Genomic DNA, 288,358 nt, shown 5'->3' on the forward strand with positions numbered 1-288,358 from the left:
CTGCATTAATCAGTTATTACATATCAGATGATTCAGCCTGTCTGTTTACATTGACTTCAGACATAAATGGCAGTTTACAATAAAATCTTGCCAAGATCAGCATTTATGCCCTTTTATCTCCGCTTGCGAGACCCATGCATGAGTCAAAAAAAAAAAAAACGTATTTCCTCAAATCTCCTTGATTCAGCAGCATTTCCTGAGAGAATACAGGCTGTACGTTGGATCGTAAGCTGAAGGTACAACGCCTCTAGAGTGATGAGCAGTGATGATTAATTTAATGAGAGCGGTATGTGTGCTAACAGGGAGAGAACGGAAGACGGTGAAGGTTATAGCCAGTCTCTGGAGCCCAGGGGGAATCTGAGCCGTCAGAAAGAGCTGGTTTGAAACAGTTATTTTTACAGCCGGCTCTCTCCAGGATGCTGTAATCCAGCTGAGACTGAGGTGCGCCGCTGTGCTGATGGAGGCAGTCGGTGGCAAGTACAAGAGAGTTTTCACTGCTAACACAGCACAGCACCTCTGACCTGAGCACCTCACTTTAGAAACACCATATGACTTGGAGCTGGTTCTCAAAGGCTTATTGAACCAGGTAGTGATGAGTTTTGCTGGACCGAGGTTGTCTAGAAAGATGATCAACTGGTTCACGGTCACCTGGTAAACGGCGAGGCTGGATGCTTAAAGTTTGTAGACCACTTTGGACCAGCTGTTAAGTTAGCAGCTTAAAGACGAAGTGTGTCATTTCTGCAACCTATTTGAAAACAGTCGTATCTTTTTGCCACTATTGACAGAAATTACATTGTAAGGACTATCTGACTTTAAAAACTTTGATAAAATATAAATTGTGTATCAATGTTACTACACTAAAAGTATTAAAAGTCATTTGTCAAATTGAAACACGGAAATGATAATTAAAAAATGTATAAACATTACATAAAAAATGTATATATATATATATATATATATATATATATATATATATATATATATATATATATATATATATATATATATATTTATTTTATTTTTTAGAAATGTTGTCTTATCAACTGAAAGAAATTAGGTGAAGTTGAAGCATTAAACTGGGTAGTTATAGTTAAAAATAATTCATGAAAAAATAAGTTACGTGAAATAAATCAAATGTTAAATTAAATAAATAAACAAGCTAGTTGCCAAGGAAACATTTCTCATTTTCATTTATTCCAACTCTGCAGTACTAAAATAAAATAACTAAACTAAAATTAATTAATTTAAATTTAATAAAAACGATATAGACTTATAAAAAAAATCCAATAAAAATTACAAAAACAACAAAATTAGTAAAACTTTAACTAAAATGAATGTGAAAATATAAAATATAAAAATTGTACATTTAAATTAAATTGGACAATTAAATACATTTAAATAGAAATGTAAAATAAACAATAAAAATCACAAAAGCACATAATAAAATTACGAAAACTTTATTAAAAATCTTGAAACTCTAAATATAAATAAACAGAGAGAAGAAGAGACAAGCAAAAAAAAAAAAGTTTTGCTTAATAAACTGAAATTTCTTACTTTCACACACACACAATTTTTTTTTAAATAAAATAAAAATAAAAATAAATGATGTAAAATGCTGCAAAGGGAAACAAATGAACTTTTTCACTTCATCAGACACAGTGGCTGGTTAATGTCTTTGGCTGGTGAACTCTATTGGCCATGTACTGTAGATTTCTTTCCAGCTATTTTTATCATTTTATTTCAAACGTATAAAATTATCACCTCACATGCACCTCACATTCCTTCTTTTATCAATTCAAAATATAAATTGAATCTTACTTCAACACACATGCATCTTTTTTCCACCCACTTTGATTATATGACAACACCGTGGAGTTAGAAACATTTGTTCATTCAAAAGTGATTTTAAGAGTGACTGAGGAAGAAAACTGAAATTTCTGTGTGGAAAATTGATTGCGTCACAATTATGTCCGAGAAAACAGGTTACGGAGAGCGTCGGAAACTGTTGATGGGTCACGAAAGAACGTGCATCAGATGCGCTTTGTAATTACCTAACACCGAACGGCAGAAAAGTGAAACAAAGTGCTCATTAAGATTAACAGTGCGATGAGTCTCTGGCAGCACGATGCCTCTTCTACAGAAAGGATTGCTTGACTAACGATTCAAGATTAGATGAGGACGCTAGACATCGGATGCACATCAATGATTAGTCAATTTGGGAAGCTCTTGGTTATCAACTTTCAAGTTCTTTAGGAAGTTCAAACATGATACTTTGATTATCACTTAAAGTTGTGTGCACAGTGCTTAAGTAGCATCACTTTTAGTTAGTTACTCCCCAATACAGAGAAGAAGTAGCAAACTTTGCTTAACTTAACAGCAGAATGTTTCAGATTCTTCCTCTGACAGGCTCAGCTGGTACAGGCCTGAATCTGAGGATGTGATGGGAGATAACAGGGTTCAGAGAGCCAGCGCTGATACGGTCGACTGGTGAGCAGAAACCTAACCCGCTGACAAAAGTGTTTTTAATTCCTCATGTCATCTCATCTGCTATCCCAATACTCAGCAGGACAGCTTTCAGCTAATTCTTTCCACCAACAGGTGGTGATCTGCATATCAGCCATTATTCTCCTGGATAAAATAAATATTTAACTGTGGATTTGGCTTTTTATGCTCACTCTCAACTTGCTCAAATGAAAGGCAGTAGAACACAATAGAATACAATTGTGGAATTGTACACCAGCATGTTGATGTGTGGAAGGTTTTAGCAATTATTATAACTGAAATGAATCTTCACAATTTTGCATTTGTCCCACTACACTTTTACATTTTTGAATATGCACAAGAATGACAATGTTTACAATAAGTTCAAAGTGTTCTCCAAACACTTAAGTGATCCTATCTCAACACTCCCGCCAAAACACAAATAAACTACTCATTAAAAATATGAATTATTTGGTTTGTTACACTTTATTCTGTTCTTTTTCTTTTTGTTGTAATAAAAACTCAAAACAGTTATTTTATTGTAAACAAATAATAAAAAAATAATTACAAAAATGCATAAAAAAATATAATAATTAAAATAATCAAAATACATATGTATTGAGATATCAGGTTGAGCTGTGGATTGTTATTATTATTTTTATTAACACTGCTGTTAAAATGTTTGGGGTCAGAAATGTATTATTATTATTATTATTATTATTAAGCAAAGATGCATTAAATTGATTAAAGGTAACAGTAAATACATTTATATTGTTACCAAAAAAAAAAAAAAAATGTAATAAATGCTTTTTATATTTCTATTTACAAAAAAAAAATGTTTTAAAATAGTTTTATAATTATTTTTTATAATAATAATAAATGTTTCCTGAGCATGAATAATAATTTCTAAAGGATCACGTGACACTGAAAATAACCGAAATTCAGCTTTGCATCACAGGAATAACAGTACATTTTTAAATATATTCACATAGAAAACAATTATTTAAAATGATATTTCACACTTTTACAGTTCTTTCTGTATTTTCAGTCAAATAAATGCACACTTGGTCAGTGTAAGAAACTTCTTTTAAAAATCATTGTAAAAAATTATTTAAAAAATATTTAATGGTAGTGTGTTATATTACAAATAAAAATCCTATCATTATTGAATAAAAATATCATTATGACTTCAGACTTTGAACATTACATCTTCATTACTGGCAAAGTGACACATAAGCTGGGATGAACAGGGTGTTGCTGATTTCTTTTGTATTCTCCACCTCCTAAAACTGTTCCACGCCCCTGATGCAGTTATATGTGTGATTTTGACTGCATTTTGTAGTTTTAAAACAAGTCATTTAGACGTTTTTGGCAGCCATTGGATGCTTATGAACACATGACTCTCTGATAGGAGCTGATGAATTGGATCTGCTGATGATGTGTCATAATTAAAACCCACATGGTCATTCAGAGTCAATGCATTGCAAAACAAATAACTACAAACAAAAACAAAAGTGTTCGTAAGCCATCAATGCCATACAAGTTGTCATAAATGCACAAACTCAAAGAAGAAGATCACGAGAAGTAGATGCTGGTGGAAACATTTATTCGGTCAAGCATATTTGAAGGGTCACGACTGTGTGACGAAGGAAGGAAGGAAGGAAGGAAGGGAACACCTACTGCACAATCCACAACCCAAAGCACATTCGAATGATCCATCACTCAAACACACACTTACAAAAAAACAAACACATGCTCATGAATACGACTTGAGGAGAGACACACTATCTAGATGCTGAAATTAATGTCGACATAATTAATTATACATACACACCCATGAGTGGGAGCTCTTCAAACCTTGTTGAATCGCATGCCATAAACAAGAGGAGTGCATTATGTATGATAGCAAAAAATAACAAACAAAAAAATAATAGAATCATTGTCTTTCTTCCATTGTTTTCCTGGTGTGTGAAAATGCTCCAATGTGTGAAATAAAGGCCCAAACCTGTCAAAATCAATGGCAGATTCCTTTATTCCTGCCACCGCTGACAAAAGGACCAAAAGCCTCTTTTCCTTTTGTAGATAAGACAAAGTGTAAAGCTATCATTTTATCAGCAGTGATAGGGAACACCGTCTCAGTGGCTTTACTCTCTTTTTTAATCTCCCACAATGATGAAACCTTTCTAAAAGCACCCCATGTGCAATATAGAGAGCGGGAAAAACAGAGAAAAAAATAAATACATTCCAAGCCCCAAAAGCTAAAGAAATGTAATATTTAAGTCTGAGGGAATGAATGATGAAATCTAAAAGTGTGATTTATCAAAAAGGTTTGGCATTGAAAAAAGTGGCCACATGATATCAGTTTGTTCATTGAGATGTACTTGAGTGAAAATAGGACATTATTGTTGTGACGAGTGAAAAAAATAACAGGGTTCTTTAAACACACATATAATCTATCAAAAGTGTCATGTGCATGTGACTATGAGGCTAATCCTGCTGAAATATTTTCAATTGATTAAACCTGTACTCACAGGCCAGTTGTTAACTAAAAATATATATAAAAAATATTTTAAATTGTATTAAACATTTTAATTTGTTAAAAATCTTAAATATTGTATTACAAACAATATTACCGTTTTATTCAAAATATGAAATAAAAATATTTTATATATAAAACAATAATTAAATGAATAATTAATAGTTAATTAATAAAATTCAAATGTTCTGTGAAAAACCTAGCCCTGGCAGATAACTATAATAAGTACAAAAATTACTCAAATAAAAATTAATAAAGAGGTACATAGAAAAAATTCATACAAATATTGAAAACTCATAATAACATTTTTAAAACTTTGATAAAATATTAAAATATATAAAAAAAGCTAATTAAAAATATCAATAAATAATAATATAATTGAGAAACTGATACAAAGCTTCCCAGAAAGTGTTACCGAAGATTTGAGAATTAACGGAGAAGCTTCTCTCATGGGTGAAGTGGAGAACAGGCTCTAATTAATGCAGATCAGTCTAAGAGGTTGTGATTAATCTGTTTTGACGCATGTCACAAATCTCTCAAACCGACGACGGAAACCCTCCACTGAAATGTTATGGTTGTTTTCCAAAATGGCAATAAGGACTCTCATTTTAATGTCATTTTTTATGACCCATTTAAAGAACATAAACGTGCAGTAATTATGTTTTTGTTCAATTAGATGAGCCGCTCTCAAAGGATGACTTGTTAAGTCTGGATGTCAACGGTGGCTCAAGAAAAGGGCGAGCGTTGTGAACCCATGGACCATTATCACTTAAGACAACATGATATGATACAACTACATTAATCCCCAGGGAAACTAGCAACAGACTACACAAAGCTTCAGTGACAAGAAAAAAAAAATGCTACACAAATCGAAAATGGGCAGTTTAACTTGACAATTTTTCATCAAAACACAATATGTTTTTATAAACTGATGCAGCTTCTATCTAGAGTTTAGCCATAATATAATTAACTCATGGCACAATACAGCAGTGCTAGTGGAGCAGAAATGAATTAAACTTCATGTTCAATGGTTTCAGGACATGAAAATGTGTCTAAACACCTCGGGGTCAGAGGCCAGATCAGCTTTCAGACAAGTTCGGTGAGCGGATGTGAATCGTAACCTCTATAAACGGCCACATGACTTTTTCACTGCAACAGACATTTGCAGCCAAAACAAGACGGGGTTCATATTTTGATGATCTCCATCTCTACTCGCTTCACCAGTGGTGTGTAAACAGGCATCAGCTGGTTCAGATTGTTGTCTGCTGATCCAACAGATCTCAGACATTCACTTATGAGCACAGGGAGGTGGACAGTTATTAAAAGCAAGTATCCAGGATATCATTGGAATGGTATGTAATGAATTTTTAGTGCTTTGGCTGTGGTGCTGTAGTTACATTACAGTCACTTAGTACAATTTCAGAGATATTGGGACGAACAGGATTTGTTTAAAAACTCAATGACTGACCTACATAGCAGAAGTGTGCACCATTCATAACTGAATTGAGAATGCTTTTTACATTCCAATTAAATTCCTGGATTTGAACTGAAGAACAGGATGTAGAATTCAAATTCAAATTTAAGTGCAAGTGAAATGAACTGAAATTCAAAGAAAAACATATAAGTGTAATTTGGATGGATGGGTGGCTGGATAGACAGATGGATTGGATACTGATGAAAAGAAAGATGGTGGATGGTAGATGGATGGATGGAACAATAGATGATTGGATATTGATGAAAAGAATGATGGATGGACAAATGGATGGATGGACAGATGGATGGACGGATGGATGGATGGATGGATGTATATTCATGAAAAGAATGATGGATGGATGGATGAGAGATCGAATTGTTATTTGTGAAAAGATGGATGGATGGATGGAATGAGAGATCGAATTGCTATTTGTGAAAAGATGGATGGCCTGAGAGATCGAATTGTTATTTGTGAAAAGATGGATGGATGGATGGATGGAATGAGAGATCGAATTGCTATTTGTGAAAAGATGGATGGATGATGGATAGATGGATGGAATGAGAGATTGAATTGTTATTTGTGAAATAATGGATGGATGGATGGATGGATGGAACAATATATGGATTGGATATGGATAGATGGATGGATGGATGGATAGATATTGATAAAAAGAATGATGGCTGGATTGATATTGATGAAAAGAATGATGGATGGATTGATATTGATGAAAAAAATGATGGATGTATGAATGGATGGATGGAATGAGAGATCGAATTGTTATTTGTGATAAGATGGATGGATGGAACAATATATGGATTGGATATGGATGGATGGATATTGATGAAAAGAATGATGGATGGATGGATGGATGGATGGATGGATGGATGGATAGATGTATGGATGGATAGACTTCCCTCTTTCACATCATGCTGGATCTGTCACCAGATGCTTATTGTGAAACCTCATCATTTACAAATGAAGCACTGCTTATATTCCATGAGGGGTCAGTAGATTTCAGGTTCAGGTTCAGTAAAAACACTTGAGTTAATGATGAAGTAATTCCAGGGAAACTGCGCGGGTGATGTGTCTCGACCACACACAGCGACAAATCCTCTGTGAGGAAGACACGCAGGCTAATTACACTCACGTTAGAAATATTTAAACCATTGTTAAGATAAAGCGATAAATGATAAATATAAAGTGCACATTAAACACCTTTGACACACACACACATCACGGGAACACAAACCCACAAAGTACATCAGAGATCTGCAAGAATGCCACAAGCATCGCCAGGGCTTAATTAAAAAAGACAGAGAGAAAGAGAGAGACTGGAGTATTGGCTTCAGATATGAAAATCCTGTCTTGTATACCAATTGATAATACCACCAGCTTTACGACACAACAACATAATCCAGCTTTATAGCTTGTATTTTAAAAGGGAAAAAAAGAGCCATGTATCATGTATTCACTCTCATGTCATTTCAAACCCATATTTCAAACCTATAAGGGTTTTTTGTTTTTGTTTTTTTGAACAAAAAAAGAAAAATGCGATATGCTGTCACTATGAACTATTATATGGAAAAGGCAACATTGGCTCAACATGCCTCCCCCTTAATTTTTTGTACCTATACATACAATTCACTGCATTTTTCCAGTTGAAATGACAACTAGTGCCACTAAAACACAAACTTTTACTTTTTTTCACACAAATTACAGTTACGGGCCAGATTATTAATCATAATTAATAATAATTTTTTTGTATCTCAGGTTTTCTTTTGTTAACACCATTGGTTGTGCTTAGGGTAGGGTTTAATGAGGTGGTAAATAATTTCCTAATGCAATAGAGCATTTAACATTTAGCATCACTCTAGCATTAATTCTGTCAGACGAGACGAAATATGTGCGTCAACTAATTATGACATTTAACCAATGTTTGAGATATGTGAAACACTTTTTTTTTACTGAAATGTTTATCATTAATAATCTCAGTAATATTGTGTTATTTTTTTAAAAAGACTACAAAAATTTGACTAAAACTAGACTAAAATGACAAAACTTATAATCGAATAAAACTTGAAAAAAAAAAAAAAGATATGTGAATGACTAGATATGACTAAATATTGGCACAAAACTAAGACTAAATTAAAAATAGGTGAAATTAACACTACATCACTCACCAGACCTTTAATTTACAAACTACTGCAATACATACAATAACCAATGGAATAAAACATTGCTATATTCATATTTAGTGAATGTTCAACTTAAAGTTTTAAGTTTTGAACCAAAAACCTTATTTAAAAACTAAACAAACTGACCTAGGGGTGATGGAACTGGAAGCCTACACAGATGCGTCATCCCTTCAGCACTTGCTTCATCAGTGTGTAAATCAAGTTCATAAGAGATGACACTTTAGATTCAGGTGAGCACATATTCTGGGATAGAGGTGAGACGCCTGTGAAAGTTTGCTCAACACTTGCTGATAGGTTGTGTTACTCGGAGCTACTGTGTTGATGAAGGCAGACACTAATCATTTGACATGGTTGGCAAGATTAGAGATAAGAATGAGTCAATCCTCGTCAGTTCAAAGCCAGAAGAGGCTTTTATTTGGATTCAGGACACGTTCACACACTTTTCCGTTCTCTGCCACTTGCATTTAGGAATTCAAAGAATGGATTGCATGCACTGAAGACAAGAGAAAGCAGTCACACATTCTTAAGCACACGTACACACAAAAGAATCACATCTTTCTAAATCAGAGCTCAGCTACTTTTGCCACAAGCGACTGCAATCAAATTAACTTGTGGATGACGGTCAAAGTAAAGCGCAATCATACAGATTGTGTCTTCTAGTCACGGTAAGGTGATGTTGCCATTCATCCAGAAATGAAAATGTGCTCATCCTCGGGACATCCAAGATGAAGAAGAATTTGTTTGGAACAGATTTGATATATAGCTTTACATCACAGTGAATAGGTGTAATTAGAAGAAAGTCCAAACAGTTTGTGAAGACATCATAATAATCCACTTCCTCCAGTGGAAAAGTCAATCCTCTGTTGTCCTTTCATATCAAAATCAACTGACATATTATTTAGATCCACTTTGGACTGTTTCTTGCTTATAAATGGTGCTTGATCTTTGCATATTTCTCTCCTGATTCATACAAACTGACTTTTTCACTGGAAAAGGTAAAGGATTCAACAGTTGAAGTTACAAACATCTTAATTATGAATTTGTTTCTTACAAACATGCATATCTCTGCTTCGCAAGACATTAATTGATGGACTGGAGTGGTGTTGGATTACTTGTGGATTATTGTGATGTTTTTATCAGCTGTTTGGACTCTTATTCTGACGGCACCCATTCACTGCAGAGAATTCATAAGTGAGCAAGTGTTGTAATGCTTAATTTGTCCAAATCTGTTCTGAAGAATGGCGTGAGTATGGTTTCAGCAAACCTTTAGTTGAACTATTCCTTTAAATCACCACAAGTACATGTAGGCCTAGCTAAGAAATTGTGTAGAGTGTTCAAAAAGAGAACAAATGATTTGTTTTAAAGGCCCTTTCATTCACAAGGTTGCAAAATTGCTTTGCATCAAAGTTCCCATGACAAGCTGGCAAATAACCTAGCTAAACATTTGATGAATTGCCCGTCATAGAAGTGATGTGTGCCGCTGATAACTTTTCAGCCGAGCTTTGCTCTCTTAACAAGCTCACCTCATTTCCATGTGCCAGACGCATTTCCAAGCCCGATGCATCGTATTAAACAGTTGGTTAGCGCGCTGTCCTGACATGCCGCATGTGATGGAAACTCATCGCATTTCCTATCAATCTCCACTCCCATCATCTTTATGTTTGTAATGCAGCGGGGCTTGAAGGCTAGACGTACAGAATGCATTACCCATCATGCACAGGTGCCAGGTGGAAGTGATGTGGTGAGAACTTCAGTCATTTTTTTACAAATTGACACTTTTTTTATACTGAATAATCAAGGCATGATGTGTCCAATAATCATAATTAAAGAAAACATGACAATTCTGTCACTAATATGTCAATCCAAGCACTCTCATATATGCAGCACTTTTTTATTCAACCACAGTTTAAAATCACCACAGCTGTAAAACTCAAAAAAACCTCTAAATATTTCAGAGTATCAGTGGAAGAAAAATGACAGTCAATAACAATTGCATTTAATGGATATATCAGTTATTAGCTGCTATTTTTGATTTCAATAAAAAAAATACTACTACTACTAAAAATAATAATAATATAGATGTTTTCTAACATAATACATATTTATATTTCACAGTTTGCAAAAATTTGGGATTGATAAAATGTTTTATGTTTTAAAATGTTTCTTTTTGAAAGAAGTTTGTTATACTCACAATTAGCTATTTTCCATTTTACTCTATTTTAAAATGTAGTGCAGTGATGCAAAGCTGAATTTTCAGCATCTGTCACTTGATCCTTCAGAAATCATTCAAATTTACTGATTTTTTGCTCAAGAATCATTTATATTATCATCAATTGTGAAAGCAGTTGTGTTGCTTCAAGGAAAACGCCACTGTTTTTCCATATTCAACTATGTTCTTCCCTCATTTTAGACAAGATTATACGTACCTCTCAATACGATAACTACTCATGTAACCGTCTTTAAATAGGGAAACCATGGAAGCGTTCGGTGGCTTCTAAATTCATCCCTGTTTGGATCCTAAGGAATGAATGGTGCTAAGCTAAACGCTAACATACTGGCACCGCATGCTACAGCGATTGAGTGCACGCACTGAGATGGGAGAGTACCAACTCGTCTACGGTAGCGTTTTCCTTTAATATTTTTGTGAAAACAAAAATTATTTTTTAGTATTCTTTGAAGAATAAAAAGTTCAAAAGAAAAGGGTTCATTTGAAATACAACATTTTTGTAACATTTAAATGTTGTAATTCTTTTGATAAATTTAATGCTTTAATAAAAATTATTAACTTTTCAAAAACATTCTAACCACAAACTTTATACTTCACATACAAAATATTTATTTTAGGGTTTCAGTTTTCTTTAAAAACTGTAACAGATGCCCATTTATTATCATCAGCCATAACATGAGAAACTCATATGGGTGAGAAACCAATGACAAAATTTCAATTTTTAGATGAACTATTACATTAATTTCAGGTTTCTCTGAGTGAATCGGTATATGAATCATATTGGTATATGAAGCTTGTGGAAACCATTTCCACCAGCCCTGACCCTGTGGTGACAAATAAAGATCCCGTTCTCTTCCTCTTTCTCCCAAAATCTCATCCAATGACTGAGAAGCAGATATAGTTGAATGTCATGCTGCTGTCAGTACCAATGTACATTATAGAGAGCAAATGGTTTGGACAGGTAAACACTGCCCATCAGACGTGAAGACAAGTGATAGCACTGACAGGCTACACTAACGACGGGGGGCAGGCGAGCCGGGGAAGGTTGAGAGCTCAGAGTGAGCAAAAACCTAAATCTGCATTTTGATTGAAGCCACTATCATGCTGTGTTTTGTCCACTGGCTGTATACTAGCACTTGTGTGCTTCCCTATGGTGAATCTAGATGAGAGAAGCATGCTGCTCTACATGCACACTAGATATCTTTTTCTTTCATACTTTATATTACTTTTTTTTATCTATTCTTGTCTCTTTCCACCGCTGTCATTTCAGCTGTCACACTTGAATCTTAAACCATCTTTTTATTAAAAAAGGCATCAGCTGTTTCATATGTATACACACGGTGAGCTACAAAAAATCTGACACAACATTGAAAATCTGAGATTAAAAACCTAACTTAAACCTGGAACTAAAAAAGTAAGTTTAAAGATTTTAAAAAATGCCAGATATTACACACAAATCACACGAATAGCTACATTTAAATATAATATGAATAGTAAAAGTAGTACAATGATTGAGATTTTTTGATTATATATTTAAAGTATTGAAAATTTAATGAAATTCTAATACTATACATATATTTATATATAACTGTTAACATATATATAAAAATAATAAATAAATTGACAAAATCTGTGTGTGTTATATTATAAAATTAATATTATACATAATTAAGACTTTTATTCTGTTACGGAAAAAAAAACTAAATTAGAGGTATTTCATATTGCATGGAGGGGAATTACTTGTACTACATACAGACAAGTCTTAAAAACCAATAGATCAGCTTTCTTTTCATCTCATTTAGAAGTAAACCCCATGTATTTATTTAGGCTAAATTAACTAAAAAGCATCAGCAGGCATAGACCTTTCCCAACACCACAGCAGTAATAACTTTATAAACTTCTCTTCTACCAAGATCAGGATTGCATCAAATTGCAAAACTCTGGCAATTTGATAATACCTAGAATATCAAGATTAACTGTGGACGACAGATCCTTTTCCTTAACTCTGGAACAATCTACCTAGCATTGTTCAGGAAGCAGACAAACTGTCAGTTTAAATCTAGATTAAAGACCCATCTCTTTAACCTGGCATACACATAATACACTATCACATTTCTATAATTACTATCCGTTAAAGAATTGTTAGGCTGCATTTATTAAGTCAACTGGAACCGGAAACATGTCCCATAACACCCGATGTACTTCTGAAGATGCAATATTATATATTCTCCTGCCAAACAAATGATAGTTAGGACAGAATTAAATGCAGGTTTTCATTTAAGGCCAATGAAATGAACAAAGACTCTTTGCTCCAATAAATCAAGCCTGTGTTTCATTCTCGTGCCTTGGTGCTAGTCTTTCATTTAAATATTCTAACTTGGTGGCTGATTAGAGATGCATATTACAGGAGTGGGAGGACGATTTGAGAAAAATAAATGCCTTATCGTTTATTTTAAGCATCTCCTTTTGAAGCAGATCCTTCAGCAGCCTTGAACATCATAATGGGAGTGACAGCCGTTATCGCCCACCGCTGACGAAAAAACTGATGCTGAAAGTGCTGTGATAACATTTTTTTAAAGCCACAAATGAAGATCAAGAATTAAAAACTAGAAGCATGGTGAACATGAAATCAAGAATTAATGAAATAACTGTTTGATGAGATGTAAGATTATTGGAAAATGTTTGAAGGAAGATGGAACTATTAATATAGATCTTAATTTAGACACAAAGCCTTCAGCGTGGCTTTTTTTTTTTTTTTTTTGCATTCTGCAGACCAACAGGCTTTTTATCCTTAGGTCATTTATTTATCTGCTTTTAAGTCAAGGCTGGAAAAAAAAAGTTCTATATGAAACAGAAAGTGGTTTCTTTGTGAAATAGATTTTTTCCTGTGCAAATGCAGCAGCCTTGCATTTCAATTCTGGCCCTTTCCATCCGCAGATGTATTTATGTTCTTGTAGTGGGTGTGCAGACGGGACCGGAGTTACTTAAAAGCTCTAAAACTCTGGATTGACAAGTTTAAACAATGCTTAACTTCCCACACTTAGTTGTTTACTGGCAAAATCATGAAGCATTGCATTTACAGCGCAGAGATGTGTACAACTTCAGAGATGATGGTATCTGACAGACTGTTATTGCATCTCTTGGGGCCATTAAGTGCACAAGTGGTTCACTACGTCAACTGCAACTGCATTTTAGAATGATTTCTGAAGGATCATGTGACACTGAAGACTGGAGGAATGATGCAGAAAATTCTGCTTTTCATCACAAGAATAAATTATATTTTACAACTTATTCAAGTAGACTTTTTAATTTTACTAAAACTATTTTATAATATTATAATATTACTATTTTAAAAAGAATATTTGAATAATGTATAATACTATAAATTAATATAATGTAGTATAATTGAGAGACTATTAAATTTTAATTTGTAAGTTTGCTGTATGTGCATATATTTTTTATTGAATTTTATTTACATTTAGTTACGTTATTACATTGAGTTATAGTAAGTGAAAAATATTGCAAGAAATAAAATTAATTATAACAGGAGTGGGAGGACAATTTGAGAAAAATAAAATGTGTATATATATATATATATACATATCTATTTATTTATTTATTTTACATCCTTTCTTACATCCTTACTTGGCTCAACAAGTAAGGCCAAAGAAAGTATCTAATCATTTTAGAAGACAATGATATGAGTGTGCGACACTTCGATCGCTCAGATCTCTTTTTTTGCAACAATGTGAGATTCTAGATGTTCTTAGTCAAAGCAGTGAGAAAAACAAAAAAGCCACCAAGGCCACATCCAGAAGAATGTGACTAACACTGAGGCCAGACTGCTGCAGCTGTGCAAAAAAGGAAAAAAAAAAAACATTCAGCACAATTCATCAGGTACCACTTTTCACCACCAATCAGGCCTTTTCAGGTCCTAATCAGTTCACTATTAATGCTCTTTAATTGTCCATCATGTTCACATAAAGGCAAATAAATGGACTTTTGAGGTGCTCAGTGAGTGACTGGAAGATCCATTCATGCCAGCTGCAAGCACTGCTGATATAATTGCAATAATCCTCCATTGCCTGACCTGAAAATATAACTTTCAAAAAGGATTTTTCAATTCTCTCATGGACAGACTATTTTGTGAGGTAAGCCGAACAAGAAAAACACTACAGTGAATTGTTGTATAGGTCTAAATCTTTCATGCTAGGCTAGAAGAATGTAATATTTTCCACTGTGACCTGGAAGGTCAGTGTATGAAAAGAGGGCATGAGTGCTGGACCACCGTTCATGGAATTTGATTACGGAATATAATAAAGGTTTCTCGCTGTTTTTTTATCGAGCCAAGAATGTGCCATTTCTCCAATAGACCACATCAGGGTTTTCAGTGACAGGTTAACAACTTTGATTCAAGTTTCAATTACCTTACAAAAGAAGTACATAATTTAATATTGCTTACTATATTATTTTGGTGCAATACACCAAAAGGTGGTGATAAATTACTGTATTTATTTGTGAATCGTTCATTCAAATGATTTGTTCACAAACACTGATTCATTCAGGAAGAAACACTGACTTTATGTGTGCATCATTGAATCACTCATTTAAAACATTTTGAATGAGTGACTGACAAACAAGTGACTGACTTTACAAGAGTGTGTCTGAAACAATTATCTTGATTTGTTCAAAACCACGGATATATTTAAGATGAAATGAGTGACTGACAGTGTGTGTCACTCATTCAATTGATTCATTCAAAACATCTCTTTAAATTATAATTTAAACTAAGACAGCATACTGTAAATAGGGCATAAGGGAAGCAACCCCACAAAGCGGCACTATGTAAGTGAACCCACAGCAATCAAACATCTCTGCCCTTTAATGACTTTCTACTCAGCCACATTGTTATTTGTTAGCAAAGGGGAAAAGCCAAGTATCATGACTGTGGCGTTGATTCAAAGGGCCTTTGTGGAGTCTAATTGATTAAGGAGCACTTCTGCAGTGCCCGTAAGACCCTCGGTTATTCACACTATCTGTTATTGACAGCTCTCAAGAGCTTTACCACACCGCTCTAATTGCCTTGAAGAGACGGTCAATTCCTTCAAGTGCCAAGAAAGAAGAAAAACACAAACAATGCATACTTTTTCCTGAGTTTCTCTCTCGTCTTCCCTCGGTTTCTCGTGTTCTCTTTCTGAGATCTGTGAAAGTGACGTGACATACAGCCATGTACGGTAACCCATACCCGGAATTCATGCTCTGCATTTAACCAATCAAAAGTGCACACACACACACACGGCAGTGCACACACACACATCGTGAACACACACCCCAGAGCAGTGGGCAGACATTTATGCTGCGGTGCCTGGGGAGCAGTTTAGGGTTTGGTGCACCTCAGTCGTGGTATTGAAGGAGGTAAAAAGCAATGTACATTCACACCCCCCACCTACAATTCCTGCTGGCCCGAGACTCGAACCCACAACCTTTTGGATTATAAGTCCTTCTCTCTAACCATTAGGCCACGACTTCCCCTTGTTCGTGCAGTCATGGTGGCCACTGGGGAGAGACGTGGATCAGACAGACAGAGACATTCATGAAGCATCTCCCTGAAACCCACATGGCCTGAGGCACTGGAAAACATACTGTATTACCTAAATCACAACCTAAACTCCTAATATTATATATTATTATTCACCACTAACTTTTGATTCTTTGCTAAGTTTCATGAGCCATCTATCGTCGAATTGAAATTACCATTATTTAAAAATATTTGTAAGTTATCCCAATTAAGAAAAGAGTTAGCTTGTTAGGTTTGCATCGGTTATTGTTGATATTTTTATTAGACTTTGATAAATAAAAAAAAGCCTGCCACTTGCAGTGGCGATAAATGAGTTTGCGTGCTGTTGCCACTACTGACAGAGGGTATTTGCATAGCATATTCATTCTCTGATGCAGACATTTTTGACAGGGCTATTTGTGTCCCTTTCACATTAAGGCTCATACATATAATTACTTATTTGTGCAGCCTGACGCCTTCTTATTAACTGCACAGACTACAGGGAAAGTACTTTCCATTGGAGAGCGACAGAAAAAGAAAGAGAAAAAAAAATTGGCCAAAGTTTGCAGTTTTCTCGTCTTTCTCCTTTCTCTCGCTTTTAGTAGTAGAATTGAATGTTTAGAAGATCTTCAGAGAGAAAAGTCCTGTCAATGTCTGTCACACAGTATAAATCAAGACAAACGTGGACATCCGGTTTCTGCAGGAATGGAAAGATCTTCAGCATCCCGGGCGCCTAGAGAAGGATTAACATGTCAACATAATACAATAATAAGACCTGTTATGGTTATTAGTTTTCTAGTGGCATAAAAACAAGAGACAGGTCACTGATTGAATGTCAACTGTTTTCCGCACATTCAGTGCAAGCCAAAGAGGAGGCGTTGCAAGAGTATTTGAGGAACGTTTCATGACCTTCCAGCGGTATACGGAGACAGCCAGCGATCTGACCCAAATAAATCGGGGGAAAAGTCCAGCATCCCTCTTTCCCCATCTGTCATTTAAAGGTTTAATTGTCCACTTTGATTCATATGTGCATGCAAACATCTTACATGCACCAGGTCAGTGAGACCAGTGTTCACAACAAAGGAGCGTGATGCTCACAAACACGGAAAACACCTTTGCACACACACCTGAAAACAAACTCATCTATCCACAATTTGTCTCTGTCTCGCCGCCAGTGGTTTTCCAAATTACACTGCAGTAAATTCGTAATGAGCAACATTTTTCCAAGTGAAGCACATCCCCGCACATCACACTTTTTCTGAATTTCGAGATGTGTTTGTAAGAGCTCGGGATAATTAGGTCATGCCAGGGCAGGTGGAATATTTTGTTACAGATCTTAACATGCAACCCACCGCCGCGCGGCCAATTAAGAGCAGACACTAATTATAAAATGTAGGTAATGAGTTAGTGGGGGTGAAACTCAAAGCTGTGAAGTTTGAGAGCGTGATTGTGTGTGCAAATGCGTGTTTGTTGTGTTTCGAGGGGCGGGAGAGACAACGCTTCTTTGATGTTCATGCATAATGATTCTTAAAAAAAAGCAAGCTCCACAAAGCACCCCGTGTCCCTTATTAGGGAGTCCAAAGCATAAGAAAGCAGTCATAACACCAGCTATGAGAAACTGCAGACTAGAGTTCTTGGACTCGCTTTGCATTGCTATCATTTTTACGCTATGTTTCTCTGGCAAGTTTCTACACGCAGTCGCCACATATATACAGACTCTCTCAGTCCACTCCACATCCAGCCACAAAACATTACATAAGTCTTAATCACCAGCGAGGAGAGCAGCAAGACTCAACCTGAGATGTTTGACCCACGCATTCAAACACATCTAGAAAACCAAACTAATTGCATTTTCAACTGACAGCTGCAAATGTCAAAACACGTGTGGACATTCCACTTAAACCTTTTGAGCTCTAAATAAGGAACTTGGCCGGTGGCAGACAAAACAAATGACAATGCATTCTTAACGTGAAGCATTGGACAAACTGTCGACCAGATTTGAGTTAATAAGGAGAGTTTTGACATTGCAACCAAGCAACAGTTGATCTCTACAGTTAAACATGCTAAGTTAGAACAAATATGCTAAAGGATTCTACATTGAAGATCAAAATTATGATTTTCATGCAATAAGTGCAAAGAAATACGCTTAGGTAATCAACAGTAGCATGTTGCATATGTATGCTCACGCTTTTTCTGCTTCGTTTTAAATAACATTGCATTGTAAGCATGAAGTATTCGATCTGACAGGATAAAAATTTTTTTTTTTTGAACGAGATCTGACTGACAGAAGAAAGATTTGTGAAAAGAATTCCACCAATTATGAAAGACAAAATGTAAAAGTTTAACAAGTTGCCACTGAAAAAAAAAAAAAAAAAACTCACATCGATGAAGCACTAATCTGAATATTGACGCTGTCATGGCTTTATGTCTTTGGTGGTTTTAGCTCCGCTTGACAACACAACCCGAGTCAATAACACACTGGCAGCCATTCAAAGACACACTAGAGCCAAAAATGTTAAATTAGGATCAAACAGTGCCAAACAGGCTCTACAACAATGTGAAGGTCAGAGTTATGACTGTCATGCAACCTGAAAAAAATAACGGCAATACAACAAATATGAAAAAACATGCTGAAGCGATCAATAGTTGTGCTTTGTAATGAAGAAAGGGTGATTGATTGTGCATTATTATGCCTCTTCGACTCTTTCTCTAACAGATACCTTCCTTTGTCATGGTTATTATCCCCTGTCCATCCCATCTGTACGCTAAACTTAGCTCCAGCAGGCGGGAAATATCGATTATGAGAGTATCATGGCCTCAGCATTAGACTTTCATGAAGACTGACTGGTTTGTTCCCGTCCCTTACTGGGCTCTTTTTGCAGTTATAAGTATTAGACAGCGTCACATTGTGGTAGGGAATTTGTCCCCTCTATTTCACATTTCTGTCCGCACTACAACTTGAGAGCACAGTATGACCGGCCTATGAAGACACACACCATGTTCCTTTCTCCCATCCGTCTGTCTGTCTGTCTGTCTGTCTGTCCATCTGTCCTGTCTACGACTTCGTCGAGTGTCTTCTCTACATCTCACACTCTTCCCTCCATCTCCGGTTTCTCAGTATGTGTCAGTCAATCTTTATCTCTGCCAGTACCGCCCCCTCTCCTTCTTGACACCAGTCAGATGCCAGACTGAAACATGGATTTTGTTTTCAGTACAACACACACACAGCAAAAGTGAACTTTTGAAATGATGAGTCTTCAGACTCTCCACTCCAATGTAAATTCATGTCTTAGTTTATTTGACATTTACGTCACGTCTTATGGAACATTACATCATCAGTAAACTTATTTCTACATTTTTGTATGACAATGTTGCAGTACTGAATTTCCCTCTCTATTGTGACCTAAAAATAAAATTCCAAGTTAGTTGCATAATTGTTTTTTCAAATAAAATTTAATCCAACTGCAATGTTTATATAGAGCACAATGTCTCTGTAAAATATTTTTTAATTTAACGGTTAAATTCAGATATTTACAATCTAATTATTGGTCTATTTAACTGATTATTTAAGATGTACAGTATACCATCTCTGTTGGAAATGCACTTAATTTGGATCAAGCTAAATTATATATATTGATAATTATTATTATTTTTTATTTTTTTTGACTGAGGTGCTTTATACATGATGTGGTAGCACTTTATTTTACAGTCCTGTTCCTCATGTACATACTATGTACTTATTATAGTAATTACAATAATTATGTAATAACTAGGTCCTAACCCTGAACCTACCCCCAAACCTAACCCTACCCCATGTAGTTACCTTGTGTTACCAGAACTTTCTTAGATAAATATACTGTAAATACACTATAAGTACATGTTAGTACACGTACTGTAAAATAAAGTGCAACCCATGATGTTTTTTGTTCAAACTGAGCTTCCAGTTGGATTACCATCGGATTACTAGGTTGCACGTAATGTGTCTTATGAGACGCGGTGAGCTCAAAGCAGATGCTCCTTCCCTCTGAAACTTCATCTGCTCGTGTGAAACTTCAGAGAATTGAGTGCACACTATTTGATCTCATATTACATAATATTTGTTTTGTTTTATTTTTGTACTGTTGATTATTTTCTCTCACAAATTTAGTGAGAAGGCACTGCCTTTCTCATTCCCTGGAGAAAATGCCACACACACATCTTTCGAGCTCTGCTCGTCCCACTGCGCACCCTAGAGCTCAAAGCCGAGGCACCGCAAAACAATACACAAGTCCCACAGGACCGCAAAACAAAACCAAACCCCTGATGCCTGGGCCTGCCTCTTCCCAGATTTACCCTCTTAAGCCAGAACACAGAGAATGTGAGGATGCAGGAGAGGACAAGGAAATGCAAATGTACCCTAAAAGACAATGAAAAACTATATGCATGCAAATATATATATATATATATATATATATATATATATATATATATATATATATATATATATTCCTGATCTTACACATGAGTGATCAGTGCATGTGTATATCATAAAAAAGCTCCCTGAATCAACATATACCAAGTTAACATTACTTTTAGTTAAGCCTTAAAATGAATCACTTCTTGTGTACTTATTACATATACACATAAATATAGACATATGCATAGGCATAGATGTATATAGTACAGGTAGACATATGCATAGAATACACACACTATTTACCTATTACATATACATACACATGTGCATTTACATATACAGAGGAGCGTACAAAACAGAATTATATAAGAAACATGGGTAAATAGGTTCAGATTTGATTTCATTTAGGCCTGGATAGCTGTGGAAGGTCCTCAGCTGTAAACAAGGCAAACAGTGACTTTATGTTCTTTACAAAGAGCCACAGTGTTTCTTATGATTGTCATGTGGAGTGACCTTGATTACAGGGACCATCTCCTCCTGATTGTGGGAGAGGAACACAGAATCTGTGATTAAAAAAACTCCAAAGATTCAGACATAAAGGGACTTGAAATAATGCAAGTTTGGCGCCACAGACACAGGTGTGAGCCATTTACACAGTCATACTCATATTTGTGAATGGCACAAGTATATTTTTAATATCAGAGGGTATGTTTACATGAAATGTGTGTGATCTCTGAAGTATTCGGTAATTGAGGTTTGAATTATAGCCGTGGAGTCAAAATTAGGTCCTAAAGCGGTCATAAAGTACAGGGTCGGTGCTTTCTAACAGCCAAGCAAACTAACCAGCCCTGGAGAAAAAGGTTAGATATGTGGGTCAGTGTCTGGCTACATCGAGAGATGTGGAGAAAAGGGCTACTGGGGCAGTTTGAATCTATTACAAATGTATTTTACTACTGTATTTTACTAAATGCATGCTTTATAAATATAGAGTCAAGACCAAATGGTTTTCTAAGCGGATGTGAAATGATATTCCCTGAATAATATTTAAAAAGGGGAAATTTACTTGTGGGTATTAAGGAATAATCCACCAAAAATGAACATTTTGTCATCATTTACGTACCCTAATAATGTTCCAAAGCCATTTGACTTAACTTCAGCCATTTACCACAGAGACAAACTCTTCACATGCACATAATGTCTTGAAAAGAAACATATTTCAGCATTTCACACAATACAGCAACCAGACAGCAGATAAGGACTGTGAAGTAGAGGAATCTGAATGTGAAAACCCCATGTAAAAGAGATGGCAAGGATGAAAGAGAAAGGAGAGAATAGGATCGAAAGAAAGGCATCGGTGTGAAAGTAAGGCAGATATTTTGGACAGGCTGTGCAGAGAGCATCCCAGCAGACCTGGACAGAATTCACACAGAACAAAAGAGCTTAGAAAGCCACACACAGGCACCTTACATACACCCACATGGCCATGTTCAGCACTGATTACACCATTGTACCAAATTCATTAGCGTCAATCATTCTTCCGGCCCTCCGCTGGGACTATTGTTGCACCTGTAGACTCTTAATTACGCGCCGGAAGACCAGCGGAGCTACAGCTACCTCCACAGCTGAGATTCTAGAGCGGCAGCATACAGAAAAGATGCAACGATCAAGTCAAATCATTTCTGGTAATTACCGTGACCGCCTGAGATCCAGAACCGCCGTTGGACGGCAGGATTGCAAGGCAACTGGAGCAACACAATCACACACAGTCCACAGACGACGCTACTCGAATTTCCATAGTCAAAATCATTTCAGAACGTTTAAGTGATGAACAGAAAAAAATATGAGATAAAATTACCCTTTTGGAAAAGACTAGACTGAATTACAGTATTAAATTATTTTTAAATAATCTCACTGGCCACACACTATTGAATAGTAGTGTCCATATTTTTGTGTACATCTTCAAAAAAAAAAAGATATATAGATAGATAGAGAGAGAGAGAGAGAGAGAGATTTCAGCTACCAATAACAATCTACCCATACGAAAGGATAATATATTTACCAATATATTTCTTAAAATATATTGTCATATATTGAAATATATTATTTTCCCTTTTTATTTTCTAATATATTATATATCTGAATACATTTAATAATATATTAATGATACATATATTATATAATATATTGCAAAATATACAAATGATTGCCACTTTCAATATATTGGAAAAATATATTGAATATATATAAGAATATATGCCTAATATATTACATGATATTTTCCAATATACTGCAATAAATTTTTGTTTCATAAGGGTATGTATTCCTTTTATTGCAAACATAACTGCAGCATTGCCTTTTGCTATTATAGCTAAAAAAAAACAAAAACAAAAACAAAAACAAAGCCATTGCCAAATTTCCAACATTTCCAAACAGAGAGAGAGAAAGAGGGGAAAGATGGATACTGGTTGTCAGAAGAGAGGAAGGTGTCAAAATTAATGACTTTCATGTATGTATCCAATGCTTAAGGCAAGGCAAGTTTATTTATATTGCACATCTCATAGACAAAGGTAATTCAAGGTGCTTTATAAAAAATTCAATTAAATATCCATAAGAAATAAAATATAGAGAATACAAAATTATTTAACAAATATTTTATTTAATTAAATATTTAATTTTTTTTGGGGGGGGGGGGGTGTCAATAAACAATATATTGCATTCAGAGTATGTCAATAAAACCATGTGGAAAGTTGTGTAATGGAGCAGTATTGTCACCTTACTCTCCTCAATGAAAATGGACATATGTCATCAAAGATTATGAAAAGCGTCTCTGGTTTTTAGTCATGGGCTGATTCGCAGGGAACATGCATTCTGATCAAAGAGTGCACTGCAACATTGAGCTGCAATGTGATACTGAGTAACTCAACAGCAGCTCAGACAGTCTGAGATCCTCTGGTCAGTGGGGTTAAAGCCTTAAACTGGCTTGGTGAAAGGCAAATTCCCAGTATAACACAGACCCGGATCTCCTCATCTCCATAAATACCCATTACCCTACAATTTTTACATTCTTCCATTGCCCTGGGACCAAAACTCTGCGTTTAATCACAAAGCACTGGTGGAACAATCTTGTCAAAATCATCAGTTATGTTATATAATGAGAAAAAAAACGATAGAGGGGGTTAGAAAACAGACTTAATTGAGTTATTTCTGCATTGGGGCATTTCTCCATACATGAGGCTTACATAATGTGACATACATGCGTAACTAACCCGAGCTCCCCGCGGTGCTTTCTGAATGCACTGCTGGAGGCATTCAACCTCCTCCGGCAGGAGCCGCCTTCAGCCTCCACCAGTGACCCGCGGCACGCAAGGGACACCAGACTGTGAAACACGATTCTGACATGCACGTGTCCATCTTTAGCTATCTTACATACACCAGCATTCAAAAGTATAGGGTCAGTAGTTTTTTTTAAAAGAAATTAATATGAGTCATGCATTACATTTATAAGGGAAAGGAAATACATTTATAAGGTTAAAAACTATTTACATTTCAAATAAATGGTGTTCTTTTGAACTTTCCGTTCATCAAAAACGGTTCAAAAACTGTTTCCCAAGCAATATTAATCAACATTGATAAAAACATGAAATGTTTCCTGAGAAGCAAATTAGGCACATTTTCGAATGATTTCTGATTGATCACGTGACACTGAAGCCTGGAGTAATGATGCTGAAAATACAGCTTTGCATCAAAGGAATAAATTATATTTTAACATACATGGAAAAAAAGAAAAAGTTTTTTGAAAGGGCAATAATATTTCAGAATATTCCTGTTTTTTTTTTGTTTTGTTTTTTTTACTGTGTTTATAATTTAATAAATGCAACCTTGATGAGCATAAGAGATTACATTCACCAATCCCAAACTTTTAAATGGCACTGCATCAGTGAATACAGACTGCTTTCTATACAGTGAATACAGACTTTTCTATTTGAAACACTAAATTATGCATTAAATTAGATGGTAGCACTTTGATTAAACAGTCAGTTTCAAAGCTTAACAGATGTGTGGTTCACATTTGAAGGTATCTGAATCTAAATCAATGAACTGTGGCAGTAAAATGGGCCACAAGTTCAAATTAGATTTTTTTTTATCCTGTTCCCACATCACTCTCCCGCTCTCTCTCTCTTTATGACATTTTAATGCAACTATTTGAACATTGCACTCCATTCAACAAGAAATTAAAATGGGCCAATTAAAATTGTCAATTTTGAATAAATATATATTTTCTCAAATACGTGTTTGCATTCACAAAAATGGGTTGCCAACAGACTTCATTAATGCTATTAATTTAACTGATATTATTGCACATAATCATTAGGATTTTTTTATCTTCTCCTCAGGTGTTAAGGTGCCATTAGAGCATGTAACAACCCAAAACAAATCACTCACCCTCAAGGACGAGCATTCTGCCTGACACAGCCTTCTGGAGGTTAGGCGCGGTGTATCTTGGCAGACTTCAGCTGCGATTTACACCAGCAAATGTATGTGGTGATGTGTTTTCTGCTGATGCACTGCAGCTGCGACATAGCTGGGCCTTTTGTACTGCCAGCGGCACCTGCTGCTGTAAGCTATATATGTGTGTGGACTTCAGAAAGACTATTGACTTGACCCATAGGTCAGTCCGAGCAGCCAGCTGATTTCAGGAGCTGGTGCAGGGACTTGTCTTGGGAGGTTGTGGATTGAGTTGAATCTAGAGAAGTAGTTGGACAAGTTAGACTTACAAATGTCTAAATGTCACTGCGTTAGATAACAAAATGTCAAATCAAATGGCATCTTCGAAATAAAAAAAAAACAGCAAAAGCAGACATTTTAAGCTAGTCAAGGGGAGAGGACTACACTTTTTATCCAATCAAAACCACTTTCTGTCTGTCAATCATTTTGCAAATGAGGTTTTGCTGATGTCATTGGATGGTGGGTTCAACGCTATCTCACGACCAATTCGTACGTAATTTACGAGGTGGCTTATTCGTACGATTTTATACGATTTGTCTAAACCCCAGTGACGGTTAGGTTTAGGGGCGGGGTTAGGTGTAAGTCATTCGTACAAATTCATACGAATTGTGCAACTCGTAAAATATGTACGATTTGGCAACAAACGTATGAATTTGTACGAATGTGGTCGTACGAATTCGTACGAATAAGCCACCTTGTGAAAAATTTACGAATTGCCGTGAGATCGGGTTGGTGGGTTTTGGAAGGAGAGGGAGGCGGCCTAATTCTGATGGTATAACAGATGAACAATGTAAATTGCAAATGCTTATAACAAAACGTTAAATGCACTGTAACAATTTACTAAAAACAGATGTTCTCGGGTATGACATTAAATACTATTGCTTATATTTCCTGCCTGACCTGAAATAATTTTGTATGCTAGGGAGATTTAAGGTTGAACTTTAAATATCCACTAAAAATCGCCAAAACACCAGTTGATTAGAAGTCATTAAGCGAAAAAAAAAAAAAAAAAAAACACCCGCGTGATTTGAGCACAAATGCTACTTGGTTTCATGTTTAGATATCTAATGCATTGACACGGATAAATGTTTTAATACTGTTAAGGGGGAGCTGAAGCAATAAAGGGAAGAATGTTGGCTTTGAGTTGCCTTTTTAGATGAAAGAATAATGGGAGTGAGCCAGAGAGACGGCGAAAACAGATAAATCCAAGCTGAGAGAGTGATAGTTGCCAGGTTAGCTCAAACAGAAACTCACACATGCACAAAGCCAACACGTCAGCACTAGTGTGAATCACTGTACAAATAAACTGCTCAATCTGTTCAGTGCATGAGGCTGAAGGTCACAGAGGGGAAAAAATCTGCTTCTGATACAAAACAAACAAGCAAACAATTGAAAACTCCATCAGTAGCTAAAAAACGCCATTAGTGTTCATAAATCCAGACAAAAGTTGTCCTTTACCCAAGGATATATATAAAAAAAAACAAATAGCAGCCAAGACAGACAAAAACAGACCTTCAGACTTACCATTCCTCCTCACTAAACCAAACGTCTATTCAAGAGTTTCAATACCTTACTATAAGGTTTGATGTGTGCACCATTAACACTGTTTGACTTCAAAACACAATAGCATACTTTCATAATCTCCAGCGACCAAAGTGTGTATCTGCAGGGGATACACCTCAAACCGCAGTGTTAATCTTATTGAAAACACTGGAGGCACGAAAGGTAGAACGATTGAGGGATTGTAAATGAAACGTTGTCGAACAAAAGGAGGAAAATATTCAATTAAGAGCCACTAATTATTTGCAAATCTTTCTCTTGTCCCCTCAGACCACATGTGGCCCCCTAAATCAGGTTATAGGCATGGTTTAAGTATCGCTTTCAGATGTACTTTGCACTCGTTTCTTCCCACCTTTCCTATTTAAATTGCTCGGTCTCTTTTATCTCTCTTTAATTCAGTGTTGTTTTATAAGATTTAATGGATGATTGTGCATTATTCTAATTGCAAATCCGCTTAAGTCGCCCAAGGTGGTCGCAGACAAAAAGGCCTTCCGTTGGTTTTTAACAAAGATTGTGTTAGCGAAGTGACTGAAATGATGACAGGGGAGTCACTCATGAAGCTGTGCATGTATCAGACAATGGATGATGCGTTTATCCGAAGTGGGATCTCGTGGTGGAGCTCCAGGGCTGCAGACTTGGCTTCAACGCTCGGGCAAAAATCCAGCCGAAAGTCAGAGTTACACAACAGCACGCTGGCTAATAGCTGATTCCAGTTCACTGGGAGCAGACTTGACTGACATCCCACAATCCTGTAGGTTTACTGGCCTGAAAAAGCATGTGTTTGAAATCAAGCAATAACTTTTACACTCAAGGCCATATGGTGGAAATTAAGGCCGTAGATCAACTCATCGCTCCATTCGCCTGAGCCTTGCTACGTTCTACCTCCGCCAATCGCTTGATTTTATGCTCCCTTTAAAAAAAAATCATATTAATGATAATTCCTCTCAAGGACTTGCCAACTAACTTTTTGATTGATGGGTTGTTGTGAAAGGAAATCAAGATATTGAGAACACAGGTTTGGAATTGTACTATTAACAGTGCTGGGTCAGGATGCATCTTAAGTTGGGGTGTAAAATTCCCACTTCAGCTGGTTAGTAAACAATAAGCACTGACCCAATAAGCATCCTTTAAATCTGTATACAGAAGTTCTTTGGTCATGTATTTTATGCATGTTAAAACCTTCTCTTTTGTTTTTACTGATACAATGATACAGCAAAGGTGATACATAACCATTTAATAGAAAAAACTGTATTTTTAAATAATAAAATATAAATGGTTTACTGGTGCAACACACAAATTATTAGTGCATAAATTATTAATTAGTGCCATTTCGCACCCAAACCAACTGTAACTGCACAGAACCTGATGTAATTTTATTTATTTTATTTTTTTTTTGAAAATGCTAAAACTGAATGATTTTCATTTTGTTAAAAAAAAAAAACTCTTGAACATCTGAAAACTTAAATGCTTAAGACTAAATGGTGAAGAATCTATACTGCATTGGCCAAAGAAATGTCCTGAATGCTTCACTGGATTTGTGAGAATGCAATCGGAGTTAAATTGATAAGCATAACATGTTGTTTGATGCAAGATTAGTAGGCAATGAATCAAATCTTTTTGTACATGCAACAACATACAGCACAGGCAGTGTGCACTGCATTTTTTTCACACTATTTTCTCAGTATTTTTATCTTGTTCTCCAGTAAAAATATCTGAAGCTTTTTAAACCAAGACAAATTTACTTGAGAAGTGTATGCAAGACTTAGAGTAATGTACACACACACACACACACAATTTTTTTTTTTAAATGCACATCCCCATTACTAGTTTTAAACATTGTTGGTAGATTTATGCTTAAAACATAATATGCCATATGCCAAATAATAATAATAACTTACTGTAATACAGTGTTCTGTCAATGCAGACGCTAGCACCAAACATCATAAAAACTATTCAGTTTTATATGATATATATATATATATACATATAGGCAGTAAGTAAAATATGATCTGAAGCAAGACACAGATCACTTCTGACCTTGTCTGTGATCATTTCCCTGAGGAAAACAGGCAGTCGTTGGCCTCTAGTAAGAAATGTACTCAGTGGCACACGATACAATCGACTGTAGATTGCATTTCAAGGACTTGATAAATGGTTGTGTCACCTCAGTGGACAAACATGTGGTCAATATACACCAACAGAACACAGAGCTTGCTTGACATTCGTGACACCACAACACACTTTTAGCGCTCATTGAGGGGTCTTCATCATGATGGAGGGGAAACAAGCATGCTAAATGTGTCCCCATGATTTGATTCTCCACTAACGGAAAATAAACCAGTTGTCACCCCAGAGAGGCAATTAACTCTCAGTAATGCATGTATTCCAGAGGTTGCGTTTCTTACATACTGAACAATGTAGACGCTAAATTGTTAGGATTAGCAGATTAGCAGAAATTCTCTCATAAACTATTATAATCAGACGCGTTCCTGTAGTAGCCACTTCCTGATAGTGACTGGTACATTTGATAGGCAGGTATAAATGAGGAGTGGGTGTAATAAAATTGCTGCATTTGCTTCTTATGCATTGAATGGCTAAAGTTAGCATGCCGCCATTTATGTTGACAGGTTGGCAATTAGCCACCGTGCTAAGCTTATCAAAAGTTTAAGGGTTGTTACAGTACTCAGACGGATGACTATTTCACATTAACAGCAGGATATCTATCGGTAGGATATCTGTATCAGAATAATATCTAAATACAAGCTGTTAAACACCTTACTAACACAATAACAAAGGCTGAATGACTATATTTAGCTCTCGGTCTCAGGCAAGCTGCAATATTTTACAAGACCTTAAACATGCCCTGTAGGGTTAAGGGTCACAAGCTAATATATGAAGCACATTTTAGCATCCAGCTAAGTGGAACAAGCAGATGCTGGATTTGCCCTGGGGAAGCAGCTTTGGCTTTGTGTTTTAGAGTGAGTGCTTATGTAAGTAATGCATCTTCCTCAGCAGGTGCTATTTTAAGAATTTGGAGAAAACATAAGGCAAGTGCAATGTACTTTTTGGGTTTGTTAGGCACTTCATCAACAATGGCATAGGTTTACTACTGTAGCTAGGCAACAAACTAGAGGAGGAGAAGATACTGGTTTCATTGTGTTATTGAAATATTTGTCCCTTTGGATTTTCAGACTAACTTTACACACACAGAATGGTGATGACACAGGTGCAGGCAACAGATGCAAAGAACGTGAGCTGCTCTCCAAAGGCAATTAATTTAGAGACGGCAATGAGAAATGTATTGTGGTATAATAAATGTGACCGGGAGCATGCAGAAATGTTAATGTTATGCCATTAATAATGGTGTACTTACAGATTTTCTGATTCAATTTACCCCAGACAGCCTTTTCTGGCAAACTGCTTGAAACAATTGCTAAGATCTAATAGACCAAAAGCTCCAAAGTAAACTAAACGCATGTGAAGACTACATTCGCCACAATGTCATAATTTTATAACACGTATGAGAACTATAATGATAAATTTTTAATAATCATTCTAAATCTATGAGCACAGGGGATTCCACTCCACAATTGTAATGAATACAACACCGAGAACGATATAGTTGGAATCACAGCTGAGATTTTTTCAGCTTATGAATGATAAAAAAATAAATAATAAAGCAAAATAAGAATCAAAAATAGCAATAAAAAAGCAAATCAGAATCAACCTGACTGTAACGAGCTTGAGCATTTAAAGTGGCTATTTTTTATTATTTGTAATTATTTTTTAAATGCATGGTATTACTCTTATTGTGAACGATTCTTCCAATTTTTTTATTATCAAAAAGTCAAAAACTCTTCAGGTGAAACTTCTGACCTCTCTCTAGTAACGTATGCTGGACTTCTTCAATCATTTTGTCAGCTTAAACCCCACCTCTTTTCTTTTAATCCACTGCAAACTTGCTTCCAGATTTGCCTCCAACCAATCAACAACCAACGGTTATAACTAAATCCCGACTTATATCGTTTCCTTTTCAAGGACCCATTTCACTCTGAAGTATGGCATAATATGGAAGAAAAGATTTCTTGCTACTTCCTTTACATTGAACCTTTAAGAGGTTATGGAACCGAGTGATATCAACTGGTTGCACCTTATAAAAATTAATATTTTAAAAGAGGATTTTCACAGATATGCCATGGAAAAACCATTTTGGTTCCCCAAAGAACCTTTCAGTAAACAGTTCTTAAAAAAGCCTTTTTTTTTCTTAGCGTCTAGAACATATTAAGAATCTAAAGAACCCCTTTTCACTATAAAATAAGCTTTTGTGGAATGGAAAGTTTCCATGGATGTTAAAGGTTTTTATTGCAACCATCGATCCCAATAAAGAGTGTTTCATGCCTAGTGCACATCCGATTTATTGCGACCCATAGTTTCTCAACTCATGTGTAAAAGACATGAATTCAAAAACTGACCATTTGAACTCCAAATATACAAGTCTGGGATTGCTTTGCGAGGATCACTGGAATCATTTCAGTTGAGTTTAAAATTCAACAAACAATTCTGATTTCCATTTTCCCAGATCTGTCTCAACAATAGTTTCTAATCAACAACCCCCCTGCTGCTGTTGTTTATCAGGATACAGCTGAATTACAGATCACCCGCGTCTCCCCCAAACTAAACCCCCCTCAGAATCAATAATCAGCATCCCGACAAACACGAGCAATTCACATGAGAAAACACTTGAGCGGCATCTCTCATGCCATAAATCATCTTTTGTTGCATGTTCTTGTCTATCTGCCACCGTTATTTATAATTTAACCCTGTGACTGTGCTGTGAGGATCGGCAAAAAAAAAATAACATGTAAACGTCACAAGGATAACAGACAGCCATATCTCTCACATGCACGTTGAGGATGATCAGGGTGTACTCAGACATATGGCTCCATTTCTGTCTGTCAGCAGATGGCAGAGCTCCAACCCCAACTACAGATAAAGATGGCAGTAAGAGGTATGATACCCTTCTCCGTCTTGGGGAACAAAGATCCCTAGATGGTCTACGAGTCAGTCTTGCAGAAAGCGAGTGGCCCTTGTGCATGCAACACTTCTGTTAACATGCATCCTGAGGGAATACTACTGTCTGTATCATTACAGGTTCATGCAGCAATCTCACTGTCTTTCCTAGCAACCCATACATTAGTGGCTTGGAGCAGGTGTTTGCTCCTGCCAGGTATACACGGGTTCACAGTCACCAGTCATTTTCCTGACAGCAGTCAAGTCCGCAATGCATTCCTTTACCACAAATTGGTGGCTAGTTGTTCGACCTGTTGCGAAATGACACTACAAGATTCATAAAACATCTTCAGTTGCCAGAAATGCTTTTGCAGAATGGAAGCAAAATGCCTTTTTTCCAGATATGTGTATATACATGTATGTGTATGTGCGTGTGTGTGTATATATATATATTAATATAACTTAATATTTGTTTGAAACCTATGATACTTTTTTCAGGATTCTTTGTATAATAAGAATGAATAAATGTTTCTTAGCGGTGGTTAGTTTTTACGACTTGTTAGGAGACGACACCGCAAGATTCATCATGTCTTCACTGCCAAAAATGCATTTCTCCAATGGAAGCCAAAGGACTCCTATTTTACTTCAGTTTTAAGAGCTGTTGGTATTCCTCAAGCTTTTTCAATTTACCTTGTTTGTTGGTAACATCTGACAGTCTGCGTTGAAAACAAGGCTGTTGCTTGCCTTCTGACAGCCAATGAATTACTCTACCTTCTGACAGGCGTCAGGGCTGACAAACCTGCTGTTCATTTCGTGAACTGAGAGATTATACACCATCCGAGAGATATGGTGCTGTCAGGATACACCTGCAAGTTCATAACCTTGAGGCTCTTCGGAATGGATTCAGACGATCTTTGGTCATAAGTAATGAATGCACATGGGTCTGTTTATGATCAAGGTGGAAAATTTCATCAGGGTGAATTTCATCGTTCTTGTGAATGCGCAGATGCTTGTATGCATTAGTGCACTTTGTAACGTGCAAATGGCCAAAATCATATTGTTTATACAAGGCAACCAAAGCAGCCATTCATCTTCAGGGGTAATCTAGATATGTCCGGTTATTTAAATCACTGATTTGCCTTATGGAAGAATTCCTGTTTTGTTATGAACAGGCCAGGCCTGAATCATAAATAAACTGACGTAGCTAAAACCACATGCCATCCGTTTTTAACACACAGCTATGCAATTCACAGCCTCTTGAGACTTAAAATTCAATCAGCACTAAATGCACTACAATCTGACATTGAATTGCATCTTTAAACCCATGACAGCTACAGGTATGGCTTAACCAGAGCCTAGAATTAACCAATTAGCAAATCTTAACAGACCCTACATTTACACCTCAGGCACAAATTAACCCATCTATCAAATTTTACGCACATGAGAAGTAACTCAAATTCGTTTACACCTTTCAATTGACTCCAACTCCGTGATAAATGGAGATGGGCCTCTTGCAGATAGAAATCATTACATTCACTTGCCATCTTCTTGCTGTTTTCAATATTCATGTCAATATTCCACATCCCGTGTAGTTATTCATTTACATGGAAATGAGCTGAGGTAAGTGTCATGACATTATGTGGATGAACGCCGCAATCCCCCCGACTGCAGCAAGCCAAAGCCAAAGCTCAGACGCACTGGAAATATCACAAACATTCTCAGACGCACTAGACATACAAAACACGACAGGTGCACTGTGGGCTGCCGTGTGCCAGCTTTATTTATGAATACTATTTGACCAAAATGTGCTAGCTATAAATAAACAAATAGTTGCAAATTCTGTGCTGATATTTTTCCATATAACACAAATGTTTATTTTGCATTTATATTTATATGTATATATCCATATTAGACAATACGACTTGTGCACTATATTATGGAAGTCCATTTTCACAACAGATTAAAAATTTAAAATGGTAATTGTGACTTTTTACCTCACAATTTGGACTTTGTTTCTTGCAATCCTGATAAAAAAGTCAGAATTAATTTATACCTCACAATTCTAAGTTTAAATCTCACAATTCTGAGTTTAAAATCTCGAAATTCTGTGTATATATTTTGAAAGTATATTTTGAGTTTATATCTCACAATTCTGAGTTTAAATCTCTCAATTCTGAGTTTATATCTCACAATTCTCAGTTTAAATCTTGCAATTCTGTTTTTAAATCTCGCAATTCTGAGTTTATATCTCACAATTCTCAGTTTAAATCTTGCAATTCTGAGTTTAAATCTTGCAATTCTGAGTTTATATCTCGCAATTCTCAGTTTATATCTCACAATTCTCAGTTTATATCTCACAATTCTCAGTTTAAATCTTGCAATTCTGAGTTTAAATCTTCAATTCTGAGTTTAAACCTCGCAATTGTGAGTTTAAATCTTCAATTCTGAGTTTATATCTCACAATTCTCAGTTTAAATCTTGCAATTCTGAGTTTAAATCTCGCAATTCTGAGTTTAAATCTTCAATTCTGAGTTTATATCTCACAATTCTCAGTTTAAATCTTGCAAATCTGAGTTTAAATCTTCAATTCTGAGTTTATATCTCACAATTCTCAGTTTAAATCTTGCAATTCTGAGTTTAAATCTTCAATTCTGAGTTTAAATCTTCAATTCTGAGTTTAAATCTCGCAATTCTGAGTGTAAATCTCGCAATTCTGAGTTTATATCTCACAATTCTCAGTTTAAATCTTGCAATTCTGAGTTTAAATCTTCAATTCTGAGTTTATATCTCACAATTCTCAGTTTAAATCTTGCAATTCTGAGTTTAAATCTTGCAATTCTGAGTTTATATCTCGCAATTCTCAGTTTAAATCTCGCAATTCTCAGTTTAAATCTTGCAATTCTGAGTTTAAATCTTCAATTCTGAGTTTATATCTCACAATTCTCAGTTTAAATCTCGCAATTCTCAGTTTATATCTCACAATTCTCAGTTTAAATCTTGCAATTCTGAGTTTAAATCTTCAATTCTGAGTTTAAATCTCGCAATTGTGAGTTTAAATCTTCAATTCTGAGTTTATATCTCACAATTCTGAGTTTATATCTCACAATTCTCAGTTTAAATCTTGCAATTCTGAGTTTAAATCTCGCAATTCTGAGTTTAAATCTTCAATTCTGAGTTTATATCTCACAATTCTCAGTTTAAATCTTGCAATTCTGAGTTTAAATCTTCAATTCTGAGTTTATATCTCACAATTCTCAGTTTAAATCTTGCAATTCTGAGTTTAAATCTTCAATTCTGAGTTTAAATCTCACAATTCTGAGTTTAAATCTTCAATTCTGAGTTTATATCTCACAATTCTCAGTTTAAACCTCGCAATTCTAAGTTTAAATCTCGCAATTCTGAGTTTAAATCTCGCATTTCTGAGTTTAAATCTTCAATTCTGAGTTTATGTCTCACAATTCTCAGTTTAAATCTTGCAATTCTGAGTTTAAATCTTCAATTCTGAGTTTATATCTCACAATTCTCAGTTTAAATCTTGCAATTCTGAGTTTAAATCTTCAATTCTGAGTTTAAATCTCGCAATTCTGAGTTTAAATCTGCAATTCTGAGTTTATATCTCACAATTCTTAGTTTAAATCTTGCAATTCTGAGTTTAAATCTCGCAATTCTGAGTGTAAATCTCGCAATTCTAAGTTTAAATCTTGCAATTCTGGGTTTAAATCTCGCAATTCTGAGTTTAAATCTTCAATTCTGAGTTTATATCTCACAATTCTGTTTAAATCTCGCAATTCTGAGTTTAAATCTTCAATTCTTCGTTTATATTAATTCTGGGTATATATCTTGAAATTTTGAGTTTATTTAGCAAAATTCTGAGATATAAACTCAGAATTGTGAGATTATAAATCACATTTACATTTTTTTTTTCAAAAACAGGATTCCATACTATATGCAGTCATGTAATAAGTTTGTGTAAGGAATAGACTGAAATGCAAGAGGTTATTGACTGATAATCCTCATATCTACTGAATAGAAATTTTTAATCACAATGAGTATATTTCAATGACTACATTTTGGCCATATGTTTTCTTAACACAAAGCTATTAAATGGCTAATTTTTTTTTTGTTAACTAATACTACAACTATTAAAAATAGTGTTTCTGTTCATTTAAATAAAACTGAAATAAAGTCAAATATAAATATAAGACTAAAAACTTGAACTTGAACAAACAAGCAAATAAAAAACGTAAAGCTTAAAATTAAAATACTGGTTTGGCAACTAACTGAACTAAAATGTACCTAAATAAATTAAAATAAATTAAAGTTAAATGACAAAAGCACAAATCAAAGTTACTGAAACATACTTCAAAATTTTAGTTACCACTATAATGGTATAGGTACAGTATAAATAATACCAAAAGAACACTGCTTGACAGTCGTGATCACTATAAAGTTATGTGTTCCACTGAAAAAAAAATACCAGATTGGAACAACAGGAAATAATGACAGAATGTTATTTTTTCAGTGAACTACTCTTTTCATAATTACAGATGGCTTTGATAAGACAGGCTTGTCAAGGAATCAAGCAAATAATGACTTCATATGTTAGTCATGAAATAAAGGTCCATGATGCTTTTGATACGCCATTTATGACATTTTTCTAACTGTGAAACAAGCTTGAAACAAGTGAGTCATTGGTGATAAGGTGCTAAAACATGCACTCTTTCATAAGACTTTAGTGATTTTTCAAGGATTGTATCTGTTGTTGTCAGGCGTGGACTGTAGTTACAAGCTGTTTTATAACTAAGGCCTAGATTTAGCCCAGAGGCAAGAGAAAGGATGAAAGAGAGAGAATAAGAGAAAGATACAGGCACTGGGAATACAGAGGGCTTTGTGCCAAAACCTAGTGTGCTGCCTTGCTATCTACTAACTAAAGCAACATACTAACTGAAATAGATCGTCAAAACTGACCAAACTGGAAAAAAAAAAAAAAAACTCTACAACCTAGAAAGCTCATTTCAAGACAGGACAGGCGTACACCTGACTAAAAGGCTGTTGCAATAGGAAGGAACTGGCCATATTAGAACACTGCGTCCTAAACTCACATGCATACATGCACACACAGTGCAACAGGACATCTGTCCTCCTCCACCTGTCTTCAACTAGGTCACCCTGAAGCCAGCCATTGCATCTCCTAGGTGTTTAATGAACAGCCTAAAATAACTGACACTCACACACAAGACCCCTGCCCATATTGCACGAGTAACTACTAGCTGAAAGCTCTCAATAAACAAAAACATCCAGCTCTGCAGAGCTGTAATGTTGGACTGCGTTCAAAAGTGCATGCTATGCCACCATTTCAAGTTCAAGCATGGGGAGCTGCCACCGGAACATCAGTGTGATGCTTTAAACATTGTTTGCAATGTTCTTGTCCATGCAAAACCCAAAGTCTCTATGATATGATATCTCTACTGAATTAGAATTAGTTTTTTTTTTTTTTTTTTTTATGTAGCGCAAATAAAATAAAAAGTTTAAGCTAACAAAAATATGTTCTCAGTACGTTTTATTAAGTTATGAAAACAGCATGTTCACTGAACGTCGACATACCGGTAATTAAGAATATATATAATAATAATAATAAATGTATATTGTTATATTAATATTTGAATGTTAAGGGAATATGCAATCATTATGGGAATGTTATTTTTGAATCTTCTCTGTACATTTTGAAACGAGTAGTAACTTTAAAAAACATTAAATGAACGTCCAACTAAAACACTTCAGAAATAAAACACTGAATGTTTCTGAGAATGTTGGCAAAGAGCAGATAACTTTATACAAATGTCAAATTAACATACGAATGTTAGTTCAAAACTTTGAGAGAACCTTGCTAGAACGTTATGAGAACGTTATGAGAAGAACTAAAATCACTAAAACTAAAAATGTATTAACTGTATATTAAAACAGTTGAAAAAAAATACTAAAATAGCAATAGCACTCCTATTGCACAATTATAACACTTTGACAGGGTTTCATTCTCCTTGTTTCCTCTAAAAAGTAGTCTAAATGAATAGATAAACTCCCACCCTCTCGCACAGCATATCTTGAGAGTGAAATATCTACCCTCTACAATTTCTCACACCATTTAGCTGATGAATCATGGCTGATGAATGGGGCTTGAAATAAAACAACTGCCCACTAGCTGGGCACCACATACGAGGGGCTGTAATTTCACACATGCATGAAAACAACTTGCTGCCAGTCTGCATTGTTTGGACACAGTAGGGTCTGCGTACACTTCCTGAGTACAATGAATTCCACACACAAACTTCTGGCTTTGGTCCCATGCCAGTCATCTGGTGACCACAAAGACGGAGATGCCATAAAAAGGATTTTTGCAGTATGGAAATCATCTTTTGTCTTTGACACCGTGAAGCTTCACATCACAACTGAATGGCTTTCTGGGTGGAATGCGGATCTAATTCCTCCCGGCTAAACTGGTTTACACAACATACTGAGCACAATTACACCATTTGCAGTGTAAGTACACATTTTAAGATTGTCACATCCACAATAGACGGTAATAAAGCTCTACATACCTTGATTTCCAAGAAGATGATGAAATGGGTGGAAACTGTCGTCCTTCACACTGGTCCTACTTTCCAGGAGTCGTGGGAAAGGTAAAGGTGCATGCTTATATTTTAGGCATACAACTCAAAAGAGCACACTATCATCCCTGTATTATACCGTACTATACTATTCTGCACTATATTCACAATATTATAGTGATTCTACACAATATATCACACACTCAGTGAAGTCTATTACACTATTGCACATTACTGTACCACATTCTCATATCACATTACATATCTAACCGTTGTTACATGAGGATGCAAGAAAACAATCTGTCCGTTTCGGAATCAGATGAACCTGTCAAATCGATCAGGTGCTGATGGCGCTCAGGTGAAATGATGCGCGTGTCACAATCGCGAGCTGTTAATGCTCTTTATGTCTGAACTTGCACCTGCGAAACATGTTGCCACAAACTCACATAACTGGAATAGGTTTCTCTGTTCGATGTCTGACCGGTCTTGCTTGCAAACACGCGCCGGTTTTGTTGACATTATTGCAAACATGGCACTGGATAAAAAAACACGAGCGCGTAATGCGTGGAACGAAATGAGAAAAGACGCACCTTGACGCACCGAGCTGAGATACAGATCGCAGAAATCAAAGCGCACTTGTCTCACTCAGTTAAACTTAAAAATATACAGTGGCATCATTCATGAGTTTCAAAATCCACAAAGATTAAGGTCCAGAAGTGCAGACCAACCTGTAGCGTGAGCAGATTGCTGTCAGCTCCACGGAAACAGTGCGGACTACAAGCAGCTGATGCGCGGCATGAGTTCATAAGACAGCACGAGCGACACACTGATATTTATACACACCTCCATTCCCGATATCCACTGTTTACAACCCCGGTGCGAAGCCGCGCCCACAGCGCGACGATTGGTCGGATGAATTCGAAGACACGCCTACTTGAACCTGATTGGCTCGACGGATCCCCGTGAGGTTCAAGAACTCAATGTACAATATCCAACCAAACACTGCACATGCGTTCGACAAGCTCCTGACTGTAGATGAGATGATTAATCATTAGGGAGTATGTAAAAGGTCATGCCCAAAAAAATAAACAATACACTGCAAACTGCACTTATGACTCCGTCATGATGAGACTTCAGTTCTATTCTGCTCACATTTCAGCAGATGCTTTTATTTTATTCAAAACACCAACAACAAAGGTGCTTATATTCAATTTACTTTATGTGTTGATTTAGAAGATGCTTTTATTCAAAGTGACTTGCAAATGAGAAAGTCATTCTTGTCACTGATGGAAAGATGCGCTTGTAGTTTTGTCTACATCTGTGAAAAGCAGCACTGGTATGAATCCTAATGATTATGAATTTATGACCCGGTAGAGAGACGGGGAGTTGACTCATACTGTATAACAGTTATCAGTTTGAATCCATAGAGGTCGCTATCATCATTGTTCCAAGAGACAAAACTTCATAAAGTGGCATCCTGTTGTGATTCATATTGACTTGAGAATCCAAACCAAATTTCCAAATAAACAGGTTCTCCTAAATGACTCATGCAGCTGCATTTAGCTTTCTTCCTTACAGACTGAAAACTGCTTTGAGAAGCATGCTGAACAAAATTATAATCACTTCCTGAAAACAAATGTGCATATTTTTTTAGAGGGGTTTTGATCTATTTAAACAACAGATGGACGGATGGAGGTTGTTTTATATCTCCGATCAATAGTAGTCGAGATCTGGTTACTATACAGAGAATATGAGGATATCAAATACATGAACAGCATGCATATAAAAAGTCCTTCTCAGCAAAATATTTAAACATTTACATGACTACCAATTTACATGTCTGCTATGATATTGTGGAAGAAGAATTTACTGCATTTAAAAAAAATAAACATGAAGAATAAATAAAAATATCTAAAATAACCATTAAAATGTTTACATAATTTTTTTTTATTATATATTATATCCTTTTATATTTATTAGTATTAAAACCAAAATTAAAAGAAAAAAAAATGTGTATATATATATATATATACACACACACACACACACACAAAGCAGTATGTATATTTTACCTTTACAAATAAAAATAAAAATAAAAGTATACAAGAGAAGGCAATGATTCTTTTTCAACCAAATCTGCCGAAACTTCCAATGGTCCTGCAATTGCTTTTGTAAATTCAGGAGAGTTGTGATGTGGCCACATTTAATTTCACAGAGGACTGATGGTATCACCTCCATGAATGATGCATTAATATTTGCAGACATCTAAAATAAATCTCTCTGCATTTAAATTTCACCCATACATCACACACTTCAAAATCCCACTTTTATTGCCTGTAGGACACATGCATGTAGACTGAAGATATTTATTTGATATTCGGCAAACATTTGAGAACACCACAACGGCATTCCTATTTGAATTAACAAAGACCCTCTACGGACTCAAAACAACAGACAAAACTACAACCATGCGGCTCATTAAATGTAGTGATAAAAATTAGAATGCACACTGTTTTTCCTGGAAGGAGATTATCCCAGCAGAGATGCTGACGCTGCCTCGCATTGGCTTGCTGAGATAGGTAAATAAATACCCTACCCTAATAAATTGTCCTCCTTTGCATTCAAGCGTAAGGACATCCGAGTTCACTTAGTCAAATCTCCCTGCTACTGAAAAGTTCAAGTTTAATGGCCTCCGAGGTTGAACGCAAGTCAGTGTAACAGCCGTCTCTGGAGCTCTGCGTGCAATTTTTCTGTCTCTAGATAAGGTGAATATGATCCAATAAATAAATAAATAAATAAAAATCATAAATTAAAGGGATCATATTATAAGGAATCAAATTTAGCTTGATCTTTTGCGATAAAATAACTCATTGTACTAAGTAGTCCCCAGCTAGAAGATTTCTGACATATGAAACTCAAAGCATTAATATTTGACTGACTATTTACGTCCACAATGCTAAAGAGGAAGCAGGATATAAATATGAATCTCACACATTTTTTTTTTCTAATGCGACCTCGATAGAGAGAAAAAAAAAGTATGAAACAAGCCCTTTAAATCAAAGTGGTGTGTATATGAAAGTTTCAATCCCTGTCTTGTTGATTGAGGGTTTCATTTGGAAAGTATGCACTTGATCCTGGTTAAATATGCTTCAGCTGTCGCATAAAGACTTTGGAAAATGCAGAGTGGGCAGCTCGAGCATGCATCCCATTCCCAATGAAATGGTCACTTCTCCAAGTCTGGAAGAGCGGCCTGCGTTTGCTCTCCGGAAAGCTAAACTTCCTGTGCGGATTACACAGGGCAGACTGAGATGCCTCCTGTCTGGGTATCTGGGGTGGATATCTGCCCGGTGAAGTGTGGGAACTCCTGCAGTCCTCCTGGGATAACAAGGGATCGGACACTGGTCTACAATGACCATTTCTAATCATAAGATGTTCTGCTTCGTTTTTCTAGCCCTTATGTCATGGAGAAGACTGTTAAAGCCATCCATCTCGAAGAAAAACGTACAAAAAATAAGTATATATCTAATGAAACCCAAATGGGCTGTATTACCTTCTCATTCTATGTTTTTGGTCTTACGCCCTACCTTGCCCCTCACTAGATATCCTCTTTCATATACATCATATTAGTGTTTCATGTTTACTTTAAAACACCTACACACGCCCAAAGCAAAAAAAACTTGCAGCATGTATTCACTTCATTTTAAAAGCAAAAGCCATTGTGCAAGACGTCTGCTTCATAAGCTGCTGTAGGTAAATTACAAGAATAACTAAGAATTGCCATGAACGGTGTAACTCTTTGCTTTACACACCATATATGATTATGATAATGAAATAAGTTTTTGTACAGGTAAAATAACTAGCTAACGACACCGGAAAGCAAGTTATCAACTCCGCGCCCAGTCTCACATTACAAATACAGTGGATACACACCCGTGACCCAGTGGCTTCTCTTGGACGTCCACATTCACCCTCCCCAACTGTTTGGATCAGCAGACATGTTCAACCTAAAGCTCTGCCAATTCCTTGCCCTCGCAGCACTTCTGGACCCTGGCCACTGTAAAGCGTGAGTGGCTCTAATAGATGAGTTTCTCCAGTTCCACCTGCCTGTCGCGTGCTTTCAATGGCAGATTCAGAACCTAACTTTTCTGCTGCTCTCTAAATGAAAATGGCTTTTACAAAGTGAGGGAGAGAGATGGAGCAAGAGAAAGATGGAAACGAGGAAAGTCTGGAGCAAGAACTAGCATGGAGACTATCACTTATAAAGTAGAAAAAACAAGGCTAGGTTCACAATGGAATACTGGCTTAATGAATACAGAGCAGTACTGCCCGTTATATATATATATATATATATATATATATATATATATATTTCATACCCATTATGGTATGAAATTGTAATTTCAAAAATTGTCTTGGTTATTTCCAACATTAGAAAAATTGTTGAGTGTTCCATTTCATTATTTTGCAAATGTCACTTTTTTTTTTTTTTGAATGTTCTGAAAAAATTAACGCTAAAATCAGACATTTAAAAAAAAACAATCCATGAACCCTCTAGAACCTAAAGCTTAAATAGGCCGTTTTCACTCATTTAGTCTTTTTGAGTATAAAACATAATGTGGTATCTTCAAGTGCAAGGTGTCATTTTTTATTTTTATTTATTTATTTTTTTTAATAAAATTCTTGGCTTTCAGGAAATATCTGAAAACCCATGAACGAAAAATCTAAAGCCTAACATTTTGAAACCATTATTAAAAACCAGAAAACTTTGAATAAACATTCTATTAATGTTACTGTAAGAACATTTGTTCACAACTTTAAAATAACCTTACCAGAACATTCTGAGAACGTTCCCTGTTAGCTGGGCATAAAAGTCACATGACAATTGTTGTTTTGCATTTATTACACACACACACATATATATGGTTGGCAAATCAAATAATGGGCCAAGAAAGCCATTAAATTCACTTTCATTGAAATACGGATATAAACCGAAAGAAAATGTGAATATGCAGAGTCTATGCAGAGTCTTACTACATAATCCTGCAATAGAAACTGTATTCTAATCCAAACAACAGCAGGAACAGCAGCAGTTTTTTTATTCAGTCTAGACATGGCACTGATTCACTTCACTGTTAAATTTAAGATGATGTTTGACGTTTGAAGGATCAAAGGAGGTGAGACGCGTTATGTAACTTCCATTATAACTGCATTGAGGACGAGTTCAGACAGGTGAGTCTTACACAGTGCTGACTATTAAAGATTAGTGTAAAATGAACAAACATGAAGAAAATAAATAAAATAAAATCCCTTGTCGGAATAGAAGACTTTGTTGGAAAAAAAGTTCGAAATTAAACATCAAACATAAAAGATAATTCTGTACATGGGTCTGAAACCTCATTCAGTGGAATCAAAAGTAACACAGTGTCCATAAATGACATGTGGCTGTCAAAACTAGATCAGTCCCATTATAATCAATAGTACTGTCTGCGCTGGAAGCGTCTGTTGTGTCACGTCGCTCTTTCAGATGATGGACTCCTACAGTTGGCCCATTTCTATTTTTGATGCACTACAGAACTAATTTCGACATTTGGTTTTCTCCACGTCTGATACAAAATAGAAATAGCAGACATTCTGAACTATTAAATTTAAGCTCATAAAGTCATATCCAGCCTGTACTCTTACAATAAATATATTTTTATTTGATTTATGTTTGCTTGTTTCTAACCATATGTAGGCACAAGCTCCTGTCCAGTAGGATTTTCATTGAATAGAAAACTGGATAGCAATTTTATTGATCACGTCTAGCATCAAACTATATTCCATGCCTCTGCAGAAACCCAACCTTTTAAGTATAATAGAAGTGATACTATTTTTGTGTGCATGATAAGAAAATCACTTTATGATGCATACATGATAATACAATCTGGATTTAGTCCTTATTACATTTCCATGAACAACTTAAGCATGGCATACGACATGCCTTTTAAAATTGACTGCTGCTTCCACTAAGAAACCACACCTGGAAAAGCCATTTTAATAGTCTAGAAATAGATGCATTAGGCTTTAAAAACGGCTACTTTTTTGGGGTCCTAGAAGCATCACTCTGTAAGGACTTGAATTGAACAACAGCACACATGACCTTCTAATACATGCAGAGCTGTTTGCAGGTAAATGTTTTCAACCTAAAAGAAAAAGCAATAACACGAGTAATTGAATTCAGAAAAAAAAAAACGAAAAACGAAACTAGTTTGGGTTTCCATGCTTCCTTTATTCCTTTATATGCAATACAATAACCACTGTTGCAATGAAGCAACAACCAACAGAAAGAACAATAATGTTCTTACGGCACATTTAAGGCTTTAAATATATTTAAAAAAAGTAACCTACACACAAAAGATTTTGTACCAATAAGGGTTTTCTCTGCATCATATTTGCATACGGTGATTCCAGTGTCAATAAAAATCAAAGCTAAATACCATTTACTTCATATTTTACAGACCTATATAGAGAAAGAGAGAAAGAGAGATAGAGGGGATGTACAATACGGTTATCTTACAAACCAGCATTAAAAGAGGTGTTAATATTAATCATTACTGAAAAAACATTGTAAAAATGTCAGTATCAAAAGCAATGACAGGCTCAGATGTGGTCAGTTTCTGCCATTCCTTAAAAAGAGTCAAGTCCCATAAGGTCAAGGAGCTTCATCTCCGAACATCGTCATGCATGAACCGCCACTGCATAACCTTACAGTCAAGTTTACCAACAACAACAACTTCTGCCATGCGTTAAAAACACAATCAGATGATCGCACCCGTTTGGTAACAATCAACGTCCTTCATTAGCGCGGAAAACACTTCTGGTCATCCTGTTGTGTAATGCTATGGTGAAATGTCTACAAACAAAGGCCTTCATTTTCCATATGAAAAAAAAAAACATTGAATGAATAATTTTCCTGGGTTTTGTGATTTGTCCGATGTTTGGAAAACCGAATGAACGTCAAAGCGGTGAGGAGGTGCGGTACCTTATTTATATCTAGCAAAGGTTCAGTTTTCACAGTGATTTTCCCATTAGAGTAGCAGCGAGCGGGAGTCCGGAGAAAATCTTCAAAATCCCATTTCCGAGAAATCAATGACAGGAATGTCGGAGCAAAAGATCAAAAAACATAAGGCTTATTGTAAGGTCGATGCTAAAAGCAACGGAGAAAGCTTGAAATTTCACATTTTTTATATAACCCATGATTTGAACGATGTAGTGTTTGCGACTTAATGCCCTGAATGTTGTGTTGCGACAAAGCACCGTGTTTCACCACTGAAAAAAGACGATACGGCTATCTTCCTCACTGTATTCATAGTTCGTCTCATTATTAACGGTACAAGTCACTTCCACAGGTCTTCCAGTATTAATTAGCCCAAGTTACAATTATTTAGACCGGACAGCCCCCTTTACCACACAAACACATGTGCGTATGAACACTCCTAAACACACACACACACACACACTGGCCATGTAAAAAGTCAGTTACTGGTTTCTCTTGTACTAATCTACTTGAAACATAATAAAACAGAATGCCATGACATAATTACCTCCCAAAAAATATATATATAACCTGAAAATATCTGCACAATAAAAGTGCAGTTTAATTAACCCTTGTAGCATTTAAAAAAAAACAAAAAAAAAAACAGGAAAAATCAAATCATCAAACACAACATTGAATGTGGTGCAAAATGTCAAAGTTTCTTCATCAAGTATAAAAGAATAGAAAGTGGTTCGAAATCATTAAAACACATTTCCCCCAGTAAGGATGAAAACACCCTGCTCCTAAATATCAAGAGAGAGACTTCAGCTTTTTTCGTCAGCAAGTGCAAGTACTGATGGCGTCCTCAGCCCTGGGTGAAAGGGGAACCCTACACAACACGAGTGAGTGTGTGTGCGCCTCGGCCTGCTGCGAGCCACGCCAATCTTCAGGAGGTAGCCAGCTCAAACGTGATGAACTGTTTGAGTCTCTCGAGGTACTGAGCGTAAAGCTCGATGTCGTTGTGCCCAGCACCCTCCACCCACAGAGGCTCCACGGCGCGTGGGCATCGCTCATACATGGCCAAGCCGTGGGAGAAATCGATCACTTCGTCTTCTGTGCCGTGGATGACCAGCACTGGAGACGCCACCTTTGACACCTTGTCAATGCTGAAACATAAGAGACACAAAAATTATTTTTGTTGTATTTTATTGCATTACATAATTTAATCGACGTAAGGTTTCAAACTAAGAAAGGAAGAGACTGTCTGGCACATAAAGCAACATTTAAAGGCATCAACAACTGTTTGTTTGTATTTGCATGCTGTTTAAGGAGAAATATTAAAAATTATGCTAATGCTAAACCAGCATGGAAATATGTAGATTTCATGATTAAAATTCTGTGCATTCAAAAGGAATTAAGTACTAGAATAATATTAGTAATAAATTAATAATTCTTAATTCCAATTTCAACACTAATATGCTGAAGAACACAAATTTTTACTTTTACTATATATATATATATATATATATATATATACACACACACACACACACACACACACACACACACACCCACCAAGTACACACCAGGAATGATAACTATAAAAATAACTATATTAGTGTCCACACCAGTGAACGATATCTTCTGTTTATTAGTCTATTGATTCAAAGCGCATTCTCGTCTGACGCTTTAAATACTCAAGCTCATTAATCGCAGGATTGACTCTGAATGGCTGTCAATTTTTTTAAGGTTCATAAGCTAAAAAAAAATATTCTTCTGAAAGTGATTCCACAGATATCGTTTATCTGTGCGTTTAGCATTATAGCTGTGGTGTGGACTCCGTTATTCTTTAAAGGGGTCATACGATGCGATTTCAAGTTTTCCCTCTCTTTGGAGTGTTACAAGCTGTTCATGAATAAGTAAGATCCCTAAAGTCACAAATCCAAAGAGATATTCTTTATAAAAGTTAAGACTCATCCACTCCCCCCTAAAACGTCTGGTCTAAACATGCCCCCACGTCTACATCATTGTGTGGGAAGATTTGCATAACGCCGTCCAAATGTTCATGCAAAGAAATACGGTGTAACTTTATTGTTGATGCAAAAATTTGCGCCATGTTGTGAAGACGCTGTGTGCGCTTTGTTTGGTCTTCCAATGGAGGACAGTAACATTAACAGTTAACCCAAATATTTAGATGTGTGCAGCGCATTTTATGGAGGACAGTTTCCTGAACCTGGGAGAGTTGACTAAAATGCCGGTTGTTCTGACTCTGTCTGTAAGTACATTTTCATATTTAAAGAATTTGTCATTGATGATTCAAACATGAGTTTTAAGCAGTGTAGAGTAGCACTTGTTTGCCGTTTCTCCGATAACAAATGCAGACATGGTTTCATGTTTACACAGCACGATGCAACTCAATGCATAAAAACACAGTAGAAGTCATTATAATCTGTAATTATGTCCCCACTGGATGCTACAAATGCCTGGTATGTAATGGGTTTTATTGGTTTTGTCTGCTCGTGCCGGGACACACGGCATCACAGTATGGGTAAGGGACACAGGCCAATCAGAGCCCACCTCGCTTTTCAGACCGATGAGCTTTGTAAAAATCTACACATTTCAGAAAGGAATTTTGCTGAAAATACAGCTTTGCATTGAAATAATAATATATATATATTTTTTTATATATTAAAATAGAAAACAGACTTTCAATATTTCACAATATATTACTGTTCACATGTATTTCTGATCAAATAAATGCACAATGCTGTAAATAAAATGACAAATAAAGAAGTCTGTCTGGCAACACAAGACTATGCATGTGTTAATCTTTACACTCACAAAGGAATGTCTTAATCAACGTACTGTCAATAGTCACATAATTGCAGTAAACAATTTATGATGGTGTTCATATGTTAATATCCATACCAGCTCCTCCATGGCTATGGCAGGCCTGCTAACTCGCACGTGAACCTCACAGGACAGTCCAGAGGAGAGTCAAACAGGCATGCTAATTAATTTGATGCTCAACATGCCTAATTGTTGCTTATTTTCCTCATTGGTGCACAGGCAATCAAATTTGAATAAGCGAAGAGATTAATGCATGACAGGCTGATGGAATAATTACACCGCCTATGAAGAAGAATGATGCAGTTATCCAAACACTAACCTAATAAATATCCAGCATGAATTTCAAACCAACACATTCCACTGGTCACTGAGAAAGTGGAAATACTGTATTTTTTTTTTTTTTTAAATCAGGTAACACACTGATGAACGCTTTAAAGGATACAGGAACTCTTGTTAAAAAAAACATTTTTCTTTCATTTCATTCATATTTAGCCAGTCAGTCTATCCCCCTTTTAATTCCAATTTACTACAAGCTTGGATTGGTCAAGTCAGGGGTTTTCTCTTTTTTATTCCAATAGGCTTCAGTTGTGTCACTGCTGTGAACTACAATCTGTTAATTGCTATTGCATGTCAGAGGCAGGTGGAAGGAACATTTCCATTCAATACTACATTTTATGGAACAAAAATGTGAAAACACCACTGTGAACAAGAGTCGTCATCAATATTTTTAGTCTGTGAAGAGAAACCAGCATATCTGCTATGACATGCTAACAAACATCGACTAAAAGCCACAAAACTGCGTTCTGATTTCATGATGTGTGTAAGAGAGCAGAACTGATATGAGCCTCTGGCTGACTTCATCTTTACCTGACTCATCTTTTTCTTGATAAAACCTGTACCAGCTCAGCACTCCTTTTCTTTTTTTTTACTCTAGCCTAGTTTTGGACTTTCCATCCATTCCTGCAGGTTCATCTGAAATGTCCCTCTTGCAACTACGCCACAGTGGCTGGTATTATTGTTATGATATGGGAATATCTGACCTTAATCAAATACTTTGCAAAAAATCTATTTTCAGTATCACTGATACCATTAGGAAAAAAATGCCACAACATTTTGGGAATAAAATTTGAGCAGTATATAAGTTCAGTTATTTTGGCCATAGTCAAAGTCACTTTCAACTGCATTTGCATTACGAGGTTCTCAAATAAAAACCTAAATCTTTGCCGTTTTGGTCATTCATTTACTTGACAAATTCGAATCAAAATGGCGGCAGGCAGAATAAAGCGTATAAGAATAAATACGTACACGTTCATAGTGTTTCTCTACGAAATGACACTGCCAACTACTGGCCTGGCATGCATAATACTGCAGTGTCACGGATATGTGTGAATGGAAATCATTTTGTCAACATTCAGAAGGAAAAATAAACCATGATGTCCTGTAAAGCTGCTTTGAAACTTGACAACAGGTTTGCAAATGTTTCCGATTACAAATCTAAAAGAAATGCATAAAAAGTGTGAAACTAATCATCTCGCCACAAAAATGCTGCAATATATGCAAATATGACTAAGTCACAGCACATTCAGAAAGAAGGTTCATGCACCTACTGAAAACACCAGCTCATGAGCTACTCACACGTAACAAACAATGAATCCATACTTTAATTCAAATACATAAGTGTCTTGAAGTCAGAAAGAAGATAAATCAAGAAAGCCTAGCTGATACATCGATACTGTGGAAAATGCGGATTGAAACTTCAAAATCAACATGTATTGAAAAATCTATACACTACTGACTGGAAATCGGTTTAAAAAGATGCTCATGTTTCATTGGAGTTCAAGAGTTCATTTGAAGAAAGTTAAGACAGCATGATCCAAGGACCAGTAAAGGGAAGCAATATTGTAAGAGCAAATATGAGCTGAGACTCCGTCTCTCTGCTCCTCTTTACCCCTCGCCGGTCTCCAAGAGACCTTGACTGTAGGAGTCAGCCCTCGCCGCATTTTAATATTCAAACCATGCCACACTGCAGCCAGCAAATCTACAGAGACAGGCGAGTCATTAAACTTTCATTCAGCCTGACTGTCCATTCACAACAGGCTTTGCGAACACCCACCAAATCTCACTCGCACACCCTCCAGAGTCCCTCGAGTCTGCTGGATCGGGAATCAGGGACTGGAAGAGAATCCTGGACTTGGCAATGGTGGCTTCCTAAACTCAGACCACCAGATGTCTGCCAGTCTTGTAATCTGAGGATTATTCAGGGTGTTATGTTTTTTTGAAGGAGGCGTTCACACAGACATTGTTTTGAAATGCCCCCAGGTCAACAGTTTTTAATAAAAGTGGACGATTTTCAACGAGTGTGAGCACCAGTGACTGGAAATCAACAGTGATGCAATGCGCTTGCCTGTTGGCTCATACAGTTCATTATGACAGCCAGCTAGCAACAGAGACCTCCAACGTTCAAACTGTGATCAGTGTGAACGCACCTACAGCCAGATACATGAAGCGGCATCTGTCACACATCTCTCAGCACTGGCTGGGTTGACATAACAGGTTGTGGGGGAAAAACAGCAGTTTCTTTCCAAGACAGTTGAAAAAAACATCTGTACTTTGCTCTAACAACATTCAAATAACAGATGTGTCCGAATGAATTATGAAACACCAGCCTCTTTCATCCCCCACATGCACCATTTCTTAATTTTTTAAAAAGTTTGGGATTATTTACTCTCCCTTATGGTGCTCCAAACCCTTGTGTGGAGCACAAAAAGAACATTTTAAAAAATGTTCACACAGCTATAAGGTCATAGTGGAGCTGCACAATCCAAATAAAATTGTAATCTTTCATACATATGAGACTAATATTTTATAGTGAAATAACATAGCTTAATAATATCATTTATTAAAGAGCACCTATCATGGAATTTTGAAACTTACCTAACATGTAGTTTGTAATATAGATCTAAGTGAACAAAAACATCCTGCAAAGTTTGAAATATGACAGTGCACCGTATATAAAGTTATTGGGTCTCATTCATGAAACACGATCAGAACGAATTGTGTAAATTGCATGTAAAGTGGTTTTGGCATAAATTTTCAGATTCATTAAAACGTTCGTATTTTCCAAATGTTAGTTGGTACAAAAGAAATCTACACCTGCTCCCAGCCACGCGTAAATAGTGCGTTTAACGTCTGAACGTTTTGCTCATTAATACGGCTGCATTTTAATTCACCTTAATCGGGTACATATTTACACAGCATTTTGAAAAAACAAATTATATATATTAATTACATACGGTTTTTCTTTTAACTTTTATTATGAGAGCCAGTAATAGGATCTGTAATATGCTTCCAAACTTCCTTTTTTAGGACCTCATACGCCACTAGTACGCTTGAAAATTAAATGTGGCGTTTTGAATGAACTTCTGATAATAAAACTTCAATTTCTGCAGCTGAGAAATGTTTCTTTTTCAGTCGCTTTTGAGAAGACATGTTGAAATCCTTCGTTTGGTGTCATAATATGATGCTCATATATAGTTGTCAGTCGGATTTAATGGGAGTGATTTATGGTAATTGAGAGTGAGCGTGCACGCGCGTCCCATTTACGACTGATTGGAATTCATTAACACACACACACACACACACACACACACACATTTCACTATCACATCTGACGTTTACGAAGTTTTTGTGAATCAGGAGAAGAGTTTTCGGGAAGTTCTCTTTACGCGCAAATCACTCAGATATTTACTCGTATATTTACGAATGTTTCATGAATGAGACCCATTGTCTTTCAAAAGTAAGAGTTGACTCGGGGTCATTTTTATGAATCGTTAGAAGACCAAAGCTTTTTCTCTGACTAGATTGACATCAACTTGTCAAGTTATTTGAATACGACACACCCACTTATTGCGCTCAAAGATGCCAGCGAAAACTAGAAAACATCATGGCGACGAGACGCTGTGTTCTGAAGTGCAACTCAAAAGCAAACTTTTTTAATCTGCCCAAGGATGAGCATGTGTGTTTATGCATCGGGTTAACGCAAACAAAGACTGATTGTGCTTTTACAACATGAACTCTGGGCTATACTCGCTAACGTCACGTAAAGGCGGGGTTTTGAAACGAATCATTTGAGAATCGCTGTCAAAACAGGTAAAAATAAATGCATATTATAAGAAAACTAAAATCTTTTTTGTCACTGCATGCATGCAAAACTGTTGTTGGGGACTTCTAAAACAATATTTGGAACATTTTAAATGCCATATTAGGTGCTCTTTAATACAATATTTATGTATGCATTTATTTATTATTACTTTTGTTGAATATATTTATGGTAAAGATATTTTGATAAATAAAATCACAACGTTTGGCCAAACTGTTCAGCGCTATTGAACCAAGTACAGCAAAAATTGAATCTCTTTATAAAATACCAAATCAGAGAAACTGCAATAATATTTGTTCCCAAATCACTAAATAAACTTATTTTTAATAATAATAGTACTTTATAGTGACCAAATGTCAAGCTAAAAAAAAAGACAAAAAAAAGTCTTCTGAAGCCATACTACAATTTTTCGTGTGGAACATACCTAGATTTTTTGTGTTTAATGAGCTAAATATTTGCCTAATACTCACAAAAACCATCATGTGACTTTGGGAGACTGCAAAAAAAAAAGTGCTTTTACGTAGTTTTGTTCTTTTTCAGGTTTGGACTAGGTCACTATGAACCATCATTTTATGGAAAGAGTTGCAAGAAGTTTCCTCAAATTTTCCTTTTGAGCTCCATGGGAAAAAAAAAGAACAGGTTTAAAAACACATTATGGGGGCGAGTAAAGGTTGAGTTGACGAACTTTCATGCCTCAGAGTTTGACCTTAGCACTATCACAAGCTTTATCTGGGTGTTAAGCAAAAAACTATTTACTTGAAGCTTCATCAGTCCTAATCTAGGCACTTCAATCCTCATAACTGTACTCCTCATCTTACTCAAAAAAAAAAAAAAAAAAAAACATTCCCAATTTTGAATCCACCCACTCCAACATTTCACATTTTATTAAGGGGAACGGATGACATGTTAAACCATAATGCTTCTGACAAATTGCAAGCCAGTGTCAAGACAGCGAGCTCATTAACACCTCCCGTCAGCTGGCTGCGTGTTCATTAGGGGTTTTCGACGGGGCCGGCTGGTAAGATATTAGAACACAGAGACGGTTCAATCTCTCACGACTACAGCCTCTCATTATGAAACCCTGACAGAGCTGACGGAGGAGGAGAGAATCAGGCCTCCACGACTCACATTCATCACCCAAACGAGAGCGAGAAAAAGAGCATCTGCCTTCGAGAGAGAATCACTTTGATTACAATGAAACGCGCCCCCGACCATCACTAATTTCACCCGGTCTGGAGTAGAGAAAGAGAGCGAGTGAAACGAGACGGAGGGGGTTTCCGTCAGTCTCGTTCAGCCGACGCATTTTTAAGCCTCAATAGCATTCTGTCGAAGAGCTCCGGCTGTAATCTTCCCATTATAGCCCTTAATCTTGCAATTTGATCTTGTCGCAATTTAATTCGATTTAAATATGAGGTCGGATAAAACCGGATCAGCGATTAAAAGACGTCCCAGACCGGTCACTGGGGTCTAATCGCGTTTAATCCAGAAATCCGTATTCGGTTTTCCAATTCAGACCCAACTCTATCGAGGCTCGTCTCCAATGCCTTTTAAAGAACGACTTGGATATTTTATTATTAGTTTAACCTCCTTCTGTTCTTTCCTTCTTCAAGTGCAGATCAAGAAAGTCTTTCATGAAAGGTTTTAAACTCAGGGATTGAAGAACTGTAACTTCCGTCACCATGTCAAAGAAGACTTAACGATTAAACCCAGGAGTATTGTCAACATCCAAATGAGCAGTCATGTGAGCTCCTTAGAGGGGTTACCCATAAACCTTTTATGATGTCTCTTAAGGGCGAAATCTGATCACCACTGAAATGTAAAATTCTAAGAAAAAACAACAACAACAAAAAAAACACTATGAAAAACAGTGAAACCAAAGTCAGTTCACTTGGTATACACTTTAAATATTTCACCTGAATTAAAATAGCAGGCAGAAAATATTAGCAAAAATATTAAGGACAATGTAATCGGTTTTATTTTTACCAAAATGTATATGTATGTGTATGTGTGGGCATGTTTTTGTGACATATCAGGACACAGCCCTGTATAATGACATGGGTATGACACAGGTATTACAAGGAGAGGGTGACTAATGAGGTCATAACCCATGTCCCCATTTTTCAAAACGCTTATAAATCATACATAATGAGTTTTTTTTGAGAAAGTAAAAATGCACAGTTTCCTGTGAGGGTTAGGGTTGGTGAAGGGCGATAGAATATACAGTTTCTACAGTATAAAAACCATTACGCCTATGGGATGTCCCCACTTTTCACAAAAACAAACAGTTGTGCGTGCGTGCGTGAGTGCGTGCGTGCGTGCGTATATACATATATATATATATTTTTTTTTTTTTTTTTTCCTGGATTCTATTATCCCCTTTCTGGATTCAGTTTTAAAGGTTAAATTAAAATTTAATAATACAAAAATATATCTAATTAACTAATAATGAATTTGACAATTTACATAATGATTTATTATTATAACAAGAAATGTAATGTTTAGGGCCTCATTAAATAAATTGTATTTCTTAAATTCTGTTTTATTTTATTTTTTATGTTTGAATGATTCTGGATTCCATTTGAATGATTTGGTTAAATATTAATAAAAATTCCTACAAATGTTATAACTTTAATTTATTTATTTTGTTTTACAATAATTTAAAACTTCTCTGGGTTTATGATTTAACACAAATGTATTCTCAAAAAGAGTGGTAATTAAATGAAGGCATGAAGTTATAAACATTTTATCAGCTTTTAAAAAGAAAATTAATGAAAATCTAGCAATTACTTTATTCCTTTTTTGATACGTGTTGCACACAACATTAGATGTTTAATGTTAAAATTAAACACATTAAAAACAAAATGTGTCAAGTTCCATGACATTCTGCATTATACTTTAAATATAATTTTTAAAGACCGGTTTAGGGAATCTGTCAATTTTTTCTGCATCACGGAAATCATAGTGCTCTAAAATAGTTACTTGTTTGACATGGAGAGAAAGCAGCTTGCACTTGAGATGATCATCTACTTAAATGTAAGCACCAGCTATTGGTGACATCTTGTCAGAAAAAGCTCACAATTACTACTAATGAGGTAGGGCTGTGCAAAAAAAAAAAAATCGAATGCGATTTTCATGCGCATCTTGTCAGTAAAGGCACTCCTGTGATTAGTAGTATATCTCCACCACGTGCGTTCAGATCCGGATTTCTAGGTTTTCAAAACAAAATCTTCCCAACTACTTCTCAAAACTAGCCCAATCGCGTTTCATTCTGGGCGATAAAATAATTTCTGGCGGGGTTCCCTTGGTAAAATTTGCATTTTAGGGGCTTAACATAACGTTATTTGTATTGGGGGCACTTCGAACTACAGACTTGAAAAACAACCGCAGACTTGGCAACACTTGGCACTTTTCAATGCCATTGGTTTTACTAATAACTGAAATGTGAGGCTTTATGTGAGAGATTTGTTTTTAAGTGGTTTGTCTCCTCATATGCTCTCTGCCAAAACATTTAATATTAAAAGCAAGAAGCCACTGAGAATTGTCTAACGACTCCTGCCTGTGCATCAACCACTTGCTATGATGATTTTGATAACTCTAAAATAGCAACCTCACTGAGTCACATATTTTGATTGTCTGATTGTAAATGTTTTGGAGACATATTAAATGAAGCTGCATATGAAAACGGCAGCTTGGGAATAAGAGTGACAGAAAATACATTATAAGAAGTTGTAGACAGCAGAAGCAAAAGGGTTTGCGGGTCGTGATGAGGGAATATCATGACTGATATAAGAGAATGTGGAATAAAGATAGGTCTCCTCCACTGCACAGGTGAGCCGTTTCTCATCGGTTTTATCTCGGCAGCCAGACACGGTAGTTACAGCCGAGATGTAGGGAATGAGATTCGGAGTTAACGCACGTGTCACCCCGACACCTTCAGGGAATAGAGATGCACGTTCACAAGAAACAGTCAAGGGTGTCAACTATCACGACAGGGGGTTCGAAAGAACTTCTTCGATTTTACCAGGAATACTTGAAGATAATCGGTGTACTCTGGCGTGTTTCAAAAGGTGTATTATAACAGTACAAGAGCAACTGCAGTTTCACACTGCCGTTCAAGGGTTTTCATGACCGGAACAATTACACATAGATGTTCACGACAACATGTCCAAGCAAAACACACCTTCTGTCAGCACAGACTTCCTGCAGTTCTCGGGTTTGAGACGACTTTGCAGGAGATTTAAAGAGATTTTATTTGACAGAATGCATCAAAGCGTCTTTCCCTGGCAGTGAGACTGAAATAAAGCTTGCATGCACTTATACTGTATAAGACATGCCCGAGTGTTAACTGCAGACCTGTCATATTAGGCTATTAGGCTATTAAAGTTCCCTTATTCAGATCGTAGAAATGCACCACAAGACAATAACCAGCCATTCTTTTCTTTCTTATGCTGTATAGCTATAATCCATCCACATGTCCATTATCTGCTGTATCTAGTAGGAGTAGAATAATGTCACAGGAGGAGTCATTTTTGTATTTATTTTGTCAGATACACAGGCATTTAAAGTTTTGGGGTCAGTGAGATTTTTAATGTTTTAGAAGTCTCCAAGTTGTATTAATTTGACTATAAACGTCCCAAAAATGAAAATATAAAAATGAAAGCCAAAATAAAAATACTTTAACAGTGCATAAATAAAACTAAGATAAGACAGCTGAGAGCCTCAAACTTGAATACATTTACACTAAACATAACACCCTCGCTTATTCAACTAAATTAAAGACAGTGATGAAAAGCAGGATTTGACAGATATTCCACAACACAAAAATAGACCTAAAACCGGTTTTAGACCCGTTCATTCACATGAACCAAAACAAATATTTTCAAGGCTTCATGAGAGCAGTAAAGCTGCCTGCTCAACTTGCAGCGTTTCATTGTGTTAATTGCTGTAAAAATGGCTTGTTACCTGAAAAGTTAAGACTATTTTAAAAAGAGTGCCACTGCTTTTTGTTACACCTACCACGATATCATAAATTAAAAATACAGTACATGAAATAAAAGGTACAGTATAAATATATTAACCATGCACTAATGTCCACTATATAGCTGTATAGATGTACAGATATTACACTATCAAGCTTTTTTGTTAACATTTAACAGGTTGCAGAATTAAATGTAAACCATAACAGTTTGAATACTGGCAATTCTCCAAACATGCAAAAAACATATGCAAACCATGTCTGCTGTCCAAATTCAAACCTTAATTTTCATTTCATCACTCTGCATCTACAACCACTTTCAATTTCAAGCGAAAAAAAAAAAAACCCAAATGGCTACAGCTTTGAGACACTTGACTGATCAGCCATCACCTGAACTGCTGAAAGGAAGGCAAAATGGCTAACTTTGAGCATGGTGAAACCAAGTCACTTCCTACTTTATAAAACTCTAGTAGTTCCCAAAAGTGAAAATAAACTGTTCAAATGGAAAGAAAGAGGTAAGGGAACAAAGCTTGAGAGAAGCTGGCATGAAGGTTGCATGAGGTTTACAGGATGTAATTGTGGTTCTCTGTTTCAAGGAAAATTCGCCGTGTCGACTCGACTTGTTCAGATTCCCGTTTAATGGGTGATGAAGCCATTCTGAGTTTCCTGGTGTGCCTGCTAGCATCCGTGTGGGTACCACGGTGTATGTGTACAGCTTCAGGCTGTGACTGGTTTGATCCTACATGCCAAAAAACCAGCCGAAACCCATTTATAGATCATCAAAATCAAATGCACGCAAAAATTGTGTTTTAAAGTTTAAAGTTTGTCGATCATGCATCTCCAGTGAAGCTGAACTCTCCTCCTGTCAGCATTCAATTCACAAAAACCGACCATCATGAAGATCATATGCAATCGTGCAGGATAAAAATGCACCCTTCACAAGATCTCAACTAGATTCAACGAAGTTCGCAAGGTTTTTTAAATCAGATGTTCATTAGTCATTTAAAGATTTGTTTCAATTATATAAATGCTGACTGACGACAAACGAGAAATAATGTTTGCCTTTCTATTACTAATAATATAAAAGCAATCGCTATAATACTTTTTGTATTTTAATTTGTTTATTTGTTTAGAACGGTTAACGACAACCGCGTAAAAGAGGGAGAATGGAAGCGCTGTGTGCTCGGGTGCTGCTGTTCTCAGAGCCCTCAAAATAAATATCCCACCACAAACACATCGGCCAAACAGAAAAACTTATCGGCTAATGCAATATTTAAAAAACAAAAAGCCAAATATCGGCCGATATATCCACTAATTGTAAAGCATTATCCAAAATAAAATCTAAATTGTTTTTTTTACCTTTTTTAAAACATCTAAAATAAATAAACTGTGAAAACAAGCAAATAAAAAAGAAAAAAAAATTACTAATACTTCAATTTGGAGACTAAACCAGCATCTCAGTGATACTAAAATAACACTAGTGCATCTAGAAGAGTCTGCATTCACATGCATTGCATTCTGGTCCACAGATGTTACCTCGGGAAGGCATCAAAACAGTAGGTTTTGCGGGTGTCGGGAAAAGCCACACGCAAGCCGGACATGAGGGGAGAGTGGAGGATCACTGCTGCGCACTCGTATCGGGATGCCAGGTCCACCGTCGGCACCGTCCCTATGCTCTGCCCGTACAGGATGATGTTTTCCGGAGTCACTCCATACCTTCAGATTGACAAAGCGAGATAAAAAAATTAATAACAGCTTTAAATCATTAAATATCATTTTAGCTCTTCAAGCAAGGTATAAATCTGGAATCCTCTCATCTGTTGGAGTAAAATTACATCAATGCAAACAGCTCATGCGGTTTACTTTGAATTACATTTGTGTCTATAACATTACAATTTGTGGCAATATTTTCATCAAGACATATTAGATAATACAACTGTGCAAAATGGCATGATAGGTCAAGAACAGAAGAAAAACAATGAGACATGAAATGCAGGCTCCAAAAAAGCTGAGCTAAATGCGCTCAAAGGAAATACTAAATGGGGCGAGTGAGAAGTCCAGACATAGACAGCCAAAGGAAGGAACAAAAAAGCACTGATATGCTCTTCAGGTTTTTGTTCTCCAACTTTCCTGGGCAGCTTTGCTGTCGGGTTGACACCTGATCAGAAGCGGCGGCTCTAAGGAGTGCACCAGGGTCACCGACTGAGAGCAAACATGTTTGAAGTCTGACCTCAGATCAGACTATTACAGGTATTTACCAGAGGCTTGCCCAAAGCGGAGTGAGAGGTCTCAAATGCACATACAGTGGTTCAAACTGTGTCCCGTGAAGAGCGCTGGCTACACAAGCTTCTGAACTCGATTAGCTTTGGTGAGATTTTATCAGGTAACGGAACATGAAGGCTCCTCCTCCGTTTTCCACACAGACAGATATTATATTTATTATTCAGTCAAAAGGGGAAGAATTTACCAATATATATATATATATATATATATATATATATATATATATATATATATATATATATATATATATATATATATATATATATATATATATATATATATATATATGGTAACACTTTATTAACCTGTTAACTGTCACCCCGTCCCGTATACGGGACGCCTACGTTGACTATACTATATTACAATCAAATCTAATCTAATCTTGACAAACTATATATCGTTGGAAAGGTCTAAGACTCCCAAATATATATTTTACCAATATTGTTTGTTAAAAATTATGTAGGAAAAGTTATAGATTAATTTATGACAAGAGTGCACCCTCAGAAATCTACATTACAAAAGGAGCTTTGACCTTTGTTTAAAATCATCAGAAGTTATATATTTCTTGAAAACATAAAATCTCAAAATTCATCCTTCAAAACACATTTTAAAATCAGACATTGCATTACCATGTAAATGGCACATCAAAATCATGTTACAAAATGTTTTCAGTCATGAATTATAAAAATTTAGGTTTGTATCATGCACATTCAAGTCTATCTTCAAATATGTGAGTGACAATTAACAGGTTAAATAACCTTCCTTAACCTTAGTTAATGCATTAACCAATGAGCAATACATTTGCTACAGTATTTATAACACTTGTTTAATGTTAATTCATATTAGCACAGGTTCATTAAATATTAACAGATACAAGTTTCGATTTGTATTGTATTGTTATTAATAATAGTCAAGAAGGAACAATTTAACTATAAAATATAAATTAGTGTTGTATATAATTAAACAGGGGGCTTTTTTTCCATCAAGTGTACCTAGTAAAAAAGACAGTCCTCTTTAAGAAATGGTCCCACAGCATCTGAATAATCAAGTGATTACAATTTAAGTAATTGATCATAAGCAATACATGATTCCTGACCAAAAGACATTTAAAAAATAAATAAAATAAAAATGGATAGGAAAACTTTCCTAATGGAACTATAAGGACTCAGAACTGAACTCTGAGTGCAGAAGAAAAGTTTCAAAATGTCAACACACTACTACTCCCTAGGAATAAGTGACCTACAAAGATCAGTGCAAGGGCATGTCACGGAGTTTTCAGAGAAGTTGGAGTTTCAGAGTTGCTCACAGGAGGTTACAGAAGACAAGAACAACATACTGCTGTCCATTTTACAACTTGCAGAAGACCACCAAGAAATTCAGAAACACCACCATAGTGATACTGTTTAAAAGGAGAGGACAAAAGTTGAACTTACTGGTGAAAAGTACATGCTGTTATGTTTAGAGAAAAACACCACATACCACAAAACTCCACAGCAGAATGTCAAGCCGGAAAAACTCCAACAATCATTGGTAATTCAACATAACAATGACCCGAAACACAAGGTTATGCAGCAACTACATCACAGCAACAGGAAATTCCATGTTTCTGAAGGCTCAGATGAAAACAGAAACACTTTGAGGTTAGATGGATATCAGGATACCTGGATGAGTCAAATATTAGTATGGATTAGGATTGTGCCGGTGAAGAAATTTTCCCACAGGTTAATCGATGCGTGATAACATCGGTATCACTGGGCGGTGGGGTTTTCTGGGGTTTTCCATATTTTCCTTTGCTTTTAAATGGCTTTAAATGCAAGTGCAAATCTAGTCTGTTTCGAATTGGCATCAGTTTGGCATCAATCATCATCTCGAATGCGATTTTCATGCACATCTCATCTGTAAAGACGCTCCTGTAATTAGAAGTATATCTCCAGCACGTGTGTTCAGATCAGGGTTGCCAGGTTTTCACAACAAATCCTGCCCTGTTGCTTCTCAAAACTAGTCCAAAACTATCCCAATCGCGTTTCCGGGAGGTTCCCCAATAAAACATTGCTTCCCGGGGGTTAAAATATACGTTTTTTAGCAGGGTTACCTTGGTAGAATTCGCATTTTAGGGGCTAAATATCACGTTATTTGTATTGGGGTCGCTGTGACCCGCGGACATGAAAAACAACCTCAGCCTTGGCAACACTGGTTGGCATTTACTACACCGAGCCGTAATTCACTGACAATCTACACAAAATCAGTGTTAAAATCGCAGGCGATTCTTTGTCGGTTTTGAAAGGGATTTTGTGTTAGTTTTCGGTAGACTATGGCTCTGTGTAGTAACTGCCGCTCCACCTGAACCAGTGTTGCCAAGTCTGCGGTTGTTTTTCATGTCCGTGGTTTGAAGCAATCCCAATACCAATAACGTGATATTTAGCCCCTAAAATGCTAATTTTACCAGGGAAACCCTTCCCAAAAATTTATATTTTAGCCTCGGGAAGCAATTTTTATTGGGGAACCTCCCGGAAACGCGATTGGGCTAGTTTTGGACTAGTTTTAAGAAGCAACTGGGCAGGATTTGTTGTGAAAACCTGGCAACCCTGATCTGAACATACATGCTGGATATATACTTCTAATAACAGGAGCGTCTTTACTGATGAGATGTGCATGAAAATCGCATTCGATTTTTTGCACAGCCCTAATATATATATTTTAGTTGCACGGCATACACCTTGATGTAAAGGTGTGCAGTGATATAACTGGTGTTGCGGCTTAACACAGGTAACAACAACATGGACTACCACAGCAAGTATGGATTGGAAAATTGGTTTGGATAGGGAACCAGGCCAAAATAAACCAATCAGAGTCGTTTCAAGCCTCAATATGCTTCCTTGTCACTAGAGCACTGCAAGTAATTTTTTTTTTTGGAAGGAGAAAACCCCTTTGATTCAACGTGCCGGGAAATTAATTATTCTTATCTGATATCAAATATAATTTCAGAGAGATTCTAATGTTGATGGTGAGATAGCAAGAACAAGGGTCGGATGATACCTCAAGGATCTGCCAAAACAAATCCATTTCCAAACACTGAGAAAACATCAGAGACTGGTCCGGAATCAAGCTCGAAAAGAGGGAAAACTCTCTGAGCCAGGACATTCTCGCTGCGTCTAGCACAAGCATCCCTTTTTTTCCTATGTGGAAAACTACTGAAAACACAAGCATGTCGAAAACACACAAGTCTATGCAAATGCTGTGTTTCCTTAACCTGAATTAAGGCAATGAGAAATGGCTTGTCCAAACAAGCACTGGGGTCTGATTCCATGGAACAGCTGGAACAAAAGCAAATTTCTGTGTTTAAAGCCAAAACAGCACAAACAGTTACGCTCACGAGCCATTCACTGTGTTTTCCTGAACTGAAACAATATGAGAACCTGAGAGAGACTGGGAAAGATGTGCGTTTGTGTGTGTGTATGCTAATCTGGGGAAAAATAAGAGCAACTCTGTGATCATGCACAGGAAAAACGGCACGCACACACACAGTAGTCTGTTTTGTGAAATCGCCTTACCGCCAAAGCAAACATTTACAGATGGATTTTGGGCTGAAATTCACATGCTGTTGCCAACCTGAAAAGTTTACCCCAAAAATAAGGCTTACTGTGAATGCCCTGCTGGCTTCTCAATGGAAACAGATGCATTTCTATGTCTTACAAATTCTTAAGTAATCCATATGCATATGAATTATGGATATGCAAATGATACTTCAAGCAAGCACTGATGTGTGTAATAGAGTAGCAGCTCTGTTTACTTGCAGGAGTCATCTAATGTCATCCTATAGAATGCACAAATTCCATTGACTGCTATTCAAAAGTACTCTAGTGAAAATCGTTTGCAAGGAACTTTTTAGATGGACTCTTGACAAGAACAAATTGTCAAAAATGTTTTAGGTGAAACGAGTTTCCACTTTCAGTTTGAAAAAACAAAGTACTTAATGCTAGAAGATTAAAGATAATGTAAGCAGTGTCAGCCGTTCGTTGTCTTGCACCAGATAGAATAGAGCGCAACAGTCCGTTCCGAAAATAAAAATCCCATTTATTCTCTCTATCGGGGAACAGATTTTTAACGGTAACTTATAACCCATTAAAGACAGACCTGATGTGAGCTTTGAGGTTGTTAATCGGTGGGAAATGCTTTTGTTAAAAGTCATCAGCCTGCATTTTTTCATCTTATTTTTAAATAACCGCATAATGCCTAGTAGTAACAACTACATTAACAATTATTCTGCAAAGAAATCTCTACCATTCAGCTGAAATGCTAATTATGCCATATATATGCATATCTTACAATAAATGTAAAATGTGATTTCTATTCATGCAATCAAATTCTATAAATCAAAAGTTTTTCAGTCATTTGCAATGATTCACTGTAGACCCATTATAGATGTTAACTACAGTCTCGTACCTTTGTCTTTTATTCCAATTTACAAAATTCAAATCAAGGCCTGTAATGTTGGGATTCACCTCATAACTGTGTAAGGAAAATTTTAGCTCTTTTCTTTAAAGAAGAATCAAATCTAAAGATTCAAATTGCTTTAATTGAACGGATTCCAAATTTAATTAGTTTATACTTCATCAACGGTTCATACAATTCTGTTTATATTACTTCATGGAAAATGAGAATACAAACAGAATGATAATAAGCTACGAGCTAGGTAGCATAGGATCTGGGCAAAGTTTAATCTTAAAATACACCTCACAAGACAACACTTCTTTATAAATGAAACAAGAATTTATTGAGCTACTATATTACATGGATATAAAACCTAATGGACACACACACACACTGCAGAGGATGATATGGAATATGAATGTCCCAGGAGTAAGTTAGTCATTAGATCACAAAAATCACAAAAGCAGAGATGCGTCTTGTAGTTACTGCTTAAGATCAATTTCAGATCAATCAGATGCAAGACGGAGCATGCATTCCTTAACATGGCTCTTCAACTTATCACATGGGGTAATATCTTTGCAGGATTTTGTTTAAAGGGGGGGTGAAATGCTCGTTTTCACTCAATATCCTGTTAATCTTGAATACCTATAGAGTAGTACTGCATCCTTCATAACTCCAAAAAGTCTTTAGTTTTATTATATTCATAAGAGAAAGATAGTCTGTACCGATTTTTCCCGGAAAAACACGACCGACTGGAGGCGTGACGTGTGGGCGGAGCTAAAGAATCACGAGCGCCAGTAGGCTTTTGCGTTGAAAGCGTTTGGAAGCTGTGACACTACCTTGAGGAAAAAACCATCATCCAAAACAAACCATGGCTAACAGTCAGATTCAGCCGTTTATTTATGATCCAGAATCAGATCCCGAGGCTGAAACTGAACGAGAGCAGCAGCAGCGACGACTCGCTCCGAGCGGGGCTCGAACTCGGTCTCCGGCATGGGAGGGGACGCACTAACAAGAAGGCAGAGATATTTTAAGCAGTTTTACTCACTGCCTGCGGTTCCAACACACGATCGTGACCCTTTTTCGTTGGGATTGCATCATCCTTAAGAAATAAATGATACGCAAATCCGTCGTCAAACTGGGCCTTGTTTGTAAAACAAGCATCTTCGAAATGCAGGGAACAAACACAAACACTTGCACAACTCTGTTGATGCTCTGTAAAAATAAACTCCATCCACTGGTACCTTAATGCGGTTTATTCTTTGGTAATCTGTGCAGGGTTGTCTTGCCCTGGCAACCAAAAACACACTTCTTTTGTGACATTTCGCGACGCTCTCGCTCTGATCAGTGAAGTCTGTTGTGCTCTCAGTGCTCTGCTATACGGGAGCGCGCGCTCTTCCGGCAGACGTGACCTTAGCACCCATATAAGGAAATTCCGCTCCATCTAACGTCACACAGAGCCATACTCGAAAAAAAAACTTTCCGAAACTTGTGACAAACCGGAAGGAGTATTTTTGGAACAGAAATACTCCTTCAAACGTACAACTTAATTTTTGAAACTTTATCCATGTTTAGCATGGGAATCCAACTCTTTAACAGTGTAAAAAACTCAGTATGCATGAAATAGCATTTCACCCCCCCTTTAATAACTTCTATAACGTGTTGTACAACACATTCCATTCAAATTACTATCTTTTCATTCATTCACACTCTTGCAAAGATCGCGGTCATTCGTTCAATACTAAACTTTCCATATCGTACACCCATTTAATTGCAATAAATGCTAAAAGGTGTTATAAAACATTAAAGTTGCACTGAATACCTTGAACACATCAAACATATTTTAGACATAAAACATTATTTGTGAATATAGTTGTAACAACGTACAAAAACTTCATAATTAAAGGAAGGAGGCGGCGGGAACCGACGGACATTCAAAACAAAACTTTAAATGATAAAATAAACAAAACGTGCGATAGCCCCTTGCGGACGACTGCCGCGCACAAACACAAACTAAAAACCATGCCTGGTCCTCTCTCGTCCTTCACGGTCGTCGCTCCTCTTTTATATTCTTCCGATCTCCTCCGTGGGACTAGAGACCGATAAGTGTTGCAGGTGTCGCTCATTTCCAATCACTCCACCGGCCTCGCTCTGTTCCCACGGCTCTCGGCCCGCCTCACTCGTCACAATAGTTAAACCTTCAGATTTTTCAATGATTGTCTTTTGAGATTGTTTATCGAAAAGTTCAGTTTGTAGAAAGAGTCCCTTTCACACTGCACGCTGGACCCGGAAAATTGCCGGAACATTGCCGGGTCACCTTCTGTGTGAACGCAAACACATTCCGAGATTAATCCCGAGTCGGGGACTTAGTAACACTGCAGGGTTCAGTCCCTGAACGAGCGCTGAATGAACAAAAGCCAGAACTAATACCGTAAAGGGTGTGTCGTAGTGATGATGCATGTTATCACGCAACTTTTTTTGCGAGAGTTTTTAAGGCAGATCAACGTTCATGACGAAAAAAATGTGCAAACTGTAACAAAGCAGAGATCAGGTAGTACATTACACGTCACACCCTGATTTCACGTGTCTTTATGGGACCTTTACGGCTTGTGTGTGAACGCATGCACATATTCCAGGTAAACACGGGCACAAATTTAGCGACCTGGAACAATTGCCGGGACTCATTACCAGTGTATTTTCCGGAATCGCAGTGTGAAAGGGGCTTTGTGAAAAGAGATAATTTTGTCAACTCTTTTAATTGGAAAACAACACGGCTGACAGGAAACAAACTCAGGAAAACTCAACTGCTCCCCGGGCGCCGCAGCATAAAAATGGCTGCCCATTGCTCCGGGTGTGTGCTCACTGCTGTGTGTGCGCACTTTGGATGGGTTAAATGCAGAGCACAAATCTAAGTATTGGTCACCATACTTGGCTGAATGTCACTTCACTTTCACTTAATGACAGGAAACAGGTCCAGAAAATTGGAGCATTGTTCCCCTTTAGCTAATCATTAATGGTGTTCAGATTGCACAGTTCATTTGTGTGCTTTGTTCACTAAGGTCCTACAACTGGTTGGTTTGCTTCATGGCAAAAACAAACACCTTAAAATCGATTTTTTTATCCTTACAGGAAAAATTTATGAGAAAAATACTTCTGGAAACAGGTCATTTAAAATGTAGGCTAGATGGGCACTGTTATATACTTCAATTTATATAGAGTATTTACACCTTTCAACCCAACTGACCCATGTTGTTAGAGTACATAACAGCAGCATCCATTTATTATTTTAATAAGTGAAACTGTCAGTCAATCATAGCAGCGGATGTTTACTTACGAGTCTTAAATGCGCCCCATCTATAAAAACAGACTGTTTTGCAGAGAGGCTCAAAAACAGGATAGAAAATGGCCTATTACTTCTAAATTATGATGTTATTTAATGTTAAATCACACGTGATTTATTAAGTGGACCTCAGAAAACAAATTTTGTTTTGTTTGCAAGAATCAGCTAAAGCATCCATACAAGGGCTTGAGGCATGAGGTGATCAGAGTCAGCTGAAGTTTAAACTTTATGAACTTCCCTGCACTTGACCAATATAGTAAACCCTGACCTCATGACATTGGTCACATTCTTCCTCCATCTTGAAAACAGCAAAATAGATGCGAGTCATTATGTGAACAAAGTTTCAGAATGTGCATTGCAAACAACAAAAAAAAAAAAGTGAATTAATTTGCTGCTGAAATCCTCCTTAACATGGCTTCACAGCTGTGCAGGATTAGAAGACTTCATGGATCTTCATCCATATGCCATTTTTTCTCTGCAATAACTGAATGTCACATGGATATGGTTCAGTGTTCCTGGCTGTGGGTGAAAAGGGCATTATAATTAGCCAGCATTACTGATGATACCTTGAGTTTTATGCATTACTAATTTTCAGGCAGTTCATTAGCCGTCTTTACACAGACAAACACTTTAAGTCTGGTGCACTGCGTGAAGAATCCAAAGTAGTTAAACACTTGCAAGGTTAAAATTCAGGGGCATTTGTTTAGCCCCTAACGAACAGAACAGACACAGTTTTAAGACTTTATTCACATCATGCATGACACAGGATCAGCTCCAAATACAAGTGAGCTACACAGAATTTAAAAACATCATAGGTGTGCATAGGTGAAAACCAACGATGCATTGCAAGCCACCTACAATGCAGACATTGCAGTGCAACAAGGAAAAGTGAGAGATTATCATTCAGTAATGAAATACTGATATTATTGATCAAATACTGAAAGCAACTCTTTGGTAATCCCAAACACTAATCAAATCAATTGAAGAAGTCAAGTCTACAAATGCAATGCATTTGAGAAGCGCTATTTGTATGATAGACAGTTGTCGTGCCTATAGTAGAGCATTCCGAATCAATAGCAGTTAGGATGCTGCCTATGTAGGCAGCAGACAGCAAAGTGGCTCATTTGGTTTTATAGCAGAACCACTGAATACTAAGTAGCAAGTCACAAAACCTGACATGAGTTCCATTCTATCCAACACACCAATCCTACTTGCAATTACAAATAATCCTCCGACAACTGACACACCAAAGTAATTCTGCATTCTCAAGAAAGCAAATTAATCATTGTAAAATGTCCAGTGAATGTGTCTGGTAAGCAACCTGCATGCTTTCACCCGTTTGTGTGCTGGGAGTAAGAAACTGCTGTTTTAAGAGGATGTCCTCTGACCTAATGTTCCTCTTTAAAGAGAGACTACACGTGTAAACGTTACGACAAGGTTTCATGTACTGCATGGAGAAGAGCTCCTAAAGCACTTTGAAATCCTTTTACTGCTTTTCTGTTCAGTCAGGAGTGACCTGCCAACACCAGATTACCCCTGGTTCATAAGATTACTTCTTTCAAAGCAGGAGTCAAACACCACATGGATGTAATCAAATGCAAATGCACTCTAGCAAATCTGAATTTGCCTTCCAGGTTAAAACGTCTACTTTTAAAAAAATGGGATGGTTCACCCAAACATGAAAATTGTCATTTGCCATCCCTCATGTTGTTCCAAACCTGGATGACTTTGTTTTATCTATGGAACGCAGAAGATGATATTTTGAGGAATCTTTTGTCGATACAATAAAAGTCAATGGTGTCCAACATTGTTTGGACCCAAAGTTCTTCAAAATATCTTATTTTGTGCTCCACAGAGTGACAATGAAAGTTAATGACAATCTCTTTAAGCTTTAAAACACAAACCCATATGAAAAACCTGAAGAAAGATTTCACCATTATGGCCCATCACTGAATTATTATATCAGATAGATGCAATGGCTGATTTGGGGCTTGATTATATTTAATTGGGAACTGAATGGATTGAGAAGTTAACTAGAATTGAGGTGGTTGAAACTGAGGATTTAAAAAAAAAAAAGTGCTTGGTGATAAGGAAAGCCAAAGAAGGAAATTAATAGGAGGAGAAACAAGTTACATTTTGATGTGAATATAGAATCATTTTCATTAGCCTGCTATAGTGTGTCTTCAACAAGTTCCAAGGGGAGACCCCTGGATGACTTCTAAGTATTTAAATAATTAACCCTCTTAATAACCATAGTTTGTGCCCTGTCCACACAAACATGGGTATTTTCCAATCCACATGATTTTCTATGCAGTTTGGCCGTTCATCCACATGCAAACACAGCACCAGGTCATTGAAATCAAAAAAAAAATTTAACTCCTTCCAGGGTGATGATTTTTAAAAATAGTTTGCACCGTTATCGTGGAGTTTTTGGCTTTTGACATCAGAACTTGCTCTTATCTCCGTAAATTTCTTCACATGCGTGATTTCACATGGAGCAGCATTAATTACACAAATTCAATTTTGAAAATACAATGTATGATTAAACGATTATTGCAGCCCATTCTGCCCACTTTTACAGCACTGTGCTTTTATTACTCCATAAAAAAACACATTCATGTGCAAATCAGTAAAATCATGTAACGTGACATTTGCAAAATGTGATGTGCTTGATTTATCAAAATATATTTATTCACGTTTTTAAAAGCATGAAAGAGAAATTGCGCTGCTCCTCAGGAAGAAATATGCGCTCAGAGAGGAACGGAACACGGACATGTTAAGTCATCTTTTAACTCAAGGTGCGGAACTAAACGGTCAAATCCATGCAAAAACATTGCGCTTGGTGATTATTCATATATACCTTCATTTTTCATGTAATAAATGAACGTAAAGACTTGAGAATGAAATTCACATGTAACAGTAATTTGGATCCATGCAGCTCTTAAAGTGACAGCGGGCCATGTTTTACTTTACATTTGATTATTAATTTCTGTAGGCCGTACCACGCTACATTACTTTTTTCATATAAACTGCTATTAATACAAAACTAGAGCCAAACTAAAACTGAATAATAAATAGTATAGTGAATGAATGAAATAGTCATACTGCTTGAGACTTGCATAAACAAAAGCACAGTTTGTTTCATTTGTATCTTTGTATTCTATTGTATTGGTCCTTTTGCCTTTTTTTTTTTTGTTATTACTGACAATTTAATTATATTCAATAATATTGAGGACATTTTTTTGTTTGTTCCGCTGGTCTCTACAATGTAGATGTCAATGCAACCTTATTTACAGGAAATACATATTTGATATTTATCACTTATTTATTTTTAAATAAATTACTCGTATAAAGTTTTGATCATATTGCCCCCACATATTAGAGTTAAATAATCGTGATTACAATATTGACCAAAATAATCGTGATTATCGATTTTTGCCATAATCGAGCAGCCCCTAAATTTAAGAGTCTACTAATCAGATTATGAAAAGGAAGCGGAGTGGGAAGTGAAGTGACGTGATTTTGCCTGGAGCTAGGAGCAAATTTTTCGACCTTCAGAGCGTTGAGGTTTTCACTCGCTCGGAGAACGCTCCACCGCTCTGTCAGGAGCACAAATTATGCCAACTAATGCATTAAACGATTAGCTTAACAGTGGATCAGATACGAAAGTTAAAATGTTGATGGACGAGTGCGAGAGGTTAAAACTCGCACATAAATGTACAGATCGGGCGCATACATTCAGCAATGAAGAAAAATGAGAAAGTTACAGCATATTATTTTGAAATAACTACCCTCAGCTTCACCATAGTAGAGAGAGACGTTGCACAGACAAGCTAAGCGAGTTAAGCGGTCATTTAATATGGACTCTGGCTAATTGAAGAGTTCCAATAAACCAAGTTTCTTCTTGCATACTAACTAATCTTATAGTATTATGCATTTATTTTTCATTTAATATAATTTCTGAACAGAACCTTGATTTTTCAAGCATTGTGAAATAATCTTGCCGCAGAGTGAAGATGATCAGTGGAGCGGGAAATGGTGAACCCGGAGCGGACTGATTATTGAATGCTTGAAGTGCTGAGGGGAAATGTTTGCCACTCCACTCTGCTCACATACTGCTAACTAATACTCTAGTAAAGAGTATACTAGAGTAACTAGATTTACTTGGTGTATTTGCAAAGCTGGTTACAGTCAACAATGTCTTAAGGGGACCATCAAAATGTATGTAACCATTGCATTACTGAAGAACATACAGTTCTTGAAACTTCTGGAATCAATTAATCTTGGCTAATTAAATACACCAATACTTCCAGTTTGTCACCCATACAGAAGAAATACCAAAATAGATATTTTCCTATGGAGGAAGGCTTTGAATGTTGTGTTGGACCAGTTCTGTTGGGAACAATGAATCACATTTGAAAACCTGCAGCTGACACAACGCCCAATCTGACCTGAATCAAACCCAAGTTGAAGGTTTTCCTGACCTCAGGTATTCGAGTGTTATGCCAAGATCCAGGCTACAGTGTATAAAAGACACCTGCCCGAGTCTGCAGGTGTAGTAATCTGCAGTCAGTGACAGATTCTGATTCAAAGAATTGTGAAGGACTACAAGAAAGGAAGGAACCAAATGTAAAAAGATCAGTGGAGAGAGATGTACTGTGGTAAAAACTGTGAAGGTGTAAATAAGACAAAGAGCAAGATTTTATGGTTGCTATGTCACAATCTCAGGGCAGGGAAAAATTAGACCATGCTTCACTACAGAACACACTTGCTGCCTTTCCTGCTCTCAAACCACATCTCTGTATGACTCTGATGTATTTGCCTTACTAGTGGTTTCTCAGTCATAAACCTCAGTGACAGACCAGTAGAAAAATCAGATGAAGACGCAGGCTGCTCGTCTCAACGGGTGAGTGTTAAAAGCTCCAGCGGCTCAACTTCCTCCTGCATTAGTTAATAGCCCTGCTGACTCTCAACACAACTCCAGACTAGCTTGAAAGTAGTCTGGTTGGGCTCTCGAGGTCTTGACAGACACCAATTAATTGTTTATCATGCTGACGAACTGATAATCTACTGTCCTGCTTGGATCTGGTATTACATTTTCCCAATAAAGATGCTGGTAGAGAGCTGCAGTGATGATTTTTGTGGGCCACCCAGGATTGGCCATTATTGAGCGCTATAAAAATATTCCCATAATGTATCTTGAGCTTGTGTTCACCAAAGTCCTTATCAGGCAATAAACCAAAAACCCATAAAAAAATAAAATAAAAACATTGGTTTTAGCATGATGTTACAGAAAGCTAAATAAATTACAGATGTGAACTTTTTTCAAGATTTCAGATCTCATTCCTTATTCAGTCCACTTCTACATGTTTGTTTGTATGGCAATCCTGTTTTTATTTCATCGGGAACCAGAGAGAAACATCTGAAACAACCGTTTAGTCCATCGCCTCCTTTTCATTTTAAATCTGTAGGGCATGACAGACCTTTAACAGATGTGAGCAAGATGTCAGAAAGAAGCCAGCAGGACATCCCCTACTAAAATTGAGTTGTTTTGATTCAGTAAGCGGTATGCTGCCTTGAAGCTCAAAGTAATTTAACAGAAGTACATTCTCCCTCTTTTCTATTTGGTTGGTGCAAAACAATCAGTCCATCACACAAAACTACTTTTGTCAGTTTACTGCTGTTTTTAATCGGGGGTTCTAGTGACTGTCTGCTCCTCTCATAATTTAGGATTTACTGATTTGCTGTACACAGTTTACCTGTAAGAAACCCATGTCTTCAGTACAGAGGGAGAAAAACCTTAAGCTTAAATGGTAAAGTGTGTTGTGGAGCCCTAGACCACATAATTCTCGGGCTCAAGCTCATATGGGGAATCGTACCTGTGAACACTCCCTGATTAAAAACAGCTATCCTCTATCCTCCTGCAGTCCTCATGGGGATCATGAACGGATGTTGCTCTCAAATTAGATTAACCGGCAGGGGTGGAAAAACGGCACGCGATGAACGGGAACACACCTCCCTAGCTCTTTACTGTGACGTTAGGGGAGCAGCTGTCTGTCACAAATACTGGAAAAAAGCTCATCTAGTGACTGTTGTGATACGGATGCAGGCTCTCCAAGTAAACGGCGGATGGGATGGATTAACACTGAAGTGCCAACCAACTTAAAATATTCACTCCTGGATTTGCAAGTATTAAAACGAGAATCACAATTATTGTTGTGCATACTAAGAGGTCCGAAACCTCAAACTGCAAATATTAAACTTCAGACATAAATGATACCACAAATCATGTCATTCCATGAGTTGTAAGTAGAAGTGAAAGGAAACTAACTTCATTTACTCGCGTTACTGTAATTGGGTAGCGTTTTAAAGTAATTTTTAAAATCTGTAATTTTACTTAAGTACATTTTGTTTAAAGTAATGTACTTCGCTATTGTAATACAGAAAAAAATTCATAATCACGGGAAGGGGGAGGCAGGAAACGGCGAACACTTAAATCAAACTTTAATAACCAAAATAAAACAGCGCGACAGCCCCACGCGGACGACTGCCGCGCACAAACAAAAATCCCAGGCCTGGTCCTCTCTCATCCCTCACCGTCGTCGCTCCTCTTTTATATTCTTCCGATCTACTCTGTGGGACGTGAGACCGGCGAGTGGAGCAGGTTCCCAATCACTCCACCCGCCTCGCTCCATTCCCACGGCTCTCAGCCCCGTCCCACTCGTCACAGCTATATTTTAGCAAAAAACTACTGCATAAATAATGGGAAGGAGAACAAACTGGCACTAAAATCACAAGAAATAGACAGACGGACAAGACAGGTGTTATGGTGCAGGCCAGCTAAAAATTAAACTGTCATAATCTGCCAAAGTTGAACTCTAAGGAAATTAAGTGAATCCCTGGCCAAATTTAAGCTCTATGCAGTGTAAGCTGTTTTTGCCTAGGGAGAACAAACTTAGCAGCTTATAAATCTCAACATCAACCCTTCTCAAACATGTAGATAAGATAAATACTTGCATCGTTGCAATGATGGTTAAAATTAAGCTTTGACAGTTTAGCAAGTGGTTTTGCACCAATTAGACAAAATATTTAATGTTTAAAATATATTTTGTTTTTTGTTTTTTTGATTTTGGTTTTTAATATATAACTTCAAATATGAGTATTAATATTTTATGTCATATATCAAAACATTATAAATTTGTTATTTATTCTCTTGAAATTGTAATTTGCGATTGTTAAATTACGATAAACACAATTTACATTGAATGATATTTATACCATTGTTTGATCCAACTGCATGCTTTATTTTTATATGAAAATAAACAAGCTGACAACAATAACTGTAAAACTTTGTGCTTTTCTATAGTATTAAGCCTCAAATGTCAACTATACATCGGATTGGTTTTTTCTTTAAATTATAAAAAAAGTGGAAAAACCCTTAAGATAACATGTAGAAAGAAAAAAAATGCATATTAAGCGCACAGAATAATATCATTGCCACTTTGAACGATTACGTAATTCTGGCATCCATAATTGTAAATCGCGATTATAAATTTGAATAATTGTTAGCACTAATTTTATAGGCCTATCCCATTTTTGCCCTCCTCCCGCTATTAAAATGTAACTAAATAACTTTTACTCTGAGTAAATTTTACATTAGCTACTACATTTTTACATTTACTTGAGTAGAATATTTTAATACTCTTTCCACCTTTGGTTGCAAGTGATCAGACTTATGATTTTTCTACTTACAAACTCAGACCAGTCATCTGAAAGTAAGCAACCACCCAGAATACCTTATCTACCACTATTAACATCCTACTCAACATCCCTAGCAAAAATATTCTAGTTGACTTCAATGTTTAAGACCGTTAAGAGAGAACTTTGATTTGTATGCTAAAAACATTACGCAATGACCCCTAAAATGATCTGAATTTTAAAGTAAACTTAAATTACTGCTACCCCCAATAAATGCGGATGGAGGATGGGGGAGAATTCTGTACTATTAAATGCTTCCGAGATATCCCCAGCATTCAGGAAGTGTGTAAAAATCTAGCTGTCCAAGAGCGCACCACTGATCAGCCATGCAGATCATTTTCAGGTCAGAGCTGTCAGCAAAGAGGAAGGTTAAAGAGAGTCTAACTGAGGGATCTGTGCACACAGTACAATAATTACAAAGGAAGGTCTGCCTTCAAAAGCAGGACAAACTCAGGCTAGTAAAATAACGTTTAAAAGAAGTGAAAAGCAAGAGTGAGCGAAATAATACATTTTCCATTACTTTTCACAAACTTCTTCCAATATAAAAGGGAAATTTAGTAAGAAATATTTAAATTAACAGAAACTGCCTAAGGACTATAAGACATGGAAACAGTGTGGTTTAAAAATTAATGCAGTTTCAATATGAGCAGAAGCTGGAACCTTGAAGGTAAATAGATCATATATATGAAAGCTTTTGAGTTGACAGTGTTTTTTCAGTGTTATGCATTCCGAATGGATCAAATGGTTCAATGCGAGCGTCATAAAATCATTAAGAGGAAAAATTGTTTTATATGTATATGGCTTCAGGAAAAGCTTGATCGACAACTTGGTGCCCTTAACAACATTTAAAAACAATATTGCCAAACTCATCTAGCCAATCTTTTCATTGTGTCTCCATGTTCTTTTCTAGTAAGAATACAATTGTGTTCAGACTACAATATACTTGCTATAAATCATGACAGATTAGTGCAGCTGCATTTTTCTCCAAAACCTTTTTTGACTGGTCTCATCCTCCCAAGCTCTGAGGCTACAACAGCAGCAAAGCTGAATAAAATGTGCACGTGTGTGGAATTGCCAAAACTCAAAGGAACTGGTTCCATTTCAACTGAAAGCCTCCCAAGTTCCAGCAATTTGTCCCAACTTTTTATTTATTTATTTATATACATTATTATTCATAATTTGATGCACCAACAACACTTCTGGACACTGCTGAAACAGGTACACTGTAAAAACATAGTGTCGTAGTTGGCAATAAAACAATTTGAAAGATTATTGGAGAAATTACCATTACGTTTTTTTTTTTTTACTTCAGAATATCACATTGCATACATACTCCAGCAATATTTTTAAGTGCATATAGGTCAAACATATCAAAATAAACAATTTATAAAAAATCTTAAAGACTAGCAATAGCAAGCTAGATTTAAAAGCATAAGATACTAGAAAGCAACACGCAGGTGAGTTTTTTATTTATTTTTTAAATCAGGGTTGGAGAAAAACTCTGCAAGACTGTGGCTCTCTATGACCCACTTTGGCCACCTGTGTTATAGAACAAAAAAAGCCTGTTTAATTCTAATGATAAGCAGAAGGGTGGAAAATAATCAGGTAAACTTTTCAGCTAAATTTAACCACACTAAACCGTAACCTATATTTAAGAAAATGCTACAAAAGTTTAAAAAATGGGGCAACTTTAACCTATTTTCTTCCCTTTCATTCTAAATTTTAGCAAAAGTTCAAAAGACATACAGTGGAAAAATGTCGTGCCTCACAGGACCACAGTGCTACATAAACACAGAACATACAACAATGAAGTAAAACAGTATAAACTAAACTACTGAAAAAGAGCCAGCCATAGCCCTGGAACCGCAGGTAACAGGCCGAGCATCTGAATTTGCCATCCAGCATTCCAAGACAGCTCTGTCTGGTTCATTAGGAGCAGTGTAAATAATTCACACTGAGAACGAGAGAGACACTAGGAGCGCTACGGTAAAACCTGCACGGTCAGGCTGAACTTAATGAACACTTCGGTTTGAAATTGTAATGGGGAACATTGTTTTCCTTTTTCAATGACTTAAGGAAAGTTTAATTGACTGACTTTTCCCTCAAAAAACCTCTGAAGTTAATTTATTACTTGCATAACCCCCCAAGACCACGCACACACCTGGACTGCCACAAGCAGGTGCACAGCACAGAGACAATATTAATGCCTGAAGAGAATCCTAAGACTAAACCTGAATGAATATAGGACAATTCACAAGCTACGGCGACACGTGGGACTTCTATCATTTATAGACCATAAAAAAGCTGCGAGATTAATGGTAAGAGGCAAACAGTTACAGAATCACCTTACTCTGCTAAAGCTGGAGAAAATGCTCCCAAAAGACCCTAGCCTTCAAATCTTTTGTTGAAATGGACTGAAAAGAGACTTTCCTGCGGACTGTACGAGCAATTCTGCCTATTGCCTTATGAAATGCATTACGCTCCATAAACAGAAAAAGACCTACTGCACAATGGACCGAATATGGGCCAGAAACCCGAGGAGAAGAGGAAGTGGTAAATAATGCATTAAAAAGTCAAATCCTTTGTGCTTTATCTTACTTGAGCAAACACTTCGGATAAAACCGTCAAATGTTTGGATGGAGCGAATGGCCTCAAAAAGGTGTCAGGTGCTGATATGGTAATACTTAAAACAGATTAGCATTAAAATGTACTCTGAGCTATGTTCTCAATTTAATGAGCTTTAATTTATTCAAATGAGTTTGAAGGATTCTGTCTTTGCATTGAATACAAATAGAACAGTTCAACTTCAGATTATTAAACTTTAAACTCATATCCGTAAAGTATCAGTTGTTAGTAGATAATTGCCATGGTAAGCATGACTATAACTACTGACTACGCTTCAGATCCCAAACATGAAATATTAAACTTCATCATGAAACTCGCTCTGTACCGGTGTTTTTGCGATAGACATTATTGGCAAATCATGCGGCTTGTTGTTGGCATGCTATTACTCCAAGTGATTGGAATAATGACATTTCCAATTGCATTTTTCCAAAACAAGATGTTTGACGTTCCATTCAATTGCACTGGAGAACTTATAAACAATTTTCAAAAAGGCCATGTTTATATATTTGTATTTTACTGGCTTCCTAATGCAGCAGCACGTAGGGTCCTCGGACTGTTGTTTCTGGCATTCATCTAATATTAAAACTAATTCCACAATCCAATGAATTTTTGATTACGGTGTCAACTCTGAAATACAAGTTCAGTATGATTATGATCTTTGCATTACCAAATAAACACAACATTAATGTTCAGCAAAGGTTTGCACGCCCTGTGAAAACCTACAGAGAATGTCCTTACTTACTACTGTTGTGCTAGCATACGTACTAGAGGCTCAGAGTTCATTTACCCAGCCATATGAGTATTTTCAACACTGTACGTCACTGTCAGATCAATTTCAGGGTAGAGCTGTCAGTGCAGTGGAAGGTTAAAGCGAGTCAAACTGAAGGGCTACTGCACCCAGTACAGTAATTACACAGGAACTTCTGCAAGTGCTGCCATTAAATTGAGTAAACACAGGAGGAAACGGCAGTTAAACATAACAATATAATACAAGCACTTATATACATGCAAACATTTCAAGATATGCAAGCACTTCAGCCTGCAAATTCAAAACAGTAGCATTTGCGCATTCCTGGATAAAAAATTATTTTCAATTACAGTTAAACTCCAATATTGCCCATATAATACTTGGGACTCATATACAGGCTTTTATAGGGTTTTGATGTAAACTCTACAGGAGAGGGACTCATCACCCCTGAAGGACCTGTATTACTTTAATTAGTACCATTAATATGAATAATTAATATTTTCAATTAGTTTTTAGATTTTTTATTTGTATTTAATAGATTTTTTTTTATTCTGGCTATTTCTTAAGTTATTAATTAATTTTGTTTGTTTGTCATCTTTTATAGGTTTATATATATTTGTTAATTGTCTATATATGTGACCTTGGAGCACAAAACCAGGCTTAAACCAAGTGTAATTCTTTCGAAATTTAGATTTATACATCATGAATAAATCTTAATAAATAAGCTTTCAATTGATGTATTGTTTATTTGGCTGAGATACAACTATTTGAAAATCTGGAATCTTAGGGTGCAAAAAATCTAAATACTGGAAAGAAAAAAATTATAATAAATTAGCAATTTAAGTTGTCCAAATTAATTCTTAATGCATATTGCAAATCTAAAATTTTGTTTTGATATATTAATGGTAGGACATTTACAAAATATCTTCATGGAACATGATTTACTTAATATCCTAATGAGTTTTGGCATAAAACAAAAATCGATAATTTTGACCCATACAATGTGTAATTTGGCTATTGCTAAAAATATAAATTGGTTTTGTGCTCCAGGGTCACAAATACTTTTTATTTCAGTTTTAGTTATTTTAGTACATCTAGTTAGACTAAGCGAAAAGGAGAAATGATACCTTGACACCTAGCTAAACTAAAAGTTGTGGGCTTTTTTCCCCTTTAGTTTATTTCAAGTGGCCCTTTGAAGGACAACAAACTGCAAAGTATGCATCCTAAAATAAAACACTACTTCTGTTCCATGGTTTTAACATCATTTACAGTAGAAACAGGGACCTAACTTACTAAGAATCAAACTCTATAAATAATTGATTATTGCCATGAAGCAGTATTTGAGCTTCCTTGTGGCCGTAATAGTTTCCTGGAAAGTTTGTATGAAAAACTTGCAACTCAGTAACCCCAGAATAGCCATTAAAAAACACTTCGTTACCACCTACAATTCACCAGAAGTAGCCATGGTGTGCTGAATCCACTTCTGAAAAGCTGTTTAGCAGCAAATACTAGGGAACTTACATAATGTCTTAATAGAAAGCAGCTCTGCACGTCACACAAACAGCAATTCAAAATAAGTGCACAAGAAACTGGACTCACAATTGATTTCAATAGATATTGGAGTTAGGATGTGGCTAACAATGCATCACAATTGAAACATACAAATACATAACACACAAAAACAATCAAGCAGAACACGGCATTCAATAAATGTAATTCTTTTTGTAAAACTGAGCTTAAATAAGCATGCATATAATGCCTTAAAATGCTGCTTTCAGATTAACCAAACCAACCATGTATATTTTGCATTCAACCAGCCTCCATTGTTCATTAGACAACATAACCACTGCCAGATGTGCCAACAAATTATCCTGTCCCTACTTCAAAAATAATTATAGACATTTATATTCTCCAGTGTAAACATCTCTCGTTATATATTACTAAAGACAAGGCAGTTTGCGCACGATTCTCTTCAATCTGCCAGAAACACATCTTTCTAATGAGATTGTTAAAGGATCTTAACAAGCTATAAATCATTAGTCTCTAAAGGCATTTTGTCTTGGATTGTGTCTGGATGACAAAATAAGCAATTCTGTTTGGTCAGGAGAGATTCCAATGGTTAGGATACCATCCATGGACCAAAACATGAGGTCAGTTGTTGTTCAAACTGATTAGCTGATCGGTTTAGCCAACGGAACAATCAAAAGGTTTTCTTGGTTCAATGAAGTGAGATAATAGTTATGCTGAAAGATCAGCAGATACCAGAATGACCATTCAGTACAGAGGCTGTGATCACACCCAAGCCCACACGGAATCTGTGGCCACGGAATTCTGTGGAAAATTCAGCAGAAACTCTGCTTCGGATTTTTCAGCAGAAAGACGTTCTGAGAAGTTCTACACACCCCATGCTTCCTAAATATTAAACTGATTGCTTCACATTACCAACAAGGTCCATCTGAAACCTTTTATATTTAAAATTCTTGTCACAGAATTCCTCAGATTTCCCAAAACCAATACAGAAAATGTTTAACCTATAGTCAAACGAGCCTATGGACCATTTTCCACCAATATGGTGCCAGACTGTCATCTTCATCCAACCAACAAATATCTCATTAAAATTATAATCATTATAACGTCATGTTACAGAGAGGCTGATCGACCAAATTGATTAACCAAATCACTTCTCTTCCCACTTTGCCCAAATTCTAGCTTCAACATGTCGACACATGATTTGTATTTATCATCAATTATTTGTACATTAATTTTGAGTAAATGTCTTGTAAAATGGGCGTTCACTTCAACAAGATTCTTTAAAAATAATTTGTTGTTAAATTGATTCACACTGGCATTGTATCAGCCCACCCTGCTTTAGATATCAGCAGGAGCCAGACGAAAAACAGGGTATTAAAACTTTTAAGACTGCCATTCGGTGATGTGAGATGTTCATAAGTGATTATGCAACAACTTCAGTTATGTCATCACTCAGATTAAGTTAGTCAAAAAAGTGGGCGGGTTCAAAGATCATTCAAGTATTAAAATCAGCAGGACCTTAAATAATAAAGAGACAATAACAAATCAACCAATACTAGTCGTTTTACAGATGCTGTCATGTTAGTTGATATGCTGGAGCACTAATGCTGAAAAATCAACTTTGCGTAACAGAAATAAAAAAGATGGATTAAATGTTTTTAATTTCACGAAGAAAAAAAAAATCAGTATTTTTGGTCAATAAATGCAGCCTTGATGAACAGAAGAGACTTCTTAAAAAAAGAAAAAAAAGAAAGAAAACTGTGATCTTAACAGTAAAAGACTGTAAAATGCTACAGTAAAAAAAACTGTTAATTGGTTATCGGTAAGTTTCCATACTATATACGGTGCATAACTGTAATTGCATTTAATGTCATTTTACAGTAAAAAAAGAAAAAAAAAACTGTATTGAATGGTTCAAAACATATTAGTACTTCAGTATGTCAGTTTATTAACATTAGAAAGTTAATGAAATACGGTATTTTATTGTGAATTTAAGTCTGTAAAACTTAAAATGTCGCTGTTCATAAGAAAAACAGTAGTATTCAACAGTGTACAGGGGAACATCACACCATCACAGAACAATTGGGATTGGCGCTCAAACACAGAAGCACCTGCTCAGAAACACTCACTTGTTCCTCAGCACCTGCCAGGCCGCTTCGATATCAGCGTACAGGTTCTTCTCGGACGGTTTCCCGGTACTGACCCCGTAACCCGAGTAATCATAGGAGAACACGTTACAGTTGATCCTGGAGCCGAGGCCGATGTAGAAGCTGCACATCTGGCCCAGATCCACGGCGTTCCCGTGGGAGAACAGCAGTGTGTAGCGGCTAGCAGGCGCGCAGCGGACGAACATGCAGCCGAGCCGGTTCCCGCGGCTGGTTCGGGTCACCAGCACCTCCACGGCGTCGAGCTCGCGCTGTGAGTACTGCCAGTCGGCGCGCTCGGTGAGGTGCAGGCTGGTCGCGCCGCTCGTGTCCGTATGGATGGAGTACGTGGGCTCGGGCGGAAGAAACGCCAGTTTGGCCGCGATGCGACTCGGACACGGCGGGCAGCAGAAGAGCCAGCACAACTCGCCGAGGGAGAAGCTGTTCATCCTCGGGCCTTGCTCGGGCATGGATAGCGGTGGATACCGGGTGAGAGTCGGGGATTTTAGCGAGAGAATTCACGAACGGTGTCGAGGATGCTAAAGCCGTGCTAATTGGTTTCGGTTTGGTAAGTTAGCGGTTTAACGGTTCGGTGACTAGAACTTGGTTCTTGGCATTTTCAAAAATATTTACGTTCCAATCCAGCGCTCTTCCGTCTCGATCATAGGTTGAAAATGTCTAAAAATCGATCATTTACGCTACACAATCAACACCAAGCTAGCCGTTCACTTTCAATGTAAGCTGCCATTGCTCCCGCTAGGAATGCCCAAATATGGGATTTTTCCGGACGTGGCGGATATCCGGCTCCTGCTGGCGACGGCAACGTCACGAGCCTTTTTCCTTGGATGAGCTGCAGGATGGATGGTGGTTTTTTCAAAGTCATCAAAACTGTGAAGCAGATAAACTCAAAATGGGAAATATTTCTGTTCACGATATTAAACGAATAAAACCGTTAAAATATTTCAGTTTATTGTTTGTGTATTCCAGCACTACACACTCTGGATATTCTCTAAATCAAATTTATTATGTGCACGCCTAATGCTTTTTTGCGGTATTCAAGGAGTTCGTAAGGTTTTTAAGATATAAGAAAAAGCGATTGACCAAAATAACTATATTAAATTACAGCTACATTTTAATATAGGCTTACTCGGACTACTTTTTATTGATAACACGATTGCACGTTATTCACACAATAGCAATTAATTATTCATATTGTATTGATTCTCCCTAAATCCAGTTTTTCGTCTTTTAAATGTTTCTTTCTAAAATAGCCTACTGTTTATACACTCAAAAAGTCTTCCAGTTTTGTATTGAAGACATTCAGAGATCAGTCACTAGCAGGTGGCTATAATTACAAAGGAACTTGATCATTTCAATATTAAGAAGTGTTTTCTCAACATTTCAACATTGCATCAACTACTGATGAAAATCATTAATGTTTATTTGAATTATCCCTCGGTGGGTTATTTGATAAGTATTACTGTCTTGGGAAGACTTTGTCTTTCAAACAAATTCAGATGCACAAATTCATGTTATTTCAGTCATTTGTTATTAACATTTAATGCAGGGATTCAAAACTTCTTTCACCCAATATATTTACTTTGAGCTACCCCAGAGATTTTAAGGTAACAAGTTCATAAATAATTAACACAGTTCTCTGACGTTGATTAAGTCTAAACATGACGTGCAGGTAAACAAATATTGCATTAGTAAGCGTTTTATTTTGAGTCATGATGTTTTACAATTATTTAAATAAAATTATTTTATTACATTTATTTAAATTATATATTTTTATGATTTAATCAATTATTCGCTTTTCATTTAACCCACAACCCCCCTGCAGTTCCTTCACAAACTCGATGTAATGTTTAATGCACTTTATGTTGTTGAAAACAATGAATGGAATATATTTTCTTTGCATTTTTATATCCCTATGGTACGAGATTATCCCATTTAAATCTATGTGATAAACGAGTTAGGTCAAAAGTCATCAAAAAGTAGTCTGATTATATTCCCTAAAATGTGTAGTGTAATGTAATCGATTACGTTACTGACTACAATTTTTTTGTCATTTGGAATCAGTAAGTCATAATTTTCAAGTAATCAGCTCTTAATATATGGACACCTGGTAGGCAGCATTTCTTTATTACCAACCTTTAGCTTCCAGCTTCTTAGATTCATTCATTACATTTGGATAGTCTTCAGCTGAATTTTGATTTAGAGAAGGTGGAGGTGGAAATCAAGCTTCTCCGTCTTCTCCCCGAAACTGCCCACAATGGTTTGACAATAATGAAGTCACAAGGGTGATTCTCAGGTGATTTATCTGGACATGTCAGTTCATCTTGGTGCTCAAAATGTCCAAGTTTTATGAAAATGACACCATCTTTTTTTGCTTTTTAGCACAGGTGTCCGTGATTTAAGTTTTCGCAGTTACAGCTCTTTCACGGCTGTTGACTTAAGTTCATTTGGACACATTTCATATTAGTGTTCAACTGTCATTCATTCATTTTCGCTCAGTATTCTGAGTGCTTGTACTAAACACTGCTAAACATAACTTATATCACACTGATATTCAACCTAGAGAATATAGAAAAATGAAAAAGATAATAGCCACATTTGTTTTTTCACTGTAGCCTTCACAAATGATATTACCCCTTATAGGTTAATAACCAAGGGTGGTCAAATTATTTGCCTAACCACTATATTAATCATGTGTCCAGGAAATAAATATAGTATTTTATAGTATAACCTTATTGGACTGGGTTAAACCACTTATTTAAAACTCTTAAATTCTAGAAATCATCATATTCATTGCCTTGATAACACAACTCAGTGCATACGGTGGTGAGATACGGCATGCGGGTGAAGCCACACTGAACGACTCACACAGTGAGACCTGCTCTTTTGACCACAGGTCTGTTGATTTCCATAAATAATGAAAGTCATGCACAGATAAAATGCCCTTTATTTCCTTAAAAAATATAAAATGCAGATGGAGCCAGAGCAATCAGCACCCAGTGCATTTCCCTTGCTACAAAACTTCTTCTGAGCAGGTCCCACAGTGCATTTCTACATCCAGCGAGCACATTATTACTATCTAGGAAATGTGCTTCATCCTCTAGGGTATGATAAATCCATTCCACCCTGGAATCCATATGTTTTTGCTGATTAGGTGAGAATGTGAGGAATGTTAATCCAGCCTCGTTCTCCCTCTACCCCATTCCATTCAGGACGTCCCCAAGAGTGATATTCTGATGTTTATGAGCCTAAAATGTCTTCAAAGTGTCATAGTTATAAATTCCTGTCACATTATGACAGATTTTCCCACTGAAATCTTATTAATGAAAAACTGCAAGTTTACATATATCACTGGAAACGTGAAACAAAGTTACATGCTGAAACCTCTGGGTTTGGTGGCCTATTTCCTTCATTGTTATGACAAATCAGCAAAATATATGTTACAAATATCTGAGACTATTATTAGCACAAGGACTTCATTTCAGTAACCACAATAGCAGCCAAGAGTGAATGCTAACGCTATTCGCTATTAACTAGTTGCTTATGAGCATGCATATTACTAGCATATTGGCTGTGCTTTATAGTACTTATAAAGCACATATTAATGCCTTCTTCAGCATGACTGTATTCTAGATCCTTTAAGCACAGCGATTTAACTGCTTAAAATCTGTTTGTGGATTAGTTCAAATGATTTAATTAAAGGAATAGTTCACTCAAAAATAAAAGTTATCTGAAAGTATACTCAACATCAGATCCTCCAAGATCCAGATTAGTTTGTTTCTTCATCAGAACAGATCTGGAGAAATGTACCATTGCATCACTTGCTCACCAGTGGATCACCTGCAGTGAATGGGTGCCGTCAGAATGAGAGTCCAAAAGACGGCACCCATTCACTGGTGAAGAAGTGATGTAATGCTAAATTTCTCCAAATCTGTTCAGATGAAGAAACAAACTCCTGTACATCTTGGATGGCCTGAGGGTGAGTGTATTTTCAGCAAATTAACTTTTTTTTTTTTTTTTTTCAGTAGAATCAGAATGGTTTGAAATCCTATCAAACACATTATCTGTTTTCCCACAGTATATAGAAAAAATTGTTCTGATATTTGGCATGCCATCACAAAATACACATATGTGCATTCAGCAGCTGTACTCTCTGAACTTTGATATATATTTAAAAAGCATGCAAAGCAATTTTCTCATTGTGGCACCAGACCTTTTCTGTTAGTCCTTCAAAACACACAGTTGATAAAACACCAAAGTCTGCTCACTTTTCAGCTGTTGGTTGTGAAATGGAGCTTTGTGTCTGCAGGGCTTTACATGTGTACAAAGAAAGAGCAGTGCAGATGATTCTGGGCATTGACTCTTCTGATCTCAGGAGACCAGAGCACATCAAACTCAGGTTTTGAATCAGTATTATCAGGATCACGTGAACCTTACAGGATTGGGTTTTAATGCACCAGACACCAGCTTTGTGAGAGCTGGAAGCTTGCAGACCAAAAACAGGCAAAACTATATTACACAACAGGCATAACATGCATTTTCCTGCAACGATCACTTAAGGTAATGTCATTCGCTGCAACACTCAAGTTTCTTATTATATGAAAATTGGGTCCATAATGTTGGAAAATAGGGAACAAAAAATAATTAGCATAATTAAATATTATTTCTCCTTTTTGTTATAGCTACATTAATAAATTATATACCATGCAGCTGCAATTAAATATTCACATTAAAACATATTATACAAATTGAGTAAAAACGTGAGTATATGATGGGTAACAAGTAAACCAAAAAATTATATTCGATAATCATATTCTTATGATGCAAACAATCTGCATAATTTTCTTTAGGCAAAAGAAAATGTTTGCGAGATTCACTCAAATGAATGTTGTGTTTTTATGATGCATTGTCTGCAGCTGGATTTATGCATATAAATCATCGTGAGATGTTACGGCTGTGGGTTTGAGATAAATAAAGTAACTTGTTTAATATCTGGACCGGGAGAGAAACATTTAAATAACTGTCACACAATGAAAATGAAAACAATTCGGGATGAAAATCTTCCCCGCTAATGCAGCTCTCAAATGACGTTTACGAAACACTGATGGTGTTTGGTATTGGTGACGTCAAACCTTGTGCAATATGTCCAAATTCAACTTCGATTTGTGAGCTTTACTAGACATGAGTAGATAATGATAGAACTATTCCGGTAAACTGTCATTGTTTGCCCAAGTCATAACATCAGCATACACGGGATAATGCAGACAGTGGTGTTTTAATCAGGAGCTAATGACACACCAATGCGCAGGAGAAGAATAATATTTAGGGGAAATAAACACATTGATGTCACAGGACTGTTTTCCGGTTACTTTGCCACCATGCATCACCCCCTTGCCTCATTGCTCTTGCCTGGGCATTCCCACAGCATCCCAGCACGATCTGAAGCTTTGGCTCCAAACTCTACAACAATATCCGGATCACTCATCGCAGTACATTGGGAAATGTTCTCTGTGCTCACTATACGATCTCCCTTTTACACTAATAGAATGAGACAGTGGTGTAATTCTCCAGATGGTGCTATAAAAAGCTTTACTCAAATGGACAGCAACTGACTGGAAGCTTATGTTAGCAACTTCTGGAATGCTCTGGGTTTTGTTATCTGTATCTGGTTTTTACCAGGCTAGCTTGGCTAGAGAGCTAATGCGTCGCGTCATGCCCCACATTGATACGATGGGTCTGGAAACATGACTTCTAGCATCTGATATGGAAAAACCATTAGATGACTTTGGAATACCGTCTGAACGCAATAAAATATTTATATAAAAAGTGAGCAATCCCTCACCCAGGATTGGGTTGTTAGCTTTGAATGCAACGTGGGCCGCGTTTTGGGGGAATTGAAAGCAGAACTGTTTGCAAACTGTGATTTGGTGTGCTAATGTTTAGGGTTTGCAAACAGTTGCAGTCTCTGGGATGGTGGGAAAATTAACAGTATTTGTAGATTTCAGCAACTTTCCATCACTCAGCATTTTACACATTCATGTAGCTCTCGATTCTGACTTGTACAATAAAACATTGTACTTGCATCATGAAAATTAGTGCATGTAAACGTTTTCAATAGTTAGATTATGGTGACCAGATTTCTAAAACCAGTGAAATGTTCTGTGGTCATAATGTCATCGAAATCTCACCTGCTGTTATCTATACATTTTTTATTGTTTTTAAATGGATTCAGATAAAGTACCACATAACAACCTGTCAATCTATTTTCGAGCTTGTTTACAGATTCAAACAGCGTAAGTGCTGGAGAGAAAAGCCTGACAGTATTTACATAATAATACCTTGAGCTCTTTTAAAGTTTCTTTTACAATCACATAAACCAACGGACGTGGGCAGCAAAAGAAAGCACTAAAATCATAGAAAAGAAGACAAATTACAAATGTGTCAAAACTTCAATTTTCTTGTCTCATGTTCAGAAAAAAAAAGGGAATGGATTTATTGTTTGCTACACCATCCCACCGCATTCAAAGTAAAGAGACATTTTCAGGGGGCAGCTGCCCTCTCTTTCAATGGTTTGAAGGCGGAGGAGGTTGTCAAAATATCTCCACCGACGTGTCCATCACAGCTTCGCCTCAGGTCCTCAGAGTAATTGATGTCTTCTTAAGAGTTTTAGCTGTAAACAATGTGGAGGAACCTCAAGGAAGTTTCACCCCAGGGAGCTTCTCATAACTAATGATCACCAATGCCACAGTTTCACTTAAGAATGTCAAACTACATTCAAGAGGAACAAGAAACCATCTCACATTACACTCGTGGAGATTACACATAACTTAATTGAGGTCCTGGGGAGATTCTGGGAATCTTATCGGGAACCGAGATTGAGCCTGTTCCCCCTCTAATGAAGTTGGGAGTTTCTGACTTCCCAAAGCTAGAGTCAATCCACTTCGAGAAGTGTTTTTGATTTTTCATGGGCCTTCATGATGAAAAAAAAAAATGTATGCATCTCCTTTTTGCTTTGAGTTCGCCCCAAAAGAGGAAGGCAGCATAATTGAATACTGAACACATAGTTAAAAACTTCCTATGAAGCTGACTTTGTTTTTGAATAGAGACACTAAACAAGTGGAATGTTTCTGTACATCCTCAAACCGAAGGAAAGTATTGCACAGCGGGATGGGTTGTTGTTTTAGAGGCCTTGGAAATTTCTGAGAAATCAGAAAGAAAAGAAACATCTCTGAACATATGTCATGCATCAGGACAGGCACAGCTGTTTTAAGGCCAATCCGTTTTTGACACATTTGAAAATGTTTAAAGAGACGTGTGCAATCAGAAAATATCACACCGAACTTGAGAACTTTTCCTCATTTTTATGCTGTTTGGGCAAGAAAATCTGGAGTAATCTGTGGTCCAGATTTTTACCAGATTGGACCTTGACAGTGTATTTTACTTGGCAGTCTATGGGACAGTCACAAGCCTCCCGGTTTTCATCCAAAATCTCTTACATTGTGTTCTGAAGACGAACAAAGCTCTGGATTGGAATGACATTTGGGTAAATGATTAATGACAAAATTTTCATTTTGGGGTGGAGTATCCCTTTAAAACTTGTGTATTTGAAACGCATATATAAGATTTTCATCCATTTGGATTACAGAGTTTTAACATAAACTGATGAACTTAATTTGATGCATGTATTGTAGTCAAATTAAATAGGATTTAAGATTTCTGTAATAGTAACAAACTGAATGTGCTGTATACAATAACCAGGTTTATATATTTGGTGTCGGTCAATCCTATTTGTTTCAGTCTTACACATTTTAACGTAATTATTGCTTGTTCCATATCAAGCCATATTTACGGTACATAACAAATACATGTAACTGTTCTCACAATGAACAGATTTATGCTGCTTCTTAAGCAATATATGCATTCAGAAACAAAAGATTATTTAAATAGATTCAAATAGTTAATAATAAACTATGCCAAAGTGTATTAGTGCAATGCTCATAATAACTGAAATAACCAAATTAGCCAGAATATTAATTAAACAAACACACAAAGGGCAGATATAAAAATGAATAGTTTGAAATGGACTGAACTTTCTCTGTGTCTGCCGTCTTTGACGTCACGGCTCAGGACAGTCACTAGTGAAGGCTTTGGGAATGTCTGTGTTCTTGTGGTGCCATTAGTCACTCATGACATCAGTTTTCCAGTATGTTCGGACAACACGAGCATCCTGCATCATGCAGCGCCAACAGAGAAACTCCTACTGAGGTGAATGGGAAGTCTAATGGCCAGACACTCAAAGTTACCATCTAAAGTCAGTAGAATGATGCTTAGCTGTTAATCTGACAGAGCAATAGAATACCATCCTCTTTTCCACATTATATGAAACAGTTCTACTGAAAACACACCTGAAAACAGCAGGGCAGAAAGTTATGTTTTTATTTGTCACTCAAAACCTGTTAATGGTTTTATTGCAAAACCCAACCGGTCCTGACCTGATCCTGTCAGACATGACAGTGTATAGTGCACGCAACATTAAATAAACGCACTGGTTGCATTCCAAAACAAAAACAGGTCTTGACTGCATAGCTGCAGGCCTGTGAGTTGGGTAATGAAACCTTTACAACTATGCTTAAAGTCTTTACAGTTATTTTAGAACTATAAAAAGGCATTTTTATCATCCAACCATTTGCATTGCTTTTTTTTAGTTTAAATCATCTGACAAATTAATAGAGTTCAAGGAATAGTTCAGTCAAAAAATTTACATTTGTTAAAAATGGACTCTCATTCTGACGGCACCCATTCCCTGCAGAGGATCCACTGGTGAGCAAATGATATGATGCTAAATTTCTCCAAATCTGATGCAGAAACAAACTCATCTACATCTTGGATGGTGTGAGGGTTACTATATATGTTCAGCAAATGTTCATTTTGGGTGGAAATATTTCTTTTAACTTCCCACAACCTCTCATGAATCATGAGATGATTAAAAATCAATAAAAAGTATTTTAAATAGAGGAACACACTCATCCTAAATGTTACTAAATGTCATCATAAAATCAACAACAGCAGTATAAATTAAACTTACAAATGGTTAAACAATGCATTGTTATGCTATTGATTCATGAGGGTGCATACTGCGAAGAAAGCATGCGAGATATTTTTGGTTCAACTTAAAATAAAGAAATCATATGGAAAGCTGTTGAGATATCACTTGGCTTTCAGAACAGTTGTTAGTACTTCAAAGTGTTCAGTAAACTACAATAAAGTGTTAATATTCCAGGAAATCTTAAGTTATCTTGATCATTATTTAAAATACCTTGACTTTTTTTTTTAACAATGAATCGAATTAGTTAAAAAAAACATACACTGTTACACAACGTCAATGAAAACATCTAGGAATGACAGTGATTGCAGCCAGACTCAAATCACTCGATGCATTTGACCCATGCAAAACATCTCAAGTTTCTCTTCTAAACAAGAGTCTAATCAAAGAGCATCAAGATCCTCTGAGATGCACGCAATGAACGTGATTTAACGGATCTGATGTTTATGCTTCTAGCCAGTCAAGTCATGTCATGCTTTACCCAGGAGGAATTTAACGTGAACATTTTTGACAGTGTACAGAAATGCAATTATATGAGAGGCTGATATGGTGTTTCAGCACGCTCGCATGCATGTAGAAGAAATCCCTCTCCCAAAACAATGACTTGCTATCTTCAAGTCATGTCAGAACGGTCATATACGATGAGCGTGCATGAACATTACCACATGGGTTACAACATACCACATTACATAACTGGAACTTGCAATTTACTTTAAAGGAATAGTTCACCCAAGAATGACAATTTGCTGAAAATGTACTCACTCTCAGACCATTTTAGATGAGTTTGTTTCTGTAGAAATCTAGCATTACATCACTTGCTCACCAGTGGATCCTCTGCAGTGAATGGGTGCCGTCGGAATGAGAGTCCACTCCAAACAGCTGATAAAAACATCACCATAATCCACAAGTAACTCCAGTCCAGCAATTAACATCTTGGGAATCAAAAGAAAAACCTGTAAGAAAAATACATAATTGAGATTTGAAAATAATTGCTACAGCTAAAATATGGGTCCTCTAAAAATAAAATCAAACAAAAAATTCAAATAAGTTTTGGTTTAAGTTCTTAAGTAAAAAACAAAAAACAAAAAAAAAAAACAAGTAGAAAAAAGCTGAAAGGAAATTTGAAAGAAAACTAATAACAATGACAAATGCACATAATAAATTAATAGCATTTTAAAATATATAAAAATAAAAGCTAAATCAAAACATTAATAAATAGATCTATCATAAATGTAACACGAGTACTGTTAAAATAGCATAACTGTGAATAGTTACTGTACAATTCATTTTGTGTAGTGCTCCGGAACTCAAGAGAAATCTAGCTAGAAAACAAAAACTAATTTATCTGGTTTACGAGGCAACAGGTTTGCACATAAAAAAAAAAAAATTGATTTCCCATCATTCTCTGATGGCAGAAAAATTTCAAATACACACCTACTGTAGATTACATGCTGTGCTCTCATTCTGTTGAATTTGCGAGAATCAGAAAATACCTCCATATAAATCTAAATCATTTAAATACACATCATATTATCATTACATCTTCAAAAAGTCATAAGTCCACTCTTTAAAAAAAAAGGGTTACTTGAGGTTCTATATAGAAGCATGGGGTTCTGTACTTGGCCAGTGGAACCTTTTACCAAAAAAAAAAAAAAAGGTTCTACCCTTGGATGGCTCTAAAATTTTAAGTGAATTTAAGTACTGTATATGCACATAGAGAACATAAGCAAGCTTATGTATGTTTATTAAAAAAGTGAAGAAGTGAAATAATTAAAACTAAACGTAAAATAATTTAAAGTTTTGTAGTCTAATACAGAATATACAGAGGTGTAATTTTAAAAATGACATCTTTGTATAATAAATTGAATAAATTTGAACTTTTAGAATTTTCCGGATTGATTATATTTTCCAATTAAACAATAAATAACTCTTTCAATAATAAAGAACCCTTAAATGGTTCAAGAACCATCTAACTTGGATTCAAAGAACCATTTGTGGTTTCTTTTTTATGAATCCATTCAAATGGTTCTATATTTGAAGTGAGTGATTGAACAATTTCTGGTTCTAAATAGAACCATTTCTTTTAAGAATGAAGTAAACAATAGCACCTAAGTTCACTACTGGATGTCCATAAAAATAAAAGAAATACTACGGCCCAGTGTATAAAATAAATCAGAGGCAGAATCAAAGGCCTTCACTCTTCTTCTGTGGAGTTTGAATGTCCAAATTAATTCAGAAAGCTTATTTAGCGTCTGCTGGTGTTTGAGTAATCCCTGCGGTCAAATCCCTTCCTGTTCCCTGACCCACAACCAAAACAAGCAGGATAAGGAAGGTCTCAATCCATCCATTGATGTTTCTTCAACAGTTTTCCATTAACTACATGCAGCAGTCGTAGAGTTATGTGCAGTATATTCTATGTTCCGTATACCTATCATTTATAGGTAAAATACAAATTAACTTCTGTGTTTTGGAAGTGGTTGACATGAAATCAAAATGGATAACAAAATTTGTACAGCCCTTCCAAAACATGCACATTCAAAACCATAATATTAATCAGAATTCAAGAAAAACATTAATATGTCATGCAGGCAAATGTGTTGATTCAGTGACCCAATGAATACAGCTCACTCAGTTTGACTGAAATCCACATAATCCATGAGAATTTATTGTCACAAGCACAATTTCTCGTCATAAAGTCACACAAAAATAACAGAACACATTTACACAATGTATACAATCCTAGACTCATTGTACAATGGACAGGCTAGCTAAGTACCGAGAGTTAAATATGTACTCACATTGCACACAATGATATTAAACCTACACAAGTATATATAGCTGTATGCCAAATAAAACATGGTCTGACATAAAAAAAAAAAAAAAAAAAAATGCATTATTTACATTAAACATCCATTTGATTTCCAAAAAGGTTAAGATTTCATGTCAAGGTCTTTCCATCAGTCCAGAGTTGTGGCATGATCGAGAAAACAAGAAGTCCACATTATTCGTCCAAAAGTTAATAGTACGAATCGCAGCTGCCTCAAAGATTACAATGAACACCGCAGAATGCTTGATATATATGCTGCATCTGCTCATACGAGGCTGGTGTCGATTACTTCACAAAGTGACACTGTTGCTAGTGTTTGTTTTTTTTTTATAAGAAAAAAAAAACAAGTAAAAAAAGCAAAACAAATGCACATTTTAAATTCAAATCAAATACTGTTTATGTCTTTACATCCATCTACATTTATTATTAGTTAAGCTAGGTAATAGACATCACTACATAGACTACATTTTACACGGTAAGCGTAAAAATATCTTCACTTTTTTTGTCAGCGAAATGCTGTTTGGCAACGAAAAATGAGGTGCGACAAGTGAAGAAAACGATCCTTCGCTTCTCAAAAGATTTTGAAAATACTTCTGTATGATAAAAGCGTAAAAAAAAGAAAAGAAAACTGTTATATTTATGTGTGTATGTGAGAACAGTCTTGACTTGAGGTTGCTGGGTGAATCCTCGAACTTTAACTTGCATCCTGCATCATATTCACATTTTGCCCAATCTCGGCATTAATTTTCCTGCTTTCTATGTAAATTAGGCTTTTTATTGATGCTGCTTTATTATAAGTAAATGATGCCTTTGCAGAAATAATCTTGCACTTTTACTGCTCACAAAATCTTCTGTAACATTTTTTGTGCTAATGGCAGCAGTTCATCATCACATGATGATTAAATGAAAGAAAAGCATCGAAACTGGGAATATATTTATTTTGCTCCTAGCGCTGTGTGTTTTAACTGTTTGTGTACAAGTGATCAAGTCAATAGTGTCAACTGTGTGTTTGTGTGTATGTGTGTGTGTGTGTGTAGGCAGAAATGTGTTTCAGCAGCGTGATGTGTGTCACATGTGAGATGAAGTTACTGCAGTCCGAACTGAAACAAACAAACAAACAAACAAAAGAGTCTGCGATTACTCAGAAAACGGCGGGAACATGCCGAGGTCGGCAAAGTCTTCGATGTTGTAATTGGTTGTTCCTTGGGTTGGATCCCCTGGCATCGGCAGCATATCCTGTGAGACAGAAACAGAGATCAGACGTCCAGTAGTGTAAGTGAATGTCACTATAAAGGCCGATTCATATCAAGAGATGCTGCAGAAGTCAATCTGCATGACTAAGAACAGAATTCAAACATTATTTATTTCTCAAATGGGACGCGTCACACAAGGTTTGACATCAGTGGTGAATTGTCCTTGGTTTTCCTCACAGCTCATCAATGCTGCGCTGTATTTTGAGATTTAGGAGCTATAACTGAAGAGTCTGTAAATTGCATTTAACACATTTATGCACAGATTTATCCAAAGGGACTTGCATTTAAGGTACACACTTACATTTGATCAATTCAAATTAGTGAGAACATAAACAGAAAATGTATATAAACAGAGTATAAATATTAGAATATATTAACATTTTAAATGAATAAAAAACTAAAAATTGAAATATTGCATTGGCAACTAACTGAAATAAAATGTATGTTTAAGTTGAAGTATTAAAATGATTAAAACGGAAAATTCTAAGTAGAAATATATATATATATATATATATATATATATATATATATATATATATATATATATATATATATATATATATATATATATATATATATATATATATATTAGGGGTGTAACGGTTCACAAAATTCACGGTTCGGTTCGATACGATACACTGATGTCACGGTTCGGTTCGGTTCGGTTCGATACGTTTTAGATACAGCAAAATGTAAAAACATCTCAACTTTTCAGAATGCCGCAAGCGCACCGCGGGTCATGTGACAAGAACTAACCAATCAGCTTCATCCTTTCCCGTAACAACGTTGAGAGCTCAGCCAAGATGAAGGAATAGCTGATCATAGTTGTATATGGATTGCAATTTTGAAATAAATTCAGTAGCAGAGCTACTGCAAGCGATTTTTAGAGCTGCAAATCCATTTATCCTTCGCTGAAATTTCCGCGTCTCATGGAGAGAGCACGTCATTGTTGCTTAGCAAAGACAGACGCCTCATGAGCGCTTCTGCCCAAGCGCTTTGGAAAGGAGGAGAAAGACGCGCCTAGCGTTTTCCACGCGTTTTTAGGCACGATATGTGAACGGCCCCTAAGGCGCTCGCTCACTCAGCACGCGCTGAAGGCTCGTTGCAAAATGTCTAATGCATTTAACAGACCAGAAATATAAGATCCTAAAATAACCAACAGGTCTGGTGTTTGGGTTGGATTCCCTGTAAGCTATAGTGTCTAAATGCTGCAGGGATAGTTTGCTGCATGCATGTTTCTCCTTTTTTTCGTCTTTTCCCAGATAGTACTGACGCATATATCCCAGATATTCCCGCTGGTTTTTTTTTTTTTTTTTTTTGTAATCCCGCTGGTGTACCCTGTCATGTTGCAGATGCGACATACCGTTGTTTTTTTATCCACCACTCTCTTGCCATCACCATTATAGCTTAAAGGGAATCCAAAGTGCACCCAAACACCAGACCTGTTGGATCTTCTCATTTCTAGTCTGTTAAACGCATTGGCTATTTTGCAACGAGCCTTCAGCGCGTACTGAGTGAGCGAGCGCCTGCTGAGTAGCCTAACATAAACATATAAGATGGTGTTTTTTTCTTCTTCGGGAGTGTCAGGGGCGTTGCCTGTTACGTTGTTTGGGTTATTGGGCTACCTTGTTGAACGCATATCATTATATTTCTTTCTCTCTCTTTTTTTTTTTTTTTCAAATATAATGAATTAGTCCAACGAACCGTTCGGTATACATAATGCGTACCGCGTACCGAACCGAAAGCGTCGTACCGAACGGTTCAATACGAATACGCGTATCGTTACACCCCTAATATATATATATATATATATATATATATATAGAGAGAGAGAGAGAACAACACAGCAAAATGACTAAAAGCTTAAAAATACTAAAAATAAAATTATAACTGCAAATATAAGAATAAATTATAATATGAATCAATTCTATTATAGTATAAGTCTGTGTATTGTGAAGAGTTAAAAATAATATAATAACATATAAACCAGAGAATGATTAAATACATCAATAAATGAATCAAAGTGACAAAAGTGAAAATGACGTGACATACAGGGGTCAAGGGTCATGGTATTGAGGGTGGAGAGAGCACTGTACATTCCCTCCCTCCACCTACAATTCCTGCCGACCTGAGACTCGAACTCGCAACCTTTGGATTATGACTCCGGATCTCTAACCATTAGGCCATGACTTCCAGTCCACGACTATAACAGTCTGGATCCTTGGTTTTTATTTTTTAGTTTGGTTTGTTAGACCTTCAAATGTTCAATTTCCCATCCAGTGTACTGCACACAGGTGGATATTGATGTGTCTGACAGTGAGTTCACCTGGAAGACCTCGCTCTGGCTGGACTGAGGATGAGGATGCTGGTCTCCTCCCTGCTGACTGTGGTGTTGACTCTGCCACTGAGACCAGACCTCAGACGGCCGGCCCTGGAACTGCCCTCCGCTCTGACCGCCTTCACCCGACACATCTGGAGAAACCAACACAGACACATTCACCACGGCTCCCAAGAGTCACTTCTGCAGCTTAAAGATGAATAGACATTACGCCCGAGACTCTGTATGGTGTTTCGGTTCTTTCTGCAACCCCTTTGAACTGCTGCTGTATGGAAAAGAGCTGCGAAGTCATTTGTTGATTGAAAGCTGAGATAAAATAAATTCTAAATATTGCGTGAAAAGTTCAAATGAAAAATAGAAACTGAATAAAATTTTAATGTCATTAAATATTAAAAATGTGCTTAATTTTTATTATTGACTATTAAAAACCATTTGTTGATTGAAATAAAGCAGAAATAAAATAAACTAGAACAAATATTAGATAAAAAATAATCATATAATGGAATAAAACAAAATATAAAAATGGAATTAAATAAAAGTAAAATAACTGAAATAAAAATAAGTGCTATTGCTGTTAACTAGAACTATTAGGAACATGTTAATTATAATAAAGTTTAAAGAAAATACCAATATTACATGAAAACATTGAAAATGTATGAAAGATGAACTTAAAAAAATAATAATTAAGAACTGAGAAAAAAGAAAAGAAAAAAACAATACCGCTAACTAAAAATATACAAAATCTAAATATCAGAATAAAAAACAACCACAATAATTTACAGTATTTGAAAAATAATGTTTTTGAACATTAAAGCATGTCAACATAGTCTGTAATACCAAATAAACAAAATAATGATGTTTAAAAAAGGATCATATGACCCCTTTAAAATAAGTAAAAAAAAAAAACAGCTAAATAGAAATGTAAAAAAGCTAACTAATACAAATGTACATAAAATTACTAAAACTAAAATAAAAAATATATAAATCAAAGCTAATTCAAAATATATACAAAATAATGCACTAGTAATAGAAATACTACTACTACTACTAGTAGTAGTAATAATAGTAATAGAAATAATAATAATAATAATAATAATAATATAACGGCAAAAAATCCTTGTGTGTTCTACAGAAAAACAAAGTAATGGAGGTGAATAAATTATGGCAAAATAGTGTGATATATATCCCTCAGCGCTTCTCAACAAACATGTTTAGACTTTACAGTATCAACTTCCACATTAACTCCGACACGTCTACTTCTGCAGCATCTCAATCGAGCGTGCTTGTAAAACACTTGAAGCGTACGACCTCCATTTCGATCAATTTGGCGAACAGGGGGAGAGACATTTACTAGAGGCTGACAGAATCATTTAAAGGCATGCATCTAGTGTCTCTTCACCCGCGGGGCCCGAGTCTTTGCTTAGGAAACGAGTGAGTGAAGCAGACTAATGCGCGGCGTGGGTGGCTGTTTTTCGCGGGATGGCACAGCGGTGCCCTTGGGCTGTTTCTCTTATTCTCCATGCTGATGAGGCAGTGATGTAAGGTCAAACTTCTCATTTCCCTACTGTGTTAGTGTTTGTCGCGCAGACGCCGAGAGCGGCCCTTCTCAAGCTCGCTTTCTGTCTGTCTTTCCCTCAAGGTTCAGCCGTTTGACGCGCCTCGTAAATCTCTCTATCAATTTTTCTGTTCGTCTTTGGTTGCGTTTCTCTCCCCAAGCCATCTTTCTCCGTCCCCATCAATCTGAGATCAGCGTGCTTCATGTTCTCCCCCGGTATCTGTTGAGCTTACGTAGCGCTTATTCTCCGGTCGCTCCATCAAACGTGATTCTCAAAGATGTAACGGTACAAAAAGCCGGCGTGAGAAAAGCAAACGGCGTTCAAAGAAAGAGCCGTTATTCCCAACGCTCTTCAATCATTTTTAAACTGAATGCACATTCTCTTGCTTCCACAACAATAAATGCAGCTGTTGAATGTGTGCTGTATTTCACATATGCATATGTGACCCTGGAGCACAAGACCGTCACTGGGGTGTATTTGAAGCAATAGCCAAAAAAAATAAAATAAAATAAAACATTGTATGAGTCAAAATGATCGATTTTTGTTTTATGCCAAAAATCATGAGGATATTAAGATCATGTTCCATGAAGATATTTTGTAAATTTGTTTCCGTAAATATATTTTTTATTAGTAATGCATTGCTAAGAACTTCATTTGAACAACTTTAAAGGCGATTTTCTTAATATTTAGATGTTTTTGCATCCCCAGATTCAAGATTTTCTTATAATTGTATATCGGCCCAATATTGTCCGATCCTAACAAACCATACATCAATGGAAAGCTTATTTATTTAGATTTCAGATGATGTATAAATCTCAGTTTTGAAAAACTGACACTTAAGACTGGTTTTGTAGTCCAGGGTCACATATAAAGACTGCAATTAAGGCACAATTGTAACATTATCTCAGTATGAAACATATGAATAAAGGCAGTACGATTATTGTTTATGCATTGCATTAGCTCTGAAAAGACTATTTTGTACAAACTATGAAGCAGAACTCAAATGAGTCTAACGGGAGCTGGTTTATCAGTAAATAAAGTCGCAAGGCGATTCTCTTATTCTTAGTCTGTCAATGTAAGAAACTGATCACAGCCAATAACTAGCAGTCAATTAACATCCAACATATACAAATACAAAGAAATGAGATTTTCTGAAATCGGCACCGGTTTGGTAATTACACCTAATAAATCTGCCCACAGATCTTGATATAAAATTGTTTAAATTAATGACATTTCTGATCCTCAAACCAATGCTCTTGTGGAGATGTGTTCCCCTGTCACTTCTCATTTCCATCAGAACGGAATATGAAATATGAAAATATGCTTTATAAAGTCCTTTGGAAAAGGGCAGAGTACAACTTTCCTCATTTTAACACTTTATGAATTTATCATAGAGAGAAAGTTATTAAGCATGGATAGGAAACAAGCCCACTTATATATTCTGGCATATTTGACATTTAACACTTATGCAAAAATATGTATCATGCTTCCCACAAACAAACAAATTTCAACTTTGGTAATAAACAGAAATGCTTCTGGAGCATGAAATGAGCTTATTATGATGATTTCTGTGACACTGAAGACTGGAGTAATGATGCAGAAAATTCAGCTTTAAAATAACGGGAAGAAATTACATCTTAAAATATATACAATTAGAAACCAGCTATATTAAAGTGTAATAATATTATTGGTTTTTTTTATCAAATAAATGAAGCCTTAGAGAGCAAAAGAGGTGAAGTACTTTTATTTGCAACTCTTTTTTAAAACAATTAAGTGACTTTTGTTTCTCATTAGTTACAATTGTGATTAAGAATAAAGCACATATGTTCCACAATTAACACGTGCTCAGTTTTCTGAAAACTGGGATTTAAGGTATTCACTCCAAATATAGAAAAAGACATTGTGTCTTCCAGCAGTCTCACAGTCCTTCTAAACGCCGTCCACATGAGGAAGCGAAGATAAATGCTCCATTTTCTTTAATGGCAACATATTAAAAAAGAATTATCTGGACATGGCTTCATTTTCAAGCGGCTGGCAGAAGCCTTCAGGGCTCAGAAAGCCATTCTACACTTGAAACAGAAGTGGGTTTTTAATGTCACCTGTTTAACATAAATGAGGTATTAAATGGACACACTTATCACAGGTTGAAGGTAGAGAGTTTCCCTCGAGGGACACAACAATGGGAAAAATGTGAAGTGTCTCGGTACGCACGCCCTGCTTCAAACTGAATTCAGTGCATAGACTTGAATGTGATGAAGAAATCTGAGGCTGCCTTGAATGGATGTAACACAAAAACAACGATTCTACAGTTTCAGCATATTCTGCCTTCGGTCGAGGAAAGTGAAAAGTTGCACAACTGTGTTTGTGGATCTGCGCTCTTCGTGTCACGCTGGTCAATATCATATATATCATGGTATGAGGAATTTTATATTATGATAAAAGTGACATGAAACATGAAATATTTAATGTTATATATATAAATTCTCTAATATAAATAACTAATTATCTAATATTATATATACAAATTATCATATTTTATTATACAAGTATATTTCTATTTAGAAAATAATATTTAATAAATAAACATGAAATATTTAATTACTCAGGATGGATTATTATAAAAAGATATTTATAATTCTATATAATATACACACATATGCATACACACATTCTATTAAGGGGGGGGGGATGCTATTTCATGCATACTGAGTTTTTTACACTGTTAAAGAGTTGGATTCCCATGCTAAACATGGACAAAGTTTCAAAAATTAAGTTGTACGTTTGAAGGAGTATTTTTGTTCCCAAAATACTCCTTCCGGTTTGTCACAAGTTTCGGAAAGTTTTTTTTCGAGTATGACTCTGTGTGACGTTAGATGAAGCGGAATTTCCTTATATGGGTCCTGAGGGCGCGTCTGCCGGAAGAGCGCACGCTCCCGTAGAGCAGAGCACTGAGAGCACAACAGACTTCACTGATCAGAGCGAGAGCGTCGCGAAAAGTCACAAAAGAAGTGTTTTTCTGGTTGCGAGGGCAAGACAACCCTGCACAGATTACCAAAAATAAAAACCGCACTAAGGGACCAGTGGATGGAGTTTATTTTTACAGAGCATCAACGGAGTTGTGTAAGTGTTTGTGTTTGTTCCCTGCATTTCGAAGATGCTTGTTTTACAAACAAGGCCCAGTTTGACGCCGGATTTGCGTATCGTTTATTTCTTAAGGATGATGCAATCCCAACGAAAAAGGGTCACAATCGTGTGTTGGAACCGCAGGCGGTGAGTAAAACTGCTTAAAATATCTCTGCCTCCTTGTTAGTGCGTCCGCCTCCCATGCCGGAGACCCGGGTTCGAGCCCCGCTCGGCGCGAGACGTTGCTGCTGCTGCTCTCGTTCAGTTTCAGCCTCGGGATCTGATTCTGGATCATAAATAAACAGCTGAATCTGACTGTAAGCCATGGTTTATTTTGGATGTATTTTCCTCACGGTAATGTCACAGCTTCCAAACGCTCTCAACACAAAAGCCTACTGTCGCTCGTGATTCTTTAGCTCCGCCCACACGTCACGCCTCCAGCCAGTCGTGTTTTTCCGGGAAAAATCGGTACAGACTATCTTTCTCTTATGAATATAATAAAACTAAAGACTTTTTGGAGTTATGAAGGATGCAGTACTACTCTATAGGTACTCAAGATTAACAGGATATTGAGTGAAAATGAGCATTTCATCCCCCCTTTAAATATATTATCTAATTTTATTTTTTATAAATATTTTACTGTGCAATTATCAAAATACATATTTATAATACTATAAAATATATTTTACTTCATGTTTAAGAATACCGTAGTAAAACACTGTAATGCAAGGCCTCACACAGCCTATTGTCGTATTTGCTTTGTATTATTTCGAGTGACAGCATCTTTCATGGTTAGATCATTTAGATAATAACTTCATTAAAAAGTAATTTTCTAAACTCATTGAATAAGTTATGCTGATTGTTTAACACTTTCATGATTATTAGTCATTGTTGTATTGAGAAGTAATTCGGAAGAGTTTGCAAAACTACGAACACAAACATCTAATTGCCTGATGTGCAGTTGTGATCAGTCAAACCACAGAAATTAGTTTTTCATTCGGTCTATAACAGAGATGAAGTGGCCAAACCAAAGAAACAGAACAACAAAGCCGTTTGTCTCACTATGGACGCCATACAGACACAGTCCTCACACCGTCTGCTGTCAATGTTGTTACCGTCTGTGTTTTATATGGAAATCTATGAATCACTGTACAAGTAAAAGAGAGGACTGGTGCTGTAATGTGTCCTCCGTATGAAGGTCTGTTCGTCTCAGACTGACCTGTCAATCATGTGCTGAGATCATTCAACCGTTTCAGGTACAAACAGAGCTGCAGGAGTCTAAAGCTTTCACGACAGTTTTATTTCACTAGCTGATATCAGTTCTTTAGGATTAGCAATAGCATTTGATATAACACAAGAAAAATGAACAAGATCCAATTGAAACCAGCAAAAACAATGTTTACCAAGATAACAAACACTGTAAAAAAAAAAAAAAAAAAAAAAAAAGATTACTGGAATACTTAAAAAATTGTCAGTTTTTCTACTTAAAAAATTATCATTTAATTCAGTGCTACTTGCTGTATTTCTTTTCTTTCTTTTTTTTTACATTTACTACCAATTGAAAATAGTTTCAAAGTAAATCCTTCACACACACACAGATATATATATATATTAGTAAATAATCACATTAGATGTTAATGCACAGCTACACATGCATTATTATTAATATACAGTATACATCTAAAATATAATGGGGGTCAAAATGACGGATCCCATTTTGGTGCCTGCATGAAATTAAATTTACAAAAATGATTTTAAGTAAATTATTTTATTTTAAGCAGTACCAAAACTGTTGACATCCCTATCTTTGGAAGTTATTTTGATATCTACCTGATCACATTATGGATGGTAAATGATTGAATAAATAAGGCAATGTTAGTGCAGTAATAAAAATATGCACAAAAATGATGCAGTTTAAAGCATGTTTACACCAAGAACAATAAGTATAACTATATTAGTGTCCATACCAACAAGAATAAGGTTTTGTTTATTATGAGCACAGGCTACAGTTTAGTCGTTTGCAGATTTAAATGCTGTAGCTCTCTAAAGCAGGGAAGGATTCTGATTGGCTGTCAATGTTCATCAGCTGGAAAAAATAGTTCTGAAAGCCATTTCAACATTCTTCTGTGCCGTTATTGGTGCAGTTGTGTTGTGGACTTGTGTGTTGTGCTGTTCTTTCACATTTAGAACGTTTTTGTTTTTTTAAACTATAGCCTTATTTTTATCATTATAGTTACAGTCCTTGGTGTGAATGGGCCTTGATTGCCATAAATAAGCAGATCTTACCGAAAGCATTGCTGCGATTGGCTAGGTTGGAGTAGGCGTTTCCAGAGGGCGAGGAGGTGGCGGGGCTGGACAGAGGGCTGTAAGAGGACGGGTCGGCCTGGTAGCTGTGGCTGGAGTCGATGCCGAACGGTGAAGACTGGGCCTTGTTAGACTGAGCAGGAATCTGCTGCTGGGGTGGAACGACAGGAGTCATGATGATATTAATATGCAGCTGATTAAACACACACACATACAGTACATGCATATCAAGGTCGCCACACGTGATCCTGCTGGTGCTTTCAAATGGCAGGACATTAAGCACGGCCTGATACCCAAAAAGACAGTATAAGAGTGTCCCAGTTCATTCCCTCTCTTATATTAGTTCATATCACTTTAGTTGGACATGTTGAACTCACAATTCATGCAGTTTTCATCAATACAGCTATCCAGTAAAAAAAAAAAAAAAATATGTACAACAAAAGAATACATTATTTATTAGTAATTTTAGTTTTTATTATTATTATTATTATTTATAAAATTCATAATTTCAATCATTTTATCAGAAAATTATTAATTATTTATTAATAAATATATATATATATATATATATTTCTGACACAAACAAAAATGTGTTGCAGAATATATTAATATTAATATTTTTTGATCAATGTTGTATATACGAATAAATGTAATGTTTACTTTACAATTATTTTTTAAAGACATTATGCATAATTTTTCTTGTATGCATACATATATATATATATAGAATAGAAAAAGAATAGCGCAAGCTAGTGTTAGAGGTCTTTTACATATACATATACACACACAAGCATATACACATAAAAGCAGGAAAATATTTAGGTTATTATACATAATTTACACCACAACCAAAGAGTATTTAGGCTGTATGAACTATGAAGTAGTATGTATGAAGTATGAATTAATTACAGAGTCTTGAAATATTTCTTTTTTGCCATTGCTCCACATTCAAACCTGGAACAGGATCCGGTTTTCTCATCAGGCTTCTAAAGAGGAACGTTCCATTTCTTTAATTATGTTAATGAAGACGAGCGCGCCAGCACACCAGCGCAGTCACACACACTCAATGCCAGGATGGTTCTCACCTGGCTGGAGAAGGGCGGTCTGCTTCCTGTCCAGGACACCTGGCCGGCGTTGATCTGCCGGGAGATCTGGGTCAGGTTCTGTCCTGCCGAACCGGCTGTGGACTGGATGTCATTGACTCCTGGGACGTGGATCACAGATGAGCTGTAACACACACACACACACAAACACACACCACATTATGTGACTAAATGAAACCTTCCCATCCTCTTGATTCTCTGTTAAATGTCTGAAGGCCTTTCACACCAAGTATAGGCTTGATACAGACACCAGTGGTATTTTAGTATCATTGATCTACTATTATATTTTGTTAATATATTGAATTAGACTATTTATAAATTTTCTTTTATTATATGTTTTCATTTCAATGTTAGGTAAAGTTGTTTTCTGTCATTTTTATAGATGTTTTTTTATTTTTACTTATTCTATACAGTTCTTATTTATTTTAATCTGTTAGTTTTCTATACTTTAGTACTGCAAACAGCGAGAGAGAAAAAAAAGTGTTATATATATATATACATTTTATTTCAGCCACAAAGTTATTTTTATATTATTTTTAAGTTAATGCTTATTTTATTTCAACAAAAATGTTTTATGGTGTTTGTTTTAGTAAGCAATAACTCTGCAAAGTATTAAGATTTTGATGCCTTGTAAGAAAACTATTTTTTAATGATCCTAAAAGTAACAGTCCTTGCATCCTAACCAAACATTTTAGGCACAAAATCATGACAGGTCTCGACATTTTGGTGACAGGTGGTGTTTTGAAGACTGTCTAAAGTATGATGCGATTGACGGGAAAAATAAATAATATTTTCTCAGTCAAACTTCTTTTCCAAAAGCACAAAGCTTAAATAGTTTAATGGCCAGCAAGAAATATTTGTGACTAATAAATGTTCTCAATTCACCCATCATTACGCACAATACGTATTTTGTAGACAGCCATAATTAGCATTATTCTGTAATACATTTTTCCTTTCATAAAAATAACAACCACCACCACATTCATCTCAAAAGTTTATATGTTTATTAAGTTTAAGATGCTTTGAAGAATGGAAGGTTCAAAAGCACCACATTTATTTGGAATAGAATCTTCTGTAACATTCTAAAAATCTTTACTGTCACTTTTGACCAATTTGATGAATCCACTCTGAATAAAAGTATTAAAACCCCAAACCCGAACTTTTGTACGATATTGTATCAGGTACTTTTCATGTGATTTTGCATGTTCAGTCCCACCTGAAGCTCTTGCCAGAGTGTCCGGGTTGAAATGGGCTCCCTTGAGAGTATAACTGCTGGCCGCCAGCAGTGGAGGACGGCACCATCATCTTCTTATCAGCTAAACGCAAACAGAACAAACACAGATCCTTATCCAGCTCACACTCAATGACTACATTTAAGAGAGGACACACAACCACACATCACATTACAGCAACATCTGTATCAGCTACAGCAATAAGAAAAGAGGAACAGAGTCAAACCTCAAGGTAAACTTATTAGAATTAACCAGCTTTGACCAGCTAATGACTATAAACAACCAGCTCTGACCAGCTAGAAACAGGATTTTACATGTTTAAACTGGAATTTCCAACTCAAGATCTTTAAAAGGACCATTTATAGACTGTATACACCTAATATCAAGCATTAAAATAACGTACAAACTTGATCTGGCAGACATGAGCAGGCTTTTTAATACATTAAGTGAAATTACAGTAAATTGCATGTTTAGATTGAAATCAGCATGTGCTGGTTAGATATGTGTAAGAACATACATCCAGGGATCCCTGAGTACATGTCGCTGAAGCGCGGGTCTCGCTCCTGCGAGAACAGTGAATCGGTTTTGTCGATGGTCTTGCCTGCCTCGTGAACCCCAGCTGGGACGCTGGCAACCGGCACCTGTGGACATCGATATGAGAAGGTCTGCTTGACAATTTAACTAAGGGAAACTGAATGCTAATAAATGCAAAATGAGAAATGAAATAAACACAAAACAAACTTTCCTGAAAGTATAAAACAGCACCTTTTCACAAAGAATTTATATATATATATATATATATATATATATATATATATATATATATTCTTACATATTGACAATCAGTATATCATATTTATCGTTTACTGAAAACACAGAGTAATAGTGTTTATATATTACAATATATCAATTGACTATGCTGAATAACGCAATTAATAGTTTTCCTCATATTGAAAATGTGTGACTATATATTTACTTATTTACTTACTGTAAAGCATGTAATTTAAAATTCAATAATGCACTTAATAATAAATAAGAGTTAAATTGAATAAAATATAGTACTGTGAGTATAAATATATTTGAACACGTACATAGTACACAACAGTTCTTTCAGCTCCTCAAATCTGATTGGCTGAGAGGAGTGCAATATTGTAGTGATAACATAACTCTGACCGTTTCAAATTCTTGCTGTATTTCGAACAGCAAGTGTCATGGTGGATGCCCAAATCCACTATAATTTTATAAATAATGCTGTTATTGTGTCAAGGAATGTAGTTTTGAGAGTTTTCCAGGCGAGACTGTACTTGTTTAGACTTCAAATATGCGGTAGTAGTTGCACACAAAAGAGGGCTTTTAAAGACACTCTGTGATGTTTTTTTTATATATAATCAAACTTGTGTTGTCAAAACTGTTGCATAAATGCGTTATAACACAAGTAACCACGCAATATGACCATATAATATGACACTGCTACGAGTGTTATATTGCGATTATGCAACAGTTTGACAGCATAAGTCATTTATATATTATATAATATATAATACAATTATAACATAAAAATATAAAATTTTACTCAATTATATTGCAAATATATATTGTGATATCTATCTATATATAGATAGATAGATATTGCAAATAAATCCTCCAAGCCACAAGGATGCACTGTTTCTACATGTATTTAGCTATGTTTTGAAATAAAACAGCGCATCCTTGTGGCACGGAGGACACAGAACAGTGTTTTTTTCGCTTACAAAAAGTGTTCCTGTCACTTCATATAAACCAGATTGCACGTCTGATGGCAGATGGAGTATTCTGACAACAACTTTTCATACCTTTAATGAACCTTGACACTGTTATTTACTTCCTGGTTTTCATCCAAAATATTTTAAATTGCGTTCCGAAGACGAACTGAGCTTTTATGGGTTTGGAACGACATGGAGGTGATTGATTAATGACACAATTTCCATGTTGGGGTGGAGTAACCCTTTAACACTTATGACTAAAAGCAAATGTGTATCAAGTTGTGTAAGTTTTTTAAAAAGACGAAAGGGATGTTACATGTGTGACTTCACCTCATAACTATGGCCTATATTTATCAGCATGCATTGCATCCTAACAAATGTCAAAAAGCATTAAGTGCACAAAAGTGACCTCACATTTTGCACTGGAATCAACTCTGGAAGAACTTCCATTTGTTTCATCCATTAGGAATTTAAAAAATGAAGAGTTTTGAGCCATGAATTAAATCAGCGGCTTTGAGATAAATTAAAACATTACAATACGTAAAGTTGGCACGAAAAACAGATAACTTCATTTAATCGTTATTGTAAAAACTGAGCACAGCATACTGGAATTGAGGCAGAATTACATGAACTGAAATGCAACTGGCTTGAAAACATAATCAAGCGGGCAAAGGATGAGCAAGTAATGACTATTTGGATAAAGATGAAATTTCTTTGTAAAAAAAGAAAAAAAAAAACTGCTTGGAAGAATTGTTGCATGCATAAAAGATCCATTAAAAAATAAATGTTTAATTTTGATTGCATGCTGATTTTAGATTCTTTTATGAGACAGTTACACATGCCATGAAGTATTGCAAATTACATAATTAAATGAGAAACAACTGTGTACAATATACAATTTTGTAATACAGCTATTTACCTTTTAACTTAGTATAGAAATAATGTTTACTAGTTGTCTTGTAGCTTAATATTCATGCACACAACACAGAACAGTTTGTTTGGTTTTTAATGCCACACCAGCTTCTTTGTATATTTTCATGATTAAAAAAAACATACTTGGGTTATTAATATTTAATTTACAAAAAAATAAATTAAATATATATATATATATATATATATAATTTTTTTTTTTTTTTATCTGGTGCCCCTGGGGAGCTTCATTGGCTGATCTTCAATTTGAAGTATACATCAGCTTTAGCTGTGACACTGATTTAAGAGGGACTTGCATATAAAACAAAAGTGGATAAATTATATGCACTACACAAGCTAAAAAGAGTAATGCACCTGTAAGTGCTAGGAGACTAAATGACAGACTAAAAGGAAAGAGTTTGCACCTGTGACAGGTCATAAGCAGTAAGTCCATCTCTCTGGTGAACCTCCAGTTCGGCCTGCTGTTGCTGCTGAAGCTGCCTGCATTAAAACACACACAACACACAACTTTAACATCAACACCTGCTGTGTATCATGCTCCCAAATGAGTAAAAGCATCATTAACTGCTCATCTAGACATATACCAGTCAGATAAACGACCCCAAATGAATATTCGGTTTCAGTAAAAACAGATCAATCGTATATGTAACACTCCAATCCATATTCTTTATAGAAGTTCATCAAAGACAAAAATCTGCCTCGGTGAAATAGTGTGCTAAATTGCATGATATTATGATAAACTTAGCACATGCTTTTCTTTGGCACAAATTTTTACTACAGCAGAACACTACTGTACAGTAGTTTGAACCTTAAACCTTTGTGTTGGCAGCCAGGAAATATAATCACTAAGCCACAAAATCTATATTCTATCCTAAATAATATTCCATACTCCATACTAGAGTATTACATATACATAATCTACTATCTAAACTGGCAGTATCCTAACTGAAATGGACCCTAATAAGTAAACAACTTCAAGTGCACTACATAGGCAGCCACTCTTTCTTATTTACTGTGACACACAGGAAACATTTGCTTTTAGCACATAACCGAAAAGCACAAAATGGATAAATAAAATACAAATAATATTTATTACCATTTATAATGTTTTTTTTTATATATATATAATTATTGTCATTACTACTACTACTACTACTACTACTACTAATAATAATACACATAAATACTGGAGAAAAGAGTTTTAATGTTAAACTAATCTTATCAAAATCAATAGTAATAATAATAGTAATCATTATCATTAGTAATCATAATCAAATAGTAATTATTATTTTAATAATTACATGTGTAATAATATTTTATATAAAATATACTTTTTTATATATAGTATAATAATAATAAATAATAATAATAACAACAATTTTAAAAACAATAATATTCCAGTAATATGGATATAAACATTTATTAATATAAATGTAAAATAATAATATTTTTATTATTATAGCAACAATAATTAAAAAATTATGTAATTGTTTAAATTAATAATAATAATGTATATAAATACTAAGAAAGTTGTTTTAATAACCTATAACCTATTAAGTACCTATGCTACTGATGAGATCAATGAGCACAAAATCAATAACAACAACCTATTCCTAAAATATGAATATATAAATGATTATTGTTATTATTGACATTACAGTATTGAAAATAATATATTTACAATCAACATTTCTTTGCACCTCATCTGCCATCTTTGGTGGACTGAAAGACTGAAAGGGAGCATGACAATACATTATAGGGCTGAACCTTTTGAGTCAAAAATGCAATTTAAATGACTTCAAATCCTGCCTATGTGGACAACACACTAGGTTTTGGAAAAAATGATTCTCTTACCACTTTTGAACTGAATGGAAATTCCCTTTTGAGAAGCAAATGATGCCTTTGTTCAGTTTCACTATCAGTATGATGTGCCATTGAGCTTCAAATATACCTGCAAATGAAATAAGGGCTGCTTTCCTTATCTAAAGGAAAACCTTTGATCAAAAAAACTATCAAATCAAGAGGTGGTAGGAAACTGCCCATGAAAACACACGTGTATGCAGACATTAGCACATCCAGGAACCACACTAGGCCACCTGGAGCAACCGAGGAACGAGATGGATCAAACCCAAAACACTGAACTGAACTTGAACTTCTCGAGAACAGAAAGAACGGAGAGGAAAAACTGAAACAAAACTGCAAAAACATCCAAGCATCCAAGTTTCCACAGGAGCCAAACTCTCCCCTGCCTCCCTCCGCAATTAACTCTCTATGTCTATAACCATGACAAACATTACAGGAACGCCACAGCGCTTTCATCTCGGCATGGGAAATCATGTGGCGGTAACGTGTCGCCGGTGATGTTTCTGAACGGGAAGGGTCTCGGAGGAAGCGAGGCCAAATCCCCGGAGCAGCTACAGGACGATTGGTGTTTGTCATGGTGACAAGGGAGGAGTGAACAGCACAGAACTGGACCGTGCATGCTGAGAGAGACGGATATAAATGGAGACAAGCAGAGAGAAAGAGACAGAAAATAAGAGAGACAAGAGAACAACATGCACTGACTGATTATTTCCAGAAACTCCACATCTTTGCTGAAACACACGGAGAACTGTTTTCAGCTCGTCAGTCTGGGTTGTCTGGGTTGACAAGCTGACTAGCTGCTAATTTAGCCGATTTAGGGTCATGGCCACCAAACACTGAGAAATCTTTTGCTAATATATGCTAAACACATACTTTAAAGAGTCAAAACTATTCACTTTAAATAATGAAAATTATATATATAATTCAACTTCAAAACTATATATATATATATATATATATATATATATATATATATATATATATATAAATCATTTTAAAATAATTTCTATTTTAAATGTTAATTGCAATTTTTTTTAATAAAAATAAAAATGTACAATTAAAATTTAAAATACAAAAAAAAAAAAATTATAAAAAAAATTAAAACGTGTGTTAAAATATTTATATTAAAAATTAAAATATAAAATATCTCAAATAGGCTCCAGCATCACCATAACCCTGCATAGGACAAGAGGTTTGGAGAACAGATGGATTATAATTACAAAAATTATTGTTAACAATTTCTATAAACAGGCAAAATTATTTTTCTTTCTATTTTGTTCTATTTTTTTTAGAATGAATAAAAAAAAAAAAAATCAACAAATTTTTATTGTATTGTATTTTTCCCCACTGAAATGTATTTTTCTTATAAAGCTGCACCTCTAAATTGTATCGCTAAATAAGCTAAAATAGCTTGACATAAAAAATAATACAGAGCTTCTGGTTGACTAATCATTCTGAGCCATTGCGAACAGCTGTGTTTTCCACCCATTAACATGAGCGGTGAAGCTGACCTACCGTCGTGCTTTCTGGATAGTTTAGGTCTCAATGGTTAAACAGCTTAGTGTTAACACCAGCACACTCGTATCCACAGATGTTACACTGGTCTAGTCAGGAGTGTTTTATGCTATAAATGGGCCACACATTGAGACACATCATCACCTTCCCTTTATTTGCGTTTCAACAGAACAAACTTTCAAAACAGGGCCAAATGGGACTCCATCTCTGCTGAAAACTGCATCTGGATCGGTTTCTGCCAGGCCGTAGAAAGAAGAAGTAACTTTGGCAAACAGCTTTTGAGTTGTAAAGCTGGTCTTCCACACAAAACTGTATTTATGGTGTCATGTCAGCCAAATCCATTTCAAGTGCATTTGTCTTTCTTAGGCTGTACACTCCTTTACTCAGCAAAAGTACATCATTCTGCAATAAAATATCACTGATGTTACAGTATCAAGTGCAGCACCTCTGAATGCCATGCACTCATGCAGCGCTCGTCCACAAGCTTTGACGGCTCTGTGATTTGTGTGTCTGCCTGGCGCCTGTAAGAAAATATCTAAACTTTTGTTTCAGAATTGCTAATGATCTGTCTGTTTGTCGTGAGGATCTAAAAGCTGCACATCCTTTATATAGAGATGTCTGTAGATGGATATCTAGGTTTTGTGGTGGTATAGCATTACATTTAATGCTGGAAACACAAAGAAAAACCCCAGATGAACCCCAGTGATTCATCACTGTCCCCTTCAGCAACACGGCTCGCAAGACATCACTGGGCATTTTAAGGCCAAACAATAGAACTAAAAACATATCTTAATATTTTTAGCCTGTTGTTGAGATGGATCCATAATTTCAACAATCAAACTCTGTAACCTAGTAATAGCACTACATGCAATACCAACTTAACCAGTAAAAACTTAGTAGTTTTATCTATCACGGCACATTCAATTGATCAAAACTAAACAGATTTAAAATGCCAAGAAAGATTTTTCAGATAAATGTTATTTTGAACTTTCTTTTCATCAAATAACAGCGAAATGTAACATTTTTCACGAGAAATGTTTCTGAAGGATCATGTGACATTGAAGACTGGAGTAATGATGCTGAAAATTCAGCTTTGATCACAGAAATAAATTACATTTTTAAATATATTCAACTAGAAAAAAAAATATTTCAAACAGTAATAACATTAAATTTTTTTTCTTTTAGTTTTTACTGTATTTTAGCTCAAATATATGCAGCCTTGGTGAGCAGAAGACACTTCTTTATAAAATATTTTATTTACTTTTGAACATACTTTTTTACTAAAACGTTAAGGCATGCAATGAATTGAATAATTTTTAATAATTGAATAATTATAATTAATGCAAATAAACTGCTAAATCCGTGTTTCACTGAAACACTGGGAATTTACAGAAATGAACTGAACTTCGAGACTTTATCTGCATTTTTGCTGCTGATTTTATTCAGTGATAATTTTCACTTTCACAGAAACTCTGAACATCACTTCTGTTCAAATATATAGAATGAAGAAAGATTTGAGAGCTGCCGCACAAGGGATTTCCTATAAATAAACTAAAAGAGACGTCAGAACTTGAATACAGAGCACATGAACTGCTTTCATGGTGTTTATGGAGCTTGACAGATGTGGTTTTATAAATGGCAATTGTGCAAGAAGAGCTGCATGCAGATTTACACAGAAGGACAACAAAAGGGAAAGTTAATAATGCCTGAATTGTCATTGTCTTAATCAATTCCTTTAAACACAGCATGTCAGTCTGTAACAGGGTGTATTTGGCTCTATTTGAGCTTATCTGGTTACCTACCACACGCTCTGTCTGAGGGGTGATTGTTTATCGCTCTCTCCATGCCCTCTTTTCACTGTCTATTTTGCAGGCAGTTTGCCAGTCTCACCTTGGCTCTGCTGTGCATGAATATTCATCTCACCACTGTCTGCTGCTGTTATTATTTACCCATAATCTCAAAGTCAATACGGAGAGAATGACACATAGTGTGAGAAAGCTTTGTTTATTTCTGCCCATTTTCTGGATGTCTTTCACCCTGGGATTTCTTGGCTTGCGCACTGCCAGAACTCATTCCCTTAATCGGTATTTCTGTCTTGTTCTCCAGTAAAAATATCTAAACGCCCCTCTAACAAGATGATTTTTCATTCAACAGATATTAAGAGCTGTTTTCAAATAATTTATCTTGAATTAAGCTTGTTTTTCTTACCCTATTGCTACTATCCTATCCTATTAGATTTTCTTGTTTCTCCCTCTGAATGTTTCTGAAACGATATACAAAAAATAATTAGATAAAAATCAGTCAGTCTGCCATTAGCCATTCACAATATTAGAGTCCTGTTTGAATGATCTAAGTGCATGGTCTAACGCGTGCACTTAGGGCGTGTCCGAATTCACTTTTGCTAGTTTAACGACGGGAAAACGGGTGTTTTTTGAGCGTAACGTACCATAAACCTATCAGAGTCTCATCTCCCGTCCCCTTTAACACAGCTGTGCTCGCATTGTGGTGGGTTCGCTATTTACATGGCAGAATGTAATTTTTCATTTACAAAAATGTTTGTGTGCCGCACGTCCCTGTGTGTGTAATAAGCAAAGTCTACGCATGTTGTACATCTGTCTATAGGCACATATTACTAACACGCTCTTTAAATAACAAAGAAAACATTCTGCACCAGACTTTAGACAAGGTTTGAAAGTTCCTCAAAATAGCAACGTGCCAACAATGCGCCTGAACATACCTCTTTTTTAGACCAGCATCCCAATGGGTGCACAACTGGGCAAAAATGCATTTTCTATTTAAACCTTGCGCCTTTCTACTGGGTGTATGATAGGGCTCATAGTGTTATTAATTTAACTAAAACTAAAAAAAAAAAAAAAAAAAAAGTTACATAAAATAAAATAAACATTAAAATAAAATAAAACATATACAAAAACTTTATTTCAGCTAGTGGCCAGGCAAAAGTCTAATTTCAGTTTACCTTGATGTAATAAAATAACTTAAACTTAAATAACTTATTTTTTGTGAAACTAGTAATTTTCATGTCCAATTGTATTTTTATGGAAGCTCTGCCTTTCTAGCTCCCTCTGAGAAAATGCCCCAAGAGCAACTCATTCCAGCTTTCTTCCATGTGTCATGCGCTGGGGAGTCTGGGATAGAAGATGCCAAGTGTGATAAATGTCTCCCATATATTCACACTCTCCCAAATGTACAACACACACACAAACACGATCACTCAGGTGTTTACAGGCACACACACACACCCCTTATTTCACCAAAGTCAAATACTGTTAGACTCGGACAGGCCATAAAAATGCCTTGTATGAAAACAGGTATTGTGTGGGGCTTAAAAATTGAAAAATAACCAACACTTAATTGAAATATATTATAAAAATATAATATTAAAAATAATAACCAACACTTAATTGGATTTTTTCCCAATTCATTAAAATAATTTAAATCAATCAAGCAATTTAGAATAGCTAATAAATCAGATAATTTCACCAAGGCAGTATTTGACCAAAAAATACAATAAAACCAGTAATATTGTGAAATACTAATACAATTTAAAATAACTGTTTTCTAATTGAATATATTATAAAAAATGTATTTATTCTTGAATTTTTTAAGAACATATCTACAATCCTTAGCGTCTCATAATCCTTCTGAAATCATTATAATATGCATTTTTGTTGCTCAAGAAACATTTCAGATTATTTGCAATGTTAAAAAACAGTGCTGCTTCATTTCTTTGTGGAAAATGTGCTAATTATTTTTTTTTTCAGGATCAGTTTGAAGTATAAATATTTTGTAACATTTTAAATGTCTTAACTGTTACTTTGAACCATTTATTGCATCCTTGCTGAATACGTTTTTTTTTTATTTTGAGTATTACTTTTGAACAGAACTTTTTTGCCATGTTACTGTAAATCGCAGGAAACACAGAGATTAATCCTCATAAATAAAAAAGACATATCCAAATAATGTAGCCGCTCTATTCCCAGAGTAAATTTCAGCACCCTGATCTCACAAACATAACGTTTTATAATATCCACACATAGCCTATAATTGTTGCAAAAGCAGGTTCTGTTGTGGTCGACATAATTTGGTTTTCTCTGAGTTCAGTAGCCTGGCAATATAGAGCAGTATATGAACACTTATTCCACACACATAACAAACATGTTATGAGAGCTCAAACATTACAACGTGCAAAGACTCCCTTGTTTTTCATTGTGTGAAGAGAATTACTGGTGAGGAAATTATGGATTGATGAGAAAGTTTATTGACCGTGGAAGAGGGGAATGTCCGTTGTAGCCGATTTCATTAGCATTCATTAGCAGTGTTGCAGAAGCTACTTCGAAACCGTTGTTCGAAACCAACCTATAAACGTCCCAGAATTCAAAGAAGACAAACCCCATTTGAGTTACACACATGCTTAAAAATAACAGCTTTAATAATAATAACAACAAACTAGCTTTAAACAGCCAAAACAGACCAACCTAACTATCCTGACCAAGCTGGGAGAACAGCTAACTGCGTCAGTCAGTATAACGGTTCTATTTATGAGCAGAAACTACAAAAAAAGTCACTAATACTACACTAAAGCTAACGTTTTATGTATGTAAGATTACAAAACTAAAGAGACAGTTCACCTTCAGTTGCACGGCTTGTTTTTTTCTCTCCATAATATGAAATTTAGAAGTTTGTCATGCTAAATCATGACTTGGCTAATTACTGGGATGCTATGTTATATGCTACACAGCTACTGTCACTGTTCGGATAAATGACATAACATTCTATACAATTTTTTTACACATTTTTCCTCAAACCGATTCTGGATCAGAAAGGGACACAAACTTTTTTTCAAAGCCTAGCAAGCTGTCATTTAAATTCTACCTTTGCAGATGCGTCAAACAGCAGGTAACAAAACAACACTGCCTTCGTTATGAAGCAGAGAAATACGGAGTTTGGGCATGAAACTCTAGATGGCACAGTCCGATAGGTCTAGGTCTAAGTCAACATAATAATCGTTTCATGGCTCAGCTGATTGGTTCTCTCTTGTATCGGTAGCCAATGAGCTTGCTGCTCAGCATTCAGATATATGACTAGTGCTTGCTGTAGCAGTTGCAGCTTGCTTAAGAAACCCTCCACCTTCCCCAGCTCCACCTGTATAGATCTGCTAAGAGGCGATTCATTTATGCTATGGGGTTATTTAAAGTATGTTATATTTGCAGCAGCAATATTTATTACATGCTCACAGCAGAATGTTGTAGATGCAGCAGTGCAGCAGATCTGTTCTGCCAAAACCAAATACTTTCACTGTCATGTACATTACCATTGCCAATCCCATGAGAGTTGTCATGACAGAAATGTTGATGGTGAATTATCATTCATTCAGTACTGAATATTGTAGAAAAACGCGGTCCAATGTAATTAAGAAAATAACTACTGTAGTCAATGTTTACAGTTATCAGAGTAATGCATTGCTAGCTTAGCAACACTTAGCTAACTTAAGGCTAAAAAAAAAATCTCTCATATGATTAAAATCAAATTATGTAGCCAAATCAGTCCTGTGCGTTTAATTTTAGTAAGGATGCTCTCTTAAAATGCCTTTTCAGACAAACAACAGAGCATTAATCAGCTCAATAGGTTTTATAACAGTGCACTGACAGATTAGGGTAATATGAACTGTGAAAACGGTCTCATTTACTGACTATTTTCACCTCCCTTGACCACGTCTCTAGACAAGCCCACACTAAAAGACAAAATAAATACACCCGAAGTTGCACCTGAGGGCAAAGTAAACACAACCTGCTTTAAATGCACATCTACCAGTTCCCAGCACCTGTGCGGGCATAAATCAAGCCCATTCTGCCAGCACCAGCTGAATGGGCAAATATTTCACAAGTGTTAAACAGAAGGAGAATAAATGCTATTGATTTCAGGCTTGAGGCCACATAGGCCCAAACATCTCGAGGCTGGTCACATGGTTATGGCAGACGGGTGCTACAATTACACAAACTAGCCAAAACCATCAGTCAGTCATCAGAAGAAAAAGCACTTGTTTGCACACTACTATGAAAGTAAACTTTTTGTTTGTTTTGCCTGAAAAAGTTCAGTTAAAAAGTTTTCATTTAGCATAAAAACCAAAAGATAAACCAACAGTTAATGCAATAATCAATTAAGTATTAAATGTATTTAATAATAGACACTCAAATAAAGGTTGAGTTTTATATAAACATTAAAATTATATAATTTAGGGATTTAGCAGACGCTTTTATTCAAAGCGACTTACAGTGCATTCAGGCTATCACTTTTTACCTACCATGTGTTCCCGGGGAATCGAACCCCCAACCTTGCGATTTATAGCAATGTAATGACAATTATAATGACATGATTATGTTTCTATTCCAATTTGTTGAAAAGGTGGCTCCAATGAAAACTAGTTTTCAAGCTTTGATTAAATAAAGATGACTAATGTGAAGTAAAAATGAATGTGTTTAACAAAATGCTCTTCCCCAGAGTTATTTTTTTCTAGCTAAAAAATGAGTTTATCTATGTTTATGTGATTTTGGTAATGTTAAGGTAAATGCAACATTATGTGACATACTGTTTCCAAGCTGTTTTATTGACGTCTTTTTAAAAACAAGAAATCGATATTGTTAATCTAGGACTGTTGGAGTTTATCCATGTTGTGTGCACCATATGTGCCACCAGAGAAATGGTAATTTTACACTTCTGTTAGAGTCCATGAATTCGGCCCTCCAAAACATTTTTGTCCGAAACCGAAAATTCATTTTGATGCACCACCATTTTGCATTATATTAGCAGTCAGGATAAGTTTGGACATACTTGACATTGGTGTTGGTGCAGATGATGTACTCAATCTCGTCTGAATAAGGGTTCTGGAAGGTGAAGCTGCTGGTTCTGATGAGCATCCACTCTCTGTTCTTCATCCTGAACCGATACATGACCGAGAGAACCTGTCCTTTCAGCTTGACCACCTAAAAACCACAGAAGAACACAGGAGGACGGTGAACATCAGTTCACATCACATGCTTTCAAATCTTAGAAATTCAAACATCACATTATGCAACTGCATGTTACTTTGCGAAGAACTGAAGACCTTTTAGATAACGAATGGTGTAAAACTTGCCACTGACAAAAAAGCCAAATGGGCTTGCTTAGTTGGGGACTCTTAACTTCTGGCAATACCACTGACTTGATTGCACAGACATTATTGGAAGAGAGCTGAACTGGATCACTGAATCATCAATGAACTGATTTTAACAGAAAAATTGACTGTTTGTTAATTGTCCTTTATTCTATTCACAAACCATTTTCCTGTTTGACAAGGTAAAGCACAATCTGGATTGTATAAAGTTAATAAAGGTGACCTGACTTAACTTGACAAACATCACTGAGCCTCTAACTTTGACTTTATTATTTAAGTAAGAACATACAAATGGCTGGTGCAACCCGACTGGGGTCTTTATTTTAATGCTTGACATGAATGAACAATGACTGTAATCGGCAAAAGAATGAGCAAAATATGACCAATCAGTTCCAACAGGAAATACCAAACCTATTATCAAAGTCCCCCACCAGGATCTAAAATTAACACTTATCAAGTGCCAAATGTGAACACAAATTAGCTTTAGAAATTTGGAACATGAGGAATATTATATGCTTTATGGAAGAATGATAATCTGTCCCTCATTGATGCTGGTGACATGAGTGATTCAATTCAGAAAGCAATCAAACCCACTGCATTACAGACAACATCAATGACTAACAACGTTTACCTCAGTGGAAAATCTACCATCATTGGTTTTTCTAGGATGCACAAGGGTTTTTCCCTTTCCCATTTTGAGCTAAAGTCAAACTCTGAACTTCATCCACAGTCACCTCTATCCCATCCAAATACAGAAATTGCTTTAGATACAAAAAGCGGTGTTCAGAGAAAACAACCCTTCACTCAAAAGAGCACGAAATACCATCAGAAAGATCTTCAGAGTTCTGATGAAAACGGCTCTCTTAAACAGCACAGATGGCCAAACTTAAAGGGAGAAAAAATACAGCGAGTTAAAAGAAGAAAAAGGAAAACTTCACTTTTTCGGGCATACCTGTATATTCTGCTTTGAGAGAGGAAGAGGATATGGGAAATATATATATATATTTTTTATGTGGTTGAATTGAAGTGTACATAGTTAAGCAGTACAGAGTTACAGAGTTTAATATAATTGGGAAACATAAATGCAAATCATATAATCTGATATAATTCTGAAAAACAATTTTCAATGACTTCTGTTAGGCCATATAGCAGATTAGCCAATACTGATGATTATATTAGATTATGAATCCAATAACTGTTATATTGACTGATAACAGATATCAATCTACATTGTGAGACTGATAACAAAAAGGTTTATCTTTAAAGTTCAGATTTTAGTATTATTTCTATATTTCTATAATATTATAGTATTTAATTATATATAGAATTAGCTCTTATTTGATTTTCCATTTTTATTTCAGCTTTTTTATGTGCTTTGTCATTTTTATTAGCTTTTGGATTCTTAAATATTTATATTGAAACTTTAAACTTTATTTAAGCTTCAGTTTTAGTAATTCTAGTACCTCAGGTTATTTTATTTCAGTTATGCGCCAAAGCAACATCTCCAATTTCTGTTTAGGGTTTTTAAAGTTTTTTCAAATTTGTGTATTTTATTTATCTAATATTTCAAAAATTTAAGTTGATTTTAAAACGAAGCCATTATGGTTTCTGGATCTCTCTACGGTTTTCGTTTTCCATTCTTTTATGACAAATGGTTTCTTCATCTTCACGCATTCTGTCAAGTAGGAATCCAGTAGTTCGCAACATCAACTGATTTTGTGCAACCCTGTGAATGTATATTTTTCTAGCCTCTGACATCTGCCGAGACTCAAAATCGAAACTACAGGCCAAGAATAACATGCTTTCACAGTCTCGCTATGCATAAATCGTCGGCTTTTGTCCAACTTGACTTCAAAAGTACAAGATAAGACACAGATAAGACTCAGAAACAGGTGTGTATGGCCTGTGTGTGGCCTCGAGTTTTGAAGATGTCCAGTTATCTGAAGGCTTTTCTGGATGTCAGCCAGAGGGGTCTTTATCAGCCATCAACAGACATACGCAGAGAAACAGGCGAAAGTACTTTGACAAATCTCTTTGTGGTGTACTTGACCACTCAACCTTAGCCTTCTGGGAGAAGTGAGGTGGAGGATTGAGGGTCTTTTAAAAAGCAAAGCACATAATATAGAAGGCATGATCATCTATGAAGTAAAAACACTGCACCCATCATTCAAGTGCCCACAATATCATCCCTGACGTGCAATACCAACACACACACACACACACACACACACACACAAACAGACACAAATACAGTTAAGTATTGTATTTGTTTATAATGATAGCTGTTAACTCCCAGATGGGAACTTGTAGAGAAAGAAAAAAGGACCAAAAAAGGACCAAAAGCTGGGGAAATAAAGAGCAGGATAAAAGAAAAACTGAGTTTTTGTAAAAGTCTAAAGATAAGGAGACGGGATAAGGTGCTCTTTACCTCCATCCTTTCTCCTTATCTTTGGTCTTTACAAAAACTCAGTTTTAACATTAGAATTTGTATTAAAATAACTAAATTATAGAATAATAAGAAATCAATTTAAGCTATATATACAAACTATATACATACACTAATAACAAAATGCCCGATAGTAAGTTAAGGATAAAGAAAGGGGTCTGAAAAAGACTGAAAGCCAGGAAAATAAAGAGCAGAATAAAAGAAAAAAGACAGGTTTTGTAAAAGATCAAAAATAAAGAGATGAGGTAAAAAAAACAGCAACAGAGGTGTTGCAACAAGAAGAGCGAGAAGAGGAAATCAAAAAGACCTTGTGAAGAGCACCAGCTTGTGGTTAAATTGGCAACGGGATACAAAAACAGAAAGACAAACAACAACAGAATGGAGAAAACCTCTTCAAATGGCATCCAAACAGAAGCGACCACTCAACCACTCTCCAATGTTCTCAGCAGGTACTCGATGGACTCAGAGAAACTCTCAGCGGTGGCCAATCAACACGTATTAACTGATGGAGACTTTCAGCTACTAGTACTGAATGATTAACCAAACAGCACAAGTTCACTTCCTAGTGCTGACTAGAGCGGGGAAGCAAAGGATTGTCAAGTAGAATATGTTTTTACTGGCAAGCAATGTTTCACATAATGTCACCCCAGAGCTCAGAGTTTGCTCTTTCACAGCTCTGGAGTCTATCGAGTTCTCACCTTGTCTTAGATTTTTCTCCTAAACTTCCTGAGAAGAAACAAATATAGCTGACATTAGGTGAGCCTTGAGCTATAAAATGTATGTAGTCAGCAGCTCAGATCAACTGCTCATGGGAAAAATATCATGAGTTCATTTTGAGATGGTTCATGATGCAGACCTGACAAATCTGAGCATGGTTTGAGATCTCTTGAAACGTTAGCAGATACATGAGAGGACCCATTCGCATGTGTTTCTCTCAGGATATTAAAGAAACATGACTTTGATTCATGTCTTCATCAGAAAGAAGTTAAATCTCAATGAGAAACATCAAATGAACGTTTTTTCAAAGGTATTATGAAAATCTTAAAGAAGTTAAGAAATGTCTAAATTGTAGGAAGTTCATAAAAATGTTCTTAAGGGCAAGTTCTCAAATATTTCCTTAAAAGCTTCTTAATTTTATTAAGAAGAAAATTATGGCTTTGGTGTTTTCTGATTATATGGTGATTCTTAAATATAAAAATTCTATAGAAGAAGAATATTATTCTTAAGAATATTTAATGAATCCATTCCTAGGAGACTCCATTAGCTCTTATTTTATCTTGAAGAGAACATCGAGAGATCTCATTTATGATTTCTTCCCTACAGGATCACGGAGCTGATGACTGTGAGTGGGACTGGATCACCGCTGGATGTTGGGTGTGTTTTGGTTGGTGTACCTGCTGGAAGCTCTCTCGCAGGTGGCTCTGGTCCTCTGGGTGGCAGAACTCCAGAATGTCTTTGCCGAGAAGATCCTGTGCAAACCCAATAAAAAGAACAAGAGTCAAGTGAATTTGATATGAACTTGATCGGAACAAACTCTTTGTACTTTTTAAACACAGAGAACAGACAGCATCAGGGTCATAATGAATAATCACTGGAAAATGTTGACTATTTCCAGAATAAGCCTCAATATTCTCTATTATTTAGAGAACAGTCTGACTTGTCATGAATCTGTGATTGAGGCTGAAATATGTATTGCATTCCAAATTCTAAATATTGGACAGAGTTGTTGCTCCCGCCCCTCCCCTTCAGACATGATGCTTACGCAGGTTGCCAGATTGAGGACACATAAGAGTAACAAGCACAGTTATCAAATGGAAGCGATGAGACCTAAATTGAACGTAGATGAGAGGCCTCTGGTTACACTGCTTTTTAGATGGATGCTGAGGCTTTTAAGGTTGGTTAGAATCTGTGATCTCTGATCCAGTTTGTTTGCTCGTTTCCATGGCTGCAACCCGGGGGATTAAAATACTTTTGGGTAAATTGGCAGTGGGCGGAATCACACAGACCAAAACAAACAGACATTCCAACATGTAATGCACATTTCAAAGTAAAATAACTGGCTGTTTCACGTTTATTTGTAAAAACAAATACGTTTCCTAAATATCTGCAAACATATAACTGCATTTTTATGCTTAAGTGCAGACAAAAAAGTTAAATAAAGCTCCTTTAATATACAGTTGCATGTTGAGTGAAACTGACCTGAGGCTGGTAGCCAATCACGTTGATGCAGCGAGGGTCCACGAAAGTGATAATGCCATCCGAGTTGTGGCGGGAAAGGAATTCTGTCGGCACAGAGAGTCCGTTCATATCCATGGAAACTGGAGAACTGGTCACCTGAGAGACGAGATAAAGAGATTTTTACTTGTTTTGTTTGATAGGATTCCTAAGACTATGAAAGAATTAGTTATAGTTGTCTATGCACATTAAGATGTGGGAGGGTATTTATTGAATAAAAATCACATTTAAGAGCTAGACATATCAAAAATACATGAATTTAGACATATTTTGAAACATTAAGTGAACATAAATGCTTAATGAAAACATAAATAGTTTTCTGCTGTGACCATGAGTATAACAAGTGAGTTTGTTATTTGAGAGCTGACATGGTGCTGTAATGAAAGACGAATTAAGCTCCCAGAAATATCACGCAATAAAAAATATAAATAAGTTAAGGTAACCGACAGATTCAACATATCCTAATACATCTTATTAGAACATGTTAATAGTGTTGCCATGTGGTTACTAGGGTGTTCTAGTTGTTAGAATGCTGCCATGTGGTTGCTAGGATGTTCTACTTGATAGAATGTTGCTATGCAGTTATTAGGATGCTCCAGTTGTTACAATATTGCCATGCAGTTGCTAGAATGTTCTAGTTATTAGAATGTTGCCATGAGGTTACTAGGATGTTCTATTTGTTAGAACATTGCCATGCAGTTACTAGGGAGTTCTAGTTGTTAGAGTGTAGTTATGGGATTGCTAGGATGTTCTAGTTTTTAGAATGTTGTAACGAGCTTACTAGATTGTTCTAGTTGTTAGAATGGTGCTCTGTGGTTGCTTGCTAGGGTGCACCTGTTAGAATGTTGCCATGAGGTTATTATGATGTTCTAGTTTTTAGAATGCTGCCATGCGGTTGCTAAGGTGTTGTACTTGTTATAATGATGCCATGCAGTTACTAGAATGTTCTAGTTGTTACAATGTTGCCATGCGGTTGTGGAGCACCGGGACTTTTCCCGGTGGGCCGCTGGTCAATGTGGGCGGCCCACCCAGTACACAAATATATAATATATATATATTTTTTTTTTTAAATGACGGAAATCATAATATTACATATCTTTTTTATGCAAATGGATGAGTGAGTTCAATTGCGCGACAAGTAGTGTGTTTTATTAGCATGTAAGGGTTTTCCCTTCCTCCCTGTTTAGTTTAGTCTACTCCATTGCGTATCTTGAAACACGCCCCCTTTCACGTCGTCTAATTTACAGAGAGAGAGAAAGATTCATCTAGTACAGCAAATTTCTCTGAGCAGCAGGCCACTGTATACGTTCACTTAAAACATAACCGACTGTGTTTACAAGAATACTTGCAGAGACAATTATTTTGAGATAATTTTGTGTGTAAATGTTTGTTCAGAAGTTACGATACGTGAAAGATTATTAATTCTGTGTACGCGCATTGTCTGAAACTGCTCTCAGTGCGTCCTCTGAACGAGTGCGGACAAGCTCCGAATGTGTGCGAATGGTTTAAAACGCTTGAATCGTCAAGATTTAGAAACAAGTGCAAATGATCGACTATGATCTGTTATTCACAAATCGGATCATGAACTTGTAATAATGAGCCAAAGATTATTGAACATCTTGAATGAATAAAGACGTCAAGTTCATCTGTAAATCACATAAAGCTATCGTTTGAGTTTATAATCTTTTATTTCATGCATGATTCGTATGGATCTGTTAACTGAATGCAAAGTGTGAGTGCTAGGAGATACATTTGCTAGCATGTACAGCTGCTCCACGCAGGTTTTTTTTTTTTTTTTTTTTTTTTAAATGGAGGATCAGTTCCCCTATTTGTAAAAAAAAAAAAAAACTGTTTACTTAAATATTAAATTAATAAATGACAGCAAAACAGAGGCGCATGCATTATGATGTCGTGGGCTGCTGTGAGCCAGAAAGTCCAGGGCCACTTTTTGGTACCCAGTCCGCCCCTGCTGGTGTGTTCTACTTGTTATAATGTTGCCATGCAGTTACTAGGATGTTCTAGCTTTTACAATGTTGCCATGCATTTGTTAGGGTATTTGTTGTTTTTAGAATGTTGCCATGAAGTTACAATAGGATATATTACTATGGTGTTGTAGACATTAGAATGTTACTATGTGGTACGTAGGGTGTTCTTGACAGTTGCAATAGTGTTCAGCTTGGCTGCTTGATCGTTACTATATGGTTCCTATTGTGTCCCAGGGAGTTGGAAACATGTTGGCATGCAGTTGCTAATAGCTATGTTTTTTTGCCATATATTTCAGAGATTCAGACATACCTGCAGTCTTCCAATCGCAACCAAGCAGTATTTGCTGGTTTGACCTGCTTCTGTGTCTTCATCCGGAATGGTCATGCCTGGAAAGTCACAAGAACAGCCATTTGTCCAAACAAACACTAACAGCCAACTGAAAACGTGGAGATCCTGATGACTAACATGTTTATTCCTACATAATTTTCTAATGAAATGCTCTATTGCAACAGCACACAAGGACCTGTTTGGAAATCTTTACACAAGAACCAGTCTTCGATCGCACTAATTAGCATCTGTTTGATATTTTTGTCCATGTCTCTCTGACTCATCAGGATTTTTTATTCTTTATGCATAATGTCTTATTTTAGTTCTCCAAAATCAGTAGCAAAATGGTTATTGTTCCTGGACGCTGTTGTGCCATGTTTATGTGGAGTAAATGGGACATGAAGTCATGGCAGATGGGAATCAAGGCGGCGATTCATGTCCTGGAGTTTGCTTAACCAGGAACATGAATCTCTTTAATTACTTTAATGATTTCTCGTTGACACACTTCCTACTTTGCCTTAACCTCATTACGGTTGATGGCTAAAAAGCTTTGCAGGATACAACGATCTTTGTTAATGACTCAAAGAAAAGAAAAAACAAACGACAGAGAGAACATAAGGTAAAAAAATACTTTATACTTTCACACTTAATAAAAAAAAGAATAAAAAGTTACGAGTATCTTTTTTTCCAACAGAATTGTTCTTATTACACTTTTTTTCTACTAATTGACGCTATTTTCAACTTATTTTATCGTTAAAATGTTTTATAATAAAAAAATTGGAAGAAAAGTGAGATGTGGGCCTATTGTCATGTCCATAGAGTGCATCAGACAGACTTCAGAAGTAAAAAACAAACAAAAAAATATATATTTTCTCCATAGAATTAATTTTGAATGATAACTTGTAAAAAGTAGTTGCTAACTGGTGGTTTATGCTTTTATTGAGGTCATCAGCCCAAACCATTCAGCTTAGCCATTCAGAAGTCGTGGCCTAATGGTTAGAGGGTTGGACTCCCAATCGAAGGGTTGTGGGTTCTAGTCTCGGGCCGGACGGAATTGTGGGTGGGGGGAGTGCATGTACAGTTCTCTCTCCACCTTCAATACTTCAATACCACGACTTAGGTGCCCTTGAGCAAGGCATCGAACTCCCAACTGCTCCCCGGGCGCCGCAGCATAAATGGCTGCCCACTGCTCCGGGTGTGTGCTCACAGTGTGTGTGTGTGTGTTCACTGCTCTGTGTGTGTGCGCATTTCGGATGGGTTAAATGCAGAGCACAAATTCTGAGTGTGGGTCACCATACTTGGCTGAATGTCACTTCACTTATTTTTTTTATATTCGTGAATTTGCAGCAGCAGAATTCATGGTGAATCACTACATTACCCATGATTCTCCAGTGATATCTTCACTGATCAAAGAATTGAGATAAGCAAAATGGGCCAAAAGAACACATTTCCCATTATTTCAATTTACTTATTTTGCATTTACATAAAACATTCCCTATATATAATCAACATCTTTAATTAATAGATTTATATTTTTCCATCGTTTCTATCAATGCCATTCACAATGATTCACTGGATTGTAGTTCTTTCCCTTCCCTCATTAAAGCCTGTACAAAGTCTTATACCTTTTTGTCTGGTTTTCAAATACTATTTTTTGCTTAGATTCAAAGTTTATAATGTGATTAACCTTGATTCAGAACAATTTAAAGATTTTCTATAAATGAATGAGGAAAACACTGGAAAAACTAGAACCAAGGCCACTGAAAAACTCTTGCACTCTATTGCAGACAGTCTTCTCAAGGTTAAACTAATTCAAAAGAGTACCTTTTGAGTCTTTGAGACCAGTTCATTTAAAAGGATCGCTTCATAAGACTCTACATTTGTCACACTGTGTGTTTGCTTTGTATGCATGCAGCAAATATATACAGAACAATATAAATGCAGAGAGATATATGGACAATTCATTGTCATTAGTTCATGGTCTGTTCCCAGCATTCACACTGCAAACTATCACCCTGATTAAATACAACTCAATTCATCAGCGGTGCATGGCGGTGCAGGGAACACTAGTTCGCAAAACGAATGACTCTGTGCTACAAATAAACAGGAACGGTATATATATCACTGCATAAATGACACATTTAAGAAAAAAAAAAACTTCTCTACAAACCAGCCTGCATACCATGGACAGATGCACCGATGGTTTGAATTAATTTACTGCTTTTAATTTGCACAAACTGACATTATACAAGCAGACAGAATTCATTTGGTCGCATATCAAAGTAATAAAGAGCACATAAAGTCTTGTGTTTGTTTTGCAAATGCTAGAAAACTGATCAACAATGCATATCACGGCCATCTGGTGAGGCCAGAGCGCTTCCTAAATGTTAATGCAGTGATCAGTGTGATGAAAACGATACGAGATGTCTTTGTTTAGATCGCTACATTCCAATATGACACCATAATGGCTGACAATCAAGTGTTGCAGGTTATTTTTATCCTTACTTTGTGCCACTATGCAACGAACATGATGTCCAGCATGTGTAATTAATTTTTACGACACACATTTGTTGGGAGATGCGCTTGGGGGATACCTGGAAAACCTCCAGCAAAGATACGAGGCTAAAAGTTCACATTTTTGAGTTCAGGGTTGCTCAATTCTCTATCCATTTCTTCTTTTCTCACTGCACACATGCTGTTGTGCTAATGGGAATCACAGGCTGGGGGGGATCTTGCATGCCGGTGTCATATGGGAGTCATCCAAAACTCCAGACAGTTCTGCCGACTGAAGGATTCTAATGGAATTTTAGCACCGAATTCCAGAGTTCTGATAGTTCAAGAAGTTCAAACACATGTTCCAAACAATGTGTTCAATTAGGCTTCGGATTGCGAGTTCAGGATTTACGGTAAGCAAAACACATTCATAATATTGCTACTCCTCATTTGTACTGGAGCAAAATATATTAATGATAATAATTTTAACAACTGGAACTTTGTTGTAACAATTACTGACACACATAAATGTACTGGTTCCAAAAAAGATTCACTGAATCATTTGCATCACTGATATTAAATGCAAACTTAAAGGAATAATTAATTCACCCAAAAATGAAAACTCTCAACCTATAATTATCTTCAGGATGCTCCAAACCCATAAGACTTTGGTTAGTCTTAAAAACACAAAATACGATTTTTTTAATTAAGTTTGAATAATTTATGAGGTATTGAATAAACGAGTACATTGAATCAGCGATGATGGGTGAGCTTCACTGTTTACCATTATGTCTCCTCTAGGTAGTGTATGTGTATTAATAAATATGAATAATATTTCCATAACAATTAAATATAATATTAGCCTCAAATCATCTTTTAGTTACTCATTCCACAAACCTGGTACTCTTCTGAGTATGTGTTTGCGTCTCTCAGAATTGTTTGTATATTCAAATGCTTCTCTGTGATTCAGTGGCTTTGAGTGTGTTTGTGTAAGTACCCGCTGGCGGCCAGGCCTTGATGTAACCGGTACAGTGCACAACAGAGTACTGCGCCTCCCCCTCCTTAGATGGGCCAAGACCGTTCCTGTGAACGAAAGAGACACAGAAAGAGATTGAAACAAACAAAACATGTCTGGTACTAGTGTTTGCTACTTTAAAGTTGGCATTTGGGACATATGAGGATTTGGATCTGATTTGGAAAGCCGGGACGCACCTCAGCAAAAATGTTCCCTTCAGCATTTCACATCAAAACAAAACACAGAAGCACAACAACAACACGACTCCATCTGCACACATCAAGATGATTGCAGTTCTGCTTTCCTAAAGCTTGTATTTCAATACTTTTTTCAATTCACTGCTGTTTAAAAAAATGGGGTTGGTAAGAGTTTATGTTTTTATGTTCTTGTGCTCACCAAGGCCGCATTTATTTGATCAAAAATACATTAAATTTAAAATTAAATAAACAAAGTTCATCATTAATGTCTTTATATTTTTTGATCGTTTCAATGCATCATTTTGTATAAAAGCTAATTTCTTACTGACCCCAAACATTTGAAAGGTATAGTAACTTATAATTAATCTTAAGTTTAGTTTTAGTAAATTTTGGTAACACTTTACTATATGGACCGATTCTCACTAATATACTTGTTGTTTGCTAGCATGCATTTACTAGCTGTTTATTAGTTCTTATAAACCACATATTAATGCCTTAGTCTGCATAACAATATTTTAGATCCCTTAATCCTGCCCCATACCTAAACTTAACACCTACCTTACTAACTATTAATAAGCAGTAATTAGAATTAAGAGTTTAAAAGCCGTAGTTAACAGTTGGTTAATAGTGACAGTTGGCTCATAAAATAAAGTGTGAACAAAATTTTAATTTCAGTTAAGTTTTATTATTTCAATTTCTTGATATTTCATGCAAGTAATGCAATTTCTATGATAATAACACCCACATACAAAAATATTCACTGAAAATAATAGCTTAGGGGATATTAGAAAAGAGAAGGGAAACTAAATTTGCACATTATTTACCCTGAATCAGTTCCATCTATTAATACGAAGAACGTTGTGTGTCTTTCTCATAATATTCTTCATGCACAATCCAATCCCCCCGTCAAATCAGTCAAGATTAGATTGAACATTTTCCATTTACTTTGCATTCATTTTTTTTTTTTTCAGATTTCGGGTCCAACTTCTAGCTATGCCATTTGCATTCATTATTTCATTCTCCTGCAAGAAACACCAGGTCATGGGTTTGATTCCCAGGGAAAACATGTAATGATAAAAATAACGCGCGCTACAGCAATTACAATTGAGTGCAAGCTCTGAGACAGGGGAAGAACATAGTGGAATATGGAAAAACTGTGACGTTTTCCTTTAAATAATAATGAAAATCTATATTTATTATTTGAGATTTATTATCCAACAATATCCCTCATCAACACTGGCCCCTCTGACCTTGTTTTGTGAACTTTACGAACTGTTGTATAAATTCTTGACACACGTACACCATTTATCAACTAGACATGTATACTTTGTACACAGATATTCCTGGAAGAGGTGATTCCTGCATTCCAGAGCTGTCAAAACCCGCACAACACACAGCGCTGCAAGACTGATGCAGACGAATAACACCTGCTGCGGAGGAGCCCAGCGGGTTAAACATCAGGGTCAAAGGGCAAATTACAGGAGAAATTAACAGGAACATTGGCGTGAAATTCTTAGGAGCAAATTCTAAGAATTTACTTTAAGGAAACTAAATTCCTTGAAGAATTCATGTAATGCCAAATGTTCTAACTGACACCGAAAAGTGCCGCAAGACAAATTGTGGTTCAGATAAGATAAGAGTTTATTTAATAAACTGTGTGCTGCTACTTTCATTGTTTCAAGACTAACCATTATTCCATGGAAAAAGAAAAAAAAAAGAAAGAAAACTGAAACATGCAGTCATTATTTAAAAAGTTGCTGGTGTAACTGATGTATTCAAGTTCATTCAGTCAGGTTAAATTATATTTTTTATATTTTTTGACTTAAATCAAACTAGTTAATTTGTATGTTAACACATCAAACTAGATGTGGAGCTAGATTTTTAGGTTATTTTCTAATACCATGATATTACTTTTTTCTTAGTTTAGTTTTTAAATGGTTGGATTGCATATGTAAGCCCAAAAATGAAGAATTAGCAATGTTATGTACTAATGCATAAGCTGTGCTTTAATTTAGAGGATGTTTGGTCAATAGTTTGGGGTTGAATAACTGCAGAATTGGTTGAAAATGTGAAATTTAAAAACTGCTTCGAAAAAAAAAAATCATACCTGTATCTCTTTCTCATGCTGGACAACCGATTCAGTGAGATATGATCCAGTGGAGCACTTCCACACCTACAGAAACATATAAAAACAGATAAAGCCTCATCATAAATGGATAAGAATACAAATGCAATGTACATTTTTCTTAAACATTAAGGCTTGGAAACCTTAAATTAAATCGGTTATGATAATAAAATGATGAAAAGAAAAATATTAAAAAAGAATATTCGTATTAAACTAAATGTATTCAAGGGCTGTATTAACCAGATAATTATGTAACAAACAAATAAAAATAAAAGAGGAAATAATGTTTTTTTTTTGTTAAACATTAAACTTTGGAAACCTACCTAATTATATTTATACCCAGTTATGGCATTGATGATCATTATATAAAATAAAAAAACAGCATTATTTTTATAATAATAAAAGCATAAAAGAGCAAATATTCAGATTAAATATGTACTCAGAGGTTGTGTAAAGACAATTCAAATTTTTTGTTAAACTTTAAACTTTGGAAACCTCAGCATAATTATTGGCACTTGTGGCACAAATGATCACTTATTTTAATAAAAATGATATTTATTTATTTTTCTGTTGATGATAAAAACTCAAATTATAATTCCTTAAGTGTAGCATAATCAGCAAAGAAGATTCAGGTTAAATTATATGTACTCAGAGTTTGTGTTAATGAATTAATGTATTAATAAAAGATGGATACTTAGATAAAAACAAGAATAATATAAAAAAAAACTCAAAGCTAAAAAAAGGTGATTTTTACAAGTCAGTTCAAAGTGAAAACTAATAATTATTTAAAGCACGAGCACTGATGTATTCTAGTTACCATATCATGACTATACATAGCCATTATGATTTCAAGACTACATGAGTGACCTGAAATCTATAAACCATGTTGAGGAGTTAAAAAAAAGTTCACATCTGTTCCAACTTGAGCTGTTTATCTCTCAAAATCACTTCCATTCAACCTGGCAACACAGTCTGTCATCCCTCGGGTCTTTGTCAAATAGGTTGTCCAGTGTTCGTGAACGCAAGTTACGCAAATAAACAGCACGTACATTTTTGGATGACAAGCGTCCCTCAGAGTTGAGTCATGATATCTAATAGCATTAAAGCAGTGTGTAAGAACAATGATCATGTTTTCAAAGGGTTCTGTTTATCCCAAGCATTTTTACACACACTCAACAGATGCGCTCATTTGCTGGCATGCGGTTTCAATCTGTCAAAGAGCCACAAATAGAAAACGTTAAACATGAGCACATTCTTGATGTCCCTAACTCTCATATTTCTGTGCTGAAGGAAGCACAAAAACACATGTGGCTTAATCATACGTTATGTTGGAATTTGCTCGTCATGGTTTGTGACTTAAACTAGTACGGACATTTGAAACAAATTCGGGAAATGCATGTTTGCATCTGTTGCTAGCCTAAAAAGAGAGATTCAAAACAACATAATGAATGAAAACACCATCTCAACATACCGCAGGATGGACAGGAATGTTAAGCAACAACAGCAATCAAGTTTCTGTTTGCCTCATTGCTGAACAAATCCAATTATTAATGCATTTTGTCGTCTTCAAAGTTTATGAAACAGTAAAATTATATTGTTATGCTCAAAATAAAAGATGGAAAAAAACACAACGTCGTTCATATCGACAACATCGACAATGTAAAAAAAATTGTCGACAAATATTTTTCTTGTCGAGTACCCATTTTCTGGACTATAAGTCACACTTTTTTTCATAGTTTGGCTGGTCCTGTGACTTATAGTCAGGTGCGACTTATTTATCAAAATTAATTTAACATGAACTGAGAGAAATTAACCAATAGAAAACATTACCGTCTCCAGCCGCGAGAGGGCGCTATACGCTATATATATGCTGCTCTACGCTGCTCAGTGCTCCTGTAGTCTACACTGAAGACATAGAGCACCCTCTCGCGGCTGTAGACGGTAATGTTTTCTCTTGGTTCTTGGTTCTAAATAAATGTGACTTATAGTCCAGTGCGACTTATATATGTTTTTTAACTCGTCATGACGTATTTTTGAACTGATGCGACTTATACTCAGGTGCGACTTATAGTCCGAAAAATACGGTAGTCGTTTTATGTCATATGACCTAATGTAAGAGTCTGCAATAACGTGTTTTGACCAGTGTGGCGCTGTAGCGCAAGACTGTAATTCAGCTCTCCAGATGCAGATCAAGAAAAGACGACGCTGCGCTTCAGAGCAAAGGCAGCCAAACCTGAGGCTTCTGAGCGGCATTTGGATGATTATGTAAATATATACAGTGCGCTTTCCTCTCAATAACAAAATAAACAGTTTAAAACGCATCTTATTACAGAGATGTGGATGTTTGCACAAGCTCTGTAATTCAGTACTCCAGTAAAGTCCAATCACATCACGTTTATTTATTTTACTACTTTATGCAATAGACAGTCTTGGATCAAGCAGCTTTACAGTATTATTAAACATGAAATACTAGAGTTAGTGTCGCTTTCAGAACTACGACTTGATTTTCTGTTATAAAGCAACTCTCCAGTGTAGAGTTAGCAAATTATAAAATCATTTTATTAGTATTAGTATCTAGCTCATGACTGTTTTGATTATCATAAGCCTATAAGGTATTTTAAGAAAGATTATGTTGTGAATATTAGTTTATCCAAAAAAATAAAACGTCTTTTCACGTAACCTTTATTTTGTTTCTTATTCATATGACTTTCAAAAATATATTTTAGGTAATTAAATAATTCAATGGTGAATACGAGAGTTTCTCTGCCATCTAATTTTATGTGCCAAATATATTTATTTGTATATATTAATTGTAGAACTGTAATTACATAATATGACTTTCAAAAAAAACGTATTACCTTTATTTGTTAGAATTTTATAACTCAATATTTTATTTAATTGCAAAAGATGAATAAATCAATAAATGTCTACTGATTAATCAGTAAAATAATCGATTAGTTGATTAATCGGTCTAAAAATCGTTTGATTCATCGATTATCAAAATAATTGTTTGTTGCAGTCCTATTTAAAGTCAACGCTTCCAACGCAACCTGCCATTGATGAGTTTTTACGGCTTTTCGTGTATTTCACTATTATACACTCGGGGGCGTTATTACACATCTTCCGGACGAGTACAAAAGCTGCAGAACAAAAACACACATGAACAGGACAGAAAAACTAGCCATCTCTTATGTAAACAGATGCATGTGATAAATAATGTGACCATCTGCAAATACTGAATATTATCTAGATGTAGTTTTGGACAAAAATGGGATTTTCTCACCTTTCTCTCAAAATTATACATTTATAAGTGTCAATGCTTTAAGCTAGAATAAAACATTGATCTTTTCTGATCTTTGATCTTTATTTTGGTGTATTGCATATTCAAATTTGAGTGAAAATCGTCAAAATCGCTGGTGGTGGCTGGAAACTTTAAAAAAAATGCTGGTGGGGAAAGAGGTGTGATATATAAGTGTGAATTTATTTAGAAGTAGAGACATACATTTTCCACAATAATAACCTTTTCAAACAAACAGTAAAATCAATTTGTTGAGAATGGCATCGTAATATCTATAAAATGGACATGATGACTTCTCTAATCTTGGGGAATTTAACACAAGGTTTACAAAACGCTTGCTCTTGAAAGATGAGCTCAGTGCAGAGTTTACTTTAACCAGCTCCTCCACTGAATCACAGCCTGTGTGTATGATAAATAATAGATGTTTATATTTTCTATTGACCGTTCAATGGGCGTATCATTTCTGACAACCACTGTACGCGGTAGACCTATCACAACAGACTGGGCCATACGACCATTTAGAGCAGAGTAGGCTCACGGAAAGAAGGGATTTTGAGAAACTGAAACTTTGAACTGCTTTGTTTGAGAATCACTGAAAAATTAGGTGATATTAAATGCATATTTAGAGAAAACTAAAGCTTTTTTTGACCTTGCATACATGTAAACTGTAGGAGACACCAAAATAAAATCAGGAACCTTAAAATGGCATTAAAAAGGGTCACTTGAACCACCATCATGATTATGATCATGAGATCTGTGAGCTCATGGAGAGCATAAACTGTACCTCATTCTGCAGATGAAGGAACGTCTGGAGCCCATGCACATTCTCATAGAGGACTGCTGTCCTTCCTTCTTCACCGTCCCCGTCTTCAGGTCCAGAATACGTCCTGAAAGACAAGAAAGAGGAAAGAGGTTCAATTAGGAATTTGAATTTTTTATTAATTTGTTGTAGAGTATCTCTAACAAAACCCCTTACATGACATTTAAAATGTTTTAATTGCAAATGATACAGATAACACAAATCTTTGTATTAAGTGAGATTTTTTTATGTCTATTCTGCTCTCCAAGGCTGCATTTATTTGATCAAAATACAGTAAAAACAGTAATACTGTATAATATTTATTTTATATTTAAAATAATTGTTTTCTATTTTAATGTTTTTAGCAATCATTCTATTAAATCAATAAATGATAATTATTATAAAAAAATTATATATATATATATATATATATATATATATATATATATATATATATATATATATATATATATATTTTTTTTTTTTTTTTTTTTTTTTTTATCTAAAAAAATGATAAAAATACATTTTAATATAAATAAAAACATAAATGTGTAAAATATTTGTAATGAAAAAAAAAAACACACTACAATTCCTGATAATAAGAAATACACTTCCGGTGTACTGATATTAATTGAAGACACCAGGGTGATGATACATTTTTTTTAGTTTCACATGCATTTACTTTCAACCAGTAGTTGAATCATCATTTGCTGGGATGCAAGTATCGAATATACCAATAAGAATCAAAATACTGCCACAACCATTGGGTGCACCTGCTATTACTTCATATCACTTTAACATCACACTCACACATTCATTTGAAATGACTAGATTTATGAGAGTGATTAAGCATGGCTAATTTTATTGTTTCTTTGCCTGACACATGGAACAAATGTGTGCTATCCAAATTGTGTTTTTACTGGTTTAGTTGATTATACTCGTACACATCCCTAATTTGAATCATGACCATGATGGCCTTAAGTAACAAAATACAATTCTGAGATGCCGCAGTACCAGTAGAAGTGCCGTTCAATCCTAATAAATCCCATAACAAAACACCAACGTGCCCACAAACACCTTCAGATGCATAGTAAATATTATAACCATCTCGATCACAGCTATAGCATCTGCTTGATTACAAAACACAGAATCCTGGCTATAATAACCAAATCAACCATTTTAACATTGTTTTCTCCCATCTGTCTCAGCAAGAATAAGGGAGGAACACGATCAGAAGCAGCCAAAAAATTTTACCGACTTAAAACACCCTCAACAATAGTCAAAGAGTGAGTTATACTGCTTGGAAGGCTGATACCTAAGAAATGATCCAAAAGCTCAGGATTATTGAAGCCTGAAGTTATTTCCATAAACAAATTAGCTGACATGCCTTTCAGCGGAGAAGCAGCGGTCTCTGAACTGATCCGGTGACAGCTGCTAAAGCCCCCAGGAGCAGATCTAATTGTTGAGAAGTCTTTCCACTCTGAAGGACAGACGCCAAGAAAGTTGGAAGCATTTAAAAGCTATTAATACTCCTTCTCGAAGACGGATAACAGCATGCACACTCAAGTACATCAAGAAAGAGGCCCTTGGTAGTTGTTGTTCAACAAACAAATGGGTGAAAAACTATATGGAGATGATAAACGAAGCCAAACCATAATCGTGAATCATCCAGACTGTGACCCACTGCCCTACCAAAACGAATATGTCATGCTGTAATATCGGCCTTTCAACAAGGCAAAACCTCGCTGGAAATGGAAAATGATTTCAGCCGCAAAAGGTTTTTCGAGGCCAATATAATAACAGTTTAGTGATGTCAAATTAGACAGGAATTTTTCCAGACGTCAACTGCAATCACCTCCAAAACAAAAAACGAACTTTTTTTGGACTTTGATATCTTCCACCAGTCAAAATGGCAGAGGTCTCCGAGGTGATGTAGGATGACATGACTTTTGTGATAAAGTGCCAACACTGAGCTCTGGCACTGAATACATTTAGATAACGGAGGGATATATAAAAATAAAATAAAAACATCTTGCGCCATGTATATAAGACAATCATATAGCAATCTAGAGATGGGACGTCTGTCTTCAGATGGGTGGGTGGAACCAGATGCTACCAAAACGAAGGCAACAATAAACCAAAAACAAACAACCATTTGAAATAGGCAACATATTTAATCTTTCAAATCCGATTGACCTCATGGTTTGAAGTGAAGTGAAGTGAAGTGACATTCAGCCAAGTATGGTGACCCATACTCAGAATTTGTGCTCTGCATTTAACCCATCCGAAATGCACACACACAGAGCAGTGAACACACACACACTGTGAGCACACACCCGGAGCAGTGGGCAGCCATTTATGCTGCGGCGCCCGGAGAGCAGTTGGGGGTTCGATGCCTTGCTCAAGGGCACCTAAGTCATGGTATTGAAGGTGGAGAGAGAACTGTACATGCACTCCCCCCACCCACAATTCCGTCCGGCCCAAGACTAGAACTCACAACCCTTCGATTGGGAGTCCAACCCTCTAACCATTAGGCCACGACTTCCCCTTGGCGGAGGACACAAAAAAAAACACTGACCAATTGTATGGTAACTCTCTATAATCACATATCAATTAATTTTCTAGTAGTGCTTTTAATATATGCATGATGGTTTGAGTTTTGCCGCTGAATACTTCAAGATAACAGAGGAATGTAAAGAAACATCATAAAACGGATAGTTCCGGTCCTTGATTCTGATTGGTTGAGCCGCGTTCGAAGCCATTACAATTAAACTACACCACTTTGTTGGAACCATAACTGTTTCTGAGGAACTACATTGTTTGTTGGAAGATAACCTACACTTTTTATTTATATCATTACCCTTTATTTCCTCTGTGTTATTCTGTGAAACCTTACTTCATAGATGGAATAACCATTCTATAAAAGCAATAAGCCCCGTGAAGCCGTGGTTTACAGTGAATTTATAACAGCTAAGTTAGTGCCTAACAACGCTCCTTAGCTATGTTAAATTCCTTGTAAAGCACAGTTTCTTGGGGCTTATTGCTTTATTTTACACCATATATATATATATATGTCTGACAGACAACCAACCAGACGCAGATTGTTTTGTTGGGGCGTGAAAACAAAGTCTATTTCCCTTCAATAACAGACCGGCAAGCAACCAATGATCATTAATTCAAGGAAATCATACCGTTTCCTGCAACAGTGCAGAGTTTAGGTCGTGAACTTCACATACTTTCGAAAATCCAGTATTTAGTTGATCCCAATAAACAATATCTTTCTTTTTTCACAAGGGTTTTGGCGTTACAATGGCTTTGTTTCCTGGTGGACAGTTAAAGATGTACACAAGTCTACAAAAAATCCTGTAGAATTCAACCAATCAGATGGCCGCTTCTAATCTCCCATAGTGTTTTCCATATTTGTGCTTTATGCATCAAACATTCAGACAGCAGTCTGTGGACATAATGTCTAAGTCTGAGACTAAGTGGAACCAGACACTTCCAAGACAAAGACAACAATAAACCAAAACAAACAACCACTTGCAATTGGAAACAGAATTCAACTTTTGAATCCAATTGACCTCATGGTTTGAACTTGGAGAAGGACAAAATAAAAGCCATTGTCCAGTTTTATACTGCTCTTTAATTGTGTCTCAAACAATATTCATGTTTACTCTCGTATGAGTAAGTGCTATTCATATATTCATGATGGTTTGAGATTTGGCACTGCATACTTCAAGATTATTAAGGTACAGTACAGACCAAAAGTTTGGACACACCTTCTCATTCAAAGAGTTTTCTTTATTTTCATGACTATGTAAATTGTAGAGTCACACTGAAGGCATCAAGGGCTATTTGACCAAGAAGGAGAGTGATGGGGTGCTGCGCCAGATGACCTGGCCTCTACAGTCACCGGACCTGAACCCAATCGAGATGGTTTAGGGGTGAGCTGGACCGCAGACAGAAGGCAAAAGGGCCAACAAGTGCTAAGCATCTCTCGGGGAACTCCTTCAAGACTGTTGGAAGACCATTTCAGGTGACTACCTCTTGAAGCTCATCAAGAGAATACCAAGAGTGTGCAAAGCAGTAATCAAAGCAAAAGATAGCTACTTTGAAGAACCTACAATATGACATATTTTCAGTTGTTTCACACTTTGTTATGTATATAATTCCACATGTGTTAATTCATAGTTTTGATGCCTTCAGTGTGAATCTACAATTTTCATAGTCATGAAAATAAAGAAAACTCTTCGAATGAGAAAGTGTCCAAACTTTTGGTCTGTACTGTATTTAAATAAACAGTTTGTGCCACATAAGGCAACCAGATAGATTTTTAGAGGTGGGGTGTCAACAGATGGATAAGTGTAACCAAACACTTAAGACAAGGACCACAATAAACCAAAACAAACAACCACTTGCAATGGGCAACAGAATTCATCTTCAAACTCGATTGACCTTATTGTTTGAAGTTGGAGAAGGACACAATAAAAGCCATTGTGTAGTTTAACAGTAACTCTCTTTAAATCACACCTCAGTCAGTATTCTTCTATGCACTGGTACGAGTAACTGCTAGTCATGTATACATGATGGTTTGCTGTTTTGAAGACCTGCATGGGTTTGGATGACCGTTTGTCAGCCTCCTGTTTCCCAAAGCAGAGCTCAATAGGTGGGGTTTGCTTTGGACCACTTTCCCTGGATGCTTCCGCAACAGGGAACTTTGGTTGATCTTGTAAGAAGCCCAATACATGGGAACTTCACCTCCTGACAAGCGCGGCTCCTCCGAGTTCAACTCCGTGACCACCTGAAGAGGATCTGAGGACAACGCTTGGAGGAATGAAGACATGTTAGCCAGAACTCCAAGATCGGTCCCAGAACCGATTCCAAAAAAAATCCCCAAATCCTCTGAGAAGAAAAAGTCACAGTGTGGAATCTGGACAAAGGCCCATTTCATTAGCATCAGAGAAGCTGCTGCGACACACATATATGCCACGTTCTGCCACACAGACTACATTGTTTCATATCTGTGTTGGGCAAATGAATCATTATTATTCTAAAAATGAACCGAGCAACAAAAATGGCAAACATCCCAGGCCACCAACCCCAGCCAAGTTCAATATTTAGGCGGCAGTCGCCGTCGACAAGACCGTCATAGATGGAAGGACAAACAGAGAGTGTTGCCAGAGAAATCACAGACTATAATGAATATGAAAAAAATTAAATAAAGCTTGTTATGAGAATGTTATCTTTATCAGTGAAGTATGCTTATAAAATTAAACTCTGGAAAAAATGGACCAGTTTAGTTATCAACTACAGAGTTTAAGTCCCATTAAGGCACCTCATGTTTAATCTCTACAGAGAATTTCAGGTCGGGACGTCACTTGAATCTTTAACCTTAGGGCAAAACATATCTGGTTACGTAGGTTCACCTCTTACTTTGATGCATTCAGCAGAAACTTTCATCCAAAGCAGATATTCATTTAATTAAGCCTTGCATTCCTTTGGAATCAACACCATGTTGGCAGACAATAAGACATATATTATTATTCAAATCACCAGCATTCTCATATATCTGAGCTCATTGTCCTAAGATCATTCATTCATTTGCATTTCATGCTACAGCTCGTAGCTCACAAAACTTGTAAACAAGTTTAGATATGTAAGCTACGGGCAACAAAAACTAATTTGTGCATTCTTTGCATGTCACAATGCATGCTTTAATAATTGATGAGAAAATATTTCATTTTGTCACCATAAAGATGAATTGCATTGCAAAAATTCTGAGAGTTCAACAGAATTTGTGACTTGTGGCATTATGTGCATAACTAATGTTATGTAAAAATGGCTCTAAATGGCAGAAATGCCCTCCGTGTGCCATTCATTATACTTTATAACACACATTAGGATTAGTTTTATGCGCCAGTGAAACATGGTAACCAGAGCTATGATGCATTACAATACTTTCCTATTCATAGTTACAGCTTTAAAGAGTATAATGCATTAAGATCAACACTCTTTCTGATGTCTCATGCTATTTATATTATATTACACATTTATACCAAAAGCATAACCATTAATGGGGTTTTATGCGATTCCAAAAAAATGTAATGCAATACAATGTGTTGTAATCACAGTGCATAAAGAGTACTATTATGATGCATTACAAATGCAGGCTTCAAGAAAAGTGTTTCCATATATGAGATTATGTATATGAGACAAGAACGGATCATGTAGTTGTCCACAGGTGTGTGATGTTGTGTGATCTGATGGATGGTGTGCAAGATCTCACAGATTTCTCCAGCCATCATTTCCCGCTTCAGAGAAACACACACACACACACACAAAGCAGCCCAAATCACTCTTAATCAATTATGTATGCAGAGCCAACCCTTAACATTCCAGCACAGAGAGCACATTAGCGGAGGAGAGTTTGAGGAGACATTGAAAATATCTCCCTTGGCCGCTTAATTTGATCACTTTATCACTAAAACATATGAGGTTATCAAAACCTCATCATGAGCAGCATATTTTAACCGCAATATTTTATCTGGACCTTCTGCAAGGGCAGAATTCTTTCTAAACTTGGGAGTTTTTTTTTTTTTTGGGATTAAAAAGAAAATTCATTACAGCCCTTTTCTGGAGATTTTTTTTATATGATTTAAAGTTGGATACTTTTTTTTTTGCAATAATACTTTTATTCAGCAAGGACCCATTAAATTGATTAAAAGTGACAGTCAAGACATTTGTAATGTTAATAAAGTTTTCCATTTCAAATAAATGTCATTTTGAACTCTCTATTAATCAAAGAATTCTAAAAAAAAAAAAAAAAAAAAAAAAAAAAAAATATTAAGTGACCCACATCTGGTTTTTGACTATTACAAATGAACCATACAGAGCCTTAAAAATTAAGATGCTAAACTAAAAGTCTGTTAACAAAAAAAAAAAAAACAGCATATTAAGATATTTTTAATACTTATTACAGTAATGCAAATTTTAGGGGAAAAACACAAGATTTCCCACTTTGGAACTGTCGTTATTGGCACATAATGCAACAAACATTGCTAAAGTCATTTTAAGTGAAAAGATTTTACTAATAGACCCACTAATCTCTGTGTAAAAATAAAATAATGAGACTGCCATCTTTCTAAAGTCAATTTCCTTACTGTAATTAATAGTAATAAATCTAGCTCTACAAAATAGTGGATTAGTAAGTATATGCACATCCAAGGCATTTAATATTTTGCCTTTCTTATTTCATCTGAATTTAGTTATTTGATCTTTTTTTTTCTTCATACAATGAAAGAACAGTTACTTTAAACTGAAACTAAATATTCAGTCTTTGTGAGCATTATAGACTTCTTTCATAAACATTAACATTGAAACAAGTTTACATGAAAGAAAATCAATGAAACCCCAGATTTGGTCTTCCATTTCTGGACCTCACTAAATATGCACCAGGACCGTGATCCTTTTCATTTTACGGTCAGACAGATTGGTGTGTTTCATGTCACAGCCAAACCACTGGAGGCTAGATGCACTGAATACAATTACACAAATGAATCATACTAAGATGAATACATCTGCCTCTTTGCATATAAAGCGAACTCCATGAGTCCTGACAGTGCTCATATTACTGTGGCAGAAAACAGCAGGCACTTTGACCCCACGTCTCATTTAAATGTGGTCCGAGCCACATCAAGGACTGCTCCTCTCAAAATAATCATCATATCATGAGCGGTTGACATAATGAACTGTGACAATGCACTGCTCGCGCCTTGTCAGACTGTAAAGATGTTTTATTGTGTGGGTAGATATTCTCATATGGCTCACTGAATCTTTTTAATAAAAGGAGATCAGACAAGAATGACAAAAGGGCTGTGAGAGACCACACTGGATCGTTCCTGTTATCGCTATAATTCAATTATCCAGTCATTGCATGCTTCAGGGTCAGTGTTTTAGGGTAATTATCCTATACTAAAACCAAAAACTATTTTAATGTAAAACTAGGTTTGAAACAAACAGTTTCTGCAGTTTGCAAGTGTCTGCATGCATGGACTACACAACAAAGCACACTCTAGGAGAAAACTGTCCCATAATTCAATTCAATAATTCAATTAACTGGACTACATGTCCAACACACAATTTAAAATTTTATTTTGACTCATTATTTGATCTCTACACATATTCAACACATTTATCATGCTTTTCAAAAGTTTTTTTTTTTTTTAATTCAGAAACATTTTTAAACTTTAATATATAAATTATATTTAAGTGATAATGCACGCTACCAGTGCATTAAATGCAGCAATCCAGTATCTATATTGTATATCTCCTAACTACAAGACTAAAACTAAAACTAAAATAATAATATAAATAAATCTAGCATTCAATATTTAATCAACTTGAATGCAATGCAAGTCAGTTGTAATAAAAAAAGAGAGAGAAAAGTCACTTTAGTTTGATTTGATTTGAATTGATCAGAAAAAAAATGTATACTTGATATAAAAACTGAATTGAAATTAACAAAGCCATTAAACAAACTTGAAAATAGTATTAAAATAAAAACTGAAAAAGGCAAACCTACAATAACCTTGCATGAATATATGAAGGAATGCATTCTAAATTACATAACTCCTTAAATAATATTCAGCTACATTTCAATGAGGATGAGATGGAAAGATTGCCCACAGTATTGTTTTGTCTTTATCTGAGGAGAGTAATTCATCTTGTGGTTTACTCAAAAACGTCGCGGGTGTGCACAAAAGATGAATAGAAGTTGTGCTTGCTGTATGTGTCTAGCGCCTTCTAGTGGAGAACCACACAAAGTGAAACACTTAACTGTGAGCAAGTTTAAGTTATTAAGAGCATTTGAGGACACATGCATGATTTACTAAGCATGCATTTATATTGCACAGTGGTGAAGCAGTTGAACTCCCTATAATATGCCAAGACAATTTAAAAAATAACTTGCATTAAAGGTGCTGCAAGCAATTTTGGAATAATACCATGCATAAAATGGTGATCTGACAGATATCATTGAAACAGGTGTCTGGAGAAATCAAACCAGTGTCTGTGACAGCACTAGAATCACTAAACGGCAAAAAGAGTCACATGATAGGTCCGCCAAATCAGAAATACTCTTTGCCTCTGATTAACTTTGCAGTCTTCAACTGCAATTAAAAGAACAGTTCGCCCAAAAGGAATATTTCCTGTAAATGCAACTTATTCTCGGGCCATCACAGATGTAGATGAGTTTGTTTCTTCATCAGAACAGATTTGTAGAAATGTGTCATTGCATCACTTGCTCAGAAATGGATCCTCTGCAGTGAATGGGTGCCGTCAGATTGAGAGCTGATAAAAACCTTCACAATAATCCACAGATTAACCTCTTGAGGTGAAAAGCAACATGCAAAAACAAATTCATCAAGATGTTTTTGACTTTAAACAAGCCCTCTATCTTAAATATTGTTTACTCCTGTGAAAAAGCCATCTTGTCTGAATCAAGAGAGAAATATGCACAGATCAAGAACTGTTTACAAGCAAAAAGTGTCCAAAACAGTCTGACTTCTGTAGTCCATTTTAATAAGTCAACTATTTTTCATCTTTACTCTTATTATTGGTGCTATAACCGTTCTCCAAAAAGCTGCCCTCTGTCAAATTTTGTTAACCATCATCGGAATCTTGCATGAACAATGTACAAATAAAATTAAAGTTTCTGGAGGACAAACAAAGCATTATGTCAACAAATGAGTGCATGCCAACACCAAAACCTCACAGGAACATGGGTTAAACAGAAAAGGAATATGTACCTCACATAGCAACCATTTCCACACAATCACTGAATTCTGCCAGTAAATTTGGCAGTAGAATGTCAAAACATCTGTCTGTGATCAAATTCCCAAAAAAGACAAGGGTGATGCAACATGACTATGATATTTAACATTAACAGAGTGAGTTTCCATGTCTGAGAGGGCCATGTCAAAGTCTGACTTCTGTGAGGACACTGAAACGAACCATTCAAGCAAATCAAAATCTATATCAACCATGTAATTTAAAGAAATCATCTTTACTTGATCACTACAGTGCAACATCTGTATATCATTCCCCTTCAAAATTCACATATAATCACATATTAATGTTTACGGAATCCTTTGACATTCTGATCATGCAAGCACTCGTTTTTGTACTATAAGAAAATGCAATTGTGTTCTCATAGAAAGTACATTAGCTTGATTCTCAACTTTGTTCAAACTTTGAATGCAAATTGTCATAAGCAGCAGTCTGTTTGAAAACCTCCCAGCTGATTGAAGCTACTGCTGACTCGCTCTCACCTCATATACTAACGAGGCATCTGCACGCGTACGCATGTTCCTCGCAGAGAAATATTGTTATGTAGCACTGTATGATTTTCCTTCAAGTCCATTTAAAATGCTTCTTGCACTAGAAATAATTCATAGTCATAATTTACCCTTATTTGTTTGTTCTACCTTGTCTCATGGGCATCACTGTGAATTCTTGACATTTTAAGAAATTATTACGATTATTCAGCAAAAATGCATTAAATTGATCAAAAGTGGCAGTGAAGTTTCTTATGTTACAACAGATTTACATTTAAAATAAATAATTTTTAACTTTCTATACATCAAAGAATCCTGAATAAAAATGGACCATGAAGTAAAAAACGAAACAGCACAACTAATTTGAACATTGATTAAAAAAAAATAATAATTATAATAATTCTTGATCAGCATATCAAAATGATTTCTGAAGATCATGTGACACTGAAGACTGGAGGAATGATGCTGAAAATTCAGCTTTGATCACAGGAATAAATTACATTTTAATATATATTCAAACAGAAAACAGTTATTTGAACTTGTTCTATTTCACAAAATCCCCATTTTTACTGTATATCTTTTTTTTTTAAAGCAGCCTTGGAAAGCATGATGAAAACATAATTTTTTTTTTGTATTATAAACAATCTACAGTTTATTATTATAAAGTAGTATAGTATATATACAATTTTATTGTTATTCCTCTTTAAATTCAATTTATCATCATATAATATATTATACATTATATATTGTCCTTTTCAAGTCCCAAAATGACAAAACACATGTTGTAACTGCAAGCACCAGAAAAATATGAATTGCCAGGAAGTCACCCAGACTGAGATGGGAATGTGTTGGATCAGCTCTTCCAAACTCCATGACTAAAGCTAAGCCTGACATTTATCACGTCCATCGCCCGGCGGTAAGAACTCGTGATTGTGAAGCGAGAGAAGCCCAGTCACTGTCTCTCACCTGTCATTGAGTTCTCCGATGTGCTCAGCTGTTCCCTCAGTTTGTCCACGTCGTCCGGATGGACCTGCTCATAGAGCGTGCTGCCAAACCACTCGGACTGCGGATGGTTCAGAACCGGAGTGACAGAATCTGACACATAGATGACGCGACCCGTCTCGGCCGCCACCACAAACAGGAAACCATCAGCCGCCTCCAGAATCAAGTGTTTCAGTTCCTGTGACAGTTTCAAATGAGGTTTAAAAGGCTTTTAGAAGTTTTATATATATAAAAAGTTTGCACGGGTTTTTGTTGAGTGTAATATTTGATGCATCAGGACTTTATGGCTCATATAGTATGACAGAGAGAATATGGAGCTCATATTTAAGGAGGAAAAAACATCTACATTTTATTCATAAATGAGCAAAAAATTGCAATTTGGTGCAGCTGTTGATTTTTATATGGCCGAAAAAAAAAGATCTGATAGCTTGTAATGTAAATCAATGAGATATTTATAACAAGTATAACAGATATCTTACATAAAATGCATATAAATATAATTTGCTTTAGCAAGGTTATAATTAAATGCTTAATTTGATAATCAAAGCCCTGTAGCTTCAAATCATATAATGCAATGCAATAAATATACAAATAAATCTTCTTCAAAAGCTTGATGATCATATTTGATAATTAAATTTCACCATGATTTTTTCTAAAACAAAATGATAGTAATAACAACCAATAACATGTCTAGTGAGTGTTCATCCTGAAATATTACCAACAGCATTAAAGCTATTCTCATGTTTAATTTTACTTAATAAAAACCAGTAAAGATTTCACAGCAAAAAAGACATGTATACCATGAGCTAGAGACGTTTTACAATTATTCTAAAATACCTTTTACTGGCTTAAAGAATATATATATATATTAGAAATGGTCAATCAGAAAACAGAAGGGATGTAGTAGATTGTGAACAACGGTTTTTCTCAAGTTTTGATCCTGTGGAACATTTAGAGGCCTCTGAAATGTGTGTTTCAAGTATGTTTCAAGGGTGAAAAAAATGCCAATGTATGATTTTAAGGCCTTTACTGTCCTCTGTTGTTTTGTCGGATGTTTTCTCACCTGTTCGGTCAGGAAGGAGGGTTTGTAAGCGCCGTCAGTGGACGTGTTCCCCGTTCCTCTCATGGACTTCATGTGTGAGACGGCCATGCGCAGGATGGTGAGTTTGTCTGGTTTCCTGGCTAGCGCGCTGCAGGTGGGCACCATGTCCGACAGCTCGGTGATGTACTGGGTCATCTTATTACGCCGGCGGCGCTCAATCTCACTGTGGTTCTCTCTGGATGGAGAGAGGAGCACCATTACATTATCATGTAATTAGAGTCATACAGCCATTTTACAACTACAGGACCACAGGTAGAGCATAATTACCATTAAAGATAGCAAAACTAATATACACACACACACACAGGTCCTTGAACAACTCTAGTTTTTACCATGTGAAAAAAATATATATTTTGGGATACTTCTTCCACACTTGTATAATTGCAATTGTGAAATTTCAATAACTGACACCTACCTATGTCTGCCCTCACATACATATACGTGTTCAATGTTGACCTTGATTGATGCATACATAATTATGAATTACTGTAAAGGAGGCATTCAAGACTTTCATTATACAGAAATAAGGTTAGTTGGCTCAGGCTTGTTTTTTTTTTCTTTTCTTCAAAAGTTCATCCTTGGACTAATAAGCTGCAACACTTCTTCTTCAGAGAGGAGGATAATTGAAGACTTCATTACTTCATTTCTGTGATTTAGCCGAGTCTCCGGTGGTAAACTGAGGAGTACCAATCTTTTAAGAGGAAAATGCAAAAGGATAAATCCACGAAGTGCGATGATTCAAAGTAACTCGACATTTTCAGATGAGAGCGTCAGCGGAGTATAATTAAATACTCATTTGATTAGATCAAGACAAAGACGCTCGTGTGAGGCCAGGGTGAGAGAATGAGGCCGGTCCTGACGGCGACAGGGGCCTGATTTCTAGCTATCCTGAGAGAACCTCCCCAAGACATCCCTACCTGGCATAACACTCCTTATCACCGGGAATCTGATCATCGTCATACCTGACGGAGAGAGAAGAGACCAAAATAAGACGAGTGAGCCTGAGAACGACAGTTACATCACTTTTAGGTCTTACGATTGCAGCTCAAATGAAGTGATCATGAGCCGTGTTTATTATGCTGCATGGTTAGGATTACAGACAGTGTGTGAATATGGTAATATAATAATGGACAGAGCAATGGATAATGACAAACAACAAAAAAGACAAACTAAACAATCAGAGGTGTCTGTATCCCAGGATGTAAACTCTTTTTGACAAAACAAGGTGCCTCCAAGAAATATTTGGACATTTCAGTTCAGGTTTTATTGTAGCATTACAGAGATATTATTATTGTTATCATGCTTTATAATCTATTGATATAATGTATGTATTAAAAATGTTTATGTTTTCAGTTTTTATTTAAATTCAGTTAAAATAAGTTAATTTAGTTATGTGTTTTGTCACCTTTATTAGTTATTTTTTAAATATGTCTATATAGTTAATTGATAATTTTTTTTGTTCAATTTATGAAGTCAATCTGATGGCACAAAAAATTAAACATGTGAACTTAGATATGTTGCCTTTGCAAATTGGCACAACTTTTTTTATGGGTTTAGGTTTAGATTGCTTGAATAGCTCATTATATACAAACATATGCATTGCATTATATTTTAAAATATCAAAACAAAGATTTAAAAAAAAAATCTTTGTAATTATTCCACAGTTGCCTGCTTGTCTTCTACATTATAGACAACAGACATAAAAGCCTGTACATCAATATATATGGCTATGGTATAATAATTAGCAGGTAAGTTAATTAACAAATGAAAATGATGTCATTGTTTAATCACCCTCATGTTGTTCCAAGCCCATATGCTGTTGTTCATTTTTGATGAGATTTGATGATATTTTAAAACTTTTGGTCACTGATGTCATACATTTCAGTCATACAAATATAGTGCATTTTTATGGACTGTTTAGAAGAAAGCAATGTTTTTATCTTTGGGGAATAAACTATCATTGTGTACAGTGTAAAAATTATTGTTTTGAAGTTTACTGATGTATACTTGACGGGATTTTCAATTCCATGATCAATTAAATGTATTACTTGCCATTTCTTTGTAATTATTTATTATTTTTTTATTATCTTTGTAATTTATTAATTATCTATTTCTGGGTTAAAATGGTTTTAAAAGTAAATCCGACACATTTTCAGTGCATCATTCTGTGCTGCACTGAAAGAAGCGGTATATCGGTTTTGAACAACATGATGATGTTTAATTAACGACAGCAATTCCTTTCTTTTTTTGTGAGCAATTGCTCCAAACAGAGAGGAACTGGAGTGTGTCCTGTCTGTCCTGCAGGGGTCAGTGTCTCCATTCCAACGCTACAGCAGCACAACTATGGATACAGCTCCTTTAAAAGGAAATGAACTGAAAGGAAACCATAAGTTGAGAGCAACAAAACATGAGTGATGTCTTGAAATGGCACAAATGCTGTGGCACAGCTAAAAGACACAGTCAAAAACTAGAAAATATTAAAAGAAAGGACATGGTGCGTGGTCTGATTTGACTGTTTTAAAAGCTTGTAAACAATGGAAAAAGTTTGCCTTGAAAATTTGCTGGGTCCCTCTCCGTCCTCGTCATCAAAGTCCATCCTGAAAAAAGTAAAGAAACAGACTTGCTCACAAATGATTTTGAATTTGTATACATAAAAAATGTTTTTTGTTAGATATCCATTACATATATATATATACTCCTGATTCAGGATGTTGCCTTATGCAACTTATAACCTTCAATAGACTATTAAACATGTATAAATTACACGTTATGCAATAAAAATTATGTAGAAATAAATTATAAACATAGAAAAGAAGAAGATGAAGGGTAGGGTGGCCCTATAACAGATATCATATATAATAATATAATATATATATGTTCATACGGGACACATCTTGGCCAGGATTTTAATATTTCCTTAAATATCCAGGTTTTGGCTGTTTGCACTGTGCAGATCGATCATTGTGTGACATTAATGAGAGCTATAGAGAGCAGAGCTGACAGCTTTTTATACTTTCGAATCGTTCTAGTGTGTTTGTTCGTTCGTTTGACACGTGTTGCAGCGCACCTCTTGTGTCTTTTTTTGATCGGTGCGCAGCAATGCTTCAAGTCAAAAACACGTGTGCATATTTGCATCGCTTTGATCGTTCCCTGTAGATCTAACCTCCTGACGCGCAGTCCCATGATTGCTCGATTATATACAATACCTGCATGTTATTGGTCAAACTGCTTTAGATGTTTTAGGCAATATTGAAATCCTTCCCATGACGTATGAAAGTGAAAAAGTGAGAGTGAAAGTCGTGACATTTGAAAAGTATGGTAACCCATACTCAGAATTGGGGCTCTGCATTTAACCCATCCAAGTGCACACACACAGCAGTGAGAATGGCTCATATGTCCACCCTAATTAAAGAAAGAACAAAAAGGGCCAAAACCTGTGCAGCTAAACAACTGATAAAAATGGGTAATTTTGACTTTTTTTTCTCCATCTGCAAGACACCATTTTTAACTTTGCCGTGTAATATTGAAGAGAGCATTTATAATTAGTGGTTGAGCGATATGGCTGATATTTGGCATTTTTCAAATATCGGCTTCGGCCGATAAGTTTTTTATTATATAATACAAAATGTATTATTATGATTGCTTTTATATTAGTAATAATAGAAAGGCAAACATTAGAATACTTTTTCGTTTGACTAATGAATATTTAATTTCACAAGCCTTGCAAATTTAGTCGAATCCAGCTGTGAGATCTTGTGAAGTGTGTATGTGTATCAGCATAATCGCGTGTTCTCTGTGTGACAGTCGGTCTGTGTGAATTGAATGCTTTAAACTTTAAACCTGTGATTTCAAATTATGATGCACTTTATGCATTTGCCCACTGTCATATTCATGTCATTTTCAATGTGTGCTGTATGTAAAATGAGTGTTACCCTGGCTTTATTTGAAAAATATGATTCCCAGTGCACACAAACTTCCCAGAATACTGAGTCCCCTGTTGGTTACAGCGTTTACTTCCTTTTTAATTATATTTTTATTAAATATCTATTTATTTGTGAAAAATACATCTAAAGTATAAGTGTGTTTATTTTACACATTTATTTTTAATCCATTGTCAAATGATTTCAAATTTCTTAAATATTAATAATAATATATCGGTCGACCAGTTATTATGAGAATAACATGCCGTTTAGCACAGTAACTCACCCCGTTGATCTCCGCTTGCCTCCTCTCCCTGGCATGGCGCCTGCCATCCTGACCTGACCCGCTCCCACCACAGCGCCTGGCATGGCTACTGGTCCCGGCAGATCCGAGCCCATTTCTGAAAGAGCCAAACATCTTTCTTCACCACCAACCATAGAAATACTGACTTCATGTTCATACCGCTGGTGTATCAGTGCCAGATGACTTTTATCCCACTTATAAAATCATAAACATGAATTAATTTCAAATAAATAGTGTATATACAATCATGTCAAACATGGATTCACTTTATGAATTCAACACAGAGTTGACAAAACTTTGATGACAAAGTCGGGCTGTAGTATAATCAATGCACTGACATGCACATCACAGTGAGGGTGTAAGAAAATATTGATACACGTGAGTATCGCGATATTTTGTTTGAGGATACTGTACCGATTCTCAAAAATGGAATATCGATATTTACACAAAAAATAAAAACATTTTATATATATTTTATAACTATCTATCTATCATACAAGATTCATGGCAATTGTTTTGTTTTTAGTTCATTTAGCGACCACTAGATGCGAGTCTTCATCTCTGAACAAGTCATGAGTGACAGGAGATACTAGCATTAGGGCATGCAACCATAGACAGTAAAAGAAATGGACACAGCGACCCCATTGGAACTCAACTGAGACAAGTGAAGCCCATTTTTAGCGTTTTTTAGCACTTTCGTTTCTGACGCGCAGACTCGACGTAAGCAACCTGTCTGGCAGATGTAAATCTTCTAGTAGCTGTGCGTGCAAACTGCCATCGTTAATCTTGCAGAGACGGCGAGCTTGAGCGGGGAGTTCTTTGGCGTGAGTGAGCAGGAGTAAGTATTCTGATTAATTATTTTGTATAGTATTTTAAAATGTAACGACAGTACGCCAATTTAAGTTAATTGCCTGCGAGCTTCTCCTTCTGTCTGTACGGTAATGCGACAGAGAGTCGCGTGGTTATGACGCAATCGTTAGCCTATTTTTTACAAAAACTGTTTCTACGGGGCCATAATGTAACATAGAAGGTAATGGAGCCCTTTATACATTGTCGTGTATCTTTAGAAACAAATAATGGACAAACGCGGTCTTTAAACGCCTCAGATGTAAAGTTATTCGCTGTCAAAGTGACGCCAAAATGAATGTGAGTCAATGGGAATGCTAACGCAAGTGAAGTTCTGCCACAAGATGGCAGCCCCCACCCGACTTCAACTTCCGGTCGAGTTCCTTGCCGCCTGCATGCAACTAATGTTAGCATTGATATAGTTCGCTGCTAGTAATGGCGGATGAAAGAATATCTGTATTTGTACTTATTTTAAACATTTTTAGTTTCTTTAGAAATCCTGTAAGCACTTTATTTTACATTGATATTAAGCAGATTTTATTATTTTATTCAGATCAAAATGTTATGACATTGTATATTGTACTTGTAAACTTAAACTGTGAACCTTTAAAACTAAATATATATATGGTCTTCTTTATAAAATAAACTGTACATGTTTATATGTATACATTTAATCAAAGGATCCGGTTTATATTTACCTTCTTTACTCATACTGCACAAAAAGTGGTACAATTAGGTTGAATGTTACAGGGACTGATTATTGCAAATGCACATCCCAGTGTGTTTTGGTTAAATATATATATATATATATATGCTTTCCTTAAAAATATTTCCCCTTGCTTACAGTCTCGCAATGTATCGCAATATATCACAACCCTTGGATCGTGATACGTATACGTATCGGCAATACACAGCCCTACATCACGGTACATTTTTTTTATGTTTATGAATGAAGTCTCTCATGCTCACAAAGGCTGCATTTATTTGATCAAAAATACAGTAAAAAACAGTATTATTGTGAAATAGTATTACAATTTCAAATAACTGTACTCTATTTTGAATATATTTTAAAATGTGATTTATTCCTGTGATGCAAAGCTGAATTTTCAGCATCATTACTTCAGTCTTCAGTGTCACAAGAACCTTCAGAAATCATTCTAATATACTGATTTCTTATTATTATCAGTATTGTTTCATAAATATCAATGGTGTTTCTTTTCTGAGGTAAAGAAAAATGTATTTGTGCACAAAAGCAAGACACAGATATACCATAAAAACACTTCACTAATTAAAAACAGCATCAGTATATGTAATACACACACACACACACACACACCAGCTCAGACTAAAATCGCCAACAGCAGCTGGCTGAGAAAATGAACACACTCTGACATGTTCAGCCTGATGATCGCAGAATCAGATTAATAATTGATAAAGTCTGCCTTCCACTTCTCCCATACTCCGGAGCACAGCAGACCCTTTCGCTGAGTTTCCATTCTTCATTTATGAGGTTTACAATCTTACACATTATATTTCAAACCTCAGTTCATTTGAAGGTACAAAGAGAAACCTGAAATACATGAGAGGAAATTCCAAAATAAAGTGCCCCTATTATGCCATTTACAGTATTGCCTTTTATGCAGTGTGTAATGTAGCTGAAAATGCGCAAAAATAAAAGTTATTGTCTCCCAAAAGAAACAATTGACTCTGTACCGCCTTAACCAGTCAGTGACTTATGTTATAAAATGGCACTTTTTTTGGTGTAAACTGTATTGCTTAGTGTAAAACATGTTGAAAATTAACCGATAGGCTGTTGATTCACTAAAATGATAAGCTTTTTCTTCTAAAAAGCAGTTTATTCAGCATTGTGAAGCCTCTCCTCCATTAACATCCATTTTTTAAAAAAAAACTGGTCTCCTTTTTCACGTACTTTTACTCGTTTTTGGCTAAAGGTTGCAGGCTTGCCTTCTAGTGGCTTTGATGCGGTAGAACAATCACAACAGACTGGGCCATCCGACCAATCAGAGCAGAGCAGGCTCACTGAAAGGAGGGGTTTAGAAAACTGAGTCTTAGAACAGCTTTGTATAAAGTTTGAGAATCGATGGAAAATGAGGTGAAATTAAATATATTAAGAAAACGAAAAAAAATTTGACCATGCATACATGTCATCCTGTTGTAGGAGACCCAATACTAGTAACCTTAAAAATGGCCTGATAATGGCAACTTAAGACTGCTAAAAGTTAACTTTTGTGATTACACAAACCAGTATTATTTTAGTATAATTGAAATACAATTACAGTTTTGGTTAATATTTTACATTTTCTGTTTCACTTTAAGGTAAAATAATTCTGTTTGCATTATATATATACACTGTATATGATTATTTGGCATTTATTAGTTCTAGTTATATTATTATTCCAAGTTAAATATTTTGTTGTTCACAGTCTACTCTGTGCCTTCTGTCATCTGACTTTTACTTTTTTTCAGCAAGTAAAAGGCCTTTTAGTATACATGTAAAAAAAAAATTACTGTGAAATCTTTAAATACACAAATACACGAGTGTTTATACAAAGTAATATTTCAAGATAAACACTTCCTGTATTGAAGCATGTTATTATTTTAATTTTTTAGAAAAATAATGTTAAAATGCAAGTATCACATATGATCATCAGGCTTAAGGAAGGTTTATTTGTTCATCTCTCAATCACTACTGTATTGCATTGCATTATATATTTTTAAATTACAGAGCTTTGATCAGAAATGTAAGCATTTAAATACCATCTTACTAAGACATTATTAGGTGATATATTTATTTCATTTTACATAAATATTTTACACCGTTATGAAGAGCTCACTGATCTACATTACAAGCTATCAGAATTTCATCTTTTGAGAATAACATCAGCAACTTAAAATTGAGGTTTTAAATACGAGCTCCAACTTCTTGCTATATCATACTATTTGATCCATTAAATATGACACTCAACAAAAACACTTCAAGTATTGTTTTGTTGGTCTGTTGTCTAAAGATTCAGCAAACTCTTCCACTTTGAACTATTCATTAACATGTTACAGAGTTATAATGTTTTTTAAAGCTGGTGAGTGAACATTCTTCAAAATAGCTCCACTTAAGACGCCTTACTGCTCTGCAGAACGCTCTAAAGCTTCCTCATCCGCTGTCGTTCTCTGTCAGAAAGCCCTTTAGGTCAAACTCATTAATCTGTCTCGTGGGATGGAGTGATGGCTGGCAGACAGATAGGACGCTGCTGTCTCTCATTTTAAATCACGACTCAACAGCTCACACGCTCCTCTCTCCCTCTCTTTTCTCTCCTCCGGATCATTTTAATGACCAGAGGCCCGTTTCCCTTTCAGATCCACCCCAGAACAAAACATCTGCACAGCACTTGGTACTGTCCCACAGGGTCCCATGTAATGTCTAAGCGCTTTATAAATGTGGACAGCACATCTCATTTTGTTTGAGAAATGAATTCCATCGAGACAGAAACAGACCAAATGAGCAAAGTAAAAAAGTAAAGAAATCCTTCCCAGAACACCACTTTGTCTTGGACCCCTGGCGGATAAACTTAGATAAATTGATTCTACGGAGGAATGATTTAGATCCGGATTATCAGGACTTGAGATTCAGCAAAGGATTTTGGGTATGCGGCAGAGGCTCAGTCGATTTTGGTGTTTCAGTGGCTGATAATAGAATGCAGGGTGACTGAAATAATGTAAACGGAATGCTGAACAAAATTTGGATTTTGGATGTACATTTTTGTAACACTCTGGAGCCTTGTCCTCTCCAACCATTCCACAACAACACAAAGTGATTCATTGCAAATCACATAAAAGGCATATTTTGTATTCAAAAAGGGGTTTTGTAGCCCTGTATATTATTTTAACATGAGTGAACCATAGAAATGCATTTGAGAAACTAACTAGCTCCTTCAGAATGGACTACCAAACCTTGTTATATAATTGCTAAAAGCCTATAAAAACAGAAGCTGCAACAGAGTAAGATGGAATCGGGCCATTCCAAACACAAGGATGACCAAAAACAAAGAATGGAAAATAACCCGGTTTGCACTGACGCATTTAGTTCCTATATTCTCTCCAGAAGCCCTTAAAGAGAGTGAAAGGAGCAATTCAGTGTGACTGAAGCAGTTTAATCCCAGGGTGCCGATGGGCCGAAGCGACACATGGCACATTTCCATGCAGAAAAGAGCTTCTCAACTGAGTGCATCAGAGCGGGAACAGTTCAGAAATGTACAAGTTTAAAGGAAGAAACTACAAACTATTGAATTAACATCCTTTTTCTGATAGCACGCACATGTGAACAATGACTCTTCTGTTCTGCTCTATTGTTATGCAGCCAAAGAAAGTTCATGCTGCCAAATGTTCTAGATATTTCAGACATGATAGTCAACAGAAAAATCAAAAGCATGCTTTAGTTATGCAAATGCAAACATTTAATGTAAGGATTGACTCAGTATGCACACCGGAATTAAATTGGCCACACAATGGTAATTGTAGTTCTCACATTGTCTCATATTGTAACTTTTAGAACTCAAAACACACTAATACACTATTTATTAATATTTATTAATAATACTTTGGAGTGTTACAAGCTCTTGGTGCATGAAGAAGATCTGAAAAAGTTGCAAAGACTAAAGTCTCAAACCCAAACAGATATTCTTTATCAAAGTTAAGACTCTGCCACACCCCCCTAAAACAGCTTGTTTAAACACGCCCCCACATGTCTATGTCACTATGTGGAAATATTTGCCAAATGTTCACACAAAGAACGAAAGTCTGGTTTCAGTAACCGCAGTTAGTGTTGAAGCAGTCATGTCAGGGAGATGTGTGTGTATATAGGCAAAAGCAAAAGCACTTTATTTGGCCTTCCACAAGTAGATGCATTTAGGACTCTTTTAGATTACTTCAAACAGAACAGCAATGCATTTTATGGACGACCGTTTCATGAACCACGGAGAGGAGGTCATTCTGACTTTGCTATGACAATCTGGTGCTTCTGAATCAGCTGCTGTAAGTGTGCTTTGTTATTAGTTTAAGTATTTGCTATTGACTGTTCAAATGCGGTGTTTTGCACGTGTGTGTGTGTGTGTTAGAGAGAGAGAGAGAGAGAGAGGGTCACACAGTGTAGTCAGCTGTCTTAAACATCCGTGGCTTTTGTACTGTCTGCAAACACTTATGCGCTTCATCACTGCGTCTGTCACACCACTCTGTTCCTCTTTCAGGCTTGAACTGATGATAAAATAAGGACATTATTAACTGTCTTTACATTTATTTTGAAAGATGAAACTTGTGATTAAGGAAAGGCGCGTTACATTTCCAACGAGTGCTTGCGGTGTTCGGCCAATCACAATGCACTGGGTCAGTTGGCCAATCAGAGCAGACTGTGCTTGTCGGAAGGAGGGGCTTTGTAGAAAACGTAAAAAACCTAACATAAAGACTAAAAAAAAGTGAAACTATGTTATAAAACAGATAGTTCTGACTTTGAAATATACAGTCAATAAACACACAGCTGTGAATCATATCAGTTGAATATGGTATAAAGAGTAAAGCAAATTTCACAAACTTATGTTGTCACACAGTATATATATATATCATCATACATCAACCTCAGCCTTACTCAAAATAAAAATACATAAATAAAGTCAATCCTACACCGTTTGCTAGCTCATGCAGCAGACACCATATGCCATATGCACACAATTCCTTTTTAGCAATGCTTCACTTCTGGTCAGTCCTGGCTGTTATCCATCACTTCTTTCAACAGAAAGGCTTCCTTCACAAACACAAGAGGTCGGCAAACAGTCCGAACTGTTGCTAATCAACTGTGCCTGTAATCCCCATTCATAAACGCCTACCTCTATTTGTATGAAACATGTTCTTATCGCAGCTGCACTGCAACCAAGGCCCTTTGTTAAGCACAAGGGGAAAAATACAGATGGCCTATAGATTTGTTAAGCAAGTGAAATAAAAGCTAGCCGCTTTTAAAACAAGGTACCCTTCAGTTCAACTACAGTCATGTGACTCCACCCCAGAATGCTCTTGTGCATTTTAAAGCGTGCTTGGCAGCCCAGTGTGTCAACCAGGTGCTAATAACGCTAACATTCTTTATTCATTTCGACTCATTTGCATTTACAATGAGGTGCTGGGGAAGGAATTGCCCGCTGGGGGAAAATAGTGTTCATGGAAGCAATGGAGTCACGGAGCATAAATTACTTTAGCAAGTGAATGAATAAACTGAGCAGCAGTAGGTTTCTGTGACACGTTTCCTCTGAACAGTCACTAACCAAGTTTGAGTGAAATCTGTTGCATACAATTTATCAGATGTATGTTTTTTTAAAAACATAGTATCAGTTTTATCAGGCCAATTAAAGCAGATAGTATTGTGCTTTACTGCATGTAAAAATAGCCGATGCATGAATTTCTAAGGCCATGATTAAAACTTTGCCAAACACCTGTTGCACATCATCTACTACATGCCTTCTGTCGTCTGATTGATAGTTCATACTTTTTCAGCAAGTAAAATGCCTTTTATTATAAGTGTCTATTTGCTGTGAAATGTTTACTGATATTTATAAAATAAATATTAACTTTTATATTTTTAGAAAGTTTCGACATAAACACTTACTGGACTCAAGCAACATACGTTGCTTTACCAAAACATTTCTTTTTTTGAAAATGAGAGAAGGAAATATGATCCATCAGGCTTTTGAGGAAGGTTTATACTGTATGTTTGTCTCTCAGTCATCATTGAATTGCATTGCATTATATGTTCTGAAACTACAGAGCTTTGATCATTAAACAGAAGCATTTAAATATCATCTTACTGGGAGATATAGAGTAATGCACATAGTCTATAAAGACCTCATTGGTTTACATTACAAGCTATCAGAATCTTAATCTTACTTTTTGATCATAAAAATTACAACAACTGCACCAGATTGCATATTTTGCTTGGTTTGGGTATCTGAATAAAACTGATGCATTGAAAATAGTAACTGCATTAAATAAACGGTTCCATTTAAAAAAAAAAAACTAATTTATTTCATACCCCTTATGCGAGCATGACTTTGACTTCACAGCTTTTCTATATCTGTGCATCTCTGCTAATTTAAGTATTATTTAAATTCCATTTTCACACGTTTGATCTTCCACATCCTTCTCGGTTGTTCTTCAGAGTTGATAAAATATCTTAACACGAGAACATTCTGTGACGACTAAAATAGACCACAGGAGCCCACACAATCGTGACTCCGGAGGCAGAGCAGCATTAAAACCTAAAACAGCAACAATTCCACTGCCTTTCTCTATTCAGTGACTAAAACCTTCACAGTTTCCTGTAAACTTACATTGAAAAGTTCTCTGCACGAGCTCATGACAGTCTTCCACCAGCCATCTCGTGCTTTTGTTTACAACTCGCACTGTCACTTTACCGTTTTGTCTCATGCCTGCTACTTATTATGCTGCTATTTGTATATAATAATAATTGTGTGTCACAGAAGCATCGAAATTCGCATTGAACATATGATAATAAACTTGACCAAAACACATGCATTTTCGCATTGGAATCAACAGGCAGAGGAAGTGAAGCGGTTATGTGTGCTATATACTCAAGCTCATAACAAAATATCCCCACATCACTATTACAGTCCCATAAACGACGTATCAGATCCAACAGTCGCTTATAAAGGAAATCAAAGCACGTACTGGCTTGTAGCAAATGTATTCAGCGTCTAATTTGCATGAGCAAACAAACAGCGGCGGAAGATTAAAGCCAAATGTGATACATTTCGTTCTGACGTCAACGTTCTATAGTCACGAAACATTAAATGTTATGTTAGCGATGATATAATGTAGCGTTTTAAATTCGAAATGTCGCTGTTGTTCCTTGCGTGGGGGGGAGGGTGTGCGTGCGTGCGTGCGTGAGTGCGTTTAAAGCGTCGCGGTTTCTTTTGTTATCGCCAAAACACAATATTGCGTCAAAAGCCGACGTTCGGTTTCCGTTTAAACGCCATATCCATTGTATTTAAAAGCGAAAGGATAAAATCGCTACTCACCCGATGGGTTTACAGCGACGGGGGTTGCCATATTGCCTGGGTGGAAACGAAGAAATGCAGAAATGACGCACAATTCGAAAATAACGCCGCACGCGATGCTCTCCGGGTGTCTCGAGCGCGCAAACTCAGTTCAGCCCCCGCATGTGAAGATGTGATGGCACTGCCGGATGGGACTCTGCTGCGTTTCTGCTCGTGCGTGTAGCAGATTCGTAGCGGTCTGACAAACGCAAGATGTCTGGGAGGTTGCGTGGACACCGCGAGACTTCACTGAATTAATGAATGCAGGATCCACGCAACAGCTTCGGCGCGTTTCTGCCCTCAAAGAACTTCAACCCCGGGCTGGAATCCAGTCTGGCATTGTAGCTTTGTTATGGTCATGAGCACAGACATCACTGTGTGTCCTGAGATCTGGACGAGAATACTACACACACTAGCCTGCATATGCGAGGTTTCGAGTCAAAAGTCACATTTGTTTTCATGATTTAGTTTCAAACTCATAATTCAAAACTGTCTCATTATCATTATTTATTTTTTTCCCATATATTTACTTAAATTACAAGCCAAATGTAAATATATTTTCGATTAATATATTTTTGCCCATTTTGGTATGTTTAATACAATTTTAAAATATATATTTTAAAAGCATATTTGGCCTCCACATACTTACAACCAAGAAAATACATTCACATGTCACATTTGAAGAATGTACAGTAAAATTTGAAAATTATTCTTGCCTATTCTTGAAATAAATTTTGAAATAAACTAAATATAGTTTCACTTTTGAAAACATATTTAATTAAGCTGCACTGTTTACATCATACGTTCTATATTTAAAATATATTTTGGCCATAAAATATATATATTTGGCTGTATGGTATAGCCAAGCATGTCTTAAATGTTTGTTTATATGCTAAAATGTTTGTCATTATTTTAATAGCCTATATCAGGGGTCTCCAAACTTGTTCCTGTAGGCCGGCGTCCTGCAGAATTTAACTCCAACCCTAATTAATCTCACCTGAATTAATTCATGCATGAGTTAACATAATATGGTAACAAAGATCAGATTGCAGTCTCTAGCAGAATAACATACAGTTTTTTTTAATGTAAAAAAGGCCTACATATGACACCGGAAGCCTTGCAAATTCAAGTTACAAATGGCCTTGCGCAATCTAATCTCAAAAATAAAGTGGATAAGTGAACTAAATCACCACAGGATTCTATAGAACGTCAAGGGTGTAATATAATTTTAGTGTTATTTCCATAGGGCTTTTCCTGATTAATCTGTGCCTGGAGAACAATCTAAAGAGGAATCCCATGAATAGATTTCTATTGAGGACAAGGTCCCAAAGAATGCCATTGTCCTACAGTGACCCGTCCTATCACAGTGCTCCAAAATCATTTAGCATCACACACTGTTCCATGAAAGTTAGTCTGAATTGATCCCAAATCCCAAAGTTAATGTTTTAAGCTTTATGCACATGTTACTTTATCAGGCCAGTGGTGAGATACATTAATGCTCATGGTTTCGGACACAAACAGCTCTTGGTTGACTCCAACTGGTTATATGCATTTTTAACAAAGACAAATTCACCGAAGTAATGGTTCCCTTCTTATATGAAGTTGATGAAACACAAACATGAGAAAAAAACATTAATTCTCCAGTGTTCCAGTACAGTAGCATGCTTTTGATGATTTATGATGGGGTAAAAACCAATTTTCTCTCTACAGATGAAGTGAGGGTCAAGTAATGAGTGATGTTCACAAGAGAAGGTCGAGGGGATCCTTATGGGCAAATTTCATAGATAGATAGATAGATAGATAGATAGACAGATAGATAGATAGACAGATAGATAGATAGATAGATAGATAGATAGATAGATAGATAGATAGATAGATAGAAATTAACTCAGTAAAGTGCAACTACAATCAATAGTATTCATGAGCATAGTGTGTTCTGCAACAGTGTTTAGATTTGTGCCAGTTTTCCCTTCCTCTGCTTTCTCTGCAGTGCTGCTTTGCCCTAGTTTAATAAGCTCTTGCACTGCAGACACCTGCATAAGAAGTTCTGCTGACCTCTTCTTTATTAAACAAGCCTTCCGGGCAAAGAAAACAACAGACACAGATAAGGCAGGGTTGACAGATCAAACTGAAAAGCAAAACTAAATGTGGTGCGTTCACTGAATTTGAATATTCAGCAGTCAGTAAAAAACTGAGCCCTGTAAACTTCAAAAGTAATCATTACATGGCACCCATCAATGTCTTTATCTCACCAGCCCCCCTGTAAAAAAAAAAGAAAAAAAAGAAAGCCATATTTTTAAACTCATTTTTAATCTTGAGATTATAAATTAATGTCCAAGTAACAGCTTTGAAAGAGGAATTCCATTTTCCTTTTTAAATTTAATTCGGAGTCTTTTATAGCTGGCACTTCCGAGCACTTCAAAAGGATTTCAAAGCAACTCCTTCAGTAACTCACCTACTGAAAATCTTAAAGGAATAGTTCACCAAAAAACTCCAACATTATTTTCTTACTTATTTTCTTAAGTATAAGAGTTTCATTCTTCATTATGCATTCGCTACTGTACAAAAGTTTGTAACCGGTAAGATCTTTTGAAAGAAATCTAATCCTCACCCAGGATGCATTTATTTGACCAAAAATGCAGTCAAAACATAAATATTGTGAAACAACAAAATCTCACTGATTTTTGATATGAAAATTTGCTAACACCCTCAGGTCACAACTCCAATCCATCAATCCTTCAAATTGGCTTGAAGACTTTGTGTTAACACTTTAGAATAAGGTTCCATTAGTTAATGTTAGTTAATGTATTAATTAACATGAACAAACAATGAATAATACATTTATTACTGTATTTATTCATCTTTGTTAATGTTAGTTAATGAAAATACAGTTATTCATTGTTAGTTCATGGTAATTCACAGTGCATTAGCGAATGTTAACAAGCACAACTTTTGATTTAAATAATGCATTAGTAAAGGATTGTAGAAGGATTGTTCTTGCTTAGTTCATGTTAACGAAAGTAGTTAACATTACCTAATGGAACCTTATTCTAAAGTGTTACCGGCTTTGTAAACATGCTTGTTCTCTGCAGATTTCTCTCCTGATTCAGATAAAATGACTTTTCACTGGAAAAAGCGATATTATGGATAGAGGACTCATCTGAAGTTAAAATACACAACTTTTTGCTTCACAAGATGTTAACTGATGGACTGAGGGGTGTGGATTATTTGTGGATTATTTTGAAGTTTTTATCAGCTGTTTGGACTCTCTTTCTGACGGCACCCATTCACTAGAGAGTATCCATCCCAGTGGCAAATTGATGTTGAAAAGACTTTGATATACAAAAAAAAATAAAAATAAAGATCAAATATTCAAATCAAAGTAATTTTAAAAGCTTGGCATGACATTGATCTGATGTAAATTGTACGTCAAACATATTGGCCAACATATACATTAAACGATTTTAAGTGTTGGATTAGCTTTTTTCAGGTAGCAAATATTTTTTTGGCCAACGTAAAGGCCTTTTCAGACCAAAAGTAAAATCAGTGAGCCCCTGAAGTGCCTCTGCACCTCACTCCCGATTTCTCTCAACACAGGGACTGAAAGAGTGTCAGTAAATAAATGGGAAAACATTATTTGAAAAAGTAACTCAGATATTTCATTGTTAATTTAAAATTAATATGTTACTTCACTAGTTACTAAACATTTTTATCTGACTGCATAACTATTCTTAGTTATAATGAGTTACCCCAACATTAATAGACACACAGATAGACAGAAAGATGGAAGGATGGATGGATAGATAGATACACTAGATGTAGACGGACGGATGGATAAATAGATAGACAGACAGACAGACACAGATTAATAGATCAGATTTGTTCATAATTTGTTCACAACCAGGACATTTTTTGTGAGTAGTACAGTATGTGGAGTGCGAGTTCCACTTCCTTTACATTTCCTTTTCCAAACACTTGCTCTCTCTCTCTATCTCTCTCTGTGTGTGTGTGTGTGTGTGTGTGTGTGTGTGTGTGTGTGTGTTTAGAAGCAATGCAGTAAGAGTGAGCGTTGAGCTGCAGCAGCATCAGTGTCTCAGTATCAGTCGCTCTGCAGCATGCATCAGGAAACACACTTCATCCACACTTTCTGCTCCACAGGATGTGAGTTCAGGTAGGACCATGTCCTTTCTCTCCTCTCTGCTGCTCTGCCAGCCACTCGATCGCTCTCGTCAGCTCCGGGGAACTCGAATGGGAGATCGCTCACAGCGTCTCTGGTCTGGTCAGTTAGGATCCTGTCAGTTGTTGCATGTTTCATTGATTGTTAGAACAGCTGGATCTTGACGATTGTTGACTTCATCTTCAGTTAATAAATGAGTTGTCTTTCACAGCCAAGAAAATGCTGAAAGTTTTTGTAGTCTTGAACATGAAAGCCCCTTCTATGATGCTTTTGCCTGTGAATCATTTTGTCTTCATGCAATAGCTGTAAAAAAAAAAAAAGGCAATTGTAACACTTTCAATTTCTTAAAGCACAGACAAGCTATTCATCATAAAATCTATTTTATGGAGGTATAAATGTGATGTTTTTTTGGGGAGGGGTTGTTTAAATTTCTGAAGTGTTTAAATTTAAACTTCTGTATTGTGTATTTCATTTCTTGGTCATCGGTTAAAAGTTGATACGAATATATGCTAAAACTGTTGCTTATAGCTGACAGCTAAGACTTTATCGTGGCTGTGATGTTGAGGGAATTATATCACTAATTATGAAATTCAAATTGTTTGACTGATTTAAAGGTACAGGTTGTAGGACCTGCCACTAGAGGGCTCACAACCAAAACAATAACAATCGCGTGGTTTGATGACGTATAGAAGGAGTGTGGAATGATGGGAATTTGTTGTCTTCTACCCAACCGCTGACGGCCATCAATCAGACGGAAAAATAAATCATGGATTTAACAGATGCAAAGACGCGATCAGACTATGGATCAGACGCGTCCTCGTGCGGGTCTAGAGACACGATGCCCCGCGTTCGGCATGTATGCCTCATAATACTAATCTTGTTGATCGTTATAATAGCATACGTTTTCTGTAAAGATACAAATCAAAACAACTCACCTGTCGAGTAAAACACAAGTGAGATCATCTCTTTCTAGTTGAAGTTTGTCGCGAAGCTCTCTCCATCTAGAAAATGCAACTCCGATATCGATCCTCGCTCTTTCTCTCCTCTTGTCCCAAACTCTTCTTGGGTCATTTGATGGCCCATACGCTTACGTTTACAGGAGCTGTACTTGTCGACAGGAACAGCGGCAGACAGTAAACAGTAATTATGTTCCATAAATAAGTAACACAATCCACCATAAAACGTGCAAGCAGAAGCAAATAAGGAACTGCTTGAAGCAAGGTAGTGCGTTTGCTGGACGCTAGACACTACTTCTGCATTTGTTGTCATGTTGTCATGTGGTTTCTACGTCAATAAAGGCGGTAAAAAAGGGGTAACTAACGTCATTGACCGGCGACTGCACTGCCCCGTGTCACTGTTTAGAATGGGAATTTTCTCATAATTTACAAGTAGTTGAAAGATAAGAGATATTGTTAGTAATCAGCTGAACAAAATATATAACAAATATTTTTATCGGCTGCAATAAAGGTGAGAGGAAGCTAGAGGAGCGTGTCTGTAACCCCAGCTCTTGATTCATATCTAAAGACAGTCCTTCATGCTAAAGCAGAATCTGAATCTCTCTAATCATTTCATATGCATATATCTGATGCTCTCAGGTGACTGTCAACATTTTCAAGGTGGGCAGTATTAATTATCACATACAGCACCGAAACACATGAGCAACCTGATGAAAACGTGCAACAAAAATACATCTACAGTAGAACGTTAGACAGCAATTATTTTCTGAATTTATGAATCACATGAAAGTTGCATTATATAAATATATATTTAACTATTAAAGATTAAAAATTATACTAGCAAACATGTATAATATAACATAGCTAATATGAAAAAATAACGCAGTTATTGCTCAGGAATTCCCTTTTTAAGGTCAATTATTTATATTAATACAATATAAAATAACATAGCATAATATATAACATAAATTCCCCTTTTGAGTTAAATGTCTTGAAGTTGACATGAAACCTGTAAAGTGCATTCATCGGCTCTATAGCGACACCCCCTCTATAGCGGTTTGCAAAAGAATTGCAGTTATTTTGCAATTACTAGAATTCAATCAAATGGCTTTCCAAACATAACTCTTTAGCCTGTGGATCACTGTGGCTCCCAGCTTTTTTGAAATCACCCTTTCATGATTTTTTATTCATAATAAATAATCTAATTTTAAATTTTAAATCAGATGGAGGTCATGAAGGAATTTCATTCGAGGAATATTTTCTTGGCACCAAGATATGAATTACCTCTCCTGCCAGAGAGACCTGAAGATGAATGCAGGAGACAGAGAGACACAATGTATATGAAACAGAATGAAAGAATAATAGCAGTAGACAGAAAGTGTTTGTTTAAACAACCATAAAAGTCTATCATATATGAAGAGTGTTATTTGCATTCTCATTTATCTCAATGGCAGTTGCAAATTAAAATAACGGTGCATTTAAGAGCCTCCAAAACAAAATCGGTCACTAGTAAAACCTCAACAGTTTTTATATGTTTCTTAATGTTTTCTTTTTTCAAAAGCTCTCTACTTTTGAATTTTGAAAAGCTGTTAATTGAGAAGGATGTCTGTTAGAACCAAAGTGTGCAATTCCAGCATCAGATAAACCTTGAAATCCCAATATTGTGTATTAAAGGCACAGTGTGTAAAAACCACTAGAACAGTGTTATATATTCTGTTGACTTGTGTGTACATACATTATTCCAAATGTTTCGAAGAATGTTTAAATCCTGAGAAATAAGCAATTTTAACTATAGTGACACTGACCGTGTCCACAGTGTCATTGTTTCACCTGCCGATGACATCATAATCCCTTAATTTTCCTCAGTTTTGTTTTGTAGAAAACATGGAAACATCAAAGACGCTTTAATATGTTGTGCATTTTAATAGACCGGTGATGACCGCACAGAGTAGCATTATAACAGAACTTATAAATGTTTCTAGTATGATAAACGACGGCTTTCGGCCTTACCATGCTTCATTCTACTACATTAATAAATCATTAGCTCATCTATGAACATGATTTCTGCCCGACTCCCATGATTCCACACTCAGTCACGGCATCATCAAACTACGTCTTTGTTCTGTTTTATTTTGTTTTGTTTTGAACATGCACCCTCAAAATTACATATTGTGACTTTAATATTTAATTAAATTAATTTGGAAAATGTTATTGAATTTTATTTTATTTTTTATATTCGACCAAACCTTGGACCCAATATTTATTTGAAAACCTGTTTGGTAACAATAATTATTTTGCACAAAATATTAATGTGAAATGTGAAAAGTGAAATGAAGTGCATGTATCCATAATTAAACATCCCTCACATAGCTCCGGGGGGTGAATAAAGGCCGCCTGTAGTGAATCCATGCATTTTTTTTTTAAGATAAATATCTATATTTCAAATGTAATAAATACTTTTTTCTCACTTCTGCTGACCGGCCGATGACATAAGACATTCGCTGCGTGATTTGACAAAAATGCATGGATTCGCTACAGGAGGCTTTCATTCACCCCCTGGAGCTGTGTGAGGGATGTTTTATTGCGGATGTGCACACTTTATTTCACATCTTATGCACTGTTGACAACCAACACCAGCTCACCCCATTGAAAGGCTTGGAAGAGCAAGGACAATTTTTAATATAACTCTGATTGAATTATTCTGGAAGAAGAAAATCACACACTTTTGAGAGGGTGAATAAAACAAAGGCTAATTTTCATTTTTGGGTGAACTAACCATTTAAATTAATTGTCTTGCTCTTTGATAGGCACTGATGAGTAAACTTCTTGGACATAAATCCAAGGCAGGAGTCTTCAGGGACTGGGTGATATATTGAATGTAAAAAAGAAAAAAAAAACTTGCATCTTCAAATGACTTTAATGTACTTTTTATTTTTGGCCATTAACTCTCCTAAAGACCATGCAATTAGATTACTTCTGTTATCCTACTTTATATCGCCACTTTTGACATTTTTTACAATCCAAAATAACCCTGCATATTCTTGATCAATGGACATATTTATTTTAACTCGAATAAAGTACTATAGTTTGAAGAACATGACAAACTTATCTTTAGCTTTCCATTGTGCTTCTGTTGTATTTTGCATTTAATAAAAAAGAGGTAAATTCCTTGAATTGCTGCTTACACACACTTTCGAAACCAAAAAAATGGGTGCTTTTTCATCTGAATAACGTGAAATCTATTTTTCCTTTGTTTTGACATTCCTGCAATGATTGGAAACCAAGGCCAGGCCTGTTTAGATGACAATGCAACAAGTCCAATAGATTATATTTTTATATATTTATATTATATATTGATTATATATTTTTTTAAACCCTATTATTGAAGCTTAACATTTTCTAAAAGAATGAACTTTTCTGTTTTCTGTTTGGTGGACACAGAAAAACGCACTGCAGCTTTAATAATAGATGAAGCTGTTGGACTGGCGATGACAGGATCTGTATCAGAGTCCATCAGATATTTAGAAACGATTAAACACATCAATACCGGCATAAGTAGCTTATCTGGAATAAGCACAGCTGGAAACAGATGTGACATTGACCAATGCTCCCTTGGAAACACACCTATAAATAAGTGTTGTTATTGCTAACTCAAACTAAAACCAATTAAACTGACTTTGAAACTAACTAACTAAAACAAGTCTAAAACACTTATCACAATGAAATCACTAAAGCTTAAGCTATAATTAATATGAAAACTGAAATTATAAAAATGTAGCATCATTCAAACTGTTAGTAAATATAATAATAGTATATCAATAAACAACACTGGTGTGTGCTTTACTGGCAATCTTAAATAGTCCACAACACTGTCAGTTAGTTAAACAATAACCCCTTAAAACATGCGCAGACACAAACCAAACACATTATGCAAACTAAGGCCTGAAACACACTATTTACTCAAGCGTGCGAGTAGATGCATGTGAATGCTTAGCCAGCATATCCCAAACACACTTCTCAGTCGTCTGAACTTCCAAACCAATGCCATTAAAGCAAACATTCAGGAAGCCAGAGATAAACATATTTAAAAATAATTCAAATGACTTGTAAACTATATTTTAGCTACCGGAATGGTAATATCTTTCAAAAGTTTGGGGTCAGTAAGATTTTTTTAAAGAAATTTGAGTGACAGTAAAGACATTAGTAATGTTAGAAAAGACATTTATAATGTTGACCTTTTTATTCATCAAATAATCATAAAAAAAGTATTGCAGTTTCTACAAAAAATATGAAGCAGCAAAACTGTTTTCAACACTAATAATCATAGGAAATGTTTCTTGAGCAGTGAATAAGAAAATCATAATGATTTCTGAAGATCATGTGACACTAAAGGCTGGAGGAATGATGCTGAAAATACAGCTTTACATCACAGAAATAAATTACATTGCACAATATATTTAAATAGAAAACATTTTAAGCTCAAATAATATTTCGCAATATATTACTGATTTTACTGTATTTTTACTGTAAATACAGCCTTGGTGAGAATAAAAGACTTCTTTCAAAAACATTTAAAAGAAATGTTACTGACCACAAACTTTATAATTTATTCATAATTTAAACAGTTCTTTTTTCTTTTATTTTTTGCCACAAAAACAATTAAGGTTAGAGAAGGATAGTTGTGCTATTTAAAAAACAACACAACTGGTATGACACTGAAAAATGTCAAATTAGTTACGTTTAATGATGAGCCGAATATACATTGACCCTTGATGACCAAGTAAACAATTCAGAAATGATATTATATACATCTATCTGACACTAATATGAAGCCGTTTATTCGATGTTTTAGTGCCAGAGAAGAAGAATAGATCAAGCCTCTCTTGACCTAATGAGAAGCAGGACAGTAAGAACAAGTGAACTCGTGTGGGCTTGTTCCCACTGGGATTGTGGGGGAATTGATTTAAAGCCCTTTGGCTGGTTTCCTCACACACTCGGCTAAAAGAAATCACATCACCTCAGCTGCCCCCAATCATCTGATCCAGACACACATGTGAAATCAAATGATGGGATGCTGTGAACTGTTTTTTTAAACCGTGTTAATGCATACCGAGTTCACTGGCATGGCTGTGAATGGAACTATTTTCCTTGAATTTGTGACTATTTCTCATTTAGGGTTATAAGCATGCCTGCTAATTACTTAGCTAAGTAATTTGTTATGCCAGTTTTTCAACTACACTGAAAATAATATGGTGTAGAAACAAATTGCCAGTTAGTTTCACAATTAATTAGAATGAAATGGCAAGTAAACACATTGAAAATGTGTAGAAAGACCGAAATAGTATTTTCTTTTAAAAGCTGCTTCGATAATCTGTTTTATTTATAGTTTTGAATACATACGCTGCATCACATACATTTTTATCAGTTCATGCATGTGAATTCTGCTGAAAATTCATATCCATGATCTTAAAATAATAATAATACTAATAATAAATTAAAATAAATTAAAATATAAAACTATATATATTTATCTATACATATAAAAGCTTTAAATAAAATAACATTTTAATAAATAAAAAATCATAACTGTTATATAATTATAATGTTCACATTCTGTATATAAAAAAACTAGTTGTTAAACACAGCTTTAAAAATCATATGTTCTCATAAATTGTATTGAATTTAATTTGGATCAATTTTGACCCAGAACATTACAGTCATACTCCGCATTTGAACATTATACAAGGGATAAGCCCTTTAAATACTCGTAATGTATTCTAGAAAGAAATGCATAGAAAATGCATAAAGATTGACGATCGAAAGAGGAGAGAGTGTGAGGGAGAAGCAAGTGGGAATGGAGCAAGAGAGACGATTGACCATAATAAAGAGAAAAAGGGAGGGTTAAGGGAAGTATGCGAGAGGTATTACGAGAAAATTGATCCCTGGGGTTAAATGCAAAGGAATGATGCTGGTCTACATGAAAGGTCTGTAATCTACTGTAATATCCATAGCTACTGAACAAACCGTTTGAAGAAAGCTGGAGCGTATTCATGCTGCAGGATCGGACCGAACAGATGACAGATGGTTGCAAACATCATTACAGCTGGGAATCGAGAACCAGTTGCGTTTGTTAAGAAATCTGGAACCGAAGCAGTCCCAAGACTTTCAGTTTGATTAATAGTTTTCTGTATTCTGCTGCATGTACTAAAATACAGTGTTTCCTACAGCAAGACTCAAATGATGCAAAAGAAATAATGTTTGAGCATGTAGTCTGAATTAATCAAATGTGAGCCACTAAACAGAAATAGATCTGCAGCATTATACTGCATTGTCTCACTAGTTATGCACAACAGCAACCATAAAATGTGACCATGAAGTTTGTTTCATGAACTTTTTCTTGAGTCAGTTAAAAATATTCATGCAACAGTCTCAAATTATTATAGTTATTATTATAATAGTTATGTACTTAAAGTTTGTGACACTAGCTGGTTGTTCATACTGTTCAAAGTTGCTCAAAATACTAAAATAACCTATTCACTGAAAACAAAAAATCATCCGACAAATTTTCTTGGGAAGACCTTGATGATGTTCATGCAGTAATTATAAAATGAATTAATTGTGAATGCATTAATTAATATAAATAGTTATTTTTTTATATTATTGTAATTTTAGAGAATAGATAGATTTCAGCAGCAAAATATGTTTTAGCGTTACTGTTTTATTATTTTTTTTACACTTGTTTTAAGTTAAAATTTGTAAAAAAAATAAATAATAATAATAATAATAATTGCATTAAAATAAAATACACTTACATTTAAGATTAAATCTATAAAAATAAGTCTTAATATTTTATGCAGCATATGTTGCTGCTCAAATACATCTTATTTTAAGGATTTGCAGACTTGACTGGAAAACAAGTACAAATGAATTATTCAATTAATGTTGACATGCATTATTCATTACTTTTATGTTTACAATTATTAAATTATATTTAAAGATACTTTTTGCTAAAAAAATTTTTTAGTTTATAGTTAGAACTAATTATAAGGAAGGCTTTTTAAAAAAAAAAAAAAGAAAAAAAAGAAAAAGAAAATTATGCATTTGTTAATAAATCGTGCTTTAAAAAAGTGTAAAAGTGTCATCTGTGGAGGGATAATGGTAACATTCCTTACAATTCCCATCCACACACACACACTGGCTATGAAAAATGCTTCCAATTTGGGCACAATGCAACAAAACCCAAGAAAGCCTCAAGACTGTCCAAAGTGGTCCAAGAGAGTATTTCCCCCTCTAGTCACTCATAAATTGAGTTGTTCTTCAGGCTTGAGTGGCACTTCAGTTTCTGCCTCACACACCCTGGTGTTATCTCCCATCCCAGCTTCGACAGCCTAACACCCTCAATAGCCGAGTCGTTAATCACAGCAGCCAATTATCAAAATACTGCAAATGTCACACACAATCCCATCCTAAATGATCATGGCTGCAGGAAGAATTAATCTCCAGTGACAGCTTTTAGAGACCCTTTAATCACCAAAACATGGGTACACAATCGGATGCGTGGATAGCAAGTGTGCACTGATTTATTATTCAGGTAGCTTTCTGTAGCACTAAAATGTGACAGTTTAAGAAAACTTTAAGAAACACAAAACTTTCGTCTTCTTTTTAGCTTGTCAAGAACTGGTTTTGGTTCCAGTGAGAAACTCAGTAGCAAACACCGAATAAGTGAAACCTATTTATCAGCTTTTCATCTCCTTTCAAATGAGATGGTTCCAGAGAAGGACTGAAAAGATAAATGTAGGAAATCTCTCCGAGTTTGCTTTTATTCCCCAAACAAAGCGGCTTCTAAATGTGAACAAGTCTTTTTCAAAAACTTGGGTTAATTCAGAGATGAAAGGTTTTCTTCTCTGTGACAGCTGTATTTCTCCATTAAATTGCTAATGCGGTTACCAGAGTTGCCTGCGTCCTTGCACACTAATTACCAGTCCCAAATAAGACCCAACAGCATGTTCCCTTAATGACCGGACCTCACCGAAGACCTGAAAGGGCTTGATGAATGCATGGATAATCCCAAACCTGCTGACACAGGTTCCTAAATAGGCCTCTTAGATTAGAAGTTTGTTTCATTATTAATGTAGATTTCAAGGTTTGTCTACGGAGTCTGTCGGACCATGCATGGGAAAAACGGAAAAGCGCTGTGTTGAAGCAAGCATTGATAGGATGCAATGCTACAAAATATGTAGAAGACTCTGAAAATAGGATTTAAAGAATACAAACTTTTGTTTAATGCAATGTCATACTTATTGAACACAAAGCCATAGACTGGTCGTGATTTCCCCTGTGGCTGAATGCAAATTTTTGTATTCGAATTGATTTTTTTATTATTTTATTGCTTTATTTGTAATCTTTTAGGCCTGTGTACCCAAAATGTATTAGTAAAATAAATGACTGATTATCAATAGCTATTTTTTATGATTCTCTATTCCACAAGTGTTGCTGGATTTACATTCAAATTTATATTGATTGTTCTGTGCACATTTTTTTTTTTGTACTACAAACTAGTGGTTTTGCACCAGAATAACTAATGCAAATCCAGAAAGCACGGTGACTGATAGATTATTAGATCTTATTATTATTATTATATATTATTTTGTCAAGATTGCTCTGCGTTATGTACATGCAAAAGTGAGAAGAAAACATTGAGCAATGCAAAAATAGTGAGATATCTCAAGATGAGGAAAACCTTACAAAGCAAACATTTGCAGAACAATCAATAAGTCATGATTAATATAAATTTTGAGTTGTAACTATCTGTAACAATCAATCAATAAATAACAAATCTTCCAGTTTGTGTCCATCAAGCTGAGATGAGGAACCTCATTTAATTAGTTTTATCATCTAAAACAAAGCACTGCTTTGTTTATTTAATGCATAAAGAAATATATTTTGACAAAAACTTAATCATTTCATATAAAATTACTCATATCAGTCTACTTAGTATCCAAGGGCTAAAGGTATTTTCCGTTTCTGATCCATTCTTGGTGTTTGTTAATATTGTTTCGAGTTAATATCCAGGTCATTAAGTGTGTTTGGAATAGCGCTATAGTATCATATTGATATATGAAGACTCGGTGAGGCATCACATATTGAATTCAGCGCTCAACCGCGCTGTGATTAATGAGAAATGTTCTGTACATTGAGGGAACTGCATTAAAGAACATTACAGGTTTGGGCCTCATTACTTAGCTCAAAAACACACACAATCCTTTTAATGAAATAATATTTTCTATTCTTTAACTTAAAATATGCAGAAATCTAAGGCCTCTTGCAAAATAACTTATTAAAACATTTGATCAAAACACTGATTTAAAAATGATGTTCTTGCATTAAAAAAAGATGGAGTTTTGGTGCTTAGTGCCACATTATAAGCCATTAAGTGTCATATTTCAGTGTTCTCTCATTAACTATACTTAAAATGACTTTGTATATATAAAACAAATAATGTCTGTACAAGTTCAGTATCGTCTACTAAGTAAGTTTCTTACCCAGCAGAACTGCAGAACTAATAGAGTGCAACAGTGATCTTTGCAGAGTTTCAGAAGTATCTGTTCCATCTTTGGAGAAATGAAAAAAAATTAAATAAAGTGTTCTGATCCAAGAACCATAGAATATTACAAACTTAGGACACAAATCAAACAAACAAAAAAATTAAAGGAATAGTTCACCTCAAAATTTCAATTGGCAGAAAACTTATTCATCCTCAGGTCATCCAAGATGTAGATGAGTTTGTTTCTTCATGGGAACAGATTTGGAGAAATGTAGCACTGCATCACTTGCTGACTACTGGATGCTCTGCAGTGAATGGGTGCCGTCAGAATGAGAGTCAAAACAACACAATAATCCACATCACTCCAGTCCATCAGTTAATGTCTTGTGAAGCGAAAAGCTTGAAAAGCTAATCATTAAGGCATTTTTAAGAGCCCATAACCCATAAAAATCCCTCCTCCAGTGAAAATGTTCATCCCCTGTTGTCCCTCAAATCAAAATCCACTGAAATATTTGGGTTTAGAATGGTTAAGCACTGTTTTCACTTGTAACCAGTTCTTGATCCGTTCATATTTCACTCCTGATTCAGACTAAATGACTTTTTCACTGGAGAAATCAAAATGATCAAAAATTATGGATAAAGGACTTCTATTTTAACCGGAAGACACCGTTTCTCTTTTCTACAACCATCTGAATGGAATTCTTATATATTTATGGTTTTAAAATAGAGTTGGTGAGCAATGTGACCTTGCACAAATGACATTTATGCAACACACACTGGAGTCAATAACCAGTAGCAACCCTACTTCACAGCCAATCACAATCAAAGCACAGCAAAAAGACAATCAATGCCTGTAAGAAATGCATTAGCCATAGGTTTTATTTCTTTCCTTTTTGTGTGCAGTTAAATTGACCAAAGCTGCAGCAGATGAATAAAAGAGCTGATATTGACACACACTCTGCTACTAATCCGATAGGAATCGATTAAACTCTTGTCCTTATAAAAACGAGGAAATACAATTGTGTCACTACAGGAATACAGATAAAGTTCCAAACAAAGTTTAATAGTACAATCCAACAAGACAGACAGGCAGGCATCAAAATCGTGATTCGAGATAAAAATTATCATTAATAAAAGACAGCTGAACAGATCAAACTAATAATGATTAGGAATACCAAAAAATGAGACCTGAAGAATTACAAACTAAAAGTCCATGAACTGAAATAAACAGAACTCAATAAAACTGTTCTTGGCATCTTCATCCACTGAATGAATTGTGTTTTGGCAATGACCATCTGTTTCATCAGTGATCTGTGCTGCACTGAATATTACTCTTAACACAGGAGACTAATGCACGCAAACACATTTTCATCACTGTGCACTTCTTTTAAATTACTAAGGCACTATGATGACTCACAACATCACATTCATAATACTTATTTCATTATCTCATCAATGATTCATAAACCCCATAAATGCAGCATGCTGTATGAATACAAACTATGAAACACATTACCGTACAAACACCAATGACAAATAAACATTTACAGTTATTCACTTAGCAGATGCATAATGCAAAGAAACAAATGAAGAAGGGGAAAGCAACATGAGAAGCGATGCAATATACAGAGATTTTACATAGATGTGTGCATGAAGTAAAAACAGGAAAATTGGAAAATATTGCAATCTAAAATAACTTTGTTCTATTTGAAAATATTTTAAAATGTGATTTATTCTTCTGATGCAAAGTTGTATTTTCAGCATCATTCCTCCAGTCTTCAGTGCCACATGATCCTTCAGAAATTCAGCCAGCTCATTGTATTAGTCTTTCTAGCAGACAGCAATTTACTTCTATCTCTGTTTCCTGACCCACAGATAAGCAATCAGGATGGTAGCAGAGACCCAGGCTGATGCGGACAGACCGAAGCGATGGAGGAGACAACGCCAGACCCCGCTTTTGTGGACGTGGACCAGGGTATGACTCTGGCGTGCATCGCCTTCCTATGTCTTCTTCTGGTGGCAATGATCATCCGCTGTGCCAAAGTCATCATGGACCCCTACAGCGCCATTCCCACCTCCACCTGGGAGGAGCAGCACTTGGACGACTAGCAGATTTCCCCAAGACCTCGCCAAATAAACATGCACCTGCATTCAATCAATGTTTCAACCAATGCACGGATATCTACGGGATATTTAAGCCGATAGTCATCTTCTCGCATGCAGCATCACTGGCTTTGAAGACGTCTGCATGGAAACGGAGCTGAATTGAACCCAACTCTATTAAACGAGAAGGCATGCATTTTGAAATGAAGCCGATTTTGACGTCAATGTCCTCTTTTGTGCTTCTACACTGGATGAGGTTTAGTAAAACGAAATCACTCCAAAGCACAAAATCTGACACTTCCATGTTCTCACAACCAATGCATCCTGAATTTGTAATAATAAAATATGTATATTTTTATCTTTAATAAGGTTATACAAGAAACACATCCAATTAAGGCATGGAAAACACTTCTAGCTATACAAGCTCCACAATTTTACAGCGTTGCCACAAGGGGTGCTATAGCCTTCTTACTGTCCGTTTTCTTTTACACAGTCATGGTGGAACAACAGTAAGTTAGGAGGTTAGTCAACAGCCAAAATGCTTATTTATGATTTAATATAACAGTAATTTGCAGTTAACTATCGCCCCCTTGAGTAGCACCACTGCAAATACAGTATTTACAATGGGACTGCATACTTGCAATACATTGGTCAAGCATTCGCATTTACAGACATGCATAAGCATGAGCTTAATTGTTATTAAGTTTTGCAAGAAGACAAAACTTTGACTGAAGGCCTTGTGGAAACGCCCAAAGATGAAAAACGCCATAAACTCTCTTTAAAAGAGCTCTCTCTCATTTATCGGCTCTTACGATCTGATCCCCTGATGTGGTTTGATTCTGTTGTCCTTGACAAAGTGTACGCATTAACAGAGAGCTATAGTCTGCACCGCATGATATCAAGTGCCTCAGCTGAGGTTATATAAATGAAGTGGACAAAACACCATTGTCCTGTCTGATGTGCTACATATCTGTTCTCAACCACAATAAAGATGATAGTAATTCTAGTATTTCTGGTGAATTATCACCAACCATTGGTGAGTACACTGCAAATCTTCAAGCTTTATAATGGGATTTTAAACACCACACTAAATTATGGGGGGAATTCAGGTCTAATCTAGTCATATCACACTAATTTAGCATTTTAGACAATACATAGTTTCAAAGCAGCTATACAGCAATAAACGGAGAAATAACAGTGTTACAAATGTAATTCAATTCAGTTATAAACCAACTCTACAGAAGACAGTGTCATTATTCAGCTCAATTCTCAATTTAGTATTTTTATTATTTTATTTTTATTTTTGCATTCTCATCTTAAAATGTACGACAATCTTGGGTGCAATTTACTAAGAATGAATAACCTAGACATAATGTTGCTTAATTGTATTTTTACTAAATTACTTATATAAAAAAAAAGGATAAAAAATTGTACTGAACGCAATTTTTATTTCACAGTTTCTATCTTGAAGCTCTCGAGCTGGATCAGTTCAACTTGTGGTGATGACAAAGATCTTTTCTATGAATCAATCGAATCGGTTCACCAAACTGATCCGGGATGCGTTTCCCAAAACCATAATTGCTAACATGTTAGCAACTTGGTTGGCAATGGGAAATTGCATTGAAAAAGTTGCCTTTTTCAAACATACCTGACTCAAAATAAGTCGAATGAACGATTCACTGACTCACTGAGCCAATAAATGGCTGCCAGATATACTTACGATCTTATTGTGTGAGTATTAATACAAGTAGAGTCATCAAATTCAACAGTTAAAAAAAAAACAAAAGTTGGCTTGTCCAGACTCATCCACTGATGGAAAGCATCACTACGAATCAAAAGTCTGACGTCTACAGAGCATATCAAGTCCTTTACCTGTCAAGAAGGTTTTATCTCTGCAACCAGATGTATTTTGCTGTTGTTGTTCAACTTTCCTCATGTGGAGGTTGTGGCAAAAAGCATTGCAGAGACAAATTTGATGTGCTGTCAATTCAAAGAGAGCAGAATTGAGGAGCTTGACAGCAATTCTGGTCGTGTTGTGATCACCTTCATTCAAAATAGTTTTTCTTTCCCTGGCATCACTCCCTCTTTTATCTCAAACACTCAGAGGAAGCAGCGCTCAAAAATGAGCTGATGGTTCAGCACAGCAAAAGCATTTTTTATCCATCATAAGAACCACAAGCTCCCTTTTTCTCAACACTAGTATTTATTTCCCAAAGTACAGCGCGATCGATCAGCCCAAGAATATCTCCGCTTTTCCTTTGCTGTTCAATTCATTTAAACACTACAAATAATTTTCCTGGCAGTGTGGCCAACATTTTACAAAACCCTTTTCAAGGTCTGCATTGTAAATGGTTAATGGCTGTAAATTTTAAATGTTTTTTTTTTATAATAAACCCTTTCTTATAGTTAGTTTTGGGGGTTTGGTTCATGCCAGAGTTTGCAGAGTCAGAGTACAAGAGCTGCATCATAAACTGAAGTCCTGATTTGAAATACAGCAGACATTATTACGACATTATTACTACTCCAGAATAAATTTTTTAAATGATCAAGCGGCACTTTCAAGGGTTCAGTTAAACTGGATTGAATTATTCATCAAGTGTAACCCAGTAATGATTTGCTCTCATTTATTTATTTATTTATTATATGTGATTTTATAAAAAGAAAAAAAAAGAAAAAATTGCGACAATGTTCAACTTCCAGTATATGAAACTAAATGTAACATTAAGTAATAACACAAGTTATTGTTTTTGTTTTGGGGTTTGTACACACTGTATTTCAACACGTGTCTAATCCATTAGACGTGGATTTTATAGCCTAAAATTGTCAACATTAAATTTACTTTTTAGAAATAAAAAACCATGTACTGGTACTGATGGATTTTGCATAATAAGACCAGGAGGATGTATTTAAATAGTCTTAAATAGTTAAAATAACTTTGAACTCACCAATAGCACTGTTAAAAAAATGATATGATGAATAATTCAAGCCAAAATACGATTTTCCAGTATTTTAACTCATATGTTATGTTATGATATGTTATCATATGTTATGATTTAAAATATTAGTTTAATATAACGTTGATATACCATATAAAGTGATATATAAGCTCTGAAATTGGCTGTGTGCTGCTAGCTGAAAATTCAACCAAACACACAAACAGATTAATACAAATTAATATATTATTTTATTATTATAATATATTAGTAACTTTAATACTTCAATGTTGTATTTTTTTAAGTTTGCTTTTGATCTAATATTTGTATTTTATTTCAGTTTTATTTTATTAACGAAAACATTAAGAGTCCTAGCTTTAGTTAATGATAACAACACTTAATGGTAGTAAATAACCAGACCAGACTTTTTATACTAGTTTTCTGCTAGTTAATCTGTTTAATTCTGTGGAAGGGATTCAACCATGCTGAAATATGTACAGAGCTGACAGCACCAGACTTTTATTGGTAGCACAAACAAAGATTTATCACCTGCTTTTCTCCTTCTCGAAGTGAAAGGTCAAACGCTGGAGGTCCATCTGTGAGGCCGCCAGGATTCATGGATAAAAGTCTGATCACAGAGGGAGAGAAACACACAGTAAGAGAGAAAACGAGATCCTTCTATCTCTGTCAGCAAAACAACATGAGCACTCACACGTTCACACACTCGGACTTACGCTGAAGGAGTCGTGAATGGACCATCTGACCTCTGATGTCTCAGTGACTCACAGGCGGCCCTCGTGAACTCCACCGCACGCCGAAACACACTCAGCACCATCTGTTAGCAGCTACACAAACCACTGACTGCAGAGGAGTCTGTCACAACAATGCATTTATAATAGGTATATTTCATAATATCATACATGTGATTTTTCATTTTTGTTGTCAGTTTAAATGTGTCTCAGAGTATCCATTCCATCTGCCTTGACATAAACACACTGGTGATCCCATGATTAATTGTTATGGCATGCATATTAATATCATAAATACTTCAAATACCAAAGATAATTTGGTAAATAGCAGAGTTCACTTAATAAAAACAAAACAAAAATAACAATATGTTTTTTAATTTACGTGTTTGACAGGATCTGACAGTCTGGCTCCAGCTGCAAGAAGAAACACTGCTGCAGGAATACTTTCAAATACAATGACATTAAACATCTTGTTTATCACATATCTAGTTATAATGGTATACAATATATTTTGCTCATGTATAATATACAATACACAATGCTTATATATTCTTTTTGGCTGTTTTATTAACTTTGCAATGCATTCTGCATCCATTGCAATCCCAGAATATACTGCAGTAAAAAAACCCTTCCGAGATGAAACGGGATATATGTTAATTCCATTACTACTTATAAAGCAAAAATTATTATTCCTTAAAAAGGTGTGATGCATTTTTATTGTAACAAATCAGTAGCTCAGCAACGTGGAATGGCCAAATGTTTTATGGACATAAAAGTAAATAAATAAATGATGAATAATGGCATGGCTTAAGACAAAAAGCAATCAGTAACTTTATTGAATAATTTTTCAGTAACACAGAATAACAAAGCAATTCACAAATAAATCATTTCTGCAAAAAGAAGTTGAATTGCAGAAATTAATGACAGTTTCCAAGCATATTGAAGCCAATAAACATGATGCATTATATTTTACCGACATATCTTCCTAAAATCACAGAGGTTATCTAAAGAAACAAATTCTTTTACATTTTCCTTCATTTTTTATGACATTTAATTTTCACAATCCAGATGGATAAAATCAAGTTCCACCCTACATTATTTCTTACTCAACATCCTTTATTTTACTAAGAAATATGCCAGATTATGAATGCAAAAAGTGTTTGACATTATTTTTTTAAAAGACCACTGAACAGGTTTAAACAGATAATGCATAATACTGTGTTTAGTCTGTCTTAAAGAAGGGAAGGGGAATCAGAGAGCTGCGTTACTGTTGCAGGGCAGGAAGGATCTTCCCCTCACACAGACCGAATCCCACTCTGTAACCCCTGCCCTCACAATAACCTGCACAGAGAGATCCAGAACCACACAACAGAGATCACCTTTCCATCAACTGACATCTCTCCAACACTAAACATGCACACATTGACTCTAAAAGCCCACCAGTGAGCGTGACCTCATCCCCGTCCTTCAGGAAGGTCCTCGTCTCTCCATCGCCGAGGTCAATAGTCTTGGATCCTCGCCATGAGAGCTCCAGCATAGAGCCGAAACTCTCTGGATCCTTCATGCACACAAACACAGAGGCAGCACATATATAATACAGCTCAATGCAGAATGATGTCTCATGCACACACACAGACACACGCACCGGTCCGCTGATGGTGCCTGATGCCAGCAGATCTCCTGGTCTGGTGTTGCATCCATTGACTGTGTGGTGTGCCAGCTGCTGTTTCATGGACCAGTACATGTACTGAGAAGACACACAACACATTACAAGCACATGCTGTCTGTTACTAAACAAGAAAACAGCTTTCTCTGCATGTGACGCAAAAAGAAAGCGTGGAAATGGAATGGGTTTCTCCCTCAACAGAATAACACAAGGAGCCCAACACAGAAGGCATTGAGAATGAATAGCTTTGTTTATTTGCTCTGCACAGTCTGTGTTGTTTAAGTGCCTGATTCACTAATGGAATTATGCAAATCAGGTAATCGCGTGAAGTTGCAAATCTAAACTTGCACGGGGCAATTTTCGATGATGCAAACAGACCACATAGACACAGCAAGAGTGTGTATTTATGCACAGAAAATAATCTTTATTGGGTTCAAAGTGTAGGGGTTTTATTTGGCCCAAATGATCAGTAGTACTTAGTTGTTTCTTGTCCCAGTAAGACCTAACGCTTGCACTATGTTGGCCAGCCTGTCATGATTCTGCCCTCGTGTCCTTGATTTTTCCTAGTCTTGAGGCAGGATCATGACAGACCCATGTTTTGTGTACAAGCGCATGGCCTTGTCTTTGGGCCATGTGCTTGTGTTGTCTCGTTCCCTTGCCCCGCCCCCCTTGTTAACCTAGTCGTGTCTTGATCGTCCTATCTGTAACACCTGTCGCGTCTTGATTAGTACCCCTATTTAGATCTCCTAGTGTGCTCTGTCTTGCGTCGTGTCATTGTGATTGTACCTGTGATTGTGATTGTTCCACTCTGTGATTGTTCCTTAAGAAGTGTTTGTATTACCGTGAGTGTTTATAGTTAGTATTTAGAGTCCTTGTTTATCTTGTCAGTCCAGTCCTGTTTTAGTTATTTAGTCTTTACCTTGCTCCGTGTTTTCCCCCTCGTGGGTTTTTGTTTCCCCTTTTTGTAATAAACCCTTTGTTTGAGAATCCCTGTCTGCACCTGAGTTCCTCCCTTACCAACCCTGACACAGCCATTCTGCATATTTGCCTTATGCAATTCCTTCATGCAATCTTTGTTTTTCTTTATCTTTCCTGCTCTGTATCTGGTTCATAACTGGGGCTTTTTCAGGGAAACTCATGTATAATCAAATGGGTACAGTAAGAGTTGTCAGTATGGGTTACTTCTGGAACAGCAATGTGCCGATGCAAAACAAATGCAAAACGATCTCTTACTTTAAAATTGGACTTGCAAATGGTGGCCGCCTCTCGCATCCCCTCACCTGGACAGATGAGAAACAAATGAGAAGAAAACAAGACTGAGCACAGTAACATGCAGCATACGCACAGTGACAGATGTTGGTACAGATACTGACACACACCTTTCACAGCGACAAAGAGGTTGATGTTGAATGTGTACGGGTCATCGTGACGCAAGTATGGAAGAGGCACGGGGTCCTGAAAAATAATTTAAAGAAAACGGAGCACACATCTCAGCCAGAACCTGAAAAATTAAGTCTACTCAGGCAGTACATATGGAGGCAGAAAGGCACATCTGAACTCAATATTTGCATCAGGAAGTCAAGGTTTGTCTGGTTCACATAGTCCAGACAGCTGCTGGAACTGCATAGTTATGCATGTAGTAAAGCCATTTAAATGTTGATGTGCAATCAGACATAAATAGATAATAAAGATAACAGTTTTATCTCTTCAGAAGTTTTATTTTGAGGACCCTTAATTGTATTTATATATATATATATATATATATATAGATCTTTATTTTTTGCTGGGTTATTATTGTTTACTACAACTAAGAAAAGAAACAAAAAACATTCTCTTTACTTAAAATAAAATACAATATTAAAACATTTTATTTCAGATAGCTGCCAAGACAACATTTCATGTTCTCATTTATTTCTCAGTTTTTCTAATTTTCAAGCTAAAGTACTACAATACCTAAAACTAGTAAATAAAAAAATAGGAAATACTACAACAAAAATGCTAAATAAAAATTTTAACGTGAAATAAAATTAGTGAGAAAATAAAATATATAAATGAAATCTAATTAAGAATAAATTATTTGTGTTGCTGATTGATGGAAATGAGTTGAAATGCATAAATTAAATTAAATTAAACTATGGTTATTTGATTTAACTAAAATTAAAACCATTTAAAAACATTTTCATTACTTGAATTTTAAAAACATTACTTAAAATACAAATATAAAAAATAAAACTTAAAATACAAAAAACTATTTATTTCAGCTTGTTCCCAAGGCAATATTTAAAATAAATAAAAACTAAAACTGAAATAAGAGTAATACAAATTGCATAGATATATAAAAATAAAAATGAAACAAAATGAAAAAAAAAAACATTTAAAATAAAAATGGAACATTTAAAAACTCGTTTAAAATATTAAATATATTATGCATTATTATATATTATTTTTAATTATTTTTAATACCTATGATTCCTTTTTTTTTTTTTTTGCCCATGCACAGTAAGTATTACAGTCAATAAATATTAACAAAAATCTAAGAACTCATGTTGAACTCCTGAAAAAAAAAAATAATAATACATTAGCATTAGAGCATCAGAAAGAACAGACCTGTGACCCATCAATTGTGAATTACTGATCCAAGAAATTGATGTTCAAAAAGAGAATATAGATGTGTTTTTGTCTCACTCGCTCACAGAGACTGGGTATTGTAGAGAAAGAGGAAAGCAGTTACTCAAAGAAAGTCTTTAGCACGTCTCATTTCCCGCTTATATGCAAAGTCTGCACTCTGCTGCCTGTGATGATTATGAAGTGTCCGTTCTACAGAGCTGTAACAGGACTGCAAAGTTGAATAAATTCAAACTATCACCATCATTGTTAAAGATAATTAGTCCGCAATGGCCACTCCTGGTGCTAATTGGATACGCTGTTCAAAGCCTATGCAGGCAATGATTTAAAGGCACCAAAGAACTTCTACCAAAGGTAGGCATGATTATGGCTTAAAAAATAAATATTATATGGATAAATATTCATCTTGTGCATTTAAAAAGAAAGGGCTCTCAAATAGTCTTTTTTTCTTCATAATTTACCATAACCTGTCCCTGTGAAATGTTAGAATACAATCTTAAAATAAGTAAAAATCCCACCAAATGCAGAGTGCAAATGGTCAAAACCTGAAAAATAAGGTCTTTTAAGACATAGCATATATCGACTGGAAGGCATTACATATATTATGATCTTAAAATAAAAAGGAAACTATAAAATATCCAATATAGACTGTAACTAATAAACAGGTAAAACCAGATGCCTATGTATTGTGCAAGCAGCTATATTCAACCCATTAGGAATGCAGTAATAGATGACTGTGTACATTCATATTGTCATCCCATTCCCGAAATATTCACACTATTACACTTCAAAATCAACCCAATTTACCTGGACCGGATTGGGCTCGACAAAGAGCATCAGTGCCTCCATGGGAACGACCCAGGGCGAGATAGTGGTCCCAAAATTCTTGCCCAGGAACGGACCTAATGGTACATATTCCCAAGCCTGGATATCCCGAGCTGCAACATAAAAGAGAAAAACACACTATAACCTATACGGATCATGCACTGGCATTGTGGAAGCGAGTTTTGTGGGGCTACAAACTTTCTTTAAAACATTTACCCGGCTGAACACAGTTTAAATGCATGAGTCCTGAACAATTAGATGCATTTAAACTCTCTTTAAACTTGATCTCTTATGCTGCTTGCCTGAATCTGTGCAAGGATGGATCATTACCTGTGCTATTTCCTCTTCGTTGCCTAAATTCAATCAGTTTCTTCAAATTAGTTATTCACTGCACACATCACCACTCATGCACAAACAGGCTGTGTTCCAAATCTTAGTGAACCGCCTTAAAATGGAACGTTCCATTAAAAACCCAACATCCTATAACTCCAATAAGCATAAACATACATAATACACACGGATTCTGACCACATTCCAAATTAAAAACTAGTTTTATTGATGTATTCTGGTAATTAATTAATCTTTTTATATAAATATATAATGATATAATATATACTACTTCTCTCACTTTGTCTGTCACACTTGCAATGCTGCCGAACAGTTTGATTAAAAAAAAAAAAAGGGTATCGTTGAACATTGTGGATCAGCTTGTGTAGTTAAGTGTTCATATGATCCCTCAAAATGCTAACTATGAAGTTGCCTTATCTTAGAGATAAACTGTACAATTTGATTCATTTAAGGAATAATTTGCTGCAGTGTAAAATCTCACACTTAACCATAATAAACCTTACAGTGCAATATAATGAGATTTTCCAAAACAAAATTTGCTGGCAAAATAAGCCCAATTAAGCTTTTGTCCAGACAAATAAATTCAGTCACATTCTGCGAGATTATTGAATTTGAAACCTGAAGTTTTCTTGAAGTCTGCAGCCTCACAGCATTGATATTCTTTATCCGTCTAATTTTCTTATTTATTCGTTGCATCTCAAATCCATTAATTTATCAAGAAATCTCATCTGGACTGATGCATCAGATATTTTTTTGCAGCCTTATGCAGAACAGATGCCAGAGAGATGCCACTACACACCATCAAGACGTCATCGCTCTGCATGAACTGTTCCAAACAGCACAAGATATTCTGGAGCTGTGCTCATATAACACACAGATATCTACCCTCTGCATAATTCTGACAGACTCTCGCTAGAAGACATGCAGCATTTCTGAGGAACTTGTTTCAAATGAGAACTGGGACTCGCTTCTGGTGAGGACCTAAGGAGCTTTGGAGGAGAAAAGTATGTGAAAAATAATGGCAAATATAAAATACATTAAAGTACAAAAGTAAATAAACTAGGACTACAACTAATGATTATTTTGATAATCGGTTAGTTTGCAGATTATTTTTCAGACTAATTCCTATTTAGTTACTGTAATTTCCTTATTCTGTAAATGTAAGAAACGTCGTACATTGTGTTCAACTGACACTATGCTAATGTATTAGCTTGAAGTTTCAAATAAAGCACTCATGTTTCGGGCAGCTTGGATCACGCATCTTTCCCGTAGCAGCTTAATCTGTTTCATCCACTATTTTAAGATGCATTTCCACCAGAGAAATGCATTAATCACTCATTTTACGTGACTGGAGAAGGTTTTCTATGTGTGGTGGGTAGACGCGACTAATCAATAATGACATTCATTGTCAATTATTTTGATTATAGATTATTATCGATTTTATCAATTAGATGTTGCATCCCTAAAATAAGCAGAAAAAATTAAAAAGCAAACAAAAGTATACAGAAGTGAGTGAAAAATCCTTAACATTGACAATTTTGGTTTCCAAACATCTCTTGAATTTTTATGGGTTCTTACCGCTTACATTTTTTTGATTGGATAGGCACAAACCATTAAAAGTCAGAAGACTTGTGTTTTACTTTGCTACGAAACAGAATTCTGAGAAAGAAAACTGAAAAGCTAAGAAGATGCTGTGTAAACAGACGTAGTGCCCTCTGTCTCTTCACCCTAAAAGTATTTCTCATTTCCCAAGTCTGCTCAACGGCTCATAAAATTGCAATGTGTTTAGTGTACTCAAGAAAGAGTCATCAGAGTTTTAGGAAGAGAAAGAGGGCTAATAAAATGAATTAACAGCGGTTGTTGCTCAGAAATGCCACTCTTGCCTGACCGGGAAACAAGCCACGTCTGACTCACTGTGCCAGGCTTCTCCAAACAGTTAAAGAAACCTTGCAAGACATGATTAAAATTCTCTCAAGTGAAACGAAGTTGTGTTATGATTCATAAATTTAGATTTACAATAATATTTCACTGTGTTTGTTTGGACATGACAAGACAAATGAAAAGCAATGATGCATGGTAGTGCAAAATGCGATGTAAAGTACTTGATATGGTTTAATGACATGTGAACTTCATAAAAAAGTCTTTCATTCCAGTATAAATGCATGATAATACTAAAGTGTGAAATTCAACCATTTTTCTTTCACTCTCAAATTTCACACTTTTTCACACTTGTGTTGCAATACATAGCTTATATAATCTGATATAACATCTTAGATGATTTGCGAGAGTATTGTTAGTTCTCACCGCTCCAGTCGTTCATAAGCACCATGCCGAAGATGTGCTCGTGAGCCTTCTCCACTGGGATGGGCTCTCCCAGCTTGTTCCCCTTTCCCACAAAAAACGCCTGAAAGACAAATGTCACATTCAATCTGGAATATCAGTATATCTCTTTAACAGTTGCACAAATAAATTACATTAATGCATTTTGAATATTGCAAAGTCACTGTAGACTTTATTTAAGGAAGTAAAAGTGACAGTAAAAACCACAAAGATGGTTTGATGCATCTAAAAATCATAATGTTTTATTGTTTTATAATTGCATATGAATTAAAATTATTAAATGTTTAGTAACTTAACTATTAGATATTTAGTGACAATATTTTTTAACTTGACTTTCATTGATTTGATCAAATTGTTTTAATTAGTTAAGTATTGTAAAATATTGAGATTTATCGCTTAGCTCTAAACAAATTATATAGAATAAACAGCAGAAGAATAACAGGCATTACTGCAAGGAGAAAGTGACAAATTGAGTGCAATTTTGGAAACATGTCCACTGAAAGTACCTTTCTTGTAAAGACACTCTCTTGAGATTACGTGCCTTGTTTATAGGAACAATGGGGAAGGATTTAGATCTATGTAAGACTTTAGTTTCTTACATCATCGCTGCACAGGACTGAATCAGCAACAACTCACAATAACATGCTCTGCTAATAAACTAATATCACATAACACTAACTCACCATCTCTAACTCTATATCTAGCTGCTTGCTAGGTCCAAAGATGGGCGGCTGAGCTGAAAGACAAATATAGATTTCAGATTTATAGCTGTTTTGGTGGATTTCTCAGCAGTTCATTACAGACTGAATCTGCATTATATTTATAGTTGCCACTTGAACACGTGTCAGATCAGTTCTCAAGAGAGGATGTAATAATGTGGGTTTGCTGACCAATGAGAGCAAATCATTTATGGATAGGAAAACATCATAAGAGCTTCATCATTTCAAGCTGCATGGAGTTTTTTCATGAAACATGGAGCCATTAATCAGCCTGTTATTGCTGTGATGTCTACGACACAAAAAGGCAAATGTATTAAAATGTGGAATATGTGCACATAGTTTTTGTTAATGTGCTGACTGTGCCATATGTTAATGCACAACACATTATTCACACAGAGAATACTGCAATGTGCACTTAACTGTTAAAATTTTCTTTAAAATATTTTGCAACGAAAACAAAGCCTGTTTTAGGACCATTAATATTTTGTTTTTGTAATTGAATTTAAAAAAAGTGTTGACAAAGAAATTCCTGAAAATGTTCTCATCCTCAGTCAATTTAAGATGTAGATGAGTTTGTTTCTTCATCAGAACAGATTTAAAGAAATGTAGCATTGCATCACTTGCTCACCAGTGGATCCTCTGCAGTGAATGGGTGCCATCAGAATGAGAGTCCAAACAGCTGATAAAAGCATTACAATAATCCACAAGTAATCCACACCACTCCAGTCCATCAGTGAATGTCTTGTGAAGAGAAAAGCTGCATGTTTATAAGAAATAAACCCATCGAGGCATTTTAACTTTAAACCGTCACTCCCAACCAAAATATGAGTCCATAATCCATAATAATGTTTCTCCTCTAATATCAAAATCCATCAATATATTTGTTTCAACTGTTTTTGCTTGTAAACGGTGCTTGGTCTGTGCATATATCTCTCCTGATTCAGACAAGGTGACTTTTTCACTGGAGAAAACACTGTTATGGATAGAGCACTTGTATTTTAGCTGGAAGTTTTCATTACACAAGACATTAAATCATGGACTGGAGTGGTGTGGATTACTTGTGGATTATTGTGATGTTTTAATCAGCTGTTTGGACTCTCATTCTGACGGCACCCATTCACTGCAGAGGATCCACTGGTGAGCAAATTACGCAATGCTACATTTCTCTAAATCTCTTCTGATGAAGAAACTCATCTTCATCTTTTAGGTTGAGGGTGAGTACAATTTCAGCAATTATTCATTTTTGGGTGAGCTATTCTTTTAAGCACAATCAAACAGAAACAAAACCGTTTATTCTCCACTTTTATAAATTCTACATCTTATACAACAGAAGAACTTCTTGTGTTGACGAGTCTGTGGTTTATCCACCTGCGTCTGGCCTCATCTGTCCTCGAGGTCTTCTGATTGGTGCTCCAGAGACCACCACAGATGAAGCCCTCCCATGATACCCCACTGGCAGTCTCAGCCTACAGCACAAGATAATATGTCATTACCTTTATCACAACACATCATACCTTTCTACCAGTGCTTTAGATGGGGGGACTTTTTCATCCTTTGAGACATCCAAAAAGGAGATTTCTGTCATTATTTACTCCTCCTTTTGTTCCTCTAATCCAGACCTGCAAAACTTGCTTGGTTCTCCAGAACATAAAAGAAGACATGAAGAACAACATTGGATAAAAAAAATAATGGCTTTAATGGAAAAACGTTTAAATACTGAAAGATTTAGCTTTCAGTTATGATTATACATAACACACACACACACACACACACACTGTTTTATATTTATATAAACAAGCAACAAAAAATATAAAAACAAATGAATATGTAAATAAATTCCACTTTAATAGTTAAAGTAAATGCACACTGATTGCCTAAATAATTTTCATTTATGCTTCCACATAAAACTCTTATAAACAGCAAATCATTTAATTATTTATTACAGAGGAATAAAAATATTAAGCATTTATCACATTAAAAAACATAAGTTTTCTATCTATTCATGATGATGGCATTTCTTTAAATGATATGCTTTCAATGGAGGTATATATAAATTGTTGTCCTTGGTTTTTAAAGTACTATAAACATTTCCAGCTATTTAAGAGGTTTTTATGCATAATCATTCAAAATTATCGTTTTCATTAGTAATTTAACATCCATTTCACTATATTAGATACTCTTCGAGCAAAGAACTGAAACACTTTGCATTTAAAAGACTCTTGAAAAATTCTCCTTATGCGTTTCACAGAAGAAAAATAACAGCAGTCAGGTTTGGAGCGACATGAGGGTGAGTAAATATTGACTGAATTTACGATTCTGTGCAACCCACTTCTTTAACGTTTCACTTCAAATCCTACTCCTAGTCCACAAAAGCCCAGCTCAGGCCCGTGGCTTCAAGCCCAATGTAAATCAACTATAGATTTTCCTCCAGACTAATTCTCATTCTTCTCTGAAGAAGTGACACGCGTTCGGAAAGGCTCGGTGACAGACTGACTAAGCCGGGGGGAACTTCAGGTAGGCGAGCGAGCTGCTGAAATTAAATTTCAGAAAACTTCCCTCTTCATTTCCACACGAGTCCTTGTTCTGTCTTCGGGCGAATGTCTCCCTCTCTGGGCCTTGTAAGTGAAAATGTGACAAGAAATACGGTTCTGTCTTGGAGGGAACAGTTACTGCAAAAGAGATTTTTCACAGCGAGCTGGAAAATGTGCAGGTGCATTATTTAGCCTGACAGGCGTACGCTAGGAAAGAATAAAGCTAGTGTTTATGGGAATAACTCACAGGAACTTTGCTGGGTCTTTAAAACTCAAATTGATTCGGATGCACGCTTGCTTCGGATGTTAGTATTTAAGAGGGTGAGGAATATTAATAGGGCGTCGCTTACCAGTTGGGCATCAAGGCATTTTCTTTTCCACGGAACATTATTCCAACATTGGTGGCATGATCTCTCGATGAGTAAAAGTCTGTGTAGTCGCCTGTTGCAGAGAAGGGAGAATGAAAGATGACTTCTGCTCAGGTTTATTGTGTGCCGGTGTCTGTCATAATTCAGTTCAACACATTAAAGAAATATCTCAACCAGAAATGAAAGTTCTGTCACCAATAACTAATCTCTTGCTTTGTGTGAGAAAATAAATGATACATTTACGACTGAAACTTCTGTTTATTGTATGTCCACTGATAACCGCCACCTCCGCCGTTCCTCTCAAATCTCAATTTTCAGTTTTGAATCGTTCATGTGACATTTGACATAAATTATGCAAAATCTGATGCAATGTTCCTAAAAGGGATTTCAGAGCCCCAGTGGAGAGTACAGATGATTTATTTGGTGTTTCGTGGAAGAAAGAAAGTAATGCAAGCTGGAATAACAGAACAACATTTACAGAAACAACTTATTTACAGAAAATGAATACACTACCATTTAAAAGTTTGGAATAATTAAAATTGTTGAATGTTTTTGAAATCCAATGTTGGATTTATTTGATCAAATATACATAATAATATTAATAAATATTATTACAATAAAAAAAGTATTGTTTTCTATTTGAATATAGCAAAACTATTCATAAGAACCATCAGTTATTATTTAGCACCAATATTAACTATGAATAACTGAGCAATGAATCAGGATAGAATAATGATTTCTGAAGATCATGTGACACTGAAGGCTGAAAATACAGCTTTGATCACAGGAATAAATTTAAAAAAAATATATTTTAAATTGTAATATTTCACTATATTACTGGTCTTTTTTTTATCAAATAAATGCAGCCTTGGTGAGCATAAGAGACCTTTCAAAAATGGAAGAAAAAAAATATATTAATATTATTCCAAACTATTCCAAACTTCTTATTGGTAAATGAACATTTTTGGATGAACTATCCCTGTAACTCCTTTATCAAGCCAATATGAAAATCATCTTTGACAAGGTCTTCCAACTTTCCCACATCCAGAAACTTGTTAAAAAAAAAAGAAACATTCATCCGAGAATCACTAGATTTTAACTTGATTTTAGGGCCTCATCTTGGCCATGCACCTGCAGCTATCTGTCATTATTTACTAAGCGTGCTCATATAATGCAATTATATGCTCAAACAGTGCAAGACAGACCAATCAAGAATTGAGTGTTTAATTAATATGATAACATCATTATCGGATACATTTTGAATATGATCAGCATTCTGTTAATCTAAATCAATAGTAGATTATCATACTTTAATCTTACATTTCTTACAAGAGTATTAAGTATTAAAAACTATAAAGTTAAAAAATAATAATAATAACATATATTCTATAAATAATAACAAATGCTAAATGAACTGCATAAGTCAGAAGGGTAATTCAACACTGACAAGAATTTAATAAAACGTGAAAAGTTTTTAATAAAAGTTGGCTGTTTTATGCAGTTGAAACTTCTTTTTTTTATTTCTTTTTAAAATCTATGCTATCCTAAAAAGGTCTGTAATGAATAAACCTAGGAAAACATCCCATAATGCACACCAAACAGTAGGCTGTAATCTTTGATGGCATGAGAGAGGGTTTGTGAATGCTCTGACAGCTAGTGAACAGTGCACTCTAGTGTACATTATGTGACAAAACCATGACTTTCCTCTACATGAAAGTGTTGATGCATGTATTATTCATCAGTGCATGTTCTTCCAGAGAAACAAATTGTCTTTATAATCTTTCATCAAAATGTAATAACCTGCTCCTCCTCAGCTTTGCTTTTCAGCAGTCATCAGAAATCCCTCTTATATTTCAGCTCTTCAGCATGTAACACCAATTCTCCCAATCCAATCTTTATGGATAAAACTAAGTCCCACCATAAATTTTTTATTCCGAAATATCTCAATCATGGAATTAAAACTGTTGCAAAAGGTATTTTCATGCTGACTTTAAATCTATACTGAAGAAAAGAGTTTCACTGTGGCACTCACCGATCTCAGCTGGGAGATGCATCACTGCAGAACTCTGCTGAACAAAGGCCCTGGAAATCACACACACACACACACACACACACACACAGAAGAACTTTTCTTCAGCTTCCAGATTTAAATCATTAAGTAAATTAATTTTAAATAAATTAAATAATAATAATTACAACTTTTCTTCAGCTTCCTGCTTTAAAATAAATAAAAGCAATGCATTTATATTAAGCAAAAAAACAATAAATACATAATAATGATAAATAAAAAAATAATAAATGCATACATTTTAAAATGTTGCATTATGTGTACCGTTACACATACAGGCAGTATACAGTGCATACTTAATATACAGTAAGAAGTACAGTAACGAACTGAAATATCCATGTAGTGGGAGGGACATTTACCGGCTTCTTAAACTGGCGTCATCACGTAGCGTGGACTCGTTCGCAGATAGAAACATCTGGAGGCACTTTCTCGCCTCTCTCCAAGCATCACAACCCAGAGCCATAAAAGCATTGAGAGTGGGCTTTGATGAAGAAGAAAAAAAAACATAAGGATGCAGAAGACTCCATAATACTTCAAATTAACCTACACTGATGAAGCTCACCTGTTCAAAAACATCCTGATGGGGTCCAAGAGCCGGTCCATTGAAAAGATGCTTGATAACACTGAGGTCCAAAATCAGGTCTCCAATAGCAGCACCGATTCTGTGCCTGGGCTGTTTTATCCAAATATGTGGTTTAAGTTAGAAATGACTTTTTTTTTAAAACTTTTGCATGGATTTTAGAATGTATTTGCTTTTATGACACAATGTTCTCCAGCATGATTATAGATGTTCCAAAAGACTTTACAAGCTCAACGTCACAAATACACACACACACACACACACACACAAATATATATATATAGTACCTTTTAATGTACATTATATTTTTGCATTATTGTAAAAACCAATAAAGCTTTGTTGACAATGAAGGTTTACTTTAGATTTCCAGTGTGCATTCTGACCTTTGAAACTTTGTGTCAACACAGAAATGTGATGGTAAAAATAATATTCTAGGTACAATCATTTACTCTTTTATAAAGTTAAAACACGCTCTCGTTGCATAACAAGACTTTGGTAATTCAGTTGGACCAAACATACTATCAATCCCAGGACTAAATAAAGCGTGCACTCACATTATCCGAGGTGGAAAAAACTCCGTAAGGCAAGTTGTGATAAGAAAAGTCACTTTTCTCCTGCACTTTTACGAAAGACATTTTGAAGTTGCAGTCGTACTCTGAAACAATCCTCAGAGTAAAGAACAGCGCGAGCAACCTCTTCCAGATGTTCACTGGAGACATATGAAAGTTACCGCCTCACGTGTCGAAGCGGCCAGCCAATCAGAGACGCGCGCTTCTATCCTCCCTACATCAAGTACACTTCGTCTATTCGACGTGACTCAGCAGAAAAGTAGGAACCGCGGAACAGCACTTATAGGGTATGGTTCCCATTATTTAAACTCATTCCTAATGTTCTAGGAACTGAATAAACATAGGCTATATATTCCATGTTGGTGTTTTATCTTTCAAATGGATGTTATAAGTTGCAGTGAGTAAATACAGCTGGATAAAAAAAACTGCAAAGCAAAAAAATTTGATTATTTTAAAGGGGCAGGTTGATTATTTTCTATACCCACTGTAAGTAAGGGTTAAGCAAAAGTCATACAAATGCATGCATTGTGTAAAAGATCAATGACAGCACTCAAAAGGCAAGTATTGTATCATAATATGAATGAATTAAGGTATAATTGTCAGAAACCAAACATTTTTAAAAACATAATTTTGCCCTTCATGACAATTATATTAGGCCTTGCTGCTGTTCGTTATTTCTTTAATACACATGTGTATAAATAAAAGAGAGTTGAATCTGCAAGTCGTGTAACATTTTACAATCATTAATTATTTGCAGTGACTAACTAACTCACAATATCAGATTAAAAACAAAAAATGTATAAACTTCAAATACTTCCCTAAAGATATAAACTGTAGTTTTAACAGCTGGTATATGCTTTTCTATCTAGTAGACAGCGAATAAATAATTGTTACATAACGTTAGCTTTTGCTACGAGACCACATTCAACAATTTTTTGCAATTTTTCAAAAAATGGTTTTGCTTAGGTGAAGTTGGGTAACAGATGACAAAAAGCCGCAGCTGTTTCTCTGATTTGACTGATAACTTACAAATTGTAATCGGTTACTGATTGAGACAAAAAATTAGTTAGTAACGTAATCTATTCCATTGCACAATTTAGGACTATTACTTTAAATTACTTTTGACCTAACTCATTTATCACATTGAAGTGCTTTAAATGTTACATTACATCAAGATTTGCCAAAAAGGGGTTTGTAAAGGAACGGCAGGGTTTGTGAGTTTAATGAAAAGCTAGTAATTAATTAAATCATAAAAATTTAGAATTAAAATATAAAATCTTAAAATAATATCAATAAAAATAAAGCACTTACTAAACAGTATTTATTCATTTATGCCATTAATCAAGAGAACCGAGAACATGCAGATACTTAATTTTAAAATATTTATTTTATGATATTTATTTAATCTCAGTGGCCATTAAAAACAGGACAAAAAGATCACAGTGCACAATGTCTTTTATATGTTTTATTTATAAAAATATATTGCATATTTAATAATTTAAAATAAAATGTTTCATGACCAAATTTATAAAAAATGTCTTTTTTAAATTTTAGTAAGTACAGGTAAGAATAAGTATGTGGTTTCGTTTTTACATAAATATATCTGTTACACTGAATTACGAAAAAAAAACATTATTTTGACCATGTTTTGCCATTTTATCATCACAAAAGTTATTTGAAACATTAAAACAGACATTTTACTTGCATTTAAAATTTCTATATTTAATACGCTAACTGAAAATCAAAAGGAATCTTGTTAGAAATAAATAAAAAGCAAACACTGTATCATAATCAGATTTTTAAAAATCATACTATTAATCTGAATCACATACCAAGTGTTTTAAAAAGTGAGAATTCTCTCAAATGACTTTATTAATACCAAAAAGCCAAGCAAAATGATGCTTTTATTGATTATTAGTAACTTTCAGTGTGTAGCAACTTAAAATCTACCTTAAATCTCATGATTCGCCCGAGTTTTCAAAAGACTGTCCCTTTAAGGCTTTTCTCTGGAATGTTTACCTTTCTTTAGCGTGCATGTGAACTGACTCCGCACACTGACTCCGCCCATTCAAGGAAGACTAATCTATCCGGCCTTAATCGATCACACGCGCACGTGCAGATGCCACTCTGAGGTTCACGAGTGAATCATTAACTGAACTGCTACAATGATCACAGCGGGCTGTTGTTTAATGCGTCTGTTTGCAGTCTGACTGGGTTTGTGCAGTGCAGATTCATTATGGCAGCTCTGCGTGCGGCTAAACAAGCTTTGAGAAGAGAAATCAAGGGTCGAGTGTCTGCAGTGAGTGATCAGGAGAAACTGAGACAGTCTCGAGTTGTCTCGCAAAAGGTAAATGTCACTGACCTGTCAGCGGAAAGGAACAAGCCTTCAGTGCCTTGTAATATGGGGCAGGATGATATCTGAGTAAATATGTTATCAGGGGAACGTTCTCGGAACCGACGGACTTTAGGGGAACGTTCTATTTACGTAAAGAAAACATTCCTGGAACATTAGAATGCCAGATTTTGGGAACGTTCTGGGAACCAAATGTTATTTCGCTGTCTCAGGCTACAGAGATAATTTCTGAACCACGTAATACGTCGTGTTCATTATCACAGCAAATATGTTAAAATACATTAACTTTATTTATTATTTATAACCATTGAATACGTCATTCTATAATTATTTCGTCCAGTTTTAAATTCTCTACTCCCACATTTCGTTTTTAAGATTTTGGATATTTAAAAAAAGCAGAATTTACTCTAAACATTATTTGGAAGTGTTTTCGTGGCTTATTTTTCTATTTTGCCATTTCTGCATGATGACCATGGGAATCTTTAGAGAGAGAGAAAAAAAATATATATTGTTACGAACCCCTGTTATAAAAATGCTCATTGAGAAAGGGGTCCACAACATAAGAGGAGACATGAGGCCAACAGCAATTTAACCATTTATTTTTGGACTAATAAACGATTACGCAATCTCACATCTCTCATTCACCTCAACTCTCCACATGTAACAATAACAATTAAACTATACCAAAGTCAAAGAATATACTTAACAGACACTGACAAATAGATCAAACCAAATAAACATCAAATAGAACACAGCTTTCTTCGGAGGCTGGCTGGACAGCATGATGCACGCAAAATTCACCACTGCATGGAATTCACTGCTGCATGCTTCATTCTGGTTCACACTTCTCTTATATACTCTAGTTGAGCCATCAGAGCAACAGGACACAGGTGTGCAGGGGCGGAGCCTAACACTCAGAAGAGAAAAGACTAATTAGATCACAAACAAACACAGATACAACACTCAGAAGGCTTAGGCCGTAACAATATATATATATATATATATATATATATATATATATATAAAATAAATAATAATAATTTAATATATATATATATATATATATATATATATGTGTGTGTGTGTGTGTGTGTGTGTGTGTGTAAATAATACATAAAAATAATGTATAAACAGTACAGCAAAGAGTAAAAAAAAACACAAACTAAATATCAAATATTACACACTATTATTATTATTATTGTCACCACTGACAGTATCAATTGTCTTTTGTACAAGAAACTGTATAGATGTCTCTTAAATTTAAGGATGGGTTGGCCCTGCATGGATATTAGGGCTGAACGATATGGACAAAATTTCATATCTCGATTTTCATTCAAGATATCTCGATATCGATACGATATGACTACGTGTTCTTTTGCTGAGCGCGACCTGCACAACACGTCAGGGGGGGCGGCCAGAGACAGGCGCGCTCACAGCTAGTGCTGTCACTTTTGTGAAAAAATCATTTTCGATTTTTAAGACATAAGTGTCCATGTCAAAAAAAAAAGTCCTTTTTCAACGTCAAATAACGGATGAACGTAAAGAGAGCGCTGGAAACGCACAAGTCAGCAATATTTCTTATTCATTGGTATGAAGTTTCGTTCAGAATAACTAACAGCAACAGCAGGAGTGCAACATTCTCGAAAAAGTATATATGCAGAGGGGACGGCTGCCATAACAAAAGAAAAACATCACTGCAGGCTTCAACCCGGCTGCATTTATGATTTTGGCAATTAAAAAATCTCCAAGATTATTTTTAATAATGATTCAATCCATTTAAAAAAACGGTTCAAAAAATTAAACTTTAAATGGACTTGAGAACAGGCCATGTGTGTTTTTTTTTTTATTGAACGTATCCGACACTAGGCAGGCATATTGTAATGCACAAAATAAGGCCATTACAAATTTATTGGACAGGAAAACAAGTCGATCAACATTTTCGGGGTCCAGAGTGGAGCGTTTTTTATTCACTATATCTCCAGCTGTTGAGACGCGCTCCGACCGCACTGATGTCCCAGGGACACTCAGGTACAGCTGCGCAAGGTGGGGGTATTACTGCCAATTTCCACCACAAAAGCCGGTCGCTCTCAGCTTGCAATGGTCCTTTTTCATAACTCATAACTCGTCTACTGTGCCGCGAGACCTCCAGACCTTACACTGTAAACCCTGATAAGTTCACAGAACACAGAAAAATATTTTGTAACCGATTACACAAAAACATTTAAGTGATGTTTTTAAATGTTTTTAAGTTTACATAAACTTAAAAAAATTAATTCCAGTTGCCTTAAATTATCTCAGAGTTATCTTAAATAATTATATTTCTGAACTTATAATTAGGGAGTAATTCACTCATAAATTTTATCTATTTTTCAACTCCTATAATGTGGGAAATACACTCAAAATTAGGCTTTTGCTGTCCATCCTCAGTCTAACCACAGGCTCTACTCTTCACCACAACGGTAACACTGCAAATCCAACATAACATAAACCTTTGTAAAATCTAATATAACACAACATTTATGTATTAACTTATGTCCCTCTATGTTAATCTTGTGTAAAAACACAAAATAACACTTAATTTCTAAATTTATTTTCCTTGTTTTCTGATGCAAAGCATTATGGGAACTAGAAAACAATCATTTTAAGTTCACCTCACTAGTCACTACAACAAATTTTTGAGTTAACAGAACTTATTTAAATTAAGTCCAATGAACTTTTGTTATTATTTGAGTGCAATTAACTAATTTCATTTGATTAATTTCACTGTTTGGTTTTACAGTGTGCATATTCTATTCCCAGTTCACCAGCCACTTACTTTTAAGTATTACTTTTAAGTATTTCGAATTTACGTGTTGTAAACATAGAGGTTATAAATCCAACAGATCCGATTGTCTGAACTGCGTCCGTGGCACAAACTGACTCGGCGGCACCCATCGCGCATACAGCTCAACTAACGCGATCGTTATAAAGGTGTTTAAACAACAATATACTTCCACTTGCATGTATTTGACAATCGGAATATCAGATATTTCATGCCATAACTAACACATTTGTGAATATTCTGAATAAAAAAGGAAAAATGATATAAAAGCAGATCATTTATTCAGCGCTGTTGCTGCTGCGGTGTGTCACGTGACAAACAATGACGCGTCACCATGTAAACGCCGTCCCCCCTTTCACAATATAGTTCCCACCTCCCTAGTGTGTGCACGCTGGCTTTAGCGGTGCAGTCAAGGGCACTCGTAAAACTGATGTTTGTTGTGACTGCCAGAGTTGTATGCCGGGCGAGCGTGGAGAGGGGAAATCTGTATCGTCTATATCGTTGCTTTTTTCAATATTAAGATCTTGAAAGTTCATATCTAGATCTAGATACGATAACGATATATTGTTCAGCCCTAATGTATATGCTCATTTGTTCCATCTTGGTGTCATTGTTTAGTTTTTTAGCAATTAAGTTGTGGGTTAATACAAACAAGTAAATGTAATAACATATCCTAGACTGTGCAATAAACAACTAAGAATGGGTTAAACATTCTGGTTAAGCATGCTACGAATAAAATTTGTAAATATACTGTGTTTATTAACAACTATCCAAACTTCTGCCTAGTTGTTCAGGCATCCCAAATACCTGTCCAGCCAGCGTGTCGCTGTCTTCCTGAACATGCATGATGAGGTGCACACAGACGACATCCTCCAGGACATCTTCAAGAGGGGCAAAGTCTGCTTCATTCCCAGATACTTCACCAAGAGCAGTCGTATGGACATGTTACGACTCAAGGACATGGAGGAGGTGAAGACGCTGCCCCTCACGTCCTGGGACATCCGGCAGCCAGCAGACGAGGACACCGACCGAGAGGAAGCACTGACCTCAGGTGGATTTAAAACTCTACTTAATTCTGATTGATTTGATGGCGCCGCGCATGGCTGCTTCAGTGCTTGGCTCTCCAGTGTTTGTACTGTTTTTGTTCGTTTTTCCTGTTTTTTGTTTAACAAACACTATCAGTTTCACCAGGGATGAACTGCTGAACATTCGGCAGAACACACCACAAGATCTTTTACCAGATTTAAATTATTCAGACGTTTTACTGAACGTTGTTATCGGAGGAGCGGCGGCGCTGATCAAGCGCTTCAGGACGCGCAGACGGGGGAAGCGAGCGGGAGCGCTCGTCAGACTCAGGAAGCGCGGATTTCGAACGCCGTTGCCTAGCATCCATCTGGCAAATCTCCGCTCTCTACCCAACAAAACAGACGAACTCCTTCTGCTCTCTCGGACAAATAAGGATTTCTCTCACTCTGCTGCTCTGTGTTTCACGGAAACCTGGCTGAATGACACCATACCGGACAGCGCGCTCTATCTGCCGGGCTTTCAGCTGTTCAGAGCGGATCGCGAATCAGAATCCACGGGGAAATCGCGCGGCGGCGGGACATGCTTTTACATCAATGAGCGGTGGTGTAGAGATGTAACTGTGTTAAAGAAGATGTGCTGTCCTGATGTAGAAATGCAGTTTGTCAACTGCAAGCCGTTCTATTCGCCGCGGGAGTTTCATTCGTTCATTCTGGTCAGTGTTTACATCCATCCGCAAGCGCATGTGAGCTCAGCTTTACAGAAACTTGCTGATCAGATCACAGAGACAGAACAACAACACCCGGACTCTGTTTTAATCATTCTGGGGGACTTTAATAAAGCCAATCTCTCCCGTGAACTGCCAAAATACAGACAGCATGTTACATGTCCCACCAGAGACAGTAATATATTGGATCACTGTTACACCACAATAAAGGATGCATATCACTCTGTTCCACGAGCAGCTTTGGGAAATTCTGATCACTGTCTGATTCATCTTATACCATCCTACAAACAGAAACTTAAATCTGCTAAACCTGTAGTAAGGACTGTGAAGAGATGGACCAGCGAAACGGAGCAGGATTTACAATCTTGTTTTGACCTCACTGATCGGAGTGTTTTTGAAGCTGCTACCACCGATCTGGACGAACTCACAGAGACTGTAACATCCTATATTAGTTTCTGTGAGGATGTTTGCATTCCTACCAGGACTTATTTAACATTCAACAATGATAAGCCATGGTTTACAGTAAAACTCAGACATCTTCGTCAGGCCAAAGAGGATGCCTACAGAAATGGGGACAGGGTCTTGTACAATCAGGCCAGGAACACACTGAACAAAGAGATCAGAGCGGCTAAAAAGAACTACGCTAAAAAGTTGGAAGACCAGTTTTCTTCCAACGACTCAACTTCAGTTTGGAGAGGACTGAGGGCCATCACAAACTACAAGACACCATCCCCTTGCACTGAGGCTAATCAACGGCTTGCTAACGACCTGAATGAGTTTTATTGCAGATTTGAAACCCCCAACACCCATTCTGACCATCTCCCTGCACAACCATTAACACCTCCTGCAATCCCCCGTTCCACACCTACTGCTCTTCAAATCTGTGAAGATGATGTGCGCCAGGTCTTCAAGAAGAACAAAAGAAGAAAAGCACCAGGCCCAGATGGTGTTACACCAGCCTGTCTGAAAATCTGTGCTGACCAGCTGGCCCCCATCTTTTCACAGATCTTCAACAGATCCCTGGAGTTGTGTGAAGTACCTTCCTGCTTCAAACGCTCCACCATCATCCCCATCCCAAAGAAACCCAAGATAACAGGACTTAACGACTACAGACCTGTGGCTCTAACGTCTGTCGTCATGAAGTCGTTTGAAAAACTGGTTCTGGGTTATCTGAAGGACATCACTGGACCCTTACTGGACCCCCTGCAGTTTGCTTACCGAGCAAACAGGTCCGTGGATGATGCAATCAACATAGGATTGCACTTCATCCTGCAACATCTGGACAAAACAGGGACTTATGTGAGGATCCTGTTTGTGGACTTTAGTTCGGCTTTCAACACCATCATCCCAACAACCCTCCAGACCAAACTGACCCAGCTCTCTGTTCCTAGCTCTATCTGTCAGTGGATCAACAGCTTTCTGACAGATAGGCAACAGCTAGTGAGACTGGGGAAATTCACATCAAACAGCTGCTCCACCAACACTGGTGCCCCTCAGGGATGTGTTCTCTCCCCTCTGCTCTTCTCCCTGTACACCAACGACTGCACCTCTAAAGACCCCTCTGTCAAGCTCCTGAAGTTTGCAGATGACACTACAGTCATCGGCCTCATTCAGGACGGTGATGAGTCTGCTTACAGACAAGAGGTTGAGCAGCTGGCTGTCTGGTGCAGTCTTAACAACCTGGAGCTGAACACGCTCAAAACAGTGGAGATGATCGTGGACTTCAGGAGAAACCCCCCTGCACTTTCCCCACTCACCATCATGAACAGCCCTGTGACTGCAGTGGAGTCATTCCGATTCCTGGGAACCACCATCTCTCAGGACCTGAAGTGGGACAATCACATTGACTCCATTGTTAAAAAGGCCCAGCAAAGGTTGTATTTCCTTCGCCAGCTGAGGAAGTTTAACTTGCCACAGGAGCTGCTGAAACAGTTCTACTCAGCTGTCATTGAGTCTGTACTGTGTACTTCTATAACTGTCTGGTTTGGCTCAGCAACAAAATCAGACATCAGAAGACTACAGAGAACTGTTCGGACTGCTGAAAGGATTATTGGTGCTCCCCTGCCCACCCTTCAAGAACTGTATACATCCAGAGTGAGGAAAAGGGCTCATAAAATCACTCTGGATCCCTCACATCCAAGTCACCCCATTTTTGAACTTTTGCCATCTGGCCGGCGTCTCAGAGCCGCAAATACCAGAACAGCAAGGCGCAAAAACAGTTTCTTCCCCCAGGCAATCTACCTCATGAACAGTTAAATGTTCCCCACTTATGCTTATGCAAACAAAGTGCAACATCCTTATATTTATTTGTTACCCCTCCATCCTAGTACATCCCTGCATCTTTTTCAATCCTATTCCATTATCATTTATAGCACAATTGTTTATACACTTATTTATTTGACTACCTTTTTTTTTTTTTTTTTTTTGTCTGTGTGTTGGTGTCTCTGTGTACTGGAAGTTTATGTCACTAAAACAAATTCCTTGTATGCGCAAACATACTTGGCAATAAAGCTCTTTCTGATTTCTGATGATTTCTGATTCTGATATTGCAGGTAAATTTGTACAGTTTATTTTTAATTTATACAGTTAAATTACAAAAATATTTTTATTTTTTAATAATAATAATAATAATAATAATAATAATAATAATAATTGTGTAACGGATATGCAGATCATCGATTCATGTGTTTAATTCAGATTTTCCAAATGAAACTCTTTTTGCACCAAGTGCCTGGCCTGGCGCCAGCCTGGCTGGACTTAAATTATTTACGATGCCCATGCGAGCTTCAAAGAAGAAATGAAAACCCCCAAAGACATTCCAACACTGGAGACAAAGGAACTTTTCGTATAAGTTCCTTACTTTCATTTTATTATTAATATGTATTTTAATTATGTTTATGGATTGCATAAAATGGTTAATCCTTGTTATGTGAAGAGTATAAGTTGCAAGCTCATACTTTAGGAAATGTCTCTCCTCACTTCAACCTTCTCAAAGAGAGCCATGTTTCTGCAACCCCCACTTTTGCAGGTTGTAAAAGTTTACGACCACTCAGGACAGGAGAGAAGCCAAATCACTGGCTTCTTTTGAACAATGCATTCTATGGAATGTATTCATTAACTTTCTGTTTTTATGTTTTATACATGTTTTACATATTCCCTTTTGGTACATTTAGATGTTTCCCAACATCTGCAGTGTTATTATGTGTTAAGCAAATCTTTAAATACATTTGGAATGTAACTTCATGTTTTGATCATATATATATTATGTTTAGTCTTGTTCTAATCGTCATGCTCTGACAGACCCATTTATCTAGAACAAAGTAAGAATATGTATGTAATCTGAATTACAAACTTGCTAGAATAATCCCTGGAATTTGGACAAGCCTAGATCTCCAGGGGGGGTTTGTCTCCACAGAGACAAAGGAACTTTTCCCTCCGCTTCAGATCGCGGACTTTCATTGGCTGTTTACGCGAAAAAGGGGCGTGACCTATTTCAAGCTATAAGAATTGACCAAACAAGGTCCTCTCTCTTCTTCTTCCTATTCTCCGTTCTCGGACACGCTGCTCTCCAACGTTGCTTCCGCGCGGCCATAGGCCGCGCTCATAGCGCAAACCCCCTCAGCACAGGGGCTGAGAGAAAAAGCCATTTTAATGGCTCCTTTAGAGAGCTTTCGTTTTGTTCGTTTCTTTTCTTTACTAAGTTTATTCAACTATTCGCCTCTTCACGCAAGGAAGACGAATTCTGGGACATTGTTTGTTGAACCTTTCAAATACCGCGCGAGGACAGAACAAAGGACCACGTGCTCCACGCTCACGCAAAGATCCAGCGAAGCGTGCACGCGCGTCACGTGGCCTCCGGCACACGCCACGCACATGGGACACTTTTGCAAGTATCACTTTCTCTATGGAGATTTAAATGCTGGTTTAAAGTGTTGTTATGATCTGATTTGTTGTTGGCTTCCAAAAGTTACTGACTATGATTTTCATACCTGAGCACCTTATGTGATCTCATTCTATTTTCTCTCTCTCTCTCTCTCTCTCTCTCTCTCTCTCTCTCTCTTTTATTTGGATTCGTTATGTATTGTATAAAGCTTACTGTTTGTATTGTCATACGCATATTTACTCTGTGTGATTTGTAGTTTGATGTATTACTAGTTTAATTATTAAAAACCCATATACTGACGATTGGCTTGGACTCCACCCCACTCACATTACGAGTCACTGAGATGTGTCTGATCTATAGCTACAAGCTCTAAATTTAGAAACTAAATTTATCATAAGGATAGGATAATATTTTCATGGCCAGAGAATACTTTTCCTTGAATTATAAGGTGTGATAACTTTATTGAAAATTGATAGGTCTACAGTGGTTTGCTGGACATACCACGGTTTGATTTGCAGTAATTTACAGTAAGAGATATCACAATAATTGATATGAAGAATGTAATATTGACATATTAATGAGTAAGTTACAGTGCCCTGTGATTATTTATTGTTATAGGCAATTGAGCTATTTTTCATAATCAATCAAATTTAATGTAACTGTCATCTGAGATATAAATTAATCAAATTCCTGATTAATTATTCAAATTCCCTATATATCATTTGAGTTAATTACTATGTAAAACTCATTGTTGTTACAATAATAATAATAATTAATGTCTATTATATTCATATTTATTTATAATCACAACTTTTTTGACCAAATTGTGCAGATTAAATAACTAAATAATTTTATTGTGATGTGATCACACTTTTCTTAAATACTAGATTTTTACAGTTAAGTATTACAAAATAATATTTTCTAATATAATATTTTATAATATTTCAATAATAAATTTAGAATCCAACTTTGACTAAATAGTGCAGATTTAAAAACAGTTTTAACAGTTTAACAGATTTAAGTTGAATATTATAATATTAATAATCATGATTTCTATTATTATTATTATTATTATTATTATTATTATTATTATTATAATAATACTTATTATTATTATTATTATTATTATCATCATCATTGTCATATTGATGTATAAGCACTTTTTTTGTCCAAATTGTGCAGCCCAACAAACAAGCTTCAAAATGAGCTCATATTAGCAGAGCTGTAATATTAGTATAATTATAATGTGAGGAAAGTGTTTTACAGCTATTAGTTGATGTGGAAAGGTGAACGTATTGTACCATTAGATGGTGCTCTCATCCCACAGTTACATTTGGCTTCATATTCTCTGAAAGTATATTCAGAATCAGTTATTAATGTTGTATATTGCATTGAACACAAGCCTTTGCTAGATCTTTAGTAGAAACAGACTAAAGATTGCAGCGCCACCTAGTTTTACTGTAATCATAAGATTCTCTCTAAATGTGTGACTTGGAGCCATGCATTTATCATGAAATACAGTTGGCAATACATTGTACTTCTATAATGTATGCATTAAATTAGTGCAGAATATTATGGAAATTTACAGTTATGCAAGACTTGATTTTATCCATCAGAAATTCATCGGATGGTGATTGAAAAGTGGGTGTTAACAGAAGCAAGACGAGGTTGAAGGTGGTTTATGCGTTTCATTGCAATAATATTTACCAATAAATCATGCACAATAAGATCAGAAATGTGTATTCAGAAAATAAATGCATTAGCATGGGGTTTTTCTCTATAATTTCTTAATTTCTTAATTATTTTGTAATTTAGTAGGGTTTATTGTCAAATTTGTGCAGTATATTTTGTTATACTGCCCGAGTCATGAACTTACCATCATATTTAATATATTCATAAGTGAGTTATGACTCATAAACCATGCTATTGCATGCATACAGATAGTATTTATGGGTTTTGTGACTGTAGGGGGTTTATGGGTATCAAAGATGTGCTTTTCATCTAATCATCCTAATTTATCATCTATACAGTTTGCTTCATCTCTATAATTTATCATCAGGCTAATTATAGCTTAAGTAAATCGTACATGCTAGCAAGAATGGCATGTTTTCTAACTCAAATAAGAAAGAGATCGTCCGTGTGGTGGAGAATATAAACTAGGCAGGTGTTACAGGACGGCAGACCCCTGTGGAGTAAGTAATAACTCAGAGATTAAAGTCTGGGTGTTTAGGCTGCAGATTTGATGGGGTGTTTGTGTATGTGTGCATTAAAGAGAGAAGAGGGGATGAAATACACAACCGTTCAGGAGAAATGGGGGCTGATATGTGAAGCGCACATGAGGAGGGTGTAATCGCACTAAACTGTCCCGGTGTGAGAGAGAGGAAAGTGGGTGTATATATATATATTTTTTTTTTTGCATTTTGTTCCTGTGGATGTGGAGTGAAACCGTCTCCTTGAGCTCAGGACATCCTGCGGCCTTTCTCTTGCCTTTTAAGTCTACATGAAATAAACTTATTTGCTTTCTACATACAGATTTCTGGTCCTATTGTGGACGATTCAGTGCATGCAGATTTAAAATCTTTCATTAATATGTAGCAACCTCTTTCACCTCTGAAACAACATTCCTGTATATGATCGTTTTAGTTTAGCATTGTGCATGAACTCTTAGATTTTTTTTTACTGTTTTGAATTAGATTGTCTTTTTTTCACTTTAATGTTTCTTAAGTTGAAGTAATGTTTGTTTTGTCACTTTTATAAAAAAAAATTTTGTCTATATGTATTATTTACTAATTTTATTTATTAGTTTTAAGTTTTTTTGGTATAAAATAGTGTTTTTTTAGTATCATTGATTAATTAAACTTTATTATAGTGTTTGTTCACATAAATTTTGTTTGTTGATTTATGTATTTTTTCATTCTGGTTGATTTTTTAAATATAATTTATTTTATATTTTCACTTTTCACTTTAATTTTAGTTAAACATTTTTTTTTAGCTAAAATTTAGTTTTTGTCATTTTCATTATTATTTTTATTTATTGCTATAACCTGTTTTCAATTTGTAATTTTATATATATATATATATATATATATATATATATATGTATGTGTGTGTATGTATATGTTATTTATTTTATTATGTTATTGGTTTAGTCATTTTAGTTCGTATAGCTTTAGAAAATAGCTGAAATCAAATGTTATATTTTATTTAAATATTGTTATAGTTTTTTTTAAATGAGTATAATCCTCATTTAATACTTTTATAATAGCCATTTAGATATTGTTTTAGGTTAATATTATGGTAATTTTAGGTAGATATTATGATTAAACCAGTCAAATGGAAATTGACTTGTTAAATGTTGTTAAATGAAATCGAGCCGTGATGAAAATGACAGGTGTGTGAGTGTGTTTGAAGGAGGTACAAGCATTGAATCTGTGTTCTGGACAATCTTTGCATGCTTGTATTGGCTGTACATCACTGTGACACTAAGTGCTAACAGGACTGAATGGTTTGACTCCGGCGGATTGAACTTCATTGCCTATCTGTTGGTGTGTCTGATTGAGCAATAACACTCCATTCCTCACCGTCTTCCCCTTAAGGTCAAACCATGCTGCTTGTAAATCAGCAAGTTTTTATACGATTCCAACAAACATTTGGACTTAATGAAGTGTGCCGTCTGGTTGGAATGGCTCTCATATTTCTGGCTGTATATGAAAAGCATCACATAGACGCAGCTGTTCGTAGTGTATATGCCTAACCATACATGAAATGAGTCTCTCACAAATACAGCTGTTTTAGTGAATTAAAAATGTGTGTATCGGTTTGTTTGTTGAAGTCCGTTTTTATTGATTGTTTGATTGATTGAAAATACCATTGTATGCTGTTATTTGATCAAAAATACAGTAGAAACAGTAATATTGTGAAATTATTACAATATTATTACAATTATTATTACAAAATAGCTGCTTTGTGTGAATATTGTAAAATGTAATTCATTGCGTTGATCAAAGCTGAATTTTCGGCTAGCATTACTCCAGTCTTAATTTATTATTATAAATGTTGAAAATAGTGCCTCATAGTTTTAGTATTTTTTTTAGGATTCTTTGATTGAAAAAAAAACAAAATTAACTGAACAGCATTTATAAAAAATAAAAAAACGTATATACATATATGTGTGTGTGTGTGTGTGTGTGTGTGTGTATATATATATATATAGGTGGCATAGATACATTTTTTAAATCTAGATTAATCTCACTGTGATCTTGAAATTAATCTAGATTAAAATGGCTCTTTCAAATTCTGCCGACGGCATTCAGAATATGTGTTACCCAGATAAAACTGACAAACAGTAAGTCTTTGAGAAAGGGTTTATCAAGCTAGGTGGTGCATTAGAAAAGGGGCTCATCTCCTGTTTCCAAAATGCACCAAAAAGTGCTTGAAAAAGCTGTAAACTATTTACACAATGTTTAAGTTATTTTCAAGTTTAAAGGTGTCAAGGTACAGAAACCAAATAATTAAATGTAAAATAGCACTGGATAGTCTTCAATGTAAAAATGAAATATACAATCAAACCTACATTTATTCAGACACCTTCAACATTTCTTACATTACAGTTTTGCTATATATATCAAAAATTATATCTGGTGTCTGAATAATTTTTGGTTTGACTTTTAAAACTAAGTAATTCAGTCAAGAGCAGTAAGTGATTTTCATTTTCTTGGATTAACATTACAGCAGCCAGTAGCTAAATTAGGCGCGGTCCCTTTAAGAGACGATGAACGCATCCAATATAATACACATCCCATTTTTTTCCTCAACTGTTTACTTTCACTTAAGAAATAACTGACTGTTTTTTCGAGCATACTTTCCAATGTGGATATTTTGACATTTTGTATGTATTTGTCGGCACAAGAGCAAAAATAAGCAAATTCGATGTTCAAGTGTTTTGATCAAAACACTTGAAAACGCTTATTTTTAGCGTCTCGAGACGCCTTTCTCTGCGTGAGCCCTGAACACCAGAACACCGCAAGTACTGAATTGGGCTTTTTCACATCTTTTTGTTTGTTCAAACTGCGATTTGTATTTGTTCGTTCAGGTGCAGGAGGGACTTCGAGGAGAACTTCGCAGAAGAGAGCTCGGTTCAGTTTTGCTGTCCGTGATACGCGTCTCTCTCTCTCTCTCTCTCTCTCTCTCTCTCTCCGCACCGAACACCAGTAACCAGCTACTCTGTTCAGCTTTTCCGCGTCTTGTGTTTGGATGCTTTAATGTTTAAATCGACAAGCGGTAAGGCTTAATAACACGTGAGAAAGATAAGCTTTCGTGACGATGCGCAGCAGTGGCCCGTCAACTGTCCTGAGCATCTTTTTAGGCTGACCTCAGTCAGTCGGTTATATAAAATATCAAGGTGAAAGTCATCATAGCTTGCTTAGTATAGACCCAGCTCCCAACCCAACTTTGAGAATAAATTAACGGCGATATTTTTTTTAATCGCCCAATAAGTGTCTCGCGTTAACGCAGCACGTTAACGGCCCACCATTAATATATATATATATATATATATATATATATATATATATATATATATATATATATATATATATATATATATATACACACACATGTATACATATATATACACCATATGTCCATATTGTGGACAAGGCATTACAATATGTTAAGGAGTGTAACATTTCAGTCACATGCTTGAGGTATTCGGCCAATCACAAAGCACTGGATAACTGGCCAATCAGAGCACACCTCGCTTTTCAGACCGATGAGCTTTGTAAAAATCAATGAGTTTCAGAAACCAGGGTTATGGAGGAGAAACGATAATGTACCGTATATGGAAAATAATGTGGTTTTTGAACCTTAAACCGCATAAACCCATTTCATTACACCAAATAATGTTTTTTTTAGCAATATCATATGAGCCATTTAACACTTTTGAAGTACATACTGTAACCGTAGAAGCTCTTAGAAAGTGCTGTCATCTTACCATCTGCTTTTTATTTAAAGCGACTCCTTAACGATTTCCCAACACAGTCCTGTCATGTTAAAAAATGTTTATGTAATACTCCTGTTCTGCGTAGATGCATTATTAAAGAATGTTGAAGACAGGCTTATTAGAACAGAGCTGACAGTGAAATATTGAACAAGCCGTGCAGGGATAGGATGTGATTGTGAGATGTTTGCACCCATGAAATCAACGTTTAATGGTTTTGCTTGTGTTTCAAATTCAGACTAGTTACAGATTTCACGTAAGCCAATAAATCAGACTGTCTGGCCACCGTCATTTATAGTTTGTCTTCAAAATCGGCACATTTGTAAGGTCTTTAGATGCAGAGGACCTCATTTGTGAATGTAAACCGAATGTGAATCTGAAACTGAAATGCAATTTAAATGCAAATGCATTTACAGAAAAGGAAAAAAAAAAATGTTTTCATGAACGAGGCACATCGTGCTCATTAGAAATGTTTGCTGGCTACAACAGCAGAACATAAATCTTTGTTTGTAAATGATCACATTAAACTAAATGTAACAATTTATGTAAAAATGAACAGTTAATGAAGAAATTGGTTCTAATCATGTCTTATGAGGCTCATTGTGTGAATTAATGTGTAGTTTGTTTTTCATCACAAGAAGCAAGTTAATTCATTAATACATAATTTGCTGAATGCAGTTCAGTGTGATCGTTTACATGCTAATGGATTTCTGACATTTCAACAGTTTGCACACACATGGGTTTATAACTGGATCAGCATAAATCTATTCGTGAGTGAACCATTTCACTGAACGTTTTGTACAAATGGGTGTCTTGTCAATTACCCTCTTTGTTCCCTTTATAAGTTGCATTCTGTTCAGTGTTTGGTTGTCTGGTCTCGTCGGTGTGTCCGTGCGTTTCTGCCTTCACCTTTTGGATTACCCCATGTGGATTATTAAAGACTTTGTATCCTCTGCCTTGTATATGTCCTTCTCTTGAGTTTGATAGCTATGCTTCCTCTAAGAAATCACATTTTGAAAAACAATTTGTTCAGAATTTAAAATTATATTAGTTTGAACATCTGCAGTGCATTTACTGCCACGTTCTTGTGTTAATCAGCTAACCTTCAAGCCTATTGTGCAATACTAATAATTAGCCACTAATTTGCTATTTGTCATTGATTTACATGTCTACAACTATCATCTGAAAGAAGTTACTGGAATTCAAAAATAGACATGCATTGATTATAATAACAGTCAATTAAGAAGCATGCATGATGCATCTTTTTCCATTATAAATAGCTAGAATATATTTGCAAACGAACAGAGAAATCTTTAAAAGTGTGGATGAAGTATGTTCTCTTATAAACCTCATGTATCTTTTTAAGCACACATGCAGATGCTCTTTGCTTATAGCTCTTAAATGATCGTCTGAATTGCTTAAAATCCACTCAGCGGTTTCATTTTGGGGCATGTTTGGCTTCCCTGCACGTTTCTTGGTTCTTAAGACCTGGAAATTCACGGTATTGTGCATAATTTGAGCTCCAAAAGGAAATCTGCATAATCCGCATAATCTTATTTAATTACGGTCTTTCCTTTCTAATTTTGTTACAGGAGGACTAGATCTTATCCTCATGCCTGGTTTGGGATTTGATAAGAAGGGGAATCGGCTTGGCAGAGGAAAAGGTTTCTATGACACGTATTTGGAGCGCTGTATGACGCACCCGAAGGGAAAACCGTACACCATCGCCTTGGCTTTCAAAGAGCAGCTGTGTGCTGAAGTCCCAGTGGGTGAACATGATATTCTTATTGATGAAGTCCTCTATGAAGATGAGGAATGAACTGGACCAGTCAGACAAATGATTCTAGCGACATTGATCTAGTTTCTAAATGAAATGCATTAAATCTCCTTGGATGGAATCCATATTCTCATCTCAAATAATGTCTGGGGACTCCTTTCATAGAAGAGTTTCTGTATCAGCATAAGAATCACCAAACGCTCACTACAAAAAGGCTAAATACTGTATGCAGTCTTTCCTGACTTTAAAGGAACAGTTCACTCAAACATGAAAATGTGGTCTTTATTTTGTCACTCGTGTCGTTTTAAATCTGTATGCCATTTATATTATGTTTGGTTTTTGAAATCTTTCAAACTCAAACTAGTAGCCTATTACTATTTTAGTTTTGATGGAAGGTAAGATTACAAGTAAAATTTTAATTTCATTCTATTCCTCGGTCAGGCCTCGGAAGACTATACTGACTTCTTGTATGGCACTTTATCTTGTTTTCATTGTGTTTTTATTTTTTTAATCTGTGTTCCAAAGAAACATGACGGCATACAAGATGTAAACTACATGAGGGTGAATAAATAAATGACAGAATTTGCATTCTTGGTAAACGACTGCATTAAAATGATCTTCTGTACCCGATTCTTACTTGATTTCCTTTGCATGATGTTTCTGAAATTCTTCAACTTGAAATGATTTGATAGGCCTATCCTCACATTGAAACACTATTATCGACTAGTTATTACGTGTGTAAACAAAAAATGTGCCTTCTAAATTTATTCTTTTATAATATATTTTTCTTCATAAAAGACAGTAAATCTATCAAAAGTGGCAATAAAGACATTATAATGTTATAAAAGATCTCCATTTCAAATAAATGCTGTTCTTTGGAACTTTCTCTCCATTATGAAATCCTGGAGGGAAAAGTATCAATGGTTTCACAAAGATATTAGGTAGCATAACTGTTTTCAACATTGTTATTATACGGTCCATTCACTATCCTGCTTTAAAAGGTATTGGCGACTGACATTTGACCATTAACACCTGAAAAAGCAACTGCATTGCATTACTGCATACTAGAGCCTTTTAAATTGAAGTCTTTGTTCTATTCTCATTTGCATTTGGATAAAATTAGTTAGAAATAGTCACAGGCTCTGCCACAATGACTCTCTATCTGCCTCCTGCTTTCTCCATATATCTCTGTGTTGACCTCATTGCAGCGAACTTCTCTGAGATGATCTCTTATCTTGTCCTGAAATACATTTCATGCCCCCCCAGGTTTAAAACAACATGAGAGAGTAAATAATGGCAGAATTTATTAGTTAAGAAGGCTATAATGTAGTTTTGTTTATTTTTGCTATTTTCAAGCTGCTTGCACCACTCACATTTAAATAACATTTCAAATCAGCATCAAAATCTGACATGAACTGCCCCATGAATGTTGTTTCTTATTTAACAAATAGCGCTAAAAAAGCTTCTAACATTATCTGCATTAACATAATGACAGTAGCAACTGGCGATTGGTTATGTACAAGGTAGTACTTATTCCGCCTTATTACGAATTGCACCTTCTTACATTTATAATAAAATAAACTCATCTTGGTAAAGTACTTTTAAAAGTAATGCATTACAATATTGCGTTACTCCCTAAAAGAGTAAGCAATTGCATTACTTTTAATAGAAAGTTATAGTACTTTTGCCTTACTTTTTCACATCTGGGCTGGACTTGCTTGTTTGTTTTCAATATAAAAAGTTCTACTTTTGACCAACGTAAAAACCCTTTCGAACCAAAACTTTAAGGGACACTCCACCCCAAAATGAAAATCCTTGTGTCGTGACTGATAGAGAAGAGCGTAAGCTGTCTGCGTTCAGCTCATATTCTACAAACTGATGTGGAGAGATACAGAGGAGATGAATTGTTGAATGCAAATATACAGTTGCATTAAGTTTATCAGGATACAATTTTTCCTTGTGGCATTTCATTTATTATAAAGCTACATTTTGATTGTGCTTCTATGAACATATATTCAGGAGACTTATGCTTCTAAGCCCAGAGACGGAGAATGAGGTGAAAAGCAAACACCCCCAGACCTCTACTGAGGGAAGATGAGAAGTATTGCTATGAGACAACACAGTAATGTAGACGAGCTCTTCTTAGTCCAATCAAAACAGTAAAATCAGACGCAGCAGTAAAGAACAAAACACAAGATGAATGCAGTTCCACAGAGCAGTTCGGCATGATGACTACAGGAACAAGTGTTATTGTGCCCGATTTGGTCCTTTTCAGATGATGACAGAGGCAGAAATAGCAGAAAATCAGGGGGTGCACTTACATAAATGACTCTTGTTCTGTTCTCTGTGAATTCATAAAACAGAGCTAAGTGCAGACTGATGCTGCTTCATGTAAAACATTATTTATTAAATCAAGCACTGATTGTTTTGTTTTTCAAAAACTAAATTTTCTGTCTGCTTCTTTGTGCATTGTATGTTGACTCATTGCATGTAGTATCAAAGACATGGGCCATAAAAATAAATTAATATTTGCATTCTGTAAGGATGCATTAAATTGATCAAAAGTAACTTTAAATTCATTTATAATGTCACAGATATAAATAATAAATAAATGCTTTTCTTTTGAAATTTCTGTTCATCAAACAATCTAAAGGGTCATGTGACATTGAAGACTGGAAGAATGATCCTAAAAATTATACTTTGACTCACAGAAAATAATTATGTTGTAAAGCACATCAAAATAGCAAACAGTTATTTAAAATTGTAGTAATATTTCAAATTTCTCTATTTTTTGCATTAAGAATATTATTAATTATATTGTTTTCATATATATATATATATATATATATATATATAAAATTTTATTTATATCTTTATAAAAGAGGGCTTAAGTTCCTCAAAGTAAAATAAATAAATAATAAATAAATAATTCATCTGAATTCAACGTTGGCCCTCTGGCTAACTGGTCAGGAAGGGACAACAAAAAAAGATGCATGTTTGTGTGATACGTTCATATTCTGAATGTCTGGCATTTGCAGAGAAATCCCAATAGATGTGATGATTAAAATAAAGCTGCACTTTGTCCGTTATACGAGGACGCTTTCAGTACACAGCAGAAGGTTTCCTCACCCAGCTCTGTGTTTATCTTCTTAAACTGCCTCCTGCTTGGTCAAAAACAGTAGGTTCACGGGAATGACTAATTGGAGGGAAAAAAAATCAAAGGGAATGCCAGCTCACAGCACGACCGATCGTTATAAAGAATTAATAAGGTGAAATGAAGACGCTCGCTGGATGAGATTCATGCTTTGACAGGTGAAGCCAGATGATGCAGAACATACCGAGCAACCAGAAGTTCACATCTGGAGTTTGATCAGCCACACAGTAATAGCATAAAATATATCCATCCACCTATCCATAACCGTAAAATTTTGAAGTATTAAAAGTAGGCTGCATGTGGCCTTTTTTCAACTTTTCCAACTTTCAGGCTTTTTGAACTTTTCAGGTTTAAGCTGCGTGGCTTTGTCAAACACAAATATTTATTCTGTGATTTTTATCTGGCAGGATGTCTGTAATTTGTCTTCAAGGTTAGGTTGGTCATAACAGTAAGGGTCAAAAAGGCTTTGGTTATTTTGCACTAACAAAAACTTTACTGTGATACCACCACTGTTGCTAAACATTAACAAGACTCACATTTGTTTCAGGGTTTCTGCATAACTTTTAATTAACACATTAAAGAAGAACAGTGGTTCCAATCCTAAAACAACAAAGGCTGAAATCTTGTTTTGTTGGAAACTAATGATTAATAGACCTGCCTTGGTCTTCGACCAACGTTTATTAAATAATTCTCCTTCATGAATGTTTCATTCGCTGTTAATGGAGAATGCTGTGAGCAGAGGTGAGAGAAATAAATCAGAATGTCATTAGGAAAACAGGACCGAGATTCATGAAGGACCAAGAACTGAGCTCATTGACAACCTAAGGCAAGATGTTTGAGGGATGATGTGATTGTCATTAAATTAGATAGATGCCAAGATAAACAGTTAATGCATTGAAACAAATCCACAAATGCTTCGAAACACTACAACTAAGACACATTTTGAAAACACTGAATCTTCTGACACAACTTTTAACAACTTCAGATTATTACTGCATTGTATTTGAGTCTTGTGTACTTCTGGTATGTTGATTTTCAGGAAGCAGAATGGAATGAAATTAAAATATTTGCTGTAAATCTTTTAAGAATCATTCATTTTAACAGTTTCATTTTTAGTAGGAATCGCCCACATTATTATACACATTATATTGCAGATATCAGATGATATGAATATTTTTTATTATATTTACTAAACTATCTAAATTGCATAATCCTGCTATACACACAAAATATATTAAGTAAATAATTTTACACATAGGGGGCTTTTATAAGTAAAGTAAAATGGTTTATAAGTAAAATAAAATGGCAGCCATTTTAAAATTGCATCACATTATGAGGAGAACCCAGTGTTATTTTAGTATTTATAAATTTATATGCTATTGCAGTATTAATTCATATTTTGAATTATCTTTGTTTTTTGTTTGGTTGGTTGGATATAATATTTCTACCTAGCTTCACTTTAAGTAGTTGCAAAGGCAAAGGCAAAAAAAAAAAAAAAAATCCAATTTGGTTTACGTAAGAAACAATTGCAATTATTTCAAATTATGAATATTATTTTTTACAGGTTTTTTTTAAATAGTTTTTTTATGAAAACATTTTCAGTTTAGTTAAGGTGTACAATATCAGGAAGACCATGTGGATGCTTTACACTATGTCATATATATATATATATATATATATATGTTTCTGATTTCTACACAATAGCCATACTTTTAAAACTATTCTAATCTTTGTTCGAACACCTAAATCCTGACTTGAATTATACATGTAGTCATAGATTCTATTTGAGCACTGAATATTCATGGAACATCTCAAATCAAATTAGCAGCACATCCCTTCAAAGCTTTCTGGGCATGAATGGCAATCATATGAGATTTAGTAGGAGGAACAGTTTCAGAGTCCTTTGAAGAATTAAAGGCTTGCATCGAGTATACATTGCTTTAATACATGCTTTAATGGCTTGGCAAAAGGATCCCGCTCACTGTGGCTCCACAGAAGCCTATAAACTGATTCCTCTGTGCCAGAGGATGAGGGCAGCTCACAACAGTTTACATAGCACTTAGCATGAAGCCTTCATGGGCAGAAATCACACAGTCACAGGCTGGCATCCACTGGAGTCTGTCTTGGCAGGACAGCAGGACAGGGATCCAGCCTCTCCACAAGAGCGGAGACAAGAGGAAAAGGGAACGACTGCAGATGGTCCATTATTTTATTAGTTTGAAGCAAAATTTAACTTGCAAGCACCCCACAAAATTGGTGTTTCTTCTGTAAAGCTGTTTTGACAATTGGTGTGATTTCATGGTCCATATTCCAGCTTTCTCCATCTGGCCAAAATTTAAAGGCAGGTTTAAAAGTATATTTAAATTTAAGTTAAACTACACTCAAAACCTTTTTAAAGCAGTTAACCACACTTAAGTTGTTTTTAAATCGCAATAAATATACTGTAGGTTATATGATATCAAATATGACTTCTATGTTATGATTGATAGGGCCTATAACATTTTGCATTTATTTTATTAAATTTAATTACATTTAAATTACATTTACATTAAAGCCTGAAGGCCACACTGAATGCATACCTGTCAAAACCTCTGTTTTTCCCTGGAAACTATTGAGAAAAAATAAATGTGCTATTTACAAACAAAAATAAAGACTTGCAAAAGAAAATGAAGTATTGCAATACTTTTTTTTGCGACTATATGGCACTGAATTGACTCCATAGTATGGCCCCGACCTTGTTATTCAATTATCACATCAATATATCATTCCGTCCCCTATTTCATTATATTTTTTTAAACTAGTTTAAATGTAAAAGTATATTAGGTATTAATGTTCATAATTGAGAACTAAGTGAGTGAGCGGTCCGTAAAGGGAAAACTGTTCACACATTTACTGTCAATACATTATTTTAAAACAGTGAATGAACCCCTCGATCTACAGCATGTGGTGTTTCCACTCAAGAGAGGGGAAAGAATGAACATATTTCTGTGTTTATGACTGAGGATAAATCTTCTCATTTCGTTTCACGCTGCTCATTGTGGTAGCGGGAAGCTCTGGGAACAGGAGAGCGATTGTTTGACAGAAACAAACAGCTCCAGAGGGAACTGCGAGTAATTCACAGGAAGAGCAATGAGAGGAAAAGACAAGGTGTGCAAATTGGGTGGCTTTACTTCGTGAGGCACAGGAGCTGTTGACAGTCATCAAGCCTGTCTCAAAGGGCTGAGGGAAAACAACAATAAAGTGTGCGGTCCTCTGTGATCCAACAGACTAAGATCTTTTTTGCTTTTATTCAGGGTTATTGGATGCCAGTGTTTGTCGTGTATAGCCTACTCATATTATTCATACTCTACTACACATTATGCTACTGTATGACTAATCTCCAAATGTACATTTTACCTTAACATGAATGGACATGTCATGTCCACTGTCTGATCACCCCGTTCTTGTGTGTGTGTGTGTGTTTCTGTATATGTCTGCATCTCGTGCGCACATGGTGTTTTGTTTTGGTTTTGATCGCTCGTCTTGCACCTATCTTTGGCGTTCCTCCCTCCCCCTCATTATCACAGTTTCCGTTTCTAATGGTTTGACCTCGCTCACCTGAATTCAATGTGTTCATCTCTTGCTCTATTTATTCCCGTCTGTCGCGCCTATCGGTGCCAGATCGTTGTTCGGCAACAATCCCCGTGTATCCACTTTGTCTGATCCTGTCAAGCCGTGTTCTGTCGTGCCTCTGTTTGCTGCTATTGGTTTGTTTTGTTTTTCTTTTTCCCCCCTCCCTCATTTCCTAGACCGGGCACCGGTGTGGTGAGAAATCCAGTCCCCCCGCGAAATCGAGTCCGCTTAGGACCAAGGCGGTAGCTGTTTTAAATGCCTGATCAAAAGTTGTTATCGCGATAACTTGTATGGCTAATCGGAGCTGCGGTAGCTTGTTGTTTCAAGCTAAAATAATTTAATAAAAGCAACATACAGAATGTAATCGATCAAAATGTTTTTTTAAATGTCATAAAACTAGTAACATCTCATAAATAATGCATTGTAATTAGTTTTAATATTCGGTTACTACTAGAACGCCTCAGCACAGCTTTTGAATATATTTTCCAGTTCTAAAATAATAATAATAATAATTCAGTTGTGATGAATAAAACACGTTTAGCCCACAAATTCAAAAGATTGTGGGATAGTAGAAACAAACCTACGTACAATATATATATATATATATATATATATATATATATATATATATATATATATATATATATAAATACACACACACACTTTGATTATTTATTTTGACTTACTACCTAATTCATGTAATTTTTTACATTATTTTCAATATTGTAATAAGTACTTATGTTGTTATATATGGTTTTGCTTACAAGCAGTTCATGTATTGCAATTGCTGATTGTATATTAAGAAACTATTGTTTTCAAAGAAAATCATACAGCAATTATCACACTACATAAATTCATTATGATGACAGAAATTACAATTGTAATTGACTTTAACTCATATAACACAGTACATAAAATAGTACAACAGTTATGTGTACTATTACAAATCAGTAATTGTAAGTGAATAATGGCTGTTTGTGCACTGAAAGTAACTAAAAATACAGCTAGTTTATAATTGTTAATTATAAGTTGCAATTATAATGTAATTTTACACATTTTCTTTTTACATATAAATGTTCAAGCAATATGAACACTATCAATGTAAGACATTTATACATTTTTCAAAATGCATAACATTTTCAAAGAATCTTTACAGAAAGACAAACTGTTGTGTCTATATGGTCAAAAACACCCTGACTGTTTTAATAGTTGGTGCTAAATGCATTAGTCATCATACATACAGCAAGCAAGCCAAAGGCAACCGTGGTTAATAAAGAAAAATCTGTAAGATGTCGATACTGGAGTAAAAAAACCTTTGGAGAAACCAAACTAACCAAAAACACTGGGGACCAGTTCTCCTCTGTATATTCAGTCTGAACATTTGGTACAATATCATTGGTAGTTAACAGTGTTACTGCATTGATTCAGCTGTAAGGGTAGAGGTTAATTGTGCCATGTACAGGCAGCAACATTGTTTTCTCTGTGGCCCAGGTGAGGCATGCAGTGGCAGTGAAGAGTGCTAAGGTGCAGTCATCCATTCATAAATTCTTGCTTTTTTGCTGAAACTGGAAACAGTTCATCCTATGTGAAGTCCATTGTGGAAGATTGGGGAATCATCAGTTTCAACGTAACTCGAGAGCGTCTTGGGACAGGGCTTCTGTGGTAAAGAAAAATATAAAAATGTTTAGGAACTGTAGTATAGTAACAATTTTTTTCCTCTCTGCCTTTGTAATATACAGTATGCTGGAAGAATTTCTTGACATCATACAGAACGGGTTCAGAATACAACAGAAGCAGGAAACATCAAAAATCACTGTTAACCGTAGAGCATCGGTTAAAAATTCTTGCAAAAATCAAGTTATGATTTATGTGTATGTTGTTATAAAAACAATCAAACAGACGTAAATGTAATCTGTTAACCTCAGTCTATTTTGCATTCAAACATTGCTTTAGATAAAGAGGCAGGTGATTTATTTGAGCAGAGTTTGTTTTCTGCCCCCACTATTTGGAAAGGCTAAAAATATATATATATATATATATATATATATATATATATATATATATATATCCTATTTGCTATTAAACAAAAAACTGCTGCAATTTACTATTAATTTCATTCATAATTATTCACTTACTGAACGCTATTATAAAAGTATATGTGTTTGTTTATGTTAAATAAAAGATAAACACGAGAAAAGAGTCGTATCTTCACTTAAAATGCATCTTGAACAATCGGGTCCCACCTAGCGAGGACCCCTAAGATGGCGGCCGTCGCGATGCCTGTGCGCAGGACGCAACGGAGGCACTTGTCCCGCACGAAGGACACGAGACAAGTTACTAATGTTCACTAAAAATCTATATTATTAACGTATTAACTACCTGCAAAATCCGTTCATATGTGGAAAAAATAGCAGATGGAGTTGATAAAACGCCTGAACAATGAATACAGACCTCATCGACAAAGATCGCAAGAAAAAAGGCTTGAACAATCGGGTCCCACCTAGCGAAAACCCCTAAGATGATTCATTATTATTATCACTACTAACGTTACTACTATTATTTCTGTGTGTATTGTCAGTGTCGTATTACTGTACAAGGACAGTGGATAATATTAGTTGTTAATAAGAAAATCAAATCATTAATCGCCCCTCCCCTCCACACCCAAATGCCTGCGTGTGCAGGACGGGTTTAAGCACTCCTCTAGTTCTGTCATACTCGTCCACAAATCACACGAAGATTTTTAGTGTGAATTACTACCTGTCTTGTGTCCTTCGTGACAACTGCCTCCGTTGCGACTTGCGCACAGGCATCGCGAGGGCCGCCATCTTAGGGGTCCTCGCTAGGTGGGACCCGATTGTTCAAGATGCATTTTAAGTGAAGATACGACTCTTTTCTCGTGTTTATCTTTTATTTAACATAAACAAACACATATACTTTTATAAAAACGTTCATTAAGTGAATAATTATGAATGAAATTAATAGTAAATTAAGGCACAATAAATCAAAAGGAGATTTTCATTGCAGCAGTTTTTTGTTTAATAAAAAATAGGATATATATATATATATATATATATATATATATATATATATATATATATATATATATATATATTAGCCTTTCCAAATAGTGGGGGCAGAAAACAAGCTCTGCTCAAATAAATCACCTGCCTCTTTATTTAAAGCAATGTTTGAATGCAAAATAGACTTGAGTTTAACAGATTACATTTACGTCTGTTTGATTGTTTTTATAACAACATACACATAAATCATAACTTGATTTTTGCAAGAATTGTAAACCGATGCTCTACGGTTAACAGTGATTTTTGATGTTTCCTGCTTCTGTTGTATTCTGAACCTGTTCTGTATGATGTCAAGAAATTCTTCCAGCATACTGTATATTACAAAGGCAGAGAGGAAAAAAATTGTTACTATACTACAGTTCCTAAACATTTTTATATTTTTCTTTACCACAGAAGCCCTGTCCCGAGACGCTCTCGAGTTACGTTGAGACTGATGATTCCCCAATCTTCCACAATGGACTTCACATAGGATGAACTGTTTCCAGTTTCAGCAAAAAAGCAAGAATTTATGAATGGATGACTGCACCTTAGCACTCTTCACTGCCACTGCATGCCTCACCTGGGCCACAGAGAAAACAATGTTGCTGCCTGTACATGGCACAATTAACCTCTACCCTTACAGCTGAATCAATGCAGTAACACTGTTAACTACCAATGATATTGTACCAAATGTTCAGACTGAATATACAGAGGAGAACTGGTCCCCAGTGTTTTTGGTTAGTTTGGTTTCTCCAAAGGTTTTTTTACTCCAGTATCGACATCTTACAGATTTTTCTTTATTAACCACTGTTGCCTTTGTCTTGCTTTCTGTATGTATGACGACTAATGCATTTAGCACCAACTATTAAAACAGTCAGGGTGTTTTTGACCATATAGACACAACAGTTTGTCTTTCTGTAAAGATTCTTTAAAAATGTTATGCATTTTGAAAAATATTTAAATGTCTTACATTGATAGTGTGCATATTGCTTGAACATTTATATGTAAAAAACAAAAACAACAACAGTAGAATCATTATATTATAACTGCAAGTTATAATTATATAGCAATTATTGCTATCTATATAAACTATCTAGCTGTATTTTTAGTTACTTTCAGTGCACAAACAACCATTATTCACTTACTATACTAAATGGTATATTATTATTATTATTACTCTTTATTTCAGACTCATGGTCCATATGAAAAGAAGAAAGAATGAAGAGGAAAATACACACAGAGAATTTAAAAGACATACAAGCTTGCATTCCAATGCTTCCGCAAACTGGAAAAATACCTTGTATCACTATATAAATATAATAGGCATACTGACGTACTTCATGTAAAATTAATATGACATTCGTTTTACATAAAATAATAATATATCTGTATATAATACAACAATAACACGGTTCTGCACAAGCAATTGCGATATTATATCATTTAGATTAACAATATAAATTCACACACACATCGAGTAAGCTGTACGCTATACTGATACTCGAGTAACAAAAAAAAAAAAAAAAAAACCGAGAAATGTTTGATTTCACAACATATAGCTCGTCGGCTATATACTAGCCTATGAAAGATGTAATTTAAAGTACATAAATGGTCATTATAGCAAAGTTCAAACGACAAAAATAAAAACGCGATTTAGTAGGAATTGTAATCAGGCGCTAAAAAATAATACCCATTAAATGTTCGTTGAGCCAATGGGATCACTCGGGGTCCTAAGCGGACTCGATTTCTCGGGCGGACTCGATTTCTCATGACACCGGCATTTCCCAGAAGAGTTTTTGCACGGTCGCTGGCTCGCTCGTGGCTTCCTCCCCTCTCCGCTATCATCGCGGCCGCGCCGTTGAGCGCCCCCTGCCGGGTGTTTTTGCAAGGACATTTGAAGTCTCTTTTTCTGTTGGACATTTTTCCTAATTTCCCGGCCTGTTTTTGTTCATTGGAGGAAGTTTTTTCTTTTGAGGTTTTTGAATAAATTGGTCCTGCACCGTAACCTGCATCTGTGTCCAGTTGTGTTCCTGACAGAACGATCTGGCCAAGATGGACACAGCAGGTACAGACTCTGTCAGAACCGCAGTCACCCAGCAGGGTGTTCTTTTGGGCCAACACGAAGCCAGACTCACGAATACCACAAGGGAGATGGAGTTCTTAGCCAACCAAGTGGCTGAGTTGACCAACCGGATCCAAGAGCTGCAACGAGAGGCTCCTCAGGGTGGTGCAGTTCACCATCTTTCTCACCATGTGCCTGAGCCCCGATGCAATAACCCACCACCCTATGATGGGGACCCCAATTCCTGCCGGGCCTTCTTGTCCCAGTGTTCTGTGGTGTTTGCCTTGCAGCCACGCACATACGCACTTGAGATGTCCAAAGTGGCTTTTGTTTTGACTCTTCTGACCGGCAAGGCCAGAGACTGGGGAACCTCCGTCTGGGAGACCAAAGCTCCCTGTTGTGCTTCTTTTAAAGATTTCCGCCAGGAGATGGAGAGACTGTTCGACCGCTCTGCAAGAGGTCAGGAAGCGGCTGACCAGCTAGCACGGCTCCGTCAGGCGGGTCGCTCAGTGACGGACTATGCCATTCATTTTAAGACTCTTGCAGCGACCTGCGACTGGAATGAGGGGGCCTGTCGAGCTATGTTCCGTGCTGGGCTAGAGGATGACATCCAGGATGAGCTGGCCACTCAGGACCTGCCACGTGACTTTGACGATCTGGTTAACATGGCGTTGCGCATCGAGGGTCGCCTTCACCGCCGTCGTCAGCGCCTGGCAGTTCGTGCACCCTGGAGGACTGAGGAGTCGTCATCTGTCTCCCCCACAGAAACCACTGAGCCTGAGCCTATGCAGGTGGGGCGCCTTCGGCTCACTCCTCAACAAAAGCAGCAACGCCTCGCCCTAGGACTATGTCTGTATTGCGGCAAATCAGGTCACTTCGCAGTGGGCTGTCCACTAAAAGTCAAGGCTCACCAGTAAAGAGGGGGATCCTGGTGAGCGCTACCCCTTTATTACATCCCCCCTCCTCTCGCACTCTCCTTCCTGTCTCTATTCAGTTTGGTGGTGTCCTTAACTCCTGTACAGCACTGGTTGACTCGGGAGCTGAGGGCAACTTTATGGACCTCTCTCTAGCCACCCGTTGGGGAATTCCTTCCATTCCTCTTCCCAAACCTATTCCTGCCCGTTCATTGAATGGCACTTTAATAACCACTGTCTCATATGCCACTCCTCCTGTTAATCTTATAGTCTCGGGCAATCACCGGGAGGTGACCACGCTGTACCTTCTTGAATCCCCGAGTGCTCCCATAGTTCTGGGGCACCCGTGGTTGGTGCAACATGGCCCTCACGTGGATTGGTCCAACAACTCTGTCCTGTCTTGGAGTAAGTTTTGTCTTGCGTCTTGTCTGGGTGCTGCCTCTTTTCCTGTGTCTGTGTGTCCTGTCTTGCAGGTGGAGGCTGCTGATTTGAAGGGGGTCCCGGTGGAGTACCACGACCTGTGCCAGGTGTTTAGTAAGTCCCGGGCCACCTCCTTACCTCCACATCGCCCTTATGACTGTGCCATCGAGCTCCTCCCAGGCACTTCTCCGCCCAAGGGTCACTTGTTTTCCCTTTCAGGCCCTGAAAGAGAGGCCATGGACAAATATATTAATGAATCCCTCAAAGCCGGTCTCATCCGACCCTCTTCATCTCCTGCAGGTGCTGGGTTCTTCTTTGTCAAGAAGAAGGACGGCTCCTTGCGTCCTTGTATAGATTATCGAGGCCTGAATGACATCACTATTAAAAACAGGTACCCCTTGCCTCTAATGTCATCTGCCTTTGAGTTATTGCAGGGAGCCAAGGTCTTCACCAAGCTAGACCTTCGGAATGCCTATCACCTTATTCGCATACGTGAGGGGGATGAGTGGAAGACAGCTTTCAACACACCTACGGGACACTTTGAGTACCGGGTCCTACCATTCGGTCTGACCAATGCCCCAGCTGTCTTCCAGGCCCTGGTTAATGACGTGTTGAGAGACATGGTGAATCGCTTTGTCTTCGTGTATCTTGATGATATCTTGATATTCTCCCCATCTCTGCAGGTACACACTCAGCATGTTCGCCAGGTGTTACAACGGCTGCTGGAGAACCAGCTCTATGTTAAGGCGGAGAAGTGCGTCTTCCATGCCCAGTCGGTTCCGTTCCTGGGGTTCGTTGTTTCTGCGGGGGAGATCAAAGCCGACCCCTGTAAGGTAAGGGCCGTTGCCGAGTGGCCAGCTCCTGACTCTCGTAAAGCTCTGCAGCGGTTCCTGGGGTTTGCCAACTTCTATCGGCGGTTCATCCGGAACTTTGGTCAGATTGCTGCACCTTTAACGGCACTCACCTCTCCCAAGGTACCGTTCAAGTGGAATACTGGGGCACAGGAGGCCTTTGATAGATTAAAGTCCCGTTTTATCTCTGCTCCTGTCTTGTCTATTCCAGACCCTGAACGGCAATTCATTGTTGAGGTGGATGCCTCCGATGTCGGAGTGGGCGCGGTCCTATCTCAGCGGTCGCACGAGGATGGAAAGGTGCATCCCTGCGCCTTCTTCTCCCACCGCCTGAGTCCCCCAGAACGGAATTACGACATAGGTAATCGGGAGTTGTTGGCGGTCAGGCTGGCTTTGGGGGAGTGGCGTCACTGGTTGGAGGGCGCGGCTCAGCCCTTCCTGGTCTGGACGGATCACAAGAACCTCGAGTATGTCCGTTCGGCCAGGAGGCTGACCTCTCGACAGGCTCGCTGGGCCCTCTTCTTTGGCCGGTTCAATTTCTCACTGTCTTACAGGCCCGGGTCAAAGAATGTTAAGCCCGATGCTCTTTCTCGTCTCTTCGAGGCTCCTGGGGGAGGGGAGTCAGCAGACACTGTCTTGCCCAAAGGGGTGGTGGTGGCATCCCTCTCTTGGGACATCGAGAGACGAGTAGAGGAGGCCCTACTTAAGGGGCCTGTGCCGAAGGGGTGCCCAGCGGGTAATCTGTTTGTTCCCACCAAGTTGCGCTCTGAAGTCATCCAGTGGGGTCACTCATCCAGGCTAGTCTGTCATCCAGGAGTCCGGAGGTCGCTGGCTGCCATCCGTCAACGATTCTGGTGGCCATCCATGGCCAAGGACGTCAGGCAGTTCGTGGCTGCCTGCTCGGTGTGCGCTCAGAACAAGACTTCCAACGCGCCTCCCGTTGGTCTGCTCCACCCATTGCCCATCCCTTCCCGCCCCTGGTCACATTTGGCCCTTGATTTTGTCACTGGCCTTCCGGAATCCAAGGGTAACACCGTCATTCTTACGGTGGTGGACCGTTTCTCTAAGGCGGCCCATTTCATTCCCCTTCCCAAGCTCCCCTCAGCCAAAGAGACTGCTCAGGTGATGGTTGATCATGTATTCCGGATTCATGGTCTTCCGGTCAACGTGGTCTCTGATAGGGGTCCCCAGTTTGTCTCTCGGTTTTGGAGGGAATTCTGTCGGCAGATCGGGGCCTCTACGAGTCTGTCTTCAGGATTCCATCCCCAGACCAACGGGCAGTCCGAGCGGGCAAACCAGGATTTGGAACGTTCTCTTCGCTGCCTGGCATCCCACAATCCCGGCTCCTGGTGTCAACAGCTGTCCTGGGTAGAATACGCCCATAACTCCCTTCCTGTTTCTGCCACAGGTATGTCCCCATTCCAGTGTTCTGTCGGTTATCAACCTCCCTTGTTTCCCACACAGGAACCCGAGGCTGCGGTCCCGTCTGCTTTGGCCTTTGTCCGACGGTGTCGCCGCACCTGGAAGAGGGCCAAGGCGGCCTTGGCCCAGGCTAATAGGCGGACTAAAGCAGCGGCCGACCGTCACCGAACTCCTGCTCCCCGCTATGTGTGTGGTCAAAGGGTATGGCTCTCTACCAAGGACCTGCCTCTCAGGGTAGCCTCACGCAAGTTGGCACCCAGGTTCATTGGCCCATACCGGATCACGAAGGTCCTGAGTCCGGCGGCGGTGCAGCTCAAGCTCCCTACCACGCTTGGTCGGGTGCACCCTGTTTTCAATGTTTCCAGGGTTAAACCTGTGTTCTATTCCCCTCTTGTTCCTTCTGCCCCAACCCCCCCTCCCCCCCGTCTAGTGGATGGCTCCCCGGTCTATACGGTGCGGAGGTTGCTAGATGTCCGACGTAGGGGTCGGGGCTTTCAATATCTTGTGGACTGGGAGGGCTATGGCCCAGAGGAGAGGAGCTGGGTTCCGGCCCGGGACATCTTGGATCGGACACTTGTCGAGGACTTCTACCGGCGACGAGGTGAGCCCCTTCCTGCGGCGCCTGGTGGCGTCCGTCGGAGGGGGGGTACTGTCATGTCCACTGTCTGATCACCCCGTTCTTGTGTGTGTGTGTGTGTTTCTGTATATGTCTGCATCTCGTGCGCACATGGTGTTTTGTTTTGGTTTTGATCGCTCGTCTTGCACCTATCTTTGGCGTTCCTCCCTCCCCCTCATTATCACAGTTTCCGTTTCTAATGGTTTGACCTCGCTCACCTGAATTCAATGTGTTCATCTCTTGCTCTATTTATTCCCGTCTGTCGCGCCTATCGGTGCCAGATCGTTGTTCGGCAACAATCCCCGTGTATCCACTTTGTCTGATCCTGTCAAGCCGTGTTCTGTCGTGCCTCTGTTTGCTGCTATTGGTTTGTTTTGTTTTTCTTTTTCCCCCCTCCCTCATTTCCTAGACCGGGCACCGGCATTTCCCAGAAGAGTTTTTGCACGGTCGCTGGCTCGCTCGTGGCTTCCTCCCCTCTCCGCTATCATCGCGGCCGCGCCGTTGAGCGCCCCCTGCCAGGTGTTTTTGCAAGGACATTTGAAGTCTCTTTTTCTGTTGGACATTTTTCCTAATTTCCCGGCCTGTTTTTGTTCATTGGAGGAAGTTTTTTCTTTTGAGGTTTTTGAATAAATTGGTCCTGCACCGTAACCTGCATCTGTGTCCAGTTGTGTTCCTGACAGGACAATTATATATATGTGCTTATTTAGAGGTTTAAAGCAATGATCACTATACAGTATTGTTATATGTAAAAGTAAAAAAAAAAGATTTGACATGGTTAACACATTTAATAAAAAGTCATTATATAGATCTTTATGGCAGGGTTACTATATATATATATATATATATATATATATATATATATATATATATATAGACACACACACACACACACACACACACACACACAAACCCGATTCCAAATAAAAACAGAATAAAAACAGAATGCAATGATGTGGAAGTTTCAAATTTCAATATTCTATTCAGAATAGAACATAGATGACATAAAATGTTTAAACTGAAAAATGTATCATTTTAAGGGGAGAAATAAGTTGATTTTAAATGTTATGGCATCAACACATCTCAAAAAAGTTGGGACAAGGCCATGTTTACCACTGTGTGGCATCCCCTCTTCTTTTTATAACAGTCTGCAAACGTCTGGGGACTGAGGAGACAAGTTGCTCAAGTTTAGGAATAGGAATGTTGTCCCATTCTTGTCTAATACTGTCTAATTACCAGTATTACTTGTCTAATTTTCTATGAGTGAAAAATCTGGACTGCAGGCTGGCCATTTCAGTACCTGGATCCTTCTACGCAGCCATGATGTTGTAATTGATGCAGTATGTGGTCTGGCATTGAAAGAGACGACGTCTGGATGTGAGCATATGTTGTTCTAGAACTTGGATATACCTTTCAGCATTGATTGTGCCTTTCCAGATGTGTAAGCTGCCCATGCCACATGCACCCATGCAACCCCACACCATCAGAGATGCAGGCTTCTGAACTAAGCGCTGATAACAACTTGGGTTGTCATTGTCCTCTTTAGTCCAGATGACATGGCATCCCAGTTTTCCAAAAATAACTTCAAAATTTGATTCATCTGACCACAGAACAGTTTTCCACTTTGCCACAGTTAATTTGAAATGAGCCTTGGTCCAGATAAAACACCTGCACTTCTGGATCATATTTAGATATGGCTTCTTTTTTTACCTATAGAGTTTGCGACGGCGAATGGCATGGTGGATTGTGTTCACTGACAATGTTTTCTGGAAGTATTCCTGAGCCCATGTTGTGATTTCCATTACAGTAGCATTCCAAGGGCCGAAGATCATGGGCATCCAGTATGGTTTTCCGGCCTTGACCCTTACGCAAAGAGATTGCTCCAGATTCTCTGAATCTTTGGATGATATTATGCACTGTAGATGATAATAACTCTTTGCAATTCTTCTCTGAGAAGCTCCTTTCTGATATTGCTCCACTATTTATCACCGTAGAATTGGTGATCCTCTGCCCATCTTGACTTCTGAGAGACACTACCACTCTGAGAGGCTCTTTTTATACCCAATCATGTTGCTAATTGACCTAATAAGTTGCTACTTGGTCCTCCAGCTGTTCCTTATATGTACATTTAACTTTTCCGGCCACTTATTGCTACCTGTCCCAACTTTTTTGGAATGTGTAGCTCTCATGAAATACAAAATGAGCCAATATTTGGCATCACATTTCAAAATGTCTCACCTTCAACATTTGATATGTTATCTATATTTTATTGTGAATAAAATATAAGTTTATGAGATTTCTAAATTATTCCATCCCGGTCTAAAGGAGAGTATAATGAGGGGAGATGGTGGACAGTCCAGTTGTAGGTTGTCAGATGGTCATTTGGCAGTCTGACAGCTTGTGGAAAGGAACCGTGCTTTATTTGGGTCATTTTGACCCCAATGCTTCACTTCATTGTAAACTTCATTGGATTCCCTTACAGAGGAATCATTTTTATCTCCATATAATTTCATGAATATTAAAGTAGGTTTTTAAAACTGTTAGAAGAGACCTTTGGAGTCATATACATGTAGCATAGAATTATTATTTTTTTTAATTCTTAGTCTTAGCTTAGCCTAGCCCATCAGAAGTCTAAACACAGTCGCACTTCAGCATGATAAGAGTCTGCAAAATGTTGGTGTATGCCACTTCTCTTCCGTCTTTGAGATTTGACCTTCTCATGAATGTAATTACAGGAGTGATTTTCCCAGAATGGAGATGGGAAAAAAACTTCAATCTTTTATAATTACACTGACTGTAATTAAAGTTATTGAGACACACACAGTTCTGAGAATATACACCAGTCACAAACACACACACACACACACACACACACCAAGTTAGATTTTTCCATTGAAGCAATATGTTGCCATTAGCATATAAGGAGCAGCATGATGGAGTGGGTTTATTTTAATGATCAGGATATATTGGTAATATTATTTGACAGTTCAGATTTATCTGAAAAAATTAATGGTAAATGGTAAATGGACTGCATTTATATAGCGCTTACAACAGACCACATGGCCATCCAAAGCGCTTTACATGCAACATGTAACAAAACTATGCAACATGAACAATATTATACTAAAGTTTAAGTCACTCATTCATTGATAAAAATAAAAATGTGGTCAGAAAGAGAGAAGCTAACCAAACACACTGCACTTGTTTCTATGGCTGAGCATCATGAATGACTCTGTGTTGATGTTCCTGCATATGAAGGTGGAGTATCTCCTACTGGTCACCTTCACAACCGGTTTAATTTGTCGGAATAAGGTAGCAAAATGGCTTTTTTTGTATAATAACATTGACATGACATTTCTACACTATACTTTAATATCCCTAGAGACAATTCTGTGTTTAGTCTCTAAAATCCTTAAGTGCCTCCAACATTTATTTACATTTTAGCTAACTATTGAACCGATTGCTGAGCATATCCCTGAATTTGGATAAATTTGTCTTCTGACCAAAAATTTCAAAGTCAAACCAGTTGAAACAATGCATTTGGTGCAAGAGTCCATCCACTCTTCACCACAATTGGATTGGAGTTATTGGATTCATAATTTTCAAAACCATCCGACTTGATAGCAAGGTTGCCAAAGAAAAAAAAAAACAGGCTATATCTTGGCAACACATTGGTTTATTGAAATGATCTTTGGCTAATATCATTGCCACAATGTCCTTAAAGGGTTAGTTCACCCAAAAATGAAAATTAGCCCATAAAGTACTCATGCTCAAGGCGTGTATATGACCTTCTTTCAGACGAATCCAGTCAAGAGTTTTATTAAAAATTGTCTTTGATCTTTCAATCTGTTTAAATGGCACTCAGCGGGTTTTGCAGTGCATTAGTCCAAAAGAAGTGAAATAAAAAGTACCCAACCTTAATAAAAAGTGTCTCTCACAACTTTGGGCGAAGGGGGGGGTATTTTCGATAGAAGCCAAGACAAACGTTGGTTTTCACGAAACTGTTGGTGCATGCTACATTAAAGTGATTATTAAATTTTGAATATAGATCATTTTCTTACAAAAATGCATCGATTCACTACAGGAGGCCTTTGTTCATGCCCCGGAGCTGTGTGAGACTTTTTTTTAATGGAGGGGCGCTGCTTTTGGACTGAAGCACTGCACCATTGACTGAAATGATAGAGCTTGAAAGATCAAAGACTATTTTTAATATACCTCCGACTAGATTTGTCTGAAAGAAGAAAGTCATATACACCTAGGAATGCCTTGAGAGGGAGTTATTTATGGCCTAATTTAAGTTTTTGGTTGCACTAACCCTTTAATGATTGTGCAAAGTTTTAAACCAGTGCCACCTACTGATACAAATGTATAAGCAATAACAAATCTACTTCAGACCTCAAAACATATTTTATGGTCAAACTATTCTGTATTTATATTTCCATTTCCATTGGCATTTACTTCAAGTAGTATAATGTTGAATAGACTATATTTTATTTTATGCAATTAAGCATTATTTTGAGACTTTATTACATTTGTAAAAAATAAAAAAAAATAAAAGTGGTGCAAAACATTTTTGGTTCACGCAAAGAACCTTTCAGTGAATAGTTAAGTAATTTATTTTGTAAAAATCTTTTAATAATAATAATTTTTCAATCTATAAAGAATCTTTTGTAGATGAAAAGTTTCCATGGAAAGGTTCTTCATTGAACCACTGATACCAGTAAATAACCTTTATTTTTAGTAGGGTAGAGTGGATGTGCACACTTTTCTGGCACTTTTCCACACTAGACCTATTCTGATGGCATTCATTAGAGAACATGTGTTGAACAGACATTTCTCTAATACTTTGGCCACATGCTGGCGTGGCCACTATAGATTTTCCTATTAAGCTGAATTTCTCTGCCTTTCGATTGCTCGGACCAAAGTAATGTTGAAGCAGCACTAACAGCCCAGATATTAAGCATCAGTCACAATCAACAGATGCCACATTCAATCAGGCAGAAGGGAGCAGTTGACTGACAGGCTGGCAAATGAAGCGAATCTGGACTTCATTTTCCCAGACTCCCAACCATGAGCACATTTACATTTAGTCATATTGCAAACGCCTTTATCCAGAGCGACTTACAATTGGGGATTACATCTTCACAAAGAGGCAAACAGACACAGGAAGTGCTTGTAATACCAAATTAGACGTACCCTAGAAAGAGAAGGAATAAATAAAGAACATAATTTAGGATGAAGAGAGGAAATCCATTTATTTGGATTATCCATATATTACTTATAGACTTGTTATTATTACGTTAATTAGGAGACAAATGCATTTGACCTATGTTTGCTGGGACAAATGAGCTGTCAGGTCTAATGTTCATCCTTCCAGTTTCTCTTTTTCAGTCATCCCAAACATAGATAACCTGATGTTTTCAACTAAAAATCAATACTACTGTTTCAAGTTATCACACACAGCAGGAGACATGTCACTAATTGCATCCTGCACCATTATTCCTTTTTCCTGTCTTTGTCTGTCTGGATTTCTCTCATAAAATCTGTAATTTTCCTTCTTTGTAGTCGATGTGTGTCCTGTAATCAATGCATGTGTGTATCGAACGTGGACCACCACTATACCACTGTTTGAAAGAAAGGCTTCTGGCTGCGGCCCCACACCTAATGTGACTAAATTGACTTATGTGTCTGAAATTAATAGTTTAAAATATCAGAATGTCAGATATAGAAAGTGTGCACGAAAATATGCATTCTGTTCAAGTGAAATAGGAGCTTTATGAAATGCCACCAAGGACTATTGTGCATGTAAATGTATCTACCTTGCATTCACATTGATAATCACTTATTTGCAATGTTTTAAATGACTTGATATTCAGTTTTCTACACCAGGGATCACAGCGGAAACTGCAGGGGGTTTTGGAGTTAATGAAAAGCTAAATTCAGTCCCAAAAATGTAAAATTAACATAACATTTACTACTTGTTTCAGAACATTTAAAAGTAGTGTTTCAACAATGTTAGCAAAATGATCAAACTGAATGTTCCCTTAACACTCGTATAACCAAGATTTTTTTTTAAAACAATTAAAAACTGCACATATTCTAGACTTTCATTCAGAAATAACTTTTTATAAGCAAATGGGAATGTTAGCTAAAAGTATTTTACAAATGTTTGTTCATTTTAGCCAGGAATTAAAAATAAAAGTCAAAAAAGACATAGGCTACACAAAGACAAACGGTTTTCTTTTTTTTTTCTTTTCAGTCATCATTTTTTATGAGGTAAATTGACAAAATAATACGAAATGTGTCAAAAATGTAAGTAATTATAGCATTTTTATGCTGCCAAGAAAAAAAAATAAAAATAAAAATCCAATTACTCTTCATAAAGAGGCAATTTACAACAGGCTCAAAAGTAATGCAATCAAGAAATGCAAGTATAATAGTTGGCTCAAGGCCAGTGTATCTTTGAATTAATGAAGCTGAACCCAGCATGATCGGCCAAGAAGCATTCAGGGTATTTCAAGGCACTTTTTTTTAGGTTCTAAGTGTTTACTGGAAATGATAAGTCAAAGGAATAATATACAGAAAAATTTAAATTCTTCCATCACGTCTCCTCTCCAATGTCATTCCGAACCTCTTTAATCCATGAAACACAAAATTAGATGTTAGAGTATATAGGTCATAAAGGGGAGTTTAATGGCTTTTGAAAGCATTACAGCCCCTGGCTACTGTAAACTGATAATATGGGGAAAAAGAAGAGCATCAAAACATTTACATAGTGTATTTTTTAATATAAGTTGGTGTTGTCAACTGTTTTATTAAGAGGTTTATATGAAAATTATGTTTTAAGTGAAAATTAGCTGGTTGTCTAAGTGAGTCTAATGCAAGTTTAACATCCACATTAAATTATCAGTCATTTGCAGTCAAGTGATGAAGCTAAAATTATCAGACAAGTGACGATGTTGTGAAATGGAGGAAATGGAGTTCATCATAAATAGTAACGACTCTTTCATATTGTGATTTCAGTGTTTGTTCTCTTGCAAATAAGCCTAAATCTGAGACCGAAATTCCCCACAATACTGGTTCTAAAGCTCTATGTGCTCCTCAAAAGCATTAAAATAACTCTTGCATCCAATCGCAGAGCTCCAGTGGCCACATAAGAAAACAGGCTGGCATTTTCAGGCAATCAAGCAGAAGGGCTTGCTTTTTCATTTGCTTTCCACAGTATTGCAGAGAGAAAAACTGCAATATCCACTCTTGACCTCTGCTTAGTAGACCTCTGCCCCCTCCAACATATTTACCAGCTGAGAGGGAAGAGGATGGCAGCCGAGAGAGATGGAGAAAGCAAAGCAGCAAATGACAAGAATGAGATGAGAGGCTGAAACATTAAAGCATCAGGTGAATAAGGAACAAAGAGCAATGGACAAGGAGAAAGACAGCAACTATGTGTGTTTGTGTGTGTGTGAGAGAGAGAGAGAGAGAGAGAGAGAGAGAAATTTGTATTTCATTTGACTTCTGTCACTAGAATAAAACTCTGCCACATGCTTTACTCATTTTAGTTCTCATAAAATATGCATAGTCTAACTGCAAAGTAATATTTTATGATAATCATGTAATCAGTGCCCCTGCAAGTGTGATATTATTCTTATAAAACATTTAATTTTATAAAACACTGGACAGCATTTATGTAGCCTATAACACTAACTGCTTCAGATCTTTGAGTAGAACTACTTTCTTACGCAGAACCATTGCAACAAGAGCAACACACAGCGGTTTTGTTGTTTCAAACAATTTAATGTCTTTAATTCAACTGCTTGAATAGGAATAGCACCACTCATTTCTTTACTGATAGAATTAGCATTTTATCTGAATCGATGATTCACTGACTCACAATGCCATTTACTCGTTTTGATACTGAATGAATCACCATTACGGAACGAAATTGATTCACTGACAGTCACTTGTTTGCATTACTGAAATAATGAGCATTGTAGAACGAATTGTTTGTTTGAATAGATGATTCAATGATTCGTTCAAATCGCCAGTCACTCCTTTCTTTAGAATCTGCGTTATGAATAAATTATTTGAATGAATGATTCAATGACTTACTCATATCGCCAGTTACTTGTTTTGTAACTGAATGAATCAGCATTACAAAAATTATTTGAGTGAATGATTCAGTGACTCATTAATAGCAACCGTTACTTGTTTTGATACTGAAAAATCAAAATCAGTGTTATAGAACAAATCATTAATTTGAATGAATTAAACAACTACTCATTCATGATTTATGTTTGGAATAAGATTGCATGAATTAATGACTCACTGACTCAAAAGTCACTTATCTACCATCAATGCATAAAGCATTCAAAAAAGTTTAACTTTTATTCATCAAGGATACATTAAATAGATGAAAAAGTGACACGAAGACATTTGAATGCAGTTCATCCAATTAGAATTCAGTCTAAACTAGACAGTGTTCTTTTTTAGAATCAGAATTTTAGCGCCCTTGCCCTCTAGGTACAGATAAAGCCATTACGCACAAGAATATATTAGGACATCATCAAATTTGCATATATTTTTCTCAGATATTTCCCACAGAGATGGGGATGAAACTCCTGTCTAGGCAAACTTCCTGAATTATTAAGCAAGTCTTTTCGTTTAAATCTCTAAATGCTATTTACCTAATTCATACCAGGTCATTACGGCTAGGGAAACATGCTTTGGCACAGTGACAAATTTCTCAGGAAATCACGTGGGCATCTATTTTTTTTTTACTACCCAGAATTGATCGCTCGCCGATTTGAAGTTCCAAGGACTGGTTTCAGGGTGAGCATGTGTTAAGATTAAAGTGCTAGTAGACCATATAAGCTCCACGGTTGTGTCTGAGGCCTCAGGGGAGGTATTGCTCCTCAATCTCATAAAAAATGAATCTGCTGTAGCACCACCTGCTCAAAACCTGCAAGTGGCTAAAGCGGAAATTACCTGGCTGGATCTCAGCCGCCGTCTGTAGGGCATTCCGACACAGGGAATCGTTAACGCGCAGCTTGAATCCCCCAAAAATTGCACTAGTCCTTTGAGTACGTGTCTGAAGCAACAGTCATCTCATCCTCGTCCAGGACGGGCATCTGATTAAAATATCACACCTACCAGCTGACAGGTTTGCAGGAAGCCGCGGCTAATTGAGGTTGATTTAAAGCACCAGGGACAGAGGAACGAAAGATTAGGAGCTGACCACTTCCTCCTTTCATTTTAAGCTCTTTTTATCAACGTCTGTATTTTTATGCTTTGAGAATAAACCTATCTATCTAGATTGCAATGCCACCACTGATGGTATTAATCAAGCTCAGATTAAACCGCTCCCATTCACACATTCACTAACTCAAAAAGGTGAATTTCGCTGTGTCCCGATCAGGTCAATCTCTTGAGAATGCATTATTTCTTGAGGTACCAAAGTGAAGTTTGGCAAGGGATAGTTCACCCCAAAAATAACCCTCATTAACCCAAACAGGTGTTAATCATCAATGTGGAACACAAAATATGATATTTTGATCAATATCTATTTTTTTCCCCCTCTCTCTTAATGGTAAAATCTAAACATATAATAAACTGGGAACACTTCATAAACATGTTTCTTATACATTTACAGTTCTAGTGAGCAATTGGGTCAAACTGATCTGGGGTGCATTTCCCAAAAGCATAGTTGCTAACTAAGTTAGCAACTTTGTTGGTTGCAATACAATTTCCCATTGCCAACCAACTAAGTTGCTAACAGGTTAGCAACTATGCTTTTGGGAATGGGTGTGAATGGGTCCTCTGCAGTGAATGGGTGCCACCAGAATGAGAGTCCAAACAGCTAATAAAAACAAATCACAATAATTAACACAAATACATTTTAATATGGACTTTTAATATGGATTATGGACAGAACCAATAGTTTAAAATAACAGTGCCTTGATGATGGATTTGTATCTTACAAACACATAGTTTTCCCCTTAACAAGTCATTAATTGATGGACTGAAGTGGTGTGGATTACTTGTGGATTATTGTGATGTTTTTAATCAGCTGTTTTGACTCATTCTTACGGCACCCATTCACTGCAGAGGATTCGATGGTGAGCAATTGATTTGATGTTAAATTTCTTTACATTTAATCATTTAGCAGACCCCTTTATCCAAAGCGACTTAAAAATGAAAAGAAACAAACTCAGTTACTGTACATCTTGGATGGCCTGAGTGGGTGTACATTTTCAGAAAAAAAAATTTGTTTACATTTTTCGTGAGGAAAAGAGGGGTGATGATTTTGATCCGAAAGCTCCAAAAAAAAAAGAAAAAAAAGAACAAGCAATCATAAATCTTGGAGATGGTTGTGAACCTTCCTTTAAGTGTCAGCTCAAGGTTATTCTGTCAAGTTATTAAAACACAGCTTATCTTTATATTCATTAGATTTGATGTGATTGAAGGGCTAATGTAAACACGCAGGCCAAATCATCATATTAATATTCATCAAAGTTTCAAATATTACTAATGCTAATGCTTACCCAACACCTCATTTTCATGTCTTTTTCCCCACCTATTTTAAAGAGCCTGAGCCTCTTGATCTGGAGTTTAAAGCCCTAGTTCTGATCTCCACATTTCATGTCAACATTTCTGACCCAGTTTATCTGCTGCTCCACATGAGGCTCTCTCTGGCATATATCCATGTGAAATACATAAGCAGTACATCAGGGAAAAAAATGGAGAAGACATGTTTTTGAAAGAAGATTATCTTGACATTTGTACTATACCTTTATGTCAGTTGTTTCTTTTTGAAACAAGTCCTCTGATAGAGAACAGGTATGAGGTGATGTTTGCCGTCTCTTGCTGGTATCGACCGATGGATCGCTAAACAAAAACTTTATTTATCCTTTAGAAAAAATTTTTTTTACAACTTACAAAAACTTGAAACGTGAAACTTACAGCCTGGCCCAATTTGCTAATACATTAAGTGAATAAATTTGACAATATTATATCTTATTATATATTGAACTGAATATGATGTATAGCAAAAATACAATTTCTGTTGATGCAAAAAGAAAATCTAAAAATTCACAATTGTTCCCATTTATTTTTTAATAAGAACAATTCAGGGAACCATCTCTCCAGCTGTCCTCTGAATTCAATATTATGCCGCAGACAGTGATTAAGACTTTGACGAGTAACTCTCCGAGCAGCATTGAGCTGATATTGAATTGCCCTACAGTATGTAGGAAAAACATCACTGACAACAACACAAATCAATGACTTTCAGTCACATCAACAATCACTCACATTCTGGCACAGTCATGACATACACGCTTAAAAATAAAGATCCTAAAAGAAGAACCAAAAGAACCTTTCAGTAAACAGTTCTTAAGATTTTTTCTTAGTGTGAAGAACACTTTAATAAATCTAAAGAACCTTGAATGAAAAGGCATTGATGTTAAAGGTTAACCACTGATGCCAATAAAGAACATTTATTTTTAAAAATGATCGTTTGTCAGCAGTTGCATATTAAATAAATCTTGTCTGATTCACAACGAGAGACAAGCCATACACCACCATGAATGATGTCAAATTTTTATGCAACTCTTCTCCAAAATGGAAAGGAAAGATTCGAAATGAGTCTGTTTGTCTAAATGACCAGTCGTTTTAATGCATCTGTCTGTGTCCCTCTCTGTAAGTCCAAATCATCTGCTTGCACTGACCAACCAGCAGCCACACTGTTACACCAGCGGTGGATCCTGGACCGATGCCCTTCTACAAAGAATCCAATCCATCAAAGCTCAGAGAATTCAGTTGTCTCTAGTACAAGATTGATTGCAAGGCAATTAGAGTCAAATGAGTGTTTAATAGTTGCATTGACTACATTATTAATTGAACAGTATTAATGATGCATGAGCCAGGACTTTGGGAGGCGGCTGAAACCCTACACAACAGTCCATTAGCAAGGCCTACATCTGGGTTTAGTCTTGGTTCGTTTTATTTAATGTGGCTCCACTCCATAATAGCTGTTTGCATTTGTTTCAGCTTGGTTTCCCATTAGCACAGTCAGTTTCTGGGCTGTTCCCTTCAAAACCTTAAGTTACCATAAAAGTTAGATTGCAAATAATAAAGCCTATGTCAAACTGTTATCTTTTACCATCTTATTTGCCTCTAGACAACCTCAAATTTTTAAACCCAATGACTTACTGCAAATAATTTGTGGAAACCAATTGCCTTTAAAAATAGAACTATTCCACTAAAAAAAATATTTCTTAATGCTCAATTATAAGTATAATAACAATTTCTATAATTATATAAATGTAATAAATATAAAGGAAGTATACGTATGTATATTTATAGAAATATGAACTCAAACATTAATGCAAATAGAGACAAAATAACACTTACATTTTAATATTTAACTTCTATTCAAAAGTGAAGCATGCTGGAACTAGAAAGTTTGTGTTCTGCTTAATACAATAAGTTATTGAGCTTACATAACCTTTTCTAATAAGTGCACTGGACTTTCAGTAATATTTGACTGAAATGCACTTAGTTTTATTCAATAAGATGCAATGCACTATTCTCCTTTAAAGAATATCTCTAAGGCAATGAATGTTGGCATACATGTATATAGGGCCATTAGTAATTTGTGTAGAGGCCTTGCTAACTAAAACACATTTTATCCTGCATTTTTATCACAAACGATCTCATAAGTTTTGTGTTCAGACGGATCTCACAAGCAGACCTTCAACTCACTTTTAAGGAAAGACATCCATATCTGGAAAATTGTTTCCATTGCCATTAAAATGGCCTGGCAATCTTTGGTAGCGGATGAATCCCACTGCAGAAACAGCTTCTTATCACACCACGGCTTAATGGTTGAATCCAGTTGAGCACTGAAGGCAATAGAAGACACAGCAGCAAATAAGATATCCTGACTCTGTAACGTCTAAAGTGGGTCTGAACGCAGTACTTAAGGGCTCGTAGAGACCTCTTCTTGAATTATCCAGAACTATTACATTAATAATGATCTCAAAACAGCAACAACCAAGCAGAACCAGAAGCAGAGAATGGTTCGACTTTGGAAGTGGAGCTCATTTTATGAGTGTATTTTTAAAGTATGTTCTATAGAAGGAGTTTTGTACCTGAATGTGGAACGTGAAAGCTCAATTATGGTGTTTCACCTAAAGTCACCAAAACAGTCATATGACTTAGTCAAACAGACAATATATTAAAATATGATAAAGATATCTGACATGTATTACATCTAAACTTCCAAAATATACTTCTGACAACGATTTCATTATATTACAGTTTATTATTATTATTTATTTATTTGCCAGATAGAGTTGCATTTGATATGCCTCAGGATAGTTACTAATGATGGGTTTGGGATGTGCATATTCTTTTTTAATGCCATCTGCTTGTCAAGAGATCATTTTCTTGCAACTCTAGAGTCAAAAAAAATTAAAAGAAAACAGATTTACATCTCATTTAATCCCATGAGCATGAAAGTGTGCAGGTCGTGCAACTCTGTTTGTGCAGTATGTGCTAGCCGTCTCACCGAAAAGGTAACGTCTGCATCATTATTTTCCTGTCAAATTTTTCCTGAGACGTGGGTTCTGCAGCAATTATAAGCAAAAAAACCTTCCCTTCTGTGTTTTTCGCTGAAGACTAACTCGGTAAGCAGAGGCTTACCCACAGGAGCTGCATTGAATGCGGTGACTTATGAAGCCAAACATCAGAGCTGAAATATCTGCTCTTTATTCGTCTCTTGTCGCACACACAGGACTGTGTCCTATTTAACGAATGGCTGGATCCTTTCTCAGAGACGCTGCAGTTAATAAAGGTCACTCTGTGTGTGTGTGTGTGTGTGTGTGTGACAGAGGACCAGCAATGGGACGCCTTCAGTACAACCAAGATGGCAATATTTGCAGATGCACATAGGATTCTGGGCATTTGAGAATTCTGACCAGGGAGAGAGAAAAACAATACAGTACTATTGAAAAGAATGGAATGGAATATAAATGAAGCAATTCTAACAGAACTGAGAAGATTAATGCAATCTAATATATATATATATATATATATATATATATATATATATATATATATATATATATATATATATATATATATATATATATATATATATATATATATATATATATATATATATATTTGCAGCATGTTAGGTTCCCAAAAAACATTTTAGTGAACAGTTCATAAAATAAGGATTTGTTTCTTCGTGTGAAGAGCATTTTAATAATCTAAAGATCCGTTATCTCATTATAAAAAAAAACTTTTGTCCAATAAAAGATTCCATGGATGTTTCTTCATGAAACCTTTAATACCAATAAACAACATTTATTTTTTAAGAGTGTACAATTAAAGGATTGCAAATTAAAAAACAAATGAACGGTTAAAAATAGCACCTCATTATATTCATTTTAATAGAACAGCTCAGAAAAGTTCTCTATTTTCAAATGCATCTGTGATAAACTTATTTTCCTCCCACTTGGACAATTGAACCCTTGTGCTGTTACTGTTCTTTTAAAAGTGGCTTGTAAAGATCTCATTATGCTACATTATTCTCAAATCATGCAATCAATCTCTTTGTCAGTTTGTTTTCTTTCGATTAGCACAGGTATTGTATGTCTTTTTGGAACGGATTAGGTAGACGTCGTTGGTCTGAACTTATGTACCTCAGTTTCTGAGTGAAAAAAAAAAAAATCATTAACTGTGGTTCATTTTGACAATATTCACTTAAAACCTGAGGTGCGTAAGCTCAGATCAATGAGACCTATTATTAACCGGTTCCAAAAAGAAATATAAAACTTGTGCTGATTGAAAAAAAGCAAGCTGAGAAAAAGATTAAATCCAATATTTGGGAATAATCAAGCATAACAAGATGATCATGACACACAGAACTGCATTTTTCTGACAGGATGTCTGTGTAGGCAGATCATGGGCACTGTTAATGCTTCAGAAATGAGCTTCGCTGCTGTGGTTATGAAAGATGTTATTCTTTCTAATCCTAATATAAGGAATATAATGTTTAGCGAGGAAGACAAGGAGGGAATGTATGCAATAGAAGGTATAGAATGATTTATGATTCACAATTTCATTTCCAGGCTACGCTTTAACAACAGTGCAATATACAACTAGGCTCTTCTTCTTCAACAAGACTGTGAGCGGTCCAGCATTGAACAGCTCTCTCAGATTGGTCCCATTTGTTTCAATTAGACACTGATCTCAGGACAACGACACAAAAGCAGACTCAAGATGGAAGATTTATCTTATATGAAGTTAATATTAACATTTAATGTCTCATCTATCTATCTATCTATGGAATCAGAATAAAACGTGTCGTCTGAAAATGTGCATGTGACTCAAATTAGCAATAAGAAATGTACAGTGGTGCCAAAAAGCATTTAAACACTTGAAGTATTTAAACTTTTTAAATGTCGTTAGAATGCATTAGACCACAAACTATCAAAATGCTACATTTGTTTTCATTTTTGTTTTTTTTGTTTTTTTTTACAAAATATGAACAGAGCAATGAAACTATAGATATATTTATATAAATACAAAGAAAAATGGTCAGTAGTTACAGCCAATATATAATTATTATACACACTTATGGATTTGTAAGGGTATTATTGATCAAAAGTGATATAACATCACAAAATACAAACAAACAAAAAAAAGTTTCCACAAAAATATGAAGCAGCACAACCGTTTTCAATATTGATAATTAGAAAAGTTTCTTGAGCAGCCAAACAGTATATTAGAATGATTTCTGAAGATCATGTGACTCTGAAGACTGGAGGAATGATGCTGAAAATTAAGCTTTGATCATAGGAATAAAACACATTTTACAATATAATAAAATAGAAAAATGGTAATTTTATACTATATGAAACTAATACTGTATTTTTGCTCAAATAAATGCAGCCTTGGTGAGCAGAAGAGAAAACATAAAATCAGCTCGGGTAAGGCTATGAGCGAAAAATTTACATTGTTCATCTTTCAGGTGAAGCAACTTCATGCAATTCCTGGAAACAATACCAAACGTGCTGTGCATTTCGTCTCTGACCTCGATCTCCTGCAGTTATCTGAGAGGAAGTTGTTGCTAAGAGCTCGAGAGAGTCCGATTTTTTTTTCATACCTGTATTAAACCTCAACAGTGGTAGTATCCAACAGCCCTGCTTGACCACAACAACAACAACAACAACAACCAACAAACAAACCCAGACTCATTCACCAGTCTGACTCCTGTGTGCCGTTGACAGGCAGTGCATTGTGATTTTACTCCCAGGCTGCATGCTACACAATTCAGTTTTAGACACTATACATTAGCATTTGAATGGGTGCCATTTTCACCTACGGTCCAAAAAAAGAAAAGAAAAAAAAGGTTTGTATATCAGGCTTGTCTCATTCAGTCAGATTTCTGATTTAACAAGCATGCCATATGCCTCTATTTACAACTGCACAAAGACAGCAAAAGTCCCAAACACAAACAAGACAGCGTCTGCCTAAACTGGAACACATCAGCATTCTGTAACCGTAAGCTTTGTAACGTTCTCAGTCACTGCTAATGTGCTCACTTTCTTCCAGCATTGTTTACACATGTGGCTAACAGTGTTGGGAAAGTTCACTTTCTACATTAACTAGTTCAAAGTTCAATTCACAAATTTTAAAATGAACTAGTTCAGTTCATAGTTCAAACTACAAAATCTTGAACTAAGTTCACACAGTTCCAAAAATGAACTAGTTCATAGTTATTTTTTTTTTTCATATGTTGCTGCGAGCTATTACTTTTCAAAATTATTGCCACAGCCCATATAGAATCACAGACAGCAATTATTTTATCAGTTTTAACAATGAAGCTATGCGTCAGATTTCATCTTCATATCCAATTCTGAATCGTTATCCAACCAGGGTTTACATTAGCATTGAGGGGACAGCATTTCCCCATTGTTGCTTTAATGTTTTGTCTCCCATTCTCACCGACCTTGTCATAAACATCATAAAATTATTTTAAATGATCATACGCCTTCTTGCTACATGCTGCTGTCGCCTGCATACTTTTTTTGTTTTTTTTGATGACGCCTCACGCATGCGGCGGACGGCGATGCGACACTGGTGGCTGGTGTTGCCAGATTGGGTGTTTTTCCGCTACATATTAAGACCCGTTTACGGTGTGTTTTAGCCGGGTTTTCGCCTGGAAGGCTCTATAGAAATCTGGCATCCTATTGAACGAAGTTAACCTGAGAGAGCGTGCCGTTCACAGACACCAGAATGAACGAGTTCACAGTAACATTCATCAGGCATTAATACAGCACGTTCAGTTCACGTTCGCCCAAAATATGAACGAGTTCATGAACTATCGTTCAATGAATGAACGTGTTCAGACACAACACTGGGCTAATATGAGCTGATCTCAAACAATTATCCCTGGCGATCTCCACAGAGATTTTGATTTAGGTCCTCTATGGTGAGAAGTCCATACCTTGATGGTATATACTGAATTTTAAGAAGAACTGATTAATATTTGCAGTTGTGCAGTATGAATACATTCCAAGACATTGTACATGTTGACATTGAGGTTTTGGTCAAATTCTAAGGAAATGCTACGTTATGGAAGCCCGTCTCTGCCACTGAATAATAATACATCAAGTAAATGTGACTTTTTCCTCACAATTATGACTTTTTTTCTCAGAATTGTGTGATATAAACTCACAATTGTGAGTTAAAAAAAAAAAATCATAATTGTGAGATATAAACTTGCAATTATATTTTGCAATTCTGACTTTATAACCCACAATTCTTTATATCACACAATTCTGAGAAAAAAAGTCAGATTAGTTGCAATACCTTTTTTTCTCAGTGGCGGAAACAGGCTTCCATACAACATAATGCACAATGAAGAAAAACAATCCATCCAAGATGCATCCAAGTTGGTGGATGAAGTTGAAAGAAATTTTTGGTATAAAAATTCATAATGGAAATATATAAAATTCGACTTTAAAATTCCAGAAATGTTCATTATAGTATTGCCAAATACATATATGTTGCATGCACAAAGTAAAAAAATAAAAAAATAAAATAAAAATAATTTATTTAAATAACCGCTAATCTGAACCAAGAAAAGTTTATATTTCATCATAAGGCCAAGCTTCACTCTTCAGCACAATGGTAACCAAAACACTTTTCGAAACACAACATTAACTTTTCTAAATCTCTAAGATAACTGAACATCACACATTAACAAGTGTTAATGTAACTTAAAACCCAAGATAAAATACATTTTACAAAACGTCTAACAAAAAAATGGACAGACAGAATGATTTGATGGATGGACAGAAACTACATTAACAAATACAAAACAGCAGATCATATATGAGGGGAGAAGGTACAATTATATATATATATATATATAAACAGGTTTACCGTTCCTTATTAAAACTAAAAAGTTTTCTAGGATGATGATATACCAGAGGAGCATTAAAGATGAGATGAGGGAATAAGAATCCATAGGTGCATGAAACACTGCTGAAGGCTGAAGAGCTAATATGAGGCTTATTGGGCACAATTACTAGAGGAACCTGAGTGTGTTTCTCTGTGTGTGCGTTTCTGCGTGTGTGTCGGCACAATTTCCAGAGAGAGAAATATTGGCTTGTTACTTGATTTTAATATATCTGCGATCTTTTGCCCACAGGGTCACATTAGATTATAGCTCATGAAAGAATAACGAGGTATAACCACAACCAACACAAAATCAGATGAGACACTAAACACTGAAGTGATGTGATGCAACGGTGCTGCATCTACAACTCATTATACTGGATTCATTTAAAACGCTTCAATTTTCTTCATTGTCACACCTCATAAAGATCCTTCAGTTTCCAGCACATTTTAAATGGCGTTAATGCAGAACAAATGTTTTTCAAATTAATTTACTGAAGCAGCAAAACAATAAGAAAAAGTCCTTTGGGACCATTTTTCGCCCCAAACTGTACACTATAATGCAAGATTAGATTTAGCACTTTTTTTTTTATTTAGCTTCCATATGCAAACAATAAAAAGTGCATAGTATATCTCATCAAGGCAAGATTATTTTATATGGAAGCTTGTTTCTGCAACAGAATTAAGAAATAATATTTTAAAAAAGGCAACTGTGAGTTTTTGGTCTCATTATTCATACTTTTTTTCTTGTAATTGTGACTTTACACGTTCTTTTCTGAATTGAAAGATCTCTTTTTATCTTGCGATTCTGATGATATATCTTGCAATTCGGAATAAAAGTCAAAATTGTGAAATATAAATTAAAAATTGCAAGAGAAACCTTAGAATTCTGCATTTATATTTGTGGCAGAAATGGGCCTCCATAATTTTATGGGTTAGATTGAATGCAACGAGCACCATAAAACTGTTCACCTCTCAGCACAGATTTCTGAAAACACTAGAAATGCAGGAAACGCTACACTATTTCATGATTTGATGATCAAAGTGTGTTAGCAGGAGTCCAGCTCAACCCCCTTCTCTCCCTCTCTCTCACACACAGTTTTTCATATTAAACCAGTGAGAAACCTGATGTTCCCTTGAGGCGCTAGACTTTAATGAAGGGATTTGAGTGGAATTTAAAGGAGTGAAGGGTCACCTTTACATGGGGTGAATTGAGAAAATGTACCACCCATGAATACGTTTTTACCACTTATATGGAACTATATTTACAGCATTATGTGTTTCTCGCTTTCTGCATTTCATGTTCGTACACTTTTTCCTCTTGCTACCCTTTATCAATTATGGCCTAGAATTACCCATTTAGTCAAAAAGAGATGATCTAAATGACAAGTAAAGTTAGCAACTACACTATGTTTTGATTTGACACACTACCAACAATAATAGACCAATACAGAACATTAGTTTTTATAATCATGCAGCAATATCTATGAAAACACTGTAAAATGTAAATATTTGTAGACTTTGTACTCAAAATGTACGCCTGTGCAAAAGTAATAAGCACTGTTTCTCAGACAAAACAAAGCACTGCTTTTGATGAGCTAAATAGTTTTTTTCTTTTCGTTTTTGCATTTGATTTGTATTTAAGCTTGCATGCTAATCTATCTGATTGTTAAACTCAGCAAGTCTTATGATAAAAAGCTTACAATGCTTCTTATTTGTAAGTCTCTTTGGATAAAAGCATCTGCTAAAAAACAGTTTAGTTACTGCTAAGTGCTTCAAACAAAACTCTTTCAAAAGAGTTGATGGCACTAACCTTGGAAACTTTGGCAGATTTGGTCTTCCTCGGGGCTCACTGTATCAATCCTGTACCATCTTAACACGACTTTGTTCCCAGCTGGCGGTCAGACTGGACGCAGTGACTTCAGCCAGTGCTTGGCGTTTTTGTTTGTAATGTGCATCAAAAGGTCAGTGAGCAAACTGTGAGCAGCTTGACATGCATGCTCTCGTGGGCCTTCAGTTTAGACAAGGAACTTTAGCCAATTTGGAGCCAATGACCTGAATCATAAATGCCATGTGACTAATCACTTTTTAGTCACAAGAAAATGACATCATGACAAAGCTGATTGGCTGATGACTCCACGGTTCTAAACCTTCACTAGTGACTATCATGAGTTATGATGTTTAGAATATTATGTTTGTCAAAGAAAAAAAAATACAACAGTTTTAATTTAACATTCTAACATTAAATTAATCCATGATAATGATACAATGTTGTCAAAACTAAAATAAAAATTAAATGAAATTAAAATTAAAAATAGATTGCAGATATTGAAATAAAGCTCAAATAAAATAAATCATCGAAAATGAGGAATGTTGCACCTAACTCAAATTAGCTGAAAAAAAGAAAAATTAAAATAAACATAAATAGTAATAAATAATAATAGAAATGCATAAAAAAGTTACTAAAATGAATGTACAGTATAAAAACGTTAACATAACTGTCCAACTACCATTTGCTTTTTCAATTTTATTTGATATACAAAAACCTCAATTTAAAAAAAAAAAATAATTCAAAATTAAAAACTTTATTATTATTATTATTATTATTATTATTAATAATAATAATAATAATAATAATAATAATAATAATAATAATAATAATAATAATAAACTAATAGTAAAATAAAAATCAATCCAATGTTTTGACAAAAAGAGGTAAAAAATAAATAAAATAGCTCCAGTTGTCTTCAGGGCCTGGATCAATATGATTTCCATTAATCATAGAGAATATCACCCATGACTCCCTGGGGCACAAAAGGCTTAAACATCTTAATTTTTGTACATGGACTCAAAGGAAAAGCATTGTACGGTAACATTTATTCAAACGTTGTGCCGTTTCGCTACATTTTTCCGACTGTGGTGTAAAAGGCAATCATTACAGATGAACCCTTTTTGTAAGTGATGTTTATGTTCCTTGCACTTCTTTTGAAGTACTTCAAGTTACTCACTTCCTGTGTTGTTTGTTTTTTTCACTCAATTTCTCAGTCGCCACACTGATTCATTTAACAGCATGACGGCATCCAGAAATCTGGAACATCTTATCTTGTGCAACAGAAAAAGCTTCGGAAATACAATTAAAAAAGTCCTCCTGAGCACATTTATATAATCGACGACGTGACATCAAATACATCACCAGGAATTATTTGTCAGCCTAAACAGGATAGATGTACAGCACCCTTCATTATATTTCATTGTGGCTTTCATTTGTGCAACTACTCTGGACAATTAAAGTTAACATAACAACCAACTAGCAAGCACATTTGATTTACTATCTTAGACTATATTTCTGAAATGCATGCATCATTGACCATTTCCGTTCATATTAATCATCCAGATTGCAATATAATCTATGATTTATTACAGATGTTGAATATCTAGTTCCTTCCAGCCGGCTTTTGAATCATGCATAATGATTTTACTAAAGACACAAATAAAAACATCTCAGTTTCCTATGGAGGTCCAGTATATTAGACCACTCGGTTTCTTTGCTTAGACAGAGATGGTCTTGTTATTGGGAGATGAGAGGGTCTGTATTACTTACCTTTATTAATTAAAAGGCACTATATCATCATTATACCCTGCAGTCACAAATCAATATTTTAACATTTCTGTTCTGCGTTCCTCTGATATTATTACCGGCCCCAAACCGGTTCGGGTGGAAGAAATACCGGTTAATAACATTATTTTAAAAAAACAATATAATTTGCCTAATAATAATAATATAATTACAGCGTTTTCTTTACTCAAAAAGAAAAGGAAAAAATAGAGATCTAACTTTAGCCAATAACTTGCTGCGCTTAGTCACAGCCAAAGCATCATCTTTTCTAGATTTTGGCCAAATGTTCAAATAAAAAAAAATTATCAACACTTTAAAGACATCAGAGTATTTTTAAGATATTTAAAAATGTTTGCTGCATTGTTATATAAAAACAAAAAAACACTTACGATTGCGTTGAGAGTGAAAAAAAAAAAACGGAAGTCGCTTACTTCACATTTTATTAGCCATATTACTTTCCGAAATAATGAAGGCTAAAATGCCTGTAGTCTAAAGCAAACTGTTTACAAACATTATAAAAACAGCTAATACTTTCTCTCCAAAACAAATCCTCTAAAGTTTAGGCTATAAATACGTCAATCCAAAACACAATTTAAGCTGAAGCTGATGCGTACCTCTCTCTTTCGCCACAAATCCAAATGTTTTCATGTTCCCGACCTATATGGTTGCTAAAATATTATTTATTATATATAGTGTTTGTACTTTCATAAACATAAAACATCATCTTTCACATGGGCTTTATCAGCACAGTGAGAAGTGGTCACTCTGAACGCAACATGTTGTACAACGGAGTAGTCTAACTTTTTATTTGTTTCTTTAACTCTATTTTTAATTTGTCTTATGGGTTTGAAACAACATGAGGGTGAGCTATTAATGACATAATTTTCATTTTTGGGTGAACTATCCCTTTAAATGAAATATATTTAGTGTATATGCGTATATTCCTTTTTGTGTAATCCTATAGTTCTTCTGTTTTCTCCATTCACAGAAGCGCTGCAGGTGCATGTGATCTGTTGAATTCATCTCAAACTATCCTCAGCTAAAATCTAAGGGCGGTGCTTTGCCATTGAGATTTACCTATGATGAATTCACAGCTGAGCGGACATTTCACTCGTTGACTTCAGTGTCACATTTGCATATGCCATACTACTGGCATTCATGATTGGTTGACAGCAAATTTCAAATATTAAATGGAACGATAAAATAACGTTATTTACTGGTTAATGGCCCTTTAAAATTTTAGATTCTGTTCGGAACGTCAAAATTTTGTTCGTTTCCGGTCTTGGCTTTCGTTCCTTGAACCAGTTCAGAGCCCTGCTCATAACTGAATGGCATGTCAGAGCTGTAAAGTCTCTGTACTTTGGTCAACACCTTTCCGGCAGGATTCAAACAGCAGCAATGTAATGAAGCTTAGAGACAGGCTGTGTTTGACACGGTCACTGCTTAGCATGTGATGAATCTGTCCAGCAGTGAGAAGGATTTCTATACTGTAATATGCCAGTCCCAGAGATATGCTCCAGTGGGACTGTAAATGGATATATTGAGATGGATAAAGTCTGGTTTAGCAGAAAACAAAAAACAGAGAATGGTTTCATAACCTTACAAACTTCTGGACCTTCCATTTTTTCAAGATCAAAAGAGGTCGAATCTTACAATGCATAATTAGAATGAGTGTAAATGTGTGGTCAAGTTATTAATGTAAAACAAGAAATTACATATTCTGCATAAACAAAATGTAGTCTTTAAGAACATTAGCCATTATCTTCATCATAGCACATTTTCACATCCAAACACCATTAACATAATGCATCTGGATGTTTTGTATGTTTGCTGTTTGGCTTTTTTATTTTATTTTATTTTTTGGCTGTTTTATCTTTTCTTTGGTCTTTAATTTGTTACAGTAAAACAAACAAATAAAAAGAAGAATAAAAGAATTAAAGATCATACTAAGATGTATACCAATATTTTTAATTTTAACGTGATAGTTAAATTTAGTTTAGTTTATTTGTATTTTGTCTGTGAGCTGTTGGCCCATGTGAATCACATAACTGATGCCTTCATTCTTGAGCTGTGACCTTCAATTTCTCGTCTTCTGTCTTTTTATATCTAGGAACTAGTGAAATATTTATCGAAAGCAGTTGTTTGCAGGTTAGATTTCATCACAGCAGCAAAAGCGCTTTTGGGCTGTTTGTCTTGTGGCATTAGTTTCTGAGAAACATAGATCCAGGCTGCTAGCTTGCTTTAGTGTCCGTTTCAGAGCTGCTGTTTCTGACAAATAGCTTTGGTTATGCTTGAGAAAACCATCTTTGCTTAGCTGTGCAGTTCTCATCTGCTATCAGTGAGAAAAAAATGAAAGAAAAAAAAAACATCCGGATCGTCCATTGCTGAAACATCAACTTAGACATGTGTTACTCTGATCCGAATTTTAAATAAGATTTGCATTCCCTTATCTTTTAGACACCAGATTTCTTTGAAACCCATGTTGTTCCAAACCTGGATTTTCTTGCCTCTGTTGAACGTGAAAAATGATTTTTTTTTAAATGTCATAAAAAAATAACGAATCCAGAGTACATAGGCAAAGTCAAGCACAATAAATAGAGAGTGCAGACATGTCACACACACATATATACAGATGCCATTATGAAAAATAAAAAAATTCAATAAATATGATTTTTTTAAGATGTAACTTAAAAACCTAATGTGGGAATTCTAATAATAGGAAATTCTGGGAAAGTAATTTACATTTTTTCACTGTTAATTCATTTTACTGTAAATTTATATAAAAAGTCCCATTTAGTTCAATTTTTCACAATAAGCCTAGTTTTAACATTACATTTTTACAGTCTTTTACCTTTATGATTATGATAAATTTTTTACAGTGTAGTTTTTAATACCTAGAAGGTTTCTAATCTTCTATATTCTAGAGGATCCAAATGGATATTTCCCTGTAATAATCAAGCACAACACACAGTTCCCTATAGGACTCTTAAATACATCTGTATATGCAGCAATCCATTATTCCAATACAGCACATGAAGATTACACAATCTCCAATACGACTGCTCAGACTCAAATAAGAATAAAATGATCAGATCTTATTTGATTCTGTTTCACAGTTCACATTAGGAGTGGTTCCATTAATTAAATAAATTATGGTATTATGATATACGTTATGGATGTCTAATAAAAAAATAAAATAAAAAAAGGTAGAAAGGTGTCACTTGAGCGTTAATGTATAAGAGCTAAAAGCTACATCTTTGTACCCTATTTACCCCTAAATGTCACATAATAACACTACTTATGAGTTCAGGGAAATACTGAACATATTCCTTATCTATGAGTAAGCTATTATAATAAAAATAAAAAATAAATGAAAAAATTAAACCAACTGTATGTACTTTTTTTTTTACCTTGCAATATGAGTTTAAAGGCCATTCTGATGATACACTGATTTCTAATAAGGGGAATGGCTTCTGTTTCATTTTCAGTGCAAAACTCAGTGAAAAAGATGTATTGCTTTATGGCAGCAACAAAAGCATGTGTTTTTCTATTCACTGTAATTAGGACAGTGGTGTATTTATGACCATTCACTTAACTGTAGGATGCTCGCAAAGACACACGAAACCACATACAGATGCTTTAATACAAGTATTGCATTGGTCTTGGTTAACTGGCCTTGAAATTCAGCAAGATGTACTTGAATCTTCACCGATACACATAATTCACAGAACCTGCTGTACTTTGCACTTTAGCAACTGTTTGCAATCAATGACCTTAAAATTCACTCTAAACATCTCCTCATTCGCATCGCTCTGAAAAGTGTTTTCTAGTCTCAGCGGGTTCTGGCAGTCTAGTTCAGATCTGCTCTTGATAATGTCCCCAGTGCCAGCTCTTTACACCAACCTGTGCCAGATTTCATATAAGCTGCGCTCAGCAGACCAGAATCCAGCATGAGGTAGATCTCACACTGACAGAACCAGAGAGCAGCTGCACAGTCATAATCAGACTGTACTTAAAGTCAACATGACATCGAAAATGTCCCAATTTACTTTCCTATTACATGCCCCTCATCTTACTGTGGTTGATTCATCAGTGCATATTATATGAAGTAAAATGTGACTTTTCTTAATTATATTAACTTGCATGGATTCTGAAATGACCTTGGTTTTGATTATTGCATAGGCAATGTCATTACTAATGCAACTTTCCCGTGCATTTATGAAACAATGCTGAGAAAGTGCTGCCTAGCTTTCTGAAAAGTCTTCGCGTCAGAAATACATTTATGATGCCTTGAAATGCTGCAGCTCATCAGGTTTTGGAACAGAGCCTTTAAATGCAGGTTTAATCACAATAATAGTAACATGACGAGTGTTTGATGGAGCACCTAGAACATTTTCAGATATTTATAGATGCCATTGTCGCCTCAACATTTCCAGGAAAACACCATCATAGACTTTCATCAGTCATAGTCTGGTTTCACAGAGCACATCCAGAGGAATAGGGATATAAAAAGACCCCCCCCCACTCCCCCAAAAAATGAATCATGATATTGAGAAACACATGCAAATAAATAGGCCGATGCACAATCAACTGTCTGAACAGAAAGAGATTTATTCGAATATGATTCCAGTTACACTTGATTTACACAATGCGCTCTGAACCTGGAATTATTTACAGGGGTCTACAGCGTGCTACTACACACAGTTCCCGTGTCGAAGGCGAGGTCACCGGACATTCAGCCAATCAAAGAAAAGGTCACATTCAAATGCCCTAATTACTGATCAGCTCAATTAAAGGAATAGTTCACCCAAAAATGACAGTCAGAGTCATTATTTACTCAAACCTTATGCCATTACAAAAACCCATATGCTGATATTCTCACACAATACTGTCACATCATTTCATAAGCTTCCAGTAGTATTTTGAAAATATCAGCCTACGGGTTTGGTTTGCCAGCAGGTGTGCAAATAAATGACAAGCTTTATTATTTGGTGAATTGGTCCTATAAGTTTCATTGCGAAGCTACAGTGGTAATAGGGATAACAATGTATATATTTTGAAATCTATTCATCGTTGAAAACTCTCAGAAACAAACATAAGATCAAAAGTAGTAGTAGTTAATTCTCACATGTGTAAAGGATCATTCTGTTAATGTCATTTTTATGTGCAAGTTAAATTTCTCTTAAATGTGAAGTGTGTTATTTCTATGGCACTAGTTAAAGGACTAATTTACCCAAAAATGAAGATTTTGCTTAAAATGTACTCATCCTCAGTCCATCCAAAGCATAGATGAGATTGTTTCTTCATCAGAACAGATTTGATTCAAACTAGCTTTACATCTCTTGATCACCAATGTATCCTCCTAATCAAACTCGTTCCTCTAGGGCCGGTGTCCTGCAGAATTTAGCTCCAACTTGCCTAAAAACATCTGTATGAAAGATTCAAGTATACCAAACGAGACATTGATTAGCTGGTTCAGTTGTGTTTGATTAGCATTGCTAAACTCTGCAGGGAACACCGGCCCTCCAATTAATGATGGGTTTGTTTCTTACAAACACTCAGCTTCTCACGTCACAAGATGTTAACTGATGCACTGGAGTAGTGTGGATTACTTGTGGATTATTGTGATGTTTTTATCAGCTGTTTGGACTCTCATTCTGACGGCACCCATTCACTGCAGTGGATCCATTAGTGAGCAAGTGATGTTATGTTCTGCTCTGACGAAGAAACAAACTAATTTACTTATGGAAGGCTTGAGAGTGAGTACATTTTCATTTTTGGTTGCACTACTCCTTTAATTTACAATAAAGTAATCTAACATAAAAAAAAATACACACTTCACCTTTAAATTTCGTGGCACCTGTAAAAGACAGACCATTGATTTTGGTTGGGTGCAAACAATGCACTGTTATTTGATTAGCAGTGGTCATAAAGTGCTGCAGGGATGATTTTTGTAGTTCAACCCAGAAGTTGGATATCTCCGCTGGCTTAATGTAATGTAGAAATAACCAACACAAGTGTATGATTTTTACACATTTTGTTCTTCAAGATAACCTCACAAAGGAACACAACATCTGTAAATTCTAAATACAATCAGCAGAAATAAAAAGTTAATTGCAGGCTAAAAATGAACTGCAATGTTTGCATGACTTTAGCATCACCACCACTAAGCTTCTGAATACTTTGCAAAAGGGTGAGTATAAACACAAGGCTATAAAAGCAAGGCTATTAAAGCAGTCTAGTGAGTAGATGAGTTTTTCTGTTCGGAGTGATGACGTTTAATGTTCCCGACAAACTCAAGACAGGGAAAAACGTAAAAAATAGAAATACAAAAGATGTTGTGTTCACCTCAGACCTTATCTCAGGTACTGTATTTAACCAAAACCCATTGACTTCAGGACGGTTGAACTGGAAGTGCAAAAAAAAATCAATGGGTTTTGGGACTCATTCCAGCAGCACTCTATTCCATATGACATTCACATATTGTGATAATAGAAAAAACATTCTTATATAAGTTGACTTGCATGTTTTTTTTCTTCTGTTTTTGTTCAGACATTGTTCCAAAACCTAGTGAGCTGATTACATAAACAGCATTTAAGGCATTACAGGCGGTTCCAAAGGGCAACGTGCTAGTGGCAAACTCTACAGAAATCAATTGTTAATCAAGTTTCCTGTGTGCTACACGTTTGTAGCATTATTTGTATGACGCACACAGTTACTGTCTATTTAGAGGACCCCAAATCAGTCACTAAGGGCTAATTTCAGTTAGGATGCTGCCTCAGAAGATAGCTGTCTGTGTAGGCGTTAGAAAAGAAATGCAGCTCATTAGTTTTAGAACAGTGCCTGAGTGCAATATTGTTTCTGGTTTTCACTCAACGGCCCTACAGCTTGACTTCTCCGAAGAATCATTCCTACAATGGTTGTAAAGAGCGTCAAAAGTGAACATCATTAAGGTAAGTTCACAGTTTTTGTTGTCAGGTCCAATTTTAGATCAGTCTGGTGAATAAGCGCAAGAAAAACTGAGCTAGTTGAAAGTGATTTGGCAGTTCAAGTATACAGTGTTATGATTAGTTGTGATAAAACAAGGCAAAGTATACTGTATATGATCACAATCAAAGAGAAAGCATCTATGTACTATGATATAATTGTTTTTGAAACAGTTGAATCAGTCCAATCGAAAGGAAATGAAGTCACTATTCAAACAAGCTGAATCATTAAAAGAGTCATTTTACTGTCCTCACATTCTACAATCAAAACCCTTCAACATTTGTAAGGAATAATTCACCTAAAAATTACAAATCTGTCAATTATTTATTTAATAAATAAAAATAAATGAGGGTGAATAAACAACTGACAGACTCTTCCTTTTTCACCTGAACTATTCCTTACTGAACGCACACATTTGCGCTATCTGAATATATATTCCTTATAAAAAGGCATTGCACAAGCTCAAACACTCCAGCGATTTCCAAAGATAAATCCAACTCGTCTTTAAAACATTCTGTTAGCATATTCATCGGAAAAATACATTCTCGTAATCACAGTAAAGTAAAAAATAGAATGCGCTTAAACATAAAGCTTTCCTTTTAGTTTCTACTGCAATACCAAAAAAAAAAGAGAGAGAGAGAGAAACAGACATAAAACATATCGGTACATTATATTCTGGACTATAAAACAAAGGTGCATCTCCGAGCCTTTAAGTAAGGCCATCTACTACATAACAAATCATTTATTCAAGTTATAAATATTGACTAACAAAATAAAAAAAGACACATCAAATTGCAATCCTTAACTCTTTGTTGTGATATATTTCGATAGACATTTTCAGGAAAGTCTAAGGCCGGTGGCTGAAATCAGACCTAATTACAGACCTCCGCAAATGAAGTCCCATGTTAGTCCCATAGAAACCTCAAGACTTCATGGTGCAGATGGGCACTACGATGACCAGTATCACAGTGCAGGCGGCCGCAACGATCAACGCACCGATTTTACAAGCCTTGGCTCTGCGAAACTCCGCCTCCTTGCGCTTGAGCAGCGAATCGTAGCCCGGTGTGTAGATATCCTCCATCCAGTACTCCAGATTGTTGGGGTTGAGTGACTCCTGGACCTGCAGGGGAACAGAAAAAGGTGAGAGGTCCTGCGAAGAAAAGCGTATGTGCAGAGCAGATAGTGACTTTGCTGTGAAATGAAGGCTGTGGAAGATGAATGGAGCTCTCATCCAATCGGCTCGCTTAACTGCAGATAGATTACTGAAGCCAAACATTCTGTCGAGATGGAATTTTTCATCAAATTGCCATTTTAATTGAATACAAGGTGAGCCAGTGAGTACATACAACCGTAAAATAAAATATAAAGTTTCAAGCAGAGAGACACAGACAGTTGGAAAAATAGAAACAAATATGAATATGATTAAACAATATGAGAGACAGAATGCCAGAACGAACGAAAGAACAATAAATAGAACAAATGATAGACAGACAGAGAGAAACCAAACGAATAGATGTTCAAAAGATGACAGAATGACAGATAGAATGAAAGATAGAACAAACCACATACATAGAACAAATGTACAATAGATAGAACAAACGGCAGAATGAATGATGGATAGAATGAATGATGGAACTGACAAATGAATGATAGATAGAGTATTGCTCTATAGAAAAACAGAATGATAGATCAAATGACTGAAAGAATAAACAGGATAGATCAAACAAACAACAGATACTGTAGTATGAACGACTGAACAATAGATAGAACGACACAATGAGAGATAGAACGACTGAACGATAGAATGAACAAACAAACAAACAACCAAAAAACAGATAGAATGAATTGATGATAAATAGAACAAGCAAAATGATAGATAGAATGACAGTTTTATAGATAGTTAGATAGATACAGACAATCAACAATTACCAGACAGACAGACAGACAGACAGACAGACAGACAGACCCAAGACGTCACTTCAATGACTAAGAAAACTTCCAGCCAATCAGCAACCTCGGAAAACTTTTTCGATTAAGGGAACCCCCTTTACACGCAAAGCAGGTAACTTACCTCCAAAATCTGAGCTGCACTGGTGTGTCTAATATAATTTTAACCTCACTGAGAGGGTTAATTAAGTGATTGATGGTTGTAAACGTCTATGCAATTTCACGTATTGCTGTAAACTTGGGATTCCACATTTTCATTCTCTTTAACTCAGTCTTCCCAAACTTTCGATCTTCCTGCAACTTGTGTGAATGTGTGAGTGCGTGCGTTTATGTGTTAGATTAGTTTATATGTCTTAGATTTATCTAATAAAGCCTTATTCATATTGAAAGGAGAAGTATCTTGTGTTTTGTGCTTACAAGTTAATGTCTTAAACTGCCGATCTTGTTACTGTGCTAATTAATAGTGTTTTCACTATACTTTGGATATTGATATCCATTGCAGGGTTGATGTTATACGGCTTGTTCAATGAATCGCTGGCCATCTCAGTGATCAGCCATAAAACAGCGATTCTGTCCAAATTCCCTTTAAAATCTTATATGAATCCTTTTGAGCTAAATTGACCTGTTTCCCTTACAAAACAAATAAATGCGACACCACCTTGAACAGCTGTGACAATACTGCCATTTTCAGTGCCTCTTATGACTGTCCTCCAGGCATTTTTGCAGCCAAAGTTTGTTAAATTTTGCTATTTGTCACATCTGGATAGGTTCTGAAGATAAGATGGCATTAATTTCATCAATAACTGGCAGAAAGATGCCGTCTCCAATGGCACTTTCCTCTGCTACACTGAGCATGTATAACTGCATGCACACTGAAGGCATTAACCATCTCTGTCTCTAATAAGCTCAGAGTAATCTTATATCAATACCAGCAGTGAGCAAGAAATATAATCCGTTTTTCTTGTGGAAAAAAAACGACATAATTCCATGAAGGAAAACAGCAATCGTTGTAGTTGTAGAGGTGACAAAGTTTATTGTCTTATTGTCGACTATGACTGTATAATTGCAACTTGATCATTTACTTAAAGGGGGGGTGAAATGCTATTTCATGCATACTGAGTTTTTTACACTGTTAAAGAGTTGGATTCCCATGCTAAACATGGACAAAGTTTCAAAAATTAAGTTGTACGTTTGAAGGAGTATTTCTGTTCCAAAAATACTCCTTCCGGTTTGTCACAAGTTTCGGAAAGTTTTTTTCGAGTATGGCTCTGTGTGACGTTAGATGGAGCGGAATTTCCTTATATGGGTCCTGAGGCCCTTCTGCCGGAAGAGCGCGCGCTCCTGTATAGCAGAGCACTGGGAGCACAACAGACTTCACTGATCAGAGCGAGAGCGTCGCGAAATGTAACAAAAGGAGTGTGTTTTTGGTTGCCAGGGCAAGACAACCCTGCACAGATTACCAATGAAAAAACAGCATTAAGGGACCACTGGATGGAGTTTATTTTTACAGAGCATCAACGGAGTTGTGCAAGTGTGTGTGTTTGTTCCCTGCATTTCGAAGATGCTTGTTTTACAAACAAGGCCCAGTTTGACGACGGATTTGCACATCGTTTATTTCTTAAGGATAATGCAATCCCAACGAAAAAGGGTCACGATCGTGTGTTGGAACCGCAGGCGGTGAGTAAAACTGCTTGTTAACTTAGCTATCGGCGCGTAAGCACATCAAGTAAACAACATGCGATGTTGTCATCAAACTGCACGAGTAAAACTGCTTCAAATATCTCTGTGTTGTTTACTTAGCTATCAGCGCGTAAGCACATCAAGTAAACAACATGCGATGTTGTTATCAAACTGCACTTTCCACATGTACAGCTTAAAAAAAAAAAAAAAAAAAAGACGTCAAAGTGGAACTTAGTCATTTTCCAAAACCGCTAAGCAAATATATACAGTTTCAGTACATACCACATAGAGAAGCCTTTGCTGATGCTGCTCTTGTTAAATTTCAGCCTCTGGATCTGTGTCACAGCTTCCAGACTCGCTCAACACAAAATCCTACTGGCGCTCGTGATTCTTTAGCTCCGCCCACACGTCACGCCTCTAGGCGCTCGTGTTTTTCCGGGAAAAATCGGTACAGACTATCTTTCTCTTATGAATATAATAAAACGTACTCGGTTACTAACGTAACCTCGGTTCCCTGAAATACGGGAACGAGTACTGCGTCGAAGACGCATATGGGAAAAACCCCCTTTTTCTCCTGAACTGAAGCCTTATTCAATCACGCAGTGAAACTGCACAGCCATTGGATCGTGCAGTGCTATTAAAACAAACCAATGGCTTGGCAGCGGTGCTGCACGAACCTATGGCAGCGAAGCCCGCCAAAGCCCGCCAATATGGGCGGGGAATCTGGCTATATATTGGCCGCTTCGCCACAGGAATTCAGGTTACTTCGACTGAAGCGACGACTGAGTTGTGCAGCCTTTTTAGCATGGCAAGGAACGCAGTACTCGTTCCCGTATTTCAGGGAACCGAGGTTACGTTAGTAACCGAGTACGTTCCCTTTCAATACTTCACTCGTACTGCGTCGAAGACGCATATGGGAACCCAGTTCAATCACGCCATGCTAAGAAGGGAGGACGACCAACGCAATCAAACTTGATTTGTTAAACCAAGATATGATAATAGCAACTAGGGGCAGAATAAGCTCAATGAGGTTACGTCTGGCCTAGCCTGATCATCCCGTGTTCGTATCGCCTCAGTAGCCAAGGGACCGAGTGCATACGAGTAGAGTTTGAGCCTTGGGCAAGAATGGCCAAGAGCATGCAAATGAGAAATAAGAAGGTGACCTTCACACAGAAAGTACCCTAGCATGAAGCGCTGGGACGTCTAGATTGTAAAATCTAGCAAATGTGGACGGCGAGCTCCAGCCAGCCGCCTCACAAATTTCTGCGATAGTCACACCATTAGACCATGCCCAAGACGAAGACACTGCTCTCGTCGAATGGGCTCTTACTCCAATTGGGCTTTGCAGGCCCAAAGAAGAGTAGGCTAGCTGGATTGCATCCACAATCCACCTTGAAAGTCTTTGCTTAGAGACCGGTAACCCTCTGGTGCGGTTTCCAAAGCATATGAAGAGCTGTTCTGATCGTCTTATTGGTGCAGAACGCTCTATGTAGACTTTTAGAGCCCTCACTGGACAAAGTAGATTCAGCCCTGGATCCTCCTCTGTGTTTTGTAACGCAGAGAGGGTGACCACTTGTGCTCTAAAAGGTGTGGAGAGCACCTTTGGCACATAGCCATGCCTCGGTTTCAGGACGACCCTCGAGTCGTTAGGCCCGAATTCTAGGCAATTAGGGCTCATCGAAAGTGCTTGCAAATCACCCACACGCTTAACAGACGCTAGTGCCAATAGCAGAGCGGTCTTTAGCGACAGGGCTTTAAGGCCTATGGACTGTAGCGGTTCAAAGGGGGCCCCCTTCAGGGCTCTCAGCACCGTGGGCAGGTCCCAAGAAGGGACGGTGGGAGGGCAAGGCGGATGAAGCCGTCTGGCACCTCTCATAAATCGGACGACTAAGTCGTTTCTGCCCACCGACTGGCCTGCTATAAGGGCGTGTGATGCCGCTATAGTTGCTACATAGACCTTGAGCGTGGAGGGGGATCGTCCCTTCTCCAAGAGCTCTTGCAAAAATGACAGTATCACTGATACGTCACAAGAGGTCGGGCTCTCACCATGGTCTGAACACCATGTGGAGAACACAGACCATTTGGAGGCATAGAGGCGTCGTGTAGACGGAGCTCTAGCCTGTGAAATTGTGTCTAGCACACGCTCAGGGAGTCCCGCGGGCTCCCGTCGAGCGACCAAATGTGCAGAGACCACTTCTCTGGGTGTGGATGCCAAATCGTCCCGTCCGCCTGAGAAAGGAGGTCCCGTCTCAGGGGAACGGGCCATGGGGCTGCAGTCAGCATCTGCGACAGGTCGGCTATCCAGTGCTGATTTTCCCAGAATGGGGCTACAAGCAGAACCCTGCATCTCTGGTCCCTGACCCGCCTGATTACTTGGGGAATCAGAGGGACCGGAGGAAAAGCATAAAGAAGACGGTTGGGCCAGTCCTGGGACAACGCGTCCTTGATCTTGGAAAAATATATTGGGCAATGAGAGTTGTCTTTTGAGGCAAAGAGGTCTATTTCCGCTCTGCCAAAGACCTCCCATATCTTCTGAACCGTCTGCGGGTGGAGTCTCCACTCTTCTGAGGAGACTCCGCTTCTTGACAGCATATCCGCGCCCTTGTTCAGCTTGCCCGGAAGATGCACTGCTCTCAGGGACCCCAAATTGCTTTGGGTCCATTCCAGCAGTCGCGACGTCAGTCTGAAGAGACGCGTCGACGACAGCCCACCTTGGTGATTTATATAAGAGACCACCGTCATGCTGTCCGATCTGACCAGCACGTGGTGGCTCTTTAGGTCTGACAGGAAGCTCTGGCAGGCTCGTTGAACTGCAATCATCTCGAGGCAGTTGATGTGAAGCCTGCTCTCCTCTTTCGACCATTGGCCGAAAGCGGGTTTCCCTTCGCACAGCGCGCCCCAACCCTTGTTGGACGCGTCTGTGGAGATCACTTTCCTTCTGCAAACCATACCAAGTGGAGCACCCCGTTCCATCCATTGCATGTCCCTCCAAGGGGTCAGGGCCGAAATACAGTCCTGACTCACCTTGATATTCAAGCGTCCGTGACGCCATGCATGAGGTGGAACACGTGGTTTCAGCCAATATTGGAGGGGGCGCATACGAAGCAGCCCGAGCTCCAGCACCGGCGATGCCGCCGCCATAAGACCCAGCAGCTTCTGGAATGTCTTTAGGGGTCGAGAAGCACCTATTTTGAAAGAGGCCGCAAGTCGCTGTAGAGCCGCAGCGCGCTCCTTCACCATTGTAGCCCTCATTGTCACTGAGTCTAACACTGTTCCCAGAAACGATATCCGCCGGCTGGGGGACAGTGAGCTCTTGACAAAGTTCACCCTGAGCCCCAGGCATTCCAGATGGCTGAGGAGCACAGTTCTGTAACCCAATACCTCCCCCTCTGACTGAGCTAGAACTAGCCAGTCGTCGAGGTAATTGAGAATGCGGATGCCCTTCTGCCTGAGAGGGGAGAGAGCCGCATCCATGCACTTTGTGAACGTGCGAGGCGCCAGAGACAGCCCAAAGGGGAGGACCTTGTATTGGTAAGCCACGCCCTCGAAGGCAAATCTCAAGAACGGCCTGTGACGGGGGGCTATCTGGATGTGAAAGTAAGCGTCTTTCAGATCCAGCGAAAAGAACCAATCCCCTGAGCGTATTTGCGAGAGGATTTGTTTCAATGTGATCATTCTGAAGCGCCGTCTCATGAGGGCACGGTTCAGATGTCTTAAATCGAGGATGGGGCGCAGCCCACCATCCTTCTTGGGAACCAGGAAGTAACGGCTGTAAAACCCTGAGTCGCGGTGTGCTGGGGGAACGATTTCTATAGCTCCCTTCACCAGCAGATTTTTCACTTCGGCACGAAGAACGTGAGCGTTCTCGTTGTGCACTGAAGTGGTGACCGCCCCGCGAAAGCGTGGTGGCCGTCGTGCGAACTGAAGGGAATAGCCGTGTTTTATTACTCCCATGACCCAATCTGATACCCCGGGAATGGCTTGCCATTGTGAGGCCCGGATGGACAGAGGTTGTATTAACTCGAGTGATTGACCGCCGTGGGGGGACATAGCACTCGTGAGTGTTGTGTGAGGAGAACTGCTCTTTTTGTGAAGGAGTGTGTTTTTTATTTTTTGCACTATAACAGCGCTTTGCTGTCTGGGCGCTAACAAGGGCCCATTGTTTGCAGCAGGAACAACTTCGTCGACATCTGGAGATGGACGGCAGAACACACGGGGCAGTTTGGGGGGTGGTCCGGCTGTGGCGAGACTTAGCCCCCTCCTCTTTCTTTCCTGTCGATCAGGATGACGGCGGCGGCGCAGGGTCCAGCACTATCTTGGGCCGGGGTCCCATGCGCTTGGGATACTGATACCGTCTGGTGGCCGAGCGAGAACGGTGTCGAGGCTCGGGTTTCACCGGCTGGGCTGCGGTGGTAGCAGCTGGCGCTTGCTTAGGAGGCTGACGAATCGGCACCTGTCTGGGGCGACTGGCAGCAGATGAAGCGCGCTTTGGCAGGAAGTGTCGCATTGCCTGGGACGACTTCTGCGCCTCTGTGAAACGCTCGGCGAATCCCTCTATCGCCGGGCCAAAGAGGCCGCTGGGGGAGATCGGTGCGTCTAGGAACTGGGCTCTGTCAGCATCCTTGATCTCCGTAAGGTTGAGCCATAAGTGGCGCTCCAAGACGACCAGGTTAGCCATCGAGCGCCCAATGGCCTGGGCGGTGCTCTTGGTAGCACGCAGCGCCAAGTCTGTTGCACTTCTCAGCTCCCTGAGTGTGGCGACATCTGGGCCAGACTCGTCGGTGGCGGCGAGAAGTTTGGCCTGGAAGACTTGAAGCACCGCCATAGAGTGGAGCGCCGCGGCTGCTTGCCCTGCCGATGAGTAGGCACGCCCGGCGAGCGCCGACGTCGTACGGCAGGGTTTGGACGGATGGTTGGCCTTGGCTTTCCATCCAATAGCTGCTGGCGGGCAGAGATGCACGGCCACAGACTCGTCCAGCGGCGGCAGCCGTTCGTATCCTCTTTCATCAGCGCCGTCAATTGAGGTGAGGGCGGATGAAGATGAAGTACGCAGGCGCGCTGAGTAGGGGGCGCGCCACGATTTAGTGAGCTCGTCGTGGACCTCCGGGAAGAACGGAGCAGTTCGCTGACGAGGGGCTTGCTGGCGCCCCGGCAGAAACCATTCATCCAGACGGCTACGGGCTGGTTCCTCTGGAGGAGACCAATCCAGACCCAGCTCATCCACTGCCCTGGAGAGAACGCGGATAAGCTCGGCGTCCATCCCGAGTTTCGAGCGGTTTGGTTCAGATGACATCGAGGGGGCGGGGTCCGGCGAGCCCGACAGCTCCTCAGCATCTGAAGCGGCTAGAGACATGCTGTCCTCTAGCAGTTCCTCCTCAGTCCCTCCAAACAAAACCAGATCACTCGCGGCAGCAGAGGGACACTGGTCTGGCTGTACAAAGAGGACTGGGGAATCCCCTCTGGGCGGAGAAAACGAGGCACGCGGGGGCTGAGCCGGCGTGAGCTCGCTTTCATCCTGCTGCTTTAATCCTCTGCCCCGCCTTTTCTTCCTCGCCGGCTCGCGGGAGGAAGAAAAAGGGAGGGCGCGAGGAGCGAGATCGCTCTCTGAAAAGAAAGCGATTCGCGAGCGCAGAGAGGCGATATTCATGTTCTCGCAATGAGAACATGAATTCCCCGCGAGTGCTGTGTCAGCGTGGGGTTTCCCCAAGCACGCGACACACTCGCTGTGCCCGTCATCAGCGTGCAGAGGGGCTCTGCACGAGCTGCAATGACGAGACGGCATTTGCAACAACGCCGTAGAAAAAGGCTCTTTTAGAGAAATTTGCTCTTTCAATATATCTCACCGGATGGCCGCAGGGAAGCGATGAATCTGCGGTGGGGACCGGCAGTCGCGTTCCAGTGCGAGGCGTGTCAACGGCGAGCAGTTCAGCGGAGATCAGCGAAGCGATGTGACGTCGTCGCTGAAGGAGAAATAATCTGAATTCCTGTGGCGAAGCGGCCAATATATAGCCAGATTCCCCGCCCATATTGGCGGGCTTTGGCGGGCTTCGCTGCCATAGGTTCGTGCAGCACCGCTGCCAAGCCATTGGTTTGTTTTAATAGCACTGCACGATCCAATGGCTGTGCAGTTTCACTGCGTGATTGAATAAGGCTTCAGTTCAGGAGAAAAAGGGGGTTTTTCCCATATGCGTCTTCGACGCAGTACGAGTGAAGTATTGAAAGGGAACTAAAGACTTTTTGGAGTTATGAAGGATGCAGTACTACTCTATAGGTACTCAAGATTAACAGGATATTGAGTGAAAACGAGCATTTCACCCCCCCTTTAAAAGCATTACAGTTACGTATTTGGTTTTGAAGGAGCAGTTCACCCAAAAATGAACATTTGCTGACATCTTACACTCCCTCGGGTCATCCAAGATGTAGATGAGATTGTTTCTTCATCAGAACAGATTTGGAAAATTCTTGTCTGAATCAGGACAGGAATGCACAGATCGAGTACTGTTTACAAGCCATAACAGTCCAAAACAGTTGGAGATAACAACAGGAGAGGAAGTATTATGCATTATGGATCAACAGCGACAGATTGAAGTAAAAAATGTCTTAATGATTAATTTGTTTCTTACAAACATGCAGTTTTCTGATGACACCCATTTACTGCAGTGGATTGATTGGTGAGCAAGAGACATAATGCTACATTTCTCCAAATGTGATCTGAAGAAGAAACTAAACCATCTACGTCTTTGGATGGTCTGAGAGAGAGTACTTTTTTTTTTTTTTTTTTGCACAATTAGCAAAAGCCTTATTCAAACAAAACAACATTACAGAGATCATCATTAAAGCTGTCATTTAATCTTAATGATTAATTAAATTATCATTGTCTATTTTCTTACAACACAATGCATGATCTAGAGTCTAATTGATTCATAACAGAGTTGACCAGTCAAAAAAACTAGTTATTTTGCAAATAATGCATATTAAGAAATGAATCCTCAACAGTACCGAACTCTCCTGTGAGAAACCTGAGATTAACTATCTTAAATCTCACTTTCTGTATAGGCCAACAGAACTTTTACTAAATCATTGAATGGGCCGTTCGCACAGGACATGTTCTTATGTTCAGTCCGCACTGTTTTTTAATCGACTTATACTTGTGAACACACACTTGTAAGCCTTTTCTGGAGTGTCTGTTTTCCCATACAGCTCAAAAGAGTTGACTACTTGACACACAAATGTAAAAAAGTTAAATAAATAAATAAATACCTGTAATATTAATGTTGTTTAATAATTAATGTTCATATATTTTTATATATCAAACAATAATAATAATAATGTATATTTTATAATATTATATAAAAAATAATTAGAATAATTCATAAATGTTTTTTAAATGCCTGCAACAATATCTAAAGTGGCATGCATCTGCAAAAAAAAAAAAGTAATAATAATAATAATTAAAATAAATAAATTAAAATAAAAAGTTAAATAATTTTATGTAAATCCTTTTAATTAATAAGTTCCCATAGTTTTCATACAATTGCATCCTTGCTGCAGAAATTCAGAATTCAGAAATTCAGAAAACTATCCAGCCTCATCTTGTTCAGGGTTTGAAAGTGCTGTGTTGGGTCACTTAGAAACACTGGTATGGGGCATTGCTCAAGCTGCGTTCTGTCTTTTTGACATTTTCTGTCTTTTTTTCTGCTCTTCTCATGCTGTGGTTGAGTAAGCAGGCCTTCAGAAAACCTACAAGCCCTTGCAAATTGGCAAAATGAGAGATGCTCCCCTGCTTCTAGCCACATTTCCATGCACTGGAGTGAACAGGTAACACAGATGTGATGCAAAGATGTAGGGCAGACTTTAAAATTCAGCTGCAGAGGTTGCACAAGCCATCGAAGTAGTCAGCAATTTCTTTTTCTGATCCATATTTTACTTCAGCACGAAAACAGCTAGTTTTAAAGCCATCACTTGCTTTTGTCCATTCAAAGCCAATATCCCTCTGGAGAGAGTCAACAAAATACAGCATATACTATGTTATTATAAGAGAGGCTTGCTGAGTGCTGTCTTCTACTAAAGCCTTTTTATTGTGTGCCGTCCTCTATCGATACACGCGTTTATGTCTGAAGATAGCTAACATAGATAAAATCATCTGAAACAAACAACTGTAAGCCTTCATCTAAAACAAGTGCACAACAGACAGTTTTCAAGCCTGCATGAATATAAATTGATTTATTATTATTTTTTATTTTTTTTTAGTTGGTAACACCAACTATTGTAATATGTTCTTTTATATATCATCATGGCATGCATCTCATACTCTCCTAAGTCGTATTGATTGGTTTCCTTGAATAATTGTTATTATTGAGGATGCATATTGCAATACCAAAATCCATTCACATGTGCTTAAAAAAGGTTAAATACATTTTTGTAAAAAGTAACCTCTAAGACTGATTCAGTCCACTTCAGTAAATCAATTGTTCAGTTTTGTTAGTGAGTGAACAATTGAGTGATTCTTGAGTGACATTTAACAAAATCTCTCTAATTCTAGTAAAGCCATATGTACACCAAAAGTGCTATAAATGGTGTTTTTGATATGTATATATCCAGTGCTTTAAGTGGCCCAAAAGAGGTGCCGGTACTCTGTTATAGGCAATTTTTTTTCTTTTCTGTTTTTTTTTTTTTTGATGATTCCCCTCATCCCCTGAGGTAACAACAGCTATACTGAAGGGGTTTTATATACAGCAGTCAACAGGCAACCTTAATAATAAATCCTTTTATTAGTTTCTGGATTTGCTGAGCTAAAAAGAACTAATGAACATAAATAAAATGTGCAAAAGGATTTTGAAAAAATACCCTTAGAAAGAGCTACTGCATTACTGCATTCAAACTGCCGAGCTGACTCAAACGATTCACGCTCCGAACTCCCAAACTGACTCAAATGATTCGCGAACCTGCTACGAACTCCCGAACTCGCTCAAATGATTCGCGATCCCGCTACGAACTCCCGAACTGACTCAAATGATTCGCGATCCCGCTACGAACTCCCGAACTGACTCAAATGATTCGCGATCCCGCTACGAACTCCCGAACTGACTCAAATGATTCGCGATCCCGCTCCGAACTCCCGAACTGATTCAAATGATTTGCGATCCCCAAACTGACTCAAATGATTCGCGATCCCGCTACGAACTCTTGAATTGATTCAATGATCCGCGAAGCCGCTCCGAACTCCCGAACTGATTCAAATGATTCGCGATCCCGCTACGAACTCCCGAACTGACTCAAATGATTCGCGATCCCGCTACGAACTCCCGAACTGACTCAAATGATTCGCGATCCCGCTACGAACTCCCGAACTGACTCAAATGATTCGCGATCCCGCTACGAACTCCCGAACTGACTCAAATGATTCGCGATCCCGCTACGAACTCTTGAATTGATTCAATGATCCGCGAAGCCGCTCCGAACTCCCGAACTGATTCAAATGAATTGCGATCCCCAAACTGACTCAAATGATTCGCGATCCCGCTCCAAACTCCCGAACCTACTCAAATGATTTGGGATCCCCAAACTGACTCAAATGATCCGCGATCCCGCTCCGAACTCCCAAACTGACTCAAATGATTCGCCATCGCCAAACTGACTCAAATGATCCGCGATCCCGCTCCGAACTCCCAAACTGGTTCAAATGATTCACGCTTCATACTCCGAACTAGGAAGAATTAGGGCCGTTTCATAGTCAACGCGAGAAACGGGAAACGCTGCCGAAGCGTAACGATGCCTAGCCTCGTCACTCGTCATCAGATGTCATTTGTCTAAATATATATATATGATATATATAATAAATATATATAACTGACTGATTCAATCCAATTAATGAACAAACTGTTTATTCTGGTTTGTGAATAAATCATTCTACTGATTAAATGAAATAATTAAATTCAAAAGAATGAGTCGCTGATGAATCAGAATCTAATTCTGGCCTACATTTTTTCTCACTGAACATCCAGTTCCTCTCAAAAATATGTTAGATTTCAGAAATTAATTTGGCTCAGTTTTGTAGTCTGCACACAACAGAAAAAAAAAACAATAGAGCATTTTAATCCTCTCTCATCCTCATGAGAAATCAATATCAATGAAAAGTTCCCCAGTGTTGTTCCTTTATAATCTACACATAACCACAAAAAAAGGTACTAATTAAAACGTAGGAATTGCTTGCTTTTCAAAATGTCTCAAAATTCATCCACATGCAATGACCTAATTTCCATATGAAATGCTTCTCAGTTAAATGAGTCAGTGAGTCACTGACCCAAGAACCTCTCGGATTGATTCAATCCAAAATTGTAAAACAAATCATTCAAACTGAATCAACAGATTCAAAATAAAGTCATATTCCATCCAACATGTATTCTCACTAAACACGCAGTTTCACCCAGAAATACGTCTGGTTCCAGAAGCAAATTTCGCTGCTAAAGGCATTTGATATTGGCACTGAAATGAAGCCAGGCACCTGCAGTAATTGCACTGAGTCAATGACTGTCAACAATGAGTGATTTTAATAAGGATCATTAATATTTCACAGCACACAAGGTCACCTACTGCACTGACGACCTTAAGCCACACCGCCAGCATGTGGCAGAGAAGCACTGATTGCATGAGGATCGATGCCGTCATTCCCATGAGCCTCGGCTTTTGAAGCTAATCCCACACACAGCAAAGCTCCAAGAACAGTGAAAATCAACAAGACTGGCAAGGTTGCAATCACAGCGAGGTCGCCTCTCACCTGCAGGTCCAATGCGCTGAGCTTGTTCTTGTCTCCTGAGTTGTGTTTGTACTCTTCGATGGTCCAGGAGGGCTGGGAGCGCTTGCCGTCGGGGAGGCCGGTCAGACGCAGGTCCGTGTAGAGAGGGCTGCCCTTCACGTGAGTCTTGACGGCGGGAGGGAAGTGGTGTGGGCTGAACACCTGCTCCACCAGGTAGGAGTCCTTGGGCGGCTTTGAGGAGCGGTGGGCCTGGTGGGCTTCATACTGCCGATCTGTCTGTAGGGGACAAATGGGAGGAAAGGTCACGGAGGGGGAAGCATCGTATCTCTTCTGCTGATCTGAGGAGAACGTTAGATGCATCTTTAGATGGATGATACTGAACAAGTAAGGCAAAACAAAAGCCTTTGTCACGCTGTAACACAAATGTAACAAAAACAGCTTAAGTTTCAGAAGTGGTGTTTACAAACCCCAAACCTTAAAGGGATAGTTCGCCCAAAAGAATGAAAATGTGTTTTTTTGTCAATTTGCTCTAAACCTGTAATCATTTCTTTCTTCTGCTAAACATAAAAGAAGATATTGTAACCAAATGGTTTATAGTCCCCCAATTGACTTAAGTATTTTTTTCAATACTATGGAAATCAGTGGGGATTATCAACTGTTTAGTAAAAAATATTCTTTAAAATATATTCTTTATGTTCAACAGAAGACAGAATCTCATAAAGGTTTGGATAAACGTGAGGTAACGTGAGTAAATTACTACAATTTTCATTTTTAGTGAAGTATCCCTTTAAGAGGTAGGACTTTTTTTATGTTTGTGTAATAATTATCTTATGTTCACCATTTATTTGATAAAAAATAACATTTTGAAATATTATTGCAATTAAAAATAACTGTTTTTCATCTGAATATATTTTAAACTGTAATTTATTTCTGTGATGCAAACACTGAATACCAGGGTGTGATGCAAACACACCGCATCAGCTACAAGTCTCAGCAATATATATATATATATATATATACACATACAGTACGTTTGTGCAAGCAGGAATGACTTTGGTCTTGTCTGCGGAGCATGAAATGAGTCTTTGTCTCAGTCCTTAAACTATTATGAAGAATAACATCTGAGTCAGGAGCTTTTTTGTGTCCAGAGGGACACCGGAGTACTGCAGCTTGTAAAAGTGATTTGATTATCATGAACTGGGCCATTCTACAAAACAAGCATCATTAGGGAGGAAAAAAAAAAAACTTGAAAAATTAAAATGAGCAGCTGATGCAGCTTGTACTAAGTGTATACTTTTTTTCTAAACATGATATACAAACATTTAGTAACTTTGTGTGTTCTTCATTTATTATTATTTTTTTTTCAAAAGGATGTTATATTTAGCTTGTTTCCATTTGTTATATTAGTAAATAGGCACATTATAAAACATAGAAATACCTTGTAAACATCAGATTTCCCTTTATAAAGTAATTTACTATCCCATAAATAATATATATATATTACAGTCATCCTTTCAAGAAATCTTTGTCAACCTGTACCATGATCTTATGATTCAAAAGTGGATATTTGTTGAGCTATCAGTATTAAAATATTGAGCTGTAATGAATATATTTACAGAATAAATTTCAGAAATGCAATGCTACTTTGTACTCATAAAGTTATATTTTTGTGAACACGTATCTTTAACAATTCACTCGTTCAACTCATAATACACAATTTACAAATTTTCATTTACAAAATAAGACTCTTATCTCAAATGCTGAACACAATTTATGGTTGCACATTTCTGATTGGACCGATTTTTTTTTTTTTTTTGCATTTTGCATTTTGTAGTTTCACAACCTTCATACAAAAATGTCAATGGACATTATGTGTTCACCATACAGTATATGCATCTATAGAATTTATATCAGTGGTTTTTGCATCAGGTCCCAGACCTGTAAAAAAATTGGACATGCCCAAAAATGCCTGCAGACCAACACTGATGTATAATTATATAATTACCTGCAGGTGATTTTGTGCCAAAATCCCACAGGGTTTGCCTGGAAAAGACAAGTTTTCTCTTCCATTTTAAAACTACCAGGACAGACTGTGACCTATTTTCTGGCTGCTACCCACCAGTTAGAAACTATATTATCTATAAGTATAATTGCAATATTAGTTTTGTCTCTCGGTCTCTGTTCATTTTGTAAACAAATACAAAAATAAAACCACCCACGTTCTTCTTGTTCTCTCTCTCTCTCTCCTGGCTAAAATGTAAGGTAAGGTGTTGCTCTGTCTGGCCTGAGCTAAGGTGAAAATGAAAAAAAGCCACAGGAGTGAGAGCTGAAGAGTGTAATGTTGATCCACCTCCTGTTTTCCAGCAGGGAAAGACTAATCAAACAACCACAGATGCAAATGAGGAATGGCCAACTGAAAGAAGAAGAAATGTTGTCTTTATGATATTTATTCGAGGTACATGTTATTTCTCGCCAAGAAAACAGCAGCAGTGATATAATGTGTGCTGCAGGTCAGACTCAATGTCATACTGATGACAGTGACTCACTGAAGACTCATATTTCATCATCTAACCATATTGTAACATAACCAACACATTACAAGTTCTAAAACCATGTTTTGTGGCATTGCAGTAAATTCATTAAGTGTAAATCTCACTGAGACACAATCATTAGTGTTGCTGCTAAGAACATGAGCTATGAAACATTGGCATGTAACTGTTTGTGTAAAAGCATGATGTGCTGCTGCTTTTTATTCAAGTTTAATCTGAAGCACTAAAATTACAAACAAATAAATAAATAACACAATCTACAAAGCACATAACTAACACTGAAACTAAAATGAAAACTTAAAATATAAAAATTACAGTTATAAAATCTACATACTTTAATGGTATATAAACATTACTAAAATAAATTAATTGAAGTTGAAGTACTATACTTAAAATAAATATAAAGCTTTAAAAGAAACAAATAAACATAAATAAACAGTAAACATAAAAGCACACAAAAAACTAATATTAAAATGAAAAGTAAAACTATGAAAATCAAAGGATAATTCAAAATATTAGTAAATAATATAATAGTACATAAATAATAAGAATTAATAAGTTGATGTTAAAGTACTACAACTGGAAAATAATTTAAAACTAAATGTAAATATTTAAAAACAAAGTACTAAACAACAAAAGCACATAAAATAACAAATGAAAATAAGTTCAAATTAATATTTAAACTAAAAATATAACAAAATCTAATTCAAAATATGATAAATTACAAATATAATGTTAAAATATCATAAAACTAAATTGAAATATTCAATAACAAAAACATGTACTTAATTTAGTAACTAAAGGTCCTAAAACTTTCACTAAAATTAGAAATTAAAGCTAAAATTAAATAAAATAAATAAATAAAAATATAAAAAAAATAATAGTATACAAAAAATATTAATACACTGTGCAGAACACCTCAGGCAACTAATTATCAAAACACTGGCACACACATTTCACTTCTTTAACCACACATTTGCTAAAAACATAATCCTTAAAGCTGCGGTAGGTAACTTTTGACGCTCTAGCGGTTAATAAACAGAACTGCTTGCGTCTTGCGGAAGAACATTGTAGCTGGATCTACTTCTCTCTGTTTATGTCTATGAAGAATCACAAAGGTGCTGGGTTACTCCACCGCGGTACCCCCGAAGCAATCTAAAATAGTCTGAATATAAACTCTTATTATAGGTGCACCCTAGTGATTCAGGACAAGCTAAAAACACGGTTTGAAAAATGGATTCATGCTGTACTCGCTTATTATATACATTTTTCTACATTTTGAACACAAACAAAGTTACGGACCGCAGCTCTGATTGGTTGTTTTTTACCGGGAGCGCATGACTTTCTGCAAATGGCAATAGGACCACCGGGAGGAGCAAGAGGAGCTTGATTTTTTCACAGATTATCTGTCTCATATTCTACTGTCAGGACATAATGACAGGTTTAATAAATATGTAAAAAATATTTTTTTTACAAAAGTTCCCTACAGCACCTTTAAATTCGTCATCTAAATCTATCTGCCTATTCAGGGCACTTTTCTTTAATTAGAACATACTCTATCCAGCACAGTTTGAAGTTGAATGGGCACACACAGTCTTAATTAAAACCTCACTGAAGATAGCCTTGAAATCAAGCAACTAAAAGCCTTGCTTGTTGTTACTGCACCAGCCAAATATTTAACGTGTGCTTTTAGTTTGACCACTGCTGACATGAGCTTATCGTTTGGCTAGCTGGCACTTTTGTTTGGGCTTGAAGAAAAAGGTTTGCATTGTCCTCTATCAAGGGCACTTTACGAGAAGGAAGGGATGTTGTGCTAAAAGCATGTCTGGAAATGACAGTTCTCTCGTATCCTCTGGCTTCATTGGCTGCGCTCGCTCTCGTAAACAAGTCGTGCTAAAAGGCTGGAGTAACAACTTCGTGTGAATTAGAGACAGGATGCATACACTACGACCCAGAAAAAAACATTTACAGAAACATTCAGAGCTGAATAGATATTTGGCAGATTTTGTTTGCTGTTTGCTTCGAACCCCACTGACAGTGCTGATTTAAATCCATGAAAGCAATACTTTTAAATGAATGATGAAACAAAGAAAAGCTTTTACAGCACAGGTGTTAAGAAACAGAAATGCAGTTCCTCTGTTATTGGTCAGACAGAGAGATAGCTCCACCACAAACTCAAGCCATTGGTCAGTGGGTCTGTGTTACTGTCAGCTGTTCGGGAAGCTCAAACTAACTGATCAATGCTTGATAGTGGAACAAAACACAATATGCTTAGTTTTCAGGAAAATCACATGCACTGTAAATAGCAGCTCTTCATATTAAACTTATTAGGTTGACCTCAAAAGACACGGAACAATCCAAAGAACAAGACTGTTGTGTGTTCTCATTAATGTGAATGAGGTTTGATTAGACACCAGTTCCCTGTGCGACCATTCACTAAAATAAACTACAGCTTGGATCTTCCCAGAGCGCAGAGACACTTGGCACTCACGAGTTCCCCCAAAAAGATCAGAAGGGACGATACAGGAACTGGCAGGCGTCTAACCTGGGCGATGAGCCAAGAAGACGAGAGACAAAGGAGGAAAACTGAGAAAACATGAAAATATTCCCAAGGCTAGAGAAGGGAAAGTGTTGCAGCGAAGAGCGGGAAGAGCGAGAAGAGGAGAAGAGCGAGGGAAGAGCGAGAAGAGGAGAAGAGGAGAAGAGGAGAGGAGAGGAGAGAAGAGAAGAGAAGAGAAGAGAAGAGAAGAGAAGAGAAGAGAAGAGAAGAGAAGAGAAAGCAAAAGAAGAAACAGAATAACAGAACAAACTCCAAAATAGATTAAAAAAAAATAATAGAATAGAATAGAATAGAATAGAATGAACACAACAAAAGTAGAACAGAGGAGAATGTCACAGAACAGAACAAAATAACTGGCAAAGAAAATAACAGAAGTACACAAAACAACAATTAAAACAAACATTAACCATGAGATAAAATAAATAGCACAAATCAGAACCAACCAATAAAAAAACAAACAAACAAGATAATCATAACAGAGCAGATTAAATGGCACAGAACAGAACCATAACATAATATAACAAAATACAGTAGCCCAAAGCAGAAAAATATAACAGAACAAGATAGAACCTTAACATGACATAATACACAACAAGAGGAAATAAATAAAACTAACATATACCATACCATAATATAATCGTTTACATAGCCTCCTCAATGCTGCAGAGATAGATGTGTCAACATACTAACTCCAGAGCTGGTAAATACTTTACAGGGCCAATTTGCCATGAAATCCTTGTTCCTCTAGGGGGATTGAATTTAAATTATTTGTCTTATTCTCTGTTGTGCCCTGAACTCAGTCTGTGCCCACAGTTAGATGAAGGGTAGAATAGGTAAATTGTGTGTTAATTGCACCACAAGAGACCATAGCTGTACTATTAGAGATATGATATTAAATCTAGCTTGCTTCCAAAACAACATGCCTGCATGTATTTTAGGAAGTGATGGAGGGTAATTGTGCATTACCACCTAGGGGTGTAAACCAATGCAAAACCATGCAAGGGTGAGGGAGAAATCCGACATCTTCTCAGCCTGGCGCATGAACATCAAGGTGACTAACATTCCTAGTGTAGTCGCAACTGATTTGCTTAAAACCAGGTAAGTGGGTGCTAGACATAATAAGTTTATCCCTTACCGGTAGTGTGTTTGTTTATTCGATTGACTGTGTTGGATTTTGTCTTTGCACAGCAACCAAGATTTTAAAACTCAATTACTATTGCCAAAAAACACCTCACAAAAGAAAAAACAAAGTGCAAGTTTTGGTTATTTGTAATCCGTATTACGCACCCATGGCAATAGTTCAATCATTAAACAGTGTGACAAAACATTGTAAAAACACTTAAAGTGCCTTAATATATTTCATATAAAAATATCAAATTCAGTAATCTCTATATAAATGATGCATTGTTTAAAAAGACAAGCAAATGAGACTGGAATATGAACACAGTCCGCTTTATGGTTCAGTGTTTTCCTTATAATGGTTTCCTATGGGAAACAATTTAACGTGAAACTTTGCACATTGCGTTTATATTCTGGCTTCATCTGCTTGCCTGCACAAAATAATGTGTTTACTGAATTTTGCCTTTTAATATCTGCATTTTACTACATTATTAAATGCAAACTGCTTAAAAGTAACTGGCGGTCATTGGAGCAAAGCTTTGTTTTGCTCTCCAGGTGGGTGTTCCTGTGAGTGTGTGACGTCACGTGAAAACAATTAATTGTGGGCACTAAACCTTGATTTTACTATTACAACAAGGTACAGACTGATCCGCGTCTCACTAACCTAACAAATATGCATTTCAAGTCAAGTCATTTTAAGGCACTGTCCACAATCCATGCTTTTTCAAAGCACATTCTTCCGAATATCCATTTGTTTTGTAATTTCGTAATTTAATGTAGTATCAGTTCTGAGCTCATTTCAAATCAACGTGGGCATGAGTCATCTCAGTCAGTTCATTGATGAAGTAGGATTTCTGTCTATTTTGGATATAAACTGATGACTCTTGTGATCTAATTAGTCGGTTTTGCTAATCAGTCATAAAAAAAAAGAGACGCACCAATCGAGTGATTCAGTCAATAAGATAGCAATGCAATGAAGAACCTTAGGGTACAACGCTCTCAACAGCAAATTCAACATGCAGTAAGGACAAAATAGTTCAGTATAGTGGTTTGTTACCTCTCTGGGCTTCCTATGTCTGTCCTTGCCTTCACTATGCCGGTCTCTTTCTTTCCTTTCCTCCCCTGTGTGACTGGAGTAAGAAACAGTCCTCCAGTCTCGAGGCGAGTTGGTGATACTGGCCACTTTGGACTCAGTGGCACTGTTCTCTTCGTTTAGCGACCTGGATGACCTGCGAGTGAGCATGGTCTTCTTTAATGCTTTAACCCTGAGGCTTTCACTCCCATCAGCCTCCGAGCAGCACCATTCTGGACTTTTTTCCACCTTCATGTTGTGTCCAGTGGTGTGACACTGGAAAACGTGAGGCGAGAGGTTCGCGTCAGTCTTAATCTGTTCCACGTGACCATTATCACTTGATTTCCCATTGGCCTCCGGTTCTTGAATCTTTTCATCCAGTCTAGTGAGCTTCGAGAGGACTTGAGAGATCTCCCCTCGCACCCCTGAAAGAGATTCAAGCTTCTTCTCAATCTCGCCAATCCTGAGTACCAGTTTGCAGACGCTATCTTTGAGCTCATCATCTGAGTTCTCCAGTGACTGGAAGAGGCGGTCGAGCTTGATGGTGGTTTTGCCCAGCTTGACAGTGTTGCGTTCAGGTGAGCTGTCCCCATCTGATTTCGTCACCTGAGACAGTGAGCCGTTGCTGTTGTAGCACGATGACTGCACAACTCCAAGAGAGTCACAAACACTCATGTCATCCAGAAAGCGAAAGATGTCACTGATATCGTCGCTGACAATCTCAGAGTCTTCTTCTGAGTGTTTGAAGGGCGGCCTCTCTCCATATTTGTTGTGGCCGGCGTAATCTTTCGCTTTCCTAGTTTCGGATTGTTCTGTCTGGGTCCCAACACTCATGCCATTGTCCACATTGCTCGACTGAAATGATGGACAGTTGACACTCTTGTCCTTGTACCTTTTCCCAACCTCCCTTTTCTCAACAGTGGCTCCGCAAGCCACTGAAGTCAACTCTTTTGTTTTGGTTCCATTGAACTTCTTTGGGAAACCTGAGGGAGAAGCAGTGGGCTTGTCCTTTGCACACTGAAATTGCTGGCCATTTTCCATGACACTGACATTATGACGGTGATTGTCCTTTACCACTTTGCTGTTCAAAAACGACCTCTCAAAGTCAGGACCTTCTTCGGTATTGAGACTCAAGCTCTTGACAGGCCAGGCTGGCTGTTTTCCATGCTTGCTAGAAGTCCTCCTGCTGCTCACGCACTCGGAGACCGTTGTAGGTCCAAAGTACGTGGATGCTTGCAAGTCGTCCAGGCTCTCATGCTTCACCCGTGCTTTGTTCTGAATTGGTGAACTCATGGGTTCAAAGTAAGGGTTGCTGTACGGCAGCTCGAAACTGTGATTGAAGAAAGTGGGAGGCTTGTTCAGCTCCCTCCTGTGATGGTACTCGCCACCAGCTTTGGGTTTCGCTCTGCACTCCATAGTGATCACGTTGGGTGAAAAGGCAACAAGGTTGTGGAAATCCTCTTTGAAGATATTCCGCTTTTGCACGCAAGAGTGCACGGTGAAAGGCTCTCTGCTAGACATGAAAACATCCTTGATCCCTGGGTTGGCATGGAGAGATTCCTGGTCAGTTGTTGACTCGCTGTCGATGTCCATGGGGAAGTAAGTGCTCTGCATCTCGCACGGCGGAGGACTGACGGTGGGGTACTGTGGCAGATGCTGCAGTTTATCCAGTGATGCTGCCCTACATTTCAGATTGTTGGTGACTCCCAAGCGGAAGTTGGGTTCTGAGGTTGGTATAAACTGCTGGCAGTTATTGCAGTCAGATTTTGGGCAGGGTGACTTCCGAGAGACATGATGTCCCCTGGTGTCCAAGAGGTTGTACACCCTGTCATTATCGTTGAATTTATACACATCTGTGTCAGATCGACAGGACTCAAAAGACTGGTTCTTGTGAAACTTGGGTCTCGGACCCATCGGCAGCTTGTCTTTGGCCATACCTCCATTCATCTGGATGAGATTAAACATGGTGACAATGTCCGCCGCCACCATGAGCTTCTTGGACTGTTGGTCCTCCACCGAACATCTCATCTTGTCTTTGAACAAGGTTGCGGGGAAAGCTGGATCCAAGCATGCTGTGTAGAACAGCAGACTCCTCAATTTAGCCAAATGGACCAAATCAAACCGGGCACACAGGGACTTACAAAGGTCTTGGTACGAAACAGTACTGTACTTAGTATCCAATTCCTCCAAAATCCTCACAAGGAAGAGGGAATACTCTGGCATGGCATCCATTGCTGTTTTGAGTCTTGATTTTGTGAGGAAAGGACAGCCTGTAGGGGACAGATGAATGATTAGTGACTGAAGAAATGTGAGCCATCTGCCAAACTACCATAAAAACCATATCAAGATGCACGACTGTAACCATCATACACATACTCTGAATATTAATTGATCAATATGTTGTTTTCAATGACTTCTGCAATGGGCTCCAAATGTCCAAAAAATATATATAATGTATTTTATTTATTTGTTTTAAGAAAATTAAGATAAAGATAAAGATAAAGACAAAAAGCAGTGTATTTCATATGGCATAAAATCAATATGAAATACTTAAGATATTGCACCATTTATACATATATCACATTAATTATGTGACTCACTTAAGCAAAGGATCAGATTTTAAGCTTTAGTTAAAGCACAAGATGCTCTCTAAAACTCAAATCATGCTGGATAATTATTCAGTCTATGCCAGCTTAAGTTACTGTCACTAAACTGTCATTGAAACTATTCTGAGAAATTCTGAAATAATGCACATGCACTGCTTACTTATACCTAAATAATACAAATTATAGTGCTTGTAATTAAAAAGCATTATTTCGATAATAGCTCAGACAGCTGATCTGGGAGAATTTCATGAGAAATATCTGAGTTCATATTGAGATCTACTGACTTTGGTATCATTAACAAATCTGAGTACAGTTTCAGATATTGTTGAGATCTCTTCTGAAACTCTATAGAAGACACACGAAATTATAAAAAAAAAATATATATATATATTATTTTTTAACATGGTAAAGCAAAAGTCTCCATTTGACTTCCCTGCTGTCGATGAGAAATATGAAAATATGAAACATGAAATAAATCACATATAATATTTCTTACCTATGGGTTTGGACTGCACTGTTCATTTGGTCCCTCCGATCTTAAATATAAAAGAAAGGAAACTGATAATCATTTGCAATGAAATCTTATAAGAAAGCTGAACTACTGAAATAAGAAACAATTGTTCTACACAAGCAACTATTGCGGTTTTAGTTGCATAATAGGACTGCAAATCAATTTGCACTGCATTAGAAAAAAATCAATTAGGGTTAAAAAAAAAAAAAAATATATATATATATATATATATATATAAAATAATAATAAACAGCACAAATGAGCACATTCACAATCACGAGACTGTGCTGAAAAGGCTGACTGAAAATCATCCAATATTTGAAAATACAAAAATTGTCAGATCCATAATAAATCATAAACAACGGATAAAGAACACACACCTATTTTGCGGTCCCATCTGCTGTCCTCTGGATCGACAGCGGAAAAACTGGGCAGCAGTGCATTATTAATCCACAGACATTTCTTAGCAGTTGCTCGACACAGCATCAGCACCATAAATCCCCGCTTCCCCCTGACCACTGGGAATGCTATGGAATGGCCTCTCTTCATCTGTATCCCGTCCGGATCGCAGGGGAGTTTGGTGAGGGAGCTGCTCTCTCTCCATCTGGTCGAGCTCAGAGAGCTCAACTCGTCTTTGTTTCCACCTAGAATTACGTAAATTCACCTTAAGACCATCGCGAGCGCGTGGAGACAAATTGAGGAATGGGCAAACGGGAATTTAGTCACATTCTGCATTTAATAGAAGGCGGTGCGTGACGCGTCAGTGGCTCAGACATGCGGGAATCGCAGATCGCAAACACTGCATTAAGATACAGCTCGACTCTCTAGCGCTCTTCTAACACACCTCTGTCTGCATCTTCAGATGAATGCGTGTTTAAATGGGAAACAAAACTAATGCAAAATGATCAAGTTGAAAAACGAATCTCCGGAGCCTCTTGTTGCCCGATAAAAAAGAGGAGAACGGGTTACTTGTCAGTTTATTTAAACACACTGTATGAGATAAGTTGTCACAGAAATTAGCCATTACATAGCCCTAAAACATTATGACACAGAAAAAAAGAAAAAAAGGACATTAAATGTGTGTGTGTGTGTGTGTGTGTGTGTGTGTGTGTGTGTGTGTGTACGTGTATCTGTATTTTATATATATATATATATATATATATATATGTGTGTGTGTGTGTACGTGTGTCTGTATTTTATATATATATATATATATATATATATATATATATATATATATATATGTGTGTGTGTGTGTGTGTGTGTGTGTGTGTGTGTGTGTGTGTGTGTGTGTGTGTATGAAGAGTTCAGGTGCAAAAGCCTCTAAGTGCCATCTGAAATTTTCATCTAAAATTAGGATTTTTATCAGGCTCCTATATTTATGTTCAGTTATTTCATTTTAATCGCCTGGGAAAGGACCTGCACATTGCCATTAAAGTAAAATGACTCAACCTTGACAAAAATCCTAATTTTATGGCACTTAGAGGCTTTTGCATCTGAACTCTTCATATATGTATACTACTTTGAAAATATATGTAATTTATGTGTTATGTGTGTGCGTGTGTGTGTGTGTGCGTGTGTGTGTGTATTTATAAATTACATATATTTTCAAAGTAGATATTTAGATAGATTTTAAATAGCGGAACACATTTGCTATTAAATAGCCAAGTA

At 36.5% G+C, this 288,358-nt stretch overlaps 7 protein-coding genes across 10 annotated transcripts in view; 2 read left to right on the forward strand and 5 right to left on the reverse strand.

Moving 5' to 3' along the window:
* The window catches only part of LOC128017377 (cell migration-inducing and hyaluronan-binding protein-like), a 112,733-nt gene extending 73,298 nt beyond the window's left edge, over positions 1 to 39,435 (reverse strand). Inside the window, exon 1 of the mRNA XM_052602742.1 lies at positions 39,276 to 39,435. The gene's annotated coding sequence lies outside the window, so the exon portion shown is untranslated. The remainder of the gene's footprint in view (positions 1 to 39,275) is intronic.
* A 5,359-nt stretch (positions 39,436 to 44,794) lies between these two features.
* Positions 44,795 to 83,229, reverse strand: LOC128017379 (alpha/beta hydrolase domain-containing protein 17C). The gene is made up of 3 exons (XM_052602743.1): positions 82,391 to 83,229; positions 59,083 to 59,262; positions 44,795 to 46,728 (listed from the first exon to the last, which is right to left on the reverse strand). The coding sequence occupies exons 1-3, from the start codon at positions 82,873 to 82,875 to the stop codon at positions 46,509 to 46,511; spliced, it is 885 nt and encodes a 294-aa protein (XP_052458703.1). The 5' UTR covers positions 82,876 to 83,229; the 3' UTR covers positions 44,795 to 46,508.
* A 10,929-nt stretch (positions 83,230 to 94,158) lies between these two features.
* LOC128017380 (aryl hydrocarbon receptor nuclear translocator 2) lies at positions 94,159 to 163,334 on the reverse strand. 4 transcript variants are annotated; one of them, XM_052602744.1, is made up of 20 exons: positions 163,003 to 163,334; positions 154,049 to 154,163; positions 152,392 to 152,439; positions 150,760 to 150,804; positions 149,804 to 150,017; positions 148,705 to 148,918; positions 137,390 to 137,492; positions 133,290 to 133,355; positions 130,968 to 131,053; positions 127,460 to 127,536; positions 125,129 to 125,263; positions 124,324 to 124,398; positions 120,162 to 120,313; positions 110,339 to 110,414; positions 107,780 to 107,903; positions 107,247 to 107,346; positions 106,013 to 106,154; positions 104,910 to 105,078; positions 97,933 to 98,078; positions 94,159 to 95,589 (listed from the first exon to the last, which is right to left on the reverse strand). In XM_052602744.1, the coding sequence occupies exons 1-20, from the start codon at positions 163,031 to 163,033 to the stop codon at positions 95,491 to 95,493; spliced, it is 2,217 nt and encodes a 738-aa protein (XP_052458704.1). In that variant the 5' UTR covers positions 163,034 to 163,334; the 3' UTR covers positions 94,159 to 95,490. The 4 variants fall into 4 exon arrangements, with proteins under 4 accessions (XP_052458704.1, XP_052458705.1, XP_052458707.1 ...); XM_052602745.1 differs by having other exon boundaries at positions 104,910 to 105,075; positions 163,003 to 163,328; XM_052602747.1 differs by lacking the exon at positions 150,760 to 150,804 and having other exon boundaries at positions 163,003 to 163,330.
* A 3,754-nt stretch (positions 163,335 to 167,088) lies between these two features.
* LOC128016358 (cortexin domain-containing 1) lies at positions 167,089 to 181,709 on the forward strand. The gene is made up of 2 exons (XM_052600841.1): positions 167,089 to 167,191; positions 179,573 to 181,709. Exon 2 carries the CDS (start codon positions 179,627 to 179,629, stop codon positions 179,804 to 179,806), a length of 180 nt encoding a protein of 59 aa, XP_052456801.1. The 5' UTR covers positions 167,089 to 167,191; positions 179,573 to 179,626; the 3' UTR covers positions 179,807 to 181,709.
* Positions 181,710 to 184,289: 2,580 nt separating this feature from the next.
* LOC128017381 (fumarylacetoacetase) lies at positions 184,290 to 198,287 on the reverse strand. Its single transcript, XM_052602749.1, has 14 exons — positions 198,107 to 198,287; positions 197,535 to 197,645; positions 197,332 to 197,453; positions 196,937 to 196,986; positions 194,887 to 194,977; positions 193,374 to 193,471; positions 191,970 to 192,022; positions 191,251 to 191,350; positions 188,581 to 188,711; positions 186,528 to 186,603; positions 186,382 to 186,428; positions 185,128 to 185,229; positions 184,923 to 185,040; positions 184,290 to 184,823 (listed from the first exon to the last, which is right to left on the reverse strand). The coding sequence occupies exons 1-14, from the start codon at positions 198,269 to 198,271 to the stop codon at positions 184,747 to 184,749; spliced, it is 1,341 nt and encodes a 446-aa protein (XP_052458709.1). The 5' UTR covers positions 198,272 to 198,287; the 3' UTR covers positions 184,290 to 184,746.
* A 1,919-nt stretch (positions 198,288 to 200,206) lies between these two features.
* LOC128017382 (5-formyltetrahydrofolate cyclo-ligase) lies at positions 200,207 to 217,333 on the forward strand. The gene is made up of 3 exons (XM_052602750.1): positions 200,207 to 200,468; positions 204,082 to 204,346; positions 216,519 to 217,333. The coding sequence occupies exons 1-3, from the start codon at positions 200,358 to 200,360 to the stop codon at positions 216,743 to 216,745; spliced, it is 603 nt and encodes a 200-aa protein (XP_052458710.1). The 5' UTR covers positions 200,207 to 200,357; the 3' UTR covers positions 216,746 to 217,333.
* A 42,158-nt stretch (positions 217,334 to 259,491) lies between these two features.
* LOC128017383 (major intrinsically disordered Notch2-binding receptor 1-like) lies at positions 259,492 to 287,495 on the reverse strand. Its single transcript, XM_052602751.1, has 5 exons — positions 287,068 to 287,495; positions 286,673 to 286,712; positions 283,556 to 285,840; positions 276,292 to 276,546; positions 259,492 to 263,007 (listed from the first exon to the last, which is right to left on the reverse strand). Exons 3-5 carry the CDS (start codon positions 285,800 to 285,802, stop codon positions 262,810 to 262,812), a joined length of 2,700 nt encoding a protein of 899 aa, XP_052458711.1. The 5' UTR covers positions 285,803 to 285,840; positions 286,673 to 286,712; positions 287,068 to 287,495; the 3' UTR covers positions 259,492 to 262,809.
* Positions 287,496 to 288,358: the final 863 nt, after the last annotated feature.

This window comes from Carassius gibelio, chromosome A7 (genome assembly GCF_023724105.1).
Source record: "Carassius gibelio isolate Cgi1373 ecotype wild population from Czech Republic chromosome A7, carGib1.2-hapl.c, whole genome shotgun sequence".
Lineage (NCBI taxonomy): Eukaryota > Metazoa > Chordata > Actinopteri > Cypriniformes > Cyprinidae > Carassius > Carassius gibelio.

Excerpts from the sequence above, each read along its gene's own strand:
- LOC128017383 (XM_052602751.1), bottom strand. The coding sequence starts at position 285,802 with ATGGATGCCATGCCAGAGTATTCCCTCTTCCTTGTGAGGATTTTGGAG. Across the intron at positions 276,547-283,555 it reads GACATAGGAAGCCCAGAGAG|ACAGATCGGCAGTATGAAGC; the intron begins GTAACAAACCAC and ends TGTCCCCTACAG. Across the intron at positions 263,008-276,291 it reads TCAGCGCATTGGACCTGCAG|GTCCAGGAGTCACTCAACCC; the intron begins GTGAGAGGCGAC and ends GTTCCCCTGCAG.
- LOC128017379 (XM_052602743.1), bottom strand. The coding sequence starts at position 82,875 with ATGCCCGAGCAAGGCCCGAGGATGAACAGCTTCTCCCTCGGCGAGTTG. Across the intron at positions 59,263-82,390 it reads TGGCAGGTGCTGAGGAACAA|GTATGGAGTGACTCCGGAAA; the intron begins GTGAGTGTTTCT and ends GTCAATCTGAAG. Across the intron at positions 46,729-59,082 it reads TGTTTTGATGCCTTCCCGAG|CATTGACAAGGTGTCAAAGG; the intron begins GTAACATCTGTG and ends CTTATGTTTCAG.
- LOC128016358 (XM_052600841.1), top strand. The coding sequence starts at position 179,627 with ATGGAGGAGACAACGCCAGACCCCGCTTTTGTGGACGTGGACCAGGGT.
- LOC128017380 (XM_052602744.1), bottom strand. The coding sequence starts at position 163,033 with ATGGCAACCCCCGTCGCTGTAAACCCATCGG. Across the intron at positions 137,493-148,704 it reads ATCGGAGAACTCAATGACAG|GACGTATTCTGGACCTGAAG; the intron begins GTGAGAGACAGT and ends CTTGTCTTTCAG. Across the intron at positions 124,399-125,128 it reads TGATTGGCTACCAGCCTCAG|GATCTTCTCGGCAAAGACAT; the intron begins GTCAGTTTCACT and ends GGGTTTGCACAG.
- LOC128017382 (XM_052602750.1), top strand. The coding sequence starts at position 200,358 with ATGGCAGCTCTGCGTGCGGCTAAACAAGCTTTGAGAAGAGAAATCAAG. Across the intron at positions 200,469-204,081 it reads CTCGAGTTGTCTCGCAAAAG|TTGTTCAGGCATCCCAAATA; the intron begins GTAAATGTCACT and ends ACTTCTGCCTAG. Across the intron at positions 204,347-216,518 it reads AGAGGAAGCACTGACCTCAG|GAGGACTAGATCTTATCCTC; the intron begins GTGGATTTAAAA and ends ATTTTGTTACAG.
- LOC128017381 (XM_052602749.1), bottom strand. The coding sequence starts at position 198,271 with ATGTCTCCAGTGAACATCTGGAAGAGGTTGCTCGCGCTGTTCTTTACT. Across the intron at positions 194,978-196,936 it reads GCATCTCCCAGCTGAGATCG|GCGACTACACAGACTTTTAC; the intron begins GTGAGTGCCACA and ends TCTCTGCAACAG. Across the intron at positions 193,472-194,886 it reads AATGCCTTGATGCCCAACTG|GCTGAGACTGCCAGTGGGGT; the intron begins GTAAGCGACGCC and ends CTTGTGCTGTAG.